The sequence below is a fragment of the Arvicola amphibius genome, chromosome X, assembly GCF_903992535.2.
Source record: "Arvicola amphibius chromosome X, mArvAmp1.2, whole genome shotgun sequence".
Lineage (NCBI taxonomy): Eukaryota > Metazoa > Chordata > Mammalia > Rodentia > Cricetidae > Arvicola > Arvicola amphibius.
Window position 1 is genome coordinate 96232232 of NC_052065.1, and position 288358 is coordinate 96520589.

The following is a 288358-nucleotide window of genomic DNA, read 5'->3' on the forward strand; positions in this document are numbered from 1 at the left end:
ATGACAATGCTGTTATAAAAAATCAAGCACTATATCATGCCTATCAAAGTCCCCAGGCTGGAAAACAGTTTTTCATTTCAGCCAGTCTGTTTTAATCAGATATCCAAGGATTGAGCTAAAATTGCTATGAGCTTATTCCCTGTCCCCACTGTCTCCTCCAGCCTCCTAAATGGGAAGGTATAAAAATTCAGGGCAGCAAAGGCAGAGACTCTGAAACAAAAACTGGCCTAGACTACTAATATGGTGAAATTGCAACTAGCCAAAGACTGAGGGCCATCAGCTCTGTGAGGAGCCTTAAAATGTTCATTTAATTAAAGTCTTTAGCTTTGTTTCAAGCTTGTTCAAGTTGAAAAAAAATTTCCTCTATACACATGTATAAACCCCGAAGTCTGCCTTTGGAACGTGTTGTAAGTGCCTGAGTACCCTGGCTGGGGTGTACCTGGGAACCAACCCTCTGTGGAGAGCAGAATGGGTTTGCTTGGTTGGGGTTTTGTTTGTTGAGACTGCAGTTCACTCAGTAGGCCAGGCTGGCCACAAACTTCCAATCTTCCTGCCTCCACCTCTGAAGTGTTGATGTCAGCAACAGTAGAAATGGAGGCACAGCTCCACACTGTTGCCTCCAGCAGCCTAAGGAGGTCCCTTAATCATTTAGGAACCGTGACTCGGACAAAAGTAGATCCTTGGCTTCATCAAAGAAAGTTTTGAGAGGTACAGAGGCAAAATAAGCCATACTCAAGTCTGTATGGGCTTCTCAAAGGGAAGTTATACTTCACTGTCTTTAAAATCATCATATATGGGATTTGGGTGGTTTTTCAAGTTATTACTTACAAAAAAGGGTTACAAAGAGTTTACATGAGATGAGAGATAGGTCCTTGGCTGTACTTGACAAAAACTACAATTAATAAGGTAAAAGGATAGAGAGATGTAGAAAGTTAGGCTGTCTTAACTGTAATGGTAATTAATACTCTTGTGTGTGAGATATCTAGAAATATCTGGAGAGTAAAGCCACATTGAGGACCATATAGGTTTAGGCCTTAAGTCTAGTTCATTACTATTTTATCATAAAACATTACACACACACACACACACACACACACACACACACACACAAACACACACACACAGAGAGAAAGAGAGACAGAGACAGAGAGAGAGAGAGAAAGATGGGGGAAGGTCTTATCTGTTGGCAATCTTACAGCAAATGCTAATTGGGTGGGAATTCTTGACTCTCAGCTGGTGAGGGGCTTCACCACGACTCTCCAGTGAGGGACTCCTATGTCCCATATATTTTTCTATCTTTCGTTCTGCCTAACTGGGTTTATAGGCTTGTGCTATCTCACCCAAGTGCCAAGGATCTTCAGTTGCACCATTTGCCACTTTTCTTCACCAAACCATCGTTTCCATCTTCTTCCTAAATGCCTGCAGTAACACCTACATTTTCAATCTGCACAGTTCATTCTTGGATCTGAGTACCATTGCCTGTTCCAGGAGGATACTCTGCAAACAAGAAGATGCCAGCAGAAAACAAGTAACGAAAACTCAAAGACTATATCCAAAAAAAGTCAATCATGTTGCCTCCCTCCCAGATCCAGAAGAGGGTAGCCATTCATTAGGGTTTTTGGTATCTGAAAATTGTCCCTGAAACGAGGAACAGAACGTTGGAAGAAAGGACACATTTGTTTTTTTAATCAGTAAGACCAATTTCATGGTTTTTTTCTTCTTTTTTTTGGGGGGGGGGGGGCTTTGAGACAGGGTTTCCCTGTAGTTTCTAGAGCCTGTCCTGGAACTAGCTCTTGTAGACCAGGCTGGCCTCCAACTCAGAGATCCGCCTGCCTCTGCCTCCCGAGTGCTGGGATTAAAGGCGTGCGCCACCACCGCCCGGCTCAGTTTCATGTTTTAGGGCATAAGTCTATTGTGTCAGTTTCATAAACAGTAGAAAGATGAGATCAATGCTGTCAGTTGGGGTGGGCTGTGGAAAGAGGAAGAGAGAGGAAAGAGACGCATTCCTAAAATGTGGAATATACTGGAGCAATGTTTAAAATGAGTCTAGGTGGTTTAGATTTTACTAAAAAAAAAAATCTAAAAAGGAAAAGGAAGAAATTTTTGTTTATTTTTGAGATTATCATTTATTTCCAGTTTCTCCCCCCTTTCCTCCCTAGAAACCCTCCCACACAACCCTCTAAGCTCTCCTTCAAATCCACAGTCTCTTCTTTTCATCAACTGTTATTGCATGCAGATTCGTATTTGTATATACTTATATATTCCCAAACCTGTTGAGTCTATATAATGTTACTTGTATGCATGTTTTCAGGGCTCACAATTTGGCACTAGACAAAGCAGTCGGGTGTGTTCTTCCTTGGGGAGGGCCACCTCTCCTACTCCCAGCTTTTCTCCGTTGCCTGTAGGGTTGTGTAGAGCTGAGGCCTAGTAGGCTTTTCCTCATTCAGTTTAGCTTGTTTCTTAGCGTCCTCCTTGTTCAGAAAGGAGGCAATTTGAAAGCTATGTGGACTATAGAATGGTATATTTTCAGAGGTGTCCCACCCCTTGAGTCAAATTTTAATACAGCGGGGAATGAGTGACAAAGGCTTAGTGCCTCTACTCTTAGGGGAGGGAGAATGGCCCCTCTGTCTTTCTCTTAAGAACTGAATTAAGGACTGTGCGCTTTCAATTGGACAATGCTGAGTGAGGAGTGCTTTCTAGCCTTACAAGGGTGGTGAAAATTAAAAAGGGTCAAAGACAATCCTAAGATTAGTGAGAAAGTACACCCTTTCTACCTCCTGCCATCAACCAATCTCATTTACAAAGACGCCCCACGTCTTTCAAAAGAGACCCGCAAATTACCATGGAAATCTGCCCCAACAGGCTGTGCTCCAGTCCGAGGAAGAGCCTTTGTTCACAGGGGTATGGGGGGCCCGGCACTGCACCATAGTGAACACTGTTAAGCCTCACTAATTCCCTGAAAAGGGGAAAGGCCAATCTTGATTTGTAAGAAGCTTGAATTTGAAAATATGCTGAAAGAAATGCCATGTTATTATTTCTAAAAAACCCGCAGTCAAACTGCTGGCTGCAGTCTCTGCATTGAGCTGCGGAGACTCTTAAGACTCAGAACAAACAGATAAGGGCTGCAATTAGCATATTGGTCATTTGAATGCAAAGTGCACTGAGAGGGGCGCTTAAAAAAACGTATGTTAGCATGCTCCCCGAGCAGGCTGTCACTTTCCTATGTATATAATATTAACTTGCCTAGCAACGTGCCCTATTTCGCTTTTGGCAGTAAACTTTAGATTAGGAAGTCAGAATCTGCTAAATTTCCCATATTAGCAGCAGGAATGGACAAGGAATGTAGAGATCTCAGGGATATGGTGAGCTTCTCGAAAAATCACCATGTTTATCTTTGAAATTTCTATCTAATCCTTAAAAGTCACCAGTTGCTTGCTATTTACTATTTACTGAATAGATAACGTATGCCTTTGAGTGATTAAAAGAGGTGGGGAGGGCATGCAAACTGAATGCCCCTCCTCCACAGTGACCTCATAAATGGAAAGACATTTGGCTGCAAGTTCCTGCTTTGTAGCAAAATAAGGATTGATCATGATGTACAACAGGTGCTTAATTATACAGGACACCAGCACATTGAAATCACCATCCATTAAACACATCTGTGATGGTCAGCCAGTGCTGCCTGCGTAATTATTAACTTTGCTTTAAAATTCATATTTGCGATCACTTGATTTGAAGTGGGACTGAGTTATGTTTAGGAAGAGGGAAATGAAAGATGAATACAACTCGGATTTTATCCCAGTATTTAATGTTGCCATCACATTGCTAAGGACATAGAAGAAAAATGTGGGATGGGTTTCCAAGTTCAACAAGCTGTATGGTAGACTCAAAGAAAAAGCTCTTGAAACCACAGAGAGGGAGGAATTTAAATGCCTGCCTCTTGAGAAAATTTTCCCATTCTGCTTCGTGGCCCTGTAAAAGTCAGATACACCAAAAGGGAGATAGGGAGAGATTACCCATGAACCTCTTAGAGGGAAGATCAATCATCCTTAAGCAATGAAATCCCTAATGTAATGGTTCCCAAATTTTGCTGCACATTAGAATCTGAGAAGATTAGAACCTGAGGGGATTTTTAAAAGCCCAGATGCTCAGATATATGCCATCAAATTAAATGAGAGCATTTAGTAATAGGGCCTAGGCAACAGCATTTTATAAAGGTAATTTCTCCTGCACAACGAAGTTGAGAACCAGCGCCAGTAACACCTTTTGTTTTTATGAGCATTTATGTTAATCTCTCCAATTACCCTAAGAAGGAGGATTATATTTCACAGATGAGGAAAAGTTCAAAGGGGCCAAATATGTTGTCCGGGGTCTTAAAATTACAACACAATGAAACTGGAATTTGAATGCAGCAATTTAATTACAGAGTCGGCATGCTGAAATTTTATGCAGTGCTGCTGCTCTCCAGACCTTTGTCCCCATATCCAGCAGGAAGAGAACAATCTCATGACAGTGGACTGAGAATTCAGTAGGCATCAGCTATATAAATCACACCATTTTAGTCACACTGTGTACTTCTAGGTAGAGGCAAGGAAATACAGCCAACTTCTGATAAGACTGATAACTCCAGTTTGGTTGTCTCTTCATTTGCTTTACTGAAGCTTTCTTAGCCTCAAAGTAGCAGAGACAAGACTATAGTTGGACAGAATTAAATTTATTGTGTGACTTAGCCACTAACCATTCTCAGTCATAAATACCAATAGCAAAGCAAGTCTGGAATCACTGGTAGGATGGTAGTAGTTACCAAAGGGAGGAGGGGGAACCCTGTGACATTTCACAAGTGCTAGGTAGCCTTGGGAGACAGTGTTTTCCATATATAGTTACAGCTGGCTTTATGTGTCAATCAATGCTGCCTCTCTGATTAATGGCAGAACTATATATTCTTAAACCATGCTAATTTCTGTCCTTTCAATCCCAGGCAGACTTATACTTTTTCAGGTTTTTGTCCTGTTCAAATTAGGTGGGCCTGAGAGACATGTTGACATTCACATAACCCATGGACAGATTTATCGATTGCCAGAGGAGTTGATAAAATACTTGATATTATCAAAATGATTTGATTAAAAAAACATGTAAAAGGAAATGTCAACAGTGATAAAATCTGAATAAGGTTAATGTTTGAGTTATTAGTGTTAGACCAACCAACAGCAATTTCTATATTTTAAATATTCTCTAAATCAAATATCAGAGAACATTTGGTCAAGGGTATATGGGGCCTCTGGTACTTTTTGTAATTTCCTGTGATCCCTACACAATTTCAAATATTTAATCAAGCCATGAAAGCCTAGGATAATTTTGATAGTTCTTTAAATAACACCTTACAGAGCTTGGGCCATAACTCAGTTGCTAGAATGCTTTTCTGTTAAACACGCTGCTCTGAATTCCATTTCCAGCAATGCATGCAAAAGGAATCCCGCCACTTGGGAGGTGGAGGCAAGAGAATCAGAAATCTAAGGATATCCTCAGATGTGTACAGGAATTGAGTCCAGCCTGGGCCACACAGGACCCTGGTCTACATAAATAAAAGCACTTTTCCAAAGTAGTCTGGCTTCCTTCCTTTTCTTCCACAAATAGTCTGAAACTGGGTATAACAATGCCCTTTAAGATAGGTCCCTGGATTGACCTCTTGCATGGAGCAGTGTTGTTCATGTGTCATGACTAGCAGGTGTAGATCTCTAAGGGCTGACAGCTATGGGAGCAGTTTGTTTGCCAGTTGAGCATAGTCTCATCATATGCATTACAGACTAGCAGGTAAGCGGGGAGGGGAGAGCAGAAGGAAAGACACGGGGGATGAACATCAAAACATCTAAAGGAACAGAATGGCTTGCTCAAAACAACACTTGAGCCTAAGAGATGATGAACCTGGGCTGGAGTACGACAGTCTAGATATGATTTTCTGCTCACTGAAATCAAGAGCTGTGGGTTTGCCTTGCAGGCACTATATCAGTATTATTAACAATTCCCTACCTGAGTGTGTATTTTCTCTCTCAAACTAAATTCCAAATGCCCTAAGAAGATGGTCCAAGTTTAGTTCATTTGTGTAGTTTTTGTAACTCCTAGATGTATGCCTTCTTATACTTGCTAGGTATTCAGTAAATGTCTCCCAGACATGACTGATATATCACAAAAAGTGCAACTGGTTTCCCCTTTCTAAATTATCTGGAGCTCAAATGAAACATAGGATAGGGGTTTGTGTTCAGGAAAAGGGAAGTAGCAGGTAAAAAATAACATACATACCAACACCAACCCTGAGTTCCCTTTACATCTGGTTTTGGTGACAAGTTTTGGTGATGTCCTTTCCATCTTGCAACCCGGGCCATGCCCATGATGGATGGGTACCTTTTGAAGACAATGCATCTATCCCTAATGAATTTGGCATTCTGCTTGCTAACTTCTGCCTCTGGCTTTACTGGAAACTTGCAAAAATGTTTTCCTTCTTCACCACTTGTTTCTCGGGACTCTGATTTACAACAGTGTGTAGATTCAGGAGGGACCTGGCAGTGATGGATAAGGAACTATTTAAAGAGTACATTGTCTCCCAGATTTGGGAGGCATACTTTATCTAAAGGAGTAGACACTAGTTTACCTATTGGTGAGTATTCTCCTTCACCTCTGGAAAGAAATGTTCCACTGTTCATCATTTCAGATGATTGGATGTGGGGATGGGGGTACTTCTGTTCCTGATAACCTTATTATGTGTTTATCAGGAGCAGACACTGCCCAGGTTGTCACGACAACCAGCAATGATTCAAAGCTTCCCTGAAAGGTCTGTATCTCTGGCAAATAATCAGCCTTTAGCGCTCAGCAGATGCTGAACTGAGCAACCAATCACAGGTGAGCTGAGAAAACATGACATCATAGTGCGGCTGGTCCAAAACAATTAATTTTTAGTTTTTTATTTTTTTCATTTATTCATCGTCCCCTAGATTTCTAGATCTCTCTCTCTCTCTCTTCTCTTCTCTCTCTCTCTCTCTCTCTCTCTCTCACTCTCTCGCTCTCTCTCTCTTTTTCCCCCTCCTTTTCCCTCCCTCACTCCTCCCTCTCCCCCTCCCATGACTCTCCACCTCTTCCCACTTCCTCCTTCTCTCCTTTCCCTCCCTCTCTCTCTGCTCTCCCCAAGGGAGCATGAAAGCACATGCACACATATACACCGCAAGTCCCTCACAAACAACAACAGAACCCAAGTTTTTCACTTGCAATTCACTCTACAGTTTAACTTAGGTTCTCCAAGTGCAGTGCTTGGGAGAGGGAGGGAAAGGAATGTATAATGTGATTTTTGGGGGGAGAAAAGTCAAACAGAGCATTGGCTCAATTAATTAACGTGGTTTGATATGTAGGACCATAGTGGAGGCAAAGGTAATTAACACCAAGTCAAAGAAGAGAAACTGCCTACTTCTCTTATTAATTCACTTCAAGCCACCTGGATTTCATAGTCTTCTACTTTTCCTCCACTGACTCCCTCAGAAAGGGAGGAGGGCAGAGGCAGTGGACTTTTGAATCCTCTCAGGTTCTGAAAGGCAGGCCTCTAGTGAGAGCTAATTATAAAGGATAAAGGTTAGGACCGACCTTCTGTTCCCAAATGCATATTTAGGAATAACATCTAAGTGTGGCCTCATCAAATTGATTAAGGAGGTGTGTGTTTCTGAACTCCATTAGGTTTTCTTTTATGTCATTAGCCATTTGCCTTCATACAACAGTTTAGAGATAGGCAACGTGAGTTTGACGGAGAAGAAAACTAATACCTGGGGAAACTGGAATCTTGTTCAAGGGTTTGTGCAACTCTGCCTTCGCAAAGATGCTGAGGATTCTCTCTACCTCACAGTCTCTGGTTTTTCAGACTCACCTCTTGACATGTCTAAACTCCATGTATTTGTCTCGCATGCAATTCACAAAACAGCCTGCTGCAGGATAGCTACAGCTACTAATAATAAGGGCAGGGAGGCAAGCAGAAAGAGGGTCAGCTTCAGTGACTACCACATACAGCAATACTCAGACACTGTTCCTAGCTAATGCTTGTGCACCAGTTACTGAGCAAGTTTGGTTAGGAGGGTAGAATATAGAAGTGCATCTAAAAAACAAAGAAATAAAAGATTAAAAAGATGAAGAAAGAAAAAGAGAGAAGGAAACAGAGAAAGAGATAAGGGGGAGGGATAGAGAAAAATTCTACATTGAAGTACTGTAAGTTGAAGATTGTTATAAAGAAAACACACACACATGTATATCATAATTTACCCCATTTATGCCTACAATCACCCTGTGTTTGCTGTATGTAATTCCAATGTAAACACACACACACAATTTTTAACAACCATAAAATTATAGCATCCATATTGTCCTGCAATTGTATTTTATTCAAAAACGTGTCAAGGCATGCTTCTTATTTTAGCTTATAGGAAGCCACCTGGTGATTTTTACCTAGTGTATAATATTTTAAAATATGTGTATGACATAACTGGACTATTTTCTTTTTATAGTCTGAGGTTTTAAGAAATGATGGTTATCTCTAGTACCTTGGTGTTGGTGATAATCTCGAGACTTCATATGTCTCTCCAAAGTCGTGCAGCTATGATCTTTTGACCTGTGCATCCTCTTCCAGTGCATTCAGACTTTGAATGAGAAGTTTACAAAATTCAAGAATAGCTACAGCTGTAGCACACACGTGTAATCCCAGAACTTGGGGAGCAGCGGCAGGAGGCTAGAGGATTGGGGGGTTGCGGTTTGAGGTCATTTTCAGGTAAGTGGCGATGTTGAGGCCAGTCAGAGAATCTGACTGGAGAAAACAAAAACAGCAGCAACAACAAAAGCAAGCGACAGCAACAAAAACCAATGAACTCCTACTGAAGGACAGTTAGGCTCTCTTTTATGTGACATTTATGCTCTTAATTAGAGCAAACAATGAATATTCTTGAGCATATCTTGGTATGTTGTCATGAAGATATCTTTAAGCGTTTTCTTTGACTTCGGATTGATAGGTCAAATGACATGAAATTATAAATTTGCTAAGTATTAGCAACTTGTCAGTCCCATCAATGCTATGGAATATGGATATGAGACTGTGCAATGTTTCTTTTTTGTTGTTGTTTTGTTTTTTGAGACAGGGTTTCTCTGTCACTTTGGAGCCTGTCCTGGAACTTGCTATGTAGACCAGGCTGGCCTTGAACTCACAGAGATCCTCCTGCCTCTGCCTCCAGAGTGCTGGGATTAAAGGCATGTGCCATTGCTGCCCAGCCTGCAATATTTCTTTTGCCTAGGCTTTGAATATAAAGTAAACACTCCATGTCCCCAATTACCATCATGCTCTCAAATTGCCTTATAATGTGATCTAAAGGACCCAGAAGTCAGTGCCCTGGTGACTTCAAAGCCCTGGGATTTTACTGTCCATTCTATGACATTCAGATCATAATGCTTGCTGAAGTGAACTGTTGTGGTTATTGTAGTGATTGAATGTTCGGTTATTGTGGTGTGGAAAGGGGGATAGTTGGGGCTGGGAGAAGGGGGGAACTGGGGCTAGTAGGTAATTTTAAAAAATTAAATAAAAAAGCTCTGGAAAAATGGTGAGATACAAAGGAGGTTTGTAATCTGAGAAATATGACACAAATTCTAATGGTTCTCACGGTTGTATCCTTAAGCCAGAGAACATCCAAGCAAGGAAGGAACAGATAGTGGGAATTTGGAAGGGAAAGTTGCACACAGATAAAATATTAAGTTTGTACAGTTTAAAGTCCTTTCTTTCCTTTATATTCTTGGAGAATAAACCACACTAGTAGCAAAGATTATCTTTGGGTACCAAGAATAACACAGGTTATTACCTTTTTACACAGGGGCCCAAGTCTTTCGTGCTGGGTCTAGAGTCTTGTTTGAATGACATTACTGTCCTTCAATTTGTCATGTACCTAATAGGATTTTGTCCCCCATTCACACACACATGTGAGCGCACGCATGCGCGCGCGCGCACACACACACACACACACACAGAGTAATCACTGGGGAAAGAAGAAATACACACATGAAACGTTTAAATAACCATGTGAAGTGACTATACAAATAGCCCAGAGTTATACCTGAGGTATATGTGGGGATTAGAGTGAAATCAAATACCTTTTAATTACAATTGAAATCAATACCCCAGAAACCATAGCTGAATCATTACCAGGAAAATCCAGTTATGCTTCTTTTTTTTTTAAGTATTTGGGTTTAAAGTAACCCAAATAAAAGCAATTTACAATAAGATGTGTTACCATTAAGCAAATGACATTTAGATCACTATTTTTTAGATTACTTACACCATTATGTATAAAAAAAAATCAATGTGATGTACTTACTTTTTTAACCCCAAAGTTAATTACAAAGGTATCTGTAAAGTCATTGTAAGCAGAAACATCCTGATTTCAATCTATTAAGCAAGAGTGAGAGAGAGAGAGAGAGAGAAAGAGAGAGAGAGTGTTGCATTAGAAGGCAACCACCAGGATGTGTTTTAAAAGCTATTTTAAAACACCTCATTTTTAAACAGCACTTACCTTGTATAGTTTTTCCTTATAAATTCAGTGCATATTTCCACAGCCATTAATGCCCTGGTTAATTTTTATTAAGCATTCACTTTATCATATTAGAAAATCCATGGACTTTGTACTCAGATTTAGATACAAATTCCTGCTCTGCTACTTTCTACAGTCTTCATAGAATACTTATGTATGCATACATATGTATTTTTATTGAAGGAAAATGTGACAACACCATCCTGGTGTAAATTACTGAGTCTCCGTCTTAGTCTTCCCTGTTTTGTCATAGGTTGGTCATTGTTCTTTCAGTGCCTGATGTTCGTCAAAATGAATCAATAGTCCCGCCCCCGAAAACACAAACCTTTCTAGGGTTGTCTCTGCTTAATCCAGAGGTCTTTTGTGTGATTCTTCTTCAGAGGATGTGGGAAAAACATGAAAAGTAAGTCTTGGTGTTAAAATGCATTGTTTTGTCATTGTGAAGGAATGAGGTTCTTATGCAATGTTGAGAAAATTAAATCAAAAGGACATTGGGTACAGTTATCATTTATTCTGGCCTTTCATTTTTGTGAGGATATATTAACCTTTATTTTTTTAAAAGTTCAAAAGTAGAAAAGAAAATCGCCTCTAAACCCCACTACTTTAACCTAACTCTTAACAGTTTGTCCTCTCTTCCTTCTGTGTTTGGGAGGCATATTTTACATCGTTATAACTCGAACATACAGAGTATTGTGCAGTCTGTTGTCTCATTGCAGAGATTTGGCCTAATTTATATAATCTGCCAAAATTCTAAGAAGGGTGTATTTGGGAGTAGGAAGTGAAGATTTGTGAAGGTAGATTTGAAACGACTTAGGACACCTGTCAAAATCTGAACCTTCTGGTAAAGATGAGAGAAATCGTTAAAGATGTTAAGGAAAACGTGAACAAGGGGAGCTATGTGAAATCAACGCAGTCAACTGGAAGTAAAAGAATCATTTCTTTTGTATAATGCCACCTGTTTTGAAATGTACCTTCCATGTGTAGAAGACTATTTTCCCTGTCTAATTCCGTCGCCACATCTCTCCCTCTTAGTTTTCTGTGTCACCTACTAGGCTGACAGGTGGTGTCCCAAATCCGAAACCATTTCCTCAAGAAAGCCTGCTCCTGTTGATGAATTCCCTGGCCTGGAAATTTATCTCAAAACCTAGTGTTCTTAAGGCTGGCAAGCAAGAAAGATGCATGAAATGTCCCCTCCCCACTCCTGCCTGGTGCCTCTTTCTCGATGGCTCCACCTTCCTCTTTAGACAATCCCGACAGTGTAGAAGTTTCCATCTCCTTTCCCTCTCCTTTCTCCCCCTTTCACTTTCTCCCCCCCCTCCTAGGGCGCTTCCTGCCTGGAAACAAAAGATTGGTCCCCAGTAGCCCACTCAGGGCGATTTTACTTTCATGCTCACCATCTGATTGGCCTAGGTACGGTGCAGAGCCCAGGTGACGTCATAGCAAAGAAGAGCTAGGGAGCGGTTGCTGAGCAGAGGGGTTCTGTAGCAGGCAGGCAGCTGGGGCTGCAAACTGTCTGGGGTCTTACACTGGGGACTGCAGCTTTTCCCCTCTGGGAGTGAGCACACTGGGCGAGAGAAGAGCCGTGGGGGGAGCCGACTGGGCCCGGGGCTGCGGCTGCGGCCGCTGGGCTGCAGCTCCCCAGCCAAACTGTCAGCGTGCTTGGAGGTACTGGAAAGGTGTTGGCAGGGTGGCTGGACCCTTAGCAGGTAAATCTTGTGACTTCTGTACTGTATGGGGCTAGCTCGGGGGTGGGGAGGCTGCTGGGCAGATGTTACTTCCTGTATCCCCCTCCTACTCCGATGTGTCCCAGCTTTGACTCTCTTACATGGCAACCGTGCCCAAGCTGTGGGACCCAGCTCCCAGCGCTTGATGGGGTTTGCCTAGGCAGATGAGTGGGTGTGTCCGGGCTGGTCCTCAAGGACCCGGGCCTCTTCCCTTGGCTAAACCCAGGACTAGTTTATTGGGGCTTGGGCCGCGTGGGGCAAAATCTGCCCTGAAAGCTGTGTCAGACTGTAATTCTCCTACCATCTACCCCCATCCCAGCCACAGTGTTGACAGCAGCCCTCTAGAGAAGGGGAGGGGGTGTGGCCGTAGTCTGGCCAAGTCCGCATCAGAACTACCCAACTGAAACATAAAAGTACCAATTTTCTTAAAAAGAGCCTTCCTTTCTTTTATTTTTTTTCTTTACCCCCTCCCCTTTTCACATGGGGGGATGGTAATAACAGGAGGACTCTTTTTTTCTTCTTCTTCTGTGGGGACTGAATGGATTCAATAAGGTCCTTAGAAAAAGCCTGGCGTCCCCCTGTTGGCCCCTGTCTTTGTCTGGGGAGTAGGGTCACTGGGTTTACTGCTTCCTCCCTTTCGTGTCCCTTTTGGTTCCCAGGAGACACTGCCCTCAGTTTGTAATTGGCATACTTCTGAGTGAACAGAACATTTTAGATTTGGGCTCTGGCTGGCTTTTCCTTTCCTTAGGTGGTGGTTGAGGGCAGGGTAAGGGTTTGGAGGGGGTGGGTTGTAGGTGGTTCTTCCCCAAGGAGGGAACCAGGGGCTTCATTGAATTTTGTTAGTTTGTTTTTTGGTCCTATCTCCCATAATCCATTCCAGATTATAGAGTTGAGGTTTCTGGGCTGTATGAGCCGTAGAAGCAGAGAGAAAGGTGAGTGGCTTGGCTTTGGGAAGCATGATGGGGGTGGTTGCAATATACTATATTTTGAAAAAAGACGGCTTTCCCCAGGGAAGCCCTTAGCTATGTTAGTTTTGCTCCCCTCACCTCATGGTTTTTCAGACTCAAATCCAGGCCAACTGTATGGTTGTCTGAGGTGTTGGAACAGAAGGAGGTGCATTCCTGTTGGCGACAGCACTGTGGCCCTGTTCTGGAATGAGCCAGGTATAAAAGGTCAGTGTGGTTTTCAGTGGGCCATTTGTAAAATTATAATTGGGCACGATGTGTGATTTGGCACTTGAGCTTCCAATCAGGGGCACCTTTGGGTAAAGGGGCTCACCGTGGTAATGGAAGTAATGGATGATTAATAATAGGCTGGCACCTGGGAAGAGAGCCAACTAGCCCACTTTTTTTTTTCCTGGATACAAATGTCATACTCCTCTGTGTCCATGCAACACACAACATGAAAAGAGTCTGGGAGGTATGCTGGGCTAAAGCTGACTGATGGTAATCCAGAATCCAGAGAGCCCCCGGGATGTGAAGAGGCTTGTTCTTTAAGTCTTCCAACAGACAACTTGTGGTAAGAGCACAAGCAAAGGGCCACGGCAGCCATTAACATTCTGACCAGCTGATCATTCCTACAGGTTATGGGTTTACTTGTTGGTTGGTTGGGTGGGTGGGTGGTTGATTTTTTTTCCCGTTCAAATGTGAAAGTGGCGTACAGAGCAGACGGATTTACTCTGGGTTTGGAGAAGACTGGGTAGGAGATTTGATAGATGAGAGAAACGGGAAATGACTGCAGAGTGGAAGGGGTTTGCTGGCAGAGATTCTGCTATTGTGAAGTCAGACTAAGTACCAAGTCAAAGTGAATGATGAACACAGAAGAAATAAGATCTAGAAGTCAGACTGAATAGGCTGGAGCTAGTGGACTAGGTAGGAGAGAGCTATAGAGGATGAAGAAAGACCAGTATCTTGCTAGGAGCCCAGGAGTCCCTGTTTCCCTGGTGACATGGTAACAGAAAAGTTTTGGTAGTCAAGACAGCAGTGACTCAATCAAGGATTCTTTGGGGCTTCTAGCAGTTTAGGGAATCAATAGCATTCCCAGCTGTATAATCCCTTTTTAGGAACCAGAAACTTTAACCAAAGGAATGAGAAGAAACTTGATGAGCAGTGGTATTAAAAAAATCAGTTCTTTCCTTTTAGATAAAGGGAAGGGACTAGGGGTGGTTGAAGGCTAGAGAGGAGAGCAGGGGAGCTATAACCTGAGCCTGGAGTCTGACTGCTGAATTAGACCCAGGTTTGAGTCAAAAAAAAGAATCCTTGTGGGAGGGATGGGAGGGGAACCTTATGTCCACTAAGGACAGCAGAAAACCATTACCCTGGAAGGTAAGTGTGGCTTTCCTGGCTTCTGGAGCACAGCTTAAGTTTTAGCTGGGCACCTTCCCCCGACCCCACTCACATCCACAACCACACCTGTCAGAAGCTAGGCAGTTCCTTTTGCAGGGCCAGGGTAGACTTGCAGGCCAAATCCTCACTAAATAGCGTTGCCAGCAGGGGGCGGAAAAGTAACTGTAGCGACATGGAAGACCCAAGTCCTCCATTTCAGGTGTGAAGCCCGAGCCTCGGATCAACTAACAGCCATACATTTACAATCTGATTCAGCAGTACCAGAGAACTAAGTGAACCTCCACGTCAGTGTGTTTCCATTTCTCCCCAGAAATGTGGCACTGCCTACTGCGCTCTGCAGCATAGAAAGTACAAGCATTTGCCTGTGATGACTTGAGTCACTAATACTCACAGCCTAACCGGGAGTTTAATTGGAAATGTTAATCAATGCAATAGATCCGTGTCTGATTTGCACATTCGGTCAATTATCTGCACGTTGGAACAATCTGTGCTGCACCCAGGGGATGCAACGAGGGGGTAAAACGGTGCAGCTCCAGATGGGACTGGGGGTGGGAAGCAAAATAAGGGAAGTGGACCTTGAAAACCAAGAAGAAATGATCAATTTCCTGATGGGAAAAAGAGTCATCTCCAACATATTTTCACAGAGAGGCCGGATCATGAGGTGGTTGGTTCAGAAGCTCGCAGAGCTGATGGGGGAGACAGGGTTTTCTGTGGGTTAGAAGGGGGTGGATCTAGAGGGAAAAAAATCTTTTTGTGGGGTGGGCAGGGTGGAAGCTGGGACAGCATGAACCTCAGAAATCAGAAATCAGGCTGAATGCGTGTGGTACTTGGTGCCCGTTTCCTTGACCTTTAGATGACGGAATTAGACTAGGTGTTCTCTAATCTGGTGGGAACATTACGGCGTGGACCATTTTGTACTTGGTAGTTAAGATAGCCACTAAAGTACAAGCCCTCCTGCAACAAAAGAAAATAGCCCGACGATAACACTTTCCATTTTGTATGCTCTCCAGTTTAGGAAAAGCCAATGCAAAAGAGATACCCACACATTTCATCTTTTAGCCACATGGCTTCACTTTTATTTCATGTGAATGGGGAGCGTGCAGAGAAGGAGAAGCCCAAATGTGTATTTTCTGGGTTACCTATAAGCCCGGGAAAAGCTCTGGGTGGTAGTTTTCATAGCCAGATCAAAGGGGGGGCACTGAGACTCTCTACTATTTTAACTACTCAATGCAGTCCCCAAACAGAAAGGTTTTGTGGTGAAGATAATTATAAAAAGGGGGGCTGGCTTGGCACAAGGCAGCTTCTCTTCCCTCATCTCTAGCAGAGCCATGTGAAGTATTTGGAATTCTGCACCCTAAACAGACCACTGTCTCTGACAGCACAATATCGCCCCCTAGTGACTATACTTGAGGCACATTTTTCTCAGCTTCCCATTGCGATCCCACGATCCAGCCTGGAAACCAGTACTCTGAAGCAGCTTACAAACCTGGCAAGCAAAGGCACCCTCTTTCTATAAAGACTTAAGGAGAAACTCAGAGAGGTGAGGCTCCCTTCACCTCCAGTATGAGCAGATTTAGAGAGAGGGGCTTCACTCTTTTCTCCCTTGCACTTTATCTTCTTTGGGCCTGAAGAAGGATCCAGGAGCTTTCCCCAGAAATCTTTAACACTGCATAAGATGTTTGCCATGAATGGTTCTGTGGAAGAGGGCACGATTGTCACAAATTCCTTTGATTTCCATCCCAAGGTGATAATTTTAGTCCTCAGACAGAGATTCGGGGGGGGGGGGAGGGCTGAAATGCAGCAAGGAAAGAGAAGTTAGATATGTATAAGATGTATGCATCCACATCTGCCCAGCATTCAACAAGAGGCTGAGCTACAGGAAGAAAGCAAAGGCTGTGTAAATGCACCGTATACTACAGCTATGCAACACTCACCACTCAGTACAGATGTATATGACATGGCATAAACATACATGCTGCACACTACAAATTAGACATATGGCATATGTATGTGCATGTAGTGTTCATGGTAGAGATATAATCATATGTAACACATTACAGAAATATAGTGCATATACAATAGCATACTGACAAGATAAACATACATGACATGATATAAACACAGCACTGCACATATAACACAATGCAAGTTCAGGACAAATGCAACATAGTATAGCTGTAACAAATCATATACACATACACATATTATAACAGACTGCAAGGAATAGCACAGATATATATGACCCATCTTTTGTTCATATACAAAACATGCTATACTCAAAATATACCCCCAGTATGCAAGGGGTGTCACCAGCCAGTGACCTGCCAATTGCTTCTGCACTGGCTCAAGCTACACAACTGGTGGGTTCAAGGCAAACTGCCATGAAGTTACTGTTTGATGTTCCATATTAAGGTATGTGAGAAAAGTGAAGTATACTAAAGGAAAACTTAGAAACATGAGAATTTTTGGTTAGTACAGGCTAATGCACGCACACACACCTGACCCTCCTCAAACCTTGCCCCTTCTGGAGTTCTGACAGTTCTTACCACCCCACCTCTCCTGACCTTCTTGCAAAGTGAGCTCCTGCAGAGAGGGAGGAGGCGGCATCACTCAGTGATGCAGTGGGAGGGATTTGGATAGCAACTAAGGGAATACACATGGGTGCTTCAGATGCTAGGGGACAATTGTGATCCAGAGGAAGAGGCAAGCCCAGGACATGGCATATCCCTTTTGCTTAAGAGGTGGAATTGGAGATCATGGGACTTTTCTTGGCTTCCCAAGACTTCAATTTTGCTTTCTCTTTAAATACCCATCAATGTATTTCATTGGGCTAGAGCTCTGTATTCTGTTGTCCTCTAACAACTGAGTGCTACCCTGGATCACGCTCTATTTGAATTTGCATGCAGTTGCTGCTTTCTTTGCAGTGTCAATGTGGTTGTGGGATGGGGTGTTTGTGAGAAGTACATAGAGGTTGTAGAGTTTGGAGTCCTAAAAGGGGAAATCGGCCTTTGCCTGGGGAGCCTCAAGTGATTGTGGGAAAATGCAGAAAGTTGAGAGTTTAAAGGGACCCTGTCTCTGGCAGAAGGAATAACTGATGGGAGAGTGACTGCCTAGCATGGAAGGTACCATGGTTCTGGTTACCATCTCCAGCATGAGATGGGGGAGGAGGGAAGAGAGGAGGAAAGAGAGAATCGGGTTTCTACCACAATTAGATATAGAAAGCGCTGTGAGGCAAGCAAGGTAAATAGTCATCAAAATAAAACAGTTTATATCCTCTTTGGGAAATTTGGCAAAAGCTGTGGGGAGGCATTTCTTTGATTAAGACGAGCTAGAAGGTTTAATTAAGGTCATCAGAGGTTTAGAACCTCCACAGGTGTGAGGCAAAAGAAAACTCAGAGTGTTTGTACCTAAGCGACTCTCTCTGCAGATCCCCACCCAAAGAAAGAGGTTGGTGAGCAAAGGAGTTGAAATGGGGGTAGAGACCCAGAATCAAGTGATGAAGGAATCGTAGTGGTGCTTCGCTAGGCAACACAGATTTTCTCAGTGGGTGTTATCTCTGTACGCCAGACTGTGCCATCTCTGATAAGTATACAAATTTACCCCTGACTCTGAAAGTCGTGTAGATTTTTCACATGCATCTTATCTGACTTAGCCCCCCCCTAACACTTGTCCACAATGACTAAGGAAGCTTTTATAGCTGACAAGAACTGAGTAGGTCCAGAAAGGCGAGAGAACAAGCAGTGAGTATTAATGAATCTCTTCACCCATCTCTCAACACTCAGTTCAGTACCTTTTCCAAAATCCCCCAGGAAAATATGTGTTCACACTTTCTACCTTTCTGATTCACTAGTCTTCTTAAATGATTTTCTGAAATATCCCACTCTCGTGTGTGTGTATGTATGTGTGTGTAACATATATGGGGCGGGGGCTAGGATGAGGGGGTAGTAACCGGTGTAGAAAGGATTCTATCTCCCTGAATGTGCTTTTCTCAGCATGGTTTCCCAAGAAAGCGCAGCCCACTAAGCCCTGGCGTCTCGTGGGAGCTGGTGTGCACAGCACCGAGTCAGTCAGAGCTGAAGCCCGCACAGCCCCTTCTCATGAGCAACACTCACCTGGGTTGAGACCCTGCGGTGGTGGCTCTGTGAGGTAAGTGAAGGATTTCAGGGCGTGCAGTGAGGGATATTTGAACCCCAGATAAATGTTGCCTTTTCATCTGAGCTCAGGACACACCCGTTAGGCCTGAGGACATAACCCTACTTTCTGGGGTGTGCAGTCTGTTATAGCTGTCCCTTGTCTCTTGGTTTCTTTATCTCTAATATTGAAATGACAGCCTTGACCTACATTCTGAGGTGGGGAGGAGAAACACCGTTAGGAGTCATTGCCGAGTCCTTTGCAAATGTCAAGCACCATCTAAGACATCGGTGTAACACAGAAAACGCTTCCCGTCAAGCTGTCATTTCTTTTTCTTCTTTCCTGATATCTCAGTGGCATTTCAGCCACATGTCACAAACTCTCCAATCAGTTTCTGTGGTTTCCACTGCCCCGTAATCTTAATTTCGTTTCGTATTCAAATGTATTCCCAACCCACTCTTCCTTGCTTCTGGGACTGGCAAGCTCAGTTAAAATCTTGTGGCACCTTCTCTCTACCTTCCCACCTAACAAGGCGGCAAAAGCATGCTCCCTCTCCCAGCTCTGCGGCATGAGTTTGTGGCATGCATTGCTTTTCTCTCATCCTAAATCATTCTTGAAGAGTTTCTGGAGCATTTCTCTGATCAGATAAACTGGATTATCAAGGGTAGGCCTGTAGGCCTACACGACTTTACCATGCTTTACAAGTGACCCCCAGTTCCCCAGCAGCTTTGCACACTGGACCTGTCTTTCTTACACTGCCCCTGCCTGTCACCTGCCCTTCTCTCCGTCTGCCTCTCAGACAGTCACAGTAGCTTCCGCTGTTGCCTCTTCCACCTGCCCTTCTACGTTAGTCCCTGCAGCCTTGTTGCCTATTAATGACTTCTTGTCCCTGAGTCTCTCTGTCTGGTTCACTGTCTGCCTCTTTGTCAGCTGCTTAGGCATCTCTCCTGTTGCCCAAGTCAACACCTCCCTCCAAAGAATTTCAACAGGACAAAGAATATGCAACCCAATTCTCTTTCACTCTGAGCATACCTTGGGCCTAGACGATGGCAAGACTGCATCTCAGCAGCAGGTGTTTGTGTGATGCCTTCTCATTAAAGGAAAGCACCAGAGTTTCGGCTGTCGAACTGAAGGTATGAAATTACAGCTTTGCCCATTCTGATGCATTCAACTTTCTGGCGATGGTCTGGTCCCAGATCCTCTGTAGACTTTGACAGAAGGTAATTAGGACTGATGAAAATAAGAAGTGTGCCTGGGGATGTCTCCTGGGTTTTCTGTGACAGCTACCATGATAAATTTTATATATTGCCTACTGTTACCAACTCCGAGCTAGGCACTTTAGATAGATGATACCCTTTGCTCCAGCATTAACACTGCAGAGTAGCTGTTTTCTCAACTAGCTCATGCCTCCATTTCTGTTTCTGAATCTATAAGTGATATTAGTTTGGGTTAGTTATTTTTATCAGTGCCAAGATAGAGGTTTAGAGGGGCTCAGTAACGTGTCTAGAACTAGAACACTGTTGTTTCGGGAGGAAAGGCATTTCCTGGTGAGTTCCCTAGCCTTCAGTATTATCCATACTCACCCAGTCCCTTTTCTCCCCCAGGCTCACCCTAATGTAGCATTCTCACCTCCCCACCCTCACATATAATTATACTGCAAATCATATACACAGCTGATACCCATATCCACATATTCATATTTTCATTATGAAGCACATACACTTTATACCCCACTCAAATGCTCTCACCCACTGACGCCTTTGTGCTCTTTCTTAACATTTTTACACACTTTTATATTGGCTTACATTATAGAGGATATAATCACCCATACCCACTAACACACCTATGTAATCAAACACTCTGCGCCCAGGCATACTCTGACTTCCCCTTTGCCCAACACAAGCTGCTCTTCCTAGTCACAGACATACACAACACATCAGTTGCACAAAGTGTGGTATGTTTGCCCTGATATTTTCACTTTTCCTCACAGCCACCCACAACTCAGTGACACCCAGGTGTACACACGTACTCATATAATTCATGTGTGCAGATGATAGCGATATGAAACATATCTCATCCGCTTCCTCTTGTGTAGTTTTGAACTATTGCACTCTCTTTCCTGCGCTATTTTGAAGGTAGTTTCGCTTTTGCTCACGTGCACAGCCCTGAAGCCATCCTTCGTCCTCGTCACGTTCGTAGAGAATCACATTAGACACGGAGGCAGGCATTTCGTCACACATCGCCACTCTTAGCCTCTTTTCACACTGACATCTAGTCATCCCGCTCAGTACTATCCCCTCAGACACATACATGGCCTGAAATACAATTATATACAAGTTAATTTTATAAACAGCTGTTTCATTTGACATCATCATTTTTTCCCTTTATGAAGTCACTTATGTACAAAATATGCTCACGCCGACACACATTGGCACACACATATTCTAATTCATTACTCACACAAAATTCCTAAGTACAGTCACACTTAATGCAAAGTCGTGTTCATTCACATACTGACACTAATGTCTTTTCAAATCTTCACTCTTGCTTTCAGAACCACGCACTCCAAATTATACATTTGCCATTCATTCTTATGGACACATAAAGCCCCTCCCTTACATTCTTACATGTATACCATCTTGCATGCCAATCCCGATTCAGACCATTGCACATTTTAGCACAAACACTGTTATACTTACCACACACAGCGGTATTCGTATACATTCCCATTCTACTAATCTCATATGGATAGACCCCATTCACATTATTACATACGTTTATATAAGTGTACATGTAGTGACATGCACTGCGTTTCTAGTCACTAATATGCATTTTATTGGTATGCACCACAATGGGGTAAATTATTTTTATTGCAGTAATTAATTTACAAAGATGCATGCCTATACTCACATAAGTAGCTGCTAACACCACACATGACAGGCTGTTACTGGCATTTACACTCATTCAGGTATTCATCCTACCACATTCTCACATTGACTGAACACTTACTTGTATTGATCCATATGCCTGAGAAGTCACAGAGTTTCTGTAAACTACACCATACCTTTAGCTTCTTGCATGGGTACATTGCCAAAATATATCTTTATATTGGCACTAACCTGTATTCCCTCTCCAAGATGAGCACCTTGATTTACATCTATCTACACTGATTCACATTGACTGGTAGTGATCCACACTTATATGTAACTGCATATATATTTTCTAAAAGTCTTATATGCTATTTTTGTAGTTGCATGCTTTCTCAATGATGTATACTCTAGGAGAACACTAACCAATCCCATGTGACAGTGGTGAGGGATTAATTTATCTCACTTCTCTCCTTGGGGGAGGGTAAGGGAACAATCTATTTCCTTAAGGCTGTGCCACAAATAATAATACATCTATGGTTTTATGTTTATGACATAAAATTGCCTAGTGGTTATCCACATGGAAAGGGCAGGTCTCCTCCATTTAGGCATCCAATATCTACCTCCCACACATTGATGCTTTGTTAACCCAGAACATGACATTCAACAAAGGAAAAGAAGGTCATTTTCTTTTTTGAAGCCCATATCCACACTCAGGACTGGGTTTTATTCTTTCCCTGATCACCCTCTTTCGATTAACTTGCACTTAAAATGTATGTTAAAAATACATCTTAATAAACTCAACCTCTGCTTCATTTAAAAAAAAAGAAGAAAAAGGGAAGGTTAATGAGCTAGCTGGGTGATAAAATGCATTTCTACTGTGAGGGTGCACACATGTATGCAGACCGCACTGACATTTCAACAGTTGTTACTAACGAGTCTCCAGAGGAGATTTCTCTGTAGGCGTAGGTAAAAAGAAACTGCTGGAAGTTCCTTGCACTCCAGACAGACGACAGAATTCCCTCCAAGAGAGTCAAAATGAACATGAGCCCAGGAGTGAGGCAGTGAAAGATGAACTTGGACCTAGAGATTTACAAACAGAACCCCCTAAGTAACCTTTTCGGTGCATGGCTTCCTCCACTGGAGTCTTTCTGAAGTAAAAGTGAGCGTAAAATAATGTCTGTGTCACCACTTGATATGGTGGAGAGCACAACGAGTGTAAAATAATCTCTGCATCACCACTTGATATGGTGTAAAATAATGCAATGTCTTCGTACCGCAAAGCAGAACCTTCATTCAGGATCATCATTCAACTCCGATTCCATCATTAGGTTGAAAATGTCTTTGATAGCGGTCACTTCATCATAGTTTTCATTTACAAATTCCTACTGGCAGGGGGCTAAACCTAGAAGAACCACTTCTGTGACCCAATTAAGGAACTAAAAGGAGAAGCTAGGCATCTGTCAGTAAGATCTAGTCTCTCCATCTTCCTCATCTTAAAATTCTGATAGTGTATCAGATCAGAGTATCATCTGGCTCTATGTGGTTTCAGGCCCAGAGAGAGATTCAAATGAGTGAAGGACACACACTGTGCCTTTGAGTGATATTTTTCTTTTGTGCGAGAAAGGATAAAGTCCATGAAGCAGTCATTTAAAAAGACAGAGGTCTTGAAGCTTGGCATCAGAGGTATCTTTATTGTATCATCGAGTGCCCTTCAGGTTGCAAAGGACTGAAAGGCCATGAAATGGTTGGGAACTGTAGAAAGGATTCAAGGAAGCCACTTGCCAAAATCAACTTTCTCATAGACATCTTGCTCAATACTGGGCTGTACCATCTTTCCAGAAGATTGTGTAACAGCCCTGTGTCACTGGGCCTAAAATAGAGAGAGAGCTACAAACCTTAATGAGAGCATTGTACTTGATCAAGACTAAGCCACCACCTCCTTTTGGAGACAGCTTTTAAGAAACAGTCTGGCAATTTTATATTTGATCGTTTATTGTTGGTACCTGAAATTGACCATAGGCAATTTATACAATTTCTGGGATGAGCTGAAGGTTTAAGAAGGGAAACTATGCTCCAGCCTGGATTCACATCAATCTAATGAGCATTACTAAGGGAGAAGTTTGCCACTCCAGAATATACATGATAGTTTATACGTTAAAATTTCCGTAATCTGTTTCTCTATTATGATGAAGGTACCACCTCGGAGTCAGTAAGACAAGCATTGGAATCCGTCTTCAGCCACTTTCTAGCTGTGTTACCTAATTTGAGTACTAACTCCGCTCCTAAGACTCAGTGTCTTTACCAGTAAAATAGATTTCTTATGAGGATGAAATCAAATACTTTAAGGAAATAGTTCAGTGTCTGCCCAATAGTAAACATATGGGTGATGGATGCTATTATTATCCCTGCACTGCCTTTGCGAGGCACGATCAACGAGAGAGAGCTCCCAGACAGCAGGAGAATGATGTGGAGCCAAAGCCTTTGCAGCCAGACTGATTATCTCAGGGCTTAATTGACATATTTTGAATATTTTACTTGAGCTTAGCCAAAAGCTGTCAGTGTTATGCCTACTCAAGAAGACAATTGAACAAATATGACTGCCCCATAGTTTCCTCAATCCGTGTACCACTAGGGCATGTTTATCCTGCCACTTCATCAGTGCCTCCAATTCATGTGCATATGATACAGTGATATAAATGCTTTTTAGAAATCTGTCAATCCCTCAATAATAGGACCTTAAATTGCTGTTTACAGAAAGTGACAAGGGAACATAGAAGAAACCCTTAATGCTGGTAGGGTCGATAGTTAGCACACTTCTGCTCCTGACTCAACATTAATGTCTCCTTTGTGGGTAGAGGACTTTCTCTTTCCTAAGGTTTGGTCTCAAATACCACAGGGGAAGAACAGTTTACTTACTTTGAAACTGTAAGGACATTCATGACCAAGCAAAGAGAATGATTAGCTGAGAAAAACCAAACCATTTGAAACTTTTTGTGGCTAATGAGGTCTAAATAAGAACATACAGACTTGAGACAGACCTCGGTGGTAGGGTGCTTGCTTGGTATTCATGAATCCCTGAGTTGATCCTCCAGTGCATGCAGAAGAACACAAAATAAAAACCAGAACATAGGCTTCAGAGTCACATGGACAGGAGGTTGTAACTTATAGCAGACTGCCTAGGATATTATAAGATCTCAAAAAATAGTAGTAATTGTAGTTATAGTGTGTGAATTATGCAGCAGAAATGGCAAACTGTTTATTAGAAGGATAACTTTGATTATTTTGATGCACCCTTCACATAAAGAATACCGAATCCTTACATGCTTCTGATGCGGTACCGCCCCCCCCCCCGCTAAAGAAGTAGCTGCAGAAGATCCAGTAATGTGCAGATCACTACCAGCAGTGTGGGTTGAGCAGGCTTCAGGCCAGAATGGATATTTACATTTTCACATGGAAAAGTATTATAGAGCTATAGTTACCAAATGGGAGCTACTTGAACAGAAACTATTCCTTCGTATGGGAAAAAAAAAAACCCTCAATGTGAGCCATGGTTCATCTGTTAGCTGAAACCTACTGTGCACCTGGCAAAATGTCCAGGACAGTGCAAGACTGCTATCAATGTGGCTTCATTATAGTATTCTTCAGAACAGGACAGAGTAGTAATAGCTGCACTGGTAATATCTACCACCAAGAAGAATGCTTCCTGAGGTATAATATGTGGTTTCTTTCATGTTGTTCCAGTTTCAACAAACTGTCCAATGGTAGAATTCTCAAAATATTTCTAAGTGTATCCATGGACCTGTGGGAGCACTTGGGCATTTGCTTCTAATATGAAAATAACAAGAGAACGCGTTAGATAAGCTCTGTAGAATGCCAAGAGATAAGGGATAGAAAGGAACATTTCTGACATGTCTGTAACTTTGCATCATGATCAATACATTCCACTTGAAGTATTCTCATTTTCATTTCTATGGCCTCATACAACTCACATCTCTGATTGTTCTCTGTGATCCTTGGCTCCTCTTCCAGGTTTTCAGCATTGGTGCTCCGCAGAGGGCTTCTTTTTTTCTCTTACTCTATGCACATTCTCGGCAGTTACACATTTCTTCATATTGATGGCCGCCAAGATAAAACCTTGAGTCCATACATATAGCTGTGCTTGGAATAATTCCGCAAACTAAACCAATGTGTCACAACTACGCTTTCATTGTTATTGTTTTAATATTATCTCTACTGAGAAGATACATAGCTAAAGATATCTTTTTTTCTAACATGAATTGCAGTTGCTTCAACTTGTTTTTATACTTGTGATTTCAAGAGCAAGATGCTTACACATTTACTTGTCCTGCTTCTCTGTAGACATTTCTAGATTCACTTTTACTGAGATTTCCAACGGGTCACTGTTTTTGTCCTATCGCTGTGCATTTGAGATCTGTTTTTAAGTGTTTTTCTAGAATTTTTGTCTTTCTCAGAGGAGCCTATGTACAAAATTAGATGCATTTTCATTAAAATTCATTAAAAGTAATGTTCCACTGGCCAAAAACTTTGAGAACAATTTGTTATTCTGAAGAGTACAGTTGTTACTGATAGACCAGTGATTGCCACGCAGAGGAATGCCAGTGTAACCACATGTGTTATCCTCATACCAAATTCAGTATGTTATTTCCCACTGTCTAAGCTGGTTAATTATTCTCATTTCACAAACCTAAAAACTGAAACACAGTTCTAGTTGAAATCTTCAACACAATATCATGGCTATAAAACAAGGAGGCCTCCTATGTCCTATATTCAGATTCCATTTGGACATCAGGATGTATTTATATCCCACCAGGCAGGCCTACCTAGTATCACTACTATCGCTGGTCACTTTCCAAAAGAAGTGCCCATCTCTTCTGGAATCTCTTGTCTCCCCCTTTCCTTTTTCTGTATTACCTGTGTTTCTTGTTCCCTGACATAACATCATAATATCATCCTTCAAAAGGTTTTTTCATTTTTACTACCTGGAATTAAAAAAAAATCCTGTCTTCAATTAGCTATCTGCCACATTGACACCTGTATATTAGTCATAAAATGCAAGCAAATCGTGCTAGTCCACTACTTGAAACATCTTTCTGTAGGCAGGAAGGGACCAAACCAAATAGAAATGAATATGAGATCTTTCTTAATTTCTCTCCACATTATGTTTCCCCGTCTTCCTCTGATCTCTTCTGGACATGAACACATACTCTTCTTTGTGCCTGAAATATGTCTTTCCTGTGGTCTGGTTGCTTGCTCGCCCTCATTTAATTCAAATATATTTCCTCTGTAAAGAGCTTTCTTCAGCCTCCCACGCTCTCCTACAATGCCAACCTGTTTGCATCTTTGAACTTAGCTGCCATGACTGTCCTTTTAAGTTTCTTCAAGGGGAAATGCTGTTATTGCTCACCTAGGCAGTTTTAGCTAACCATTTTCTCCTTCCCGAGCTTCCTCGGTGTAGCTGGGCACAGCACAGATATGGAAATGCTGAATGAACGAATAGATTTGTGAATATTTAATGATTTTTAAGCATTGTAGAATAATCCAGATGTAGAGCTACAATCAATCTGTTTTCTCTTCTTAGGGATATTTTTCAGGCCTATAAAAGGATCTAATAACTAAAAAGCTACCTCCCAATGAAAGCCACACAAGACAGCATAACTTTTTAAAAGTAACACAAAAGAATAGTTTATTTTTCCAAGCTAATAACTATAACACTAATAACACTTTCCCCAGGTGCCTGCGCTGCTCATATGTATGTATTTAGTACTAAAATGTTTGTGTCAGACTTTATTGGTCTCTTCTTTTGCAACTGATCTGGAACCAGAGTCCTACCTCACACTTAAAAACACTACTTTTACGCAGCTGTGACATTTCTTGTTCCTCATGCAGCACCAACATCCTTCAGCCCAGTGGAAACAAGAACCCAAGGCAGAGAAAAAAAAATAAGCTAATGTACTAAGAGTAGTCATTTGTTAGAATCTATCTTACAGCAACATGCTGATTCCTACTTTTCAAATTCTGGAGAACTCTTACACATTGGCCAAACACTATTCATCCTCTTGGTTCTTTGGGAATATTAACCCTGCTTTCTCTTTAGTCCTTCCTTATGAAGTATCTTGTGCTTACCTGCATTGTATCACAGTGTGTTCCCACAGTCTACCTTCCTTGAGGACAAGGACAGGTCTTGATGCATCTCTGTATTCTCCCTATACCCAATGCCATGCCACAGACAGGGGAAGGTTGATGGCGTGGATGGGGATGTAATTGCAGACTGTGTTTTTTAAAAACAATAACTAATATTTGTATGCTATTATTTTCATGGTAGTTATATTGTTGTCTCTACATTTGGTATGTGTTTAAGGATCATATGCAGCCACTGCCACTCAGGGCCACATACTTATTTGTTTATGCTTATCACCTAGCGTGACACCTGGAACACAGTACTGATAAAGGTTGGTTAAATGAATGAGAGTGTACACAGGCGGGTTACATAGGGGTCCTTAATAGTAACGTCATGATATTTCGCTGCTTAAGGGATAGTAAGTTTTTGTCCCAAGTTTTCCTGAAACGAAATTCAACCTCAGAGTAACAAAAATAAGGCACTAATTGCGGTGTTTTTCTGTTAAGGGCAATGGTTTAAAATTTTTTTAGCAGCTTCTTTGTATGTGTGTGAACATCCGGGAAACAGAGCTGATTGCATGATGCGGTAAGAATCTGCTCTATCAGGAACCAGTCTCAAGCCACTGTAAGTACACAGTGGCCTCTGTACTCAAATAGTAGAGAGACAGAGCAAGGAGACCAAGGGCCTTATTTGATCTGACAATTTGCCATTGAAGAGCCTATGTTAGCTGAAGGAAGGCTGTAGAGAGCCCATTATAATCAATTGTGAAGTTACCTTTACCTTTCAGATTATGCCCTTTGTTTCTGAACAATTATTTTGTGTGGTTAATGATGCTTTCTGATTATATATATATATATATATATATATATATATATATATATATATGTGTGTGTGTGTGTGTGTGTGTGTGTGTGTGTGTGTGTGTGTGTGTATATATATATATATATATATATATATATATATATATATTGAGACAAGATCTCGTGTAGTATTGGTTGATCTTGAACTCTTGTTATCCCTGTTTCTCCAGTGCTGGGATTACATGAGTGCAGCACGTGGCCCTTTTTTCTTCAAAGTAAAGCACTTGTTATTGGTGGCGGTAGTTTGAGGGAGGGCAGCAAAGATGATGGATTTCAAAGCAGGACTGTGGGCAAGTAGAGGTTTATATTTGACTATTTTTGAAGTAGGACAAATGAAAAGTAAGTCTTTTCCCCTCCCATTCTTCTTCCAGTATTTTAGAGAATCATTGGCTTAAAAATATTTTCATTTTAGATTTATTTTATTCATATCTGTGTTTTGCCTGCTGGATCCCCTGGAACTGGAGTTATGGATGGTTGTGAACCATTGTATGAATACTGGACACTGAACTCCAGTACTCTACAAAAACAGCAAGTGTGTTTAACTACTGAACCATCTCTCCAGCTGAAAACTTTTTTTTTTTTTTGTTTTTTCGAGACAGGGTTTCCCTGTAGTTTCTAGAGCCTGTCCTGGAACTAGCTCTTGTAGACCAGGCTGGCCTCGAACTCAGAGATCCACCTGCCTCTGCCTCCCGAGTGCTGGGATTAAAGGCGTGCGCCACCACCGCCCGGCTTGAAAACTTTTTAAATAGATACTATTTCATATCTCCTAGTACCTCTCAAATAAGATTCTGAAACACATGCTTAGCCTTTTTAAATTGTGGCTATTTAGACTTTGATTAAAGGGCAAAAGCTAGGGGGAAGAGTTGCTATATTTTCTGCTAGCTCATACTCTTTAACCCCTAGATCTGATTGGAAATCACTTTTGACTAAATTATAAACTGTGCCAAGTTGATCAAAGTTCTTGGTTTAGAAACAATAGCAGATCTCAACTGTTCTCATGTAGTTCCATTCATGGCTTCTACAGGGCCATTCTGGGTACAGGGAAACTAGGAACACGACGAGGAGCTAAAATAATGAGATGTGAGTCACAGGTTGACAAGCAGCATCCAAGCGTTTCGATGCTATGCAAAAAGCCCTGGGAAATTCAGCAATTGAAATTCTGAGCTTAAATTTAAGAAAATGTGTTGATGTTTCACTGTGGCGGATAATTAGAATTCATGCATAGTACCAGGGAGCAGCTAGCATGCTGGAGACCCAAGACAGAGTGACTCACCACACCCTGCTCCCTAGGGCTATTAGTCTGCATCTAATTTGTTCCATCTGAATGTTTCCAAGGATATTAAATTTTCTATTTGAGAACCCGGAAATGTTTTATTACTGGATTCTGCTTTCCTTTTTATTTTCCCCACCTAGTCCTTTGAGGTATCTTTTAGTGTAATTATGTCTGTCCTCTCATGCTTAAAACTATCTCTGCTTTTGTACTTTATGCTTCTTACTTTAGCTTAGGTATATTAATATTGGCAATGAAGAGTCAAAGCCTGTAATGATGCATTATTTTGTAAATATAAATAAGCACCAGACAATCATTAGCACTTTCTTGGCAATGACTCATGCAGCATATATAATAAATAATAGAGTATGGTGCTGCGTATATTAGAGGCTTATGAAGTTATTTGAAAAAGAACTATTTGTCCCTTGTAATATATGCAGACTATGAGGTTCAGTTGCTGGAGGTATACCTACTGATTTCCATTTTTACAGCACGACACTGAAATCTGTAACTATAATCTGCTCATTCCTTGGTCTCAGTGCCAGGTTCCTGTGGAAAACAATGGAAGTCTCTCGTCTCTCATAAGAACGTTAGCAGGGGACAGGACTACTGTACAGTTGACCTCATTTGCGTGTGTGAATGAAAGAGAACATGAATGTTTTCTATGTGAGTGTACTTGTATGTATGTCATCAGTGAGCTATCTCTTGCATAATCTCAGATTGAAACTAGACGGCTGTAAAAAGAGCTAGAGCCTCCCTTGCCTGTCCGGCTGCTTTTGCAAATCTCCTGCCTAACAAGTAGCTCAGCTCCTCCTGATCAAATGATCTTATAAATGGCTTCCCTCCATTATCCACGGTAATGGTATCTCCCTGGCGAGGCTCTCTGAAACAGCACACCCCTGTTTCTGATAGCAGAGTTCTCTTGGTGAGTGCTCCCAGAAGAGGCAAGCTCCAAAACAAGGCCATCTAAGAACCGGTACAATCAGTCAACAAAACCTTTTGGAGTTCCATCAATAAATCGAATAGCCTTGGGCCTTTGGATGGGAGAAGCAAATAAAACCAGTAAGTACCAGCCTGAAGTGAGTTGCTATGGAAAGGTTATACTCGCTCTCTTGCTATTTTGAGAGGTTAAAAGTATGTATGTGAGAAATGTGTGCTTCTTTCTGTTTACTTGGATATATATCATGTTGTTATCATATTGTTGTAGTGTGCTGTTGAAAGGGAATTGGCAAGAGTTTAGGAGTTTAAAGTATCCTAGATTTTGTGCTTTAACTTACTTTATCACTTAACCTATACTCTGTATATTCTTCATGGGGTACATAGAGATTGTAATGCCTTCTTCAATGTGTTGATGTAAGGCCCAAACCAGAGCAGAGCATGGAAGCTTTTTTAGAAATTACAAACTTATATATTTTAAAAATGAGATGTTGTTAACCCGATGCTCGCTGCCTTCTAAATGATGCCCATCTGCTCTGCCTTTAGACTAGTGCTAGTATTTGCAAGTGTGCCTTTCTTGGTCCAGACTTGCTATAACTAGCTATGTAGATTTCTGTAACATTATGAGGACCCACTCACAGCTGAAACTAATGCCTAGAATGTATAGTGCTTCATTTAATATGAAAGCATGTACTTATGAAAGAGGGGCTCTTACCCTCATGGAGCTTATGATTTATTGAGAGGGAATGGCATGCAGAATGGCTCCATGCATTTTGAAACAAGATGATAGAACTCCTCTGTTGGGCCTATGTAGCTGCCTATCATTAATGAATGGATTCTACCTTGTTGATTTTGTCTGTGAGTGGCAGTGTGAGCCCAGATTATTTTAGGGACTCGGATTTGGCTTATTTTCTTTTCCATAAGATACCTCGGTGACATAAAGGACTGTTGGAAATAATGTCTGAAACATATGTAGAAATACTCAGATACAAGTTGCCATAGAAATGCAAAGTAATAGGTGATACGTTTTTCATGATAAGATTTTGTAGACTTATGGAAGGCTACAGGACTTTTCCTGTCTTCTTTTTCTTTCTCTCTTTTTTTCTTTTGATGGTGGGAAAGAAGGAGACAACTTATAAATCATCTACTATGTTTTCTCACATTGTCAGTCATGAATTTTTGGACTAGGTAAGTTCATTTGCTAAAAATACATGAAAAATAGAGTAGGTTTGATGTTGGCCTAGGCTAATTACCAAGTTGTCGTTTGTTCTCCACTAAAGTCTATTCTTGAACACTTACATAACCATCTTGAAAGTGTCTGTTTAGGGTCCAGTGCAGTATAAAAAAAGCCAGCAAATGTAACTCTTGAATCCTCCTTGCCACCACCAAAGTACAATTCAGTGTATACATTTTTCCAATAAAGACAGCAATCTCATCTTCATATATAAGATAAGGCTCTATATTGATATACTTATCTAAAGAGACATATGATGACTTTAAATCTATGCTTATTCAATACTTTAAAATCTAAAGGCTGTCATTTAAATTTTAATCCTTGATCTACAGCACTAATTCTTTTTATACAGACCCTCCCCCACCAAAGAACTTCCAGATGACACACTCGTGTTTTAACAGAATTCTGCTGCAAGTCTATTATCCCTCTGTAATCCTAAAATCCATATTCTTTCATATGTTCTTGTGTTAAATGATTATTATAACTGTCATCACAGCTTCTTGAATATTATTCTCTTCTATTTTCGGTATCTGTATCAATATACCAGAAACATTATAGTTTACCCTAATTATTTCCTCTAGACTCCATCCCAGTCTTATTGTATATACTTTACTTTCATATGCATAGAATACTAAACAATGTTGGTGTGATCATTAATGTCTGATAATAGGTTTATGTTGCTACTGATTTGGGGGCTTTCATTTGAATATGACTGTACAAGGCTGGGCTTTTGGTTGAAAGGCAGACAATACATTTGTTTTGTTGAGGAAACATTTGCAAGTCAATAATTACATCAGTTTTTAAAGTACACAGACATTTATTTCTCATGATATCTGCTTAAAATATTTATTTTATTTGTTCATGACTTAATAAATGGTCTTACAAGTTGTAGGACCAGAATTTCTGGCTTTTCCTCCTTCACATCATTGGTATAGAGTACCTGTAATAAATGGGCACAGTTGGCATTTTTTGACTGCATCCAAGTCAACATATGTGTCATCATATCCATTTTGGTCAAGTTTGCTAGTATCTCGTTGATTACTGTTCTTTTCCTTTGACTTTTAGATCTGCACAAGTTGATGGCTTTCTTTTCTAACCTCCTGGGAGTTTAATCTGGTACTGATATCGGGCGAATGCGTGTTGGAAAAATGAGAAAATAATGAGAGCAGTTGACCATTTCTAATCATGTCATCTATAGTTGCCCTGCACCACAGCACCTATGTCCACACTCTAAAAATGCTTTGTCAAGAGGCAAGCCAGTAAGGGCTGTGTGTATTCATTTAGTCGCCCATGTATACAAGCCCTCACACTTGCGTACGAGACTGAGAGGAGTGAGGAAAAGACCTGAAAAACCAATGCAGTGTTTCCTATTGGTTTTAAAATAGGCCGTGAATGATCTTTGGTCATAGTGAAATAAAATATTTTTTATAACAAATGCAATCCAATTGCAATTACAGAGCATATGTCAACACTAACTCCACAAGGGTTGGCTCAAAAATACATATCATCCACAAAACAATTTGAATTCTTTGTAAAAAAAAATGTAGTTGCTATGTAATCAGGTTATAAACAGATATAAACTGTGGCTGTTTGTATACTAGTGTTAGCTATTTTTCCACGATTCTAAAGGCCAGTATCTGAAAGTGAAACAAATGGCCTGTGGCTAGATCTAAAGTGCCACTCACTTGAAAGTTTCTGTTGTGGAAGTGAAAAACAACATTTAAACTTAAGACTAAGCATTTTTTTGATTGGACTCCTAGAGAATAATAGTTCTTTTGTATAATACTTGAAATGAAGCCTAGAGCCATCACAAACAAAATAGTCTCTTTTAAGATCTTGGAAATAATGACATCATAGGCAAATTGAAGCAGTGATCCATTAATAGTGTCCTTTGTAAAAAGCTGTCTCCAAAGAGGACCTGACTTAGTAAATTGGTATTCTTTACAAGGATAACATAATAGGATTCTCTCTTTCTACGTTTATGGAAGAGTACAAGATACCTCCCACTTGGGGAAAAATACATTGACAACAAGGCTTCCTTGTGAATGCCTTCAAAAGCATGCTTTGAAGCACTTGCTTTGAAGTTGGGTTAACCATGTCAAGAAAATAATTTTTGTTTGTACTTTATAAAACTTGATGAAGAGCTGATGTAGTAGCATGGTAGTTCAAACAAAACAAAATCTGTAAAGTCTACACAAATGAAGAGTATTTAGATCATGCTTTATATTCCCAGTGTGTAAGTGGACACCCATTCTTCAGTCTCATGTCCATCTCTGTAAAAGGTTATTTCAGCCCCTCTGATGATACCCTGATGAGGCCAATGAAACTAAATTCCAGTCTAAAACCATGCCTGTTTGTTGAGAAGTAGAAAGTAGCTCGGTTCTCTGCAGAGCTCCTGGAATATCATGCCTTGTTGGTGTTTTGAAATTTGAGTTGTAGGATTTTAGTATAGCATAGAAGAGTTCTCTATCCCAAGTAGTCCTTAATCCTTAACCTAAAACATACTTGGCCAGATAGCATCGGGGTCATCGGGCAGCCTGAAAAAAAAAAGCAGTAGGTAAGCATGCTTCCTTGTTTACATGCTGTAATTAGGAATGTGTAAATAGGTATGGACACCACACCTAGTTCTCAAGAACAAAGGAGCACAGTATTTTAAATTACGTAGTTGCCCTAGAACCCTTGTTGTCCTAGACTCTGCCTTGTTATGCAAGATCAGATCTGTTCTAAAGAGAGCACGCTTGTCTTTCTGACTTCTGTCATATCAAGTCAAGTGATGTGTCATCAGAAAATATGTATCATCTGGAAAATGGTAGCTCTTTATCTCTGTGGGACACAACTTTCCAGAAATCTCCCTTGGCACTGCTATTTAAATACCCAGGCCCTGCCCAGTAGCTTACACACTTGTTTTTAAAATCAAGCTAGATGTTGCATAGCTGATATTTTTGTAATAATAACTTCACACTTAGACATTAGTATTGAGTCCAGGACAGTCTCATACCAAATTCTTCCCAGTGGCTAAATGAAAACTGTGAGCTGGGCCGGTGAAATGTAATGCCACTGGTCAAGCCAATCATTTCTGTAGAAGAGGAAATTTAGACCAAAGGTCTAAATGCAAAAGAACATGTAGTTTATTAGCCCTGTAACACACGGGAATTACATTAATGACTAGTACCATTAGCAAATGTGCACATATTTTACCTTGACATCATAGTTACTTTTTCATTGTCCCTCATGTTACAGTTTTATTTATGCAGGACACATGGAGCTCATCAGGTCATTGGTGGTGCCAACAAGACATTTATTACCAGGTGCTTTCACCATAATGATTACCGAAAAAGATACAGAATTAGTCTTAATTCATTCAGATAATGCAAGGCATGGCAAAGCAAAAGGAAATGGAGCTGTGCAAATGAAGATAAGTCCAGTCATTGGGAACTGGGAGCCAACCAAGCAGAAAAAAGTTATCGCTTAATACCCACTCCTGCTTTGTTGATTGACCATTTCATACATTTATATAATAAATATTAGTTATTTTTTCCCTCATCATTTTCTTCTTTCTCATTCGTCTCCAGCTTGGTATGAAACTCTTCTAGTCTCCCTAATTTCATGTCTTCTCTTGTGTGTGTATCTCACTGATTTTAACTAAAGTCTCTTTCTGGACTGTGAGCAGGCCATTATTTACTAGAGAAGGCACAACTTATATGTGGCTTCACCACTGATGAAAATGCTAGCCCCTCCCCCAACAACCTATAATTGCCAGAGTCCTCAGGGAGAAAGCAGAGTTTCATGGACTGTATATATTGATTGAATTTAGAACATAGGGAAAATATTTTAAAATTTTATTGCCATATATTACTATATAGGATACTTTTATTCTGGGATTTGATACATATACATACTGTACTTTGACCATATTTACCCCTTTCTTACCTTCCTTCATTCCTCTTTCTGGTCCTCTTCCTTGTCCCAAGTCTCTCTTCTACTTTAGTATAATTTATTTTATCCATATTTTGCATGTGATAGAAAACATAATATCTATCTTTTGTAGTCTGGTTAATTTCATTTATTTTGTTACTTTTCAGTAGCATTCATTTTTCTACAGAGTTTCATAAAATAGAAAAAAACTTTAAATACTCCTCATATGATATAATTCAGAGCTCTTTATTAAAAACAATATAAATATTGTAATCACTACAACTAAAAAGAATTATGGAAAGACATTTGTTTATTTGTTTGTTTTGTTTTAATTTTTGAGGCAGGATTTTTCTCTGTTCCAGCGCTGGCTGTCCCAGAAAGCACTCTGTAGACCAGGCTGGCCTCAAACTCAGATATTCCCTTGCCTCTGCCTCCCGAATGCCGGAATTGAAGTGTGTGTACCCCCTCTGCCTGGTGGCAGACCATTTCTTATTTCAGTATTTAGTGAGGATATTCTTTGTTGTTGCTGCAAATATGTTCACTTACAGCAATTGTCCTTTTCATAGAGTCAAGTGGTAAGTTGTATTTTGAGAATTAATACATTCTTAAATTAGTAATAAGTAATGCCATATAAATTTATATGTAGCTATGTTTGATTTTTCTTATATTCAAACCATGAAGTCATTCTGAAGGCTTGTGTCTGTGAGGGTCAATTCCTACATGGGGAGGACCAGAATTAGAATAAGAAGCCATGAGCATAAACATTTTCCTGAAGATGTCATACCTTTTCCACTTCATCCTCTGAGTTGGTTGAAAGATGAATGTGCTTGGATTTTGACATATGTGTCTAAATAAGTGAAAATCATAGTAAATAATAAATTCCTAAAACCTAGACTGGATTTTACAACTAAAGTACCTTTCGGGGACATGAAATAAGACAGAGTAAAATTATGACATCTCCTCACCATACTAGAGCACTGCCTTTGGTCATAATGACATTCTGCCTACCTTTTTAGGCTGCTTCCTTGGGAAAAGATGGGCATTGTCTGCTAAGACAGTATACCTCAACTTTCCCGAAACTGCCATGTATATAGAAAGCTTTCTCAATTTTTAAATACTAAAAATAGAAGAAATAATTTTGCAAATCAGGTACATAGACGTAAGAAGCAGACACCAAAGCATACTAGTGTTAAAACAGCTAATAAATCATGGTTCTGGGCCATTGGCAATCAACATCTTAGCCTGTGTCAATTTAAAAGTCTAAAAAGTTTATACCATTTGACCATAATGATCATCAGTATAAGATTTTTAGAGAAAAACTAAATTGTTCAGTCAGAGATCGTGTACGGACAACAGAAAGGAGAGTTTCACTCTGGTAAAAATCAAGGAAGCTTAGACATTTGTGTGCGTACACTGAAAGTCATTGATGACCACAGTTATCTCAACTTGGATAAATTGTCTTGTTAGCCTTTGGAAAGGCATATTTCTTCTCCCCAGAAGAGAAGCCTCTTAAATATACAGGAGATCTAAGTGAATGAATAAGAGAGTGGTGCTACTTCTGGGATGCTAGACTCCCCATGTGTACCCCACTTGCATTAGACTTGACCTCCCTTACCCCGTTTGCCACTGCTTTCCTTTAGGAGCTGTGAAGTCAGCTGCACCTGAAAATGTCTGACAGCTTGGAGAACGAAGAAAAACCCCCAGCGCCCCCACTGAGGATGAACAGCAACAACCGGGATTCTTCCGCTCTCAACCACAGCACCAAACCACTCCCCATGGCCCCTGAAGAGAAGAATAAGAAAGCCAGGCTTCGCTCTATCTTCCCAGGAGGAGGGGATAAAAGTAAAGTATCAGTGGCCGGGCATTCAAAAGGGGCCAGTTTGTTCTTTCTTTGTAGCTTTTTTTCTTGGGTAGTCGCTTCTGAGCATTGGTTGTTCAGGGCCTGTTTAACCTTTCCATCTCCATCTTCAGAGGTTGCCTTTTGTCAGAGGATCACGTTTGATTGACTTCCTATGGGATACCAGAAAATATACATGCTGTGTTTGCCTTTCACATAAACTGGATTTATAGACTTAACTGAAGTGAAACTATCACAAGAGCACTGTGTTGAGTGTGAAAACAGCAACTCGCTTTCTGAAAATTTAGAGTAGAATTTAAAACAATTCCTCCCTAATGCTAAGTTGTCCACTTTTGATATTTGAGTGTATAGGTAGATTTGCTTCTGGATATCTTTACAATAACTGAAGAGTTGGAGTTATGTGTACAGGAATAAGTACAAGTCACGACAATGTTATCTATCCGTCTAGAATCACAGGAAGGATGGAAAAGTCCTTTATTTCCTTTCTTCTTCTACCAGTTGTCACCTATGCAGTCAGTTCCAAGTGCATGAAAGTCACAATATAGTATCATTTACACATGTGACATTTATGATACAGCTTGTTGCTTAAATAGTGTATGCTACCACTTTGTGAAACTTGGTTCTCTGAAAGCTTTAGTAAGTGGCATATAAGGTTGTATTAATTGCCACAAAACTGAAACCTGACTCCTGTAGATATAACTATTGATCAGGCTGTGAGTAAAGAAAACATAGGATCACTGAAATTGGCCAAAAGGAGAAGAAAGGTAATGTCTTTGAAAACAAAACGTCATTATTGATCTGCATCTTCAAGGTAAAAGTAGTAGTTTGGGGTGCTATACGGTGTTAAATGAACTTACAATTTGTATAAGAGCTGAAATGCTTGTTAGGGACAGTGTTGCCTCTTGTGTGTTTATGAGATGCTTTCCCCTGTGACCTCAGGACTGAAGAGAAGTAAACAAATAATGAAATACATTCTACACTAGGGTTCTGTGACCTTATAAGGGGAAATTCTAAAAACCTGTTTGCCAGTACTTAAGTGGATCTTGAAAACGCTTTTCAGCGCGTGAAGAGCGGTATGAGAACTGAAGGTGTGTCATTATCTAGAGAGCAATTAATTTGTAATAGTGATGCCGAACAAAGGATCCCTATACTACATCTGCTTCATTTGCCCAGTGGTTGAATAATGGATGACTCCACACAAATCTTTGGTCCTTGAAAGTGCATGCTTTTTAATGTCTTTGAAAAGTCCTATTTGTCCTTTTGAAGAGCAGGAGTTCAGCAATATCAGAGAGGTTGACATTTCTGCTTTGTGTCAATACTTCAAATGACCTCATAGTGAAACCACTGTTATTCGCCAGAAAAGTATGCCCAAATCTTCTCAGGGGAAAAAAATCGGAGCCAAATTTCTCTTGAAATGGCATCCAAACAGAAGGGCCTGGATGACTTCATCTCTTATTCAGGAATGGCTTGAACAGTGCTTTCTTAGAGAAATTCAAGACTACTTGAAAGAGAACCTTTAGTTCAAAAGTCCTGTTGGTTCTTAGCATCCACTTGGTACTTCACATGCATTTGCCAATATGTACATGTTCTAGGGTAAACACGGTCTTTAATACCAACCACATTTTGACATCAGTTCGTATATCAATGTACGGTCAAGCCATTCAGTAAGATGTGCTAATTACATGCCACTTAACAATTCAAAGTCTCACAAAGATTCTGAAGGTACTAGTGTTCTGAAGGTACACCGTTACTAATGCTGTATCCTTAATGAAAAAGGCATTAACTAGTTCGCCAAAAGCATGGTATAGTGCAACCCGGAAGATTTGACAAGAGGTAGTGATGGAACATCTTTCAGGACCTCCTCCTAAAGTTACAAAAATGATGAACCTTTTTGTACCTAAATCTGAATATGAACTTATTTGCCTTAATATGTGATAGGATATTTTATAGGATGCCCCTCAGGGAGGTTCTTGTATGCCAGAAGCGATTATCAGAAGGAACAATAAAGATAATTAAGAGGTTTTGAGACTGGGAGACAAAGTTATAAGGAAAGGGAACCATTTAGTTTTAGAACAAGAATAAGATGTTCCAAGGAAAACTAATGAACATTGGAATCTTTTCATATCAACAATTACCTGTTCAAAACTTGAATGATTTTGAAGACTCCTATATTATGAAGAATCACCAGAAACTATCTTAAGTCAAACTTTTAAGTCATCAGTTACCATTTCTAGTATTGCTAGACATCTAACAAGCTACCCTCAGAGAAAGCCTGGATGATTTAAGTGCTATAAGAGTGTTTTTTAAAGACTACAATGAGAAGCTACAGGCAAAAAAGTCTTAAATCATTGAAGGCAGTGGTCCTTAAACACTCTCATTGAGTAGCTGGTAAGTTTCCTTCAAAGTCTGAATGACTTCGTTGGACTCAATAGAGAAGTGGATGGGTTTCTTCCCAAAAGATATGACAGAAGTCATATTCACAAGGAAATATAGTCATTAAATAATGCTGCTTGCATTCATGGTATTGATCTAGCTTCAGGATGGGATTTCAATGACTCTGAGAACATTTGCATCCATGATTTGAACTAGCAGTTTACCATGGTGCCTTGCTTTCCCAGCACTCTCATTTTCACTGGAGTCATATGTATGTTCTTATCACCCCTGAAAAGCTTCTCAGGGATCTCAACAAAATGATGGAGAGCCTTTCATTGTTATATTTTAAGTGATGGAAACTCTCATTAATCCCTTTATTCAGTGTGTCATTATTATTATTGCATGCAAAATATCTATGAGATATTTGAAAAGTTGTGACCTTATTTCTAATGTCCATGTTTTTCTCTTCTATTTTGAAAATTTCCTCAAGTAAACTTTGAAAACTCAGGTTTGTCTAAGACCCTGACCCCCATGGGTGAACAGAGAATATTGTTTCTCTGTCTCTGCTTCTTGGTGACTGTTTGAGTAACATCACAGTCAGTTTTGAATTAATACAAAAAGCATTGAACATGTGTTCTGGCTGGATTCATGAAGGGCTCTGGCAGTAATGACTGTGGCTTTGATCCAGTCCTGCAGCTCCTCTGAGCCTGAATTTTTATTGTCTGTTAAATGAGAATGGTAGGGTTTGCCATGCCTTTCCAAATTTTTGTGATAACCTAAAGTAACTGTAATTACATGAGTGTTACAAATGTAAATTAACTTCTGCTAGGTAATTTTGAGATATTATTATACTTATGGCATTTAACAACTTATACAACCAAGAAACTAGTTTGTTGAATTTATACCTTTTTGACATAGCTTTTGCCATGACTAGCATCTATATGTTAATTATAAAATACTTCAAAAGTAAAGAAAAATTTCTTATGCTTGTATAAGGCAAAGGTAACTAGGGTGATATTTTTCCTCATAGACCCTCCTTTTCTTATCATACCATCAAAATTATTCATCAGTATCAACTTGTAAAATAATAATAAACATTTAGAAAATAAAAAAATCACTCATGATCACAAATCCTAGAAATTATGCTAAAATGTTGGCAGACTTCTTTCTAGATTCTTCGTGTGTTACTTATTTATATATTTACATAGTTAATAGCATATTGTATTATTCTGCTTTTTACTTATCATTTTCTTAAGAATATTTGCCTCCATTTAGAAGTCTTTATAAATGTAATTTTTAATAGTGTGTAGTATGTCAACATGTGATGATATCATGCTTTATTTAGCCATTTTTCCTTTCTTTTCTTTTTGGGTATCTGTTATCTTTCCTTATTTTTTTCACTATAAATTTCATCTGCTTCATTATTTATTTGGAAATAGTTTATTTGGTGGCCATTCTTGGAAATTTGAAAGTTGAAATTTTCCATTTGTATAGAGAACATCTCTTGAATGGTTGTTTTTAAAGAAGCCTCTTTAGTAGCTACATTTCATTGAGCTAATGGAACAAGAGACATATAGAAGGAAAAATACAGAGTAGATTTTATTTTAATGTTGAGGACCTGCCATTGTTTGAGGATGTTCTAACAACTGAGTCTTGATGTTAAGACAATGTAGGAGGTACAGTTTGACACCATTTTAGGATACCTTACTATATAAAATTTGAAGGATTTAAACCAGGAAAATGATATAATAAGTAAGTGGCTTGGTTTTATTTTCTAGACATTGTGAAGTGTGGGGAAGATTATGTTTCTCTCTCATTGACTCCTAGAAAGCTTGGAGCCAAGTGTGTGGTTTATGCATAACTGTTATAATGAGGCTTGTTGATATGTATGTATGTTGGTATGTATCAGTTGTGTTCCAGGCTCTATTTTATGTTCTTAACTTCATTTTTTCCCTTTTTACATCCTTATCCTTTTGTATGTGTGTGTTGTGTATGCATGTATGTATGTATATGTATACATACACACCACACACACATACATACACACACACACACACACACACATATATATATATATATATATATATATTCATGTTGCATCTTATGTATTCTTGTGTATCAGCTGGCATCCGTTTTGGAGTAAGGTGGTGAATAAGTACATGGATGAGTAAATAAATTCATTAATAAGTACATAACTCTAAATAAACCAGTAAGGAGAAAGCAATGAGGCAAATAAAAGAACCAAGGACTCTGAAAATGACTTAGTGCCCCCCCCCCAACTAATCAGTTAAAGAGTTAAAGCAGGTGAGAGTACACTTGGAGTTTGCCTTTTTGTGTGACATCTGTTTCTCATCTACTCGTGTGTTTTGTGTCTTGTACTGTTCCTGAGCTTAGGTGCGCTTTGGAGGGTGTGTAGTCCTGTGTGAAGGGCTGTGTTCTTAGGGAACACAGTTCATATGTATTTTGTTTGTGGGGAAATCTGGAGAGATTTGTGACTTGGTGATCTGGGAAATGATATGATATGATGGCCCCATTTGCTGGGAGATGTAGGAGGAAATAGATGGATAGAAATAAAATTGTGACATATAGAAGATGGCCTCTCATTTGCTTACTGGGTGCAGGTCTGTGATTCAGGCACCATTAAAACATATATGAATATCAGGAAGAATTATTTTTTCCTTTGTCCTTTTGCAGTCATAATGGTATAAGCTTAAAGCATTTAAATATACAGCCTAGGACCACATAGCAAAGAATGGAAGCCAGAAACAAACTTCTTATATTACATTACCATTCCTTGCGATGGAACAAAGAGACTGTGTTGTGATCTATGTTGTTCTCATCAGAAGCCAAGGGTGGCATTTACTTTTATTAAGAAGTTTCAATGTGCTTTAAAAACATATATGAATATCAGGAAAATTATTTTTAATTGTCATGCAGAAAATGATAGATACATGATATTCTTGACAATAGAGATGTGCTAACATTTTCTTGCATGTTTTGTGCCTTAAGTTATCATTTGGTATGTATATTTCACAGGCTCACAAATGGATTGTTTTAGAATAGTGAGGCTTTGACTTGATATATTCATGTTTGTGAAGGAGTTATTGCACGACATAGTTCTTGTTATTGTATTGAAAAATACATTGTTATGCTAATCCCTGGAACATTCTATCTTCTCTATACCCTACAGAGCAGGGAGCATTGTGCAACAAGAAAATGCTCAGCTATCTTTAATGGTCTTGTTAATCAAATGTTTTGATTAATACACATTGCTAATATCCATAAAATATACAATAAAATATACTTAGTGTGGTAACAGTATGTAATCTTTCTCTGGTAAATCTAAAGGCCCTTAGTACTCTTTCAGGAGCACAATGTGTTTATTATTTCACCAATAATATGTAGGAGTGGCAACTACTAATGGAGGGGTATATGCTCTGCTATCAGAAAGTCAGGTGGCAGAGACCAATGCTCCCAGAATAGTGTTTGCGTTCCTCTTAGTTCTCTAAAAATAGCCATCTAGCTCCATGGGGAGTTCTGTTCAAAGATCATTGGCCTGCCCTTTGGGAATTCTGAAGGGTACAATTTCTTTCTTGTCCTCTGGGGTTAGTACTGTATTCCATGAGAAGAGCCTCTTATCTATTCCTCCACTCCTAGACGGCCTGTTGAAAGGGAAAGAAGGTGGGGCAAGGATGCACTTTCCCTAGCTATTAAAGCCCTTGTTCCCACTTCAAGGCTAATAAAGGAAAAGCTCACAAAAACATGGTTTCCCACTAAAACCAATAGACAGTCAAATTGAAGACAGGTATGAAATACAGTATTGGAAGATGTATACAATGTAGTAACGAGAGGAAGTGATATCTGAGAGGACAAGGATAAGAGGAAGAACAGGAAGTGGGGGAAGATGGAAAAGTGTTATATCAAACATTCAAATGAAGAATGTATAGAAGGATACAAATGTTGCTAATAGTCAAAGGTTGGGAAAGTTCTTTCTTTCTTAAAGCAAATGAGGCTTTTTTTCCCATCTCAGACTTGTACCTTACATAATTGTTCACTTGGACCAGAGTGTCTCCCTAATACATTGACTCATCTTTGCCTTATGTTTTTCAAATACTACCCATTGAAACTGGTGCATCGTTTGAAGTGAATATAAAAGAGAAGGGAACAAGTATATATTGCCTGGGAAGAGATGAAAGGCAGATTCTTAATTATTTTCCATAAAAATCAATACTGTTGAGGATTTTTGAAGATGAAACCAGGGAAATTATAAATGTCTTCAAATGTCAAAGGACTGATGACATGCCTCACATGTGACTGTCATTTCTTTGTCCTTCTTTGATCATCTCCGTGAAGCATCGAACTTATTAATTAAGCTTGTAGCTACTCTTGACAGAACCAGGTACCACTTTGTGGTTGTATCTGCACATACTGTCTTTATAGCCATTGAAGACCAGGCAAAGGGAAACTGACGGAATGTTTTTCCCCAAAAATACATAAAGAAGATTCAAATAGGTTAATTAGATCCTATGAATTACTTTAGCAAGTTCTCCCAGAGCAGGAGAGTGGGCCTTGCCCACTACATACATGTTTAAAGTCATGTTCCTCAATCCTCGTATGATGGAGGTGAGGCTTTCCTAGAAATGACTTTATACAGAAAGCCATTTCAGAAGCATTACATGACTGCCACAAAGTTGACCCACTGCTTAAAGCTTGACTACCCAGCACCAAAATACTTAGTTCAATGATTACTTGCTCGAACAAATGAAAATAATTAAACCTGCTTTGAAAATATGTTTTACCTAGTGGAATATACAAAAGTGATCTTTTAAAAGGAAAGACAAGAAGAAACCTAGGTGAATTAGCAATGATGACCTTGAATATTTTTTTTCCGTACAAGCTTTTCTTCCTCTTGGCCCACCTTACTAGCAGGAAGCAACTAGATTTTATTTGTTTGTTTGCTTGTTTTAAAGTATCGTTTTTCTATAATTACTGTGTTCTTTTGAAAACTTTCAAACTGTTTCCTATTACAATAGTAGTGTTTGATGCTCATAAAATTAAAATGTTGGATAACTATATCTAAATAGAACAGAAGGAGCGTCCACTCTTTCTTCCTTTGCATTTATTCCTAAGCTAATCCATCTCTTCACTAGATGAGAACCTAGTTTTTGTACTCAGAATCAGTGTGCAGTCTGCCCAGGTTTCTAGGTTTAAGCAAAATATAGTTATGTGGAAACTTTTAAATTTGTAGCGCTTTTGAAGCCCTTCACTATCAATTTCTTCAAATATTTGGAACTGAAATTAAAGTGTTTTATGTCTGATTTTCCATTGCTGTTACCACGTAGTATTTCAAATATTTTCAATGGTAAAATAATACATTTCCAGGCTAAACAATTACATGGCCTGCCGTGTAAGGAAAGATTTACATGTCATAAATTCAGGAGATAAGAAATTCCTGTGGGTCCCCTCCAAAGAGGATATTTGTATATAGAGCAGGTGTGTTACGGAATAGAGCCTGGGCAGAAATCAGTCCCTCGGGGACTATTACTTTCACAGAGATCGCCTGCTTCTTTGACACCACCTGTAGGGCTATTATTGCCCCAGGAAAAACTATTCTGAGATACATATACTTAATCAGGTATAAAAAGGGCTTCAGAGGCTTTCCACTTGAGAAGGATGGCACGGTGCACACTGTGCTCCGTGTCTGTGACTGAGAGGATGGAACAAAATGATAGTACAATAAAATAAGAAAGCCATAATGCAGTATTTAATGCACTGCCCTGGCAGTTAATTAGACACTAAAGTATCTGAAACCTCACAAACCACGGAGGCAACATTTTATAGATAATCCGTGAATTACAAAAGCATCTCCCACCTAGGTAAAGAATGAGCCACTCACTAAGGGTTGCCTGGTAGGAAAAGTGAATGCTATCATCCACAGAATACTAATAGCATTTTAATAACAGTTTTTATATCTTTCAATCATGGTTTTCCCAGAAAGAAGAAGAAAGAACGTTTTGCCATAAAATAGGCTTCTTAGTGTGATGGGTCTCTGACCTAGCCACACCCACTTCTCGTGCTGAAAGTGTCACCTCCTCCTGCACAAGTTATTTGGCTTCGCTAATACACACCAGAAGGGATGAGGAGGGATTTGCCTCCAAGCCAAGGGTAGTAAGATAATGTCATTTCCAGAAAGGTTCAAATACACAGGAACTCCAATTAAAGTAGCCTAATAATTTGCTTCATTAGATCTCTGTTTTCTTAAAGGGCTTCATGGAATACTTTGAAGTAGAGACATAGGAGCAAATGGCAAGATCTGAGTTGTATTCTTACTTTGAAAACAAATGTAATTTATTGCTGCGTCAGTTCATAAATAGAATTTGGAGCATATCTGAACTGCTTGTTTTTCAAGACAGGATTTCTCAGGAGCCTGTCCTGGCACTCACTCTGTAGACCAGGCTGGCCTCTAACTCACAGAGATCGCCTTCCTCTGCCTCCCAAGTGCTGGGATTGAAGGCGTGCGCCACCACCGCCGAGCTATGCTTGCTTTTTATATGTCTAGCTCAGTGATGAACACCCTAAGAGAGAAATTATCCTCAGGTAATTTTTCAATTCCAAAATTTATACATGTATGTGTGTAATACAGTTTAAATGGAAGTTCTACACACATATGTGTACAAAGGGAGAGACTGAAGGGGGGAAGCAGAGAGAGATCCTAGGAAATGTCCAGTAATTGACCTCAGAAGAAAAGATGCAGTGATAGGTAGGTCCTTTCATTTCTCTGTTGCACCCACTGCTCATTCTCAGTCTCAGTGACACCTGGTGCTACCAGGATACCTTAACAACATAGAACTAAGTAACTTACCTTTAGAAAAACTCAGTTATCTCATCCACCTGCTCACAGACCTTTTCCACACATGCTTTCTATAATCTCCAGTTTCATCTTTCCGTCCTTCTTGATTTTCAAGACTAGTCCCTATGAGTTTATTGTTGTTTTCTCCTTTCCATCTGTTTGCTTAGTGCACACTCTTACTTCTGACCTTTTGCTTCTGCTGCGTCGCCTACTTCGTGTACCTGACAGATGATCTGTCTGATGCTTGTGGCTCATTTCCTGCATCCTACCTCTAGTACAATCAGACGACCCACCACATAGATCTATATTTTCCTGTTATGTATGTTTATACAGAACAATTATTCTCTATTATTCCAATTTACTTCCTAGTGTTCCCTAGTCTGGCCATACTGTTCCTTTTTTTAAATTAAGCTCATTCTCCTAGTTAATTTGCAAGTTTAGAGTATTGCTTAAGTCCCTAAGGAATCATCTAGCATAATCTGTCACTACATTGATTCCTAATTTAATGCACGCTTCCTAACTGAACCATTAACTGATTGAAAGAAATGGAAGGAAGTTGAGAGTTAGTCCATATTGCCAGAGTAATGAAATGCTTACCTTAGAGAACTAGCCCATCTGTGTGTTTACTGTTCTTTGAAACGATTATTTCTGTATTTTAAAATATGCTTAATATTTTGTTTTGGTCTTTCTGCATTAAGGCAGCTTTAAGTGTTGCCTTTTAAATTATGCCACGTATACTGGAACAGGTTGCAGGCTTTCCATTGCTTTTAACATGATGTGTGTGTGTGTGTGTGTGTGTGTGTGTGTGTGTGTGTGTGTGTGTACTTATAGGGTAAATTTATGTAGAGAAGTTTTCTCCGTGTTCTGCCTTCCTTTGGTTTACCAGCATGGTCGATTTTCAAGGAGCTAGAAAGCACTCTAGAAAGTAATTCTGGAAGTAATGTTATGACAGCTAAAGAGAAAGAAAAGCATAACTCTTTGGAGTTTTAGGGGAAGATAGCAAATGGACCTCCTAAAGCAAGTGTGACTCATGTGACAGCTTGCTAAAACAAATCACAGAAATTAGACAGAACTGTTGAGGGATTTCACATGAAGGTTGTTTCTCTGTACCTCGAATTCTACCTAACTATGTTGACAATATTATCTTTGACTCCGAAGTGACATCTCACCAGAGATGTTCCTGAATGAATATAGAGTCGATCTCTACAACAAGGAAACATCACTGACACTATCAGCAAATTCAACTACAAAAATAACTCTAAAATGTAATCTTCACTTCCTTGGCCTATTTGGTAGATAATCTTGGCTCCCTCCATAGAGTCATTTCATCTGTCCATTCATGCTTTTGGCTATTTATTTGATTTTTTATTAAAACATTGATTTTTGTACTGTTCTGAGGCAAAGAAGATCTAAATTCCAATCTCTGCCTTCAAGAGACTGAGGGCTCAGGAAGAGGCAAATTAGTCAATGAGTTGAATTTACTACGATAAGTAAAAGCAGAAGCAGGTGCTGAAGGGAAATATGTTGAAGACTGTCGGGACCAGCCACCGAGAGAAGACTGAAGGGTAAATAAGTTAGGGAAGTCTTCCTGAATGAGATGGACCACCAAACTGAGATGAGTCTTTTTTTTCCAGTTTATTTATTTTTTATTAAAAATTGCCATCTCCTCCCCTCTTCCTCCCGCTTCCCTCCCCTCCCCTCCACCCACACCCCCACCCCCACTCCCTCCCTCTTGAGGCCAAACAGCCATCAGGGTTCTCTACACTATGTTGAGACCAAGGTCGGCAGCTGAGGAGAGGGTGCCAGAAATGGGCAGATCCTATTGCCATACTCATGAATATCTTGCATGTCACCATAGAACCTTCACCTGGCATTGGATGGAGAAAATGACAGAGCCCCACATAGGAGCACCGGACTGAGCTCCCAAGGTCCCGATGAGGAGCAAAAGGAGGGAGATCATGAGCAAGGAAGTCAGGACCGTGAGGAGTGCATTTACCCATTGAGACGGTGGGACAGATCTAACGGGAGACCACCAAGTCCAGTTGGAATGGAACTGATGGAACAGGGGACCAAACCGGGCTCTCTGAGATGAGTCTTTAAACAGAAAGTATAGAACGTATATGTAGAACATAGCTAGCCATGTAAGGAGTCAGTGGCATTTCTAGTACCAAGAGCACCATAGCAAAGGCAGTAGGTATGAAGCATTCCTTCTTGACTTTTTATAACTACAGGAAGTTCAGACTGGCTAATATGAAGAATGGGGGAGAGAGGATTGGGATTATAAAGCTACGGAGGAACAATGTATATCAGCAATGACTGACTTAGGGACCAGTATCATTAGAAAAAGGATAGGAAATACAAATGCACTATTTAGAAAGAAGAATTAATAAAAATGGAATAAGTTGAAAGGGTAGGGTAGGAAACCAAGGAAATGTAGTTTCATGTTCCTTAAGGAATATTTGCCATAAGGAGCCTGGGATGCAAACAACCAGAAATGACTTATGACAAGTTATCTAAACTGGGGTTGCGATTGTGCTGAGGCAAAGCTGAGAGCATCTATAGCATGTGGATACTGTAGATGTTGAAATAATAGAGGTGCATTAAAGAGATCACTCAAGGGACAGTGTGTTGATGAGGACAGGTGACCTAATATATGTCTTTGACACCAAAGTGTCATCTTCTAGTGACTGTGATCTAATCAGCCAGCAGGAAATGACTCTTATAAATAAGTCTGAAAAGGGACGATCAGAAATATAGAAGTGGATTCTAGGAAGGAGCCATGTAGAGGACTTTCAAGAGGTCTTTGATCAACGATGTTAGTTCTTATTGAGAAGACAGTTGAGAGGGTTTAAGGGCTGAAAAGTGGCACTTGGGAAAGAAAAAGATTAATGTGTCCTTGGGGACATATTGCAGTTGTTGGGAAGTGAGAGATAAAGTATAAATTGATTTTTGTAAAAGTTTAACCCACACAAGGAAGTGGTGAGTGATTACATCAGTGAGTTATGGATATGAGGAGGCCGAAGGTTTTTTTTTTTTTTGAATGGAGAGATCTCAACATGTCTTCTGAGCCTAAATGAAAGTTCCAACACAGAGGGAAATACTAAAAAGGAAGAAAAAAAATGAATCTTCCAAGAATTATTAGTGTCCTAAGTAGGGTTTGTGACCTTAATAATAAAAGAATCCACATTACCATGTAATCCCTGCAGCTAACAGTCCTCAACAGCTTTAGTACATGATAGGAAGGGTTTTAGGGTTGCATTATGACCGCCGGCACTTTGCCAGACAGTTGTTAGAGGAATTCATGGAGTGAGCGTTCCTAAGATTGTAGAGGAGGAGCTATTTACATGGCACACGATAGAATGTAGGCCAGGGAGGTATTAAAATTGTCTTAAAATAGAGAGAGCCAGAGAGGTTTTATTGACATCAGTGTAGAAATGACATTGGAGTTTGGTCTTGAGAAATAGAAGGTGGCTGGGCTTAGAGCATGAGGAAACAGGACTGAATATTTCAGAGAAAAGGTCATTATGGATAAAGAAAACACGTGGAGTACTTGGGGTACTCCACCCTAGCTACACATTGTCTCTGAGGTTTGTTAAATCATCTGTCCAGGTATTACCTATAGAAAGCCTGACAGTCAGTTCTAAGTAGACACCAGACATTGAATTTTTATATAATTTTCCACGATATTCAGGTGAAGCCCGATTGAGATCCATTTCTTTCAAAGATGTTGTAGGGAGCAGATTGGGGAAAAATGAAAGGGAAATAACACTGATGAGTCTGAGGAAGGCCAAGAATCCCTCTAAGGCAAGAACATGAAGTTGCCCACTTACATCTTTGGTTTCAGAATTATGTCAGTGTAGCTATTAGAAAAGAAGACTGGAAGCCTGAATAAGAAGGAGAAAGTGGCAATCACCTTGAAAGGAGGGTAATTTGTAGGCAAGTGCAGAAGTACTTACCTCAAATAAACAATTTTGAATAAATTGCTTGGAATGAATTGGAATAAGGTATACCTTCCCATTCTGGCAGGTAGAAAGGAATTGGGATAGAGAAGAATAAACAGCTCCCACTAGGATATCTGAGGAAGTACTCACCATCATCAGATGGTTAGCAATCCTCAAATCTAGGATAGGGCTAATACATCTCACTTTTAGTATAGGTCCCCCACATAACAGTGATTTACAGAGAAACTTGTGAACCTGCAGCAAGAAATGATGAGAGCATTTAATGAATAGGTGTAATGTAGAAGAGAGGCTTTTTGCTTAATGATAAAAGTTTTAGCTCTAGAGAGAATACAGAATATTAGGATCAGGTATAAAAGGGATGATAGATTACTAGATGGGCTTTTGTTTCTATCTGGTGATAAAATAAAGATAGATTATAAAATGTGAGATTCTGGATGGTTTAACTAGCCTTAAGGTAACAAGGAAAATTTATTCACATTTAGAAGGTCCTAAAGCCAAATGACATTTAAATTTGTGGTCCAGCCAGTAATCTATGAATTTGTTCTCTTTTCTAGAAGAATATGAAAGCTGCATTTAGAAACTGATGCTCACTTGGTTTTATGTTCTCTGCAAATACCAAACTTAAGCTAATCAGGTTGAATTTAAACTCAACAACCATATTAGGATGAGTTTTAGTACACATGACCAAGGTTCCAAAATTTTTTTTCTTCTCATTTTTTTTTATTAAGAATTTCCATCTCCTCCCCTTCTCCTCCCCCTTCCCTCTCCTCTCTTCCACCCATACCCCCACTCCCTCCCTCTCCAAGCCAAAGAGCCATCAGGGTTCCCTTCACTATGTTAAGTCCAAGGGTTCCAAAAATTTTTAGGGGCAATAAATTCATTTTAGAATTCCTAAGAAATGAAGGAAAATAAAAATCAACTAAATTGTTGATTATTTAGTTAATACTTAGTTATTCACTCACTAAATATTTGCTGAACGTTAGAGCAAAAACTGTCTTTTTTTTTTTCTTGAAAATGCCACCAAGGCATCAGTTATGTGGCTACTATAACTGATTTGTGGATTTAGTGAGAATTAGCTTCAAATATCTAGTTCTGACTTTTGCCAGCTGTGTAAAGCCAAGTCTATAGTTTAAATGAGATAGCTCTGGAATTAATTTGTTCATGGTGAGACTTTCTTAAAGTATGGTTATTGAATATTCAGGCACAAGACAATTGCTAGAGAATGTAAGAGTTAAGATAAAGGTTGTGTCAAATGTTTTGAATTTTAGCTAAAGAGATAGGTAAAGAACATATAATAATTCAGTACTGATAAGTGATAAGCTTTGAATATATACTATGAGGTTTTGAGAAAATGTGAAGCAATGAATATTGAACTTTACAGAGGGTGAATAGTATAAGGTTTGCCATGGTGGATGAAACCCAAGAAAGAGTCTTCAAGAATAAGGACTGGTAAAGTACTAATGCCCACATTTTATGAGCCTCTGAGTTTGATCACCACCACTGCAGATGAAAATAAAATAAAAAGAGTAGCAACCAAACAGGAGTAATCCACACAGAACTGGCAGGAGAAGGTAAGAAATTCAATGTTCCAAGCCATAGTTTAGCATAAATCAAAACTTGGAGGCAAGAGAAAACACATTTGTTTAGGAAGCATTAAATGCATGTGGATAGTGAGTTTCATGGCAACAATAGAAGCTGGAGAGTCAGTGACCAAGTCATGCATGTCATTAGATATCATGTTCAGGAGAATGCATTTTAACACATAAGTAGTGAGAGGAACATTTAATTGATATTAAAGGCAAGAATCGGACCTGACCACAGAACAGAGAAATAAGTCAGAGGGGAAAACACTGGAGGCAGTGGGCTAGGAAGGAAATACTGATGCCTTGGAGAGGGATAGTGACTTCTGAAAATAAAAGGAGATATAGTCAAGACAATTTCAGAAGCCAGGCCAATAATGCAGAAATAAAGTGAAAGTTGAGGATGACTCCAAAATTGTTGGGTTTGATATCTGGGCCAATGTAAGAAAGATTACTTAGTAGTTACAGGGGAACAATATGATTTAAATATATAGCTTCTTTTTATTTTAATTTTGTCTTTTATTGAAAATAGATTTTTTTTTTAATTTTTCGAGACAGGGTTTCTCTGTGGCTTTGGAGCCTGTCCTGGAACTAGCTCTTGTAGGCCAGGCTGGTCTCGAACTCACAGAGATCCGCCTGTCTCTGCCTCCCGAGTGCTGGGATTAAAGGCGTGCGCCACCACCGCCCGGCTGAAAATAGATTTTTTTAATGCAATATATTATGATCATGATTTCTCCTCCTCCTCCTTCTCCCAGTTTCTTCCTACCCACCCTCCAATCTAGAACCATCCATTTCTGTCTCTTTTAGAAAACAAGCAAGTTTATAAAGAATAACAATAAAATAAAATATGACGAATCTAAAACAAGCAAATAATAATAGGACAGAAACAACTAAACAGGTAAAAAAGGACCAAAGAAAAAACATAAATGCATACATCCCTTTTGAAGACTCGAATACATCATTCTATGAATGCCACAATGTTTCGTATTTCCTAATTTTTGTATATTTTAGAATAATTTCTTTCAATAATCTATTGGAGATGGATAGTATAAACCTTGTCTTTGTTCCATTTCTCCCCAAAGAGGAGTCTAAGGCCATGCTCCTCCTCTAATCTAGGTGGTTAGCAGTATTATTTCCCTGCGATCAGAAACCAGAGGAGGAGCAAGTTTGCGTTTCTCGTCTTTTTGCACTTGGCCTCAACAGAAGGCAAAAGATTGGCTATAAGCAACCTTCTAGAGAGACACTGTTGAGCAAAGTCCATATAGAGATTTGCTTATGTGCAGTTTTTATATCTAAGAGAGGATGCAGTAAATGTGTAGTTTGTAGAAAAGAGGGGAGAATTTATGTAATGGCAAAAAAGTGAAGGGTTGATATAAAGATGTGGGGGCATAAAATAAGAGGCTCTTCAACCAAATTGAGGGGGATTATAAACTTCTGAAAGTAAATCCAATATTGTGTGTATAGCTTTACTGCATTTTAATAGGTAGATGTCCTATAGATTTCTTCAGATTTGTCAAGTGGTACTTAACCTATAGAGGCTATCAAAAGTTGGATTCTACAACATAAATGAAGCTACTTCAACAGGCTTCTGCATCCAATAGAGACACCTCCAAAGTCCTTCAGAGCCTTATAAATTTTGAATTATGTGTTTATAATTTTATTTTGGTCTTTTCTTATATAAAAGGCATGTTCTTAAAGTATGTAAAGTATTTGGTAATATAATAGCTTGATCCACCTCTGTCAGCCAGATTAGAAAATTGCCAGATGTAGGTTTGTGTCTGAGAGTGGAGATAGTTTAGGAGAAAAAAAAAAACGTTTTGTAAAGAAAATTGCAGGAGGACAAAGACTGCAGTATAAAGCATAAACCAACAAACACAATGATACTCAAACAGATAATTGTTATTGTATGAGGAAGAAATCCTGATCATACTGGCAAGGAAATGAAGAGACACATTGTTACTCATATCCTGTAATCATAGACAATAAGAAATGAGGAAAAGGAAGACAAAGTTCACAGGAGTTACTTCAGTGGAATAAAAGCAAGGGGAAACTGTACCATTTGCCCCTCTGAACAAGTAGAAATGATAGCTGGTGAAGTATAAATGGCCGCTATGGTATACAAGCCTGCAGAGGAACTTGGACTAACAACTGAGAGGTCTCAAGTCACTGTTCTGCAAGGATAATATCAATTACTGAAGTAAGCTTGCCATACACAACGACATCTTAACTGAGGTTAAGATACACAGCATATATGTTCCTGAAAATACTGAATCTTAAATTTCAAATTTAAGATTTAAACCAGCCAGCTGTCTCTCTAAAATTGTTTTGATGAGCCTACTTATACAGCTTATGGAAGCCAAAACTATATGTCAGATAAATACATGTTAACATTTTGTCTTTAGCCAATAAGAAGAAAGAGAAAGAACGCCCAGAGATCTCTCTTCCTTCAGACTTTGAACATACGATTCATGTGGGGTTTGATGCAGTCACCGGGGAATTCACTGTAAGTAAGCTTCTTATTTTGGTTTGTAAGCCATTCAAAAAAATCCTATTTCTGTTTTGAAAATAGGTTTCAAGTAAGAATTGCTGTATTCCAAAATGTTAGATTGGAGATGGACTTTTCCTGAATAATCATACATAGAAATAGAAAGTGGAAGACAACATTGATAAAATTATTCTGCCCACCTTAAAAAGTGTCTGATCACCTTATAATTCAACTTACTTGAAAATATTTATCTGCCAAGGCACAGGAAATGTAGCTATTGTAAGGAGACCCTGCCTGAACCTGTTCTTTAATCATGTGGAGCTAATCAAATAATAATTTATTCAGCTTGGTCAGTGAAGGCAGTTCATCTGAATAATTCAGGCTTTATGGTGAGTCCTGAATTACACAGATCGGCTAACTACACTAACCAAAAGTCTCTGTAAAATTTGCCTCTTCACCTGTTTGATTTTTGAGATCATAGATTATTTTTAAGATCATTAACATGTATATTTTGTAGACATTAAAAACCACAAGCCCCATGTTTTAGGAAGAAATAGTAATAATTGCATATCACATATGCATTAGTAGTTAGTTATGTGGTAACATATGATTATATATAAATCCTCTATAATAATTGTCAAAATGAATTATCTGGATGTGACATAAGCCTAGATATATTCCCTTTTTGGATAATTGCAGTACTCAAATAGAACAAACTCTCAGATATATTCCATGTTATTCCTCTAAAGAAATTATTTGGTACCCCTTTATTAGATGGTGAGGAGAGAGATGTTGCTATAAATATGACCCCATATTTCAATTAATTTTTCTACACTCAGTGAAATTATTTTATTTGTTCAATTCTGGAAGCAAGCAGTGCAAGAGTGAAATAGAAACAGAGTAAATGTCTTGGTCTCATTCATTAGTGTAGGCTAATTATTTCTATGTTCTCAGTAGCAAGCAGAAAAAATGCTCAGAATTAATGAGACTGCTGAAATTGAGATAGATATGATTTAGTGAATTCTATTATTTGAGTCAAAGAAATTACTTGAATGCCATTTAGTGTGAGCCCAGCTTTTATTTCATTCCACATTTCAAAACTACAAACCAGTTACCAACACCACCACCATCATCTTTCCCATTGAATAAAAAGTTTCTTTTATTTTATAATCTGACCATTGTGTGTTTTAAAACATCCAAAGAGATTTGAATTTTCTAATATCTAAAACAGGAAAAGCCCTCAAGCTTCATAGTCTTGTCTAATAATTTATCTCTTTTATTTTAAGAGCTTAATTCTTTAGTCCTGCTATGCTTCTCTTAAAAAACAAAACAAAAACAAAAAGACCAAAAAACTTCTCTTTAGTTACTTGCTGTTATTCCATATTTTTCTTTTCTTGTACTTTTTCTTTTTGGGTTCTGTTGTGAATGTTTTCTCATTTAGCATTCTGGTTCACTTCCACTGTTTTATTTCTTTCTGCCAATTTGACATCTTTTGCCACATTTTCCCCATCTTTAGCCCTTTCTTGAGTCTTTCTGGGTTCTGAATGGAAATAAAGGGAGGCTAAATCCCCACCATCTTGACTGCAGCACCAGCCATTTCCACTGTGATCTGAACTAGAACCCAGTGGACCACTTAGAAAGGAGTGAGGTGGAATATATGACAGACACCCATTCTAGTCCTGATGCCACCACACCAAACAACATCCTTTATGAAATTCATGAAATGAATTCACTGTTTACAATCAATTAATAGAAATTTATTGACCTTGTAGACAGATGCAGAGCAAATTTGAAAATTTGAAAGACTTTGTTTTTGTCTTGATGACCTTGCAGCTACTTGTACATTCATTTTTAAATGATCATAAGTTCTATCTTCATTATTATCTTAACCTATTATTTACAATTAATATTCTAGTACATTTAACTTTTAAACCACCAAAGGTAATATGCCTTTAAAGCTTCTCTTGGTAGTATTTAGAATTGGGTCTTAATTACCATACATACCATTATATCATAATCTGTTGGGGGAATTCATATTGTGAAATTTGATTATGGTGGTTGTGGAGGTTGAATTTTGAGCAATTTGCTGAACTGTAGACCAGTTGTTTTACAAGAGCCTCTCTTTTAAATAATTGAACACTAGTTTGATATGTTGTTTGGTAATTGCCCTAATGGCTAATTGGCTCTTATAACCTTTATACATGGGCATATACTTGGACCCTAAAGCTAAAATTAGGATGGGAGGTGAGATTTGGGTTATTAAATTATTACAATTCCTTACCCATTATATTGCCATTTTTGTCCCAAATACTTCAGAACTCCCCTTTCCAGACCTCTAGACCTGTGACGGTCGCTTCAAGTCAATCAGAGGGAAAAATGGTATGAGTGATATAAATTATCATTTCTTATGATAAGATAAATGCTTGGCCTGTTCTATCATGCTGCCATTTTCCTGGGCTACACTGGATACCCCCAGCTTGATGTCCACCTACTTGTTATTGTATATGTATATATACAGGCATCGATACGTGCTCCTGCTTCTGATGCTCAGATTCTTAGGTCTTAATTAGCTGCCTAACTTTTTAGATTAGTTCCTCAATTTGGAGTAATGAGATGACTTTCTGATTATGTGCCATTGTGGCATGTGCTCAAATTATAGTAATCAGGTCTCATTGATAAACTGGTTTGTCTCATCTTAGAAAAGGGAAATTATGTCAGCAGTGTAGTCATGTGGTAAGTAGAGTAAATCTGGAGGAAATTCGTCAAATGACAGCAGTTTTTTCCTGCTGTCTAGTGATGATCACACAACTATTTAGTACAAAAGTTTATAAGTGCCATGGGACTATATAATACCTACAAATATTCTAATGATTATGGTAATGATCATGCCAGTGAAGTCTGCTTTAGTGGTAATGTGCAATGCATACCTGGATTTGTAACACTGAATAACTCCTCTGGCCATTACAGTATTAACCAAATGCTATTAATTGCACTTAGAATCAGAACTGGGATCATGCATGGGCTCCTGAGTTCCAATTTTTTGGCTTAAGGCTTTAGCATCAGTCTGTGTGATGAATGCATGTAAAAGTATTGTTTCACTGTGCTTGGAGTAACCATAAATGCCAGGAATCAAAAGCATATATGCTAAATCAAAATAGTTGGGTCAAAGCATGTTTCTTTAGCATTTGAGATGTCGTAAAATAGACAAATCTGTTAATTTATGTCTGATCTTATTTGTGGGAAGTGGGTTTTTGTGAACTATATCATCAAATGGAAATTATTCATGCAAGATGTGAAATGAAATGTTTTCCCTTTCCCTGATATAAGTGCGTATTAAACCTAAGCATAGTGTCTGGCTCTGAAGGGATGGCTTCAGTCTAATTTTCTCAAAGCCACCCATGACTATTACCACAAAGTACAGAATAATGTCAATTAAAATCAAGCTCAATATTGTTATATAGCTATCCTTTGAATTTCAGTCACATAGATTTGCCCAATGAGAAGTGGAAATTTAGCTAACCAGAATTGGGAACTGAAATTTGTAAATTCATCCTGTGGCCATTGGCTATCTGTGATGACCTAGTTATAAAAGCAACTTACAATAAATATTGAAGCTTTTCATAATGCCATCCTTTGTCCCTCCAAATCTTTGTTGCTGCTTTTTAGTAATTTCCCTAATCATTTAATGGTAATTATTATTATTATTATTATTTATGGAGGAAGCATCTGGCCCAAAGTGGAATTATATATCCAAACTTTGGAACACCATTGTTTTCTCTATTCTCTTAAACCCGTTGTCCCGTAACCTGCCCAGTCCCTGGTTTAGTTAATACCCCCCTATTTCCATAATTGCCCCACTTTAAAAGGGAATCCCCCATTCAGACCCATTGGTTTCATCTCTTCCCACCTTCTAAGTTGTCCCACATTCTGTTTTAACTTTCTTTTCTTTCTTTATTTACGTCCATTACAGCCAGATCTCTATGGCTCACAGATGTGCCCAGGGAAGCTCCCAGAGGTGCGTCACAGGCCCAAAAGAAGCTTGCATCAAAGTGCTTCTTTGAGATGTCCTAGCACTGCAGTAGCAGGTTCATGTGTGTGCAGTAGAGTCGTTGCTTGGCTTATCTCACTTTTTTGTTGTCATTCCCTAACTCTGGAGGCCCACGTCACACATTGTTTTGCCGAGACTTCATGGGACAAAGCCATAAAAAAAAAATTGTGTCTGGATGCGCTTCAGCAATGGTGTACTCTCTCCGAGTTGTGCTTGGAGGTCGGATAATTATGAAAATGGGGGCATCTGCAGGTTTAACATGCAGGCAATACTGAATGCTTGGTGTAAAGCTAACCTCTGTAATTTTAAATAATTCTCCTTGGTTGGATTTCTTAATATTGCCCCCTCTGTGCTCTACATGCTTCATATTATTCATTGCAAATTCTCACAAGGCTTTGGTATTGTTTTACAGTCCCCAGCTTCTATGTGGCCAATAAACGAAGTAGGGAGGAAGAAAGAGGGGGAGGAGAGGAGGAAGGCATGCCCTAGAGAAAGCTGCATGAAAAATACCCAAAGCAGCATAAATGCTACTGTTTAGTGTTTCAGTGGTCATTGCTCCTCCACAATTCTAGTTTTTCTCCTCCCAATTTGACCTTACTATAAAGCCCTAGAACCCCTAAATTATATTTTGTAAACAGAAAGTATAAACTGACCATGGGTAAGGCTTTCCTTTTATCTGAAAGGATATTCTGGTTAAAACATACCCCAAAAGAGCTCCAGCCATTTAAAAACCAAAATCAAAACCAAACCAAAACAACCATTGATCTGCACTATACTATACTGTGCACAAATTTAGAGAAGTCTTGCTATGTCTGCCCTGAGTCACCAGAAAAATAAAAAGCTAAGCTGTAAACCTCATTTCATGGATGAGCAGAGTTAATATGGAGGTGATTTCCATGTGCTTTTGTTTTTAATCACAATCATATTCTCACCCACCCTTTTTAAGTTGAATCCTAGTTTTACCTATGTGTTTTGATTAAAGAAAGAATGATTGCATTCTTAAGTTACTAACGTTAAATCTAGAATGTGACTTCAGTTTCCCAAGTGTAATCCTACAGGTAGCATGGGCTTCTTGGTGAAGAACTTTACTGAAACAGGAACATGCTCCTGATGAATGTTCTGAGCAGCCATTTTCCCCTTTGGTTGTCTACAGGGAATTCCTGAGCAATGGGCACGATTACTCCAAACCTCCAACATAACGAAGCTGGAACAGAAGAAGAACCCACAAGCCGTTCTTGATGTCCTCAAATTCTATGACTCCAAAGAAACCGTCAACAACCAGAAATATATGAGCTTTACTTCAGGAGGTAAGGGAAATGCTAGGGATTCAAAGAGTAAAGAATAAATCTCAGTTCTAAGAGCCTCATCATAAGGCCAAAGTATCTCTAGAATATTGAGGGTCAGCTTCAGTATTGTCTGCAGATGGCTTCAGTGTAAGTCAACCAGTAGGTGGGGTGGGAATTTGACACTTATGTTCGAAGCTTTTAGTTGGATGTTACAAATAAGGAAATTGTTCAGTGGAGCAGTGATGGTGAGCTTGAAAAAGCAATCACAGCTGTAGCTCTTCCCTAGTATGACTCTAGTCAGTCATTTAAGATTAAGCCTTGAGGGTGCTCGTGAAGTAAGAGTGTATCAGTGAACAATAATCTCTAGTAATTTATTTTGTCCCTTAGATTAATTTATGTGTTCCATGACAAGACAGAATTACTTTTGTGTTTGTCAGAAATTTTATCATTGGGTCCCCCAGCTGTGGGGAAAAAGAAGCCATCTATGTGACTATTTGTAGAGATTGAAATACCATTGTTAATACCCAATTGTGACTTCACTTGCTGGTATGTCCATACCTATGTTAATTCCAAATTGTGATTTTATTCACTTTTATGTACATATTTCATTTTTCGTTAAATATTTTATTTATCGGTTTTCGTTTTTATTTATCACTTTAATTTTTGGGGAAAGTCATCTGTGTTGTTTCTGTACAGCCAATCATTTAGCATAAAAAGAAAGGAGTAAATACTATATCATTACTCCAGTTGAAGTGAGGTCTTCATTAAGATTTACAAAGTGACTGTCTAAAAATATGATTAGGCCTAATATGAGCCATTTTAGAGACGAAAACATGCCATTTGCCATAGATTTGATGCTGAAATCTCCTTCTCATTGAAAATAAGCAGACTTTAGGTGGGATTTATGAAACAAAGGTGATTTCTTTCTTCTGACTTTTCAGATAAAAGTGCCCATGGATATATAGCAGCGCATCAGTCGGTAAGCGAAAAATTAAAAATTCTTTCTCATGATCTTCATGAGCTAAGATCTAGCCATATAATTGCTTAAATTTCGTTTCATATGTCCAACTATCAGACACACATTTTAAAAAGTTTTTAAAAGCATAATTTAGAAACATAAATATTTATTTTATCTTTTTAAATATCTATTTAATATAGATCTATACATATCAATTTTATCTGTTAAAGGTACAGAGGGTTTCAGTAATTTTATATACTGCTGTTATCACTATAATCATTTTTGTTCTACAAACTGTAACATTTGTTATATCACAAGTTGCAGAAAACTCACAGATTTTGCAAAAATTATTTTATAGGATTGTATTTGGCTACATTGTGATATTTGTGGAAATACTATACTATCACTGTACTTCCAGTTAAAACTTCAAAGGAAGCATAATATCCACTATTTGCCACAATCTATTTTGGGAAAAGACAAACCAAGCATTCAGTCTTCTAAGTTATATTCTAATACTGGGCAGTCAAGTGTGTACACTTAATAATAGTGACAGGATATTCATGTTAGGAGGGACCTTGCCAACCCCTTATTTATACTTTCCTCTTTAGAGGGGGCATAAGGATGAGAGGAAACCTCCAGAGCTCCTTCAGCAGTTCCTTAGGAAATCATCACAAATGCCTCTGTTTATTCCTCCTTAGTGAGAATATTATTTCTGGTTTCCTCAGATTGAGGAAGAAATAGATAATGCTACTGAAATGGTATGGAAACTTACAATCAAGGCCGCTTGGGTTAGACATTAGAAAATCGAGGCTCATAACGCTTCTAGTATACCTGTAGAGTACTTTCTGTCATAATCAAGTCACACTGTAGCCCCAACCAGGCGCTAATCTGGTGTTTGCTTTCAAAAGTTTACTTTTATACACATTTCATGCAAGTGAAATTATACAGTATATAAACTTTTAGAATTTGTTTTTCATGCATATTTCTTCTAAGAAGCGTCCATGTTTTTGTCTGTGTCGATAGGTCACACCTGGCATTGATGCAATGTTCTCAAGTTTATGAATGTATCACTGTTTAACCGTCAACTCGCTTAAGGCTTTCCAGACGATGCCTAGTTCTTACTTATTGCAAATAAAGTTCCTATTATAACTCATGTGTAGGGGATGATGAGACGGCTCAGTGGTTAGGAGCATTGGCTGCTCTTCCAGAGGACCTGGGTTTGAGTCACAACCATCTATAATTCCAGTGCTACAAAACCTGACACCTTCTTCTGACCTCTGCAGGTACCAGGCACACACATAGGCCTTGACCTGCATGGCTTTGGGATTAACCTGAGTGGGGCCATGAGGGATGAAGAAATGAAAACCATGTTCAAAAAAACTGGTCTGGTGGACTGTGTGCTCTAATAAAGATGCATCAATAGCCCAGAAACTCACTTTGTTTTATTACATACAGTTGAATGAGTAAAGTTTATTATACACATCTGAACAAGGTGACAGGTTAGGGGTCTCTGTAGGGGACCAGTCTCGGGTTGCAGGCATCCACAAGGAGGAAGTTATTGTTGATAACTTTCTGTACATGCGATCAACATCCATACTTGCTCCAGGAGAAAGTCTTGCCATTCTCATAGGTCTGAGGCATTGGTAATCTTGGCATGGGCATGCTTACTTCAACATTACACTTTCCTTCAGGACTTCATCCAGTCGCCACACATAGTACACAGAATTACATACAGGCAAACCACCCATAGACATAAAACATAAAATGAACAAATTCATGTATAATTGTCTGTATGTGAGCAATTTTTTATTATTTAATTTATTTAATTTTTCTTTTTTCAAAAGAAAACAAGCTATCTTTCTTCATTTTACATACCAATCCCAGTTCCCCCTCTCTCCCCTTTTTCCATTCCCCCCACCTATCCTCCCACCTCCCATCCATTCCTCAGAGAGGGAAAGGCACATTGTGAGCAAGTATTTTTATATATTTCATTTTGATAGTCTTGAAATAAAAATCATATTAATAGTAATTTCTCTTTAGTAAACACTTAGAAAACATACTTGCAATGTGCAATGTGGGCTAGTACGATTTGTATATTCACTTAATCTTTCTTACAACCTAGTTATATAAAACCTACCATTGTCCCCATTTTACAGATGTACAGATGAAGAAATTGAAGTTTAGAGACATAAACTTATTTGATTAGTGTGATAATACTATACTTACTCATATTGTTTAATTTTTTAAAATTGAGACATATTAGAGGAGATGATTTTTCTCAAAGTCACAGGGTTTTATAAAGGACTAAACAGATTGGAAATCCTGTAGTAACTAAAAGAACGGTCCTCTACTCTAGAGAGAATATAATCACAGGCAAGGCCTCTTTTTCTGTGGTTTTCTATTTTGATGCTCTGATGGAATTATTTCCTGCTTTATTTGATTTCGTAGAGGTGGAAGTAATCTAGTCATTTACTCAGTTGTTGACAGCCAAGCTTATTTTTCTTTTTTATAGAGAGTAAATATTGCTCTGCTTGATGTCCCTTAGGCAGCCTGTGTGACAACAGTAGATAATTTATGGCAAGGGGCAAAGCTTTGAAATAGTATGACAATTTCTCAAAGATTAAAAATAAAAGTGCCTTATAATTAAGCTATTCTCCCTCTATGTATGCATTTAGAGTAGAAATTAAGGCCTTGAAGAAACTCTTTGCCCGTGTTCATAGCAGCTGTGTCTACGATAGCCAAAAATGGGGAAGCCTCACAAATATTCATAAGCAGATGAAGCAAAAGTATGTATTAAAAGCAGAAATTCGATTGTTGTTCAACATTATGATGGAAGAAAAATTTGACACAATGTAATAAATCTTGAGGACCTAAAAAATAAAACAATAATAAGAAGATAAATGTTGCATGATTCCAAAAATCACAGGAATTGCACAGAGGAGTTACATTTGTATTTCCAGGATCTGAGGCCAAAGAGAATGTTGCATTGTTTCATGTGCACAAAGTTTTAATTTGGAGAGTTGAAAAGGTGCTGGTTGAGTATACAATAATGTGACTCTTCTTAAATATACACCTTAAATTGCTTGAAACAGTAGTTTTATATTACAGATATTTTATGGACAATTAAAAATAAAGGAAGGGGAAATAAGGGGTATAATTAGTGGTTGTATGTGTGTGCTTAACGTATATAGACCCTTGGTTCAATTTCCAGCACACACACACACACACACACATACAGAGAGAGAGAGAGAGAGAGAGAGAGAGAGAGAGAGAGAGAGAGAGAGAGAGAGAGCACAAATTTGAACAAACAAACAAAAAAGCAGAATAAAAAAGAGGTGAATATTTGAGTATAGTGTTTAATCTTATTTCTCTAGTTACCAACTGTATGCATTTATGAAAGTAATTTAGCTTTTCCAGGCCTCTCTCTCTTCTGAGCTTCTCTTTATTCAACATTAAATGGAAATGATAACAGTATCTACCTTCTAGGATTTGTGTGAATATTGCACATGATAATTACACTATACTATGCAGCATATGCTTTGCATTAAATATAAGCTACTACTATTATTGCTACTACTATTACTATCGTTTCTAGATGGAAACACCAGTAAAAATATCATTCTTTCTACATAAGAGACTTGTCTGTGACCATAATTTTGTCTCACTCCCTCAGTCAGAACAAAATATAGCTCTTACATCTGTTCATTCATCTCCTTTTTTGACATGATAGCTTCCTGGGTCACAATGAAAATAAAAACAGAAAGGAAACTGGCAAGTAAGACAGAATGGAAACAGCATACATTTAATACTTCCTTCACCTCGATTAATTTTATCTTGTATTTGTGGTAAAGACATAGATCTTTTAAGATATTATTTTCTCATTTTTTATTAAAAATTTCCATCTCCTTTCCTCCTCCTTCCCCTTCCCTCCCCTCCCTTCCACCCATACCCCCACTCCCTCCCTCTCCAGGCCAAAGAGCCATCAGGGTTCCCTTCACTATGTTAAGTCCAAGGTCCTCCAATTTTTTGACAATTTCATGCAATGTATTTTGATCATACTCAACTCCATGTCCTCTATTTAACCCTTCCCAGATCCACTCCCACTCCCACACACTCTTAATTTCATGTTCTCTTTTTAAAATTTAATAACCCTTAAATTGACTCTAATTTGTGTAACCTGTGTACTCCTGGGTATGGCGCCATCCGCTGGAGCATAGTTGACCTACCGCCTTAAAGAAAACTGACCTTCCCTCTCCCAGAAGCCACCAACTCTCTATAACTCCTCAGAGGTGGAATTCATGAATCCCTTCCCATCCATACCACACTATTGACTAGCTTGATCTTGTGCATGTCTTGTGCAGGCAAACCGCAGGTGAAGTGAGTTCATGAGTGCATTGGTCGTGTCATGCCCAGTTGATACTTTTGTGCGCTGGTCCTCCCTGACCCCTGTCTCTTAAATTTCTTCTACTCCCTCTTCTATAAAGGTCCCTGAGCCTTGGCAGGGGTGGGCAGAGTATACAGATGTCTCATTTGTAACTGAGCACCCACTGATAATTTTTCTCAACACTTTGACCAGTTGTGAGTGAAAATAAGTTCTTATGTTTCAGGCATGTTAGTTATGTTAAATGATGGCTTGCTAAGATGATGTGTATATTGCATTTTACTTTCTCTTGAGATATGAACTTTTCTTTTGAGGTTCTGTGTATTTTTTTAAGTTGAAATTAAGCATTTGTAACCATGGAATATTCTGTAAAATGAGAAAAATATGATCTTGCTCTATGGAAATCAAACTAATTACATATTCATTTATGTAGCATGTGTTTGTCACATGCCTCTTTATAACAACCTCACAAGATCTGAAGTTCACTCTTTTAGAGAAAGATAAGTATAACCAAAAATTGCAATACCAAGTAGATGGTATTATGTATTACTAAGTGTATCCATTTGCTATGTAAATTCATGGGAGCGATATTACAGTGATGTGGAGACTCTAAAAGAAGCAATCCTTTGTCTTCATTTGTTTACACTCAGTGTTTCATACCAAATAGATAAGTGATACATATTTGATGGATGTTGATTTAGAAAATCTATCATGTAAAAAATGGCATTTCAGCTAGATCTTGAAGTGTATATGATAGTTGCATCTATGAAGATGGTTGTGGCAGTTCTAAACAAAAAAAAAAGCTAAAGAAAGACCATATTAATGAACACAGGAAGGGATGTGGGTTTGAATGATGATTATGTAAGAGAATGAATTGGAGAGCTTAGCCTTGAAAGTTAATGTGGGACCAAATCCCAGAGGTCCTTACGTGGAATTGTAGGCAATCTAGCTTTTCCAGTATACAGTGGGAAATCCTTTAAGTGTCTTGGAGCAGTGCAGTTAGGTGATTAAAGCTTATGATTTATGGGAAATAATTAATAGCAAATGTCCAACACTAATTAAGAACAGAAGGTAAGAGTGGATGAAGAATGACTAGTTAGAGGGAAAAATGTGTGCTACCAGACCAGCAGTAATGAGGGTCCCAAGTCAGTTAGTGGAAATAGGAATGAACACTAGCCTTGAATTCTAGACATGTTTATTATTTGGACATGGAAGGATGAGGAACAAAAACAAACATCACATACTCTTCTCATATGCAAAATCTAGACTTAAAAAGATAAGAATGTAAGCCAGGCAGTGGTGGCACATGTGTTTAATCCCAGCACTCAGGAGGCAGAGGCAGGTGGATCTCTGTGAGTTAGAGGCCAGCCTTGTCTACAAGAGCTAGTTCCAGGACAGGCTCCAAAGCTTCAGAGAAACTCTGTTTCAAAAAACACCAAAATCAAAAATAAAGATATAAATGTGTACAGAAGACTGTTTAGGAAGAGAAAGAAGGCTGGAGGGATGAGAAGAGAAGGGCAATAAGATGTTGGGTATGAATATGTACAATGTATATGACATGCACGTGTGAAAAGGGCAAAATTAAACCCAATATCTTGCATAATTGATATATGCTAATATAAATTGTAAGATTGATTATATGCTTAAAATAACATATGGGCAGATAAAAAGACTAGTATGCTATTTTGTGAGAGAAGCAGATCTCTTTTTAAAGATTTTATGGTTCTTATTGGACAATTTGTCTTTGAAAGGCTGATAAGTCAAGTAGCAGTAATTGGTTAAATAAGGTGTGTTCTTAAGACAAAGTTCCTGCTGATTGAGTAAACTGAATTTTGTGCCCTTCAATTGAGTGAGGTTAAACTCCAATGACACTTTGTCATTGTGGATGGGAAACTGTAATTTTACCTTTTATTTTGGCTCTAAAGAAAGTGCACACTTCACAGTGTGCATTATGTATACACTTGGTTATCAAATGGGATCTGAACAACTGAACTGGAACTGAATACTCTATATACACACTCGGTTGATTACAATGCTTGGCATCCTTTTGTAGCTTGGGTAGAAAATGAAATATAAACACTGTTGTTATCTCTAGGTTTTCAATTCATTGCTATGTAGTGAGTATTGAATCCAGGGGCATCGCCTATAATCTCATGTACGCTAATGCTCACCTTTGTTTCAGGGATCTCCCTATTTCTGAAACACCAATGCTGGGGATTACAGACTTGTGCTGCCATGCCAAGCTTTCTCCATGGGTTCTGGGGATCTGAACTTGGATCCTCATGCTTTCATAGCAAGCACTTTACCAAAGAAGTCATGTCGCTAATTCTAATTATCAATTTTGTACGTAGTTGTCATCCAACTATTTTCAGGAACCTCACCTTTAATTTGCAGGCAAATTTTTGACTCTCATATTTTGTTTTGATCACACTGTTCATAATGAAATGATATATTTATAACTCTGAGCTTCCATTCCAAGTACAAGGTAAAAACAATAATAACTATAGGCCATAATTAGTGCCTCGAGGACTCGGCTGCATGTATAATTGACAGAGTTCTCAGGTGATATTTGCAATTCAGGTTGGTTCTTTTTGTTCATCTAGATCAGTGACTTGATGAGTGCCCATCACAGTTGCCTAGGAATACTGATAACATGCAGTTTCCAGAGCTGAACTTCCAATAGGAGTCCAGAATAAAACTCCAAAGCCTGCAACATTTTTAGCCTTTTTTTTCTCTTATAGAAAAAATATTTTTTTCATCCAATATATTCTTATTGTGGTTTCCTCTCTCCCAGTTCCTCCCCACCTTCTCTCCTATCCAAATTCAAAACCCTGCTTTCTCTTTTGCATTACAAAACAAACAGTCATCTAAAAATAATAATAAAACAAGATTTTAAAAAACAAACAAGTATAGGACAAAACAACCAGAAGAAAAGAAGTCAAAGAAAAAGCACTAGCCAGGTGAGGTGCCACATGCCTTTAATTTCAGCTCTCGGGAGGCAGAGCCAGCTGGATCTCTATGAGTTCGATGTCAGACGAGTCTACAAAGTAAGTTTCAGGCAAACCACAGAGCTGTTGCACAGAGAAACCCTGCCTCTAAAAACAAACAAAGAAAGAAAGAAAACAAAACAGAAGAGCACTAGAAACAAATAGACGCAGAGACATGCACGTTTACACACAGAGAAATTCCTTAAAATGCAAAATGGAAAAAAATAATATATATACAATAGACCTGTAATGTTAAAAAAAAAAAGCCCTGACAAGGCTTTGTGAGACAAAGACCATTCAAAGCTACTGTTTAGTGTTGGCCATTTACTGTTGAACATGGAACCTGCCCTGACGTGTGGTTCGTATACTCAGTGAGACTCCAATGACGTAAACTATGTTCTCCTTTACAAGTGGTTGTCAGCTGTACATACCTTCTGGACTAGGGATGGAAGCTCATATGTACTTCCCTACTCAGCACTGGAACCCCATATTACTTGAATCCATGCAGGCCCTGTGCATGCTGCCACAATCTCTGTGCATCCTTCCTGGTGTTTTAGAATACCTTGTTTTCTTGGTGTCCTCCATCCCCACTGGCTCTTACAGTCTTTCTGCCTCCTCTTCTGTAGAGTTTCCTGAGCTCTGAGAGGAGGGATTTGATGAAGACATCTCGTTAAGTACAGAGTTTTCCAAGGCCTTCCCCTCTGCATGTTGTCCAGTTGTGGGCTTCTGTATTTGTTCCCATCTGCTGCAAAAGAAAGCTTCTCTGATGATGGCTGAGCAAGACACTGATCTATGAGTGTAGCCGAATGTCCTTAGGAGTCATTTTATTGCTATATTCCTTTAGTAGAACAATAGTATTTAGTTATCATCTAGGTCTTTGGTCTATTCAGTCTCATGTTCTCTGCCACCAAAGCAGTGTCAGGAATGGGTTCCACTTCATGGAGTGGGTAATAAACCCAGTCAGATATTGGTTGATTAATCCGATGAGCTTTGGGACACTGCTGTACTGGCACCTCCTGCAAGCAGGTCATTATTGTAGAGTGAAGGTTTGATAGCTGCTGGTGTTTACCTATCTCCTTTGGTAGTACACAGAGTACTTTCTAGTACCATGACCGCTAGTCAGTAGGGGTGAAGGTTCTAGGTAGGCATCATCATGACTTTGTTGTTTTCAACAATAGGGCTTTCCCATTAGTTTTTGGGGAGCAACCGATAGCCTTGGCAATAGTCTGGGTTGTTGGGGGCTTTCCATGGGACCACTTTGGCCAACAGCTCAATTATATCTAACCTATTCCCAGAACTGGAGGTTTCATTTGATGTCAAGAGATGTCCTGTTGGGGTTCCATCCCCCCTTTTATTTGGTAATTCCATTTAGTTCACCTTTATAAATATATATATTTTAGGAAGTTTCTACTATTAGGTTTCCATACAACCCCTCAAATGACCAGTAGTTTCAGCTGCCCCTTCTGGTAAGCCTATCCCCCCACCGTTTGATCCTACCGTTTCTCTCTCTCTCTCTCTCTCTCTCTCCTCTCTCTCTCTCTCTCTCTCTCTCTCTCTCTCTCTCTCTCTCTCTCTCCCTCTCCCTCTCCCTCTCCCTCTCCCTCTCCCTCCCCCTCCCCCCCCCCCCCCCCCCCCCTCTCTCTCTCACACACACACTGTCCATAACTATATGTTCTATTTCCTTTCCATATGGAGCTCCTTCCCTCCTCTCTCGTCACCTACTCTCTACTTATTTTTTCTAGTTCCAACCACTTACCTGTGAATTTCCTATTTTCATTTTCAGCTGAATAATTTTCTACTGTGTATGGGCATACTGGTACACACGTGTGTGCGTGTGTGAAAGTCATGATATAGCCTTAGATGTGATTCTTAGAAGCTATACACCTTGCTTTTTGAGACAAGGTCTCACTCTTATTGGGACCTAGGGCTTAAAGATTAGGCTAGGCTGGGTAGCTAGTGAGCTGAAGAGATCCACAAGCCTCTGCCTGCCTAGTGCTGGGATTCCAAGTGTAAATCATCATGCCCCAATCTTTGATGTGGATGCTGGGGTTCAAAACAACATCCCTGTGCTTATATGGCAAGCACTTTACAACATAATAATCTACCCAGCTCCAAGATTTGCATCATTACTGATAATCAGGCATGAACAGAGGAGAACTTTCTGTAATATAGTATCAAGGCTTATATCAATAATCCAACAGCAGTTTCTCACTGTGTCTATCAATCCTTGAAAAGTTGCTATTTCAATGGAATTATATTAAGCTGCAAAGAAAATAAAACTATGAAATTTGCAGGACAATGGAAAGAGGAAATGGTATGGTAAGTGTAACCCAGGCTCAGAAAGGCAAAACCACATGTTCTCTCTCGTATGTGAATCCCAGCTTCTAATTATTTATTTATTACTTATTATTTATTTATTTATTATTTAGGTAGAGGTAATTATGGGCTGATGCCAAGAAACTTGAAAGAGGCCCATGAAATAGAAAATGGGTCACTAAGGGAGGAAGCTGGAGGGAGAAATAGAACACATACGATAGGAAAACCCATTACTTTGTAAGTTAATTTTTTATAAAATTAAACTTAAAATTTAAAGGAATATATATGTATATATATATATATGCATAAATAAAATTAAATGAACATGTTTCAGTCTTTAAAGCACCCAGCATGTGTCTATATCAGGGCAGTCAAGTGTTTTTTTCAAACACTTATGAAAAAAAATTCTCCGGTGTTCTCCTTACAATAGGTAACTCTTGCTGGCTCATATCCAATAAATGATTACACTTTTTTTTCCACTGTAGATATTAACAAGATTAAAAGTTTTCCATATGGAATTTCCTAAACAGATGTAAGTCCTCCAGTGCAATGCTTTTGTTAATAAGTTGCTTGTGAGTGCCTTAAGAGTTCCGGCCTCAGGAAATACAAATTCACCTTAGGAACACTTGGGCATCAAAACCAGTGGCATAAACAGAAAAAAAAAAACCAATTATACAAAGAGAAAGCAAAATGGAAATTTAAAACTACCCAGCCACAATATCATTGTTCAACAAAAATACAATATTTTAATAGCTACATTTAAAATAAAAAAAAATAAGTGGCTAAATTAACTTAGTAATACATTTTATACAAGGCAGATAAACAGCAGCATGGAGGAGGGGAAGTAGACACAAAGTCTCATGCCTAGCACAGAAGCTATTTGCAGTAGCTACTGGGAGAGGGACAATCCCTGTCCTTCAATACAGTGACATGGTTGTATCAGCCACACTCTAGGGCAGGCTCTGGACACAGGATTGCCGATACAAATTGCAACCCATGGTTTTTAGAAGCCTTTTTTCTTGTCTTTTAAAAGTGACCAAAATATGAAGTTGGATGGATAAGGAGCTGGAAGGAACTGGAGGAAGGGAAAATATGATTAACACATATGTGAAATTTTCAGAGAATAAATAAAACATTTCAAAAACAAAAATGATAAAAAAAAACAATGAAACAGGCATAGCATGGCCTGAGCTAAACAAAGCACATGACACTCTGGTAGATTAGAGGTGACAGACATGTCCTCTGACATTCTTGTTAATATGCAAAGCCAAGTGGGAAGCACATTCTTTACAAGAAATGTGCCGTCTATAAAATGAGACTCTGTCTATAATGGGATGTATTTCCAATGTTGTTACCCAAGGGGAGAATCCCAAACATGTTCCTCCTTACTCTGTGGAAGCAAAATAATCAACTGAAAATTTAGCAAGAATGTGTGCTGATGATGTGAAAAGTAGAAACTACTACGAACAGAAAATGAAACTGTCAGAACAAAGGGAACTAGAGGAGGGGGATGGGTCTCAAGGAGAGGCAACATGTTCAAAATAACATCTATTTCTATGAAAATGTCCTTAATGAACCTACGGCTATGGCACAATGAAACTTTGCCAATTAACATTGTTTATTACAAAATAAAAACATTCTACATTAAAAATAGTGAGTTACGTTCTGAGCCACAACACCATGTAAACTTCAGGAACAGTGGCACATGCCTATTTTATTACTCTAGTCCTGAGAGGTAGAGGCAGACAAGTTCTGGGGTCTCGTTGGTCAGTCACTGTAGCCTAGCTAACAAGCTCCATCTGGGTTCAGTTAAGAGACTCTGTTTCAACAATAATCTAGAGAGTGTGTTGTGTGACTTTCTTCCTGAGAAGAAAAAAATGTTTGCTCACCCCGGATAGAGAGGCAATGAGAGACCAAGAAAGGGATACAAGAAAGTCTACTGACAAACCAATGAGTTTTATTGGGTCACTTACAGGAATATAAGTGTTTAGAGAAGCAGAAATGGTTCAAAAACAATATCATCACCAAAGCCCACCCTTAACGTGGGTGACAGCTCATAAAAGCTTTAAACCGGGAGCACAGTCTGCACAGTCTGCAGACAGCTCAGCAGATTGTGAAGTATCTGTTCCATGTGGCTCAGTTTATCTGAGCCTATTCAGGCGGTTTTACTGGCTTTGTTGCTTCTAGACAGTTTGGCTAGTCTCTGCTTCTTCCAGGTGGCTCAGCTGGTCGGAGCTTCTTCTGGGCAGCACAGCTTGTCTGAGAGTGTCTCTCAGCAGTTCTTACTGTTTGTGTACACTTGTGAAAGGAGGATCCTAGTGTATCTGGTTGGCCTCAGGAATTTCCTGAAAACCTTTGTTTACTTCTTGAGCTTAAGGAGTTTTCCAGTTGGAGGGAATATTTTGCCTCCCATCAGAAAATCTCGTGCCTTATCAAAACTTGCCAAGATGAAGGCTTATCTCTGAGGAAACGGTTGCACAACAGAGAGATAGAAGAAGACATGTAACTTGGACCTCTGGCCTAATCTCTCTCTCTCTCTCTCTCTCTCTCTCTCTCTCTCTCTCTCTCTCTCTCTCTCTCTCACACACACACACAGACACACACACAGAGGCATGCACACTTGTGCGTATGCCCATACATCTTACAGCATACACAAAACTTTAAATGCTGTCATTTAACACATCATTGTAAAATAATTAATACATTAGTAAAATAATTTACATTTTTCATTTTGAGTGTATAGAATGTGGAATGTACTATACTATCATAACACTTTAATTCAGACTAGCTATGTCTTTGTGTATTCAGTATCAATGTGTCTGACATCTATAATATACCAAACCTACACCATAGTTTATGTGAGCCTGCATCAGGATTACCTATAAGTCTTGTTATAATACATATTTCCAAGTGCCCGAGTGTCTGATTGATAGACTTGGGTGAAATTTTCTGAGAATTTGCATTTTTAGCAAACCTCTGGATGCTGCTGCTATGCTGAAGTACTAGTAACTACACTTTGAGAATCATAATCTTAATTCTTTCAAAGTTCAAGTTTGTAGCCATTTTCCCACAGTGTTAATATGAATGATCAAATGGGACGGTAGGTACTGTGGTGATTGACATTATTAGTTCTTATTACCATATTTTGTACATCATTGCAAATCACCAGTATCTTGTTTATTGCTTAATATTGAGCAATTATTGGTATGTTTGTGTTCCCTGAATGTTAGTGTCTATTAAAGAGTGATGCTTTATAGGAGGCTTGAAAGGAAGAAGCATTTCTTGGCTTCTTTGCTCGTAGTATTAGCAGAGCTATGTCTATCCTAATGGTCATGGTTAGTATGTTTGGGGAAAGTAGCCTTTTAAAACATGACAAACTATCCATTCAAGAAAATTTTAATCTGCTCAGTAGATATCCAAAGTATTAATATCAATTAGTTTGAGTTTGAATGTAGTGATTGATTTTAAGAACAGTAAGCTTTAAAATATTTAGTGAATTGTTTATTATTTTTGAGCTCGGCGGAAAATGAAAAGAATAATATAGACTTAATGGTCCATTGTACTAAACGGTAGATCCTTGTGCTTACTTGTGGAAGCTATAGTTCCATACTGACTCTACACATTTAAGTATTTCATCTGTTTTCATGTTTCTAAAGAAAAAAATGAAAAATTAATTCCTTGTCTTTAACCTTTTTCCGTTCTAAGAATACAAAAACAGCTTCTGAGCCTCCTTTGGCTCCCCCTGTATCTGAAGAAGAGGATGAAGAAGAGGAAGAGGAGGAAGATGACAATGAGCCCCCGCCTGTCATCGCACCAAGACCAGAGCATACAAAATCAGTAAGTCAGAAAGACAAATATGGTAGGTTTTCTCTCATTTATTATGGTATTCTGATTTTATATAGATTCATAAAATCATAGAAACACACATACATAGTATGTCCTGAAAGGAAAAGTGAAACTACTTAAGGCAGTGGTTGATCGTCAACCAGTGCGTCAGGAGCCCTATGTGGAGGGTCACATATCAGATATCCTGCATATTAGATATTTTCCTAACAGTAGCAAAATTACAGATTATGAAGTAACAATGAAAATAATTTCATGGCTAGGGGTCATCACAGCATGAAGGATTGTATTAAAGTATCACAATATTGTGAAGGTTGGGAACCACTGATCTAGGGGAACAAATTGGAATAATGGGAGGGAGGAAATAATTGAAAAAAGGAAGGGTAGATGTGGGAGTATCGAAAGACATATGTTGGAAATTCCCTTATGTAACACAGTACCACGGACAATGAATACATGTAATGATTTTTGAAGGAGGTTTTGAACATGCAGATAAATAAATAAACCTATCAAGTTACAAAATGGGCAGAACATGTGACTATTGGATCTACCTCCCAAACCTAAAGTATATGTTTATGTAGTTTGAATAGAACTACTCATTTATATACTAGTTAATATATATATATATATATATAATATGTATATATATATATATATATACTAGTTATATATTGCTAGTAAAAGTCCTGCTGAGCAAGAGAAAACATCAGTGACTGCTTTTTCAATGATTCAAATGATGCCTTTTGGACCAGGTTGTGTTGCACATATATTTCATCCCACTATTTAAGAGACTGAGAGGATAGGATCGAAAATTCCAGACCAGCCTGTGCTATATAGTAAGATTCTGGTTCAAAACAAAACAAAGAATTAAAACAAGATGCCGTTTTGTGCTTGGGAAGGTGTTTGCGTTGGTGAACTGCTTGTCACACAAGCTGGAGGACATGAGCCATCCTTCAGTCCCAGCAGTGTTTGCTTAAAATCCAATGCCGGAAAGGCAGAGACGAGAGGATCCTTGAAACCTGCTTGCAAGTCAGTCTAGCCATCTTCAGGTTTAGTGAGACCCTGTCTCTGGAAATCAGGCAGAAAACAATTAAATGACATCAACTGGCCTTCACATGTGAGTGCTATACAAATGCATGCATGCCTGTGTGCGTATGTGCACAAGCACACGCAAACATGCACACATAATATAAACACATGAAGATTTCATTTTCATTGTAATTTTCATTATAATTTCATTGTAATTGTGCATCTTGGTGTTCCTAGAGCTAGAGTATGTGATATGAGCCTGGGGGCTAGACAATGGACTCACTTGTCAGTCATGAGTGCTTACTGATCTCCCATAGAACCCGAGTTCTCAGCAGCTGTGTTAGGAAACTCTTGTAACGCTGTCTCTTGGGGATCCTTCACACACTTTTGGCCCCATAATTGGCTGAGCTTCCCCATCACCACAAGAACCTGAACACACAGGACAGACACATAAACACGTGTACATACATATATACATATAAATTAAAAATAAAAAATAAATCATTTTTAACAGCAGCCATTTTAAACTAAAAATTTTGTTCTTTTTCTAGAGTTTCATATGTAAGTACTATATTTCTGTCATTTCTATGCTGCCGTCTTGCACCTCCAATTCCTCCCATGAATTCTCCACCTCTCAAATTCATAACCTTTTCTTTTATAATTATTGTTGTTTTATATGTGTATATTGCACAATCCAAAAGCAACACTAAATGAACCCAGTTCGGGGTAGGTAACAATTTGAAAGTACAGATTATCACATTCAATGATTTGCTAATCAAAAAGCCACATAACTATAAACTTATAAAATGACAGAGGGGAAATTAAGGAAAGAAATTCATATGAACCAGATAGAATTACTACGGCAAGGGCAGCAAGGTCATGGATATGGACGTCGGAGCTTTTAGAGTATGTGACACTCCTCGATATTCTTTTTTTTTTTTTTTTTTTTTTTTTTTTGGTTTTTCAAGACAGGGTTTCCCTGTAGTTTCTAGAGCCTGTCCTGGAACTAGCTCTTGTAAGACCAGGCTGGCCTCGAACTCAGAGATCCGCCTGCCTCTGCCTCCCGAGTGCTGGGATTAAAGGCGTGCGCCACCACCGCCTGGCTAACTCCTTGATATTCTTAACACCCGTGAGCAGATAGTGCCTTCTTCCTACCACACTTTTTCTTGCCTATTGTATTAATTGTGGAATTGGGGGTGGGTGCATTTGTCTTTCAGATCTATACCCGTTCTGTGGTTGAATCTATTGCTTCACCAGCAGCACAAAATAAAGAAGTCACCCCGCCTTCTGCTGAGAATGCCAATTCCAGTACTTTGTACAGGAATACAGATCGGCAAAGGAAAAAATCGAAGATGACAGACGAGGAGATCCTGGAGAAGCTAAGTGAGTATCTTTCCTTGGAAAATACTTCTTATTCAGTGAGTAGAAGGAGAATTGATCCTTCAGATATCTGAATCTGCTTGCCAGACTCTAGGAATACAATGTTTAGGACTTACTGTGCATATCCGTCAGGTTAGTCTCTCCCCTGTACTCCTAGTTGGAGAGAAACTAAGCATTGTCATGTAAAATGCTCAATGAAGATGTGAACTTGACAAAATATATTAAGCCAGTAAGTTTTAAGATTGCATTTCCAAAAAGAAATTAAGGTACTCTGATTAAAATATTTTAGGACCATACAAGAAAGACCATATCTGAAGGACACTTTAAAAAAAAAACCTCAAAGTCCAAAAATGTTCATGAAAACTTGCAGTTAAAGAAGCATTTCCTTGTCTGTGGGGAGGAAGGAGGGACCAGCCAATGGGGGCTGTCACTTCCAAGGTGTCCTTGGTGCACACATGCTTTTGCTCACACACTTAGTGCCCCAGTTTGACAAAACACTCAAGACTCAAGGTCTTGAAAGAAGTTCCCCCCTGAAAAATGTCAAGGTTCTACAGAGATCGTATTTATTAAATTCATACAGGATGGCTAGATATTAGTAATTATTACTCCAAGTTTGACTCTTACTAGTGTCTTGTTCATTTTTTCTTTGTATAAGACTTGGTAGCATGCTGCAACAAGAATAAAAGGGTTATCACTTTTCACACTTTTGCAGCTGACAGAACAAAGAGAAAAAAATTCATTTCTTGGCCACATGGAGGCACTGTAGATGTGGCCATAGGGTCATTTTGCCACATTTTGTTGGAGATATTTGAAGACAGTTTTTAGTTTCCCCATTTAAGTCAGTCACTGTCAAAGCATCAGACAGTGCTCTCAACTAGATAATAGAGGCTAGGAATGCATGCAGGGATTATATGATGTCCACAACACCCCCTCCAACCCCCTTCACAGCCAAGTTGTCATGTGGACGGAATAATTACTTTGTGTCTATTGCATTCAAAATATTTCATATGCAAGCACTATTGTCATTTGAAGTGGAGATGTTTTGCAAGGCCAAGGTTAAAGTTACAGCTATCAGTAAGCACTCAGAACTGGAGTTGCTACAATTTAGCAAACTGATTTGCGATACCTGATTAAATATGCTTCTAATGCCAGTGCCCACTATTTCCTATAATAATTCTTATATAAGGAGCACTTTGTGAGTGGCCACTTTCCATACATTACTGAAGGTCATTTTCTCTACAGTCATTTATGGTGGATTTTAATGTCTTCATTTTACAGAATACTGAATGAAAGCTTTAAAAAGCTTAAGTGACCAGGTCACCAGAATAATGAGTGGTTGAGCCTGAGTCTGACCTCACATCTGTAGGCCTTTAAAATCGGCGCTTTTGCCATTCACCACTTGGGTTTTGCAGAACCAAACTACTCGTGTATAAAATAGAAGGGAGAGATAAAAGAACAGCCAGGAAAATGAACTTCAGAGATTCAGATACTCACTACAGTGTCTGCCTTTGTCTTGTACATATGGCACGATTATATTAGACTTTCAAAATATGGCATCATGCATTACTAAGAATGACTGTTCTCTAGTGTCTCTTTGGAGCCTCAGTACATTCGTTGTCGTGACCATGGGCTTAAACATTTCATAAGTCAGCTGAGAAATGGGCACTGCCTTTCTGAGCTGCAGTTTTGCTTACAGAATGTGATAGTTCTAGGGCTGGGACATTTCTATCTTGTTTACTTTGTTCCTCAATGAGGAGCAATAGGACAAACGGAAGAAAGAGCTGCCTGAACTGTTTAATGGGAATTAAGTTTTAATGACAATAACTGTAAAAAAAAAGAATTAAGTGAGTGCTTCTCTCTGTTGGACCTTATACTTCTTTATGGGAGCCTAGAGACAATCGTTTTCCTCCTAGCCAGCAGGCTGCCCGTGTCTGCCAGCTTTCCTCTTGCCAAAGAAAACCTACAGAGAAATGGAAATTCAGACCCTCTAGACCCTAAACCACCCTCTCTGTACCTCCTCAATGCGTTTGCACACTAACAACCAGAAACAAGTTATTTAAGGTGCATGGTCTCAGTTTATTACCTATGAAATGGGCATAAGACTCATAGGTGCATTTTAAAAGTTTCTCTGTAGCATGTATTATAAGAGGACAGGTGTTGAGTCAGAAAGGCCTTGATTCAAATCACAGAATGACTGACGCTAGCTATTTTTACTTCAGCCAGTTGTTTAATTCTGCTGGTCCTCTATTTCTTCATCTAAAAAGTTGGGATAATAATAATAATAATAATAATCATAATAATAATAATAAATACCAGCTTCATAGCATTGTTCCAAAGAAAACCTCAGCAAATGCATCTGTCTCATAGTAGGGGCATCAACAAATGCTCACTCTGTTATTTAGTGTACAAACCTTTAACATGATCGTACAACAGGACAATCTTTGAAATGATCATAATGAAGTCAGAGTCACATGTACAAATCCTGCATCCTTTGGGAAGTCTGCAGTTCCTCTGAACTTCCAGTAATAGTAATAGTCCCAATAGAGTGAGAGAATTTTTTGAGGACCAAAGAAATACATTCATTTATGTAAGATACCCAGCATGATAATTAGTTTTAAATTATTGTTTTATTACTACTGTGTAATCATTAGAGAGTGAGAATGACCTTCCACTAAGGTGCGTATAACTCAGGACAGTCTCGTAAGTGTGATATCAGTACAGAAGTCATTGGGGTTCTTGGAATCAGAGGTGCAAATGAATCTCCGGGAAGGAATAGAGGAGACTACCTAGAGACAAAAGAAAGGGGGAAAGAGGCAGGGAAGTATAGGGATGACCTGGCACCTACGCCAGAGTGAACCCTTCAAGAACGAGAAAGAAATGACAGCTTCTACTTAATCATCCTCATCTTAAACCTCAAGAATGTGATTGCGAGGAACTGTGCAAGCCAAACCACAGAGCTACCAGGCAATTCATCTTCCATTCAGATCCTGATGGTAGAGGCCAGACCGAGGAGTCATTAATAGCTAAAATGGACAGATCATCTTTCAGTTTTACACAGACAGATAGCTTAGGTCTGGCTTGCTCATTGTGGTCTGTCTGGGTCTGCTGGAAAATAAAGAAACCCTTGCACGCTAGTGAACATTTTCAGAAGGCACCGACAGCCAACACAACTGTACAGTACAAGACGTTTCTCTTTAACCTCCCCACCCCAAGTCCCACAACCACTTCCCTCCCTCCCCTAGCAGTCTGTGCTCCAAATTCTTTTTCCTAAGTCACCACCAGAGACAATCATAATTAATTTAGAGGATTATTAAGCTCTTTCTCAAGAACAAAAACACAAAACAAACAAACAAAACCTTCCTTCATGCTCAAGGGATAACCTCTTACTGAGAGAAATCCAGCTTAGTATAATATGACAGAAAATAAATTGATGGGCTTTTTTTCTTTTGAAACTACAACATGAATCCCATCTCCAAATGCTAGAATTTAGTGATTTTTTTTATCATTTTTATTTTTTATCTTTTTTAAATTTATTTGCCATACCAACCACAGATGAGTGGTTTGTTTCTTAATTCGTAGGAAATTGCTTTGATATTTCTATCACGTTTTTCTCCACTTGATTTTATTTATTGATCTATTCTTTGCTCAATTGTGTCCCCGTAGGTTGCTTTTCTTTGTTTTAATTTATCAAATTGCTTTGTTGTAAGGGACCTAAGGAGAGCATTCACTTGCAAAGCTTGTTTCCTGACTGGAGTTGTAAAGAGAAGCTTCCTGCATGTATGCTTGCCTACCAGTAGATGGCAGCACACTCTCCCTAGTGAAGAGTAGACGGGTCTGGGGACGCCATTTTAATTGGACAGCAGTTAAATTCTGAAGCAGTCTCATCAAAATGGTTGTCTCCTAGTAATCCTTATGAAAAGATTCATTTCCAGGCTTTTTTTTAACACCACATACCGTGGAAATAATGGTTGAATAATTTACTACCATAAAGCCTCATTAAATGAACCCTGCCAATTGGAATTGGTTGCAATTCAGAAAGTGGTTTGAGCTAAAGCTTATTTGCTTTTTGATCAGCCTATGGAAAAGAGTTTGCTCAGCAACTTCATAGCAAAACTTTCTTAGAAAAGTATAAACCATTTCATAAGACTCTGGTTTCAAGTGACTTTAAAATCATAATTTCATCAAAAGAAGAAAACAGATCCAGGCACTCAGCCATTAAAACTGATTGGAAAAAGATGGATTCACTGATGTGGAAATTCATTAGGCAATTTGAAAAATAGAATAGCAACTCGCATATCACTAAGTTGGTGGCATTCTAGAGACATAACTCAAATAAAATAAAATCTATTCTTCAACATTTCTTGAACCATGGACTCTTCTTTTTTTTCAAGAAGAAATGCCTGGTTTCACTTGTGTTTAATTCGACAAACATTCACTGCTATGCTGTATAAGGAGACATGTGGGATAGACAATTGAATCCGACTAGGCTCCCGTCATTAGAACAGCAGAAAATGTGATGCCAAAGTGGCAGATGACACATTGAGGACAGTGACAGAGCGTGCTAGAGAGAGGAAAAGGAAGTTATTGACTTTATTCAGAGTGATCGTGGAGGCTTCCTAGAAGTGACATTCCATGATAACTTTTGAAGCAGGGAGATCCAGTGCCCTCCTCTGGCTTCCTGGAGTTACTCCTAAGGTTTTTACTGGATGTGTAAAAGAGGCCACTCAAGTGTTATGGCTAAGCAGGGGCTGATGAGGAATTATGCTTTATGTTTTATTGTCGGAGCATAAGATTCTGGTTGTAAAGGATGCAATGAACAGATCGTGATGATCATTGCACTCCATGGCAAGGACATTGGGCCTTCATTATAGGGTTCAGGTGTCTCTAATATCAACACCAGAGACTCATCTGACCACCAGGTCTATACTTAAAGTATCCTGAGAGAGGTGCAGAGCCTGGATGGGCATGGTAGAACCTGGTAAAAGGAAGTCCAGTTAGGAGACTATTGGAGCAGTAGATGAGGAGTGTCTAACAGTAGTAGCAGAATTAAAGAAGGAGCGAATTGAAAATGAAGTCAAGGAACAAAAACAGATACAGACTTAGGACTAAGTAAACACCATGTATAAGTAGTGAATGCAAGAAATGACTTAAACGTCTCACCAGACGACAAAGAGAACATATTGACCATACCACTGCCTGAGCAAATGGATTGTAAAACTCTCACAACGTCTGTCTTACTAACCCAACTGAAACAGGAATATCCATTACTAATACAAAGCAAAAGAAGAGAGAAAGGGGAAAAGGTTAAAATACAACCAGTATGAAACTGTCAAAAAATAAAGACAAAAATTAAAGACCAAAATCCAGCAGTCAGGAGTATGGCTCGATTGGTAGAGTGCTTACCTGTCATTACCTGAAGCTGTGGGTTCTAGCCCCAACACCATACTAGCAGGGTCCAGGGGTACGCACCTGTCATCCCAGTGTCCAGGAGGATCAGAAGTTCAAGGTTATTCTTCTTTAACCAAACAAATCCCATCAATGATAAAGCCCATACCTGATATGTAATTCATAACTGAAACATTCATTAGATTTTTTTCTGAATGTCTACTGGTCAATTATTAGGTTTTAATTAAGGTGTCCACTAGGCCAGGAGACAGTCACCTAAATTAGTGTGAGGTATTATCTATAATATATTGTACTCTATTTGAATATGTATTATTTTATTTTCATTCACTTGTTCACTGACAACCATTGCCCTGGGAACCGACATTAAAGGGACGAAAACACAGATTTCCTGGCTTCAAATAAAGTATATCAGTTTCGCCAGGCAGTGGTGGCACAAACCTTTAATCTCAGTACTCAGGAGTCAGAGGTAGGTAGATCTTTCTAAGTTCAAGGCCAGCCTGGTCTACAAAGCCAGTTTCAGAAGAGCCAAGGCTACACAGAGAAACTCTGCCCGGAAAAACAAAAGTCTGTCAGTCTCATTACAGTAATCATAGAAGACCCGGAAAGGAAGCTGCTGTGAGGTTGCATTTAGGTAAGAATTAGCACATCATAACTTAGAAAGGAGACTAGAGAGGCATATGCAAGGAGCGAATCCCCTGGATGGTGAGACTTCTCCTAAGATCTAAAGCAGGAAGGGAAAAGACAGCAGAAGAATAATTGCTACTTAGCTTGGTTAGGTAAAAACCAGATGGGGCTGGATGATAAATGGCCTACTGTATTCAACTAAGGAATCTGGACTTGGCCTTATAGTGAGGATGAACTTTTGCAAGCTTAGCTAGGGATAGTTAAGAGTGACTGCTTATACCTTCCTGCAGCTCTGCCGTTTAGAGTTTTATCTTATCGACTGCTGTCCTGTCAGGTACCTCTCATTTAGCTTTCTTAGGAATCCAGGGAATATAATAGCTTCAAAATCCCATTGAAATCTCACACACCACCATCAAAAAGGCAATGAAGTATGCCATGCCTCTCTTAGGGAAGCCAACATTTGTTTCTGAGAAGCACCCCTCCTTTGTTAGGAACCTCCATGCGTTAGCCTGTTTTAAAATAGACACATTACACCCCAACTCTGCTTTCAAACAACAAAAAAGTAACCGGTAACATGCTCAATGTTTCATTGTGGAATGTTTAATTGTTGCTATTCTTTGCATGTCTATGTGTTGTGCCTGCATATGTGGGCTCACTCAAGTATGAACATGCCTGTGCAGGTGCACATGTGTGCAGGTGCACGTAGAGGCTCTAGGTTGACATTGGGAGTTTTACTTGGTCAATCTTTACCTTAGTCACCAAGGCATGGTCTCTCGATTACGTCAATTAAGCCTAAGCTCTTTGAAACAGGTATTCTTGCTAGCCTCTTCCTTCAGGGTCCCATCTCTGTCTTCTAAACACCGGGATTTCAGTTGGACCCCGATGGCCAATTGACATTTTCTGTGTGTTATTGGGGCTATGACTCTGGTCCTTACACTTGCATGTGCTAGAAATACTGACCTGTCTCCCTAGCCCCCAAAATGATTAATTTTTTTAAAAAAATAAAGTTCTATTATGGCGAGGGTCACACAACTCTGAAATACATTTCTGAAAACCATTGAGTGGTGAAAGTGATGACTCTCTTACCGAAATGATTGTCACACCTGAGTTCAGATCTCCAGTACACACCTAAATATATGGGTGTGTGGTCACACATCTAACCCTAGCAAGAAGGAGGCAGAAATGGAGATGTTGCCTGTCAGGCTTGCCAAATCAGTGTGCTCCAAGTTCATAAGGAATCCATATGTCAGAATTAAGTGACGGTCATACAGGAAGGCACCTAATGTGAATCTGTGGGCTCCATTCATTCAGACATGTTGTCCAGAGGTTTCTGTCCTGCCCAGTTCCCGCAATCGTTATGTCCCAAAGAAATCACACAGAGGTCTACATTAGTTATAAACTGATTGGCCCATTAGCTCAGGCTTCTTATTAACTCTTATAATTCGTATCAGCCCATTATTCTTGTCTATGTTAGCCACTTGGCTCGGTACCTTATTCAGGGGAGGCAGTCACATCTTGCTTCTTCTGTGGCTGGGCCTGGACTGTGTGCTCTTCCCAGAATTCTCCTGTTCTCACATACACATGTCCAAGAACACACATGCATGAGTACAGACATATGCATGAGCTACACAAAAAACAATGAACTGTATACTTTATGATGATTAAATCATATACCAGTAATTCTGGTCAAATGTTTGAAGCACTGGTAGACTCGTCCTAAGATATATATTGAATATATATATTATATATATAATATTATATAAATATATATATAAATATATATTTTTTCCTTAGACCAACCCCTATATATCATCCTCTTAACATGGAACTAGGGAACAGTAAATACTCAGTATAGGCATTCATCTTACAGAACTGAATATAGTGGAATTATTGTATTTATTCTAATTCAGAAAATTGTTTGAATAAATAATGGGTATGATTTTTAGGTATCATCTCCTAATATATAATATTTATTTTATGAGAAAAATTTGTGAATGCTGGATTGTCTTCACTTTATTTTTTTATTTCCCAGTTATGAACAGTTTTTAGTATAAGCAGTATATATTATTATCACCACTTTAACTAATATATTTTAGTGTATTTTAAACAAATTAAGTACATTTTCCATATGAATTGTGAAAGTTGTTGACTTTGATACCTCCAATTTTACTGTTAAAAGCAAATCAATCAGCTTCAATCTTTCTCTCTCCCTCCTCACCCCCCCTCAGGAAGCATCGTGAGCGTTGGGGACCCAAAGAAAAAATATACAAGATTTGAAAAAATTGGTCAAGGGTAAGTGATTCTTATTTGAAGTACCAACAGGAAGTCCAACATATACATTAAAATTCACAAACATCTCAATGATTCCAATTGGACATCTCAATTCATGCCTCCTGTTTTCAGTATTGCACTTGTGTTTTGTATCCCCAATGTGAGCTCTTCCTGCTGGTAGGTTGCTTGGTGACTGAACACATCATTGGCATTAAACTTTCACTATCATTGAACTTTGCAGGGATATTTTGATTGCTATAGCATGTGCACAGTCACATGCTTTACTAGAAAAGCAGTAGAGTCAGAAGAAAAACTAGCTTATATGAGAGCTCTTGGTATTTTGTCCCTTTTCATCCAAATGCACATGTGGATTAGATCCTGCTTCTTATCAAACTGAGCATGAGCAGAATGCGTATGAGAAAGTCCAGGTTGGGCAGGGTTGACGATCTGAGTACTGACAAAATAAATCAACAGGCCTGAAATGAGACCAGGTTTGCCATTTTCCCTACTGTATTTGTTAAAGACACAGATTTTCAGGTTCACCTCACCAGATGTTTGAATCACACTCCAGGAATAATAATCTTAACTTACAAAAAATTCCTTAGATGATTCTAACATCAACTAGAAACATGAACCAATTTTTAATCATAATCATTCACTAGGGATTGATGTAGGGGTCATCTATTCTGCAACTCAAATGCATATATATATATTATATTATATTTAGTTGAACACTAAGGCAATATGCATATTGCCTTTCAACTAAATACGAGGCCCTGGGGAATGTAATAATATTTAATGGGAGATGTACCTTCTCAAGTCCTTATGTAAATTTCAACTAACTTTCTTCCTGTCCAAGAAGAAAAAAAAAACACAAAAGGCAAGTGTCAAAAAGACAATACTATATACTGTGGAAACACAGAAAATTTGGCTTTGATTCCATTCGTATGTGTTTGGTTAAGATCAAGGGAGGGTAAACTCTGCAGAGATGCTTCTGTGGTAGAGTACGTACACAGAGAACAGCATCTATGGCAGGTGTCTGACATTAACTAGTGGTTGCAGCTTAAAGGGATCCAATGCCTTTTCTGACCTCCATGGGTAGCTGCACTAATGTGCACGAACACCCCCCCCCCCCAACATAATGGAAAGCTTTTGAATGGGTGGATCTGCACTGTTTGGGAGAAGAGCACCACAGATACTCATTGTTCCTCATGATAGCTACATTTACAACAAGTTGGGATCATCACAATTTGCATAACTGTATTAAAGGGCCGTAGCATGAGGAAGGTTGAGAACCACTGGTCTAAAGGAAATGTATTATTAAATAGATTTATGTTTTGTGGAACTTTTAATGTGGCTCTATATTTAAAGTATAGTTCACATTATATTTTATGGTTTTAAATGCTAATTTTTAATTGACACACAATAATTGTACATACAAGCAGTGATCTGCTGCTCTCATTCATGCGTTTATATTGCACCTGTATGGTGTGGTGGGCGAGCTGGCTCTGCAGGTAAAAGCCTGCCTTGAAATCCTGACCACTGGAGGTCGATTGCCAGAATCCACAGTAGAAGGAGAGAACTGACTCCAAAAAGTCGTCCTTGGACCTCCACACACGCACCATGGCATGTACAGGCACGCATGAGTACACACACATATTCTGCACACGTTGTAACGAGACAGAAATTAAAACTGAGTTGCATGATGTGCAAATCCGAGTAAATACAATGCTCTCCTCATGTATCTATCTTTGCTTTATGGTGAAAACATCCAGAAAAACTTTCTTTTAGCATTAAGAAAATGGACATTGCATTATCATTGTGGCTATTCTACTTTGTAGTAACGCAAAGACACTTCTCGCTGCTATCGAACTGTGACTCCTTATCTGTTGACCTTCCTTCCTTCATTCTTCTCCCCTACCATACCCAGCCTTGAGTATCATTTGGCCCTCAATTTCTATCAGATCAGTTTTGTTTTTTATCTTTCACATATGGATGCAATTATATGGTGCTTATTTTTTTGTTCTTGGCGTATTCCACTCAACATAATGAACTCCAGTTGTATCCACATTGTCCCAAGTGACAATATGTCATCTTTTGTGTTCCTTGAGCAGTATTTCATTATGTATGTCTTGGGCTTATATTGCTGTGATTACACACCATGACCAAAAGCAACTTAGGAAGGAAAAAATTTATTTATCTTAACACTGAAGGAAGTTAGGGCAGAAACCCAGGGAAAGAACTTGGAGGCAGGAACTGCCGCAGAAGCCATGGAGGGGCACTGCTTACTGGTTTGCTTAACTTGGTTTGCTCAGCCTGCTTTCTCATACACCCCAGGACTACCTTTCTAGGGGTGGCTCCACCCACAATGGGCTGGGTACTGTTACATCAATCACTAATGAAAAAAAAAATGTCCACAGGTTTGCCTAAAGGAGGGGGGAACATTTTCTCAATTGAGGTTCTGTCTTCCCAAATGACTCTAGCCTGTGTCAACATGACATACACATAAACCAACAGAGTATGTGTACCGTTATCTCTCTAGCAGTTCATCAGCTGATAGACCTCATTTGATTCTACTTCTTGGCTCTTGCAGACTGTACTGCAGTAATCATGTCTTTTAGATATTCTGATTTAATTTCCTAGGAATATATATATATATATACCCAGCAGTGAGATTCCAGGATTATAAGGTACAATGTGTTTAATTCTCACTAACAGTGAACAAGAATCCCCTTTCTCTACATTGTCACCAGCATTTCTTACCTTTTATCTTTGCGGTACTAGCCATTCTTCTTCTGGCAAAATGATATATCATTTACATCTTTGATTTGAATTTCCATGATGATTTATGATATCATTTTTTCATGTCCCCATTGGTCATGTGTCAGCTTTTGAAAATTTTCTGTTTACATCTATTTACTATTTGTGTGGAATTTTGGACTTCTTTCCTTCCTTTTATCCTTCCTTCTATCCTTCTCGCTCCTTCCCTCCCTCCCCCTTCCTTTCTTTTTTTTGCTATTGAGGTTCTATAGTTCCTTATATATTCTAGATTCTTCTCAGATTGATTTATCACATGCATTTTCTCACATTCTGTGTATTCTTCAAGTTTTCACTTTATTCTATTGAGTCCTGTGGTGCAGACGCTTTTAGGTTTATGGAATCTAATTTTTGCCAGTTTTGATTTTGTTAACAAATCAGCGTATTTGTAATGGAAAACACATTTTACATTATATTTTCAATAAAGCACATTGTTACATAACTCTTTTCTGAGAAATGAGAATGGAAAATGCAGTTTTATTTTGATTATTTGTTTCCACTAAGATACAACTGAATGGAAATATCATTAAATCTAAAAAAGTGAAACAAGCAATAACAAAACAAACAAAAGTGCTTAAGAAATATTTTCAAATATTCCAGATAATGGAGTCAGATTAATACCACTCACCAAAGAGATTTCCTTTTGTGAGTGCTAATCATACCTGAACTTCTAAAGGTAAAAAAGGAAAGTTGTATATAAATACCTTTATAAAATATTTATACTCTAAATTTAAAGGGGAAAGTCCAAACATGTTGGTACACTGCTAATCTTAGCACTCAGGAGATAAAGGCAAAAGCATTAGGTGCTCAAAATCATCCTCAGCTACATAGCAAGCTTGACATTAGCCTGGGCTGCATGAGACCCTGTCACAAAAGAAAAAGATGAAGAGAAGGATGAAAAGAAAACCAAGAATTCATGCACAATTTTAAATAAACTGCATAAGACCTATTTGCTGTAGCAGAAACATCTGTTTTAAATTCCCAGAGAGTGCATGATTTTTAAAAATGATGAAACCAGCTGAGAGTTCAGTCATAATAAGTTCATAGAGATCAGGACGTCTATTGTATTTCTTCTTTTGTCTCCTTCAGTGTCCAGCACACTTCTAAGCATGGCATGCTGGCATGTACGTTGGATTTAGTGGGTCCTCAGATTTTGTGTGCATTTAGGAATAACAAGGCTCAAAGATTGCCTGCTGTGGGTCCCATCTCTCTGGGACTCATTTTGCATCAGTAAAATATATATATATATATATATATATATATATATATATATATATATATATATATTTGTTGGACTACTGAAAGTCTGTCCAACTAGCTCTCCTTCATATCCATGTCTTTTCTGCCTTTTGGGGTTTTTATCACTCATTTTCTCAATGCATCTTCATCTCTTTTTCTTTTATAATGACTAGGTCTTCCCCAGTCACATTGCACTGTTGCTCCTCTGGTGTGTGTCGCACATCTACCTTTTTCATGCATGTTGGTTTCACCTTTCACTGACAATTTCCACACACACACACACACACACACACACACACACACAGAGAGAGAGAGAGAGAGAGAGAGAGAGAGAGAGAGAGAGAGAGAGAGACATACAAACACACCCCACAAATAATCATAATATAAAACCAAGTTTTTACCAATTAAAATCAAAGCATACTTTATGAATAGCTTTTAGGGTATAATGTAAGGGCTTAAGTTTATTTATTGGGATTTTATAATTTATTTTATTATATTTATTTTAATTTAATCATTCTTTTGCTTTTTAAAGGGTTATTGCCCACTGTTAAGGTTTTGAGTGAATGAAGAAAATATTTCTTTAGATAAAAACCCACTTATATTAAGTTTGTTTTTACTTTAATGGCTCACAACTGATTTTTCCATAAATTACTGCCCTACGCTAAGCAGTCAAGTCTCTACTTCCAAGACGCAGTGGTTTTCTTCTCTTTTCATTAAAGCTTGGTTTTTATTGTTTTGCTTTACCTATTGTTATGGTGGCTTTCAAAATCCTGTCACTAATCATTTAGTGCTAGGAATAATCAACCCCTATATTCCATTTCCAGCTCCAGAGAGCACAAGAACTTACTCTTCAGAGCTGAATTTGAGAAAAACCTCTTCATTAATCACCCTCATTGGCTTGGAAAACTACATTTTTCCAGTATGGGATTCTGCCATCCCAACATTCAGGCTTAGGGCCATAGAATTAAGTTCCATCGACCATAAATCAAACTCAGAACTTCATGTCTAATCATTGGAGCCATAACTGTGAGCCCAAGCTTTAAAAACAACAGAATTTCACTAAGTTTTCTTTGAAAGATGCTCTATAATTGGCCACCAAACCTAGACATTTTGATATGATGTGTAGAGGAAGAGAGAGGAAAATAGAATGATAGAAGGGAAGGAAGGAGAAAGAGAGGGAGCCACATAGTACTGAAATTGTCATTAACTCCAGAACAGTGTTAAGGCATTTTCTCACTATGATAGTTATATAAAAGGGAATAGATGGTAAATGGAGTCCAATAAGATAAATGAATAACGTATTTCTCTCCTGCCAGTAGCCTTTGCTGGAAGTCTGTACATGTCTCAAATAAGCGTAGCAGTATAACAGTCTCAAATAAACATAGCAGTATGACAAAGGCTAGGACTTACTAATACTGGCAGCTCACTCATGCCTCACTGATCTGTTGAAATTAATTAATGAGAATACACTGAAAAATTGATCACCTTTTCTTTCCAACTCATAGTGTCTTTTCTCAACAATATTAGTAGGTTGTAATTTAAAAAAAAATTACAGATCTAAACTGGTGGAGATCCAGTATAGCAAATTTTTTTTAATTTAGTGAACTATGGTTGAACACTGACCATGTTTAATGTCAAACTATAATTAAGAACCAGGTTGCGGGCTGAGCATGGTACCAGACACCTCTAATCCCAGCAGTCAGAATGTGGAGGCAGGGAGATCTCTGAGATTGAGGACAGCCTGGTCTACATAGTGAACTCTAGGACAGCCAGGACTACATAGAGAGACCCTGTCTCAACCCTACTCCCCATATAAAGAACCAGGTTTAGGGAGTACACCATGACCTTTATATTAATCAGCTCCATGAATGTCCAGCAAAAAGAAATGCATTGTTATATTAAGAAATAAACTAATGTCTGCAATGGCACTTACTTATCAAGTATGGAATCTAGGTTTCATTCACAGTAGATTGAAAAAAGGAAGGAGAAGGGGGAAAGCGGGGCAGATCCACACCCATTGATGTGCATTTACTCTGTATTGGTGTACACACTCGTCCTGCCATCTATCCTTGAATTTTTAAAAATGATCTTTTCTCACTGTACATGCCTATCCCAATTCCCACTCCCTTCCCTCCTCCCACTCACCCCTAATTCACCCCACCCCACCCGCATTCACTTCTCAGAGAGGATAAAGCTTCCCATGGAGAGTCAACAAAGTTGGGCACATCACTTTGAGGCAGGACCAAGACCCACCCTCTATATTAAGGCTGAGCAAGGTATCCCTCCAAAGAAATGGGCTCCAAAAAGTCAATTCAAGCACTAGGGATAAATCCTGGTCCCACTGGCGGTTACGCCACAGACTGCCCAAGGCACCCAACTGTCACCCAGGGCCTAGTTTGGTCCTATACAGGTTCTCCCGCTATCAGTCTGGAGTCAGTAAGCTCCCACTACCTCAAATCAGCTGCTTCTGTGGGTCTCCCCATCATGGTCTTGACCACTATCTCTTAATAGTCGAATCAGCCCCTAACTTATCATTGGATCAACCTATTTATACAGTTAGCACTTTCGTGACCCACTAATTTCTCAATAGCTCCACCTGCTGGAGACAAAGCTTGCAACAATGGAGTCTTTGAAAGATAGATTTCATAGAGAAAATATAATACTTTGTTTTCATTGCTTGTATAAGCTTCATTTTCGAGTGCATACTAGTTAGACACAGCAGTATACATCAATAATTTGTAGAAGAATGCATAATGAAATGTGTCACTTCAACATGTGTTCCCCCGATTTGCAATTTATTATCCATAAAGAAAACTTCCAGAAAGAAATTACTATTGCTTTCATTTGCAAGATATTTTTTCAGATTCACTGTTTACAATTGCATTCAATTACATATTTCCACATACCACATATATGCTTGAATATAAGCTAAACTATGAAATAATTCTTAAAATAGTTTTAGTTTTGCCTTTCCTGATTGCACATGCTGTTAGATGTAAAACTGCTTAAATGACCCCTTATAGTTTTTAACTTGCTCATTTTCTCCCACTTACATATTTAAAACTATAAATTATATAAAACTATATATTGATTTGGTAGATTTTTTTATTTTCTTTTTTTACAAACAGAAGAACTCAGTATCTTTCTAGGCATCTTCAACATCATTGGATTTATTATTTGCTAGAGTTCTTTGGGAAACCCCAACAGGTAATTAAACATAATAATCTGACTTCCATCTAAGATATTTGAGATAGGAGCTCCATATGTGACTCTGTCTATGGATATGTTATCTTTCACAATAACACATTCATGTAGTATTAAAATGGTCATTTTCTGAATTTGTACTTTCACTGTACATTTATATTAGTATCTAGTCTATTACTTTTATATAAATGTTTATGTCTACTACATCTTTTTTTTCAACTTTTGTTTCAAATTTCCAAATGTACACAATGTACACAAAGTAGAAAAATTGTATAGGAACACCCATATTCATATCACACAAATTTAACATCCACAGGGTTTTTTTTAGTAAACTCACAATGACATTATGATATCCCCAAATTAATAATTGCATAATGTCCTATAGCCCCCAGTTGTTTTACATTGCTATTTTAATAGATTTACTAATAAAATTAACCCTCAAAAAATCTGCACATTGTGCTCAGTTTGCCCTTACATTTCTGTACTGTAACCTTTCATCTTTTACGTTCTCCTTTTCCACCACCATGGACGTGTTAAAGAAACTGGCCATTGTCTGGTAGACTGGCCTTGTCTGTTAGTTTCACTTGGTGCCACTGAATTGTTCGTGTTCCCTGTATTTCCTACAAATGGAAGTTAAAAATTAGATTAGATTCAGGTTCAATTTTTGGCAAGATCCTTCAGAGATGGTGGTGTTTCCCATTATATTACATCAGGATGAAGGACTTGATCCATATTTTGTGTTAGTAGGAAGATTCAAAGGGTGATTGTCCCTCCCACATACAGATCGCCACAGACTTCCATATGATAGCTTTATCTGTTGATGATTATTGCTAAAAATAATTTTATTAAGGATTATAAAATATTGATTTTTCTGTATCCATCATTACTTTTGTGCCTACTGGCTTCCATATTTTTGTTGAAAACAACTGTATTTGATCACCTAGGACTCTGGTTACTATGAAATATACAGAGAAATCAAGATAAATTCTTTCTGTCAAATTTCAATATAATAAATTAATACTCAACATTACTTCCATCACAAAGGCTTTTTTATATTTAAAAATATATTTATAAATTCGTGGAGCATTTTATTTTCAGTTTGTTTCAATTATTTTCACTCATTTTTTTAATGGTCAGAATATCGTTGGTTAATGGTGGTCCCTTTCATTGCATCAGTTTTGAGAGAGTTCTAGAAAAAAGCATATTTATCATATCTAGCTCTTCAGTTGAAAGGACATAAACTCTAAAATTATTTGGCCTTTCTTTCCAATTCTGACAATTACTCAGTATGAACATCTAAATCTCATATATACTGAGTATATTTCAATCCAGTGTGTATTTTCTATATGACATTTGGTGAATGAAAACCAATGCTAAAGAGCATTAATATACATGATGTATTTTTAGGAGGAGCTGAGTATAAGGAAGCTCTTTTTTGGAGGGAGGAATCTTTACCTATTTGGTATGGATGTATTTTACTTTAAATGGTGACATATTAAACAGCCCCTTTTCTGTTATATGCCTATGGTTAAGAAGTGGTGACACATAAGTATTTTGCTCTTTTAATATGTTCCTGATATGCTTTGCATTTGTATGAACCACAATGTAGTTAACCATGGCTCCATTCAGGGACATTTATGGCTCTTTCTGACATATTTCTATTATAAACAAGGCTTCAGTAATGGTCTTTGCAAATAAATTATTTCACATTTATGCAAAATTATTGGAATAACTTCCTAAGTGTAGAATTTTTGTATCAATTAATATATGCATTTAAAATTCCCAAGCTGTTCTCCATAAAGAAAGCTCCACTTCATAGTCCAGCAGTACTTCATAAGTGTGTCTCTTTGCACGTGCATTTGTCTTCCTTCATTTGGAATTTTAGGAAAAATCATAAAAACTCATCTCCATAGTGACTTTTAGCATGCAAATGTGTAGGAAAAATCTGGAGTGAAAGTGCAAGGCAAAAATGAGTCTATGCTGAAGAATCTGTTTGCCAATGTCCAATATCTATATAATGCCAATGTCATGCCATGTCTCTCCAGGAATTAGCTCAACTATACATCCTGGTTTGATGGAAAGTGACAGAGAGATCAATTTTATTAAAATATCTTTGCTCCTGTTTATGAAGATATACATATGGCCAAAGGAATTTTATTCAACTTAATATTATCTTAAAGTTCTAAAAGTAAATATATTAAATTAGCTGTTTTTTTCAGATTTTTCCCTACTATTCCACAAAGTGCCCTCTTTATTACACTCTCAGCTGAAGTTTCCATGTTGAAAACAAATAGTTCTAAGACTTATTTCTGAGGAAGAATGCATTTAATTTTTAGGTTATCATGGCAAAGAATGGTTTTAATTTATGGCATGTTCATAGATGCATTCATATACTTTGTTCTAATTTGCCCCCCTCCCTGCTTCCCATCCTCCTCAAAGGGTACTGTGAATAGCTTCTTGGTTTAGATAATCTCAGAACAATATACTACTTAGAACTCAGGGATAAGTGCTACGAATAAACCCTCTGACCTGTTTTTATTGTTTTTGTAACAGGGTAAGAGCAGAAGTGGTGTCTAGTGTGTTCTTAAGGTTGGACCACCTACCCAAAAAGTATTTGCTTCCTCATTGAATCTATTTTAGATCACACAAAGTAGAAGACTGCTATGAAGTACTAAATAGATAGAGTCTAAGCTCTATAATAGGTTCTGTGATGTACAAGACTGGAAATACATTAGCATTTGTGAAGAACAATGTTTATAGACCAACGGAAGATGCCCTTTGTTCTACTTAATGCTTTTAAATGCCCCGTGTTGTAGGCTGTCCCTTGTAAAGAAAGATGATGCCACTCAATCAAGCACCATTAGCAGAGTTTATACATTAAGCTGTTTTCTTTTTCTAGTCATAGTAATGAGTGCGTATTAAGCCCCCCTTTCCTGGCCAGGCCTTCTTGAAACTAATGGCAAACACCGTGAAACAGCTGCTTTGACTTAATGTTGACGTGAGTAACTGAGAGCTAGCTGGCATTTCCAGGGATTAAGTGCTGCAACTGTGGCCCCGTTATCACTGGACTATAACCCACTGATTTTTCTGGCCTCACATCCATAGTGTGTTACAACTCCATTTGAAAACAGATGGCCATGAATGAGCTGAGGAAAGCTAATAACAGAAAATTCCCCCATTGAATTTTGTAAGCTTATTAACTAAAGCTCATACCACTGGCTCTAACTGGATTCTGTGCATTTAGATCATCAGGTGATTGTCTACATAATTTATAGTATTTCATTTATTTTACCTTAAATGCACATATTTGGGAAATAAATTTTGTGAGAGAAAACACTGAGCCACTCACCTTAGCATTATTGAATACAGTATTCTTCATTGTTCCTATGGATATCGAAGTCCTAGACAGGAATTTTGTACCTATTTAAGATGATTATGTTTTACGTCTGCTCTAACATTTCAACACAACAAGGGGATGTGTGACAGTATCAAACATGCATTTGTGCGACTTTATGTCAAGTTCACTTACGTAGTAAAACAATTTCTCCATAGGGACCTATTAAATAGTAACTCTCTTAAATAGTCGGGGCAGTTCCATTTTATCCCAGCTGTGTCGACCTACACATTAATAAGTTTCATTATGGTATCTTCATAAATAAAATGGCACACGTGAAAGATGTAACTGGAAAAATGATGGACAGCATCAGCTATTAGCTGTGTACCATAGCAAGCTACTCACCAATGCCCAGTTCCAACTTACTCATTTGTAAAATGAGGCAAATAGAGTTGCACAGAGTGGGCGCTAAAAGAGCCCGTTCATATCCAGCGACCTGGCAGAGAGAATGTCTCAGTAAATGATAAAGGGATTTCTACCAAGACCAGCACGGAAAGTAAGAGTAGATATAAAAACATCACCATTGTAAGTGGGGATTATGTTCCTGACTGTGACTCATTAGCACCACGCTTAAACCTGTAAAACATTAGAAGGGAGTTGCCCCTATCCCTCAGGCGACCTCACTTATTCCCACCAGGCTCACCATGCACCTCATTGCTTCCTGATGCCTTTTTCTCTTTATGCAGTCTGCAGAGTTTCTCCTAGCCTTGCTTTCTTGCCCCCTACCCTCTAATTCATTTCCATGCTGACATTAAAAGTGATTTATCTCAACTGCTAGCCTAACCTAATAGTTGCCCGGGCAACTATTTCAGCATGGTTTAACATTGGCTCTTAGCAGGAAACCTCAAAACCTGGTGGAGAATGGTGATAATTAAACTGACTTGTGAGAAAAAAAGGGAGAAATGGTGAATTGTTTGCTTCTTTCTAGACCCTTCAGGCTAGATGCCAGTGTTTCCATTTGAGGACTGTGCCCTTGGCCACATCAAGGAGAGCCTATGAATAAAGCGTCCAGTGCAAAGCTAAGAGCCTAGCAATGGTATCCGTCTCACTGTGGTTGAAGAGGTCCCGTGGCTGAGCAATCTGTTAGTTTAGGTTCTCTAACCATGCTGGAGTTTTCAAAGAGTCCCACTTCATAGTTAGGAGAACTTTGCTACTTAGCTGTGTGTTATTGAGCATAACCAGCCCACTCTGGGGACCTCAGTGTTCTCATGTGTAATGAGGAGGCTAAACTGGATGATCTGATCTTCCGTTCAGTTCTACTAGTGTATAATTTCCTTGTACCATCTGAGGAACTGATATTAAGTTGTTGGCAAAAAAAAATCAAACTGGCAATGTTGTCCACTCAAACATGCCAAGCCTAATAAGTCAGAGAATAAGGAATTTTATCCACTATCTTCATCAGCTTGATTTGTGTCATCTTTACATCCTCAAATACCAAGAGATGATAGTTTTAAAATTAAGATGAAGTAAAATTTTATTGTGTAAACATATGTATTGAGATACTTTAATATACTCCAGGATGTTGCAAGGTTCATCTTCAGGGAATCTGTGTGCCATGTGATTGGCATAAAGATTATTTCCTAGTTACACATGTGCTTCAAATATTACAAAGAGGGGACTGTTAAAGTTTATCACTTCCAACGACCTACAAGTGAATAACTCCAGTTATTTGTTTCTGTGAACTAGGCTGTGTAATCTTGACCATGAGCTGTAGAAATTACTAATGATTTTTGTACTTTATTAAGTAAAAATAATTATTCATTACTAGAATTTAGAGATTTTTAATGAGCACACGATAGCAAGCAGTCACATTATGATAGACTGGCCAAGAAACAAAATAAATATGGTATTTAAATGACCTCTACCTTAGGTAAGTGTTGAATTTCTATAAATTTTGAAACATTAAGCATCTTAAAAATTCCCAGACATGTAAAGAGTTTCCTAGTCATCTATAGACTACAATTTGGTAGTTAGTTACTATATTAAAGTGCAATCAATGAAATAATAGTTATTGATAGCTACTTGGCAATTACTATATACCAGGGCCGTATGCCTTTTAAGAGTATCTTATATTTAGTCCAACTTCGAAGGTAAGAGAGTCACACAACTAGAAGGTGGTCGGATTTGAACCAGAAGAGATAAATAGGAAAAAGGAATGCTATTCTCAGCCCGGCAGTGGACAGCTAATGTGATTTAATTGAACCTTGACGATATAGAGATCTCTTGGAGGGAAAGAACAAGACAAACAAACACACACTGAGTCAGGAATCAGCCGTCAATTCTTGAAGTGTAAAAAGACAACAGACTTGAGGGGCAGTGAAATGTTAGGTGTGCTAACATGGAGTGGGTTATAGGGTACTAAGTTTCTCTGTACAATATCTGAATTTGTACATTTTCAGTTGAAGATTCCAGAGAGACGTTGCTCAAACGAGTGCCTTACTGATCAATGCAGGAAGGTCACCTACCTAATAACATGCTTGGGTAGAGGGCATGCTAGGAACCCATTTTAAGACAGAAGTGAGGAGGAAGTGAAAATTTCTCCCCACTGGATAATTGCATATATATCCAGTAAAGTGAGAGAAGGGCAAATGAAGGGGAAATGTCCACGTTTTAGTTACTAACCCATGCTCTTGAATTTCAAGGTCTTTAAATATGTGTGTTTGTAGGGAGCCTACGCCAATGTATGTAGTAAGTCTTGGATACTGGGGCCCCAGGATTAGGGCTCCAGCACGTTTAAAACAGTAAAATGCTGAAGGGAATGGAGAAAGAAAACAAAAAGAAAGAAAGCCAAGGGCTGAAAGGTGAGCCTCCAAAGATGGTAAACGATGATCCCTCTTGCACTTACTTTTAAAAGTCAATCTTACTTTTAGTCCCCAGAGAAGTGGAAATGGGCTTCATGGTTTGAGGAACACCCACAGAGAATAAGGGGAAAGTCAGTTACCATGTGGGCTAGCCTTCTGTCATTCTAGCTTTAACTAGACCAGCTCTCATCTTACTTATTTTATGTATTGTTACTTCCCATGTATGATTTTTTTAATGTGTTCTAAGCTTAAAAAGTAAAAAGAAAACTGCAAAACCATTTCTCAAGGGAGAGAGGCTGAAAAAAAGTCTTCACAAATTGTGCAAACAAATCACCCTTAAAACCCTGCTGTTGAAAAGTAAAGCTATAGTAGCAAGGATTTTAGGGCTGGACCTCTGGGAGAGGGCAACCAGCAGTCAGCACATCAGTTATTCTCCGCTGTGAAGTGAATAGCTACAGCAGCAATAAGGACTAATAACAGCAGTGACCATATTAAGCTTCAACACTGATGTGGACTCAGGGCCAAATGCTTTCTTAACTTGTGTCCTTTGCCACTATCTCATTTTACAAATGCTGTCGTTCTTCTGCGCCAGAAGGTATGCAAGTGTTTTAACTATCTGAAGATAAACCAAATAAGGATGTTTTAAAAACATAAATTTGCGGAGCTCGTTGGGGCTTATTCCTGATGAAATATGCATCAGGTTGAGATGATCTATTCCTCTGAACTCAGCCTAACTCTGAGTTCAAGAGGATAAATCACACGCTGGCCCCAAACTCAGGAATGTCTAATGCCTTATTCCAAGAAGGAAGTGTCTCATGAAGATTCAATTGGAGGAAATACTTTATTGAAAGGAAAGATCTTGTTATAATTGAATATTTGCTTAAGAATATTCTTATTAATGTGTGCACTCAGCAAATATTTATGGGGCATCAACTTATAAGCTCTGAATGCATAATCTCTAATATACAGTATCAAAGATGGATTTGTCTGATATAGCATAAACCATTTTGAGAATTGCTAAGTGTTCATTCAGGTAACACCTAGAGATTAAGTGTAATATTTAGCCTCATTTCAAAAGCGAATTCTAAAACTAAGTAAATTAATTTAGAATTTTTTAATTCTAAATTAATTCTAAAGCTAAGTAGACTGTGGTTTGTTATCCCAGGTTATCCTGGGAAGGTTACTCAACCTTTCTGCCTCTCAGGCTTCTGACTTAAGACATGAGAATAGTGTAGATAAATATGGGAAGGATCACATAAAATCATGTATATAAAGTTCTCAGCACTGTGTCTGAGACACAGAATACATTCAATACACACTTACTGTTACTATAATCTCTGGGAAATTATTAGCCGAATGTTACACAGCTTGTGGTAATGAGGCGATCTTAAACTTCTGCTGCCTAGACCAATATTTTTTGCCCTACTCTATCCATTTCCTTTTCTGGGAACAGGTAATATAAGTGTCATAGGCTTTTGAGAAATATTTTGGCTCTTCCAGGGAGAAGATTCATAAGGAAATGTCTGACATAAGAAACCAGTTCCTGATTCTGGAGTTGTGGCTCATGACTGTAGTCCCAGTATTTGGGAGACTGAAGTTAAACGATCACAACAAAGCCATCCTGAGTTATATAGGGGCAAGAGAAACAGAGATACAGACAGACAGGCAAAAAGACAGAGAGATAGAAGCAGCGGGGAGAGAGAGAGAGAGAGAGAGAGAGAGAGAGAGAGAGAGAGAATCTCCAAACCCAAACACCTAAACCTTAGAGCATTGTTATATTGTCTAGTAAATAAATCACTGAGCCACTGAGCAGATTTCTATCCTAGCTGGGCTTTTGTCATTTGTTTGTTTTTTGCTTTGCCACAAATGAAATAGTTACTCATCTAGAGATGATGGTGGGAAGCCCTTCAGAAAACATGTGTAATTCACAGAAAGATACTGAACCGGACAATATATTCTTAAGTTAAAATAAAATAAAAGCATAAATACTACAAAGACTCAAGGAATAATGCATTTTTTTAAAATAAGTTATTTCCCAGGAGTGAAAACTCACAGAAATTGTTGAGAATTGAGCGCAAAAAAAAGAAGCTGAAGCTGTGCAACAGAGCCTCAGTTTTATCCCTGTGTGCAGGCACAACACTGACACAGCACTGTAAGGGACTGAAGCATTAAAGGCAGGCTGAAAGGTACATAAAGCAGCTACCCCATCCACGTGCTAAAAATAATGGTTGAGTTACAGCTGACTAAGCAGAAGATGATCTATTCTTTTCTGAAATTTGCTTCAGGTTAATCAGAGTCCCAATATGTTGGTTGTTTTAATATATGAAGAATATTACAAATATTTCATGGCTTCTCCGAGGAGACCAAGGCCAGTATGCTAAATCCGCGAATGCCTGGTGGAGGGCCCAAGAACTGATGCCAGAAAGAAAAGGGAGGTCCTGGTCCACCACGGAGGGTTCGTTGTGATAGATTTAGATGTAGTTACTATAGAAGGCACTTGTTGTGACGCCGTGTGCTTATACCTTTGCTAAAGAAGGAGATCGATTACTAAATACTCAGACCACAGTAATTGTTAAGAGCCTACACCTGTCTTACTTCAGCACTGAATCTTGGATCTTGCTAACTTAACTCTCCTCACAAGGAATCACGTTTTCATACACGGGACATCTATGGGAAACGTCTTGACTTCTTTTTCATTGGGTATTTTTCACTTTTCTAGGGCATCCGGTACTGTTTATACAGCTCTAGACATTGCAACAGGACAAGAGGTTTGTGCTACCACTCCTTGTTATTTCTCCTTGTGTTGACCCAGTTTGTTCTGTTGACGGCATGTGTATTTAGTGTGTTGCATTAGGTCACAATGAGAGCTTAAATCTGTTTGTGTGCAAAATATTTGAAATATATAACAATGATTGACGAAAGAAAAGATACAGATTTGTAGAACAGAAAAAATGTAAACAATGAATTTGTGTAATGTTACTCACGTATATTTAATAATAATTTGTTCCTTATTTTAATACTCATTCAGGTGGCCATAAAGCAAATGAACCTTCAACAGCAACCCAAAAAGGAATTAATTATTAATGAAATTCTTGTCATGAGGGAAAATAAGAACCCCAATATTGTCAATTATTTAGATAGGTAAGTATTTTCTCTTATTCATTATGTATTTTCTTTCTAAGATGTTATTTTCTTGTCAAGTCATTTATTGTGAATTTATTAATTTGATAATCATTTGCAAATATTTCTGAAATGATACAAAGTAATAAAGTAAATCTTTGTCTACCCATCAAACATTTGAAATTACGTTTTACGGACTTGGTTCTAAACAAAGCTAGTTTATGCGATTTCCTTTTGAGGATGGTGGCTCTCTGTTACCAGGAAATGGACTAGTGGATCTAGCAGAAAACAATGGTGTTTTAATCATTTCATCAAATGCCTGTTTGGAGCCAGTATGGTCCCTGGGAGGCTGAGTAAAGAAAGCAGCCAACAATAGCCCTGTTCTAATGGGTGCTTTATGATTAACTGACGGTGAGGCCAGAGGAATTGAGACTTTAACCTTAAACCTTTTTCCTAAAGCAGGTATTTACCTCCTCTTTCACCAGTGGTATTAAGCGTGTGTTACAAATGGGCACTTAAACACTGTGCTGAGTCTCTTTTGTCATTACCCTCCGTCTCTTCCCGTTTCACTCGCTGTTTGCTTAGCACCATTCTGTTGGGGTCTCTGATGGGAGGTGACGGAACCAAGGCTAGATCCAACCTCCATGAGCTTAAAGGCTCGCTGCCTGTGGTAGGTCAATAGACATGGATATGGTAGGGCAGCGAGAGCTGAAAGGACACTGAAGTTTCAAGCTTTGATCAGTGTTCCCCGCGCACCCTTTCTGGCCCATCTGCAGCAGTATGGCATGAACTCGAGTTGCGCATCTGCAGTTTTGCAAAACTTTCATTCATACTTTTTAAAGAGGCTGATTTCTAGCCTTTCGTGCATGACTAATGACAATGGAACCTGTGAAATTTGAATTTTAGGAGATTTGCCAAGTCGGTCCCCCAAATACTGTAGTTTGAGCAGCGCAGAATAGGACTTTTGCTTCATAGTGAGGTAGAGTTTTGTTTGATTTTTTAAAAAATATCCCTGCAGTTCAGGATGGCCCAGAACTTACACAGACCCAAGGCTTACCCTGAGCTCCTAGTCAGCATACTTTATCCTCCCAAGCAGGTGCAATTACTGGTGTATGCCACCGTCCCAGGCTTAATGGCTTGGATATTAGGGCAGGGTGAGTCACTGTGTTCACGCTTCTCTGTAAGAAGATAGTGATAATTGGTTTGAGTAATCTGCTCTTTTCCTAAGTTGGGAGGTGACCCAGGAACTGTACTTCCTATATTCCAGCACTGGAGATTGCTTTCCAATAATCACTTAAAGATAATGGGCATGACACTATCGACTTTCATCACAAATGAGACCTGAGTCTTTACCTCCTCAGTCCAAAGTCAAATTATTTTTCTTTTCTTATTATAGCTACTTAGTGGGTGATGAACTGTGGGTAGTCATGGAGTACTTGGCTGGCGGCTCTTTAACTGATGTGGTCACAGAAACCTGTATGGATGAAGGACAAATAGCAGCTGTCTGTAGAGAGGTAAGAAAAGAGAGTATTTCTTGCTTATGAGACCCGTTAAATTGGTTAAAGCTTTCTTTCTGATTGTTCAGAATATTTCTAGCATCAAAATAACAATAACATATTTTCTTGACTCAAAATACTAAAAAATGTATTTAAACTATGATTTAATATCATGTCCTTGCATCACCTTTGCCAGACCCTTATTTCCGTTAGTTGCTTTTCTGTGGCCCTTTAAGCTCTAATGTGCTACTCGGGAGACACTTTATCTAACCCCACACATAGTAGTGCCAGGGAACATGGCCAGTTGCTATACACACATGGCATTCCCTTTTGATTTGTGGGAATTTTTACAAGATAAATGCTGTGTTCCTCATGTTCAATGAGTTCCATAGAATACAAACTGCATTATATTTCCATTTATTTTCCAGAAAGCTATTTTTTATTTTAATACATAGTTTGATTCTCTGTGTGTGTGTGTGTATGTGTGGGGTGTGTGTGTGTGTGTGTGTGTGTGTGTATGTGTGGTGTGTGTGTATGTGTGTGGGGAGTGTGTGTATGTGTGTGGGGAGTGTGTGTGTGTGTATGTGTGTGGGGTGTGTGTGTGTGAATGTGTGTGTGGGGTGTGTGTGTGTATATATATATATATACACACATATATGTGTATATATGTATATATGTATATATACATATATATGTATATATATATATATATTATGTGTGCATGTGGAAATTAGAGTACAGCTTCTGGAACTCCTCGGTTCTTCACTTCCATCATGTGAGTCCTGGGAACTGAGCTCAGGTTATAAACCTCAGCAGTCAGTGTGACCCATCTCACAGACTCGGAGAGGAATCTCAACACAGTCATCCCTCACCCCACAAAGTAATTGCTTTACAGTATTCCCTGAATATTCCTTATATTGAACCTGAGGATCTGCCATCTATAAGGAGAGATAAATGTTTCTTCCTTTAGTTTCTCGCCACTTTGACGATGTTTTATTCCATTGTTTTGACCAATATTGTTTTTACAGCATACACCCTCCATCAAATTTTCCACAAAGTAAAATAAAAACTTGAAAACCAATGATAGTACAACCGAGCTAAATAATATTAATCTTTCAGCTAATAGTATATTCTACCTGAACCTGTATTTTGTATTTTTTAATATTACAAGAGAAAAGCATTTCCAAACAAGTACCTTTAGTTATTTTAGAACTGGAAGCCATCCTCAAACCTTTCCATCAGAAATAGCCCCCCCCAAATTATTTCAATTGTACATTCTTGTTTTCCGTGCTAGAGCTACTGAATCAAACTTCACCATGTACACTGAGGCTTATAGAATCACCTAGAAATCTAAACCAAAACCTGATTATGTTAACTGGTCAACTGGACTGTAACAGTAACTAGTACTGATTGTTAAATTATCTACTTCATTATTTACTCTATAATGAGATACGAGAGCCCTCAAATACATAACGCTAAGTATCATCACTGATGTAAATGGTAAGGCAGTTTGAAAATGGTGTTAAAGCATTCATTAATCGACTTCGTTTAACAACATCAAATCATAACCTTTCCAAAATTTTGCTTGGAAATGAGATAAAGAAAAAATCTTTGTGATATAATTAGAACTGTTTTTTTTTTTTTTTCTGATTCGATAGTGCCTCCAAGCTTTGGATTTCTTGCACTCAAATCAAGTGATCCATAGAGACATAAAGAGTGACAATATTCTCCTCGGGATGGATGGTTCTGTCAAATTGAGTATGTATTCAGAAAATAATCAGGGAATTTCTACTGCCCTACTGTCTACCTTGAGAAGATAATGTTTTCTGAAAGTGATTTATTTGAAAGTAGTTAGAGCTTAATTTGAATTAAAGAACTTGTCTGATAGTCTGTTCCTATAGACCGTGACCAGATTTTTTTTGGAATTCATATTTCAGAACGTCTAGTAGCATCCAGAATGAATGGATAGCAAATAACTAACTAGAAAATGGAAAATTTCCGTAAATATATGCGAAGGTATTAGGAGGGAATGATATAGAACTCTAGTAAAATGGTATTCCCATTTGTCAATTGATTCAGACCCCTTTAAAATAAGTAGTAGCTGAGGGATCGGGTCATGATCAAGATGTGAGCAAAGCATTGGCAAATGCTCATTTTCACATGAAAGGAAGGTTCGGCCACATGGGAAAATAAAGTATTGCAAAAAAAAAATTATTGTTTGGGCGGCTCATTTTAATAGACTTTTCTTCTCTACAGCTGATTTTGGGTTCTGTGCTCAAATCACTCCTGAGCAAAGTAAACGAAGCACTATGGTGGGAACGCCCTACTGGATGGCACCTGAGGTGGTAACTCGAAAAGCTTATGGTCCAAAAGTTGATATCTGGTCTCTGGGGATCATGGCCATTGAAATGGTGGAAGGTGAACCTCCTTACCTTAATGAAAACCCACTCAGGGTAAGTGAGAAAAAATCATGTACTTCCTACCCCCCCCCCAAAAAAAAGGGGGGGGGGGAAAATACCATTTAATGATTCCCCAAACTGGTCAGAACTCAAACTTTCTTGGAATAGGTAACACAGAGACACTGAGTTATGGTGTATAAATTGCTCTGAGCTTAAAGTACCTTGTTCTCGGTCTCTCTAACAAAAGTCTTCAATGTTATTTAATATACAGCTTCCTACTATAAAACTGTAGAAATGGATGAAAGGAAGGATGTGGGAAGAAAGGGTGTTTTATCCTGTGCGCTGGTAAAACGATCTACCTGGGAAGGCCTTGTTTCATTATTACTTTAACAAAGGAAAACAATACATTTCCAGAAGCAGTTATCATTTTTTTAAGTTGAATTTTTCTTTTTTTTTTGTCAGTAATGATTCATTTAGCAAGAACAGCTTGGTTGACATTGAATGAGACAGAAATAGACATAGCTTCAGCCTGATGAAATCACAAACTTAATTAGAAGTTTGTCAAATAGAAGAGGAACGGAAATTATTTGGGTTAGAGAACTCAGTTTTCTACTACATAATTGGAGGTTTGATCCTCAAGTGGTTCAGTTACCTCTGAAAAGAAAAAGTAAGTGAATAAAACCTTCCAACTCATACCCTAACCCCAATGGCTTTATTCAGTTATGTGTAGTTGATCGATGGGTAAAGTCAAATACAAAAGAAGCACTTGCTTAATGTAGATGTAAGTCAAAAGCTATTGGATTATATATAACTTCACAGTAAACCAAAAATCATATCTCATATGCATAAAGGACATGAGATTGTTGCTAAATGAAAATAAGCACAAATTCAAATCTGTTCTTAAAACTCACACACAACAGTTCAAAAGTCTGTGTCATTATTATGACGCGTCTAATGCTGTGTTTTATCCTTTGTACACAAAACTCATTGCCCTTGATCATCAGTTAAGTGTATTCTCAATATGGTTGCAAAGTCTATATTCAAACCAAATACATGTGGCTTTCCATATATGCCAAGAAATCTGTGAAGGAAATGTCTAATTGTTTTTGCAGTTGAAACTTTTGAAATTGAGAGTCATGTTGCCAATACAGAGGGAGGGGCCTCCTCTAATCCTCACTCCTTTTGATTCCACCCTGGCACTTGGCTGCTGCTCCGTCCCTACACCAATTAGAAAACAACAGATATGAGTGAATGCCTTCTTGAATCCTATGGGCTGTTCCGCTTGACTCAGAAAACAATCTGGAAGTGAGCTGTGTGCGTTGATTAGCTGCCCTCAGGGCTGAGTGGAAAAGGAAGGGACATTTTCCCACCACTTCTGGGTCAGCCCTCCATGTGTTTAATCAAGTCCACCCCTGACCTGTGGGACAGTGCATCAGGAGAACTACAAAGGTGTTTCTTTACTGTTTAACTACCTTTGCCCATTAAGAAACAGCGCTGAAAGAACACATCAGGTCTGTTGTTTCTATGAATTTCCTCCCCTAAGTCTTTGAACTTTAGAGGCACTAAATGGATTACAGATATTTTGCTTTCTGCCTTCTGCTGAGTAACTTACAACCTGCAGAATTTAAGGATTGAATATGGCCATGTAAGGCAAGTGGTCTCAGTAATGCATTTACTGCTCTCTTCTGTTCCCTAGTCATAATTTCTCTCTCTTTAGCTGGACTGCTAATTACTAGGAAAAATAGGAAACAAGTTTTAATCTCCATAGGCATCTTCTAGCCTGAGATCAGAACTCATAATTAAAAGCTTGTCTCTTAAAATCCATAGCCTTCTATCAAGTATTGTAAATTAATAAACCACGTAATTCAGGAAGCCTCCATTAAGACTGTCACAAAAAGACCTGCCAGAAAGTCCACCTTGTTGAATTGCACTGACAAGGATTGACTGTAACTTTGTGCCGTATTCTCTTTATGTGATTGGCCTCTGGTTAATTAATTAGTCAGTCCATGTTGAGCCAGCCTGATTCTGAAGCTCTCTTCTTCTAGACACCAGAAATACTTTTAAGCTTTATTGTAACTCTTCTATCCTGACCTAGCTGGCCTTATTTGGGGCTTGAAAAGTGTATTCATTGAACCAGGGGAAGATTGCAAACTGAAAGATACAGTGTGACACTATAGGGAGCCCACTTTTTCATCAATTCTGGGAACCAGACAAGGTGTTGGGAACTAGAAAACCACGCAACTTTAGGGAAGGCAGGAAAGAGCACTTACTTTTTTCTTGAAAATTATCCCAATCTACCACCAGTTCACCATTTGTAGCCTTTGAAACAGGTGGAAGTAAAGGGAGGGAAAAGGAGTTAAAATGATACTATAAAGAGTGGCATGCACTTGTGGGGGGCAGAAAGACCCAGTTAAGTACTCAGGGTACTTAAGTATGTCCTGACTATGTAAGTTAAAAGCTCTGGACATTTTGAAAAGTCACTTCAAACCGTTATAAACCTGTTTCTTTTCTGTGAATAGGGTTAATATCCATCTTGCTGAATCTACATGAAAATTAGGTGAATGATATATGTAAATAATCTAGCCCTGTGTTTAGTTCATTGTAGAAAATGTATGTGTAAGTTCATGAACATGAACAGAAAAGAAAGGAAAAGGAGAGAAGATATTTAAAGTTATTTTTTGCTCATTCATTTAATGGATTCGCCGTGCCCCACCTATTACCTGACTCCCATGGAGTGGAGGATTCTGTACAAGTTAATATAATTATCAGGAAAGGTCATATTAAACAGAACAGGTTCCAAGTGAAGTCTCAGGCTGTGCATTACCAAGTTGCTTGCATTTCACGGTGGCTTGTGTTTTTGCTATGCTTGATTCAGTTGAGCAAATTGTCGGCAATATTGACTGCTAATATACATTTGATAGAAAAAGTTGACTACTTCTTTTGCCCAGTAATAAAAACTATTGAAATTTTTAAAATGTAAATAAATTGACCTAATTTGCTCATGAAATCCTTTTAAAAGATCAGAGAGTTATTAGCTGTCCTGATGTTGTGGTATTGGCGACTCTTCTAGAGACAGAGAGGAGACTGCCTTCTTTATTGTCCTCCTCACTGTCCAGTGTCTTAATTGGCCTTGGACATGTTGTTCTGTCACCCATGAGCAATGTTATGCAGCCCTCTAATAAATAAGTGCCTCGTTCCTTCTGTTTGCCAAAGTAACCGGGGCTTAAAACCAATCCATCTTTCTCTGTGAATATGCACATCAAACACTGATCTTTCGTTGATACCGCTGCCTTTTCTGCCAATGGATGATACATTTTGTTAAGAGTTGTGATCATAAAGACCTGACTCTAACAAGATAGTTATTTCTGCCCAACAAAGCTTTCATTTGTTTTCCTAAATCAACACAAAGAGAGTACCTTTCTTTTAAAAATTATGCTTACCCTCACACATAGTAGGTTTGCTCGTATCAAGCTGTGATGAATTTTGGTACTCGTGAAATGTCTCCGTGATGTCCACTTGAAGTCCATATAGAACCTGTTATAATCCCGTTTTATGTGTCACTTTCTAGCCCCCTTTAAGTGTCTGCTTAATGCCTTTGTTTTAAGCATTAGTGGGGCTGTATTCAACACTGATCCACTGGAATACACTTACTGCTTCCAGTGCCCAAAGCAGCCTGTGGTATAGTGTGTGAACCACACACCTTACTTGTGTTCCTCATGCTTTTACATTGGAGTCCTCTGTGGCACTTTAAAGCTAATAACATTGGATTCTATCCCCTAGGGAAAAGTGGAAACTAGAACTAGGCCAAAAGTGAATCAATCGATATGGCAAGACCTTAGTAGAGCACTGTTTGTAGTGAGAAGCATTCCTTCATCTCTGTTTGAGCACAGTTGGTTAACCAGGAAAACACTTTCTGCTCATACTGTCCATTTCATTTAAGAAATCATAAATAAGAGCATCAAAGCCTAGTTGAAATCTTCTCTTTTCCTCATTTTCAACCTTAGCACTATATAGCTTAGCTTCTTTTTGATGCTGTGATAAAAAAATACCCCAACAAGAGCAATGTAAGGGAGAAAATGTTTAAATTCAGAATCTCAGGTTACAGTCTACCATTACGGGGAAGTCAAGAGGCAGTAGAAACTTGAAGCATGCAGTTTCAATATACCTACCGTCAAGATAAAAGGACAGTGAATTAATAACTTTATGGGCAGGTCACGCCAGTTAATGGAATAAAGAAAATCCATGCACAGAGATCAACCAAATCTAGACAACCCCTCATTGAGACTCTTCCCAGGTGCTTCTGGATTGTACCAAGTTAGCAGTTCAAACTATGACATTATCAAAAAGGAGCAATATTAGTTGAGTATACATCTCCATGATAATACTTTTTTAAATGAATTTTTGTCTTCTGAAATTGGGGTTTGTATTTAAAACAAGCCAGCAGCTGAGTGCCTAGCATATACTGGAGCATAAGGTAACCATGGGTGTGGCTGAGTGCATTACCTCTATGACTGTGGAGAAAGAAGGGTAACAACTCATGTAAAGTCCTGCTGCCACATTAAGAGACTTCCTCTGTTCCTCTTTACTGGCTCTTGAAGTACTACACAAATGTCAGATTTCTTACTTTTTCTCTTATAACCAGAGCAGGTATGTCTCAAGACCATTATGCAAAATGAGAGAAGTCCTAGCTCCTGAACAACAGCAACTAAGGGCCAAACTGCATCTTGTTCCCTCCAACCACTGGAACCTGTGCTGTGGATTGGAATGTCTGGGTTTGATGGCGTGTGCTCATTTGGAATTAAAGTCAGACATAAACTTCCTGAACACCAGAGAAGCAAGCATACTTTGGTAGCACTCAGTCAATATTGTTTTGAATGTATTTCAGGGAGAGCTGGGAGCATTCCCTTCATTTTCCATAAGCCGCTGTGGAACAGCAAGCTTTATTGATGGGTTGTTGACACTCCTCTTCCTTTGAAGGCTTAACCTATGCCTAAAAGGGGGGGGAGAGTTGGGATAACTACAAGTAAAATAATTATAGAATAGTAACAGCATTTCTTTTGAATAAGAAAAAATTGCCTGTCAAAAGATAGGAACCCCTTAAGAATCATTGCTTGTCAAGAATTCAACATAGGAAAGTGGGACTTGGCCATGTGAAAGCTGCAAGTTTCCTTTAGATTAAACAGAAGCAGACAGTTCAAACTGGTGAGTTATGACCCAGAAGAAAGCCAAGGGAGAAACCGATTCCATAGCAAACTAAAACCCAAGAAGCTAACCAGGCATAGAAAAGGGAATGTTTTAAAATGTGGTGATCAAGAAACCATTGTTGGCCCAGAGAGATTCCCATAGCCTGTGATTTTTCTTATCATTCCTCAGAGTACTTACAGGCAAGGATGTTTTGGGTATAGCTCAGGGCCACATATGCGTATTCCTCTAATAAGTACCATACCATTGGCTGAGGAATTAAGGCTGTCAAAATCAAAGATCATTGTTAAGAAACGAATCTTGGGTTGTGGTTGCACATTTACCCATGGAAATATCCACTCATATGTTTTATCTTATGGCTTTTGAAATATGAATTCACCAAGAAAATCAGAGTTTTCCTGAAATTGAAGATGACTTCTGACTTTTGTTTTTGTTTTGATTTATGTCTTTTCTAACTTGGTCAAATTATCATTTTAGAAAACCATTTGCACTCTGATAAGAAGATACCTAGAAAGTTCTTAGCTGAGGCTCTCGGCACACCACCATGGAGCAAAGCAGAATGAAGCCTAGGATAGTACAGGTTCCTTTGACATCCCGTATCTTCTAGCCTTTATCTTTCTTTTTAATCATTCTCCCAACTGCCTTCCTTCCTGTTGTCTCTTGGCACTTGCCTTGCCTTCTTTCTCCTGTTTCCTCCAGTTCTCCAGTTTCTCACTCTTCCTCGACTTCCTGGACCATTCTCCTTTCCTCCTGTTTTATGTTTTTAAATCTATATTTCTATCCTAACTCCCACTTTCAAATGTCCCATAGTTCCAAACCTTGAGTACTGCTATGGTCCTGTAGGATCACATCATGAATGCAAGTTGCCTGCTACACGTTTCTTACTAAGAGATTAGAATGGGTCACATGAGTCGTTAGAGTCATCTGGTATTTATTTTACGACACTGGCCAATGCTTTCTGCGTGGGAAAAGGTATTCCAAAGCTAAGCTGGCACCTAATCAGTCAGCTCTACTTAATTATCTTTTATTATAAACCTGTAAGGGAAGAGATCCCTAACTTCTTTTAAAATGGCTTTTAAGGATTAAGCAGCAACGCAACAGCTCCTCATAATTGGGAGACAGGTGAGAATCTGTATGCGAGATAATATAGAGGTAAATTAGACTGTAGTGCTCTATTGCACTGTGGTATGAAGGTGAAACGAAACATGGTATATAGTGCACGCATGTATAGTGACTTTTTTGCAGGCTGGACTCTATTAACCCTTTTTTAAAAAAATGAGGAATGTCAGAGCTTCTCATGAAATCCATAAGCACACCAGAGTAGCAATACGCTCTGGCTTTTAACCTCTGAAGTCCCAGGTAAACTAAATCACAATGTGTCAACTTGCCCATTGCCAAATCTTGCTCATAAAGCACTGAGTAGAAAATTCTAAAATGAGAAAGGAATCGGGACAGCAGGAGGTTGCAGGTACCAACCAGAATACAAGATGACTATAGAAACTCCCAGTATGCACGCACACGTGTACACACACACACACACACACACACACACACACAAAACACACCTTCTCTCTTCCAGTTATGTATGTGTCCTTTGTTCTCCTTTTCCAAACTAGTAGACAACGATTGACCACAAAGAGGTCCATTTTCTCTGTACAGGGAAAAACAGAATGAAGTATGCTGGGTGTTCATAAACAGTATGCCCCATTTCATGCCTTCCCTTGTCTGCCTCTGCCCAGAGACTGTAAAAGATAAGAGAGGTGTCATGCAGCAGTTAAGAACATGGAGTCTGAACGCATACCTGTATTCAATTATTGATTTCTACGTTATTAGAAGTGTGACACTGGGCAAGTTGTTATTTTTATCCCCACAGGACAGATGCTTTGCCTGTCACTTTAAGATCATAATAGCCTACCCCAGGAAGTTGTCATGTGGAATATATAAGCTAACATTAATTAGTAATTCAATTTTATGTAATCATTCTTGCTATGAACATATGTGCACTGATGTTGGCATTTAGATGAGTAAACCTCTTCTTACTCTTATTACACAATGATATTGTACACTCAGTAGATTTTGTGTGGACTCATTTGGAAACCCACTCAATATGTATAACATAATTTCCATGGGAAAATGGACTATGAATCCCAAATGCTCAGCTTATGAAAAGACTTCTCAACCATACCCTATCTGCTTTGTAAATTGTTTCATTATATTGGTGCTGATACTTCTTATACTTGCAAACATATTTCCCAGAAAGTCTCCTGGCTTATTTTTCAGTGACTTAACGTAAACTTTGTAAACTGCTATAATGAATTGAAGTCACAAACTAAAGCTTTTTAATTAAATAGTCCTATTTCAGAACTGCCTTAATGGAAATTTATGGGTTACATATGGATTGTCTTGAGACTCCTTTCGAGAAATGTGGTAACTTCCACAGTGAGGGCTTTGATCTTTCTCAACTGAGGAAATTGCCAATAAGGTAAATTCAATTATTCCTCCAATTAGGCACACTGGTTTTCTCTTAGTACTTGGGTAAACTCAGTTGCACTTAGGGATAGTGAAAACTTTAATGGTTGTATGTTATTGTCAAGATAGTTATAATTATCATTGGGATGTCTTCAATACTAGAAAATTTTAGTTATGTTTATACAGTGGAAAATAGCTACCATTTTAATTTTTCCAATCATATTTCTAATATAAATGCAGTCTATAAACCATGGTTCTATCTTGCCTCACTAGATGTATCGGATCTTATGATCCAATATGCTCTTGTATGAGGACCTTCCCTGGTCAGCCTCAGCTACGGAGGAGAAAATTTTGAAACTGTGAAGTTTTGCAACACAATTTTTTCAAGATCTTTTTCATCTCTGGGTTTGTCTGAATAAAACACATTGTGTTCAGCTTGGTCTAGATGTCCCTCCCTTTGATAGTATGTCCTTAAATGCACCACTCATAGAGCTTTCTTATTTCTCCCCTTGTGAGTAGTGGTAGTCAATGTGATCACACTTTTGTATCAACTCAAAAATTCTGTTTTTCATTCTTTATTTTTATCTTCTTATAATTTAACAGAGTACTTAATGTTCTAAACTTTAATGTTTTGTGTATCAATTTGTTATATTCCCAGAGGAGCTAAATTAATAAACTTTGACATTTATTATACAACAATATATCTTTTAAATATCTATTTTTAGCAAATGAGTACAAAATTCAGAGATGATCATAGATGGTATAGTTTCTCCTTTCCTTGGGTTCACAGTCCCGGAGTAATGACAAATCTGTAGATAATCAGTACAACCAAATGCATTGTAAAAATGGACTTGTGGACTCTCGAAGCTCAGAGGAGGGGGGAGGGGGCAACTATCCTCATTGTTTCAGAATGAGGGAAACAGGTCTTCGATGCTAAAATACAAAGCAGTCCTCTGAAAACCGAAGTGGTTGAATACTGCATCTACCTGAGAGAGATGCCAAAGACTGAAGAGGAGATAACATTATCTTTGTGCCCCAAAGTCAAGTAACAGTTTACCATATACAAGAAGGAGATAAAAAAAGAAGAGGAAACTGAGAAAGAGTGTTTCCTATTCAGGATTAAGCAACAAATTGGTGTTACTAATACGTGAGCTTTAGTTAGTATGTATGGGTGGGAGAAGGAAGAGAAAGTCCCTAGAGTGAGAATAGAACAGACAAAAGCTGACGAAGGAAGAAGAAAGCAAATATACCATATATCATGCCTATCCTTACGTGTCTTATGGACCAGTGGTAAGTTTATATTTTTATAAACAAGTATATTTATCTCCTGGTACCAATGAAGTGTTATTTAGAATGATAAATAGAAAGAAAAGCAAAACTCCTTTGACAAATCATTGTACATGAGAACATAGGATCCTAAAGTCTCTACTATTTCTCTCCACCTTCTCCTGTCTCTCTTAAATGCTCTTGGGGAGGAATCTGGGGCAACACCATCCAAAGCCTACATCTTTAGACAATAGGAGGCCACTAAGAACTTTGAAGAAGATAAATGAGTGACAAGATAAAAAAGTGGGGGAAGATAGAATTTTTAGGGGGTTGGATTGAGAACAAAAAGGGCCAAATAAGGAAAATCAATTAGGACAGTATTAAAGCTGTCTAAGGGGCTGGAAAGATGGCTCAGAGGTTAAGAGCATTGCCTGCTCTTCCAAAGGTCCTGAGTTCGATTCCCAGCAACCACATGGTGGCTCACAACCATCTCTAATGGGGTCTGGTGCCCTCTTCTGGCGTGCAGGCATACACACAGACAGAATATTGTATACATAATAAATAAATAAATAAATAAATAAATAAATAAATAAATATTAAAGCTGTCTAAGAACAGTCCTGATCCTAAGCAACGATCATGGCGATAGAAGGAAGTAGAGGGCTGTGAAAGCCATAGCTGAATGCTGCATTGGTAGAACCTAGGAGAATAACTGTTGAAAGTTGTGAGGTCGGGGTGTGAGGCAAGAGATCACAGAGATGATCCCATTCTTTCTTGCTTACACTAGAAGCAGCTAACGCGCCACAAAAATCTCTTGTCCCGTTTCTTTCAACCAACTCATTTTCCTTGAATTTTCAGTGACTCTTTAAAAGTGGCACATGAGCACTCATGTGCAGATTTATTTCCCCAGTCAGCTTCAGCTGAGACTTGCCTTTGCTGGTAAACCCTTTCCTGTTGTCATTGTTGTGTTGGCTACAACTGTATTTGTGTCTCATTAGCAAGGCAGAGGGCAGCAATTTTCTTTTTTATGAAGACAGACCCCAGCTCAGGCACAGGATGTGTTCCCAAAGTTCCTTTTTAAGTTAATTATTTGGAATCTAGAGTGCATTTCCCCATAGAAACAGCCTTATACATAGTGATTAGGTTCCCAGACTGGTCCACAAAGGCCAGCTTAGTCCATAATGTAACTGACTGTATGGATTTTTACAATGGAAATTAGGTAGAAATAATACTGTTGCAAATAAAATCAAGCTAATAATTTGAAAAGAAGTAGTTTGAGGTTTTTGTTTTCCTTGAAGGACAGTTCTTGATGAAAATGACATTTAATCCTAAGAGTACAAAGTACAATAGATGAAGGTTGGACGCTGCAGCTTTTAAAATGCATTTTAAGTAATGTTTCCTGGTAGAGAGTTAAAATGACAATAATAATTAATATTGAGTCCCTTGTAGAAAAGAATTCAAAGTTGAAAAATATATTTTAAAAACTAAATCACCAGTAATTGTAATGCCAGAGAGAGCTACTTTTAACAAATGTCTATCTTTACTTTTTTCTCAGTATATGCAATTTTATAGGGCATGTTCATTGTACAAAGTGATAACTTCCAGAAGGGCATTTTGATTCATGCGCTAGTATGTACTTGGGTAATTCTGACCCTCGTTCATCTATCCTGTCCCCCACTACTCATCCCCTTCCTTTTCCTCAATGGTTCCTTTGATACTTTCTTCTCATTGGAAATCTAGATTTCACTTATTAAAAGAAGCATGACATTTGTCTTGCTAGGCTTGGCTTATTTTATCTTCTTCACTTCCATCCATTTTCCTAGGAATGACGTTACTGTTGTCTCTTACATCGCCTTCCGTAGGCTCGCAATAGTAGTTAACGTACATCCAACACGAAGAACTTCTCCTGCAGTGGCAACTAGTATTGTTAGTGAAGGAGAATTGGAGCAACAACAAACAAGGCTCAGAGTCGACTGCTAAACTAGAAATCAGTACAACCTGTGCTCAGTCCCACTTTCCAACAGAAACCGTGTCCCCATTATTCTCTAAAATGGCCTTTTTGAAAACATTTATAATAAATAAGAAAACTGATTTATTACCCATGATTTTACTATGTGTGTGCTGAGTATATTTGAATGCTTTCTTTTTCTTCTTAGGCCTTATATCTGATAGCCACTAATGGAACCCCAGAACTCCAGAATCCCGAGAGACTGTCAGCTGTATTCCGTGACTTCTTAAATCGCTGTCTCGAGATGGATGTAGATAGACGAGGATCTGCCAAGGAGCTTTTGCAGGTGAAAATCAAACAGGGCAACTACAAATGCAGAGTTGAGTTGCTGTGTTGAGCTTCTCCATGTCAGTGTGAGACAGTAAGAGAGCTCTGTCGGAGACAAGTATGGAGAATTAGGCTACACATAAGTATAGGCACGCATTTATTACATGCATGATTGATCATGTTGTCTTGCCTTTTCACAGAAAAATTTGCATTTTAATCTATAATTCTGTTTTGTTCTTCCTGAAATCTTACTCTGCAAGAAAAAAAAGCCAACTGTGCCTTTCTGGTATTGCTAGAATTTTTTCCTAAGTTTCACTTGTGCCTCTGGATAGTACATGCAGGTTCTCTTGGCCAGAGGTAATTTTCTACATAACTGCGCAATAATTTTCCTAATATTTGCCACTCTCATGGTTTCCTGGGCAAATCCCTTTTGCGTGTGATGCCAAATGGCAGACCCCAGCTTGTCTGGGTGAGTACCAACCAGTGGAGAGTGCCTCTGTATCCATTTGTCCTTCTCGCAGCTCTCAGGACCAATTTATATGATGAGAATTGGGGTCTTTCACCTCCCAACCTCTTTATGTATAAAATCTGAGAGCTGTTGCTGTCCTATTTTGCAGATGTGGAAAGAAAGGCTCACGCAAGTCTCGAAAGGCAAAAGAGCTCCAATTTGAGCCTAGAATTGCCCAGTTTTCCACCATACGTGAAATGAAAATTCATGTAGATTTTGAAAAGATGTATTTATTTGACAAACCAGCACATACCCAAAATTACACAAACAATTTCACTGCTAGGGACCTTTCCTTCAGGATGAATATAAAGAGCTGTGGCATCTAAGAACAACTGCTTGCTCTCTCTGTGACTTGCATACATAAGGCTAAACAAAAGATGCAATATTGGTGTGCAGAATGCTGGCCATAGATTCATGGTGTTCTTGCCTACTTCCTTGCATGGAAAATTCTGTTCCAATTGCTTCTAACATCTTTCAAAAGACAAGGACCCACATCTGGGGGAAAGATTCATGACCCCTCTGCACAAGTACCTTATTTAGAAGTACTGGAAAGGATGCGCCATTGCAGCACCCCTTTCCTACTACCTGTGAGCATTTTGCAGATCATTATAGGGTGATAAAATACCAAATCTGTAATGACGCTTTGTTAATCTTCTAATGAGTCCCCACATCATAGATGCAAAACATGAACTCATAAATGCTTCAATTCCACTTCTTTCTAAGCCTGTCACAACATATATATCCCTGTGCTGATATATCTCAAACCATTTTTCCAAGGATGCCAAAGATACAGGATCGTTAATGTAACCACACAAATAAATAGGGCATACAATCAATTATCTCTCATTGTTCTGACTCCAAAGCTCCTGTAGCTTATGTCACACAAAAAGATTTTGTTGTGGAGCTTTTAATATACCTTTCAAAACGTTGAATGAAAAATGACCAACAAACATTCTAGAGCAGTGGTTCTCAACCTGTGGGTCACAATATGCAGATATTCTCCAATACTGAATATTTACACTAGCATTCATAACAGAAGCAAAATTTCAATTATGAAATAGTAACGAAATAACTTTATGGTGGGGGGTGTCCCACAACATGAAGAACTGTATTAAAGGGCTGCAGCACTAGGAAGGTTGAGAACCACTGCCCTAGTGGAAATGTCCAGCAGACAGTGGAAAAGTAGGACAGGAGGGCAGGGAAGACAGCAGGGAAATTTATAATGGAATACCTTTATAAAGCCGATGATAGGTTGACAATGTGACCAAAAAAAAAATGAGATCGATAAGACATGAAGTAGCAAAAGAAGCTAATGAGAGCTGCATTATAGTGAGTGAGTCGTAGGGAGTTAAAGGATGCAAAGAGGATAATCAGAAGGCCCCCACCTGGGAAAAACCCACAGTAGGGGAAGACCCGTGGTAGTAGACTGTCACAGTCCTGAAAAGAAGCAAATGTTCGAAAGAAGGAAAGGGGATTGGCTTGCATCAACCTTTGTAGATGAGCCAAGAGAAGTGCTGGAGACACAACTATTGGGTTTGGCAACTAGGGAGCCAAGGGTTTCAGAGTAAAATTGATTTTGATGTTCAGTTGAAGCTACTTTTTCAAGCCTGAGAGCAGCTCCAGCACCATTCATCAGCTTAAGAAGTGTAGAGAGTCTGGCCATTACTGAGTGAAATTTTCCAAGCTCCATACTGAAGAGTTTCTAGCTGTGCCAAGTAAGTTTCCATAAGATTTCATGACATCGAAAGACCAAAAAGAAAAAAAGAAATCCTGGACAAAAGCTGGCAGGGATTTTAAAAATAAAAATAGTGTCCCAGTGAGTGCTCAAAACACATTTCAATGGAAAAAAAGGGGGGAGATAATTGAATTGAAGATGTAGAGCCACACTCACACACAATGGTTCTCAACCTGTGGGTCGCGACCCCTTTGGGGGGGGACACATATCAGGTATTTACATTATGATTTATAACAGTAGCAAAATCACAGTTAAGTAGCAGCAAAATAATTTTGTGATTTGAGCTCAGCACAACATGTATTAAAGGGCTGCAGAATTAGGAAGGATGACGGCTCCTGCACTAGTGGGAAGGGAGAATTCTAGTAATTCCTCTCTTTTCATTCCTTTTACAGCATCCATTTTTAAAATTAGCCAAGCCTCTCTCCAGCCTCACTCCTCTGATTATCGCTGCAAAGGAAGCAATTAAGAACAGTAGCCGTTAGAACTGCGAGCCTTAGCCCTCACCATCTCCCTGATGAGTAAGACTGAACTCAGACGCTGCTGCAGGAAACACGGAAGAAAAGACAGTCAAATGGGGTGGGGGTTCCTTAACTTTCAAGTGAATAGAAACTTCTTATAAGCCTTTTTCCTACTCTCTCAGACTATGTAATTTATTTGTAAACCTGAACTGCTGCCCACACAGGGCAGCAATGTCGAAGTGGCCCTAAAGTGGCCACTTCCACCGTGAAGCAAAAGAGCCAGTAGTGAACCCCTCATTTTGTGCATTTACTTTGAAGAAAAAGATTTCTCAAAGATGCACACTCCCTCTTCATAGTGTTGTCTTTGTTTTTGAGTTAGACAGTAGTCCCTCTTACATTCGAACCTCTTTCAAAACTCCTTCCCCAATGTGATGTTTGTTCACTTGCATTGTCATTAGATGTCTAGAAGAAATAAAAGATGTCAACATGTTTTTTTTTAAAAAAAGAAAGAAAAAAGAAAAATCAAAAACAAACAAAAATGAAAAAAAATAGAACAAGAGCTGTGTGAAACAGTGGGCATCCGTGCCCTAATAGAGTTGCAATTTTTTATTCTTCTTCTGTAGTGGTGGCTTGGTTTGTGTACCTATTTTTCTGCATTTGTATTGGAAAAGGTTTCCTTTAAGACATTTTCCAAAAGCAGAGAGGAATCTGAGTGTTCAGGATGAGCTTTTGAAAACTGTGTCTAAGCAGAGCTCTGCTTGTGAGATCCTGTCACATTTTGCGAGGATGCTTCTGGTAGTGGAATTGTTGTGTAAAGCAGTGTGCTGGCCTGTGATATCAGAAAAGTGACACCCACTGACACTGTGGCAGTGCTCCTGGGTGAGTCCAGGTCCCAAGCCTAGGAGATCCAGATAGGGGAAACCTTACTTACACAAAGATGGGACTTTCTCTGAGAGCCAAAAGGAAAACGCAGAATTCCTTGGACAATAAGTAAGCAAAGATAATAGTGAATTTAATCCTCTCTTGTGCTCCTGTAACATAACCATTGTACAATAGGCACACTATGAGGAAATAGATCCATTAGTCAACATTCTTCATGATGAAAATTATTCATTTTGACAATGTGTAACACCTAAGAATTTTTTAAAATCAAGAGATTGGAGATACAGTATTCATCTCTGTAAGAAACGGGAAGTCAGTGAAAGCTACTTCCCGGTCACCACACCTCTAAATACTTGCTGTTTCCCCGCTGTATCTCCAATCTCTTTGTCAGGATATGGTGTGTTCTATTTAGTTACTTGGGCTTTTGTCCTTTTAAAGCCTGTTCATAAAGCTGTTAAAAGCTCACTAAGAAAATTATTTTGATTTGTATTTGTATCTCTGAAGAACCATCAGTCCAATGGAATTCCTTTTGTGGCTTGAGGAAAAATCCTAAAGTCTACTTTATTTCATTATATATATATATATATATATATATATATATATATATATAAAATTTGTAAGTTAATATTTTTAATCTTCTGGGAGTAGAACAACATCTGGAAGGTGTCTACATAAAAAAGGATAGGCTTCTCTTCTGAGTGTATAGTCAGTTTTATGAATTCTAGAAATTTTGTTTCACTAGGCCTTTGAAAAGCCAGCAACCTATGCTATACAGCATTTCTTCATTTGTAGAGATAGAGAATCTGAATAGAGTTTATCTGCATTCAGCAAGAGGGGAAAGAGCTCAATGGCATATGCCTTTCTCCTCTGTGAGGTATAGCTGCCCATTTAACCATCCATCCATCCATTCCTTTAAATGGAAGCACTGTCTCTAGAGTTTCTGCTGACCATGTAGTGCATATGTTTATCTTGAGAAGATACCACTGGTGGATTTCCTATTTTCCTACGTTATAAAATTAGGGTGGGGTTTGACCCTCCCCTGAAAATATTTACCATGGAATAAAAGACAAATATGAAAAGAAAATCAAATGATTATATTAATTTCCTGTTTATTTTGCAAAGAGGTATCTGAACCTAAAAATTTTAAATGTCACACCTCTCTAGTGAGGGAAAAAGAACCTTAACTTTTACTTTGCCTTACTTTAAATTAAGGATATTTTACCACTTGTAATGCCAGGGAATTCCACAAGACACCTGGGACGCAAATACAGTTCAATTGATGGCTATGCTCTGCTAATAGAGCCCAAACCCTGGTTGGAAAGTCCAAGACATCAATTAACATTCTTTGCATGTTGTAAAGGCCTTTGTTGTTGTTATTGTTGTTGCTGCTGTTGCTGGTTATTATTATTGTTGTTGTTATTTTAAAAACCCTGGAGCAGTGATCCTTCAGATCACTGTAGGCAGAGAAATGGCTGTTCTTTATGCTCTCTCTTCAGCATATTAGCAGGGAGGGGCTAGGTACCTATTTACCATCACTTTGTACAAAGATTTAACAATATGTTCCAGTAGACATTACTTGTACAAAATTGTATCTATATACATGTTCTAATTAGAGCAGCTTCTAAAGTCTCTTCCCTGTGGTGACAAGTTACATATATTTCTAATAAGTATTAGAGAGGAAGTGTTTCTCATGCCAAATGATGCTGAAGGGTCCATATTTGGGATACTTGAACAACTAGACCTCCAGATGGTTAGTAGTTTAGTCCCTTTCCTTTATTCTGTTTTGAGCTCATTTTAATCCAGGTGAGTCTATCCAGTTCTTTAATGTTGCCAGTGTGCCCTGAGACATTTGTGGGCAAATTTTCAAATGTTGATTCAAAAGTCCTGAAATAGGAATAGGGCAGTGGGAAAGTCAGGGAAGGGTGAGAAGCACAGTAAAGATTATTTATTTAAGAAAGAATAGAACATTAATATTGTAGCAAGGATCTGGTTCGTTGTCATAATCCCATGAAGATTTGGGGATGACACAATCCCCCTAAATCAGTCACCATGTTGGGAAATGACTTCGTTCTTGATGATCTTGTCTATGCGTCATTGTAAATATTTGTGCATCCATGCTCCATTTTGGCTACTGGATGGCCAAGTCACATGAAAAGATTTAAATCAAGTATTTATTCTTTAATTGTGTTATTCAGGTTTCTTTCAGGCTTGTGAATTGCACCCACAGTGATTCAGTTTAACCAACTAATCCTCACGTCTATCTCTCTTGTGAAGCACATTCCATTGCTAAAAGAAAAAGAAATATAGATTGCTTCCTGTTTTCTGTATATCTGTTTTTGATAGTTTGAGATGTTTGTCTATAATGGATATTTCTCACCTCAAAGATCGTGTAAATAATTATATTAATTTCCTCAATGGGTCGTTTATTTCTAATGAGGCTGCCAGTTCTCAGAGAGAGTCTATGAAATCACTTTTAAATAACACAAACAGGGATTACACCTATGTAAAAAGAGGTGTGCATATGGATAAAGACTGGGAACACAGATAATTGAAATCGGTTGTGGTAGGGTGGTGGGATTATGTGAAAAGTTTTCTTTCTGAAAGTTACTTTCTTTGGTATTATTATGTTTTTAATTTAAAAAATAAACAACAGAAAGAGAACTATAGAAACATAGAAGAGATGCCAGGAGCAAATGCCTTCTGGCCAGAGCCCAGAGCATGCAGGGCACAGATATTTCCTAGTTACAATTATTCTGTAGGCTTTATACTTGCCTAGGTACTGAGGTTGGCACATGCTCAGGTATGGCACATGCTTTCTTATGAGACTATTATCTAAGTCAAAGCTAAGGAGATGCCACTGCTAGAACTCCAGATGTATTCTTCTGCTATAAATCAAGCTTCCTTCAGCTTTGGTATGGCATCCAGGTGTCTATTTTGTTTGCCTTAGATTGAAGAGCTGACAATTTGATTAGCCCCTTTGATAATATTTGTTTCCGGTGCCTCCTTTCTCGATTGTCTTAAAAGATTTTCAAAGTCAATTTTGGAAGAACAGAAGGGTAAAATAGCTAGTTCCCACAATTTTCTTGCATAACAAGACCTAAAGTTCTTTTTTAATGGCCATAGGCAAATCCCATTGGTTTCAATAGAAATTACCATATACAATTAAACCTAACTCCAAGTTTCTTAAGAGAAATAGTTAGGATTGCCTGTCAGCATTCAGTTCCAGTCCTATTAGTTTTGGCTTGAGGTGGTCTCCTTGTCCTCTTGTGCTGCAGAGTTATAGCTTCTACTCAGCAATTGTGGTTTTGCCAGAGAAAGAGAGACCAACCATCAAAGGAAAAGAAATTCCTTCTAACTCACCAAAGAAATTTAGGTGAGAACTTTATTAATGTATGTCATACTGTGGCAAACAAAAGCAGGCCCAAGCCCCAGAATTCTCACAGACTTTTACTTAGTTATTCACAATATGTCTGGAGGTCGTAACCTTGCTGTCCTGGTTGAATCTCATCCTTTTCTGAGCTTATTGCAGTTAATATTCACTTAAGCAAATGAAGGGTGTGTGGTATAAACATCTCCCAGTCTTGGAAGAAGAAGCCTGAAATTCAGCATTTGTAAACCGACAGTCTAATGGGTCTGGGATTTGGAATAACCTTAACACACAATACTGAACATATATTTGCATGTGGATTGGAAAGGGAATAAATAGAGCCTTGGAAATAAGGGAAATGTTTCTCTTATGAAAGAATTTTTTCATAAAAGACATTTTTACTCTAGTTTTTGGTTGTTTAGCTTTTGGTTTTATCATTGCTTTTCTGCTTCACACTCCTTTAGTAATCAAATATATTAAACCCAACTTCTCATGCCTGGGAATGTCTGTTTATCATTAAACAGCATCTAACTGAATACGAAAATGTGGGAATCGAGATGTCATCATGTGCACACCTCTGACTAGAAATACACTATCAACTTGTAGCATGTACTGCCACTTAATATCATTGAACTTGAAAGGTGAACTTACAGAGTCTAACTGGTGCCATCAGTGTCTCCACGGAAAGCTGCCATCGGGTGAATGCTGTCCTGTAACAGCAACAGCACGGCAAGGACTGTAGTCACCTGATTCAGAACCAAGGAAAGGATTAACAGCAATGCTAGAAAATGAGTCAGATGTAGTAGGAGCCCTGTCCAGGAAAGAGACATAGATGTTGACATGGGCATTTTGCCTAACTTGTTCTGTGACCTCGAGCAAATCATGTAGCTTTCTGTTTACTCATCTATAAAATAAAGGTGTTGAATTAACTGCTCTTCAGGGTCTTTCCAAAAGCTCTGACATTGTGTGGGGTAACAGTTTGCCTTGCAAATTTAGCCTGCCAAGGCGATGGCAAATATCACAAGCTTAAGCCTGAATCTCTTATGTTGCAGTTAACATAGAACTATGTGAGATGGAAAAACTCAAGTAAATGAAGTTAACAGCACCAGAGAATGCTGATCAAACTCATGGAAACCTTCCAACTTCTTCACAATAGTTTTTGTTTTTATTTTATTGTGTTTTTTCCACTGGATGTTCCCAGTTTTCATTTTCTATACACTGTATGTAAAGTCTGGTTTCCATTAAACTGTGGCTAGAATTTGCTACTAGAACAGAAATTCACTGTAATTTCATAGAATAAAACTGTACTTGGGCCTCTCTTTTCCTATGAAACAGTGATGGGCCTGAGAGCATTGAAGTAGAAATGGCACAGGATGGCAGAACCCAAGCATTTTAATGGCTAAGACCACAGAGTGGACCTATGTGCTTACAAGTTGCAAAAGTAGCAACAGAAAGGCAATTGCGTGCTTTTTAGCTAACAAATTAACTATTGGGATTAAATAAAACATTTCTCATGAAAATGCCCACAGAAATTGGCTAGTTATATGAGCATGCTATTGAGAAGAAGATAAACCAGAAGTTAGTTTGGTGGATGGTCCCTACTGTCTGCCTACAGCAGAGTGCCAACCAACCCTGGGTGTGAAATTCAAGTTCAATGTGTGTGCTTGTGTGTGGTGTGCTTTTTGGACCCGCATATACTATCTTCATTAGTGATGGTAATATCTTTCACCATTAATGGCTTGAGTTTATAAATCTCAGTACTTCTGCAGTAGGAGCCAGATCACATGGATACTGATGTCTACTGGGATTGAACTCATAACATCCAAATAAAATAAATTGAGGAGACTCTTCATTTCCACTGTTTATCGGAGTTGTATCTCATTTGGCTGTGCATTAATTTTTGTCAAAATGTGTTATTTGTAAACCCATGTGTAGTGAAATTCTTCTGTAATTTTGGATTAACGGTATTTATGGTCTTACGTTTGTTTGATTTTTAAACTATTTCTTTTGTAGACTTGCTGATGGTATGACTCCACCTGTCTGCCCTCAGCAACTGATCTTTTTGAGGATTTTAATTTCTAATATTTTATTTTAAATTGTGGTTGAAGCAATAGAAATTTGAAATATGGATTGTGCATGACTGTGTCTTGAGTGTAAAAATATTGCAGTTTGAAACTTGGACCTAAAGTATTGCAAATAAAATGACAAACATCAATATCTGTTGCTTCTCTCTTCTGTTGCTCTCCCACCCCACCCTGAATTCATCACTCACTTTGCTTCTTTTTTGTTGGGAAGGTATCACTCTCAGGCGTGGAGTAGCAAAATGGCCAGCATTTTACCAATGCAACAGATGATGCCCCCACAGAATTTTCCACTGAATTACTCAGATTCTCTATGTGGCCTTTACATAGACTAGCTCAGAGAAATGAATGTGCACATTCAATACAGGGCAAAACCTTGGCAGAACCCAAAGGTAGATGAAGGAAAATCACCATGAGAGTTTACATGTAGCAAACACTTGGATTTTGATTACCTTTCGGCTTGGAAATTTCTGAGCATACAATGTCATGTCCATGCTCTTCTGATTTGTCTTATTCATCTTTTTCAAAGATTTATTTTTATTCATGTGTTTACGTGTGTACATTATATGCAGATGTGTCAGGGTGCCTATGAGGGCTAGATAAGGGCAAAGGAACTCCTGGAAGCAGAGTTCCAGGCAGTTGTGAGATTCCTGAAGTGGGTGCTGCGAACTGAACTCTAGTCCTCTGCAGGAGTAGAAAGCATCCTGATCTGCAGAGCCACCTCTCTGGCTCCTTCTCACATCTTATATCAGTATCTTCCATTTAGTACTGATCCATAAGTATGTGGGTGTGTGGTTATCTACTAAGGCATGAGCAAAAGAGATTGGCTCTCTAATCCTCAGCAGCCATCAACTGGCAACAGCCCTTCCAATATGAATGGGGCCTTGGGGCCCCTTCCTTATCCATGATGAAATTTTGACTGGCTGGATCTCGTTCAGATAACCACATAGTCTGGGTGCTGATGTGCAACAGCCATGTCTCCCAGAAGTCAGCACTTCGCAGCGCTACTCTCCATCTGCTAGTTCCTCCATTCTTTCAGCCTCTCCTTCTGTGAAGTTCAATGGGCCTTAGGTGGAGGGAGGTTAATATAAATAACCTATCAACAGCTGGGAACTCGTAGTTACTTATACTCAGCAGCTTAACCGGTTTTGTGTCTCGGCATTAACCACTACCCTCTGCAAAAAGAAGTTTCTCTGCCGGGCGGCGGTGGCGCAGGCCTTTAATCCCAGCACTCGGGAGGCAGAGGCAGGCGGATCTCTGTGAGTTCGAGACCAGCCTGGTCTACAAGAGCTAGTTCCAGGACAGGCTCTAGAAACTACAGGGAAACCCTGTCTCGAAAAACCAAAAAATAAAAAAAAGAAGTTTCTCTGACCGCAGTTGAGAGGATGACAGATCTATAGCTGTAAACACAAATGGTTAGAATTGCAGGCTAAGAGCATGACCATTTGGCAAAACAGTAACAGTAGGTTTCTTCAAGAGTCTATGATCTCCTTAGTCAGGGTCTTTTGACCATATTTACAGTTCAAGGCATGATATCCCTCCAGTGGAGAGACCTCATACCCAATCAGAAAGCAGTCTGTGAACCCCAAAACCTACATATGACTATTGCATCAGTGGGGCCGCTTGGCCAGCTGGTCATTATTGTAGATGCAATGTCCACCACTGAGGAAAAGCACTGATACCTTTGTCTCTCAAGAGCCTGCACTCAGAAAGCACACTTTCTGACACTGTGCAAGCTAGCCAACTTGGAAAGAATTTCTTGACAAGTTTGAGGTTAATCTCTCTATCCCTTGCATCCGAAGTAAGTGTTATCTTCAGCAAAAGGGTCTTATCATATACATATGGTGCACAACCAACAATGGCAGTATCCTGGGTTTTTGTGTGTCCTGGGTCTTTCAGACCAATAACTGATAAAGAGGCAGCCTGTATCTGTCACATGAGGTTTTCCTTTAATAATCCACATATTCTTGGAGCAACATTACCCCCACACACACATATGGAAAATCACTATATATAGTGTATATATTGTATATGTATGTATACAGATATGTATATATGTATAATTTGTTTACAAACTAGTGGATTTCTATAAGGCTTCATGTGTTCTTGGCTAACCCACCCCCTACATTCCCTTTTCCCTAACTCCCCTATCCCCACTTAAATTTTTAACTGTGAGTATAACTTCCCTCTCCTTTTATTTTACTTGTGTTCTATTATCCCTTCTCGTTAAAATTTTTCTTGGGTTGGAATTCAGATAAAAGCACTTAAGATTCCATCTCACTTAAGGAAGTATGGCTCAAATCATGAATCTAACTGACAAATGCTGGCCTAGATGTGGAGAAAGTAGAAGTCTTTATACACTGTTGGTAAAAATATAAGGTAGTGAAGAAAGATACTGGGGAAGTCAGCTTGGAAGTTTCTTGAAAGCTAGAAACAGAACTATCACATGGCCCGTTTGTATTCTTCTTAGCAAATGATCAAAGGACTATATAACACCACAGAAATACTTGCACATTAATGGTTCATTCACAAAAGCTAGGAAACAGAAACAGCAAAGATGACCGACAACTGATGAATGCTTAAGGGATGTGGTATGTATTCACTGTGCAATATGACTTAACAGTAAATGAAAAATGAGATGACGCCGGGCGGTGGTGGCACACGCCTTTAATCCCAGCACTCGGGAGGCAGAGGCAGGCCGAACTCTGTAGAGCCTGGTCTACAAGAGCTAGCTCCAGGACAGGCTCTAAAGCTGCAGAGAAACCCTGTCTCGAAAACCAAAACAAAAAAAGAAAAAATGAGATGATAAAATTTGTAGGTAATGGAACAGAACTATAAAAATATACTGAGTGAAGTCACGCAGGTTCAGAAAAACAAGTCATTTATTCTCCTTCATATGCAGATCCTAGTTTTAAATTCTTTATATATTTAGCCTGAAATATATGTGAACATCAGGAAACTAGAAACTGGCTACCTTAGAGAAAGGGTACAATGAAATACAGGTAAAATAGAAGTTAAGGGGAACACTGTGGACAGATGTCTTCAAACATGGAGGAAGGTAAGATGAAGAAATGGGGTGTTGGCAGAAGGCCTAACCAAAAGGAAAAGTGCATGAAAAAATAGAAAAATGATTTTTATGAGTTAAAGTTAAAAATTTTTCCAAAATCAGTGTCAATTTTCCTTACAAAAAATTGGAGGAATAAGGCACAAACAGTGATTAATAGATTCTCATGCAGCTTTAGTACTATTAGTCTATACAGTGGAACTCTAGCCCTGTCCAACGCTCTCACATCCTATTGAAGTAGAGTGGGTTCTAATACCTGAAGTGCTAACCACAAATTATAGTGGTAATGTTTATTCTCAGAGGCATCAGCTGCCAGACAATTAGTTGGTATCTATTGGCATCTATTGACTTACCACATATATGTTAAATGCCACCACAATTAGTGTCATCAGCTAATCCTGAGCCAACATCAAATACGTGTTACTCTACTCATCTGTATATATATAATATATATTATATATGTATGTATAATGATATACATATGACATAATATATATATATATATATATATATATATATATATATTAGGATCCTGGGGTAAACCATTCATTTGCAGCACTATAACAGATAACTTTTCTATAACTGATAGCAAAAGTCACTTCAATGGGTTCAAACCATTTTGCTACATCTTTGTACCATTTTAATAGCTCTATTTCAATTATTACACCCACTCAGTGAATGAAGAAGCATGACTGTTTTTCACATTGCATTTTCTATTCCTGAGACTTGTCAGACCATCCCTTATGTATTCCAGTGTTTTTCTGACCCACCATCTGCCATAGAACTTAATCTTTAGCATTTTCTGTAGCCCTTCCTTTGAACACACTGTTTTGCAAGCACTTAACTTGAGACTTAGCAGTTTGGTCTCAGTATATGTGTATTTTAACATATGTAGATTGTTCTGGTCTTACATCTTCTAATTCTGTAACAAGACACCATGACCAGCGAGGCTTTAAAAAGAAAGAATTTATTTGGAGCTTACTTTTTTTTTTTTATAGAGTTAGATCCTATAACCATCATGGTGAAAAGTATGGCAGCCTGCAGGCATGACATGTGAACAACAGCTGGGAGCTCACATCCAAATCCAAAATCAGGAAGCAGAGAATGCAAGGCAATGTCAGGAGGATTTTGAAGCTTCAAAGCCCTGCCCCCTTTACCATCTCCAAGGCTATGCCTCCTAATTCTTCTCAGTCTACCATAAACTAGGGACCAATATTCAAATATATGAACCTACAGAGTCGTTGTAATTCAAACCACTACATTCCACTCCCTGGCCACCATAAGTCTGTGGCTATATCATAACACAAATTCATTTAGTCCACCTTCAAAACAGTTTTTATGGTCTTTCAATCTCAACACTGTTTAAAAGTTCAAAGGTAAAGATCTCTTCTGAGACTCAAAGCAATCTTTTAATTGTAACCCTCTGTAAAAGAAAAAAAGCAAATTACAACCAATGTTGGTAAAGACTACGAATCAGACCATGAATTGCCACTCTAAAAGAGAGCATGGTGGTACAATGAAGAAATACTACACCAAAGAAAGACTAAAATCCAGCAGTGCAAACTACAAGTCCTATCACTTCCTGTCTGATGTTAGAAGGCTTTGATGACTCTGCCCTTCTGGTTTTGCTTACTACAACACACTGAGATCCCTTGAGCTGGTTCCACTCTGTGTTGCAGTTCTTCTTGGAAGATATCCCATGAATCTGGAGTGTCCAGCATCTTAAGGTCTCCAATACAATCCAGGCTTTACCTTCACAACATCACCCAGTGGCCTCTCAGGGCTTCTAGTCATGTCAGGGCCTTCATGCAGTGCCTATCCTGCCTCATGTATTGTCTGACCTCAGTGACTCTCCTTAACCAAGAAGGAAGATTCCACTCTCCCTTTACTTATGCATCTTTCTTGACCCATATGGAGGACATTACCGAATTTGGCTACCTACTTGGGCTGGATCCTGAGTTCTTTGATCACATTTTCAACAGCTCTGCTTTATTATTACTTTTAATAACAGAAAATTCCTTAATCCCTTTTTATTCTTTCACAATTTGGAAGCCTAGCTAGGTGGAGTCTACCTAAGGGCACTCTTCTCTTTATTCCATTTTGTCTTTTATTTAATTAATTAATTTATTTATTTATTATGTATACAATATTCTGTCTATGTGTATGCCTGCAGGCCAGAAAAGGGCACCAGACCTCATTACAGATGGTTGTGAGCCACCATGTGGTTGCTGGGAATTGAACTCAGGACCTTTGGAAGAACAGGCAATGCTCTTAACCGCTGAGCCATCTCTCCAGCCCTTTATTCCATTTTGGATCAGACCTCTTCTTAATCTTTTTATCTCTTTCAGTACAAGATTTTGCTCAAATATTGAATTTTCTGATGATCCTTTTCTTTTCAAACTGTACATTTTGTATTTCGTTTGTTGGAGGATAGATGCTTGTTCATTCCCAGCTGCCTGGCTAGTTTACCCAAAATAATCACACAGAAAGTGTATTAATTTAAACATTGATTGGCCCATTAGCCCTAGCTTCTTATTGGCTAACTCTTACATATTAATTTAACCCATCTCCATTAATCTGTGTATTGTCACAAGACAATGGCTTACTGGCAAAGTTTTGGCATGTCTGTCTCTGGCGGAGGCTCCATCATTTCTCCCTGACTCTGCCTTCTGTCTCCCAGCATTCAGTTAAGTTTTTCCCACCTAGCTCTGTTCCCCTATAGCTCTGCTATATGCCCAAAGAAGTTCCTTTGTTTATCAATGGTAATCACAGCATGAAGCGGGAAATCTCTCATCATTCTTTTACACCATTTGTTCTTATTATAGACCTGTATAAGAGTAATTATTAGTAACCACACCACAGAGCTTTTAGTAGGCTGTACTGAAATCTCCTCCACCAAAGAAAAATTGATCATTACTTTTCAAGTTAGCCTCATGCAAACTCTTAGACCAAGGGCAGGAGCAGAGAGATTCTTTGTCAAGCTATCATAGGAATGTCTTCTGTTCTAATTTCTATTAAAGTCTTTTCTTCCCTCTGAGGCCTCTTGAGCAGACCCTCCACAGTTCACATGACTCTGGAGATTACTGTCTTCCAAACTTCTTCTATGATGACCCATTAATCTCTGCTGACAGTATTCAACTGCTTTTCTAATCCAAATTCTTCGACATTCCAAAAAAAAAAAAAACAGCTATATAATCAGCTCCGACACAGCAATGCTCACTCATAGTACCAATTTCTGTCTTGGTTTGCTTTTCTATTGCTGTGATAAGACACCATGACTAAGACAATTTATGAAAAATTGTTTGACTTAGAGTTTCATAGGGTTAGAATACATGAGGGATGATGGCAGCAGGCAGGCAGGCAGGCAGGCAGGCATGGTACTGGAACATTAGCTAATAGCTTAACTCTTGATCCATAAGTGTGAGGCAGAGAGAGATAACTGGGAATGGTATAGGCTCTGGAACCTCAAATCGTGTTTCCAGTGACATAGCTCCTGTAAAAAGGCCACACCTCCTAATTTTCCCAAACAATTCCACCATATGTATTCATAGGATCATATGTAGGCAAACATGAGCCTGTGGGGATCATTATTATTCATACCACCACATCTTAATTTCTAGAAATATACATCCCACAACAAAAGAAACAAGACTGCATTACCATTAAAGGGAAATTCTTGAGAGAGGGAGAAATAGAAAGAAAGAGGAGGGAGGGAGGGAGGGAGGGAGGGAGGGAGGGAGGGAGGGAGGGAGAGAGGGAAGGAGGGAGGGAAGAAGAGAAAGAGGGGGTGGAGGGAGGGAGGGAGAGGTAGAGAGAGACACTGAGAATCTCCCTCCAGTCTTAAAATTACATGCAGATCTCAACAGGATGTGTAACAATGAAACAAAAACCTGTCTGGTACCTGTCGTTTGGCATTACAGAGATCATGATAAACAAACACAGCCTGGATATTTTGTCCATCCCTAGCCCCAGATCTACTGTTTCTCCTGATTACCTAGTCAGGGACTTCCTCATTAATTCCTCAAGTCACCATAGCCAACTATTTCAAGTAATAAGGTTTCCAACTTTTTCTTTCTATGCTTCTTGAATCTCCCTGAGAAGATACAGCATTCAAACATCTTGAGTTCTTTCCCGTGACTGACCTCCTTGGATTACAATGTCACACAAGAATAAAACTTAAAGCAAGAAACAGCTTTTAATTTTACAGCCTGCAATACTAAATTGCTTTATTTGACAAGACAGAAGAAAATATCATGTTCTAACAAATAGTATGATATAGAATAAGATCTTTAACAACTAATTTCTACAATAGGCATAAGTAAGGTTCTACTCTCCAAATTCTCTTGGACAAATATTAGCAAATGAACTTAAAGCCTCTTTCAAATTTAAATGGTTGTAACTGATGGAATTAATATTATTTACATCACTTAAATAAGATACAAGAACTCCTTTAGCTTCAGCTATAGAGTAAGAATTACTGTAGAATAGTTTTCCTGCAATTTTTTTCTTTTTGCTTTTATTGATTCTTTGTGGATTCCACATTATACATTATGATCCAGCTTATCTCCCTGTCATCTTGCATCTGCCATCTGATCTTGCATCCTCCCCCCAATCAAATTTAAGAGAGACAAAAACAAACCAAAACCAAGAAGAAATAATAATAATAATAATAATAATAATAATAATAATAATAATGATAGGAGGAGGAGGAGGAAGGGAAAGGGGAGGAGGAGGGGGAAGCTGTAGTGTGACCCATTGAGACACACAGTTTATCTTTAGTGCATTCATCTTTGCTTTCAAATGTTCATTTCCATAAGCCATTGGTATGACTTGAGGCCTCTGGTTTCTGCTAGACCACTGATAATGTGCTCTCACTGGGGCTCCTCTTGGATATCCTGTTGTCCAGTGTCATGGAAAAACTGCTATTTTGGTCCTGCATGTCCAGCCCCTTCACATACTCCAATAGTTTATAGAATCATTGAAAGTGGGGTGGGCCAACTCATAGCTCATAGCAGTAGCCGAATTCATCAGTTCACTAGATTTCCCTCATCGTCACTACCTGAGTGAACTCTCTAACACTACCTTAGCTAGCTCGCCCAATGCAGCCTATGGCAAGGAGCAGGGCAATTCTAATCTCCGGCCTTCAGATCTAGGTCCCACTCGCTCATATAGCTAGGGCCAGCTCTAGTGTGCTGCCCAGGCAAAGTGCAGAGCCTTCTCTCCTGATTGTAGTGGGGGCATAGAAGGAGTGATTAGCTCTCCTGCTCTCATGCCCCCAGAGCTAGCTCATGTGCAGCTCTGGCGAAAGGGTCAGTTGTGAGTGTGTTCCTCCGTGGGGTGCAGGGCTCTTTCTCCTGGGTGCTATAGCTGACGCAGGACAGGGCTAGTTCTCTCACTCTCCTGCCACAAGTCACAAAAGGGCAGAGGGAGGATGGCATCTTTTCCTCACTCATGCCTGCACATAGCAGACAATGAGGGGAAAGGGTCAGCTCTCCTACTCTCAAACCCCTGGGGTTGGTTCACCTGCATCCTCTACCTCAGGGTCAGTTCTAGTGTGTTTCTTAGGTGAGGTGCACACCTACGGTGAGGAGTGGGGAGATCTGTCTTAAGTGCTGGGTGAGCTCTCCTCTGAAGGGCAGGCCCAGCCAACACAGGGCCAGTGAAGGGAGGGAGGGAGGGGCTGAGTTAGCACAGCGTGGGCCCAATGGCCAATTTTAATATTTCGAGAACCCTCAAAGCCCACCAACAGTAGCATATCTTTTCCAATAAAGCCATGCCGCCTAATGTTTCACAAACATTTCTACAAACTGCTAACATTCAAATATGTCAGTTTATAGGGGCCATTCTCATTCAAACCACCCCAGGGAGTGTCTGCCTCAAGTGTGGGGGGAGGGCATGCCTGTGGAAGGCAGTCAAGGGCATCAGATTTAATGGAACTGTAGTTACAGTTTTGAGCCTCCTGAATTGGTTCTGGGAACCCTACCATGTTCTCTGGAAAGCATGAAGTGTTCTTTTCTTCATTGAAAAAAAAATTCATATGATGTATTTTGATCATGGTTTCCCCTCACCCAAGTTAAGTACAAGATAATCCTCACCTCCTTTCCAACCCAACTCTATGTCTTTCTTTTTCTCTAAAAAACAAACAAACAAAAACTAACCATAATTTAAAAAGAATAAAAAATACGAGAAACACAAAGCCATCTCTCCAGTCCTGAAATTTTAATTATTTTTAGATTAGTTTTTATGTATATGAGTGTTTTGCCTGCATGTTTATATGTGTGCCACATGCATGCAATTCTAGCAGAATCCAGAAGATGACACTAGATCCTATAGAACAAAAGAGTTACAGGCAGTTGTGAGCTATCCGATGTGGTTCTTAATGGGTTTTCTGTACTGGGATAATAGGTTTCTCGGCCAGTGCAGTAAGCCAGATCAAGTTGGATTGAAAAAGTAGAACAGTTTTATTTGAGTAAAGCAACTCGGGGGTAGGTTCTCCAGTCCCAAAGATCAATACTGGAGAACCCACAAGCCCATACTAAAGCAAGGAGAGTATATAGGTTGAAGGTGAGGGGTGGTGACATATCTGACACAAGCTGGGTTTGTGCCCCAGCATTGTCAATAGCTGAGCACTTTAGGTGGGGACTTAGCATGCTGACAACTTTGGAGGAGGAAGCTGCAGTAGCCACCAAGGATTTGGAACTGGGCTTTTTGGTGCATTTTCTTTGTTTGGCCATTCTCTGAGAGGGCAGAGTTTGGAGAGACAGGAATGGGGGTTTTCAGACCTTGTAGGAGATACAGGAGCGAGTTGGATGTTCCAACAAAACAGTTCTGGGATTCAAACAACGGTCTTCTGGAAGAGTAGGAAGTGCTCTTATTGGCTGAACCACCTTTTTAGTCCCATTTGAGTTTGTAATGTATTTAAATATACATGTCTGAACTTCAAAAGATTATTGAGTGAGTGTGAAATGGTTATGAAGCTTCGCTTTATAAACATCTATTTTCAGTAAAATTCGGTTGAACCCAGAAAATTACATGTACTCAGGCAATCAGCAGAGCAATCAAGATGTTAATTGCATAACTTGGCATGCTATCATGAATGCTTCTGCAATAAATACAGGAAGGCATTTCTATAGCAAGCTGCCTTTAATTTGTTTCCTCAGACCGCCTATACTTCTTTTCTCCCTTCCTTTGCTCTCATGAAGCTAATAGTGTGCTAATCTGCCATCACAGAAGCTTCGCTTTTCCTAGATTTTGGATAAATGAAATCAAGCAGTCCAGCTTTTTTCACTCAGCATAATTGTTCTGTGATGCATAAATTCATTCCAATATGTCTTTTATACAACATATATGCACGTCTCCCTACACGTTATGAATATACATGAAATATCAGTTGGGGATAAAGATTCTGAGGGAAGATATTTAGCATGTCTTTTGCATCATTCTTGGTGAAGAGTTGATGGTACATTGCTGGTAATATGTGATATTATGCTATTATAACTTTCTGACATGCTACCTATTTTAATTTAAAAAAGCCCAGGGACAAAGGGATGGTTTCCTTAGCCTGTTGTTTTTTAGCTAAGAAACTATAGGCAAGTTCTTTCATGTCTCTTTTCTTTACCTTTTTTATCTTAAAAAAGGAAGAACATTGATGCTTTGTATGAACATTAAAATAAAATTTTGTGTATAAATAGTTAATCATGGGTTAAAACACACAGTAGATACTCAACAGGGAATGGTTGGTTTCTCACTTTTTTTAATTTGAGGAAAGTTTTCCTACTTAAAAACGTGTTGTGTCTTTGAGTTTAATTGTAATATCAGAGTGCCATCTGGTGACCATATAGAATGATTACATTATCTCCATTACTAATAAAATTATACAATATTTAAAGCCATAATGTGCTCTAGGATAGCATTATAAGGAATGAAAGCGGAGTTGTATTTCAGAGTGATTTTGTTGAGTGGGATACCTTCCCTGGTGAGACATCCTTTCTAATCAAGAGACATAACTTAAGGGAAACAAGAGGAACTTCCTCCCTAGTTTGGCCTAGGATGAGCAGATGGCAGGTTGAGTGCACAAGCAAACAAGCAAAGAAGTTGAAGACTCCACATCTGTTTGACTCTGAAAGTAGATTTGGGAAGAAGCTGCTGTTTTCAAACCCTGTTGGAAGATCTTCCTTTGAAAAATCTAGCTTGGACAGCTTTGGCCCTGAGCCTAGCTCCAGGGAGGTTTCAAAAGTATGTAGCCCACATGGGAAGTAGAAAAAGACAAAATCTCCTGAGTAAACTGGGAGCATTGGGATCATGGGAGAGGGTTTGGAGAGAGGGGAGGAAAGAGGGAAGTGGAGAAAAATATATAGTTCAATAAAAACAATAAAAAGAATATGTTAAGTGCTTTTAAAAAGTACATAGCCCCAATTACTACCTAAAGAAGACCCTTCCCAGATCTACCAACCACCCACTGAAGCAACTACACTGTCACAGTGCAGCTGATCTCAGACTCTATAATACAGTTCCACTGAACTCCGGCCCTTGATTAAGACATAGCAGGCTTCCTCATCATGAAGGGGTGATTTGGGTCAGAATGGAAATCATTAGACTCACCCCTGGGCTACAGATTCACCCGCCAGCCATGCTTCCAATAGCTCTGGAGCATGACTTGATAGATTACCACCCTTGCAATCTCTCCAGTACCATGAATCAGTCATGACTCGTCAATTTATTGAATATGAACTTTATTGTGATTTTGTTTGTGTAAGGCAGTGTAGCAAAGGCACTGTAAAAGTTAAAAAGACTGTAAAATATGATAGAAAATGAAGAAGCTAACAAAAAGAGAGCTACAGAATGTATTTTTAAATGAATGCATGCGGAACTAGACTAAGTACTACGACTATGTTTATTTTTCAACATTGCAGAAGCACTGAAATATTGTGGAGGTGGTATTTGGGAATAGACTTGGAAGGAGCTTCATGGAGGAGGTGGAATTTATGCTGGGCCTTAAATAACGACAGAATACTATAGATGAAGATCAGGGGAAGCACACATAATGACCGATTCACAAGGACATTTTGTAGACATACTGAAAAACAAACCCTTGGGGAGTGGAGCTTCCCAACAGAGGGAAAAGTCCGAGGGTCAGGGTGGGCCCCGGACTCTCAAGTTCCCATATAGAGTTTTCAGTACCAATGATATCAGGAAGCACAGGGCAATGGGCTTATTTGTAAATGTAGCAGCAGCAAGAGGTTTCACATTGTAGTCAGGGACCCCAAACTGTCTGTCCTATTACTGAACGGGTTCATTCATCTTTTTGGTATGCATGATACTTCACTAGTCCTTACTCTTGCCCGCTGACTGTCTGAATGGTAGTTTGTGCGCACCTACATGCGCATGTGTGAGTGTAGGTGTGTGTGGATGGATGGGGGACTGAGGCTTTGTCACCCACTGCAGCTTCTTCCGCTTTTCCCTCTTGTGGCACACAGCTGGCTTCCGCCTTGCTGAAGCTCAAGCCCTTCTCGCTGTCTCAGCCCTCACTGAACTCCAGCTCTTTATTAAGCACCTAGGAAAATTCCTCAACATGAAGATAAAACACCGTGGGGGAGTGACTTGAGTTAGGGCGTGACTACACTTTCCGGTCGTGGTGGTGGTGGTGGTGGTGGTGGTGGTGGTGGTGGTGGTGGTGGTGGTGGTGGTGGTGGTGGTGGTGGTTATAAGGGCTGGGCTGGGACCATTGAAGTCGGCTCTCACTACTGGTGAAGTGTTGCTGGTAAATCTGAAGTGTCAGTCAGGAGATGGGATGTCAGGCTAGACCAGCTTGGCCTTGATCCCCTCTCCTCCTTCCTCAACATGCCCTGCAGGGAAGATATGTTGGGCAAGTGGAAACAGCAAAGACACATGTAGAATGCCCAGATTCTTGTTATTGACCTATTTGAATCTCACCCCCTGAAGCCCTAAAGATCTTTTCTCAGCAAACATGTGATCTCCAGATGGGACTGTCGCCTCCCCCTGTCCAGCTGCTGGAGGTATATAGGTTCTGTAGCTACTGATGCTACTTAGATTGGGAGGTATGGGAAATATCAGAAAAGAGGAAACTTTAATAAATGTAGGGTTTCAGTAACTGTGAATCTTAGCTAAGACCTGGTGCCTGACATAAAAAGTTGGAAAACTGTCAGGATTCTCTGATATTGGATATTTAGAGCTCAGTGAGATCATCACTAGAGATCACTTTGAAGCTGATGTGGCCTTGCTTGACTTTGGCAGTGGGACCACCCTTCTTACGCAGGTACAGAGATTTCAGATCACGGCAGTCGCTGGGGTCAGCGTCAAGAGTAACCTGCCCCAGGAACTGATCACAGAACTTTCTGCTGTTCCAGACCTGAAGAGACAAATCAAGAAAATGAGGAACAACAACCGACCATGAGATTGATGCATCTAGTGGCATCTATCTAGCATGTACATCAAGAGACATTCTTATCTTTTCCTGATAGCCATTTGATTGAGAAGATAATGTCCCCAGCAATATAAATGAAAGTAGACCAAAGGATCATCTTTTATTTGTGGGTTTGTTACATAAAGACAGCTGATCAGAAGTATTCTCAGAAATACTGCCAGACTAAAGTTATCCATACCGATCTAGCAACACAGGAGTTAGCAGAACTGGCTAATACTTCTGTACATGGGACTTTATAGTACAAGTGTTCACAAGTGTACTCATGAGCATATGGTCATGTGCCTATGGGAAATTAAGTCAAGTGTTTTAAGGTAAAGATGAATAATGAAGTTGATGTTTTGCTAAATGAGAAGCACTCTGAGTACAAACTAAATATATAACAGAGAACCTTTGTGCTGCATTGTAAAAGTACAAGGTACTTGGGAGAATATAATATGTGGTATTCCCACATCTTTTTCAGTCTTACCTGGATGATAATAGGAATGTCAGTGGTCCTTCTGTAGAAAATGGCCTGGGTGTCAAAAATGGCATGCACAGTATTCTTCTGGACAGGGGAACGGACTTCTTCCTTTCCACACTTGATGACCAGGTACGGATTTACAGCTGGAACAAAGCGGCATGTTTTTTTTAACAGGGTGATTAATGTTTCCTTCCTAGAGGGGAAAGAAGCTATGACTTCACAAAATCAAATCTGGAAATTTCCACATAACTGGAGCACCACAATGATGTAAAACACAAGGATGTTTGTTCTCTCTGCCCTTTCATTTCCCATATATCATATAGGGATAGAAATGTGACTGCTACATAGACATTTCCCAAAAACGTTCATGTCCCATTCTCTACGAGGGTTGAAATCTCTGGACGAAAAATACCAATGGAGATAACCGTTGTGGATAATGTTTTCTAATGACATATGCAGTAACTGAGACAGGAGTTTGCTTTCCTGCACACCCCTGATAGTCTTACTTTCATTGGCGTACTTCTGCTCCAGTCCCTCAGCACTGTGAACAGTGATCTGGGTAACCACCTTTGGGTAGCCACGTGCCAGGTTCCAGCAAGACATCTTGGGCATGTCCAATGTCAGCTCCCTAGAATATAAAATAAAAAAAGATGTGCCACCTCATGATGAACTGGACCTGCCCAAACAGACTTTATTGTAAAGTCATGTAAGAAGCTGAGTGACATATCCCATTCCTTCCCAGACATTTCTATGAAGGTGTTTTTTTTTCTTTTTCCTCTTCTCTTTTGTAGACCTGGCACTTAATGATACAAGAGGGTACAGCTGGAGAAAACTGTATTTTAAGCTACCCAGCACTGAGAACAAGATAGAGGAGCTCAGCGACTCAAAAAATATAGAATCAACCAAAGAGATGAAGATAAATTACAAGTGACAGAGTTCAAGTAACAGATCCCTTCCCTTTAAATCCCAGATAAGAACTCTAAATCCCAGATCTGCACTGGAGAATTTTCCATCACTCTACTCGGAGAAATATTTTGATCACTTTTATTTCAATTAGTGAGGTCAAATTTAAGAATATTGTCTCTTCGACTGTATGCATAAAGGAAAATGGGTGAAAGGGTTGGACTCAGAGGAAAAGAGAGCAAGGGTTTGCAGAACATCACAATAAAACTGAACCTGAGCTGGACAGGCACTTCAGAGAAGATTCTCAGCAGAAACTCGCTGGTGCGGCCATGCTGGAACATAGTTGGAACAAGCACATAGTTGCCCTTCTTCAGATACTTGCTCAGAAACACAGTACGGGTGTCGATATAGGTGGAAGTTCCAGCACGCTCCTGAATGTACAGGTGGTGAAGGCGGAACCTGCGGTTCATCTCCACCTAGAAGCAAACCGAGATTTTCATTCTGTTAAAATCAGAGCTTTTCTGTTAGAAAGTCCTACTTCTGCTGTCTTCTTTATCCCTTCCTAGTTTTCCTAACTCTAATCCTTCCTAATGTAACCTCTGAATGCTCTTATTTTTTCTGCTCTAAATGCTGTTCTTACCTTGAAGAGCTCAAAGCCAATGATGTAATTGTCAGGTCTTCCCATTCGGCGGTAAGTGCGTAGGTCCTTCTGCTGCAGCGACATTATGACCTTATGACCATCCTCGGGCACAGTGAAGATGTACTGAGGGAAATTCATCAAAGAAATAAATTAGTAATCCAATTTAAGATAATTGAATCTAAGTTTTAGGAAATAAAAATCTATAATGGGAAACAGAATCTCGAGTTCATTTCTGGGCTTTAATATTGACCATACAGTGATATCACAGAAAATTAATTCACTGCTAAGTAAAGATCTTTATACTTGCTTCTTGCTGTGACATACAGCATGTACTGAGAGGCAACTCCATTTTTAGGTCTTTGGTGTGAAAGAGGGTAAGTTTTAATATGTATGTTCCTGAAAAGTTAATCATTTCGTCTTTTTATAACCCTGTGTTTAAAGCTATATAGAGAAACATTTCAGAATTCATAAAGATAGAAAGCATTCATAATCCACTCAACCAGGCTTTGCCATATAGCCCTGGGTAGACTTATAAAGCCAATTCAGACATATGAGCAACCCAGATAAGGGCCTCAAAAGTCAATCCTGTGTATATACATACAGAGAAGTCATTCCCCCGGTTTGTTATAGTTGCTTAGTACCTGAAACTTATATAGGGTTCTAAGTGAGAGCGATGTTGGGGAGGGGTAACAATTATAAAGTTTCTGTAGGGATCATTAAGATGGAAAGGGCAAAGAAAATTATGAGTTAAGGAAAACAGTTTTCCAAGCCTCAGTGTTCTCCGAATTGCCTGCACAATAAGATCTGTAGGAAGAAGAGAGATATCCATGGGCAATGAGGCCATAGCACAGCCAGAGTGACATCTACTGAGCCTTAGCCCATCTTCATATGGCCATTATAAATTCAAGCTTGGAATGCTTGTGGGATGTTGTTTTCTTGGGATGTATCTGGTCTGACCACTTATGATGTCACCGATAATAGGATGGCGGTGGTAGACAGCTGGAAGGAGAAACTGGCAGGGCAGTGATTTCAATCCTGAGAAAAGAATTGCCTCATTCTCAAAAGGAAAAAGCAAGTTATAGTAATGGGCTGCAGAAGTGTGACCTATATGAAAAGAGCTAACAGTATGATGTATAAGGTGAACATTTAAAGGAGGAGGAGGAGGAGGAGGAGGAGAAGGAGGAGGAAGAGGAGGAGGAGGAAGAAGAGGAGGAACTGAAACCGCATATAGAAGCAGATCTCTCTGCTGTGTGTGACTATCACCAGGAAGCAACAGTTACGAGCTGTAACATTCAGAACAAGAGGAGGCAGCTGGAGAACCTAACTTAGGTTTGAAAATGTTGCCAAGGCAAGTCTCCCTAAAGAGACCTATTCTTCTGGGTCTTCTGAGCATCTGAATCAATCCCTGGGGGTTGTGGTTGATGAATATTACACAGTAGATTCGAAGATGCTAAATGAATACTCTAGGGAGGACCAAAGCAAGATCTGGATTCTTATTGACTACCCGGGTAGCTTGGAGGCAATGGAAAATAATTGACTCTAACCTGAGGATTCTGCAGGAAGGTATCACGGTTGTTATAGCAACCTCCTGATCGGTTCATCAGAGGGTCATCATCCACAGTCCAACATCCCACCACTGATTCCAGTTCCTTGCGGCCAAACACAGGGTTGTTCACGTTGCGACAGACATTCAGTTTTTGAAAGTTGTGGCAAAAATCCTCCAGACTCATCCTGAATGGAAGGAACAGGAAAAGAAATGAAGATTTGTCTTAGTATGTATTTCTAACAAGAAAACCAAATTCCTTCTTGCAGAAAGACTTCTCACCAAAACTCTCCATCATCAGACATGACAAGCCCCAGATTCTTGCGATCTGTTACAGTCAGTTGCTGCCACTCTTCAGAACTGAAAGCAAATAAATTATAAACAGATAAGTCGTTATGGTTGCCAGGATGCCAAAAGATGCCAGATGCATGAGAACTAGGCCTGCTTTATTTTATTCTGGCTGGGTTGCAGCCCCCATGCCTGACTAGAGCTCGGAGATGTCTCTGTTATTTGACAGCCTCCTAGCAATCTAGAGGGATAGGTTTGGGAGAACTACAAATTTGGAGGTGTAGGGATGAAAGTAAAATGCCTCTCACATTTCACTCCAGGGGCCACTCCATTCTTGTCTTCCCAATGGGTTTCTCAGGCGAACCATATACAGCTTCTCAGCACTGAAGACTTCCACGAGTCTTTCTCCGAGGCGGAGCTTGCGAATATCAGTCATGGTGTAGGTATGGCCCTTCAGTAGTCCCCAGTCTGTTTCAACTTCTTGTTCTTCCTGGCCGGGAGACTGGTAGCAAAGAAAGATACATAAGGGCATAGGAGTTGGGGAGACCCAAGTCCTGGACCCCCTTCTCCCTTTGTTGTTTCATCCCGGCATGACCGAATCAAGTTCTCCCTATGCAGATGGAAATGTGACCCTGATATCTAACCTATCACAAAGGCAAGTGAAAGAGAGAAAATAAAGTAATATAAGAAGTTACTTTAAAAGTTCAAATTCCAAATAATCACTGTCCTGCATTAATATGAACTGTGATTTAAAAATATGGTAGGGCAGATTCATTCTTTGAGGGAACAGCTAGAACTTAAATATCCAGGAGCCAAGATAAGAGTCATAATTTACCAGAAGCTATTTACACCAACTTGGAAGGTGCCTTGGCACTCAGTGGAATGTCTGAAGTTCATAAGGCTAAAAAAATTAATGTACCTCAGTGTCCAATCCAGTACTTCATACCTATGTTAGCTTTCTGAGTTTCACTATGGCTCTTTTTGTGAATCTCTGGGTTAAGTACAATGTTCCTTGTTTTTTTTTTTTTTTTTTTTTTTTTTGGCCAGGAGTGTTTTGGGTGAACACAAACCTCAATGGAGCAGCAAATTAGGCCTCCTTTGGTGAATGTTTTGTACAGTTCTCCAAACAGCTTGTACTTCTCCTCAACAAGATCAGTGTATCTTCCTTTTTGCATGTCAACGATTTCAGCCAATGTGCCCGTGAAGTCCATGATGATATCAGTAATGGTCAAACCATCCAAGGCCTCATAACAGCCTAGCAGTCTGGAAGCAAGTATGCAGCGTTATCTTGGTGAAATTATTTATGCAGGTCAAGGACATCATGTTCCCAAGAATTAAAACTATCACTGCTCAGCCTTTACCAGCTGGCTTTTCTCTGGATATGAAGCGGAAAATACTTTGAGATTACAATGAAAACTCTGGGGGCTTAGGCAATGTTGATAAATGTTAGTTCATGTAGAAACTTCTTTCCACGAGAAGATGACAGGCAAGGTGGGGAAAAAAAAAGAGAAGAAAACTCCTTTTAGACTTCAGATTAACAACCTGAAAGGTTACCTAGTTGACCTAGAATTTAACAGAAGAGCAGTTGATCCTCTGATATCCATGAGTCATAATAGGCAGACCCACGGCTAAAGAAATGTCTTCAATCTTACTTAGATGCAGCCCAATTTTAACTCTGGGATTGAGTGGGAGGGAATGCATTTCCAAAGACAAATATGATCTTTCTTCATGTATCATGACTACAGACTAAGCAACCCCCTCCTTACTTTGCATAAGCTTTTTCCAGGAGAGCATTCCAAAACTCATTCATGGAGGTGGAGAATGAGAAGACCAGCTCTCCGTTGATGGTGGGCAGCAAGTCATCAATCACCACCTCAGTCCACTCTCCAAAATGCCAGAAACGGAAGCGGAATATTCCAGCATATTTTTCTGGCTTTCGAGGGTCCCATTCCTGTTCCTTATGGTTGGGAATTGTCTGGAAAGGGAAGAACATTTAGTCAAGTATTATTCGCAAGATTACATCAAGATATAGAGGTTATAGTGAAGTCTTAGGCAAACCATCTAGCAAATGGAAGCTTTCCAAAGCCTCGAGTATGGCAATTCTTCTACAGCTTCTGTTTCCACAGGTCATTTTTACTGTGTGTGAGATTACGATACCTGCCATTCTTGCTCTGAATACAGAGGATGCTGGAGAGACAGTTGGAGGGGTCCCCATGGGTAATAAATAAGCTAGATGATAGGTTATCCACAGAGATGCATGATCAAATGTTTGAACTTGTGAACAAGGCGTTGAAAAGAAATATTAAGATCAGAGACATGGTTCACTGATTGAGAGCATTTACTCCATAATCACTAGTCCTGAAATTGGAATCCCAGCATCTAAGTGTCCCTACAAATGCTTGTGAGCCCATATCCTCAGAGGGGAAAGACAGGAGGATTGGGGGGACATTATGGTTTTTAAATTAGAGGAGAAAACATGAATTCTGGCTTCAGGGATAATGACTAGATTGAGAGGGCAAGAGGACGATACTAAATGTCCTCTTTTAGCCTCCATGGGTACACATGGGAGTTTGCCCTTCCACATGCACCTATATACTCATGCAGAAAAATAAGCAATGGAGCAACAATCGTAAAAATTAAAACCAATAAAAACATAATGCCTGTTCTGGTTTGCCATACTTAGAGTTTCATGTAGACTTTACACAATATGGATTTTACTCATGTCAACAATAAAAATGCATTTTTGTTGTAACAATAAAAACGATTTTATTATAACTCTTGCACATAAATATTTGAAATTTGTTTTTATTAGGAAAATGCTTATTGTACCAAGTAAAATATTCTTTGTTGTTTTGAATTTTATCAGAATATTAAGGAATTTTTGCGCTATTAATAATTTATTAGGCCCCTTTCAAAGATCCATTTCTGTATTTCTCACCTTTTCTGTTATGCATCTATGTGTTAATGACTTCCTGGCTCCTACTTACTCCAGAGCAAATTGGTACAAAGACTAGAATTTGAAGGAATATTAAGTCAAAGCATTACAAATGGCAAGAAAAGAGCAGCGAATATATGTGACAAAGCAAGGCCAGCAAAATGTCAGTGTTAGAATAGAGTCGGTTTAGATTTTCACTGTAAAATTCGGCTTGTCTATATTTGTGAAAATTCTTATTAACATAAATTAGTCACCCTGATACTTCTGGCTTCATCAAAAGGTTAGAAGCTGATTTTCTGTCAAGTTATTCAAGAAGAAAGTGGAAATAGGCTAAGAACCCAAAGAAAAGACAATACCTTTGTCCAGTGTGACTCCTGAACAGCCAGACAGGAAAATGCCGGGATCATTGACTTGTTCCCCAGTCTCCCCTGGATCAGCTGGTGGTTGCTGATGTTGCCCACAATCAGATGGGGGTCATCAGAAATGTCCTGGGAATACAAAAATTTGTTATGCAGAAGTCTGGAAGGAGGTTTTTAAGTGTCACTAGAAGCTAAGCTAAGCAGAACAGCCTATAGAGGAAATAGGGTTAAGTGTAGCTAGGATTTTTATAGGTGGGATACGGGGAAGGTTAGAGAGATTTATGTTTAAAAAAAAGCCGTGGATAGTGTATGCACAGAAAAATGACCGTGTGGTGAATAGCTGAAGAAATGGGATGAGAGAGGATGGCCTGTACTGCTGGAAGGTCTTTGTCATTGCCTTTGGAGGCATTTTTACCACAGCAGTGAAGACTAGAACTAGAAGACTAGACTAGAAATTAGCACATTGCATTTTCATCTCATGTTTATCAGGATGAGATTTTTCCTGAAGTGTCTGTCCTTGGAAGAGCAATTGCCGTTAAGAGACAAGGTCTGACAGAGGTGAACATTAATGCATCTCCCTCTCTAGGAAAAATGAGTTAGGAGACCGTGTAGGAAGTCCTTTTCTAACACAAAGCAAAACCAACAGCAGTTTCCATGACAACCCGCTTTCCCAGCCCCCACTTTTGTATGACTCTAAAAGCCAGCAGCATTAACAGCAGGTATTAATAAGCCATTCACAGGACTACTTCAGCAGGCACTGTCTCCATGGTGTATTTTCCAAAAGTATCTGGCCAGAGAGTGGGAGCAGTATTTGTTAGGGGAATACATGTGTGTTTTTACTTCAGAATATCATTAGTTGGGTCATTCCCATTGTGAGTTGGAAAGATGAAAGCCAAATAATGTAACTACAAAAATAATGTAAGGAAAGCAAAATGGAGCTATTTTCAAAGTATGAGCAGTGCCTAGAAAGAAAGAAGTCCCAAAGTTCATCTAGTGATGGAAGGGATGCTGTAGTGAGTGGTTGAATACTTGAGATGACTACTGATTGGTCACGGAACAAGGGAGAAACATTGAGGCACTGGAGATGGAGTGACAGGTATGAGCAAAGGCATAGCACTATACATGACATTATATAATTGCAGGCATGATGTGGTTCAGAGCATCGGCACTTGCAGAGTTCAAAGCCATCAAATCTCAATTAAGTCTTGATAACTGGAAAGTTTCATGGAAGGGGCTGTTGGCCCATAAGAGGACATTCTGCATATCCTGCTGAAAGAAATCCCAGTTGCAAATGGATAGAAAAATCTCGATCCACATCCCTTAAAATTATTAAATAGAAACAGTTATTTTTCTGCTGTATAATGTCTATTTTTTAATGGATGTAATTCTCCTTGATGAAGGGTCTGGTGTACAGAATGAAGCATTCCAAATATCTGTTAAAAGCCAAAATAGTTCTGGAAAGAAATAGACATTCTGGGCAGGGATACATCCAAACTTAAGATTAATTGGGCATCAACCTGCCAAAAGGAAAGAATTAGGTGGGTTGTCAGCTTTGCATTTTCTGGCCTTTTTGGTTATTGTTGTTGTTGTTGTTGTTTAAGATGCACATCTGGTGCCCTATCAGCACCTTTTATCTTAGGAGACTACATCTATCTTACAAAATAGTTTGTGGGCTGTCAGCTGCTTTTTCTTTTCATTTTCTTAGCACACAGAGCAAGTGTACTAGATGAGTTAGATTTTGATGTGGCGTCTCCTCTCTGCTTCCTCTGATTTTCTAAGATGAAATTAATAGGCACCATAATTCTTCCCTTGGGTAGACACTGGCACTTTCTTTGGAGCAAAATGTAAAGCTATGCAATAATTTCTTGGATACAGATGAGACATAGGATTGTTTCCTGGCATAGAAAGTAGTCAAGTGAGTATTGATAGGTGAAAAAAACGTGTTTTTATATATTTTAAGGCAAATTAATTGCTGGTTTTACATAGCATTACTGGGGGTTGAAGTTATTTTGAAATCTGCTTAACTTAGATAAGCAGGAGTCTACACCCAGTCGATACTTTTAATGTGTGAGTTTTTACTCACAAAAGGGAGCAAAAAGACACATAAACAGACTCAAAATGAGGAACTGTGTGATTAGTATCTTCTTTGTGTGAATTGGATATAGTTATTATTAATAGCATGTATTACAGCCTTATTTTACTCCAAATTCATATAGAATACCTAACAGTGAGCTTTAAAATGTAATAGCAGTCATGAAATATCAAAACATGAGAAATATTAGAGACTATCTAGCCACTTGTTATTTTACTGATGAAGAAAAAAGGTCACCAGATAAGGGCGGCCACTCAAGTCTCTGGTTAATTAGTCAGTCATGAGGACATCTGGGTTTAAAGCCTTTGATTTTTCATAGAGGTATAATATTAGCTGGGAGGTGCTGGTGCACGCCTTTAATCCCAGCACGTGGGAGGCAGAGGGAGGTGGATCAGTTCAAGGCCAGCCTGGTCTACAAGAGCTAGTTCCAGGACAGGCACCAAAGCTACAGAGAAACCTTGTCTGAAAAAAAAAAACCAATAAAATAAAATAAAAGTATAATACAAAGAAGGGACCCCAAGACTTCAGCTGACCTATCCCTTTATTTTCAAGCTTATCAATGGTCCTGCGTAAGGTAATAATATTACACAGTTTCCCCCATAGATATCCATTTCAGTACTGTATACTCTTTGCTCGAAATTCCATTTTTCTGCAGGAGTTTCTCAGCTCTTTTTTTAAACTATCACCCATCGGCCTTGATTTCCAGAAGCCAAGTGACTGAGTATAAATCAGTCTTGCATGACATGCAAGTACCATGATGTGGAAGACAGAAAATAATTATTTCTAAAACCATATCTTCTGCCTCTTACGTGAAACATTAAAAGACTACAAAACAGCCTAGGAGGTAGAAAGGATAAGGAGCATGAGCCAATACAAGTCTGGCAGCTTTAAGAACTTTTCAGAAGTAACTGAAAAATAACGCAATGGCTCTTAAGAGACTTCTTACTGTACTTAGGCACTCATTGGATATCTTTTGTCGGGCTTTGAGAAGGAAGGTTGTAGATAATTTTCTGTAACTCCAAGCTGAGATGCAGAGCACAGATAGGACATTTCGGCCTGAGCTATGCTGGCGTGGGAAAAGTGGGGTTCAGGAAGAGGTCACAGCTCACATAGCCATACTGTCTGGGTGGCTTGAGAGAAGTGAGAAGCGGGAGGGAATGCTGTGTGTTCCTCATGGCGCCAGATGTGCTGGCACAGTTGAAACTATCCTTGAACTGAGCTGTTTGGCAGAGCAAAATTATTTCGTAGGTAGAGAATACATAATACCAAGAAATTGAACACAAGAAAAGCTGGAGTATTCCCCAAATACTATCACCCCAAGATAAATGTTCTGTAAAGAAGGCGTCTTTTCTAGGAAATATATTATCTTGGCTGAGCACGGTGGGATGTCTCACTTTTTTCTCGCCTCATCCCTATTCCCAGAAACCTCTGGTGGGATGGGAATTACAATGATGAGATCTGTAGCCCCACATAGATCACTCTATTTGGAACAATTAAATGCAGACCTTTAGCAATTATTTATGCAAGTAACTTTTGATGGCAGCAAGCATTGAGATTCAGAGTAAACCGCAAGGAACCACAGTGCAATAAAATCCTTATATAACCAGCATCCAGAAAATTGGAGGAAATTTCAAAAGCACTGTGTGTGCAGCTTGGATAGCAGATAGGAATAAGGTCAGCCCTTCAATTGGTACTTCATGATTAACTATTTCTAGACTAATTAGAGGCTACCTGGTATAAAATATCCATTCAGGACCAGAGGACTATGTGAGCTAACTCAAGTAGGCATTATGATATCCTTAGAAAATTGAACCATCTCTAGATGGGGAGTTTATAGGTAGATCTGAGCTCACAGACCAATGTTCTCTCAAGGATCTAACTTCCCTTGTTGAGAATTTTTATTTCTGTGTGAACATTTTATCACCACTACAACATTCTCTTCCTTCAAAGGAAAACTCAGTAAGGAACCTAGGCTTCCTTGGAATACCACTGATATTTGGTATATACCAATGGAATACCATTGACACTTGAAGAAACTTCAAAAATGTTAGAGGTATATAGCCTTAGAAGATAGAAACTTTGAACATAGAATAGATAGAAACCTCAAGATTAGAGTTTTGAAGCATGGTAGAGAGCTTGCCTAGCATATCCAAGAACCTGGATTTAAACTTCAACCCTGAGGGAAAAAAGTATGCCAAAGTTACTTCCACACACCTGTAGTCCAGCTACTTTCATACTGGGTCAAAAGAACAATGAGCCAAAATTATTCTCAAAATAAAATTTTAGAAGGGCCAGGAAATGCAGCTCAGTGTCAAATCACTTACCGAGAGTGTAGGGTGGGAGGAAAGTTGGTTTATCATGCCATGTCTATTTAAATTTAAAAAAAAAACTAAAAAGGTTGGTTGGGTTTGAGGTTATGTGGTATTCAAATGGGAAAAAAGTCTAGATACATTCCTGAAAACCAATACCTCAATATTCCTAAAAAAGCAATAAGGCAAAGACCCATCTGATCTTCCTGAGTCAATTCAGAGGAGCCTAGAACTGTCGCTCAACTTTTCTGATGGGAGGCCAGAGAACAGTGGCATGGTTCTTAAACACAGGCTTGCCTTCCATTCTAGTTGTAAAGGAATACATAGCTTTCAGGAAAGGCTCAGTTGATAGCCAAGAACCTTACTTTCACATGATGATCTACCCCTTTTCAAAACCTTTTTGTAGCTTCTTAATTATATACTATACAATAACATTTCATGTTTCCAACATCAAGACACTATTTAACTGTTTAGTAGCTCAGTGTCCACTGTCTGGGCCAGCATGTGGATGCCTGGTCCCAAGTCATAGTGGTTTGTTGCACCAAGGATGGCACTGAGAATGTTCTAGGGAAGGCTCTCAAGTGCCTCTGCACACTGTTCTCACATCATGTTCAGAGAACATGGATCAATTCATGTAAGAGCAGCACCATCACAATGAGGATGAATGTGAGCACTGTCAGAAAGGAAGTTACACAAATGTATGTTTATAAAGGGGGAGCCAAGCGGTATTATGATAGGAAAGAAAATTTATGTGAACTTTGGAGTTAAATCTTAGTTTGCCAGTTATTGGATCTTGAGTGAATCTTTACCTTCTTCTTGGAGACCTAGTTTCTTCATCAATATGAAAGGCAAAACATCTACTGTTTTTACTCTTGTATTGCTTTTACATTTATTTTTACTTTTATTTATTTTCATTTTATGTGCATTGATATTTTGCTATGTGTGTCTGGTCCCCTGGAATTATAGTCACAGACAACTGTCAGTGTTTGGAATTGAACCTAGGTCCTCTGGAAGAGCAGCCAGTGTGTTTAACCATTGATTCATCTCTCCAGCCCCCTACATTTGTTTATTTCTGTGTGGAGGGGCACATGTACGGCATGCACATGGAGGTTAGATGGCAACTTTTGGGAGTTGGTTCTCTTCTTCCACCATGTAGATTCCAGGGACTCCAAGCTAGTCAGCAATGAGCCATGTTGCAGACTCCTGATATTTTATTTATTTATTTTTGGTTTTGCGAGACAGGATTTCTCTTGGTAATGCTGGTTGTCCTGGAACTTGCTTTGTAGACTAGGCTGGCCTCGAACTCAGAGATCTTCCTGTCTCTGCCTCCTGAGTACTGGGATTAAAGTGCCAAAATGCCCAGCTGCTTTTGATTTTTTTGAATAAAAAAAATGAACTACACAAAAGAAATTGCAACATACCTACCTTTCTAAACCATCGTCAATAAGGATGAAGTGCAATAATGTATAGACAACTTCAAAAAAGAATACAATCCATACTAGGCATGTCACAAATGCAAATTCCTTTTGCCCCTCTCTTTGTGTTCATTCTCCATCCGTCCACACATACATTCCCTAACCATTGAACATTACTCTAGAAGGAGTATTGTTTGCCTTAGAAGAAAAAAAATATATGTGTGCCATAACAATTAAGTTTTTTTCCCTTCCGTGAAAATCCATCCAGGATGAATTCTACAGGATTTAGACAAAGAAGGCAAAGAACAAAGAACTGAACTAAAACTGAGGAAAGAAGATGCATCTAAAGACATGCCAGCACAAGAAATGCTGTTTATTTGACTTACATGCTGGCTTCCAATTTTGCCACCCACAAGATAGATCTCTTTCCTTCTTCCTTAAGACTTCACCCCCATTAATCGTTCTCTCGCCTGCATCTTCAAACTACTCATTACCTACCCAATAAACTTCTCTCAATTCCAGGCTTTCTTGTCATCTACTTCTGTCACTTGTTATCACCTCCATTCATAAGTTCGGTACCCTGACAAGATCTCTCTCTCTCTCTCTCTCTCTCTCTCTCTCTCTCTCTCCCTCTCTCTCTCTCTCTCTCTCTCTCTCCAAATATTTTTAAGAAGTAGAAAATCTTACATCTTTGTATTCCTAAACACCAGCTAATGAAATCTACTCATATTTCCCATAATTCTATTGAAGGCAAGAAAAATCATCTGCAGAGGTGTCAACAACTTATAGGCTTAGAAATGGAGATTTCTTACAGCCTTATAATTTATAATTTCTTTTTTTCCTTATTTTTCATACAGGTAATTGAACCTCTGCTTTATTGCCGAGTTACACTTCCAAACTCCAGTCTCATACTTTTAATGGGTACCGTACATGTGAGTCAACACTAGTCACTAGGACATCAAGGTCTAAAGCCTTTGATTCTTCATAAAAAGCATAATATTAAAGAAGAGACTTCAAGACTTCAGTTGGTTCATCCCTTTCTTCAAGTATTAAAAAAAAGACATTGAAGCCAATGTATCTTGGCACCACCTAGTGGCAATGTGTATGAACTAAAGCAATTCTTTATAACTTTTATGAGTTTGATAGAAATTACAACAAAATGATTGCTGATTCCTTAAAGATGAAAAACATTGAGTTAGTAACTAATGTGTTTTATAGCCATATATAAAAAGACATCACTTTACACACAAAGTCTCAGGTCCTTGCTTTTTATATTATTTCACTATGGCCCATATACATCATCTTTCGAAAGGAGCTTTAATAGATTGTCCTTCTGTCCAGCCATAATGCTTGATAAATTAAATAAATTAAAGTTGCTAATTACTTTCCAGACTCTATCACTATATCACTATATCGCAGTATACACGGAGCTCTAGTTCATATACAGCTTATGAAGAGTTGTTGATCCCTGCTGTGAGAGACCTATTAGTAGTTAATGTTAATGAGCGTTGAAAGGCTGAAGTCATATGTAAATGCCACTGGCTAATACTGTGGATAAAATCTAATAAACAGTTCACAAGACTCCCTCCCCCAAGACAAGCTCTGCCTTCTCTACATAGAAATTATTTCATTGAGGCTCTCTCTATAAAAAGATTTGGGCCTCATTGATCTGAGATTATCCTTAAATTAGTATGACAGGCAACTAACTAAAGAGACAAGAGTATAGTTTCTTTTTTGATTGCAATGTTTACTCAAGTGAAGTCCTAAAACTATAAGCATAGTATATTTCTTTTTCTGCTGTTGCACGTTTTATATGACTAATCGACTACATTTTTAGTCTCTTCAAGCTAAAGCCTGCTTTAAAGCCACCTGTGTGTGAAATGATGGAAATGTCAACTTATTTACGTTAGTCATCTTAAATTGCGTAGGCATATGAAAACATCCCTATATTTTCTATTTGTTAATTATAACTCAACAGAGAGAAAGAGAGCGCCACAGTGAAAGAAAGGAAGAAAGAAGACTGGCTTTCAATTTTTCTAAAGAGTAGGTCAATGTGAGTAAAAAAAAAATGGGTAAGGTAGACTTTTGAATCAGAAGTAGATCAAGGAGACAGAAAAATGAGTTACCTGAGGACGCTTCCACACAACCTTTCCTGGAAGCAGCCGGTTGAAAAACAGAGAATCATTCTCTGGTAGGAATGTGGGGTCACAGAAAAGCCGGCCATCTTTGACGCATTCCTGCTTCAGTTCTTGGTACTTCTGGTTTTTGAAGAGCTTCAGAGGAGGACCCATGTTATCCAACTATATCTAGAATAACAAAAATTATTACTTGGAGAAACTTCTCAGGTCTTTCAAGGATTCCCTGGAATTCCACAAATGTCCGTCGTTGCAGTGGCTTCTTCCCAGAGCCTTCAGACTGAGGCAAAGGCACTAAGTTCAAGAAAAGAAGAGTCAAAGTTCAGCCAAATATTGGCCCTGGGCAAACACTTAACCATTTGAGTACCTCAGTTTTTTTTATCTGCCAAATGAGACAACATGTACTGTAACAGTCTCATGGGAAAATAAATAAGAGATGTGACGATTGTCAGCTAAGCATAAGTCATTGAAATTTAAAGGTGATTTTCCATTTATACTGACATGGAAGAGCTCAGAAAAGTTCAGTTGAAATTTAACGATAAAGGTGAAAGAGTCACTTTACCATGTTCGGAGTGAGTCAGTGTCCCGGAAAGCTGCACCCTTGATGCATAGGGCTGGGGAAATAGCCTCTTTCAATTCTAACAAGTCCTTTTACACAACCGCTCTCATTTTATCATTTAAAGAGCTCGTCTGTTTTACTATTGGCCAAGGAGGCTAATGTGAGAAACAGAGCTCAGCAGACGGACTCCAAACACACATAAAAAGATATAAAGATTATGTGGTCGTTTTTTTTTTTCCCTTCAAAATGTAAAATCATTTGCAGATTCTAAAATCAAAAGGCACACTTGAAATTCAATTAGACTAATTTGATGGACTATAGGTTTTTACCCCATAGCAATAAAATACACTATTTCTTCCTTTTCTTTGAAAAAAAAAAAACATTAAAAGGAAACGCCACCTAGCTAAACAAAATTAATATAGTGGGTTTTTTATACAAAATCTGGAAGACTGCACTTAAATATCCTTAATAATTGGTTTGTATGAAGATAATTCAAAAGGAAAATTTGATTTTAAATAGCTTTGTAGTGATAATAGATCTTTCTATGTCATAGTAAATGAAAAGATGTTGTGAAATTTTTATGGTGTCAACTGCATTAAACCTTTATTCCCATGATTTTATGAACCCAGTACAATTAAAACAAAAAAACCCTATGGTTCAGAGTGCTAAAAAAGAATGAATGAAATGTTCAAGAAGAAAGAACAAAAAGCAAAGCCCTAAATTGGCTGTATTAGTTCACTGGAGTTCCACATGTGTGCTACCGCAGTCTCCGTGCTTCTCCAGCCGTCACACTGCTCCCCAAGCAAGCCCTCTCCCAGGTGCTCCTGTGGCATTTATTTTTTTTATAAAAGCGGTAATATCAACAATACCTGTCTGCTAGGTCTTTGCATGCCCTTTATTATTGCCATGCACTGTGTCATGAAACAGTTTCCCCGATTAAAAACCATAAATATTTGAATCTAATTTCTCAATGTTATTTTATGGCACAGTTATCTGCAAGATATGTGTAAGAAACTTGTCCTTTCTCTTAATCCAAATATTAACATATTGAACATAACCACAATGTTTTCCAGAGCCTTATTTATTGCCAGTTGTTTTTCAAATTAAAGATTGTGGAAACACTACAAAACACCGTGTGCTTTCTGGTAACCAGCTTTAAGTCTGTTCCCTTGTTTTAGATATTATTTCATTGTATTTGGAAGCATTGGTGGCATCAGTAATAATTCTCAGTTAAACATCAGAGCCAACCTGAGTGTTTGCCCAGGCTCCTTTTCAGAGCCTATTACAAAAGGACTCTAATTTTCATGTGTGTTCAAAGTTACAGCAAATAACCCTGAGCTTCTTGCTTTCCCTAGAAGATTTGGTGGATTGCCAGAGACTGGGGGCTGTAAATATGGGACAGTCTGAGGCAATTAGGACATTTAGTTTGCCAGAACCTCCTACTGCCTGAACGTTCTGGATAAATGGGTATTTCCTGCCCAGGAAAGCCATGTGCTCTCACAAAGTCTCCTTTGCTAATCAGTCAAATAGCAAGACTCACAAAAGCTTGCAAGAGGAATTTATTACAAAGAGAGCCTGTCTAAACACAGAAGCGGCATCAATTCAACAAAATTAGGTTTGATTTAAAGACAAAAAAATTAGGGCTGGCGAGATGGCTCATTGGGGAATGGCACTTGCTGGCAAGACTGGTGACCTGAGTTCAGTCCCCCAAGAACTACATAGTATAAGAAAAGAACTGGCACCTACAAGCTGTTTTTACACACATGCACACACACACACACACACACACCTAAAATGAAACCAAAGAAATAATAAACCACACTATGATCCAAATAGGTTATTTTAGAGACAAAGGGTATAGCTGGTATTGATGTGTCAAATCTTAGTAGAGTGAATGCCTTTTGCATGAAGATGCTTGCATTTTAGTAACTCATGGAGAAACATGTATTTGAACTTTCATTGGGGGTACAATTGTAGCTATAAATCCTGTTTGATTTACACAGTAGAATTGACCCCCCCATTGCTGACTAAATAATAAAGCAACTGTTTTCCATTTGCTCTATGACCTTGATTTCTTTGCATATCAGGATTTTTATCATGAGACCAGGGACATGTATTCTTCTCCCTTAAGCTATAGCTGTAACTACTGAGATGGTTAGTGTTAACCAAATTTAAATAAGTAGAAAATACCCAGTGGTTGCATAATATGCATTAAAACTCTTATTCCTAGGCACCTCGTTTAACAGCTCAACATTGTACGGACAACTTTTGTCAAATAGATAACTGTCTTAAATAGAAAAATCAATGTTTATGTGATCAATTATTCAAAATGGGCATTGTTCAATTCATCTAGCATGCTCTTCCTTTGCAGTGGCCATGATTTGTAAGACACAGCCTGTGCCCTTCGTTTTGTACTCTCAAAAGGGCAAGTCAGAGAAACAGCAGTTAGAAACTGGCAAGACCGATTCAAACCCCAGTCTGTGAAGTACAAGGACTGGTGTGTGGTTTTCCCTTTGACCACACTTCATCTTTTTGCCACTGTATTTTTGAGAGAAAGGATTTTGTCATTCAAATGAGGAAAATCCTCCAAAGCAAACACGATGCCCAACTTTGAGGAATTCTGCCTAGAATTTATTGCCTTGGTGGGTATTGAAAAGGTTCTTTATTTCCATGGTTTAATAATCATGTGAGAATCCAAACCCTTTCTATCCAAAGGCTCATTAGCTAGCCCTCAGAAAACGTGGAAGCCAGAAATGTATAGACTGGCATAAGTAGGCACAATCTTCTCTGTCCAAGCAGAGGTGAGCGGAGACAGGAATGTTTCTTTCTTACTCTTCCACGGCACCAGGTGGTGGTATGGAGGAAATGGCCACTAAATTAAGATCACACATTAGGAAAGGTGATAGACAAAGACAAAAGCTGGAGATTTTTAATAAAACCCCTAAATCTCTAGGTAACCTCTGGAATATGAACCATTCTGAAGAACAACTTGAGGCCTGAAGGCAAGCGGTGATTGTGGCTAGGCAGAAAAAAACTGTAGGCTTATCATTGAGGTAATCGCTCTAGGCAGAATTAGGAGAATTCAGATCCACTGTCTAAAGAAAGAATGAGAGGGACACTGTCTACCAAGACAATGGATAGGGGCAGGCTCAGCACGTGGGAAGTTGGAAATAGCCAGGGGGAAATGGAGGGAGCCTGCCACGTGGAACTCAAGGCTGCAGCTAGGAGAAAGGGCCTTTGAAGCTCATTGGACTTGAAGCTTCGAGGAGCCAGGCGGATTCTTAGTGGAAAATCATTTGCTTTTGTAACTGTGGATCAGCCTTAGAACAGACACCAAATTAATTTGAAAACAACATTGACAGAAAGAGTTTAGATTTGTGAACACAAATTTCTTTGGATTCAAGTGAGTAGAGGAGGTAGGCAGTACAGTTAGCAGGCATAGGGCACGAAAGTATGGCTCTGATCATACTGCCTCTGGCTACCTTCTTTCCTTTATTCTGCAAAAATTAGAGGTAAAACAAAAAGCGGGGTGGGGTGGGGCAGGCAATTGAGTACAGGAGACCTAACTCTGCCCACTCTATATAATCTTATCGCCACTATTGGGGGTGATCGGGGACATTCGTTGGGCTTTGATGAAAAGAATAAAATTCAGCATCCACATGTTACACAGAAACCGGTGCTTTCCATTTTTGCAGAAGTAGAATCGTATCTTGCATCTGTGGTCACATATCTGCCAGGGGACTTAGATGTGGCTGTTGAGATTCGAGGTTTTGGCTAGACAATCTGGGACCTAAAAGGAGCCTAAGGCTCTCCTGATCAACTCTCCTGTCTTCCACAGGACAGATTTACTCTGTCTGGAGAGAAGATTGTGTTCAAAGAAAGAAAAACAAAAATCATACTAAGATCATGTGTAGTCAGGAGATTCACAATCAAGGCCCCCCCAATTCCCTCACTTACTTTAGATAGCATGTTTCATCCTCAGTTTCCCCATAGGCAAACCAAAATATGATGGTTGCCCTGCGCATCTCAGGACATTATTTGGAAGAGCTAATGAAATAAAGTATGTGAGTGTACTTTTTGATTGTTAAAAATACGTTAACATATAGCAGTTGTATTAGGGAATGTTTAATTTTAGCAAATTAAATCTCATTTCTTAGAAACAGGAAATATGATCACATGCTTAAAATAAAATACACATTGACATTTAAAAGACCTATATAAAATGGCCCCTCTGTCATTCCTTACTCCCTATTCCATCTCCCATTTTTGGCTGACTTGCTCTTTTGGCTGACTAAGCTTATCCTAAAAGTCTAATTTTACAGTCCTTTGAGAATGTAATTCTGATTTTTATAGAATGTTTTTCTGGAAGGACTTTTAGAAACCAGTTAGTACAACGGCTTTCTTTCACTGTACGGTGGAGCGGCTTTACCAGGGTTGCATAGTACCAGAGTTGCCACTAAAACTGGAACCTACCGACTCTTTCACCAAGATTCTATTTTAAACAAGAAAGAAGAACTGTGGTAGTAAGACACAAAACTGGAAGCAAGACATTTCTTTTGAACATTCTCATTGTCTTCTTTTTGCAAGAATTCACGTAGGAGTCTTGTTTTCGAAGTGCAAGCTGTCAAAAGGCAAATATGATTTCAAATCAAGGCTAATCAAAGTAACTGTTTTGGAGTCACAAGGGGGCTGTTTTCTGCTTTTAATTTAGGAACTGAAAACTTGCAAGGCTATATAGAAAGTCTGTTTCTTAACCTATTCCTGACTATGTAAATATTTAAGCTGTCCCCTGGACCACTGGAAGCACTAATGATGAATAAAGAATTCTGTTCAAACTCAAAATATTCTCACACATTTGTGCACACCCATGCACATGAGTGCATATGCGTACATATGAGTGTATGTGCTTGCATTCATGCATGCAGGAATGTGTCACACACACACACACTCTCTCTCAAAAGCATAAACACATGCACACACAAATGAGAAAACCCAGGGAACGAGAGAGTTAATTAGCAACCCCCATCCCAATTTTGTTTCTTTATTCAGACCATAAAGAGTCTGTAATTTCACAACAAAGATTAATAAATGAAGCATTTGCTGAAGTTTAATAAAACATTAATAGAAACCAGGACGCATTTTGCTGTGGCAGGCAGAACAGTAGAATTGTCTGACTTTTCCGACATGCTTTTCACCAAACTTCTAGTTCAAAATCCTCACACCCACTTGTTTCCATTGCAATGTGTTGCAGCTCCCTTTCCCTGACCAGGGCTGAAGGCAGCCCTGGTCAGGCAGCCCACTTAAGCCCCAGCAAGAGTGTAGTAGGGTCGGGTGGGGGATGGAACCTTGACTGCAATTCAAAATTTAAACCAAAGATAGAATCAGAGGGAAACTAAACTAGGCCCAGGGGCTGATAATAGAATAGCCAAGATCAACCTGTCACCAGGGCAGGAAGGTCTCCCGACTGTGCAGACAAGGAGTTAAGATAGGCCCGGCTGCCGCTCTCCACTGTGCAGCAGCCCACTGCCCATGCACCCCACTTCAAGGGATTACAGGCTGTGAGCACACAGTGTGCCTCCAGGATTGTGCCTGGATTTCAATGCTTCACCTATAACTCCGGGTCAGCAGAAGCTGCCAGCCATCTAAATTCTCTCCTCCTACTCTTCTCCCAGATTTGTCCTTGTTTACTAAGTGTTTATGAACAGCACATAACATAGAAAATTGCTCGGCTGACCCACCAACATCACTGCATCCAGCTCTCTGAAATCCCCCTCTTTTTTGAAGTTTCAAAACTGCTGCTAATGTACATATGCACACGCGTACACAAGTTCGATCCAGACAAGCCATAACATTCAAAGACGCAAAGTTTGAATAACTATAAATCTGAAGTTCTTTTGAGTCTCTTAGATGCTACATCTCAGAAAATAAAATTTTAAACTAAATCTGTAGACACCCGCTCTACTCACCTGAGTTCTCTCAGGAGCCCTGGTGCTGCGGCTGCTGCTGCTGCTGCTGCTGCTGCTGCTGCTGCTGCTGCTGCTGCTGCTGCTGCTGCTGCTGTGGCTGCTGCTGCTCTTAGCCAGGTAACCCCACTAAGTCTGCTCAGCCAGTGCAGTTGAACAAAGATTCTGGCTTTCTTAACCTGAAAACTATTTGGGCTGTACCAAGCTCTGCTCACAGGGGGAGGTGCCTCACAGAAACTTCAGGAGCTTTTGCCCCGCCCAGCACTCAGAAACTGATCCTGAGTCACAAGGAAAATCTGGAAGGCGTCCCTGCCAGATGTGCAGATGGGATGCCCACTCCAGATCCACCCACCAGCAAATTGGAAAACCCAGAAAGCCACATTTGAAAGGCCTTTCTGTTTCAAGGAGAAATTGGACTTTCAGGAAATGGGTTTGATAGGTTTCTAACTCCTCTGTCCCAGGGGGAGAAAACTGCAGACATGGACATTACTCGAGAGAGGACATGGAGAACAAAAATGTTCAAATGTTGGCAAAGTTATAGTGAGCTAGGGTGCAGACGTGGTCCTAATAGGCACTTCTCTGATTGCAATGAGGACTTAGGCACCAAATGGAAATGAAAGGGCACCTAATAGCATGCAGGGACATAATGGTCACTTTGTGAAAGAGCAAGTAACATTTGGCCAAGAGCAGAGAGACGGGAGGTGAACAGAGTTTGATTCCATGGCAGCTGCTAGAAGTCCGGTTTCTAGCAACAGTACAGTGTCGAGATGCTGCCAAACGGTGCTGGGTAAAAAGCAAAGCAAGTAACTGTTTACTGTGAAAGGCCAATCAAGAAGTGTTAGCGGCATGCTCAGCCCCTGGAACATAACTATGTTGACTCCCACTTGAGGCCCTGATCCCCCTTTCCTGAGATTTATATTGAGACACAGTTTAAAAGATATGATGCTTATGATTTTTGTTCTCAATTTCATGTTCACAAAATTTAAACATCATATCATTCAACAGCTTTCATGCTCAGTGTGCTGTTTACCATTGCACCAAAAATTAATACCCTTTCTCTCTCTACCCCTTTGCTAATCCTTATTTTGCTTAGTTGAAGATCTAAGAAATGGAGAGAGAGGGCTTGAGGGAAGGAGAGGGTGGAGCAAAAAAGAGAGGGAGAGGAAATATGCTTTCCCTGCTCACTGGCCCCAAACCAATATTTTTTTCATGAAACAGAGCTGAACATTTCTATAACTAAATCTCTGAAATTTATCCTTTGTCATGTTCCTCTGTGTCTTTGTATGCAAGATAAAAAATCAATATAGAGGGGGCAATACAAAATACCAGAGCCCAGGAGAATTAGGCATTTAAATATTGTCACCCAATTTGGCTCAAGAGTGAGCTATTTCTTAAACAACTCTGATGTATGTAGGATTTTGGCATTGAAATCAAAAGAGGATGTTTGGTCTGGGCTTATCTTCAGCCATCATTTCAATGTCCATAATTTTCAAATAACTAGGAAATCATAAAATCTGAACATTAGCATGAAAAGATATCTATCCTCTTGCTCAGTGCAGAAATAGCCTCCAGGTAATCTGGACAACTCAGCCCCATGCAAAGCTGTTTATTCTATATTTGGCCATTCCCTAATTGTTAAATCATTGTCCTTAGATTAAACAAACTTTGGAACCATGCAAACTATTTCTAATTCCTCTTTTACCCAGCAGCCATTTAGAAGCTCTAGCAATCCATCCCTGCTCAGGGAACCATCCTTAAGTCTTCTATATCATGCATCAGAAGATATGGTCTCTAGGTCTTTTTCTGTGCTTGCTGTCTTTTAGGCATAAAACTGGTCTGTGTGGAGTTAGTATTTTAATTAAAACCCTCTGCGATTTCTTGCATGAACTCTGTGTGCTTCATTGTGTATTTGTACAATTGACTATATATTTAACTTCCACGGTGAGCTAGTCAATCTCCTTGTGTATTTCAATCCATACCTGTTCCCAAACATTTCTTTCATTATTACACCCTTAAATGAGTATTTGAGGAAGTTGGTACCATATTCTCTACCAGAGGTGTACTCTACAAATATGTGTTCATTCATGTATCTCTGTATTCTATACCTATAAAAGAGAACACATTTTCTACACTAGTAAGTTTTTATTAGCACATCTAATGAATGCATCAAATGAGACAATGTATAGGGTAAACTAAGTGCCACCTTAGAGTCCCCTTATCATCAGCAATCACTTTTAACAAGCTTGTTCAAACTTGAAACAATCCATGCAAGCTTTAGATATTATCCAGGCTCCCATTTCCATCTTTATAACTATGTAAAAGACCTTCCGAATAATCCTGCTGAAATGCAGATACCCGAAGACATGGTGTTCCTATTATCTTCCCATTGTAGATACCGTTTCAGAAGGGAAATGGGCTTAGTTAGGCATGACTTGCTTTTGTGAGCTCATGCTTATCTCTAGTTATTTCTTCTCTCTCTAAGGCTCACAAAAGACCTGCTTAATAGTGCGTTCTATACTTTTGCCAAGGACCAATGCCATGCTCACTGGTCTCGTGTTTCCAAGATTTATGTTTACCCCACCACTACCCACCTTCATAAAAAATAAGCTATGTGCTTCTTTGCTCCTTATACCTCTTCCCTTGGCCACAGTTTCTCAAAGTCTATTAAGAGGGTCGCTATGACTACATCTGTAAATTCTCAGGAGCTTCAGGTGTAATTGTCTGGGTCTGGAAACTTAAATTCATTGAAGGCAGCCACAGACTCTCTTATTATCTCCTCATCTATCTTGGACTTTAATTCTCTTTCCAGTTCAAAGATCATGCTCCTTGGTAGAAAGAATAAGTAACTTACCCACATCATACACCTAGTTAATTGACAGAGCTGGGATTTAAATTGACCTTCTGCTATTTGACTCTGCAGCCTGGATCTTCACCACAGTGCTGTGCAATTTTCAAGTACCAAATAATTAGTATGGTCTATGACAGCTAGGGGTTTCAAAGTGGGAGAGCTCTTCTAGCAAGAGTATATAAGGCAGGCTTTGTAAAACAGGTAGAATTTTAACTGAATTTTAAACAATGAGTACAATTCCAGTAGGAAGGGAGAAGTAATGTATATATGTGTCAGTAGGGATAGTAGAGGAGATTGAGGATAGACCTCTGGGAAAAGGACGTGATAACAAAAAATAAAGAATCTTGGATCTGCTTCACAGACTACTTGGCTTATCTCTAGTAACACTGACATAACAAACGGTCAAGAGACAGTCTGGATGTTCCTGTTTTCCCTTACAAACTATTAATTCAAGTTCTGATGAATGCTAGTTATACACCTTAAGGTGAGACACAGCTTCTCTGATATATGGTTTTCTGCTCTACAAAATGGGAATAAAAGCAGACCTATTTTGGAGCATCAGTGTGAGAATTAAATGAGTTATCTAACTCATATATTGTGCTTAGAACCGAGACTCAAAAATTATCTCGCTATCATTACTAAAGTGATTCATTTATTCATTCAATTGTTAATGGAAGCCGCTTGTTATTTCCCAGCTACTTAGCCCCAAAATAATCACACAGACACTGTATTAGTCAAATCACTCCTTGGACCATTAGCTCTAGCTTCTTATTGGTCAAGTCTTACATATTAATTTAACCCATCTCAATTGATCTGTGTATCACCACATGACTGTGACTTACAGGATAAAGTTCTGGCATCTGCCTCCAGCAGGGCTACATGGCTTCTCTCTCACTCTGCCTTCTTTCTCCCAGCATTCTGTTTAGTTTTACCAGCCTAGCTCTGTTCCCCTATAGCTCTGCTATAGGCCCAAAGCAGTTTATTCAGCAATGGTATTCACAGCATACAGAGGGAATGCCACATCACCTCCCCTTTTCTGTTTAAATAAAAAGGGAGATTTTAACTTTAACATAGTAAAATTACATATAACAAAACAAGTATTAATAAAAAAATAAGTTACAATATTTATATCTACTTTGTTTTATCATAATTAAGGAAAACTATAACTATAAATTATTCAACTTTGTTAAAGACTCCAGAAGGATATAATATTGCTTAAGTAAACAGGGAGTGCATTGTAAGCAACTTCCCAAACTCTAGAATTAACAGAGACATCTCACTACATGGATAGTCACCAAAAGTTCTTTTCTACTGTTGGGACATCCATCTTCAGCCTACAGGCCCATAGTATCCAGCAGACTTTTCCATGAAGCAGGAAATTTCAAAGACAGCTCTGCCTGTATTGGCAGTTTGTCAGTTACTTTCTTCTGTGCCCCGCAGAATGTCTTGCAGACTCTTTCATGAAGCAGGAACTCTGAAGGACGATCTCACCTTTAGGCAAGTTCAGCAGTCTTTTCTCTGTGGGTACAGCATGTCCAGTCAAGCAGTGCAGGCAATAGCAGTTTCTTGCCCAAATGGCTAATCAACTTCATAAGGAGCCTCTTGATGCTTATCTTCTTCTTGAAGTAGCTTGGTGCTGCCAGGAGAAGATGTGTCTCATGTCATTGAAAGTCCTAAGTTATTAAAACATTTAAATGTGATATTTTGAAGGTCTCTTAAAGATTTGAAGAATACCTAGGTGACTGAATTATATATCTAGAAACGCAGATTAACATGACTACACACTTGACTATTATAGATGACTCTCTTTTAACCTATATTTTATAATTATACATTATATCTGTAAATAAACTATACAAACACAATACCTTAATCAGGAACAGAAATATGCATACAAATAAATTGACCTTAAATTTGTATCAATAAACCAAGATCCATTACCAATGCAATTCTCTATAGTACATCCCCCTTTAAATATAAACAATGTTTGGGATTATGGACATAGTTCTTCTCCAAACTGCTTCCTACTGTTTATTGGGCAAAGTAATTTTTTGAGGGGTGTTCAAGGTGACTTTTCAGGGGGTCTTGGTCCATCAAATGACATTAGTCTAGAATTAATCCACAGGTTCTAATCTTCTGTGGAAACCAAAGAAGAACCTCTTTTCCAAAGCAACATATCCTTAGACCCAAATTTTGAAATCAAGATACCTTTACAATATATATGTTAGTTACTTACCTCCTTCACAGTCAAAAAATTAAAAGACAACACAATAATATACATAATCCATAGTTTTGTGTATTTTCCATCTTTACATAGCTTATTATTATTTATTTCTTTAATATATGACTTCTGTATAGTCTGTCTCTTTAAAGACTTTGGTTTTTTTAAGCCATTTACTTCTTTTCCAACCCTCTATACTCTTTTCTTCTTTCTCCTAAGCCTACGTCCATTTATCTAACACTGTGACCCCTTTAGAGTTATTTTTATCTGAAATTGTCTTTATTGCATATTTATAGTTATTTTCTGACCAGAAGTGCTTCTTAAAATACTAAGCACTTCTTAAAAACTTAAGCTGTGCCATTACTAGGGCATATACAACTTGCCTGCTTGTTATGCCCAGTCTAACATGGTGGAGGAGGTCCATTCACTGCCTCTGAGCCATGCACACTGCTCCAATTCCAAGCATGGTATGTTGAGCCATTAAGCAGTTTGTAACACACTGCTTACAAATCCCATTTAAATGCTCAGCCTCCCGAAAGAGCCAGAAGTTGCGCTGGCAGCATGGCCCAGAAAGCCAGCATTTCAAAACAGTGTGGCTTTTTTACTGCTATGGCTGAACCAGGAAAACCTCTCTTAAAGGAGCCATGCCTCTGCTTGCTTTTAGCAAACAGAGACCACCCAAGAAAATGCCACTACCAAACCATGCTTAACTCTGTCCTTTTGTGTCTAGAATTCCTTTTCAAATTCTCTCAGGTTTTAAGTGTATTTTAGTTTGCCCCATGTTGGGCACCAAACTGTTGAAGGAGGCCACTTGTTAGTTCCTGGCCCATAAAAACTTTATTGATTAAATCATTGCTTGGCCCATTAGCTCTAGCTTCTTATTGGCTAACTCTTACATATTAATTTAACTCATTTATATTAATCTGTGTATGGCCACATGGTTGTGGTTTACTGGCTAAAGTTCTGGCATCTATCTCTAGCAGGGCTACATGGCTTCTCTCTTAGCCTTTGTCCTTTCTCCCAGCATTCCATTTAGTTTTACTAGCCTATCTATGATTCCGTATAGCTCTGCTATAGACCCAAAGCAGTTCCTTTCTTAACCAATGATATTCACAGTATACAGAGGGGAACCTTACATGTTACCATTATTTGTCAGATGCCATGCTAAGTACACTTATGTAATATTAAAAATCAAGACACATGATTTCAACCATCAGTGAACAAAAGGTTTATTGTTTTTAGCCTGCATTTCTGTTCTATTGTTTAGATCAAGTGGGAACATTTTCATTGTCTTAAACTGACTTTCCTTTGGCATGTTCATTGATATCACTCTTTTTCAGCTCACATTTGGAGAGTCCTGTTGGTGAGATTTTATGAGTGTAGCTTATGTTATTACTAAGAGACATGATCTCACCACAAACTCCCTGATCTTCTAGTTCTTACAATATTTTTGCCCTCTCTTCTTCAACATTCCCTGAGCCTTAGGTGCAGGAATGTTTTGTAGATGTATCCATTAGGATGTAAAGTGCTCCACAACTTTACATTTTGATTGGTTGTGGATTTCTGTAGTGGTCTCTGTCTGTTGCAAAGAACAGTTTCCTTGATGAGGGGTAAAGACTACTATTACCTGTAGGTATAAGAAATAAAATTTATAGATTGTTCTTTTTTCTTTTATTTTATTTTTGTTAAAAATTTCTATCTCCTCCCCTCCTCCTACTTTCCTCCCCTCCCCTCCACCCATACCCCCACTCCCTCCCTCTCCAGGCCAAAGAGTAGTCAGGGTTCCCTACACTATGGGAAGTCCAAGGTCCTCCCAACTCCCCCCAGGTCCAGGAAGGTGAGCATCCAAACTGACAAGGCTCACACAGAGCCCGTGCATGCCGTAGAATCAAAGCCCATCGCCATTGTCCTTAGTTTAGTAAATTAGAGGTTGTAGGCTTTCCTCCAACCATGACTTCACTAGCACTGAATAGTTAGCCAGGTTTCAAGTACCAGGTACAGTTTCCCTTTTTTTCCTTTTCTTTTTTTTTTTAACAGAGAAGAGCACAGGAGGCCTCAAGCCTACACAAAAATATATAGGCAACTGAGAAAAGCTTGAAGTTGGTGACAAGGGACAATTGATTGTCCAGTGTCAAACGGTCAGAACTGAAAATGTATATACATACAAGTAATGTTATGTGAACTGAACACATTATATTTAGGAATATATATGTATATACTAATACACTCATGCATGCAATAACAATTAGTGAAAAAAGATACCATGAATTAAAAGAGAGCAGGGAGGGTTATATGGGAGGATTTGAAGGAGGAAAGGGAGAAATGTTGTAATTATATTATAATCTCACAAATTAAATAAAATAATAGCAAAATATAATAAATTTTTAAAATTCTGACTTTCCTTATCTTTACTTGTTTTTGAAAATTTTATTCATGCATACTGTCTTCAAATTATTTCTATTATGCCCTGTTACCCATTCAACTCTTCTCTCAATTTCAAAGTCTCTCCATTATTAACTATTGGGTGCATGTATGTATACAACTTGATAAGTCCACTTTGCTTTGTTCATATATGCAAGTGTTTAGTACTATAAGATAACCTGTCAAGGGGCTTATCCCTAGAAGAGACTGAATATCTTTCTCTTAGCAGCTATTAACTCCATGTAGTTTTTCAACTAGGTGTGGTGCATTGTGATATTATTTACACCCATGTGCAATGTCAACTGGTATTATTATTTTACATTTCTTATTTAGGAAACTATATTGCTAAGACTTCATCAGTGCAATTCTATATCTTATATAGAATACATTGCCTTAGTATTGGTTTCCTTGTCCTATGGCTCTTAAAATCATTATGCTCTCTCTCTTCTGTGATGTTTCCTGAACATTGGGCATGGTCATTGTGCTATAGATATATCAAGTAGGGCTGGACACCCCACAGTTGTGGTGTCACAGTTGTGAATTTCTGTAATGGTTTCCATCTGATGCCAAAGGAAGTGACTTTGATGTGTAGGTGAGAGCTACACTTATTTGTAGCTGTAAAGATAGGTATTTAGAATTCAGCTAGGAAGTATATTATTTTAGAAAAATGGCTGTAATAGGTTCTTCTCTATGTTCCTTGACCTCATCAGCCATTGAAAATTGGTTAGATTTACATTATTAGTCACAAATTATCTCTTATTAGATAGGCCTTAAGCCCAGTTAGAAGACTGTTGGTTACTTCTAAGATATAAGTGGTGTGGGACAATTTTATTCTGTCAATTAGATTTTAAATAAACACTGATTGGTCAGTAGCAAGCAGGAAGTATAGGCAGGACAACCAGAGAGGAATTAGAGGTGGGTCAAGGAGAACAAGAGAATTCTGAGAAGAAGGAAACCCATTCCTCTGCAGTTGTGGGCCCGCCACAGAATAAGCAAGATGTGACTGCCTTGCTGAAAAAGGTACTGAGCCATGTGGCTAGCATATACAAGAAAAATAGGCTAATATAAGTTATAAGAGTTAATAAGAAGACTGAGCTAATGGCCTATCAGTTTATAGTTAATGTAGACCTCTGTTTGATTTCTTTGGTACTTATCGACTGTGGGAACCAGACAGGACAGAAACCCCAACAACATACAAGTGCCACTATTGAACCTTGTGGTAGCTTAAGTAGTTAATTCATATGTTGTGAGAGCTATTCCTCAGAAGGAGGCTTCTAGGTCACTTTCAGTTCAATTCTTCCAAGTCTCATGTCTTAAATGTGTGTGGTCTTCAGCAATGGGGTTTATTTTCAAGTTCTAGAGGGAAAAAAAAGATAACAGGAAAAGTTTATATTGTTTTGGAAGTATCTTATACTCTCTTAACTAACAACTTGAAAGGAAGTTTTTCTTTCATGGTACTGGAGATTTTGTTAGTCTGTGGTTCTTGGAGGGAGCATTATCTACCCAAGTGGTGGAACTTCATTTAAATCACACACACACACACACACACACACACACACACACACACACACACACACACAAATGCACACCCCCACATATTATGTATGTGTTCTAAGCAAAGCTAAAATAATATTTTCTTAGGGCCTTTTGAAACAACCTTATCTTGGTTTTTCCTCCCTCCTTTTCTTTCCCTCTTTATACTCTTCCTTCACTCCTCTTCAGTTAAAGCCGCCCCATTTCTCACTTTCTTTTCATAGCACCTTTGTGTTACTATCCCCTCTCTGGAGCTCCTACTCCCCCTACACCATAGTCCCTTTTACTTCCCTTATCTTAAACTGATCTTTTGCAGAAATCTCTGGGGCTACCAGTGGGGAGGCTTTAGATATAATTAATAACCCAATATTTATGGAATGAATAAGTGGCCACCCTCTTTCTAGTACTACATAGTCTGATGAATTCTACCTCATTCTTCTCTCAAGTATTTTGCTTCCTCCAGTTTTCTGCCTAGCTGAATCATTTCCTCTATCCTGGGCATTTTCCAACTCTAGAATCTAAAACTGAGCATCCCCCTGTGTGCCAGTAGTGGTTGTTTAGTGCCCACTAGTGTAGTATGGTTCAGCACTGCAGGGAAGTGGCATTCCCTTTTGACTAACTAGCTGCATTCCCTGCCTCTTTTTAGTTTATAGTCCCCCAGGGCCGGTAAAATTGTGAACAGAAGCCACGAAGAGGATGGGCTGTCAGCTTCCAAACCAAATAGCTTTGTGCCAGTGTGGGGTGGAGTTCAACCAAGACTTTGAGAGAGGGTAAATTGAATTTTCCCTGTTTGGCCTGGTTAACTTAAAAATATGCTTCATTGGGCAATCAAAAGAACTTCCTTTAATCTGGGGGAAGCCATTCATTTGCCTTGTCATTTAAAGGTTCTAGTTTCTTGATGTGAGTCAAAAGTCAAAAAAGAAATCTCTGTCTCTGCTAATTTAAATTAAGAATTTTAGTGGTTGATAGTCTCTGACCATGCCAAACTACATGCAGCAGTTCTTGGTCACCAATGCCCTTCCTCAACCAAGAGGTTTGTTGCCTCACTACTTGTCATTAACTTACCTTGGGTTTTGTGCTCTATTTCTCAAAGCCAGACAAAATTTCCAGGAATACAAGTATTAGACTGTTGATGAAATAGGAGAAGTAATGTTGAAAAAGGATTGAGTAGAGGTATTCTTTAATATGAAATCTGAGGATTGCAACTCGGGTTGTAGGCTTCCATGGCATAAACTTTTGCTCGTTGAGCCATATACTTGACCCTTGTGAGTATCATCTATCTATCTATCTATCTATCTATCTATCTATCTATCTATCTATCTATCTATCTATCTATATCTATATATTCATCATCTATCAATCTTTCTTTTCTCTCTTCCTTTCTGTCATCTATTATCTATCATCTATCTATCCATCCATCTATTTATCATCATCTATCATTTGTCTATCATCTATTTATATATCTTCATCATCATCTATCTATCTACATATCTATCTATCATCTATCTATCTATCTATCTATCTATCTATCTATCTATCTATCTTGTAATACAGTTGCACGGTCCTTCCACATAAAATTTATAGATGACAGCATTCTGTCACAAAGTGAAAATGTTTAATAGGTGCATGTTATTGTCTACATTCCAACACAAAACATAGCCAAGGTTTTATGGTTAGCTCCAGGGAATTAAGCTCTGAGTACCAGATAAGAGTGGACAAAGTTATAAACATAAGACAAAGCAAAAAATCAAGAACTGAGTTTTTTATTCAGAACTCATATGTCAGTAAACATTGTACAACATATGGTGGAGATAAATAATGCAATTGGAAAGCTAAGACCCAATCCAAAGATCAGGCTCTTACTTTTTAGTGATAGATGCCTGGTATCTGGAGGGAACCCCTATATGATTTATCAAAGATACCCATGACTGCAATAACTCGGTCCCATTTTTTTTTGTCTACTCACTCTTGGATTATACAGTCATACTTGCTCCATAAAGCCCTTTTCCTTCATTACCCATCCAAGCTCTCAGAATAATTAGCTTGCTTTTATTCAATATCATATCATATAGGGTCATGCTTAGTTATTCTCCAGTGGATCTGGTCATAGTGGCACATACCAGCAATTTCAACATTTCAGAGATGGATGTAGGAACACTAAGAAGTCTCTAGGCTTTCTGCATGTGGGTGAAAGCTGTGTATCTTGGTCTGTTTGTAGGACCCCTAGCAGTGGGATTGGGATCTGTCCCTGGGGCATGAGCTGGCTTTTGGAACCTATTCCCTATGGTGAGATGCTTAGCTCAGCCTTGACACAGAGAGGAGGAGTTTGGCCCTGCTTCAACTTGATGCCATGCTTTGTTGACTTCCATGGGAGGTCATACACTTTCTGAGGAGTGGATGGGAGGATTAGAAAGGAGGTGGCGGAGAAAACAAGAAGAAAGGAAGGAGGGGAAACTGTGGTTATGTGCAAATTTTTTAAAAAAAATAATAAAAATAAATAAAAGAGGTTAGTGTTAACCTTAACTGCATACTGAGTTGTTTTTTAAAAGAGGGGTTGGGGGCCTGGAGGTATTCCTAAGTTAGAAAAGTGTCTGATATTAAAGCATGACAACTTGAATTTATATTCCGAGTACAACCATTAAAAGCCAAGTATGGCAGTGGGTATGTGTAACTGCAGACTGTGGAAGCAGAGACAGGAGATTCCCAGGAGTTCATTGGCTGGCCAATTCACCTGGATCAATGAGTTCCTGGCTGAGTGAGGGACCCTATCTCAAAAAAATCAGCTAGAGAGTCATAGAGGAAGATACCCATTACCATTGGCCTATGGCTTCCACATGTACATGTACACCTCCCAACACACGTGCACACATTCATACCAATACATACATACACCACATGTATGTCTATACACCCAAGACAAAATAAAAACAAAAAATTAAATGTGAAAAGAAATCCTTGAAGGGTATTGGGATGGCTCAGTGGAAGAACATGCACTTATAGTTTTGGATGCTATGGGTTGAGTAACCAGCGCCTTCAAAAGTATAAAGAAGGGTTTACCATTGTTTCCTGTATATATACACTTTGATTCTATCAGACTGAAAAAACCCTAAGGACAAAAGCTCTGGAGTATACATTTCTGTACTTCTTATACTTTGAAACATGGGGTGAGGCAGTAAGTTAGTATACAAGCAACTACTTGGGAAAGGCATCTACAGACATTCATAATGGGAATAAAGCATCTTAGCAAGAGATTTGAGATGGATCCATTGCACATATGCACACATGTGTGTACACACACACACACAGAGAGGAGAGAGAGAGAGAGAGAGAGAGAGAGAGAGAGAGAGAGAGAGAGAGAGAGAGAGAGAGAGAGAGAGGAGAGAAATAAAGAGTGGGAGAGGCAGGGAGGAGAGAGAATATGTCAAATAAAGCAATCTTTTGGTCTAGGGACAAATAACAGAAAACTGTCAGAATTTTGCAACCATGAGCAGGTCTTTGAGACCTTATAGAATTAAGAATAGAAGGAGGCTGCTTTGAGCATTAATCCTGGGGGTAAAATAAAGATGGGGAGGGTTAGAAATAAGGAATTAGGAAAATATCCTTCTCGTACTAGTAAAAGAGTATGTCATTCATCTGTCTTCCACTGATTTGGGATTTTTTTTAATTGGACGAAGGAAGACCATAGTTAGTTGTGAGAGGATTTTGAAAGAGACGAGCAACTAAATTAAGCCCCCTCCGTGCTCAGAGAGGGAGTAGAGGGTGGGGGAAGGACTTGTCTGACTTAGTTAAAAGACATTTTTCCAGTTCCCTCCTAGACTTCTTTGGAAGGTTTATTAAACTAATTATAAGCCATTCTTGTCCTCCCTTTCCTTTTGCAAATATTTGGGAGTATTAATACTTCACTTAAAAATCTAGAATTCTGACTTTTCATTGTCTTAGATTCCTTTCTACTTCTCAGTTGGAGCCAAGAAGAAGAGGCCTATGGTTTCAAAAATCCCAAAGTACTGAAAACCTTTATGTGGAATCTTATTTCATCCTCATAAAGTAACTCTGAGGCAGAAAGGCATAAGCGTTGTTTTTTTCTGGTGTGTGTGTGTGTGTGTGTGTGTGTGCGCACGCGCGCGTGCAAATGTGTTAAGTAAACAGCTTCAAGATATACAGGAAGGAAATAGTAGACTATTGATTCTTAAAAAAAAAAGATCCTTCAAACTGAAAAAGCCTCCCTTTCATCCTTGGCACACATTGCCTCTAAATTGAAAACAACCATCAGCTGACAAGTGATTCAAAAACACTTTTCCGTTCTTGATCATTTAAGTATATTTTTTAAAACAATGTAGGTAATATCTGTAATAGGCTCAACTGGAAACAACCCTAGTTTTAAAAATAGAGAATAAATTAATGTTTGCCAAAGACTGAAGGTGAGTACTGTAGGGGATGAGGGTGTAGCTATAACAGAGAAATAGCACAGAGGCTCTTCAAATGATGGCATTGATCAGTAATATGGCTGTAAGTGGTGATATTTGGGGACTTAATGTGATGACAATATCTAGATCCAAATGCATGTATGAAGTTAAATATGAATAAAATGAAAAATCTCAGTGAGTGAGTTCTGTCAAGGTCACTATGTTATCATCATAGTAGAGTTTTGCAGAATGGTAACATAATAGTTGATATCAGAGTTGAATATCTGTCATATCATAGTAGAATTTTACAAAATGTTACCACTGGGGAAATCCAAGACGAGAGTAAACTGGATTTTGGTACAGTTTCTTACAACTAGAAATGAACATGCAGTTTTTCTAGTTTTTTATAAAATAGACAATATGTAGTGAAAAGCTTGACCCATAACTCAAATGTATTCTCTCTAACCTAATGAGCATCCTTTCCAGAAGATACAGTTATAATGCACTGGTCCATTTTGAGCAGTACATCTATGTCTTAGAGACACAGTAATAAGACTTTCAGCTCAAGGAGACCATCTCCCCCAGGGAGTGGCACAGGTCCCTGATCCTGGCTGAATGCAAGGTAATGAGAATGTGCTGAGGAAATTTGAAGGAGCAGACTTCACTGTTGGGGACTTTCCCCTTCAGGCTGTATCTTCACAGATCCTTCCACTGTGTGCTAGGAGAATAAACTCTACTCCCAGGGATGTGACTAAAGACTCCAATGTGTTCCATCCAGAACTAGCTATATAGAGAATTTGTTGGGCTCCGTGCACAATGAAAATTTGGGGACTCTTTTTCAAAATAAGTGGGAATTCAAGGCAGCAAACACAGAACATGAAACTAGGCATAGTCACCAGAAGTGCAGAGTCCTCTATGACTGTATAGGTCTTGCCCTCCAAAAAACACTCACCATAAATCCCTCCTGCTACATCATCTAAAAAGCACATCAGTGCCTCTTTCTCAGCTTCTCTTGTCTGGATTGAAAGAGATGATTAAGGCCCAAATGGCCCTTTGAGGTCTATTCACTATGTAGTCATAGTTCTGGAATCCTGACAGATTCTTGAGCACTAGCTGTTTAGTTTGGTTTGACTTAGTTTAAAGCACACTGACTGTTCTTTCAGAAAACTTGAGTGTGGTTCCCAGCACCTATATGGTGACTGACATCTGTCTGTAACTCCAGAATTATAGGCTCTGATGCCCTCTTTTAGCCCCCAGAAACATTGCACTCATGGTATAGAAATGTACATGCAAGCAAAACCCTCCTGCACATAAAATAAAAATTTCAAAAAAATGTATGCTTTTAAATCCCTGGTAATAACCCTTAACCAAGAAGATATCTGTAGTTGACATCCACTTGCAAAGAAAAAACTTAGTTTTCTCCAATGAAGTCTCAGTGGATATATTAATCACTCTTCAGAATAGACCCTATGTAGATGACTAACACAAAATGAACTCAATGGCATTTTTGTAGATTCTTTGTCTCCTATTGCTTTGTTTTGTCTGACTGGTCTTTGCTTGTATATTATGGTTTCTGATTTAATGTCTTGTGTGTGTGTGTGTGTGTGTGTGTGTGTGTGTGTGTCTTGTGGTTTTTCTTTTTTCTTTTGTTATGTTTCTGTTTGATTTTTGCCTGTTTGTCTTCTAAAGAGAGAGACAAAAAGAAAGGGCAATGAGTTGTGTGTGTGTGGGGGGGGGGGATCTGGGAGGAGTTGTGGAAGGCAAAAGTTTGTCCAGAATATGTTGTACGATTTTTTTTCCAAAAAAAAAAAAAGATTCATTGGTGGTAGATAAACGATACTGCTGCCCCATTACTTGCTCAGGTTAATTCTCTTAAAACTACAAATCTCTAAGCATAGCACAACAAGAAAATACAGGAATACTGAAAGGGTGGAAGAAAAGCAAGCAACTTAAGCAGCCAAGGACTTGAGGAACTATGCAGTTTTAAATTATCCGGGTTTGTTTTTAGAGACCCATATATGGCAGACAAGATGCTGTAGAAGCCTCCAACCTGGAACTTGCAGTAGACAGAGAAATAATGTCCTATAGAAAGTTTTTCCCTCCAGGCATGCAACTAGGAAAAGGATAAGCTAGCAATAGAAAACGTTTTATGGCATACCCACCATATTGCAACTGACTATCAGTGAAATAAATGCACGCCACCCCTGTGGGTTTACACGCAGCTAAGTTGGAGTATGTACACCCAACCTGTACTTACACTCAGTACTCTCACACCCCCACAAGAGAAGTGCCAGTTAGTTCAACAATCAACTGAGCGTCCACCTCCGTGCAGTTGCAAAGACAGCAAACAACGTGATGTAGGATGAGGCTAATAAGTTAATATACAATAACCAATTCAGGTCCTCTAAATTAACAGGACATATCAGCTCACAGAGACTTGAGGCAGCATGCCCAGGACCTGCATGGGTCTGCACCAGATGGGATCTTAGTGTTGAAAGGAGAAATGGACGCAGGCCTGCATTTCTAATCTTTTCTTCAGCTGATAATTACTTGCAAATGAAAATTTAGTTTTCTTCAAAGGGATCTCACTGGGGAAACATACTACTCTTAAGGGTGGACTCCATGTCCAGCACTAGATGGGCAACAGAAAATAAACTAAATTTCATCTCTGGAGGTTCCTTTCTTCCAATTTCATGTCATGGCTCGTATTTTTTAGTTTTTAAATTTTTATATTATCATATTTATATTTATTTTATTTATGTTTTCATTCTCTCTTTATATCCTACAGATCATTTGTGTATTTATTATGGCTTACAGTTTAGTGTTTTCATGAGATTCCTGAGTGTGTAAAGAAATGGGTCTCTGACTCTTGTGTCTTCTCTCAGATTCTTTTACTTCTATTTGTTTTTGTTTTACCCTATCCCACCTTAACATATTATATTATATTATATTATATTATATTATATTATATTATATTATATTACTATCCCTTAGAAGCCTGCTTGTTTTCTAATGAGAGACAAGAAGGGGTTGGATCCAGATGGCAGGAGGTAGGGAGAGCCTGGGTAGAGTAGAAAGAGGAGAAATAATAATCAGGATATGCTATGTAAGCAGAACTATATATTTCTAATAAAAAGAAAACTAACTTTTAAAAATGGAAAATCTTGGAAAAGAAACAGAAAATGCAAGGAGCAAACAGAAGATGACAGTAACTAATGTATATCTATATATACATATATAGAGAGAGTTAATATGAGAGTAGAACTGAGAAAGGGGATTATAGAACCAGGGAAGTTGAAAACGGATTTAAAAAATTTATTCAGTGTGAAGAAAAATAATCATATGTGCTGTCTTAGTTAGGGTTTCTATTGCTGTGAAGAGACACCATGATTACAGCAACTCTTAGAAAGGAAAACATTTAGTTGGGGTTGGCTTACAGTTTCAGCGGTATAGTCATTATCATCATGATGCAAAGCAAGGCAGCATGCAGGCAGGTGTGATGCTAGAGAAGGAGCTGAGAATTCTGCATCTTGATCTGCAAGCAACAGGAAGTAAACCATGACCAACACTGGGCATAGCTTGAGCATGTGAGTCCTCAAAACTTGTCCCCAAGGTGACATATTTCCTCCAAAGAGAATCCACCTTTTAATATTGCCACTCCCTATAGGCCAAGCATTCAAACACATAAGTCTATGGGTGTTGTACCTATTCAAGCCACCACATGTGTTATATCAAACTTTTAGTTTCAAGACTCAAAACACTGATGCAGGAGAATCCCACATTTAATACCAGCCTTGGCTATATATGGAGTTCCAGGCAGCCTTGGCTACATAGTGAGTCTCTGTAAAAAGAAAAGGAGAGAGAGAGGGGGGAGGAGAAAGAGAGAACGTGGGAACAGGAACTGGACTTGGGTCTCAGGGATATAATATAATAAATAGTAAAGATGCTAACAACATTTGAACCACAAGGATTTAAGGTGGAAAAAATAAAAAGAACTGGGCTCAAAATATATATAAAGAAGTAATAGCTACGTATGTTTTTTAAAATTTCAAGACATAAATTTATAAATTCAAGGCGTTAACTGAACCTCAAACAGAATAATCCTAAGGAGAGGGTGAGGCGGTGTCTCAGCACTAGATTGTGAGGCTAGCATGTGCAGGGTCTTTGGCTTGTGTATTTGTTATTTTTCTATTGCTATAACTAGACACAAGGACCAAGGCAACATAAAGAAGAAAAGAATCGGGATGAAGGTCAGAGTCCATAATGGTGATGTGTGAAGGTGGTGGGTGGCAGGTGTCTGGAGCAGCCGCTAAGAGCTCACGTTTGAACCGCAAATGGGAAGCGGGCTGTGTTCAAAATTCTTTTGAAATGACATACTTCCTCCATCAAGGCCACATCTTCCAATCCTCTCCCCTCAAAAGCCATCAAATGGAAAGAAAGATTCAAATGTAGAGACAAACCCCCCACATTTCCCTCATATAGTGACATCCACATTGCTATCATCACAAAATATAATGATAGAAAAGAAACGAAGAAAAGAAATACATACCAAGATAAACCGAAATTAAACTTCTCAAAACTTGGAGGCATAGAAGTCAGGATCCAAATGAAAATCTGTTCATATATGCGTACATGTTTCCTATGGTAGTATATTAGTCACCCTTTCAAACATTTATAATCTAAGAAACTTCTGGATCTTAGAGATACATGCACAGTTCCTGTCTTCAAGAATAAAAAAACATTCCTTATTATTTTCGTAGTTTTTAAATTATTTTTAACTATAACAATATGTATGTGACTGTGTTGGGGTATGTGTATGTGAGTTCAGTATGAGGCGTTCAGAAGACGTTGTATCCTCTGGAGTTAGAGCTACAGGTGATTGTGAATCAGCTGGCGTGGTTCCTGGAAACTGTTTACATCTGTTGCAAGAGTAGTGAACATCCTTAACCACTGAGCCCCTTCTAGGTTTCATTTTTAATTTTTTTTTATTTATTAGGTGAGACATCGTGTCATGAAAAAACCTGCAGAATCAGAGGACAACTTGCATATAGAGATCAGTTTTCTTCTACCCTGTGGTTCCCAGGGATTGAACTCAGGTCTTCAGGACTGGTGGAAAGTTACTTTACCTACTGAGCAGTATTACCGCCCCAAGAGTATTCTATAAAGATAGAATTTTTCAACTCATTACTAACATATAGGATAGAATTTTATTTCCTTATATAAGCCTATTATGTGCACTGTAAAATATTCGTTCATATCCTTGACCTTTACCTTCGAGAAAGTTTATTTTCTCCAAGACATGACAGCCCAAAGTGTCCACACATGATCAAATGTCATCTAGGAGGTACATTCTTGGTTGAGAATCACTATTTTAGGGTAAATTGACAGACTATGAGAACTAATTTGATAGAGAAAACTCTTCAGACTCCTTACTTCTTCCACAAAGCCTTCAGAGGTAGCTTTACTTAATTTTCAGCCTTTGTGCTGCCTGGCTGAAGCTAACATGATATTGCACTGAAGAATCTCAGCATTTAGCATGTCCTTTCCTTTGCCAGGCATTTCCCACGTTTTTTTTTTCTCTACCCTGACTCCCTTTCTCTGGTCAACTGTCTCAAAGGTATAGCACTCATTCCAGATCGTTACTGAATTTTTGTGTTTATTTTGAAGGCAGTGACTATGCCACATTCATCCATCTTTGCAGCTTCACTACTTAAGATTGAAGGAATAACCCTAACACATATAAAATTTCTTCCTGATTCCCAAGAAAACGTAGAAAAGATAAATGAGACAATCATTCTTAGCTCTCAGTTTGCTTTTGTTTAGCTTGGGAGCAATGAAAAAAACAGAAATGTAATACTATCATTTTATACAATTTACTTCCTAGTAGAATTTAGTGTGACTATGTTCAGGGTAAAAAACAGTAGACCATGGGTAAAGGAAAAGTAGAAAAAGGGTTAGAGTTAGAAAAGATAGTAAGGCGCGGGACAATTAGCCCACACAGACTAAACCAGAGCCTAGAGAGTGTAGACTTGCTTGCTACCTGCCCAGTGGTGCATACTGTGTGCCAGGTCCCACTCTGAGCTCTAGCTCTTCTTTAAGGAGAGAGAAGATAAAAGATTACAATTGTGATGGCATCTTCAGACTTCTGAGAATCACTGGATAAAGTGCAGCACCGTGTGCCAACTGATCTGATACTCCGAAACTAGGAAGCAAGCTCTCCCTTAGCACTTTAAATTCAACTTACTGAAATTGCACATCCATCACAGGCTTCTTCCATGTCACCTAGCTTAGTTGTCACCTCTATAAGCAGGATCCTCTTTGAAACAGAACTGAACTTCAAACTCAGTTTTTCTCATGGCAGGACCAAGCTACTGCTGTCATGCTGCCATGGTTATCTGGGCCCAGCTTTGGGATAACTAAACCTTCAAAGTAAACTTTCTCCTTCTTTCCTACATTCCATGTGTATCTCTCTAGAAGCTCCAATGCCTGAGACATTCTGTTCATATCTCTCTAGACGTTCCAGTTCCTAAGACATTCCATGTGTATCTCTCTAGACATTCCAATTCCTGAGACATCCCATGTGTATCTCTCTAGAAGTTCCAATGCCTGGGACATTCCATGTGTATCTCTCTAGAAGTTCCAGTGCCTGGGACATTCCATGTGTATCTCTCTAGAAGTTCCAGTGCCTGAGACATTCCATGTGTATCTCTCTAGACGTTCCAATTCCTGAGACATTTCATGTGTATCTCTCTAGAAGTTCCAAATCCTGTGACATTTCATGTGTATCTCTCTAGAAGTTCCAAATCCTGTGACATTTCATGTGTATCTCTCTAGAAGTTCCAAATCCTGTGACATTCCATATGTATCTCTCTAGAAGTTCCAATTCCCGAGACATTCCATGTGTATCTCTCTAGAAGTTCCAATTCCTGAGATATTCTGTTTGTATCTCTCTAGAAGTTCCAATTCCTGAGACATTCTGTTTGTATCTCTCTAGAAGCTCCAATGTCTGAGACATTCCATCCATAGGGGCATAGACACCCACAGGAAAAAGGCATCCACTAGTACTTCTGAGATTAGTGTGGTCATTTACTTAAAGTTTCTTTACTTTCCAGGAAAATCACTTTGTGTAATAGGTGAGTCTTGAGTTGGAACGGGAAAAAAATGGGCCCTTGAGGAAAAAGAAGGCACTAGAGGCACATGGAAAGGAGATACATAGAACATAAGGTTTGAATTCACTAGAAAATGTGATGATGCTTGGGATGGGTTTGAGTCCATGCTGGCAAACAATGAGAGATGCAATGGGAGAGCCTAAATGTGGAGTACGTTCACATGAGTTCTGCAAGCTGGTATGTGGAGACAGGAGCCTGTCGGGCCAAATATAGCCGTAAAGACAGCCATAGATTCGTTGGCTGGGCATCTGGAAATCCTGCCACTGGGTGGGGGTGAGTGGTAGGATTTAAATGTTTCTGGAATAGACAAGGGAAGCAAGGTCCACCCAAGGCAAAATTGTGTACCTTGGGTTCCTTCCTGTCTATCTACTGTCCTCACGTCTTCTTAATTCTCCAGCTCTGTTCTGCCATTCTATAAACAGAGCCCTTACCTCTTGTCACTGACTAGATATTTCTTCAAGATAACCTTCCATAGGAGGTATCACTTTCCTCTCAGCACTTGTCCCTTTCCTTCTTCTAACCAAACAACATCATGTTACCAATCTTTTCTTTTCATGTTACCAATCACAAGCAAGAGACAAAGCCTCAGTAAATGGTAATGGTTGCTAATGTCCTAATAATGCCGAAATCTGAAATGGGAGAATGTGATGCCATTGCTGGAAGCAGGAGCTGACGGGAGACTTGGGGGTTGGAGGTGGGGGTGGTGAGGAGAGGGTGAGCATGAGGGTAGGCATGGAAACCTAAGAAGGAGGACCTTTTGGTGACCTTCACATAGGGCTAGCCTTGCTTATTCATGAGCCATTTAAGGAGGTTTCTCCCCTGCTCTCCCCCCCTTACCAGCACTTCATATTTTGCCCAGCCCCTCATCCAAGGACCCTGCTGGAAAGAACTATCTTGATTAAATGCCGCTTCAATGTGGAGAAAATGCACTATTTGATTTGGGAATCGAAAAATCCTCCCATGCTGTCAAGGGCCACACAGAACTGATCCTGCTGCTGTGGAGGCTCATTTCCCAGCTCCCATGGACACTAAAATTAACAGATGGGACACTTCAATCAGGGGCACAGTTGTCAAAAACCACAGTTTAAATCAGTCACAGACAACTGTTTCATTCCCCCACACTTGCCTGGGTGTAACAACTGCAAGAATGTCTCCGCTTAAATTACACCCAGTGACACCACAGGGAGAGAGAGACATGTCTAGGCGGCGTTCATTTTCAGTCCTCTCCGAGCTGCTTTTAGAGCAAGGATCAGCAACCTTTCCACAAGGCTGTGCCAAGGTTCTGACCCGTGTTCTTTTTTATCAAACTGGTGCCTGTGGGTTTATGTGTGTAAACAATGGTAATATCAGAGAGGGATGAAATCGAGGGCAATAGAAAGAAAAAGCAGGAGAGTTCTATTGAATCTCACAGAAGAGGTTCTGGTGATCAATTAGTAGCCGTGGGCAGAGCAGGATTGGGTGACAACTGATTTTTTAAAAATGTGAGAAAGTTATTCTACCTGTCATTCTTAACCTCTGCTCCTGTAAAAACTGTTCTCGAGCTCTTCTGTAATACACTGCACCATTCATTCCTTCAAGCACTTATTTTGAATGGCCACTGTTGTGTCAAACAGCAGAAAAACAGAAATGGGCAGAGCTCTCTTCTTTTAAGGAGTTCCCAAGCTAGTTTCTACTCCTGGTAACTAAATTATTCATCCCGCCTACAAGTTACTGTGATTCATTCCACGAGAGTGTGTTGTTCCCCGTCCCTGCTCTGTATTACTTGGTTGTATACGGATACAGAGAAAGCTCAGACAAGATTCCTGGCCACGAGAAGCTGCTAGTATTTCAAGCATCGACAGAAACAGATGTGCGCCCTTTTGTATCTAGCATGGTAAAGGATGTTAGGCTTAGCGGAGCTCCTAGACAACTTCTGATTTTTCCATGATCTAGAGGGTAAGGGGCTCAGATTTGGGGAGGGTTAGTCAGGACTGGGGATGAGGCAGATCCTCACATGTGAGGCTCTCCCTGTAGCAGCAGAAAGAAATTTCATAGGTGCCTGGTAAGCACGAGTTATTTTTCTTTAGGGAGTTCGCTTTGACACCATGCCATTCACACAGGAGAAAAGAACTCAAGATACTGAAATGTTAGCAACAGGAAGCAGGGAGACCTCAACCAAGTCAGTTGCACACGTGGTTTACGAGCTTTGGAGTTTTGTAAGCCGATAGTCATCCTTTCAATTTGCTGTCACCTTGTGCTGGCAGCCCTCAATCTGGGATCTCTGAAGGCCATAAGTAGTACCCTCAAGCTGTTTCTCAGTGTTAAGGAAATCTAATAGGAATCATATACTCAGCCAAGACAAAGCCACGAAAGGCTAAGTAAGATATCGTGTTTCTTTGCTTTTGACTGAAATTGTATTAGCTCTGTGTGGTTATCTCATATGGATTAGAAGCTGAGTGAGTAAAATGTTGGGAAAATGAATTATTCCATAATAAGTGTAGCTTTACCAGATACAAATCTTTCCAAATGTTGGGCTCACAGGGGAAAAATAATAAAGAAAAAGATCCTTGGTGGTGAAGAGGTTGGAAATCACTAGCCTTCTCCTCTGGATGCCAAAGTTTGGCTGCAGATTCAAAGCACACGACCACAGAATCCTGGGATTATTGGCATCTGACACCCCTGATGTGGTTCCTGTTGGAAAAGTAAACATACTCTCTCCCCAGCTTTCTAAAGTGTTATACATTAACCTGCTTACAAAGCTCCATTCACGGGTGGACAGGTTTTTTTTGGATCGCGGTTTACTGTGTTTTTGTGCTTGCCGTGAAAGGACATTTCAGAGGAAGCACAGGCTTGCCTCAAGTCTACAAAGCTATGCTATTGCCGGACAGGCACAGAGCTCCTTATAACTTATGGGGCTGGAACAAGCTGTCCACACCTTTCCCCTGCTCATTTGCAGCGTTCATCCAGTGCGTCTCACCAAGCGCGTTCCATGAACACATGCAGAATAGACTATGAATAACCACTGGGTATAAGCAAGGAAGACAGAACCCTGTAGGCTGAGTAGACAGGGTGATATGAAGGAGGTTGATCCAAGAGTCTGTTCCATCCTTTCCACACCCTGAAGAAGATTTTGAAGGAGATTTAGAAGGAACACTGAAGAAAATTTAAGATAGGAAGGAGATGAGGTTTCTGGAGAAAGAAAGCACTCCCAAGGAAACACTGACCTCAGTCTATAGTTTTAAGCAACTTTGAAAAAATGCAATTATGATAAAATCCACATAACATGAAAATTAGAGTCTTTTGGTATGGGGTGTGTGGGGGTGTGTGATGTACAAAATGATATTTTGAAATATATATACAATATGGAATGCCAAACTCAAATTAAGTATTCATTTCCTTGCATAATTATTATATTTTGTGCTAAGAGCACCAGCTGACATTTTAAATTTTCTTACAAAAGATTCTATCTTATTTTTATTTTTGTGTATGTCTGTGTGTCTGTACTGTGTCCACATGTGTGTGGGTGCTGGCAGACATCAGAACTAGCTATCATATTCCACGAAGCTGGAGTCAAAAGCAGTTGTGAGCCACCACGGTGGCTAAGAACTGGACCCAGGTCTTGTGGGAAAATAGCAAGCAGTCCTAACCACACACAAAGCTCTCTCTTCAGCACCCACCCCCTAAGCTGACATTTTTTAAGACAAAGAAAATGTGTTAAAGTGAAAAATGAACCCGGCGAGTGTGAGGCCCACAAGCCAAAGGTCTAATTAAATGATTTCTTCAAACTTTTTTGAGTTCAATATGTTTGTGTTCTAGCCATCTTAGACATGAGCCTTTTGGTAAACTTTTGGGAGCATTTTCGTCTTTTCCTGTTAGTTTTAGGCTTCTTGAGACAAGAGGCATCCTGGTTAGTATCATCTTCCTGTAACACATCTTTGTTATTGGTGGTTTTCATTCCCATACTGTCTACATTGTTAGGTAAAAACACATACTGGAGATGGCAGCCTCCAATCAACTTGTAACCTCTTTGTCATTCCATCTAAAGAAGATTCTAAACTCTGATTTAATGGCAATCATAGGCTATGGTTTATTGCAGACGTGGCTTATCATTAAAATTATCCATGGTGATCACAATCTAATGAAAGGTCATTCAAGTCTCATTTCCTAATTATGTGACTATTACCAGGCCATGCTACCTCTCTGAGCTTGTTTCCCATGTGTAAGCAGGAGAAAAATCTCACCTAGGTTGCTGAGTTTTGGTGAAGCTTGAGATGTGTGCCACTGCACCTGGCTCAGCAGGGAAACCCCTCCCTGTTTTTGGTAGCCCCATCCACTTTTCCAGCCTACCTGTAATATAGCCTGAGCAGCTGAGATTGGTGTCCACTTTGTGCGAGCCATATATTTAGGTGGAAAGAGGAGTCCACCATCAACCCCTTTCTCTATTCCTTGAGTGCCTGGTTTCCGTGAGAGCCCACCTCTCTGCCCAGCAGGAAGCTCCCAAATGTCCCAGTGTCCTTCCGCTCTGCCTGGCTCAGAAACCCTCCTGTCATGATTCATTTCCTCCAGCTAGGATGTAAAATTTTCCTCCCTGGTCCTCTCTCAGATTTTGATAATGCTTCCTCCTCAAAATTCTTGCTTCCCCTCCTTTTTGTCTATAAGGCACTGTTCTTGTCTAAGCCACCATAATGGATCATTCAGGTTATGAAATCAGCCCTCAACGAACTTCTTGCCTCATTTTCCCATGTCCCTCAGACCCAGCCTCCAAATGGCAGCAGTAGGAGTGATTTTTAACTATACTTTTGTCTGTTCATCCCACTCTCCTCCGTGGAACTCTTTAATGACTCCCTGAGTGCTTTTCAAGGGGGAAAGCCAAACTCCTTAATTTGGCTTATAGGTCTCACACAGTCCGACCTCCGTTGGCCTCCTTGGTACCATCTCTCACCACCTCTCCTCTATCTTGCTGCATGTTTGACCCACGGTAGCCTTCTTGCACTTGCTCCGCTGAGTGCTGTTTTCCTCAGGGACTTGACACATGCCTTTCTTCTCACTTAGAATATTCTCTTCCCTTCAGCTAACCTATTCACTTCTGGGTTTCAGGTAACATGTTAATTTTTTTGAAAAGGCTCTCCTAGCCCTAATCAGGTAGATCAGGTATGCCATGGGATTCCTGTATCCTATGGGACTCATCTGCCATGTTGTGCTTCATTGTGTCACAGCACTTGACACAATGTGCCACAATTAATGTCCGGCTTAGAAATATTTGGAACTTGATGCTGTGCACAGCCATGTCTATTTACCCTTTAGAACCTAGCATGGGGCCTGGTACTTTTCGTATATTTTTCAAGGGAATGATTCCCTGTTGACATTTCCAACACGGTTTTCAGCTACTCACACTCTCGTGCTCTGCATATCAAGCTGCTCTACCCCACTGAAGGCCTTTCTGATCTCCAAACACACTAGACAGAGATCACACCTCTTTGTCTTTGCTCATACCAGTATTTCTGTCCGAAATGTCACACCTCGCCCTTTGTCTAACAAACTTCAACTTATTTAAGCCTCAGTTCAAGTTTCACCTCCTGAGGGAAGCCTGTGCTTGAAGGGAACCATTAAAGTAAAGATTTATTCTAGTCGGAGTAATTCTTAGCTCATTTTTCATCATTAATGCTTTATTATACTGAAGTTTCTATCTCCAGCCTTCATCACACTCCTCCAACACTCTTCTGGATGCTTGCAGCTCCTTGCAGCACCTCCAGCACAGCACTGCTTTAAGGCTTTAGGGTGTGTGTGCGCATGTGTGCTTGTGTGTGTGTTTGTGTGCGTATGTATTCATGTGCATGCATGGGTGCACGTGTGTGTGCATGTGCGTGCATGTGTGGGCATGGGTGTGTACATAGATGTGTGCATGGATGTGTGCATGGATGTGTGCATGGGTGTGTGTGTTTCTCCCTCCCTTCGATGGTGTAGGAGGACATTGTATAACCATAATTCCTCTTTGTCCCCCCAGACTCTTTGTAAGGAGACTTTGGCTCATTTCTTCAATTAAAGTGAGACATAAATTCTGTCCCTACCCCCACCCTTTGTCTTTCTCCTGCCAGTGTACCCACTCATTACTGAGACAAGCCAGGGCTGCTTCTCTTTCAGGAAACATCATTTTCCCAATTAGCCTTTGATTGGAAACAGTGCCACTTCAGCCAGGCTGCTTCCAGGGCCTGTTGATGATGGCAGCCGGCTCCTATGGAAAGAGCATTGAGTCAGGAGTCAGGAGGCCTCAGTGCTAAGCATCTCTGCCTCTGTGTTTGAGCATGAATATATTATTTATCTTCCCCAGGCCTCCATTTCTTCCTCTTCTAAACAAAGTGGGTCTTGATCTTAGTATTTTGCTACAGAAAGTGCGACCCACGGATTAGAAGCATAGAAAATTAATGAGTAGCTCATGAAAACTGCACAACCTGATTTCCCCACATCTATATCCGGCTTTACGTTTCACAAGCTGCTCAGATGATACTATCCACAGCAAAGTTTAGGAAATGCTATAAAATCCCCAGGTAAAATAAGGTAAAATAGCCACTGAAGCTCTTTCACACTGTCCAGCTATCCAGCCTGCTGGACAGTCTAATGCAGTTGGGTAGAGATGAGATCCTGGAGCTGGTCTTTGTAATGACTCCCCCATGTAATTTTACCCCAAGAAACTTAGGAAAACATTAGATGAATGGCTTATAAAGCCTTGTCCACCTTTGGCAGTCTGCATTGTTTCATTTCAGGATGGGGGAGGTCATGGCCCTTCATTCAGAAATGTAGGACTCACCCTTCTCTCCGTCCATGAGAGCATTCTCAGAACTATTCATGGGTACGCCGGCAAGGAAAAGAAAGGATTACAACAATGTAAGCTGACTCTTCTTGATTGGGGAAAAAAAAACGTTTGTTTCAAGGAGAAATGACTTTCCTACTCAAAGCTGTCTCCTTGAGGCAGTCAGGTTTGATATAATCAAGCCACCTGAAAGACTTTCTTAGCATCGTAGAGAACTGAAAAGGAGGGATTAGAAATGAAGGGGTGCTACTTCTCCCATCCTGTCCCAGAGGTGGGGGAGTACAGAAGGGCTGACAAGGAGACCTGGGGAAAGCCTCTCCTCTTGAGAGAACCCTACTTTCCACACCCTTAGTGCCGATGTGTGGCCTGACAAGGGATGGTTTCCAATTTGTGAGTGTATTTATGGAAATTCTTTTTTAGAAATGTATAAAAACAAAATCCCATTTAGTTATATGTTTAACAAATCACCTTTATTTGGAAAAGGAGGGAAATTACATAAGATCAGGCCTGCCCTGGAAAGTTCAGGAGAGAAATTTGCCAAGTTTTTCTCCATGTTTGGGTTTGTTTTTCTTATAAATATGCCTCGAGTTCCGTTGCTGGTAGGTTTTGGCTGCATGTGACATTTAGACAGGTGGAGAAATGTGGAAGGGCATTCAGAGGGTATTTTTCTAGGCAAGGAAAGAAGGATAGACTGTGTCAGCAGGAGTGAAGTGTGAATGAGCATTGTAGCGCCAGGGCTGAAGTCAGGGGAGGGGGTAGGTGAGAGGCTACCAAGCTGTCCTTAACAGAGGAAATTCAGGGAAACTCGGGGGGGTGGGGAGGTGCAGGCTGAATTGGTCAAGCCTAGACTTTCTCTCTCTCCTCTCTTTTCCCCATGTCTCCATATTCCAATTGGTCCACCAGTACCTGACCCTTCTACATTCACAATTCTGTCATCGCCACTACTCCACCACATCTCTGGTCGTCGTCTCGGGTCCCTATCTTGACTCCTTGTTATAGCTGGGAAGAGCTATTCTCTATTTATGTATGCTTTGTCTTTAATTTTACAAACTGCTCTCTAAAAAAAAACTATGACTTAGAAACTTTATGAAAACTAAGTCTCTTTCATCTGATATTTACATAGAGATGCAAACACTGAACCCGAATGGCTCATAGGATCGTGCATTCTAGCTAAGTCTTACGGAATTCACCAGAGCAGGGAACTGCCAAATGAGGTAGGACTTCAAAACTCTCTTGGAGGACTAGTTCACCCTGAAGCAATGGGTCCTATTCTCAGAGTTCCTGGCTCAGTCTCTATAGAGAGAGGCCTAAGGCTGAGTATCACTTCCATACTTCTTAGACCGTACTGATGAACAATTCCTCAGTATGAGGCTTTAAAGTGGATGAGACATGAGGAGCAAGAAAGGACAAGATTAGGTGGTCCTTAGGGAAAAACTCCCTTTAAATACCAAATACCCAATTTTTGCAACTTAGCCCATACCCATTTTGACATTTCTTCATTCTACTGGGCTAATCCAGTGTTTTCCACAGACTGGAATTTAAAAGAAAGATAGATTTGATGTGAAGCCCTTGTAGGATTTGTCATCTTAAATTTTGTTTGATTGGAATATTGAAAAAAATATCTATTTGCATCCATGCCCAATTTTTGCAAAAAGAATATTTTCAAAACTTAAAATACAAAAAGGATATGGTTTCAAAACTAAATATAGTACTTAAAATTAACTACATTGCTTCTATGAAACACACATATGCATACCATGCTTAACTGATTTTCCTCTTTCTACTAGACATCAATGAACTTTTAAAGAAATTTTTATTTAAAGAGACCTGGTAAGTTTTCATATTTTATTTGAATTAGGAATACCAAGAAGTTGCATCTTGCTCTACCTTGTCTCCACCAGACTGATGCTCATGGGATTTGGGGAGGAATTCCTAATCCTCTCAGTCCTGGAGAGTGCCTAGGGTTGCTTCTTCAACAAAGGCTAAGCAGGCACTATATGGTTCGCCCTTACAGAATTGTGTTGATCAAAGTGGTCCTGAGATCTTAACCTCTTCTCTGTGTGCTATTTTCTCCCATACTTTTCACCAACGTCTTCCCAAGCCTAGTTAAGATTTGATGGGAGAAGTTAGTAATTTAAGCCCAAGGATAAATCTGATATTTATGAATTCAACATCTATGTGTTCCTTCTCCCAGAGTAACTGTGTCAATAACCACCTAATGAACAGTATGGTATTTTCAAGAACTGTGAAATTGTTCTACAGTTGGAAAGCACAATAGTAGAAGTTGCCTCTTATTTGGTGACACAGATCCACCTTAGCCAAAATATTTTATATACCAAAGGAGATGTGCTTCCTGCTCAACTATAGAGATCCAAGATCTTATATGTTCAGACATGTTGTGCTGCTAATTTTGGTGTTTCCATCATGCATTGATTCTCAGCTTCCTCATCTATAAAATTAAGGGGTTGAACAATCTAATGGCTAACTTTCCTTCCAGCTCGGACATTTTGTGGTTATATGATCATTGGTTTGATGATTGGAAAAAAAGGAGAATGTCAGCCAGAAATACTGAAATCAAATTTTATTTTTGGAAAATGACATTACACACATCTTGCAAATGTATACAGAAATGAAAATGCGATGAAGAACAGAGCTTGAGAGCCAAAAAAGATCGCAAGAGCAGCTCCTTGGCTGCCCAGTATTGAACACTGCAGATGCACAGTGTTCACGGTTCGCAACACCTCACACACATGGGGGAACTTCCCTAGGCAACCTTGAAGTCCTCAAACCAAAGAGCCCTCATCAGATTATGGTGGGGGAGATTAACGGTCATGGGAGATATAAAGGGTCTGCTCTAACCAGCTTACACGGGCCTTGCCTAACGTACCAGTCCAAGAGAAACTAGTAAACCAAAAAGAGAGTATTTCCTTGAAACACTGCCTTCGCATCACTCCCAGTCCAAGAGTATGCCGTGTTGCCAGGGGAAAAGACAGCAATGCATCTAAATCCATCACGGCACTGCTTTTGCTAGATGAGGAGTAGCTAAAACCCCTGAATATCTGTTGCATGTCTCCTTTTTGCTTTTCTTTTTCCCAGATAATTATTGGTCACCAGCCTTCTGATGTCTTTGTATACCTCAAAACTAATGCAGGGATCAAGGACATCATTGGGTTGTGTGATTCTAAAAGTTATTCAGTTCTGTAATGTAATCTGGCAGCCAGAGACAATCCCAGTTTTCCTCTGATGTTTATGTAAAAGAGCGGTGAGTCTTTACCACCATGCCATTCCATGAGAAATGATCAATAACATCTGAGAAATTATTGTAAAAATATTTTTTAACCTTTTTTGGTTTATTTGCTCTTTGCTGAGTTTACTTGGCAGGAATTCTTGGCCCCTAAATCAGTTATTTACAATTAATTGTAAGATACCTGGGAGCAGGGAGTGGAGCGAGGAAAGAGGGCCACAAGGGATAATATAGTCTTTTCAGAGGCTAAAATGAGTTATTTAAGAAATGTGATGTACAAGACCATGCATTTACTCTCCAAAGGTAGTCACTAGCAAGCTAACACCTCTAACACTACAACCACCAATTACAGCTGTTTTGCTACAGGTACTCAATTCTAACTACAGCTATAGGGCAGAAAGGGTGGGCTGTTTCCATTTTAAACTTTCTCCCTTTGAAAATGGCCATAAAAGCATTTTCTGTACAAGTTTAATGGCACAAAAAGGTAACCAAAAAGACATTTTAAATTTACTGCACATGAAAAAATGCAAACTCCAGTCTCAAACCATGCATTAGATGTATACAAGTCATAAGGGGTTGTTGACTTAATGCTGCAATATAATATACTACCAAACATCAAGTGTATTTTAGCATAACCTCTTACTTTCCCAAACCCCTTTAAAAGAATTTAGAAAGAAAAGTCACTGAAAAATTGGACAATGCATATGGTATGACATTCCCAGAGATTGTGTACTCTGCTGAATTAATTAGCAGGCTTCCTAAGCAAGCTAATTACTCATATATGGGCTGCCTGTGCTAGATCATGAATAGTTAGTGTTAAAAGGAAAATGTTTATGTAAATCTAGTATCAGAAGGACAAATGCCTTCAATGGAGTAGTTTTTTCTGTAGCCTGGATTTGTTAAATACGCTTTTGGCTTAAATTGAACCCAATTGCCTACCAGTCTAGCTTGAACAATTCAACAGGCAGAAAACAGATCATAATGTTATAACAGAGAGCTTAATGAGCAGTGGTAAAACTTTAAACAAATTGTTCCTGCATCCCCTCCCCCACTCGACCTAAGCAAATGACGGGAACAATTGCCTGTGGTCTCTCGTGATATTATATTGCAGCTTTTAAAAACTATGAGCAAATGAAATAAAATCAACTAAGACTATCTAGCCAATTTGAATGGATGGGTGGATTTTTTTCCTATTCAGTTGATTATTCATCTGAGCACACTACAGTGTTATGCAAAATGGCAGACTAAAAAGGAAGCACAAAGTGTTCTGTACAATGCTTGCTGAGAAGGTAAAGACCTAAACATCCATGAGCTGTGAGAGTAATGTTCAAAAAGTTCTGCTGAGGCTAAAACAGAAAGGAAGAAAGGGCCAGCATCATACTGATTTTCTCAACCTACTTGTGGCTGAATAGGGTAGGACCTGAAATTGTTGAGACTGAAAATAATTTCCCTTCAATCCCAAGGCAAAACTTATAAGCTAAGAAAGAGGCATATGCCCAGTGGTGAGGCAGGGAAGAAGCGAAAAGACTTCAACAGAGGGGGAAGGACTGTGCGAGTCAAAGGGTGGGTGTCTTTTTTTAAAAAAAGCTATGGAACGAGAGATTGATAACAGTTTAGACTGAGAACAAAAATAGGCATCTCGATGGGGAAAGGAAGCAGCAAGTAGAATGACAAAAAGCCACTTATTTCCTCAAGTTATTGCCCAGAAATGAGACATTCCAATGCCTTCACGTCTTTGCTTTAGTTTACAAGATTTTCTTTTCTGACTTCTGTGTTCTAGTTGACCTTTTCCAATTTACCTGCCCTTCTAACCCAAGCAGGAAAGTGCCTATTTTCCAATGAGAATTCTCTACTCTCCTAGATCCAAGTAACTCAAATAGGGAGAAAAAAAATCACTTTTAATTCTGGAAGATTTTGACACCAGTAAACTAAGAAACACGTCGCTTCCCAGATGATAGTCAGTCTCAGAGCAGCTTGGTCAAAGCATGTGCTCTACATTGATCCTTAAAGAGGAGCTATGCGAAGCAAACCTAAAAGGCTAGATGGAGAGAATAAATGAGGCCTTTGGTGTGATGGTTAAGGAAACCCCATTTTGTAGCCAAGGGAGATGACTCTCTAACCAAAAAGGAAGCATGAAAAGTCAGTGACCTCTCATTGCTCCAAGTGGCCATGCTTTTAAAGAAGAGGAAATCCTGCGGGATTCCCAGAACAGGGAGTGACACTACACATGTGGTTTCCGTGGGGCAGAGGCAGAAGTATGGCAGCTTCTAAATTCCAGACTAGGAAAGAAATCCAGGAATCCTAGCATTTTCATGGTTTTTAATGCTACAAAAGAGGTCCTATATGACCTCTGACATATTTTAAATGACGAGGTCAAAACTCAGTCTTTATTCTCTCAGAGTTTGAAGTCTAAATCAGAGGACTAGAGACTCTCCTATTTCCCTATATGAGCTCAAGACATCCCTGACCTTCCTTTTAAAAAATAATTAATTTTATTTTATGTTAATTGGTGTTTTACCTGCATTCATGTCTCTGTGAGGATTTTAGGTCCCCTGGAAATTGAGCCACAGACAGTTGTGAACTGCCATGTGGGTGCTGGGAATTGAACATGAGTCCCCTGGAAGAGCAGGAAGTACTCTAAAAATGCCGAGCCATCTCTCAAATCCCAGCCCCTGACCTTCTTAAGAAACCAGTTTGAGCCTAGAAGCTAAACCTCTTTATACAGGGAAGGCAATGTATAAATGAGGTCTAGATGTGGTTGCAAGTGACTTCATGTGCCCAAGAACAAGCTCCAAACATTGCTTAAAAAAGAAAAGATAAATATCCATTGGTTCTATTTCCATAGCAAACCAGACCACTGTGAAGAACATCAGTGAAGCTATGTTGTCATGGGGCTTCTGCTAGAGAAGTCTCGTGAGACAGTTGTTTCTGAGGCAGCCTAGTCTCTTGAAACATTCTTATCACTGCAGAAGCTCATTTGGGACACAAAGACATGCTACTTCTCCCATCCTAAGGAGATGGGGTTTGTATTACTTCCTTGTGTTCTAAAAGGGAAACACATTTGCAATCAAATGTGAGAGGGAATGGTGGAATCTCAGCCTAGAATGTTGCAGAGGCTGGGGATGGAGACACAATTTTATGTAGATCAAGCATTGTGTTACTTGCCTTAAACTGGTGATGGATGATCTTAAGAAGTATCTAGGATACAGAAGTTACACACCCACTTTAGGATTCCTTGGTTATGCCCAACTGGAGAGGAGGAGAAAAGAGAAATTCCTGAACTTGGGTAAAGCTAGTAAGAAGTCTTTTAGAGCTCAATTCCAGACATCCTTGCTGCAAGGAAACCCACACGTACAGATCATGTTGTCCTAATTTATGTCCTGGAAAACCACATTAATAGGCTCCACAAAGACCTTGGATAAAATGTGCAAAGTTATTGTGTGCTATTTTGGTAAAAGCACAAAGAACCAATATTTAATGGTAGCCAGGGCACAGTTTAGTGACAAAGCCACTTGTATATACTTGAAAATTGTTTCCATCAGGGCAGCATGGCTATGGGGACATTGAGATTGAGCACTAAAACAAGATTGATTATATTTCTCTAGTTTGGCTCAGTACCACATTTTAAAGAAATCATTGATAGTAGAAATGGTAGCCAGGCTAGTTTTTAAAATGTCAAAAACAAAGTCATCTCAGAAAGTAGGGATGAACAAATATATTGCTCTATTCTTGATTTCTTATTTTCTCTGTTCTGGAAAGAAGAAACCACTGTTTTATCCTGGGAGAAACAATGAGTGTGAAATGGCATAGAAGGAAGCTGATAAGGAAAAAAGTAATCATTTTCCATTCTGTTTGGACAGAGCAGTAGTTCGGTGGGGGCAGGGTTATTTAGAGATTTCTCAAGGGGGGATTTCTCTGGTCCGCCATGCCTCCCTCTCTTTGGGGCTGTCTGCAGCCCATGTGGATGAAACAATGAGAATGTGAAGAGGAAGGACCAGATTAGGTTGCTGAGTGGCTTTCTTGCTGAGATTAACAAAGTAGCATATGAATCCAGGATGCAACACGACCCTGGGAACGAATATTCAGGAGCCTCACAGAAGACAACACAGGCTAGTTGGGAAAAAAGGAAAACCTGGAATAAGAGCCAAGAGGTGTAAGTTCTAATCCCAGCACTGCCAATAGGCAGCTGTGCGACCTTGCAGGGAAATTACTTAACTTCTTTGTTTCCTGGCCTTAAGGAAATGAAGACTTTGGAGCAGATGATGTGATCTTAAGATTCCTTCCAGCTAGAAAATGCTATGATTCAGTCTAGGCTAATACCAAGTCCATAAGGACACAAAGCAGTCATGCTAATGGCTATCCTTTCCAAAACAGTTAGGAGAAAAGGAGCTTTTCCCCCACTTTAACTGTAATTACCACTACTTACTAAGGTAGTTGTTCAACCCAGCACCCATATATACATTTCCCTTTGTTGCCCCTATTTCTATTTCTGTGGGGAAGAAAAGTCAGGAGGTAGGAACAAGCAACATGGAGTGTGTGTGTGTGTGTGTGTGTGTGTGTGTGTGTTGTGTGTAATAGAGAGGGAGACGTTATGGGAAGCAGTTGCAAATGCTTGCTGACTGACCATGCATACTCAATACAATGTGTCTACAGTGGTAAAACTGGATCAGATAAAACTGGAAATGAATAATGGGAATGTATGAGCTCAGTTCCGCAAAAAAATCACTTGAATATGAGCCAACTCACAATGAAATTATTGGACACTTGAGTTTTGATCGACACCAAGCCTTGCCACATGAAGTAGCAGTAACAACAAAATGTTTTCTTACATGTATATGTGCCTGCCTATAAATGAAAAACATTTGTAAAAGGTTTCCTTGTAGTTAGTTCAAAGGAGGACAGAAAGGGCACTGTTGTTATAGAAGTGTCTGTTCCAAGTACATTCTAAAGAAACTATGTCCATAGTATTCTCCAGTGGTGTACATGCCACAAGTAAGAAAACACTCAGAGAACTACTGAGAAGCCTGGGCATGAGGACCTTTGAAGTTTCTCTGCTCCTACTCTTTCAGTAGATCATTAAGCTGTCTGGATCTTCATGTTCTCATCTAAAATGAAGACAGGGGACTACAAGTGATTTGCTGAAAGACAGACATAGAGTGTGTTGGAAGACCTGGCCCAGAAGATAAAAATAGACCTCCCACCATAATTCCTATCAGTCCAGAATAACCAGTTTGCTTTAATTAACTCAAATGTTCTGGGAGGCACTAAGAAAATACTGAGCTTCTAGAAGGGTACAAAATAAAGGCAAGAGCAGAACCTCATTGTGGGTTCTTCAGTGACGAGTTTAACCAGAAACCAGAATTCCCATTATCAACTCTTCTGAACCAAAAGAAAAAGTGTTTCTTGTAATTAAGGACATCTGAAAACTATCAAGGGGCCTCTAGCTACCCCTTCCATCCTACTTCCCCCTACACATTAGCAACGCCACCAAGTTGCCATCAATCATGTTGAGTTGTTCTGTACTAGTTCCTAATTATGAAGCAGCCTACACACATACACCCACACACATGTGCACACACATGCACACACACACGAGCCCCACACTCATTCTACTTAGAATGGAGGGACAACTGCATATCGTTCATCAGCCAAACATCTTTGCTTTGAATGTTGCTTCTTTCGTACTAACTGAGCAACTACAAAGAAATAAAGGAAATCTTCCTAACTATTGAAATCAAACACAGACTTGGCATGCATGGCTTTCACCTAAATTTAGTCGTCTTGGCTATTATGGGCTATGATTACAGACAAAAATCAGTGTTATAAACCTCAAAGACTGAGAGTTATTTCAAGTGATCAATCCTTAATAAAGAGAAATCCTCTCGAATGTTAAAGACAAGTGAAAGGTCTCTGTACCTTCAGTATGAAATATCAGGATTATAGATAAAAAAGTTACTTAAAATATGCCATAACATTTCATTTAAAATATAATTAGAATGTCTGGTCCACGTTGAGATTATTACTGTAAGTGTAACTGTTAAAAAGGTATCAAAAGACTGATTCTATTGAGTTGGCCTCTAGTCATTGTGTTTTCTCCCGGAGCTTTCTGTTTGGCAGTGAGAGCAGGATTTCTAAACTACAGTATTCTTCTGCATTTTTTTGGTAAATTTTCTGCTTATGTTTTTTAGACAAAGAAAAAAACCCACCAGTTTATAAAAAAGGAGCCTGAAGAGTTTTGCTCCCGAAGTACAGACTTGAGTTTTTATAAAAAAGGATATGGTTTCTTGCTATAAAAACCTACCAAAAGGTGTCAGACCTGAAAACAAATTCTCACAGTGTTTGTAGTGTTGGTTGTTCACAAGGCATTCAATAGAACAGAGCTAGATGGATACCACACTATTCATGTACAACTTTGTATGTCAGAAAGCCTCCCGGAGGAATCCGATATGTGACATCACTTACTCAAACTCAACAATTGCTTATTGATTCCGAATTTCCCCAACAGAAGGGTTGACCAGGAATCCACTGTGCTTTATAAATCCTACTACTGAAATCTGGGCAGTTTTCCACCCAATTCTACCTCATCTCTTTCAGCTACCACCCTATACTATAGTCCTAAGCACATGGTGTCACGTTATAAGTAGCTGGTGTTTCTCCTCCTTGACAGACAGGATGAGTGCTAGACAATACACTGGGGGCTCAGTTAAGAGCAAAGAGTGAGGCCAACGATCTGACTTGCCAGGCTCCTGAGATACTCCAGCATTCTGAAGATACAGAAGCAAGGGACACTTAGGTTTTCCACTTTTAGATCTGCATATGAATGTTTCCCACACACACAAACATTTTAAGTGATATGTATGTAAACAGTCTTCTACATAAGAAAGACCAGCATCTGAACAAATTGAGTGGGGAAAATACAAAGGCCCCTAAGCATTCAGTAGAAAGGTCATGAACTAGCACATTTTGCAGTTCTGGAAAGTCACTCAAAGGATGCTTATCAGTCTATCTCTCATAATTGGTAATTGTGAATTAGTGGCCCAGAAGAGAAGTCAACAAGAAAATAATCCCTACGTACTACAGAGTGTTTTTGAAAAAGAACAACAACAACAATAACAAAAATGTTTTAAGCACCAATAGCCTTGTGGTCACTTGAGCGAATGCATTCGGCTGTAATGATAGGTTTTCACATGAATCGCCCAGTGAAATCCGAGTCATCAGTGACAGTGGGAGATACAAGTCCTGTAAGAAGAGAAGACACAAAGTTAACTCTCCTGTACTTGGTACCTGGAGCTTTGAAATGGTTCTTCTTGTTTGAAATAGTATTTTTCTGATTTTGATTTTAAAATAATTAATACATTCACAGGGTGCTCTAAAAGTACATGAAGAGATAGCCAGTATTCTATATTCTATCAACATGTTTTACTCAACCTCCCCTAAAAGTTAATATCTTGTAGACTAGTGTGTTCTCATTCGATTCTCATCCCCCCCCCCCTCTCTCTCTCTCTGTGTGTGTGTGTGTGTGTATAAGAACGACAATGCTGAGGGGGCAATATAAGTGCAAAAAATACTCATAAGATTGAATTGAAGCAAAGCAAACAGAACAGTGAACTGACTCTGTAACTGGATTTGATTCTCAAACACGTGCCTACAGTGCAAATGGCTCACCGACAAAAGCGTCTTTGAGCTGCAGACTCACAAACATGCGCAGTGGGACTCTGAAATTTTGATCCTCCATAAATATTATAACACTCTCAAAATCAACTTTTTCAGGAAACTCTGGAAATGAATCAAAGGCTTATAATAAAACAAGAAGCATGTATTCAAGAAAAATGGCTGAGTATAAGTAAAACTAGTAAGATTTTTGGTGTCCTGGCTTGCCCTGTTTTTGCTTTCCCTCTGCCGAACTCCACGGTATCTTTGAAAGCCAGTGACCTCCAATAGTGAAACCTGCAACCTAAGAGCCACTGAGTAACACAGTTAGAGTGGGAGAACCTGCAACATCTTATTTCCAGAGAATTGTCTTGTTGACCTGAGTAGGAGCTTTCTGGAAACTCCTCACAGGATTCCGTTCAGAGAACACTTGCTACTATCAGCATTTTCAAGATGGATCAATCAATACAATTGCTTAAAATTATAACATTATAGCCAGGCTAGGTGTCATGCTTCATGCCTTTAACCCCAGCATTTGGGAGAGAGAAGTAGGCAGATATTTGTGACTATGGGGGCAGCCTGGTCTTCACAGCAGGTGCCAGGTAGTCAGGGCTACATTGTGATATTCTGTCTCAAAACAAAAAGGACTTTCTGTAAAGTGTGAATGTGTTCAGGAGTAAAAGTTGGGGTAAATAAAACACCTAAAGACTCTACAAGGAAAAACTGTAAAAAATTAGACATCCATAGGCGACTTTGAATCTCTCTAACATATATTCCTGCGAATCCAAGTAGCGAGCTACAGGTTAATTCCTGAGTGCATCTGTCAGGCCCAGGTGACTTTGGGGCCCTGTGCAAGCAGGAAGTAAAAGCTAAAGTACAGTTGCCAACCGCTTGATAGATGGTTGAAGTCACGACACAACATTCACAGAGACCATCAACAACGAAGGTCAGCAACAAATCAAAACATTTAAGGAACTCGAGAAAATCCTTTCGAATCCAAATTTTTTTTGGTTTTTTCGAGACAGGGTTTCCCTGTAGTTTCTAGAGTCTGTCCTGGAACTAGAAGAAATAAATGCAGGCATTCCAAATGGAACATGGACACAGAGTTCACTGCTGGAATTCATGTCCTACAACAAATATAAAAGAGAGCCCCTCGAGGAGCTATGATAATAATTCAGACCCACATTAATAAAAAAAATCAGTAGGGCAAATTTACAAATACATTCCAGAGCCTGTATACACTAGATTTTGTAATTCTTTTCATTTAATGTTGATTGAAAGTTTATTCATATTTTATCATATATATTTAATATTTATAACATGAGGTTATGGGACACATATAGATAATAAAAATAATTACTATAGAGAAGCAAATATCTATGGAATCTTATAATTATTTTCTTGTATGAGGACAACTAAATACACTTCCTTCATAATAGTTTTATTTAATTCAGTCACTTTGTCGATGAGATTTGTATATATGTTCATATAGATTGTCTTCTCTGTTCATATATCCTGTCTGTTACGATGTATCCATTGATATATACATCCCATTTTCTCTACCCCTCGAGTCCTTCTGGCAACCACTGTTTCGTTCTCCATCTCTAGGTATTTGATTTTTTTTCTTTTAAAAAATTCCACACATAAGTGAGATCATGCAATAATTTTCTGTGTCTGGTTTATTTCAAATGACAACTGTACAATCTGGTAATTACAAAAATGTGTTGGTGGACATTTTGTGTATAAAGACATAATTCGTATGTTTATAAGAGGCCAAAGGAGGGGGAAAGAAATGGTGCTATCCTGTCGCAAAAAAAAAAAAATTAAGACAGAATTTAAATAAAGTTGGTATTAATTTAGATTATATCAAGAAAGCAATTAAACAATTGAATGTTGAACTGAATGTTGAAGCTGACTGCTTCACCAGGGTATAAAGTGACCTTTATATTATTCATAGGCTTTGTATATTTCCTGAGAAACACCCATGGAGTTCACTAACTTTCAGTATCCATCTCATTTCCTGTCTTTTAACAAAACTGAGGAAAATAAAATGTAGTTATTGGCCTCATAGTTCATAAGATTTTAGAACTAGAAGGACAGGTAAAGATCTTGTAGCCCATCTCAAGACTCTATTGGTCTTCTTTTTTTTTTTTTTTAGAAAACAAAGGAAAAATTACTTTATTTGGTTTATGAGCCAGGGTCACTCCAGCCTAGAACATGTGATTATCCTGCTTCTGCGTCCCAAATGCTAGGTTATAGACAAGTGTAGACATGCCAGACTTTTACTTTTTTTTTTCATGGTTATTTTTCTGGTAGAGTGAAAAAGGGCCAGCTAGGAAAGCAAACTCCAGCTAAGCCACCTCTCCCTCCCCCCCCGCCTCCTCACCCTTCACTCCCCCTCATCTCCTCCCCCTTCCCTTCCCTCCCCTCCCCTCCACCCATACCTCCCCTCCCTTAAGATTATATTCATTATTCAATTTGAGGTATTGAAATTTTCAGTTAATGCGATTGGGTTACAGTTGGATTGCCTGTCATAATTCCACCAGTTTCTGTTTCACATATACTGACACAATGTTCTTAAGGGGCCTTTATATATTTATAAATATATTTTATGGAAGAGTTAGCCCTTCCTTTTGTCATCAGAAATTTGATTTTTCCCTAGTAACAAATTTGCTTTAAGTTCAATAGTTTTCTAATATTTGTATTGTCATCATAGCTTTTAGCTACAATATGCTTTGTATTTAGAGCTGTATATGTATTCATTCATTTTGCCCACTATTTTGTATCTTTTGATCTATATCTTCCCATTTCCTTCATCACTTTTTCCTATGATTCTACTCTCTGCATATTTGCATCTTTTAGTCTATATTGTTTCTGTTTTAGACAGCATAAAAAAAAAAATGGGTCGTGCCTTCCAAAAATGATTCTGGCAATCACAGGCTTTTAATTTGAGTTGGTGATTAATCTGTTACTATTAAATCTACTAATATTTAAAATAATTAATGGTAAATAGGAATTATACCAGGTATCACATTCTTTTCTGTTTTGTCTCTTTCACTCAGTATTCAGAAATGCATATTGTCTGGCATTGTTGATTGTTTTTAACTAACTATCTTTTATTTTTAAATGGTATCTAATAACTGTTTTCTTGGTGGAAATAATTATACTAGATTATTGTTGCAGACTTTACCTCAAAAAAATGAGGAGAGGTTAAGGGTAGAATTGTGAAAACTCTACATGCAAAAGCTGTGACTAAGAAAGAGTAAAAAGATCAGGTTATGGGGAGAATCATTAGGAATAAACCTATAAATCAACTGCTTCGATACCTCTATCAATTCATTTCATATTGAAAGCCTGAGGGGGTTTGTAAGGGAAGAACAATGGTCAGGAAAAGTAATTGCCTCAGCATTCGGTTCTTGTTGATTGATATGTAGAAATACTGAAACAGAGGAACACACATATTGCTTAACAATACAAATAATTTGCACCTGAAATTCATTTGCTTAGTCCCTTGGAGCCCTACAGAACAAAATGTTTATAACAAATACAGCTGTGCTGGCAATACTACTGCATTAGAGAAAACAAAAGTCAGTTTTTGGTTCAAGGAACTTATAGTCCAAAAGAAGTCAGGAAGGACATTGGGGAAACCTAGCTTCTAGTTAGGTTGGCTATTTTTCCAACACACCCTGTGCTTTCTTAGTGGTATATCATTGCTCTTCCTGATGTTTTAAAGCTCGTGTGGCTGTCTCACCAGCATTTTCAAAGCTTAGCCAGTCTTCAAGGCTCCAGTTAAACAGCACCTCTGTGAAGTCTTTGCCAGTTCCCATCTTTTTTGGGTCCCTATCAAATGTCCTTCCCCCCTGTTTTGTGCTCTTCCTTGTATTACCCAAAGCCACATAAATTCTAACAAATTGTGCCTGTGATCTCAGGACAAGGCCCTTACTTTATTCATCAAATGTCTTTCTGACCACTGCTAGGATGACAGAAGAAATGTGGAAATAGAAGTAAGTGCGTATTTAAATGATGTCAGTTATATGTTCAGGCACTATGTCAGATATATTTTCCTTTCATTGCCATTTTGCAGAAAATTCTTCAAGTTTAGAACTGTGGGTGAAATCACTAATCGGAAAATCATTTTACTCAAATAATTTGTCTACGTTTCTACATTTTTAAACATCTTTAACCAGAGATTAGCTCCAAAAGCAATCTTCAATAAATATTTGTTAAATCATACCAAGGCTGTCATTAATTAATCTCTTAACTTTTGCCCTCATCTGTAAAATGGGAAGGCTAGCTATCTGTTCTTTCTCTTTCACAGGGCTATTTCAAAGAGAAGCAAGAACATGGCTTGTGAAAGGTTAAAGCAGTATAGAAATAAAAAATGAAATGTTGTTCTCATTAACTACCTTAAGATGTACTGCATGTCCATACTGCCGCACTTGAGTATGCGGACTTTGGCTAACCCCATTGCAGCTGCATTAAAGAGGATTCTCCATGAGCTGGCTAAGAGAAGCCAAGCATCTGATTACAGCTTAGAGCCCCAGCACAGCAATCAAAAGTTACCAAGGGGATGCTAGGACATTTAGATTGTTTCCAGTTGCATAGGAGGAAAGAGATTGCCTCGGCCACCTGCTTCCTGTCTCCACCATGACTCACACCTTTCAGGTCCACTTGGACAGAAGTTCAGCTGAGATCTGTTCTGGCCTCTGCCCAGGGAAGTTGGTGCTTCTAAGGCTCAGGTAGCAAGCATGTGAAAGGACAGATGCAAAGCTCAGACCTGAGATTTGGAAGGACTGAAACAAGGTCTCAACATGCTTTTAGCTTATTCCAAAAAAGTCAGCTCAATCTGCAGTGTTGGCCATGTAAATGGGAGGCCATTGCTTCCTGATAAGATGCACAGAAAGGTATGTCATCTTCATTTCTAGAATGTACGGTCTGAAAGATAAAAATCGCAGAAACCTTTCCAGGTCAAAAAAATACTAAAAGAACACTGCCAGTGAATGTATTATTCGGTCCTAGATTAGATCCTGGACCAAGAAAAGAATGTCTCTGAGCAGCTGATAAAATTGGAATACAGACTATAACCACTTTACATCTTTCTTCACTAACTCTCATGATGTTGAAAATTGTGCCATCATTATAAACCATTTTTGTCCTTAAGAAATATACATTGGATGCTCCAGTGTAATAGGGCATGCAACTTAGTCTCAAGTAACTCAGAAAAATGGCAAAAAGTAAAGGTTATATGTATTCATATACATATATAGAAAAAAAAGAGAGCACCAAAAATAAGGTAAATGGAGGAAAACAGAAATGACTGACAAATGTGCATTAAAATGTATAGCTCAATAAAAACAATAAAAAATAAAATAAAAAGGAATACAGGATCGCTATTATTCCAATTCCTCTGTAAGTTTGAAGAGATAAAAAAGTCTTTAAAATAATATTATACCGAAATCTAGATGTATACTTAATTTGAAAGTTTGACTAGAAAAGTACATAAACCATGTTTGCTTTTCTGTTTTAAGAAAAATTAATCTTAAGAATGCAATATTCAGAGAACTCAACAGAGAAGATAACAATACAGATCTGACAATTCTTCCACCTATGGCAGTGACAAAATTTGTTTACAGAACTGTGTGGACAAATAAACAAGTCACAGGTAGCTACAAGTCCAACCAGGAGAAAGAAATTTGATAATGCCAACACTCACCTGAACGATTACCAAAGAATGGGTCCTCAACCTAAATGAGCTGGATGTACATGGCAGTTGAATGATACAAATGAGCAGAGAAAATGCCCCGGATGCCTCTGGCACTTAGGGAAAGGGTAATGGAAAGTGCTGGCCTTGGCGTAGAGCACACTTCCCAGAAAGGAATGTAGTTGCAGAAAGGCATAGGGTGAAGGCACACTAAGAAGGAATGTAGTCTAGAAGGATCTTCATGACACTGAAATTTCAGAGAGAGCTTGCTTCCATCTTGTAACGTCTATATTAACAAATTTTGCTATGTAGTCAAACAACCAAAAACTGACTGGCAAGTGTTTTTCACCCATCTTACAATCTCCCACACGGACTCCAGAGACAGTCGAGCATTTTCTGAAATCCAGTAGATCGAGAAGGAGAATAAAAAGACGCTGGTCATGACCAATATAAGAAATAAGAGGGGGTCATTAAAGAAAAGGAATGAGCATTATCAATAACAGGGCATGCAAAAACCAAATTAAAGCTAAAAGCAAGCTGAAAGTGTGCTATAAAAAGATAATGATAAAACTTATCAGATAGTGGTATGCTATGAAATATTTTGAAATTTTACATGGTGTCACTTCTTTCCTTCTACCATGTTTGTTCTGGAGACTGAGCTGAAGTTGTCATGTTTGGTGACAATGACAAGTGCCTTTACCCACTGAGTCATCTCTCTAGTCCTGCTGTTAAATATATAGCAATTGACTTTCTATGGGGAAAAATAAAAATCTTCATTTATTTGCTGGTTTCTATGGTCCAGATAATTCTGTTGTGACCAAGTTAAGATTAAGTGCATGATGTCAGCACACATACAGCTAAAAAGCAAGGTACAATTTGTGTGTGTGTGTGTGTGTGTGTGTGTGTGTGTATGCGCACACACGAGCACGCGTGTGCTCACTTAGTACTATGTGATTTGTATTTATGTTTTCAGGCTAGACCATTTGGTATTGGATAATCAATTGGTGTGCTCTTCCTTGAGGAATACTATTTTTTCTCCTCTCAGCATTCCTTTGTTCCCTGTAGGAATTCTTGGTACTTCAACTTCATGGAGTCATCAAAGGTAAGTTCTGACTTCAAAATGAGCTGTTAAAGTACAGTGGGCGAGCTAACCTCTATGCCGACTTCTAAGAAACGCTGAGTGAAAAGGAGTTTAGTAAGGTATAAGAGACATAATACCTTGTGCTTCCGAAGACTTCCCGGACTTGTAGGTGTAGAGATAGGAGACTGCTTCGATTTAGGTGTTGACAGCTGACTGCTGGAAGTTCCATTTGCTAACCCAGGGCAAGAGCAAAAGAAAAATGAAAACCAACAGCATATAAAAGAGCAGGTTCTTTCTTCTTCTAAGACACTAAGAACATTCAAACAAGGTACAATGTCAAATGATTTGATAGAAGCAAACTAAGTGAAAAGAAATTTATTCATCCAAGAACTGCTGTCCTCGGTTAATGTTGTCCAACACAGAGCAAGGCATCCAGAACCTTCACCCTGACCAGTGCTTCTCAGTAACAAGAATCTATTTCTTTTCCAAACTTTCTCATTTTAATCACCAGGTTTGATTCTCACATCGCTGTGAGGTAGTTCGAGAAAGCATTGTTTTACTTTAATTTTTGAGCTAAGAAAGATAAGACACAGAGAATGCATGTGCCTTACATTAAGGGAAAGAAATATGAGCACTTTGGGCTAGGATATATCCCCTTTGGAGTCAGCTGAAGGAGACTGATGTATGACAGACCCAATATCGATTTCCACACTTTCTTATTCACCTCCTCATTCTTTACTACCATGTCTTTCATAGAAACAAAAGAAGGAAAGAAATGGAAAGAAGGAAACAAACAGAACAAAGAAACAACAGAAGGGAATAAACAGCCAGAAATGAGAACGAAATAAATTGAAGAAACAGGACATAAATTTTAAAGACAAGCTCAAATAGACTAAAGTGGAGATGAAGAGAGAATAGAGAATAGTAGAAGACCTGTAATGGAGACAAGGAAAAAAAAAGGAGATTAGAATAAAAGACTGAGAACAGAGAAAAATGTATAGAGATGTGGAAATCACTTCTAGGTAACTGTGAACAGCATCAAGGTACAACCCCAATCTGTCTCCAGTCAAGAACGTGGTAGAAATGATATGATTAAGGTTTTAACACCTCTGTGTTCCACTTCAGTTTCAAGCTGTTTTCCATCCCCCTGTTAATGAGCACTTTTAATATGCAAAAGGAAAGGTGTCACATCAAAATGTGATAATTAAATGGTTTTGCATGACATGTACTGCTTTCTCATGCTGAAATATTTTTTTAATCATAGGACCTACATTGTTAGTAAGATATTCTGAAGTATGCAATTAAAACCGAGGGGAGTGTCTCCGCAGTGCGTAGTGGAATGAAGCAGGGGGAGAGAGAGAACACTTAAGTACAAAAATTGCCTAAGAATATTGTAGTTAGTTCCACAGACACGGTTTAAGCTTCTATATCATAACTATTCCCTGATTATTCACATCCTCTCCACTGCCTATGATAATATTTCCCTATTTTCGAAAACATACCCATCAATGGAAGACACAGAGGTTGCACTATTGTGATGGCTGCTGAGATTATCCATGTTTAAATGAGCTAAAAAAAATAACCACTTGTAAACCCCCTGACTGACTTTATTCTGTTATCTTTCATTTACTTCTTGAGAAGCTTTCCTCCTTGTCATTTATACCATTGGCCAACAGCCATGGAACACCACCTATGAGACAAAGATTAGATATTGGGGTTTCAGAAAAAAAGACATCACTTCCCGGAGGAGGGGGTGAAAGCAAGTATTAAGTCAAGTAAGTATGTGGATAAAGGCCTGAACTGGATATTATTTGAGCCCAAAGGAAAGAATTTGTAATAAGGGGAATTGGAAGTAAACAAGAAGCAACATCTAAGTATTTTGAAAACCGAATCTGGACTAGGGAAATGTCCAGAGTCTGAAAGTAGACTCATGGCTGCCAGAGACTGGGGAATGGAAAAAGGTGGGGAAGTGGAATGTTTTTGCTAATGACTGGGAACTTCGCTTTGGAGTCACAGTTATTCTGGGATTAAATCATGATAATTGTGACAAACTCTATGGCTAATTAAAATCCACAATGTGCTTTAAATTAGTCCATATCAAAGAAACTACGTTTAAGAACGTAAATTGAAACTAGCAAAGTAAAGAGGAGAGAAAGTGTGTTCTAGGCATTACAATTGCACCAGAAGACAAAAAGGTGTGAAAGAATACAATATGTTTTCAAAGTGCAAGTAGCTGCCAATGGCTCAAGGGTATGGTCACTGGAGGGATGCTCAGATACAACAGAAGATTAAGGATGTGAGCCGATTTGGGTGGGTCTGTTGTGTGACCCACTGAGATATTTGGGGTAGCTCTTGGGCAATGAAATAGGCCTGTAATCTCAGCCCTTGACTGTCTGGGGAAGGACAATGGCAAATTTAAGGCCAATGTGGTCAACTTAGCATCACCTCAAGACTTTTCCAGCAATTTAAGGGCTGGGGAAGGATCTTGGTAGTCCTAGATTTATTTTCCAGTCTCTAAAATAAAAGTTTGGGTTTGATTGCTAAAGGAAAACCTCAGGAGCACTTTAAACCAGAGTGCACGCAGGCAAATTTAAACTGAAAATTTACTCCAGCCTCTGAAAATGAAACTAGGAATGGATAGGATGGGTTCAGAAGAGAAGCAGACATAACAAAAGGTACAGCAGGGGCCAATTAGTTTTCAAAGCTTCAACTAAAGCAATATGGAAGGAATATAGGAACCCTTGTATAGATAGAGTTCTGGAGGTCAGACAAGTAGAGAATATTGTGTTCACTTATTCTGTATGCCGTCCCCAAAATAAAGAATGCTACCTGTGCCAAAATTCAGTGTTTAAGTACCAGAGTTTGCTTTCTGGAAATTAAATGACATACTCTAAGAAAGGCAAGACTGGCGTGCTGCAAAAAGTCACTTATTCTCTGTAGGAAGGAAATGAAGGAGTTAATAGTTGAAGGAGTTAATGGACTGTCTACATTGCCCAAAGGCTTTCCCAGCAGAACCCAGCAAAAGCTTCCAGAATGGAGCAGTCATAGAGACCTGTGCAAACTGACATAGTCAAGTCTTCCCCTGATGCTCTAACTTGAGGTCTGAACACTAACAAGATGTGTGCGTACATTCCTGGATGGATTTGGGCATTCATCCCATACAGTTGCTGTGTACTCTACACTTCCCTCCTTTTTTCATATTTGTCCCCCAACTATGAATGGTGGCTACTCTGCTCCAACATTAAAATTCCCCCCTTCATTTTCTCTTTTATCTGAGAATGAACCCAGTGGCCTTGACAGAACATGGAAAATTGTCAGTCACAAGCGTGTCAGCTTTCATTGACTGAGTACAGATCTGAGTGCAAGGTTCATCAATTTCCAGATCTTTTTCTCCATATCCTCAAAACCTCTGTTCAACCAGCAACTTCAGATGTACACAAATATACATTCCACATATGCTTTTCTCTACATTCTCTGATTTGTTTAAGTGATTATATACAGGAGTGTATATATCTTAAGTTATCCATAAAAAATAAAGGCCTTTATTATCATTGACCTTCTATAAGTATGGATATGGGCTTTTCATCATTGAACTGCCATGGACTACACTGTTAAAGAACTGAAGATATTCTCCCATACCTTCTCAGAAATTGCTGAAGGGTAAAATCTGAAAATGGACATAAAGAAATGAGACTTGCAGACATGAACTAGCAAACTTAAGGAACCCCTGCACTTAAAGCATAGATCAAAAATGTTTTTACATACATATTTTATCTATAGACTGTGAGGAAAACTTTGAAATGACACAATTTTGTATGGATTCTAGAGCAAATTCTTACAAATATCAAATAAAAGAAGGAGCAGGATGTAGTGTAGATGGTGTCTGGTGAATTTTCTGTGTGCTTTCGAAATGGGAAATCCTTAAAGATGAGTGGTTCTCAACCTGTGGGCCATGACCCTTTCTTTCACAAGGGTAGCATATCAGAGATCATTCATACCAGATATTTACATTACAACTCCTAACAGTAGCAAAATTACATTTATGAACTAGCAATGAAATAATTTTATGGTTAGGGTTCACCACAACATGGAGGACTGTGTGGAAGGGTCCCAGCATTAGGAAGGTGGAGAACGACTCACTGCTATAGAGAGAATATCATATTGCCTTTCATCTTAGGAGTGACTGGAAGCTTCACCATTGAGTGATAGCCTCCCCTTACCCCTACTATCATCTTTAGCTCTCTAGTAATTGGGGAGCACCTTGGGAGGGACTCTTCTCCCTCATTGACTATTGTCTTTCCTAGTCCACAGAATCACAAAATTGTCTCACTGTTCTCAGCTTTCTATATAGACCAAATCCTCTCATGTCTTCTAGTAGAATTCATCTTCCCCTTTGCAATGAAGGTGTACCACATTCATTTCAACCTCTTTGACCACCTTATCAATATTTTTAAAATTAGTGTTATTCATTTGCCAGGTGTCTATGATGAGTTGACCACAGCACCATCGGTCCTCTCCCTGACCCATACACTCCATGGGGAGGAAGCAGAGCCAAGATTTGGATTACAGATTTCTAATTCCAAAGCCTATGTGTACTCTTTTCTCTTGGTTCTCAACTTTTGTGACATAGGCATTTCATTTAAAAAAAAATGCTGCTGGGATTTCTTCCTCTGACAATTTTTTTCCACAGGAACTAGGGGAAACAGGGAAAGTGGTGGCAGAGAAAAAGGAAGGGCCAAGAAGAAAGTAGGAGCAGCTGTCAGAGTTGGGGCTCCTCTTCAAGAAAACATCTAACCTATCTGGATCAAGTTAGAAAGTGGTTAGCAAAAGCCTTTTTTTCCATTAGGCAAACCAGCTGGGAACACACACCATGTCACAAAACAAAAGAACATAGGGGAACCAGCATGGCATAACTCCCACCATGTCCCAGAACTCTCTGCGAAGATGGTTTCTGTGCTCATCTGTCAGCTTCCTTAGTTCACACTCCAGCTGGGCAGCACAGTTGCCATGCTCAACTCCACATGATCATTTCCCCCAAAGTTTTGGGGAGAGGTTAGGTCTGTCCTTGCTCCTACACTAATCTTTAGTTCCTTGGTTCTGTCTATAATGGAACAGGGCATGCCCCAACAGGATGGCTGGTCAGATTAATAGGTTGACCTACCTGGATTTCCAAGGATTTAAACATTACAGTAAAATGTGTGTGGAGGCGCTTAGGGTGCTAGTCTTCAAAGAACAGTAAAAGTGTCCACTTTCAAGTATGGGTAGTCAGAGAAGGAGTGAACAGTATTACCTGGCATGCAGAGTTCGTGCTGAGTTTCTAGGCTGCATGTTCCCTTGTCTGGAGGATACACACATCCCTGAAGACTAAGATGTATGTAGCTGCACATAAGATGTCGCTAAGTGGTCCCAAGTGTAGTGATTAAAGAGTTGTCTAGGTAGTGAGTAATACAAATTGTATTACTCTTTCTTTCTTTCTTTCTTTCTTTCTTTCCTTCCTTCCTTCTTTCTTTCTCCCAGCCTGTATTACACTTTCTTAGTTCAAGTTCCCTTGACCAGAATGACACAAAAATGAAGGGTCTAGGCATGTGGTTTGCTTCTTTTTAACCCTTGATGACCAGATATCAAGCTGATTTTAATGCTCATTCATTTCATCCTGACCTGCTCATCCATTGGAATAGCAATATTGAGTCACACTCCAAATCAAGCCTGTTTGTTTTGATGTGGTGTTTGTTCTGAGATACTCAAAGCAAAATCAGCTTTCCAAACAATCCGTTAACTCCAGAGCCCCCATTAATAGTTGTTTCTCTATGGCTATTTTAAAACATTTTATAATATGTGATCTCACATGATTTTCCTGATTACTAGTATCTCTTTAACCAACAAAGACACAGAGATTTGAGATTTGCCTTGTTTTGAGTATGTAATTCTTCCCCTCCTTTATGCATGATGGCTTCAGGATTTGATCACAGAATCCATTTCACAATCTCTCACTTATCTCCCACTGGGACCCCTTGTGTGATTTATTCTCAGTATTATACTTGTTACCTCCCTAATGCCTTACAGAGAGATATCTCAACCCACAATTCAGACAGTTCCACATTTCCTTGAATTGAGATGCTTTAGTTCTGCTCTAAATGATCCCTGTTTCCTCTGTATTTGCATAGAGACATTTTCTGGAATGCTATCTAAGTGGAGCCAGGGCAGCTAAGATTCACTTCAGAACAAAGTCAAAAGACAGACCTATGGTTGTCACACATCCATTCCAAAGTGCCCTTGGCTGCAGTGTCTGGATTGCTTTGGTTAATTGTTTCTGCTAAATAGAAATGCTTTTGTTCCTCATCCCAGACTCATCCATCAAGGACGCAAGAACTGAGAGCCCAGAAACAGTTCTTCAGGGATTTGTTCGTTAGGCTGTTTCTCAAGCCAAATTCAATCATAAATTGTGAGATACTGTAGATTTACAAGATGAAATGGGAATTTGAAATCTACTTCCCACCATGTTTTGGAAATTACACTGTTGTGAATTCTTTAAAATGGAGAAAAGTCTTTCCTGTTGGAAAACACATTTATTTACCCAACCTTGCAATGTTTGTAGGTAAAATCGAGGACTTTCCTTACTCTAGGCAAGTGCCTCCCACTGAAATTTAACTGTGGTTGATATTGTAATATTTTAATACAAAAAGTTTTTTTTAAAGAAGGTGAAAACTTGTGGGGTGGAGGTCTTCCTGCAGCCCTGCCAAGGATATCAGTTCACCTTGGAGTGACTTTAGAGGCAGCATTAGAATCTGTTCAGAGAAGATCATTAGAAACAAAAGCACCAACTTACCTGTGGCACTGTGTTCAATTCAGCACAAGATAATGACCCAGAAACCACCCCAACATCTCTTGGCCTCCCCACACCCTTCATCTGGAGGTAGAGCCCGGGAGAAAGACACTGAGAAGCAAGGACCATCCAAAAGAAATCTTTGTATTCAGCACACTGGGAACCCCACACCCTTCCTCAAATGCCTCCTGAGAAGAGTCCTGGGTTCTGTTCCTTGAATACTAAATAGTTGTGTGACATTGGGAAGACCTTGAGACTCTGAACTGCCCCTCAGGTTCTCAATGTTAAAAAAATACAACCTATAGAGTTATCCTTTTGTAGCTTAATTTATAGTTCTCTTACAATGGACAATAGAGATGATGAAATTGTTTTGCCAAAATATGGCATTCATATATTAATACAATAAACAGTCACATTAAAATGTGGCTAATTAGATTTCAGATGTGCTAATTAAGCACCAAATTCAGAGCAATTTCAAAGAAGGTAAGCATCCCAATAGTTTCTCATATTGGTCACATGCTGAAATGATTACCTTTCCATTGATTACTAAATAAAATCTATCTATATTAATTGTTTTCTTTTAATTTTTAAATGCAACCACTAAAATTTAAACAGCATATATGTGATGATATCACATGAAGAGAACTATTTTGTGAAAATTAATAATACAACTAATTAATAATACAAAAAGGATATAACATACAAAGCATGCATTATGATCTATATTAGTTTTATTAGACAGAGTTAGTCTCTCAGGAAGGTCAGAACACTCAAAGAAGGCTGCTTAGGTTGACCAAAGGACAGGCCAGAGATTATAGTTCTTTCATAGAATCTTGCTGTTTTGTGTCCCTTGGCCCAAGAGCTAAGGAGATATTTACATGTTAAAAAGCCAGTGTGTGGGTACATGTGCCTGTAATATTATCATTGGAGAGGCATAGACAGATGCCTCCTGGCACATACTGGACATCTGGCCTAATCAGCCGGCCCCAAATCCCAGTGAGAGACTAGTCTTAAAAGGGAAGGTGGGCAGCTCATGAGGAACATATGAGTTTGTCTCCAACCAAAATTGGTTTTATATCTCTGGAATGATAGAACTGGACTTCGTGGGGACACTGGCGACATTGAGGAAGTCATTTATCTTATGCAGGGGGTATCAGCTTCTATAAATGAAGTCAACATGAACAACAGGAAAAGAACACTCACCGTCTTGGTCGTTACCTGAGTCAGCAGGAGACTTGCTGCGACGCATTGGGCCTGGACTCTTAGCTGATGTCTTTTGAGGTGTTGGGGAAGCTTTTGGGCCAGCTGTGGCAGACGGATTCCCTTTCATAACTCTGCATTCTAGGGGCGAAAGGATGCAAGCCACTTAGGAGGTAGAACTGAGACCCTCAGGTTACTATCAGCGTCTCAAACCAGAATGATCACCACAGGCCACAACACCTAAGTGGCTCAGGATTACAAGGCATTGCTCATTTTTTTTTTTTAGGAACTATGACTATGGTGAGGGAGGCATGGGGGAAATTTCCAAAAGTCTCTTGGGATAAACTAAATATTTAAGTTCTTCAAATCTAGAGAAAGGACAGATATTCTAAATCAAGACATCTGGATCATATGTCAGCTTAATCATCTGAAATTGACCAAACTTTACTTGAAAATAGCACCTGTGGAGGCTTGGAATTTATTTTTATTAGAGTACGGGTTGGCATACCTCAGATGTCACAGTTGCACAGATGTGGAATCCCTGAGTAAGCTCCTACACATTGTCTATTACCTGCTGCACATTGTGGTAGGCACTCTTTGCAACAGATGTCATGTCGTTTCATTCAGAAAGAAGCCTTACTATGCTGTACTGTATTTATAGAGCCATTCCTCTTTTATTTTCAGAGCATTTTGTAATCCCTTATGCTGGTTTAATAAATAAATGGGTTAATAATGACTGTAGAAGGAGTGGCGGGGCTATGTCCCGCCACCCGGCTAACTTTACCCCAAATAATTACACAGAAACTGTATTCTTTTAAACACTGCCTGGCCCATTATCTGGAGCTTCTTATTGGTTGATTCTCACATCTTCCTTTAGCCCATATTTAGTAATCCGTGTAGCACCACGAGGTGTGGCTTATCAGGAGAGATCTTAACCTGCATCCATCTCGGAGAGGAGAAGCATGGAGACTGTATATGGCGACTGCCTGAAGCGTCTCCCAACTCCTGCTACCCAGTATTCTGTTCTGTCTACTCCACCTACCTAATTTTCTCTCTCTTAGCATAGACACTCCTCCATCAAATGACTCTGATGCTCATTACTCTAAAACACTTATGGGTCTGTAGAGAAGAGTAGGCTAAATGTTTCTGCACTTGTCCTAGCTGCAATCTGATGAATTTGGAACACACTTTCTGTGATGATCACTCAGAATTCTGAATCAGCAGTAATTTGAGCCACTGAGACTGACACTTTATTAGAAAAATAATTATGTTCCTTTTCTAAAAGAAAATGGGAGTACTAAAAGCTTAATCTTCTTGCTTAGGGCCACAAATCATCAAATTAGCAATACAAGGTACATCTCCTGTGTTCCAGTATATATCCTGCACATTTTTAGATGAACTTTTTTCATTTCTTTTTTTATTCTTCTTTCATACAATACAGCTTGACCCCAGACTCCCCTTCTCCCATTCTTCCTAGTTCCCCTATGTATGTTTGTATGTGTGATGTGTGTGCCTGGTGCCTGTAGAAGTCAGAAAGTGGTACTGGATCCCCTGAACCTGGATTTATGTATGGTTGTGAACTGCTGTATGGATACTGGGAACCAAATCTAAGTCTTCTGCAAGTGAAACAAGTACTCTTAACTGCTAAGCCATCTCTCCAGCTCGTTATCTACATGGCTTATTTTGTTCTATGATATGAAAAGTAGAATCAATCAACATGGTAGAGGGCACATTTTTCCTAGAGACCTCCTTGTTGACTCCCACTTTAAGGTTCACCCAAAAGACAGGCGAGGATAATTTGGTCAGTTGAACTTTTTAGGAAACCGAATTGAGAAGACAATTCATTTTGGTTTGTTTCGCTTCTTATTTGTGTTGATGAACTTTAGTTATCACTGTCAAGAACTACAGATACAGAGGGAATAGAAAATTGGATACAGCCAGGATTTGGTTAGCTATTCCATGGTCGTTTGCCTCTCTAAAAGAAAAACTGTAGAAATGCCACTTTTAAAAAGGACCCGTCTCGAGGTGCTTGTGGACTGTCTATTAGAGAAACTCTCTCTGTTTTTCTCACATTTTACTCCTGAGTGGGAAATGTATTTTTAATATGTCTTTCCATTAATATCCCATCCTAACTTGTGTGGCCTAACTCACTTATAACTTATTAGACTAATAGATGTTCAGGTCTTCCTTGAGGCTAACAATTCTATGTAATTCTAAATCACAATGCATAGAGAATGGAGTAGCAGACACAAAGGTGGGGACTGGGTTTGACACTCAGGATAGAATAAAAAATAAAAGCTATAAAAATGTGAGACCATTAACACATATCATAAAAGCCAGAGGAGAATGGCTAGAAAAATGTGTATGTGTTATATCTGTACATTTCTTAATGCAAAAGTTCTTTCTTGAAGGTGCAGGTTAGCTCATATGATACAGTATATGGTTTAAGAAATGTGGTCATTATTGGGGTAGTTGGCAAGTTTCAAGTAGCATGAAGGCCTGGGAGATCCAGGTGACCTTGCACTTAGTGTGTCCTGTATACAAATACAAAGGAGAAATATTAGTAATATTGACCCTTGTGTCACCATTTTTAATTATTCTCCAGGCCACATAAGCTCATGAAAATCCTCAGGGATGAAAGGGAGCAGAACAAAAGTGAAACAAGCCCAATGTTAGTGTTTACCATTCTCATCCAAAGAAAAGTCATCTTGAGCATAGCGGAACTTTTCGGGACCACAAGCAATGAATACATCATCATCTCCAAAGAAATCATGGAGACAGGTGACCTATGGAGAAAGCAGAAATGCGGGGTTAGTGTTTGATGTCCTTATAACGATAACTTCACATCGTGTTGATGACGTACACAACTTCACTTCTAGGCCATCATCACTATCAGGAATCTTTCTCTCTTCACCTCTCCTTTTTTACAAAAGACCTACCACATTCATAGTCTGTACTATGATCCCTACAGAGTGAACATTAATGTATCATTGCCTGTCCATGTATGCTTATCTTGTCTCCATGCCATCAAGACTAAGATTGAGGTGATGCACAAGTGAAATGGCTCCCTCTGAAGAAAAGCCAGCTATTATGGGTCCCAACAAATGTTACCTCTTGTAGCAACTTAAAGGCAAGGTACTCATGGTCTAGGCAAACTTTAGGTCAAGTTTTAGGCCAAGGCAAGTGACAGAGATTTTCTGCAGCTTCTGATGTATAGACCTTGTAGCAACCCCAAAGCTGGGAATTCCTCTCTTCATATTCATATGTTCTAAACATAGCTGGACTCTTCATTTAAAATATTACCCAGTACAATAATGAGTCAGAGTTTCATTCTACACTGTAAAGCTAACAGAGGAAATCTACGCTGACCACTTTAAACCACATCACGGGCCATGGGTCCCATAAAGCTGTGTTCCCAGAACCCTTGAACATGTTAGGCATTGCTACATCTTCACTGTGGAGACAGTCTCCCAGTTCCCTTCTGAACAAATAAATGAGGGTCCCTGGGAAAGTAGCCTGATCCCTGTAGTCTCCTCACTACTCAGCTTTCCTAATTGCATCTGTTAATTAGTCCGGCATATCAGGCAAACCCCAGGAGGAAGCATTGAGTCAAAAACATGCTTATCCAACTTCTTGGCTTGTAAGTGTTCAAAGCCTCTAATTGTTGTAAGAATCTCATTCAAGCTGCCAGCAATGGATTTCTAAAGGCACAGACCTCACAAACTAACAACAGCTTGCTATGTGCAGAAAGCAGTATGCTGCATTTGGAAAAAAAATGTTTATATTAATAACATCATCCCCCACCCAAGATCTATTCAATCTGTTTCCCCAGCCAAGATGATTGCAAGCCTTACACAAAGAAAGAGTTGCTTAAAGATTACCCTTTATTGTCTAAGCCTCCCAGTCATCTATGGGATGCCAAGGGAAGGAAGGGAGACTTGGAGGAGTGCCAGGGTCACTCCCATTAAGTTTTTTCCTAGTTCTGAGCCTCAACCTCATCAAACACACCCGTGCCCCTTTTCAGCTGCCTTGTCTGTCCTTCACTTCTGTACTACACAATCATATAATGAAAGTCAGAGTGTCCACTGATTGCCTTACTCTGAGATAGGACGTAGATTGACCTGAGTACTTCCGAATCTGTCATCTCATTTCAGACTCAGAAAATGCTGTGGCATTCACTATTTTAGAGGTGAGAAGCCTGGACCCAGAAATAAGTAAATTACCCAGGTGAAAAAAAAAGAACAATAAATCTAAGCAAACATCTAATCTAATGTGCCTTTCAACATCCAGTATGATGAGCATTTACACAGACCTTAGGAACTGATGGACAGGAGAATAAGACTCACAGATATCACATGACAGAGCTCACAGCCTGATGGACTGACACACACTGAAACAGCACATTTCAACTTAGCTTCAAGGACAAGAGAACCTATAGGTGTCGTGGAAGCTATTGATTAACAAGCATATCCAAGCGACTGGGTCTCTGGTTGACAAAATTAGTTCAAGAAGCATTCTGCATGTGGTGGTCTGGAACTAAGTTCCAATAAAAGAGCTTAGTTATGAGCTCTACTCCAGACCTTCTGCTAATGTCTTGGACACCAAATCAACACAATCTGGAGATTTTAACTTTCAGACACTAAGCGTGTCTACATTGTTGTCTTAATTGGGGCTACTCTTGCCTTCATTTGTGTTTGAAAGAGGAGTGCCTCACCCTTGAACTTCCCTGGTCATCTCTAAGAATTAGTACATTCTTTCAAGACCTAATTTGGCTTTCATGGACACTTATCTAATCCTGTCCACTGTACCATATGCCAGACTCACCCACCCCCATCTCTGGATTTCATTGTAAATCCTGATGAAGGGTTTATGGCCTAATAATAATTTAGTTTCAGTTGTATCTGTTTAGACTGCATACAAAGAAGAGAGGGAGAAGAACTATTTGGGGTGGGGGTGGGGGGTTAATGGATATAAAAAAGTAGAAAGAAGAAATCAGTTGTGGATGGGAACAAATGTTATTAACTTTTGGAGACTTTGAAAAGTAACTAAAGCAAAAATTTAAGAAGAAGAAAGAGGAACTGTTCATAGATTCATATGTTGCTTTTCATAGAGATATCTTAAATGTTAAAAAACTTAGTATTTAATGGGTGATTTTTTTTTCATCTCAGTCACATTCTAGGGTAAGAACCCAGTACAGATTGTTAGAGTACTTGCAGTTATAACTACCCATCCTCTGCCAAGCCCCAGACTCTCCTGCTCCTCTCAGGCTGTGCAAAAAGCTTTAGACTATCCCTCCCTTTGGGGATCTTATAAGAAAGGCAATGTTCCTTATGCCTTTTGACAAACTCGCAGTGGTGTTCTGGCTTCAAGCACATTCATGTTGCAATACAGCTGTTCAGCATCAGGTTTCTTATGTGATCCTGCTCCCTATTTTACTGGCTTCAAAATGTAGACAAACACATCTTGTGTATGCAGATACCCAGCTTTTCCAAATACTTTCAATGCTGAGACACAGCAGCCCCCATCTTTGTTACATGATGAGAAAACAGAATCTTTTCCATCTTAAAAAATGAAAATCACAAGGCACAAAGAATCAAAACTTCCCAAGGTTTCAAAAATTGGCTCATGAAAGAGTTGGGACTAGCTCTCCGGCATCCTGCTTCAGTTCAGAACAAAATAATTTATTTGCCCGAAAGAACATGACTTGCCATAACTCTAAAACTCCTGGGAGACTAGAGAGTCCAATATACATTAGACTGTCGTTTTGAAAAATGAAGTTTTGCTGTTAACCATATTTTTAATCCATGGACAAGAAAAACTTCTCCCTTTAGTGAAAACTGAGTACAGGGTGGAAAAACAGGGACAAGGAGAAGAATGAATTTTAAGAAGAAGAGAAAGAAGAAAAAGGGTAATAATAATAGGACATAAGAAACAAATTTCAAATGAAAGAATGCCTGTTAAACATTCTATGGTAACAATGGCACCAAGTCTATCTTGGCTTACACTTCAAATGCATAATTTTCTAACTAGCTTTCTGAAGCAATCTTTTTAGAACAAAGTGACAACAAATGACTACTCCCTGAAATGCCACTGGATTCTCAAAGAATAAAGGTCTTGCTGACACCAGCTCAAGTATGAGTCATACTTGAGTATTTAAGAAAGAGGGGAGAACACATAGGCATGACAGCCGTCTTTATAATTACTCAACTACCACCACAAAATCAATAAGAATTAACTGAGATTAACACTTAACCCTTACCTCAGTGCTCTTCATTTAAAAAAAAGCAAGTAGGAGAGGGACGCCAGTGCGACTGTACATTAGCATGAACAATATATTATTTGGATGGTCCAATGTCTTAAATGTCAAAGGACTAGTGGATAAATGGAGGCAACAGATCACTGTATATAAGTAGTTTGAGTCTATTAGCTGCAAATGGAAAATTCACCATGACTTGATTTAGGCTTGATTAGATTCTCCGTCCATATATTACAGATAGTGGTCATTTTTGCATGTGCCTGCTGCTACTATATCCCGTAATTCATTTGACTAATCCTTCAGAAAGAAATGTTCTTCAGAAGTATTTAGAAATTGGTGAGACTCACATTTGACATGTGTAATTTGTTTTTGTGAAAGCCCAGCTCCCCCCATATTGATCACTATGCACTTTCTCAAGCAAAGAGGCTGCGTGAGAAATACAAAAGCGAACAACAAAAGCCCGTGCCTTCACAACTGACAATGTAATAAGTATGTGTGAACTACACAAATAATTAGAATACAACGCAGGCTGTTGTTAGCACTGCTGTGGAGGCACAAAGAGCAAGAGGAAGCATGAAGACAAAGAAGACGATGAAAATAAAGATCACCGTGACCTCACACAGTCATTTAAATACATGACATGAAAGTGGAAGTGAGACACTCTGGAACAAAGAGTGGGACAAGTGGGGGCATAGAGGAGACAAATATGGGGAAAATACATGGTAAGCTTGAATACAACGTTTTTATGAAACCCATCAATGGTTATATGACAATAAAAATGTTTTATACAGAGATCTGAGGAAGACTTCACAGGGAAGAAAACTCAAACTGAGTCTAGAAACATAGCTGGGATATAGGTTAATGGAAACAGGAGGTGGTCTGGGCAAAGGTTGCTGTGTGAACAGAAGCTGTGAGGCAGGAGCATGATGTTCTCTTAAGAGCTTTAGAGAAGCAGAGCTCCGTCTGATTGGCTATAGCAATTGGTTTTACCCCTCCCCCAAAGCTGCACAGCACAATAGCCCCAATCCATATGCTAGCCTGCTGCACAGACAAAACACCCAATTAATTGCCTCCTGGTAGAATTCAGGGTAAAGGGAAGGGCAAAGAGTGTCCATGAGGAGGACTGGTCCTGGTGGTGAGGAAGAGGGAACCCCTGTGGCAAAGCAGACAAACCACATTGATTTCTCAGTCTTGCCAACAATGTGCCCTGGCCATAGAGAGTGGCTGGCAAGCTTTGCAAAGTGAGTTAATGAAAGATTCAGTAAACATTACCAGTGAGGCTTTCTAGAATTTGCTGCCACTTTCATTCTGGAACATTCTCTGCCTGCCAGCTCTGGACTGGCTCCAGTCAGAGGCTGACACTGACTTGGCTTCTTGTGCTGTGTAGTGTTTCTAGGTGACCCTGATTTCCTTATCAAACTCTTTTTCTTGGAGTTATCTTGAAGTTTTGCTTGTGGATTTTCATAACAACATTTTTTCATTTTGGGGCCTGGACAAGCAGCTCCTTAATTCTGAGGTGCCCCTTTTTGGCACAGATCTCTTTATTCAATACCTGCACTTCCCTAAAGCCTTTGAGGAAATAAAAACAATGATACTTGCATTTCTACAAATGTTTTTTACTGTTTTTGAAATCTTTCTAGGAGGGAGACTATTTGGGAAAAGGAAATTTTTCAGCAAAGAATTATTGGGAGAGGAGACAAGAGATGGTCATAGTAGTTGAATATGGCCCAAGGACATTAAACACACACATGAAAATATTATGTTATAACTCTTCATTTTGCACCATGACTGTATGCTAATAAAAAGTAAATTGAAAACCATTCAGTATTTATTCTATGTTATATTCTTTCCACACCTCTAATCTCCACCCATCCTAACGTAATGAGGATTCCATCTACATCCCAAGCTCCAAAAAGGTTGCTCTTGCCAAGATCAACAGCAACTTGACTATTGTCAGATCCTGTCCCGCTTTCTAGCCTTGTTTAAGAGCTAGCAACAATAGCCATCAGGTGAACCAGGCTGCCCGCAGCACTTTCCCTTGGTAGCTTCTGGAATGCTCCTCACTTGATATGCTCTTTTCCGTATTCCACCAAATTGGTTTGATTTCTTTAGCCAATTCGTAAGAAAGACACTGACGCTGCATCACTGATAGTTCTAGTGACCGAAACATGTGGAGTCTAACTATGTTATTCCTCTTTTTCCTTATGGTGATTTGTTTATGTGTCTAATATATTTTATAGTGAGTTTATAGCTGGTTGAACTAAATCATTTGGGATCCTGAGGGAGCCTAGTTTGGAGAAAGTTGTATGCCATAAAGATTGGAATTTTTTTAGATCGACCTCCGAGTTGGTTTTCCAACCACTCGTTTAAAACTAATACGATCCTTTTCTCAACGAAAGACTTTCCCTTTAAGCAGCTCACACCTTGATGGATTGGTTTCCTTTCTCCACCCTTCAAGTATATCTTGAGAACATTGTCCGTGTCTCGTATTTACTTTATTTTACCTCATGGTAAGTTTGACTTTGTGACCCATTCCATGGCCCCAGGAAATAATCTTGATGGCTGATTGTGGAGGTGGAAATTGACACCTTTTCCCCCTATTTGTCTTATTCTCTGGGAATTGCCAACCCTTCTGTTGTGAATTTACTTATTCCTATAGCAAGCAGCCAAGCTGTGTGAGTGGCACTGTGGCGCTCCTACACTAAAGCTTAGTAGATCTCACACAATCTTTGACTGATAGAGAGTTCTCAAAAGAGAAACAAAACCAAACCAACATTTTCATAGGTAGTCAGGTAGTAAAATACCATAAGAAACTTTAGGAATATGTCGTGTTTAAGGTCATCTGGTCTTTCCACTAAAAAACCTAAAACCTAAAAACCAACAGTAACTCTGTCTATCCCCTTCTTGAATTTCCTCAAGACCGAAATCTAGAAAGTTAGGATTCAGTTGAAATACTGACACTTGAATTTATCCCCTTTTCAGTCACTCTCTGTAACCTTTGCTGATTTACGTTTGTTAAGCGACACTTGCCGCTTCCATTACCTCATTTGGCTCATTAGCCTCTCTACTAAATAAAACAAAAAGGGCCATCAAGGTTAAGTGATTTTTACAGATCACATTTCTCGTTAGTGACACAGCTTACAGCAGAACTTGATATAACTTATTCCACTCAGGGTACCTAAGGCATACAGCAAAGGCTCTTTATAGACCTGACAGGGACGTCCTTGGTAGGGAAATCCACAGGATAGCACTGCTTTAAGAAAGAGGAAGCACAAAGAAGAGACAGGAAGAAACAGGACATTCTACTGTATGTTGCCAGGAGCTGGTTTATGATTTAATAATCAGATCTTTGGTGATGGCAGCCCCTTGGAAGCCTGGCAACCCCTCAGTATTGAGGGGTGTTTTTCCCTTAGTTTCCTTTTGCCATTTCTCCAACAGTCTCTATCGGCTCCCACCAGAGACGTGGCCGGGATGAGAGCAGCTGCAGAGGTGCTGGAGTCCATGCCCAGGACTGACACCTGCCTTTCCATGGGGCCCTGGGGACAAGTTGGCTCAGAGAAACAGGGACGGGACAGAACTCCATTCATCAGAGAGAACTGGGGTGGAAAAACCCTGCCTGATCCCTTGGCACCATTAAACTCGGAGATTGGCCCTGGGCCCTCCACAATTCCAGGTTCAGTTTAGTAAGGTGAATTAAAATGGGAGAATGCATGTGTAGGGCCTATTGCTGTGGTCTATTGTGTGTAACGGTTATCTGGTGCCTGCTATGTTCACAGCAGGGTAAAGTCATAGCTGTAGATTCTACTAGAGCAAAAGAAAAAAATGTATGCTTCAAAAATAAAGCCACTGACTCTGTTGGAAGTTGAAATTTGCCACTGCCTCCCTGCTTTCTTCCTGGGCCTAGCTTTCTCTGTTGGAAAGTAGCGATGCTGGTCCTTCAAGGTTTATGCTATCTTTGTGTCACAATTCCATTGAAGAGTTTGGCAAAAGCTAAGTCTTCTCCCCAGGAGAAAAAAAAATGTGTACCTAGATAGCTAAGTTTCAATAGAAATGGGGAGGTGCTGGGGGAAGGAGCCGTTAGGAATGTCCCTGAAGGCCATCTAGAGATTCTGAGAGTCTCTGGACTGGTTGATTTCCGAGGACATTTCTAGCTCTGACAGGATGAAACATTCCAGGTTGGACACAGTTAATGAGCAGATACACTCTCGCCAGAATGCTGGCAGCTGTTGTGGAATCCCAGAGGCTTAACTGTACCCCCCTTCCCAGGCTTCCTGAGACTATTCCAAGAGAAGCCAAAGGATATAAGCTCATTCTGTGAAAACTAAGTCCAAGGGAAGCAAAGGAGTGCAAACTGATTTACAGCGAAGCAGAGACCTGAATGTGCCTCGGGCTATTGCCCTGCCCCAGGTTGCTGGAGTTTAACAAGGACACTAACTTTGCACGAGTGAGTGGGCAGGAGAGCCAAGGCCCCTAAACCGTTTCTCATGGCTGATTGCGGATAGAACAAAAAGCAAGACTATTCAATTGGTAAAGGGTACACAGCACTATCATAAATGTTCTGAGAAAGCCCTTAGGAACTTTTTGTCTTGAGAAAGCCCTTAGGAACTTTTTGTCTCGATTGTGACCAGACAGCATAACACTGGCCACTACACCTACAGCATTTTCTCACGCATTTACCTTCTGCTTTGTGACTTTGTATTTTCCTCTCCCTGCCCTAAAACGTCAAGGGAGAATCCAGTCAAGGAGTCTGATAGGATTTTCTGTCAGGGGTGTCCATTACCGGCCTTAGGCCTAAAGGAAAAGGAGCAGCTGCCAGAATCCAGGGAGAAGCGAATGAGTTATATGAAGAGGACTCCCTGACAGGAGTCATGACCCTTAGGATAGACAGCGATTTCTCATGCAGGGTGCTAGGCAATAGACATCCCAATTTCACTCACTTTTCTCCTCCCTGCCTATGCTCAGCTGGCCGAGCACCATTGTAATAAAAAAGACAAAAGAGCCTACTCACTATGGTCAGCTGACAAGGCCATACAGCAGTTAAGAACATGGTTGAGTGTGCCTGGGAGGGGGAGACTTGGAGCATGCATGTACTATCTACCATAGGAAAGAGGAAGGACGTCTTGTAGCCTGAAACAGAGAATGGGTGTGACTAGCACGTAAGCAATAGTAATATTGTTATAAGCATGCTATTCCACGTCTTCTATATTTCAGGCTATGACAATTCCTTCCTTTTTATTTTCAGCCACAGTTCATATAGTCACTAAACTGCCCTAGCCAAAGTTTCTTTCCCCCTTCTTCTTCCCTGGCCCTTGTATAGGCCATTTCATCTATTAACTTCCGATACAAAGGATGTGGTTGAAGAAAGGGAAATGAAGAAATGACAGATAAGCAACAAGAACACAGAGTGTACTCATACTGCTTTAGAATACAGTTACCAGAAGCAAAAGGGTGTTCATAATTGTCTTCAATTGAATAGAAACTGTATATTGTTCAAACTGATAACCAGGAGCAGAAGGATACTTCAGTTTGCACATGAGTGGGATTTGAGGACATTCTGGCGGTTCCATTAACCTTAAAGGAAGTGGTGAGCCAAATGTGGGAGAACATTTAGGAAGAAAGAGATGTCAGGTATCTCTACTAAATATTCCATGATCACTGCTTGGAGAATGATCTAGAAAATGGTGAATGCTAGAAGATTCCGGACCAATCGTTTTTCAAAATTTAAAGCTTCTAGAGCAATGACATCGCGCAGCATTTGGAGACCATTTTGCTTGTAATAACTTGGGGGTACACTAGTTGACATTTACTGTGTGAAAGCTGCACGCGTCACTAAAGGTAGCACACTGCACTTCATACGGCATCTCCTTCCAGCTATTCCTACTCCCTGCTGTGAGGTGCCTTTTGACCCCTGGCCGTACTTCAAGCCTCATAGAAGCTTATTCCCTAGTTTCCAACTGCTTTATTAGTTAATGACTCAGCTTGCCTAGACCTCTAGCTTAGGAAGTTCTAGTCTAGGCATCATTCTAAAGTCCATGGATTCACCCCTCTCCTATTTTACTTGTTCTTTTCTGAGAGGCCAATAGGGCTTGGGGTTGGTAATTGCATTGAGCCTGGATCATAAGTGATGCAAATGCACTTTGACTGAATATGGTTTTTATTTTTGTTCTTCAGATTAAAACATGAAGAGATATTACCTATGGCTGTACCTTGAAAACCGTCAGCACTTCATAAAAAATTATTGATTTTTTATTTTTAAAACAGTCTTATTTTATACACCAATCCCAGTTGAGGAGTCAACAAAGACTGTCTCAATCTTTTGAGGCAGGACCAAGCCCCCCACCACCATGTATCTAGGCTGAGCAAGGTATCCCTCCGTAGGGAATGAGTTACAAAAAGCCAGTTCATGCATTAGGGATAAATCCTGGCCAGCGGTCCTATAGACTGCCCCAGCCACACAACTGTCACTCACAGCTGTCATGACAAATTATTATAGTTGCTTCACAAAACACATGCATGGAATCACAGTCAACAAGTGGAGCAAGTAATGTGAATCCCATTTTAGAGACAGTGGGAAAGGGAGGGAGTAAGCAATGAAAAGGCCAAGGAAGAGCACATGAGCAAGAGAGATCTACTTTCTGTCTCCTTGCCCCTGTGGAGCGCCTGACTTCCCTACCTAGTAGTACTTTTAGAAACTATTATTTTAAGGAACGTCTGCCAATAAGGACCTCCCTGAATTACTAACACACTTCAGAATTAATCATATAGGCAAAAATGTACTCTCAATTGGTTCTCTTATTGAATAAATTTCATTGAGTGCTCACAATGCTTCACTCGCTATGGCAACTATTAGGAGAGAATGAAGAAAGATGTGCTTCCTGGCACATCTAAGGAGCACAGCTTCTGGTACATTGTTTTCACTTGACTTGCTCCTTTTACACTTTAATTCTCTTCTTGTGTATAATCTACATTTAATCTTCCAAAAATTAAAGTTTGGACACTGTTTATACAATCAGCCAAATTACTTGGCTATTCCAAGTTGTGACTCAAACCAGTTGCCTTGGAGCCTTTTAAGATTGTGTACATAATTAAATTCATCATCAGTAAGGGGGGGAGTCATATAGGCCCAATGCATTGACAATACCCAAGGACTCAATGCTGGGAAAGGGTTAGTTGGATACAGAATTCTGATAAGCTCATTCATGCTGGAGTGTTCAGTCTTAGTTCTCTCTAAGTAATCTCACAACCCTGGACAGGATGCAGACCCCAGAGAAGACTAGAACCTGATGTAATAAAATTATAATAGCAGACATCTCACGTCTCTAAAAGTTGGTAAAATATATTGTGGAACAATGATTGTTTTTACAATTCACCCTTTGCTTGTAAGCCATCTTTAGAACAGTTCCACTTCTCTTAGATAGGCTTCATGTTTTTTCAGTCTAATGAGCCAAATTCATTTAAGCTCAGAGAAAAAAATAAAACGCTTGAGGAGCAAAGTCTAAGGTCATTAGTAAAAGAGTCCCTCCAACAACGTTCAAAGAGGCAAAGGGACAAAATGTTTGGCTGAAGCCACCGAACATTGACGCTAAGCGAAAGTTCTGTATTCTCGGTCCCCACCTCCCGCCCTCACAAAGGGGCCTTTCTTTTCTACTCTCTAAATCCATTCTACCTCCCACACAGGGAAGCAGACCTAGTGGCAAGTTTCAGCAGGAATGCAAATTGAGGGATGTGTACAAGACAGAAATAAACTTCATAAAATGGCCACCAGTGTGATCGCCTGGAAGGCACTCAACTCAAACCTTTCCACTTTGAGCAAAGGAGTGTTGTTTGCATTTGCCCCTTCGAATGGGCTGCTGGGCTCAGGAGTCCAGCTTCCAGGTTTATAGCAGCAGATCAGCCCTTTAGAGGATCGCAGCCCTGCTTCTCACTGCAGGACTTACCCAAATAAGTGGTAAGTTCCATGTTGAAGGGCCAAGAACCTTAGGGAGACTGGATATGCATAATGTAATTTCGCAGTCTCAGTAACAATCAGACCTATTGCATTGGGTCAGGGGACAAACTGCAGGCTTTTCCATTTCATTTTCTTCACATTTACAGTAGATCAAGGGTCATTTAACTAGCACATGGTTGCAACACAGTTTGGATGGATTTCGTTTTTCCAGTCACTAGAGGCCCTTTAAAATATTCACTTGGATTTTGGTTTCAAATGTTCTTAAAGAAAATGTTTGAAAAATTAATCTGTCATTCTTTTACTAAGGTAGAAAATATTTTAAATGTTGCAACATGCTTATTAATATAATGCCTCTGTATCCTCTTAATATTTAATACAGGACAGGATGCATAGTAGGTTCTCAAAGAAATATGTTATATTTAGGATTTCACTGAATTAATACTTTGAGGTATTTTGTCTATCTACTTAGTAGTAGTAGTAGTAGTAGTGTGTGTGTGTGTAATAAAAATATAAATATATGTGTATTTAGGACATACAGATGTGTATGCTAAATAGATTATCAGTACACTTTATTTCTTGAAATCATTTCCTGTTTTGCTTATTATCTTGGTCATGAACAGCTCCTAACCTGGGATCTAATTGGAAAGTCTAAGACAGCTGTGCATTTTTATGGTCCCTTTTGTGCTGATGCTCTAGCCATCCAAGTTCAGTTCCAAGGAATCAAAGTCCAGCAATGAGGAGAATATAGAGCCAAAATAATGGGAAGGGGAAAAAAAGACAGGATGGCCATCAGAAATTCTTGTTGGACCACAGTTCAGAGAAAACTGCTTTCCTAGACTTGGCTCACTTTTTAAGCCAGGCCTCTGTCAATAACACATTTATTGGCCATCCTGACTTTCAGCCTCTGATTTGCCCAATTCAAATATACTTTTTCCAAGAAACAGCTCTCCTAGTCATGGCCCCTGACCATTACAAACAATGCTGTTGAAAGGTCCAAGTGAAAGAGGCCATTTTCTCCAAATGACTCACCACCACCTGGAAAGTTCTTGGAAAATGGAAGAGAAGCCAAAAGGCTAAAGACAAGGAAATATTGTCCTAATTTTTGCAAAATAGAAGAAGTATGTATGAGAAATTATAAATCAATAATCAACTTGATGCTAATACCCAGAAAGGATAGAAAGTGGTCATGAAAGCACAATTTTTCAGCACTCATTAGAAATTGTTGATGGTGGATACAAACAAGGATTGATGCAAGGCATACCTAGCAAACTTTTCTTTTGGTAAAATGACATCTGGCTGAGCTGGGGGGCGGGGCAGTCCATTGAGAAATACATTTTTATTACTGATCATGCTCTAGCAAAATACCTCCTCCTGAGTTCATTCTTTCACGCTAAGTTCCCACCCTAAGTCACAATTTTTCTGAACAGTCTGTTTGCTTCACCAGCTCAGGGCCTAAGAGTATGGTGAATGGAGAAGACACTAAGAATTTACAGTATAGTAGAGGAAGTTTTTCTAGGTGATATACTTCTGTGCTAGTATGGAAATGGGACCCATGTGCTTTGTTTCAAGAATGGAAACTAGTAGCTTAGATATATTTCACAAATTAAGTGACATTGGAAATGGATTTCAATAGTGGAGGATGTATTCACCAGATGAAGAAATGCCATGAAATATGAGATGGAAGTTTCTGGAAAAAAAATCATATCTTGATTAGATATTTGTTGGCAAAGCAAGTCATTTTAGTACAATGAATTACCTGTAACTGAACAACTGCCAAAAGAAACAAAATCAATCAAATGACTGATGTTAGATGGCCAAATCAAGATTTAGGAAGTTTTACAAAGATAGGACAGATGGAACAAAGTAAAAAAAATGCACACTGTCACTTTCAATTCGGAGCAGCCATTACTGGATACACTTAATAAGTATACAATTTCCATATTTACATTTTGAAAATTCAGTGGCATAAGATGAACTAAAACAGCAGCTCTTGGGAGCTAGCCTATCTTCAGGTTAATAGGAACCGTCAAAATGGAAGGCTGACAGTGAGGAGAGCCATAGTATACAGACATATGTAAGAGAGGAAAGGATTCTGAAATGGGAACAAGGAAAGCAAACTTCAGTTCCATTGATTCTAGTGAGTAACAGGACTGCCTGGGTGTGCTCTTTTGCCTCTCTGAGGTAAACTCTAAAGAAGTTGAACTCTGTTAGTGTTTTACAAGCTATGTTCTCCAAACACTTAAGATTCCTTTCGGGCTCCTTTGTGGGGCAAGAAGGAAGCTAAAATGAATATTCTATCATTTATCATCCTCTTCATTTCAATGAGGGAAGTCCTACTCTCAGTCACTTTAAGAACTGGAATTCTGGCTAAGATCTCATTTTTAAAGTCTCTCTTACAGGGGCTGGAGAGATAGCTGAGTAGTTAAGAGCACAGGCTGTTCTTCCAGAGGTCCTGAGTTCAATTCTCAGCAATCACATAGTGGCTCATGACCATCTATAATGATATCTAGCAGCCTGTTCTGGCCTGCAGGGATACATGCAGATAGGACACTGTATTCATAATAAATAAATCTTAAAAAAATACTCTAATGCAATAAAGCATTGTTTGAAGCATTATAGTACAACACTGAAATCTTGGACTTGAATGTACACTGTGGGCAGATTAATAAAATCAATTTCTATGTATTCCCCAATGGTTTTCTAATCAGACACTATGTGTTAGGAGGGCCATTCACAAAATTGAGTGTGTTTAGAGAAATATAACTACAGTAGGAAATAATGTGGGAATATTCATACCATAGATTTAGGTTGTTTCTTTTGGAAAAAAGAAAATGGGGTTTAGAAAATAACCACCAGAAGCATACCCAAATATCTAAAGGGAGACCCATAAGAGGATTTGCATTGCTCATTTGAGCTCCGGAAAGGTGATCTGAAAATACTGGAAAGAAAAATTTCAGAACAGATTTTAAGTCAACAAAAATAAATCACAGAACAATAAGCTCCATGACTCTAAGAAGATATGCTTTTGCATCTCTTTATGTGTAGAGTTTCCCAAACTTGATATTATTGTGTGTGTGTGTTTTAAAGATAATAAAGAATAATATCTTTATATTTTTAAAGATGGTCACAATTTATGAAGTTTTTGATTTTCATGGTAGGTGAGACTAGATGGGCCCATAAAATTTACTCTTGTGCTTTAAAATATTTCATGCTTCTAGAAAAAAAACATCATTCTCCTTCAGTACATATGAAGGTTGATGAAATCAAACTGCACTGAACTCCTAAAGCGGTACTATAAATCCAATATGCAGGCCTGTGGGGAACTATCTCCTTGTAAACTGTGAAAAATCAACCAATCCAAATAGCCAACTAAGCAAATAACCAAGTTATCCTCCATCACAAGCTCATTTGTAGTGTCTTGTTTCCTCTATAACTGGCTTTAAATCATCGATACATTTCATTTATGGTAAAATTTATGGCTACAATGCACAATGTGAAGGCAGAGTTTGCCCTTATCATAGCTGACTTGCTCTTGTCGCTCAGTGAATGATGGCAAACATAAGCATGAAAATGAAATTAGTAATACTCAAGCCAACTGCTTTATCCAGCTTCTGAGTTGATGAGATTAGCATGGTCTCATTGGAAATTGCTGGCTCTGGGAATAAGCACTACTCGGATTAGTGGCAACTGTGGAGCTGATATGGTTAAAGCATTCGAGGTTTTGGCTCTTGTTCCTGGACATCAGAGCCTGAGCCATGCGTGAAAGGCTCCAAAACTCCTTAGAATCCCATTTCTGCTGTTAACAACAGCGATAAGGCCTTGCAGAAATTCAGGAAAAAGATTTAAGAAATCAGTAGAAAAGCGAGGGTGGGGGTGGAAATCAAGTTTGAAAAATAAATAAAACGGGATGATTTGAAAGAGTTGAAAACATCATCACTTCAGCTACTGGTTTCTTAAATCAATGCTTCAGTCAAGTTCCTTCTGAACACTAACTTGATCCATTCCCAAATTCTCTACAGAGCCCTTAGTCGTCCCCACCTTCCATGTCATTGTCTCTGAGAGTCAGAGGAATGGTGTCCCGGTAGATTCTCCGGGCAATTATGATCCAATAAATGTACTAGTATGTATAAGTTTCAAATGTAATAGAAATGTTTTCCCCAAGTCACTCAGTTCCCCTACCATCCAGCTTCACGGCTTGCTTGCACACTATTCTTAGGCTCCAAGGAGCAAGATGGATTTGTGCCTGCTAATGTACCTGTCCTAGAGAAGACAGTGGATTTGAACGAGTGAGGACATAGTACACTGTTGAAGGAAGCCTTCACCTTCGGCCATTCCCAAACATCCTAGGTAATGGTATTATAGTCAGAGTGGAGGGATGATTGTGACTGGGGAGTAAGTCCAGCCTTACTCACAGCTGGACTGTGGTGCCATAGCATGAGCTTCGTGCTAAGAGTAGAGAGATGGTGAGCCGCTGCTCTACTCCTCCCAGATGCCTTTCCCCAGTTCCCTTGCCTGCGTGTCTGACTTTCCTCTGTCCTCATAACTTAGCAGCTGCAAACGTTTGTTTACATTATTTATTAACCAAATGCTAGTTAGCCATTAGCATACGACAGACATTTGTGCTAAGTGAGGGGACTATACTGAGAAGCAAAAAAGACGTGGTTCATGCTCCCATGTTGTTTACAGACATGGTGAAAACTGATTGTGACCAAACAGTCAATAAAAGAAGTGTAAAGCTAAAACCAGTAAAGTTATGAAAGTGAGGTGCTTGGTACATATAACAAAAGAACCATTCGTCTACTCATCTACCCCTGCCAACAAAACCCTTGCTCAATTAGAAAGGCAGAGCATCAGCATACATGTGGATGGTCAGGAAGAACCTAACCTGTGTACACTCCAGCTAGAGCGCAGGAAGCCCTGCCCTTTTCTGATATTCCTTATGGACCTAGTATGGACACTTCTGCCTTCCACAACAGAGCACAAGCAAAATGGGGAATGTAAACAGATAGAAAAGAAGGAGGGTCAGATAGCAAGTTTGGAGAGATCAGAAATGCTTAAAATCCACAGTTCTGTGGCAGATAACACAGCTCCAAGAGTATTGAGGATGTGTGGGATACAATAAACCAAAAGGATGGAAGTGACCAGAAAAGCTAGATTTGATATGGCCCAAGTCAGGCATATCTGATCTCAAAGACAAGTTTTAGTTCACCCTTCAGAGCTTTCCCATGAAGGGACCCAACTTACAAGCCTTACAAGATATATATTAGCATAAGCATAATATCTGTCTATTGATGGATCGGTCTATCTGTCTATGTAGAGTCAGCATTTCAGATGGCCCACTTTACCTAGTACTTACTATGCAGTCAAAGATGATTTTTCATTCCTGATATTCCTACTTACACCTCTCAAGTGCTGGGATTGCAGACTTGCACAACTGGTTCATGCTAGCATCCTGAAGGAGCCTTCTATCTAGTTTTAGTCTCTGTTCACTATTTATTATATATTATATATTTTATATGTCACATCGCTTTCAGCTTAATGCCTAACGTGGTGAAAAACTAGTGGATAAAACTACTTGTAGAGGTCATGATCACCCAACCCCATATTTGACTTTCTCATGCATGCTAGACAACAGATGTCCTTAATGAAGATTAAGTGAAATTTAATGGTCCTAATTGCCATTTGCACGGGCCACAGATACCATGCAGTTCACACGCTGCCTTTCATGGTCTTTTATGCTTTACCACATAACACATTTGTATGTGGCTGAAGCGAATCTGACTGGCAGTAACTGCTGGCTGCTCAGTGTCCAGATACTGGATCAGTCCAGAGAAGCAGACAAAAGTGGCGGGAATGTGCTTAGGTATCCTGGTTCATAATATAGCTGTTTTGTTTGGGGCTGTATTAATGGCAAGAAAGAGTCGCTGGTCTGAGATAAACTCAGGATTGACCTTGTAAGATTTGCAAACTTGCTTTTTCCTTCTTTACTAAAAGATCAAGAAAGGGATTACAATACAAATGCAAGCAAAACGTGAATACCACTATTCATATGGAGACTACGTGACAGATTCAAGAAATGCATGATGATCTCAGCTCTGTCAGCACAAGAAAAATGCAAATTAAAACCAAAACAAGATGCAATTTTTATCTGATTGTCAATTGTATACAAGGTAGATAAGCATCTAGTGTTGTGAGGATATCAAGAAATTAAATATGTGGGTGATTTGGAAGGCAATTTGCTGACAAAATCTTAAATACGCCTTTTCTATGGGCCAGCAATTTTACATCCCATGCCCACTTTACGATGTCTTTGCAAGTACGTTCAGCTAGGCACGTACAATGCAGCTGTTAAAGATTGGCAAAAACTCTACATATTTTCTATATAGCTGCACATAATATATGTGTAAACATATGGATTAAGCTTCTAGAGGCCAAAACCACAATTCTGGTACCTCTGGGAAGGGAGGACAAGTGGGGAAAAAACCTTCAATCTTCTGTGTAACACTTAATAAGCAGGATATACACTCACATATTACTTATGTGACTGTTTTCAATTTAAAAGCAGCCTAGTTATATTTGAAACGTTATAAGAGAAAGGGTAAAAAGATGCATAATTCTGCCATCTACATATTTCCATTGATGTTGCTACGGTGTGTTATTTTCCTAGTCTTGTTTTCATCTCTGTAATTTTTATAATTGTTGTCTCTAATTTGAATCTTGCTTCTTTGCTTACTGCAAGTCTTCTCCACCATAGCACTTTGGACATTTTGGGTCAGCTAATTTTGTCAATTTTGTGCTATGGGCAGCCATCCAAACCACTGTAGGATGTCGACCAGTATCCCAGGCCTTTATCCGCTACATGTTAGCAGTACACCCACGGTCAAGACAATCAATAATGTCTGAAGACATTTTTATATTTCATTGGTTGGACAAAATAATTCCTGATCAAGAATTATTGATTCAAAATATAATTAGTTTTATGCCATGGTATGAATTTCCACAATCTAGCCCATGCTTTTAAACATAATGTCAATATGCTATCTCTTCTCTTGTTTGCCTCAGATCCTCATATATATATATATATATATATATATATATATATATATATATATATTCGGCCTAAATTTAACAAATTCTTCCTAACAGTTCCTTTTCTAAATCAGTTGGTTTGGGATTTCACAATCTAGTAGTGCACTCTGACTCCTTACTACCAAAATTACTAAACGGTAAATCTCAAGCATCTCTCTTGACATCTGTGGACTAATGTTTCGATCGTGGGTCAAAAACTAAGGCTATTAATCAAGAAATCCAATAAGGGTTGGGAGCAAGCTACCAGATGTAAGATCTGCTCTTTAAGGGAATGTTTAATGCCACCACATATCAAATGCTGTCCCAGGTGCGGGGGATGCAAAGGTGACTCTGGAATTTAACCGTCTAAAATCTATTTACGGCATACTGCCCAGAGAAATTGTTCAGAACCATGAACTGTGAAAGCAGTGATAACATCCCTTATTTAGAACACTGAAATAAACCATGCATCCCTTATCTGTGAATCTGTCCTCAATGTTCCCCTTTGCCTCTCACTCCCAGAAGGTGTAGAGAGGGCTAATTGTACTGTTAGGTTCTGTGGCTCAGACTCCCAGTTCAAGGAGGGGGCTGAGTTCATTTTGAGAGCACAGGGAGGGTGGTTATCAGATTTCACTGTGTGAGCTAACAACATGGGAATTTGAATTTCTGGCTCCCCAGACTCCCCCAGTGTGCCCCTGCCCTGGATTCCCCAGCTCTGAGGTAGGTTGAATGTCTGTCTTTATGTCTGTCTGTCTTTCTGTCTGGCTCACATACTGGCACCATGGGAGAGCAAGGACAGGTTGAACACTTAATTTCCTCAGGGCCTGGATCGCTTCCCTGTCTGCCCATCTGGCCTTTCCCTGACAAGATGTTCCCTGGTTATTTGAAGTCTACAGACATAATGAAATTGAGCCAAATGAGACTGACCCTGGTGTGAAAATCTAAAGAGTTGATAAAATCTCTTCCTAGCAGAAAAGGGAGTATTGCAAGATATCATTATGCCTTGTAAATAACTCATGCACCTCTGAAAAGCAAGACAAGTTCAGGCAGTAAAGCTTCCACAATACTTTCTTGAAATTTGAAATTTTATTGTACCGGGGTCAGTCTCTGGCCAAATGCTGGACTGTTTCCAGTTGGCATTCAATAGAGATAATGCCTTGCTGTGAAGCCACAATATGTAATAACTCTGCCACATGCCCATTCCCTTTGTCTTCTGCAGTCCTCCTTTGTCCTGCTTATCTCTAGCGTTAGGGAAAATCTAAAGAAGTGACACATTTTCACAATGTGCTATATAATAGTTCTTCTGTGGTCAATGTCATAATTGTGAACTTGAGTGAAAACACTGTCTCGGTTTGCATTTTTCCATCCCGAAATCACTGGCCATGCACATAAGGAAAGCCTAGAGCAAAATCAACCAGAATATGTTTATCGTGATAGTTCCCAATGTCTTATTTTTCCACCTACTTCCCTTAGTGACATGCCTTTTCTTTTTTATGCAGGTTAGCCAAATCATCATAACTTAATCTTTGGAGCCTTTATTCGTCACAAGATATAAATGCTGATGGTGGCTAAATATGTTACTATCTTCTGTCCAAGTCATGATAAATTACAAAATGGAGCTGCTACCCAGCAAATCATATCTTTTAGCATACACTTTCAGGAGTGAAAAGGATAAGATCAAAAGATGCTGACGGCAGGACAAAGAAGCCAGCAGTGCTAGATGATACCTCTCTTCACCAATCCCGTTTCTTCTCCCAGAGTCTGGGTCTTCTGTCCTTTTCCCAAAAGAAAGAGAACAAGCAGAATGTCCCTCACCATCACCTCAGCCTGCTGTGCATTTCTTTAACTTACAACATGGAAGAGGAAGAACACACAGCTATTTTAATTGTTCCTGCTTCCATTCAAGGGTTGAGGAAAAGGTAAATTCCAAAGGATGGGTCCATTTCACAGCTGCTGTTTCAGGTGGGGAGTTGCTGAAGCATTTTTTTCTTGATTTACCATGTCAATAACAGTTTCTGAGTTTGACTCTTGTAGCATCTTCTTTGTAATTGGTCCAGCAACTACATTTCAAGCATCTATTATAAGCCAGGCATTGTTCTGGGAACCAGGGGTATGAAACTACATCAGACTGCTTATATTAATCTAGTGAAGTGGAATTTCATTTGTGTTTAAATAAATAAAGCTTGCCTGAAGATCAGAAAGTAAAATAGCCCCACTGGTCAGACTCACAGACCAGGTAATAGTGCCAGACACCTTTAATCCCAGTAGCCACACTACTTTGCCACAGAAACCAGGCAGTAGTGGTGCAGACCCTTAATCCCAGCACTAGAGAGGACTAGAAGACCAGAGGAGCCAGCTCTCAGGCACAGTCTCATTCTGAGATTCCTAGAGGCAAAGTCGCCATTTCAGACCGAAGTAGAGGTAAAAACCAGTGGCTGGTTGTTTTTCTTTTCAGACCAGGTTGAACCCCAATTTTTATTAGTTTTTTATGGGATTTTATTAGTCATGTTTCAGTCTAGTGTGGGTACATCTAGCCTTCGTGGAAAACTCTGCTTTAAAATATTGCTCTAGCCCACAAAACACACCCCAGAACAAAATATCTCTCCATTTAGTTAGGCTCAATTCCTGAAATTCTTATTGACATTAGCGTTTGGCTTCAGACTTTAATGACCCCACTAATGACAAGAAATACATTTATCTATATTCACCCATTTATTAACCCCCCCCCCCACCGGGGACCCCAGAGTATATCCAAGAGAGGATAGGAATTTCAGATATCACAGTTTTTCTTCAATGTGTACATTTGTAGACGGACACCGTGGGCATCGTGTAGTGCCTTTTCAGGAGGAGCCAAACTCTTAGACTTTACCTTACATTTCCTGAATTAAATACCTGTTTTAACAAAATTTCTCTGTGGCTCTTATGTATTTTTCAGTTTGAGAAAAACAGGTCTATAGCACTATTTCTCAATTTTGGCTAGCAACATTTTAGGATGGACAATTCTTTCGGGTTTAAAATGGAGCCTCTGTATGTATATTACTCATTAAAGTTACAAAGCTATTCAATCTGTCAGGACCTTTTCTGTTAGTTCCCTGTTTGGAGCCCAGGGATACTCATTAGGACCCGGCTTTGAATGCCCAGAATTTGTTACAAAGGTCTAAGGTTCATTCTTTACAGCAATCTTGTACACCAAAACTGGACTTACCTTGGCAGTTGTGTTCAACCTTCAGTAGATGTTAAAGTTGCCTGGGGAGCTTCAAAAACAAGCAAAGGAGCAAGCAAACAAACAAACCCTACAGCTGTGTCATACTCTGAAATTTAGAGGGATCCCCAGGCACTAATCCTCCAGGCAGTAATGTTAAAACAAAGCAAAATGAGAAACCAAAACTCGCTCAAGGTGATTCTAATTTCTTTGAACACTTTATGAAAATTCTTAGCCAAACAGTGAAAGGCAGTTCACTTGTTTCTACAATTAACTTTTTGTATATTTGATGTAGCTACCTACCCCTTTATCAATCTGTCTTATTGTTGAGACATTACCCTAATAAGTACACTTCATCCTTTAAAACTTCTGCAGGGATATCATTAATTAGAATGCAATACTTGTTTAGAGTTCCTTTTGATAGTTAACTTTTACACACAGTGAAGTGTAAAAACTCTAAGTGTATCATTTGAGCTTTTAGAAGTATTGTATTCCCAATATTATTGCCCATCCCATCATCACTTTGAGAAGCCCCGCGATAAGACTATCCACCACAGATACACATTCACTGGTGTGGTTGTGCCAACCGACACACAAAGCACTCAGTGACAACCTCATCCTGGAAGGAAGAAGTGGAAAAAGCACCTTCCCCCATTAACACATTCAGCTCCCTGGTGCTCTGCCCCAGCAGCTGTGCTGCAGTCACTCAGACAAAGGGCTTGCTGCAAAACTGGTTACATCATCAGCTTCGGTGCTGACAGACTTGCCAGGAGCAGCGTGATTAACATCTCCCCAGAACCAGAGAATGAGCAGGGCTGGGACTCACTCAGGCTACATTATGCTACCAGTCTGCTTAATGAATATCCTATTAAGTCGGACAATTATCTGTACTCCGTTTGAGGTGGCTGTTTATGCACATCGGGGGCCATTTCTTCCTAAGAAAGGCAGCTTCCTATGGAAGCATCTTATCACTCAGTGTCCCCTAATGGCTTATTCAGTCTATCAGTCTGCCCTCACAGGTTGAATGATGTTACTTGGTTGGTATGGGGAAGAGAATGGCACACTCGGAGAAGAGGAGTAGATGAATGTCGAGTAGAAAACACTAGAGCTGAGCCATAAAAAGGAAGCATGGTGACAGCTGGAAAAAGACCAGAACTTCCTTTGTCACCATCAGCCACCTACCAATGACTGGGAAATCAGTTTCAAAGCTTTGTACGCTCACTTCAGTAAGCGAGCAACAAAGGTAGGACAGAAATAAATAGGAGCCCTCAACCTTCAAACTCAGCAGCCCCTCCGAATTTTCAGGCTTCTTTCAATCATGTAAAGGATTATTACATATCCCTCTATACAGGGAAATGGATGACAATTTAGCAAACTGAGTCCCAAGGGTTATGATGTCATCAGCAATCAAAGTATTCCTTTCAATCGAGGAAAGCTGATAACATTATGCAATGAAACGTAGTTCTCTTAGGGAAGTCAATATTTCATTATCAAAGAACCGATGGAGTTAATACCCCCATTGTCATTGTCATGACTTCATATTTTCATGACTTCATATTGTCATGACTTCATATTTTCAGCTCCTGGACTTAGGGTCAAAACACAGTCAAACTGGCCTTTCCATCATTATCCTCTTAGTAGAGGAGTTGGTCACTCCATCTAGATATATAGCTGGACAAAAGATGGATCAAGATTAAGTCATAAGAAATCCCTTCCCTGGTTTATGATTACGCAGAAGAGATAAATAATATTTATGTAAGTAGTTATCAAAAATAAGCAGCCTATACCTTTATAATATTTTGCCTGTATGTATACTTCATGTTTCAAGCTATATGATCACATATTTTAGGAATGGCTCTGGTCTTCATTCAGTGTTGTTAGTACATAAAAATCATGCTTGCTGATACAAGGAGTAGCTGTATTTCTCTTTTTTTCCAAAGATAACTGTGTGTTTCTGGGATATATTTGCTAGACGTGCTAAGCACTAACATTAGGTAGAATCGTATTCTGGCCATGAAAAGATCCTGATGACCTTGCATGGCCCAGATGAATTCAGGTCTCTTTAGAAGCGAAACGCTTAACAATAGACTGGTAGATTTGATTTTTTCAGTATCTCTTATGTACTAGGTATTTTACAGCTGTACTATATGATTATCATAAGAACCCTGTGAATTAGGAACAATTGCTGGCATATCAAAATGACTAAAAAAACACTATCCATTAAGTATTACTGTGCATATTTTACAGATAACACTGGGATTCTAAAAGACCTAGTAGCTTATGTAGGGTCACAACACATCCCTACATATGACGCTCTAAGTTGTTTTGGCAGTGTATTCCTTCTATCTTCTTCTATTGTATTCAAGCCAAGCTCTTTAGAGGACTAGGTATGTCCTTTTCCTAGTACACAGCAACTTTAAAGTCTATAAAATATACCAAAGTCTGAAAGTACATGCCCTATGTGTCATGACAACACAGTATACTATAAACGTATAGAACTTTATTCTGAATGTTATTAAAATATTAAAATGCTGAGAATCTTAAAATAGGTGAAAAGAGACAAAGCCCAGTGGTCAGGACTGGAGGACATGTTGAGGTTGGGCTGTTCCCTACTAGCACTCTGAATCCATCTGCCTATTTGAGCATAGCCTAGAGTAGCTTTCAGAAATGTTGGGTTAACATATTCACAGAGAACCCAGGAATTAGAGAATATGTTGACTGTTTCTGACCACCTATTTTGGTGCCTGTGGTACTTCATTTCCAATTGTGCTCACTGAATGGAAAAATACATGTATAGAATTAATGGTAAGAGGAAGAAAGAGGCCAAGTGACCTATTAACCAGTGACCTCCCTCACTGTCATTTTAGATAGCATCTCCTCTGGTGAACACTATTCTTACAGAAGACCAGTTTTTACAGGAGAGCTGGCAATGAGTCCAACTTCTACCAAATAACTCTGGCACTGAGGTATAGTGACACTATCCCTTTGTCTCTCCTAATTTCACAATTATTTAAGTCAACCATGATTGTGTGTGCTGATGGAGGACTCTAATTGGCTAATAAAGAAACTGCCTTGGCCCATTTAATACGCCCACCCTTAGGTGGGTGGAGTAGACAGAACAGGAAGAAGAAAGTGAGGTAGATGGCTCAGTCAGATGCCATGCCTCTCCTAAGTTAGTCAGACCATTGTGCCTCTCCTCAGGGAGACAGATGCGATAGAGCCAGCCACCAGGTCAGACATGCTGAATCTTTCCCAGTAAGACACCACTCATGGTGTTACATAGATTATTAGATATGGGTTAGTCAAGATGTGAGTAATAGGCCAGGCATTGTTTAAAAGAATACAGTTTCCATGTAGTTATTTCGGGGCATAACTTAGCCAGCAGCCGAAAGCCAGGCAGCGGGAAGTGGCCCACTGCTCATCACTACATGTGTGCTTAGAATCCTAGTGCTTGGGAGACTGAGACAGGGGAGGCTTGTCATGAGTATGAGGCCATACAAGGTTATATAGTGAGTTCCAGGTCATTCTGGGAGAGACAGCAAGACTTTATCTTTTTAAAAAAAATCTATATTTACACATTAAAATACAAATAAATGTATATAACCTTAGTAGTATCTTAATAAAAGCTTTAAACTGTACCATTGTCGATGGCCTGTTTCTGAGTGCACACGTTTGTATATACTTATGTAAAGGATTACTGTTAAGAATAGTATCTTTTCTGTACTATTTCTGCAATTCTCTACAAATCTCTTATTTAATAGTAGGAGGATTTTTAAAAAATAGCCTAAGTTTTCTATAAGTACTCAAGGTATTGCAAGATTCTAATACTTGATAAAACAATTTGTGAGTGCCATACTAGGCTTGTTTTTGTTGGATTTCTTTTGAAACTCTCCTTTTATATTCATTCACATTGACATGAGGTACTTGGAAGATGATCCTTTGCTCTTAAGTAAGTACACTCTTTACATAAAATTCTCTTTGTTAGAATAAAATACAGTTACTCAAGCTATGAATATTGCTTCCCTGCTACTCCATTAGAAGAGCTCCAAAGGAAGGCAGTACTCTATAAAAGGCACAATTACTCTGGCCATCTTGACTAAGTGGCATGATTTTATTACCAAATTCATTAGGTTGTCTCCTTTGGGAAATGAAACAGGAAAAGGACAGACTATTATGGCAATTCAGCATCTCTTTGCCTATCTGTGTTTCTCACAGATTCTTATGTTTAATGCAAACCACATTCAGCACCATGGACAGCATACTGGGTGCCAGCTACCTTGGTAAGCAAGCTGGGGGTGGTCATTAGCTCCATGAGTTGCCCCTCTTGAATCAGCTTCCCTTCCTTTAGCAATAAGATACTTATAAACACAACGGGATGAGATTTTTGTATCACCTTGTAAGGAGAATCAAGAGTGAAAACGGAAATGTACTTTTGGAAACAATAAGGTTTTTAAAGGAAAAGCCAGAATTGAAATCAGTTATAGATCAAACCAACTTAAGCTGATGAGATGTACCCTTAGCCAATTCTTTCTACATGCTAGCACCCCCATTAAACACCATCTTTTGTCCAGTCACGATATGAAACCTGCACGTAGTAGTCAAAGGATTTCTTGAACTGTACAGAAACCTTCATGTATCTTAGAATATCTTACCTGAGGATAACAGGGGATATCAGAAAATAAGAGGGGCTATGAAGTGATAAATATAGTGAAAATTCTATGCTGTTACATAAAGCCTACCCCCAAACTAATTTAGAGCAAATCCCTGAGAATGGTAAGAAGACGACAAAGACGTTTTTCAATAAGCCAGCAAACACTGGGACTAAGCATCACTGAGCAGAACCAATGAAGGTGAGAACAGCCGTGATCTCCACAGTCCTCTCATTAGGTGGTTCTTAAACGTGTTTACTTTAAATCACCAGGATGGTTGTGAAAAATAGACTGTGTATCCTCACACTCAGTTTCACATTCCAAAGATCTAACTCACAGCCTGATAGTCCACATTTGTAACGAAACCCCAGCTTTGCTCATGCTGTTGATGGAAGAAGAAAGACATCTAAGAAACCATTATTTCATGGATTGAAGAAGGTAAGTGAGTCCTAGAAGAGCAATAATCTGTCCCACGTCACTCAGCTGATTGAATTCATCCATCTGGTTCTATTTGTAATTACATGTTTCTCACAGTGTAGCACATTTAAGTTTAATCACTATACTAGTATATGATGGATAACTAGAAATGAAACAAAGTACTAAAGACGGATTTTGCCTTTTCTTTATGTGGCTTTCAAAAAACTTCCTTCTGGCTTCAACAACAGTGTTTATCAGCACTGGACACTGAACTCAGGGACTCACACATGATGCAAACAATCTATCAGTAAGCTACAGCTATAGTACTTAACTTCTGCTTCTACCATACTCGTCAAAACAAACCTAGAATCTAATCTACATGGGAAGTAGAATAAGACAAGAACTCCTGGATAAATTGGGAGCATGGGGATCATGGGAGAGGGTAGAAGGGGAGGGAGGAGGAAAGGAGGGGAACGGAGAAAAATATATCGCTCAATAAAAAAGAAATAAAACAAACCTAGAATCATCCATTTCTCGACTTGTATTATTTTTGTACCAATTCCACACAAACCTCACACCAAATTTATTTCATACAGGTTAGGGTTGATGTATTTATCAGATAAAAATACAAGCTGCTGTTTAACTTGAATGTCCCATTGTTTTTATAAACCTCATTTCTGACACAGGATCTCACTAACAGGCACATACTGGCTTCCAACTCAGCAGCATCTTTGCCCCACCCTCACAAGGCCTGCCATTATCGGTGTGTGTCAGCACACACAGCTTGAATCTAAACATCTAAATGCATCTTGCAGTATTTCATTTTGCAGCTCAAACCCTAAAGAAATGGCCGATTAATAAGAAAGGGGTTAACTCAGCTCACAGTTCAGCTGTGCCTTTGCTGCCTCAGGCAGGCAGTCAAAGGCTAAAGAACACCTGACCCCTCCACCTCCAGCCTTCACTTCTAGCCTGCTCAGTTTGCCGGGGCTGTGTAGAGTCAGAGTAGAAAGGCTATGATTTGAATATCAGCAAAAAGAAAAAGAAAGAAAAAAGCCAAAGCAACAGCAGCAGCTGAACTGGTACTCTCCAGCAGTTTTCATTTCTATGAAAAGTTTGATTCTGCTTTCATGCCCTGTGATTAACCAAAACAAGGGGAAGACAAATAAAAATTCTGTACAGCTGTTTCATACTGACAGCCCTGACCTTCCCAGCTGAGGGCTCTTTGTGCTGAGAAATTGTTTCCTAGCAACCAGACCTCGCAGCTGCCAGACTCCAAACACTAAAAGCATGACTTATAGAAAGAAAGCCAGGAGAAGGAGGGTGAGGTGGGGCCTGCATCAATCTGAGCTTTGTCTTGGGGTCTAATACTATGCTAGAGTGGGAGAAGATAAGCAGGAACCGAAGGCCCTTCCTGTTGTGAACTAAGGCAAAATAGAGCTGTTTGGGTCCAGCTTTCTGTCACCTCCACCTGCTCCAGCAATCACCCGTAGGTGTGAAAATGAGAGGGTTAAGGGAGGATGGCTGGAAGTAAAGATGTTTCCCAGTAATATCAAATATTCTGTGTGGTGCACATGGCTTTTATTCTAAAACATTCATGCCCATCTTCCATATTTGGTGATTGAACCCCACTCCTCCTCTCCTCTCCTGTCTCTGCCTCTTTTTCCTTTCCTCTTCCTTTCCCTTTCTCCCATCCCCCTCTCTCACCACTTTTCTGCATAAAAGAGCTATAGAAATGAACCCCAAAAGTCCTAAGAGTATTCGACTTACTCTGAACAACCTGAAATCTCGCTGTACTTTGACATTACACTAAGGTTTCGGCAGCAGCAGGAGGCAGGGTTGTGAGACTTTTAAGGCACAAGGTGAAAGATTGAGGCCATGTACAGTAGCTCTCCTAACCCAGGAGAACCTAAAAGATACTGTCGACCACAGTTAAGACAGTGATCAAGGAATTAATTGACAGATAAAAAGAGAGTGGGCATACAAAAGGTCTAATTTAATTCCTCTCAGAAAGAACCCATCATCCCCATCCGTGTGTGTGTGTGAGAGAGAGGGGGGGGTGGGTTTGCTGTGTATGCCAAGCTGCCAAGCTGTCTTTGAACTCTCATGAGAACCTCCTGAGTACTGAGACTCTATAATCCCAGGGTGTATGTACTACTGTGCCCAGCACCATCATCTGTCTATTTCAAACATCTGAATTTTTAGAACATGTACCCAGTGCTTTGAATCGAAATGTTGAAATCAAAAGCTTAGCTCACCAGATTTCGTACATTAACACTTATATGAATTTATCTATTAAAAATGTAGATTCCTGAGTCCCAACTGTAAGGGGCAAGTCCTGCCTGAATATGCCATGTTGACATGAGTATGCCCATGTCAAGTATGTAGGCCCCAACCTCACAGAGATGCAAAGCCCTCCTCTGATCCAGTTGACAGTGCACAGAAAATGTCCACCTTAGCTTTCTTCCCCAGATGTTTATGACTACTCCCCTACAGAAACTGCTTAACACTGCCTCCTTGTTCAACTGTATACAATAACCCTCCCTGCTTCTTATCTGTATCTAATAGCCCTGCCTTCCTGTTCAACTGTATGTGATAAACACACGGAGCTTCCAGGTTGCTGTGGTTTCTGCATCTGAGAGCCCAGACCACCCAACCCCAGCTTGGCTGTATGTGGGTCTGCTGTCTTTTTCTCCACCACCTCTAGGTTTTAGGACCCAAGCCATGCAAGGATGCAGTGCACAAAATCTGATTTAGCAGGTTTATTATAAACCTCCCCCTTTTTTAAACATAAGGTCTCACTATGTTCTAGACTGGCCTGGAATGTTTTACATAAACATGTTAGTCTTGAACTCACAGAGATCTGCCTGCTTCTGTTGCCTAAGTGCTGGAAATGAAGATGATTTGCTACCACGACAGGCCAAGAGTCCATTTTTAACTAACATTTTCAATAAGATTCCCATATGAATCTTAATATTTGTGGCACTGGGTACAACAGTGCAAAATATTGGCTTATAATTTTTCTTAACAGATTTTCTTAATACAACCAAATATTCTTCTTTAAGTCACCAGTTAACTCCAAAAGACCTAATTTCTCGTTTCCTGTTATGCCCAGGCTGTATTTTGCTTTGTTCTTCTATTTTGAGTTTTAAGATTAGCTTATCAATTTCTGCAAAGAATTCAGTTAGTATTTTGACTTGAATCATTGAATCAACAGATCAATTTGGAGACTATTGTCACCTTCTCAAGATTGTAGATTCACACTGAGACTTTTTCTAATGCCTCTTTAGTTTTCTGCTTAATTGTCAGTTAATATATATGTATATGTATACATATGTATATATGAGTTATGATTTTATTATGTTTAAATAATAGTTGTGATTTAGTTAAAGCTAGCTTGTTTATCTCTTGCCATTGACATGGAAACTCACATTCTAAGAGATTAAATGGCTGCCTAATTAGGTGAACAGTAACATAGTAATTGAACTGCAATATAAGCCTGGCTTCTCATTCACAGTCAAAGGTCTTTTCCACAGCTCACCCTCTCTTTGTTTCTGAAAAACGAGTGTTTTATTATGTGTGTTGGCTTGCTTTTGTTTATGTTGGAGTTTTGAGACAGGGTCTTGCTAGGTACCCCTGGCTGACCTTATACTTACTATATGGCTCAGGCAGGCCTCCAACTCATTACATGGCCTTGACCTAACCAATGTCAGAATTACAGGTGTGCACCACAATGCACCGCTAAAACAAAGAGTATATGAAAAACTGTTCTTGTAAACATTCTGTTAGTTTCGTGCTTGGAATATAATTCCTTTTTACCTGTCTTCTATACTCCATACCCTATTAACAGCAAACTTAACTGAGTCTGTTTGATGTCCTGATATTTTTAGTATTATGTTTATTTTAGCTGAAGTTGTCATGGTTCAAAAATTTGTGTAGTACTTGTTTCCTGGGTTAAAGTGTACTTGGAGAACCTAAAATGTAATGCAAAGACTTGGGCAGGGTACGATGTCAAATGACAGTACTGGTGAATGGTCCATGCCCTAGAAAATCTCAGCGGCACGTGTATCTTCTGAAAGATCTTTGAACTTGGGGTGATAGAAAATTGCGGGTGTATACTGGTATCAGTGTAAGGATTTGTAGGAGGGAGAGGAGAGCCTGGCGCGTAATAAAGCAGCTTTGTCCTCAAGACTCAAGCAGGTAGTCAGTCATTATGCCTACTTTACGAAGGAGATGGCCCCATCCAGAATCTATTTTTAAAAAAGAAATCTTCTTTTTTGAGGAAAAAATTCAGATTTTCTATGTTCAAGATTATCTCACTCTTTGGTGTTTACTTGCAAATGGGAAATGTCTATAATAAGCCATAATTCCTAGTAACTCTGCTTGTCCTAAGTTGAAATTTCTCAGCACCTACTTGCTCTGAAAATTAGGCTATGTGTCAAAAAACAAAATCCAGCAGAACAAGGAGGCCTCCGGTTTCAGCTTGTATTGAAAGATATAGGTTCTTATTTCTAATCCACTCTAAAGAGCTTTGGATGATGCAAAAATATTATTCCAATTTCCTAATGTAGCTGTCTAATGCAAACCTTTGATTCTTGAAATGTACATGTAATCCAACTGCCCGCCAGTGGTTCCTAAGGTTTCTGATACATAGAAATTCAAAACAGAGGAATTTAGCTATGCGTCTCTGACAGCTGCTGTGTGCTTTAGCTCAAGCAGAAGAAGAAAAGCTGGATAGGTTTAAGATGTTTCAAAAAGATCACAGCTTGCTTCACATCTGTGTTTGCAGGAACCTAATTAGCATGCGGTGAACTTTGGGGACGGATTTTGCTTGATCAGTAAGCTTCCTATAGGAAAAGAACACTGACCTAAGGAGTCAAGAGATCTGAGTTCTAGTTCTGGCTCTGCTATGTATCAGTTCTGTGATACTGGGTGAGGTCATGGAATATCAGATTCTGTGTCTAGAAAATGGTGAGAATTATGTTTGGTCAAGCCCAGTTGTGCTGTTGTTACAATTGATAGGGAATGAAAGTATGATATATAAGACAAGCAGAAACCTGTTATCACTATCCAATCCCCTTCTTCCAGCTGTTATCAGTGGAATGTTTCCCAAGACTCATGCACTGCAGAGAAACACTATGTACAGCTGATGTCACAGGAGGGAACAAGCTTCCTAAATTCAAATCGTAACCAACATTTTCAACATGCCTTATACCTCATAGAACATTTTTACAGCCATAATCTTATGTAAGATCCCCAGGACTCTTCTTTATTTGGCAGCAGTGGCTTTCTTAAAGGCAGAAAACAAGAATGTAGCTCTCACATCTTAATATATTCCCAGCACCTAGTCAAATGCCAGGCAGAATACCTGTCTGTTAAATTAGTGTATACTATTTCCTCTCTTCAGTTTGCAGATGGGAAACCAAGGGATGGAAGAATGGTAGCTATGCTAGGAAGATAGACTCAAGATACTTGGAAATAACATAACAAGGGTATAATACAAGCTTTCTGATATTCTCAGTATATACTAAAACAAGGCTTGTGGATCAAGAAACTTCACAAAATGAGGTAAGCATGCATCAAGCCTCATCTTGCACTGTACCATTTTGTCATTAGAAAATTATACAACAAAAAATGATCTCTCAGACAGTAACAAATATAGCTCAGCAACATGAAACTAAATAAAGAAACCAGAAAATCCACTTACCACTGAACTTCTCACTTTCGTACAGAAGTATGAGAGACAAAGAGTGGATCTAATTAAATACAGACTAAATGGAAATTAGGAAAGCCAAGTATTTACCGTGGCTTTCCAGGCTTTGGAGTGTAGTTCCTAGAAACTAATTCAGTGCAACCTTCCATGAACCAGGAGCAAGGGAGTTCCCTCTCACCCAGGAAATGGTGTTTCATACTAAGCTAAAATTTCTGAGTTGCTTGGCTTCCAATCATGATTATGTCCCAGACAGACAATTATACTACAAACATACAAAAACTGGCTAAATAATGTCCTCTGCTATAGATCTGTGTCATCTTCTGTTTTTTTCCCCCTCTGAAAAATGTGAATTTTTAGGACAATGTATCTTATTTTTATTTACTTGGAATTCAATTCAATGATCCACATTCTGGCAATTGAAGTAGAACATTTATTGTTAACATAGAGGGGCCGGGAAAATGGGATGAAAAATAAGACTTTGTCCACAGTTTTTTTAATTTCATTTAGTGAATCAGGAATACTTTAACTGGTAATTAGTATTTTCTGATTCTGTTGCTGTGATGATCCCTTGCAATTGAATATCATGCTACTCAGACTACTTTTCTATGGATATTTTAATGTCGAAGGTTCATTGTACCTCTAAAATTTTGTGATCTAAGATTGGCCTTTATGGTCGTGACATTCCTTCAGTCCATGCTCCTCACAGTTCTCTCTCAGGTCACTCCTCTATCCATCCAACATGCACTAGACATTGAACATATCCCAGGTTCTAGACAGTCCTCAAAGTTTATAATGACACATTCACGAACAAGTGTCTGTGTCTGCAAGGGTTGTTTGTATGTTTCCCTGAAATGCTAAATACTTTTTTCTGGTCCTGCCATTGCCTCCATTTAATAAACTATAAAGGCTGAGTATTTCTCCTTCTGCTGTCTATGTAGAGAACAGTGCTGTGCTTAGCAGCCATGAAGAGTTGCCAGACGGAGTTCTCATTAATGAAATCTACTATTGAGAATGGCATGAACAAACTGGAAAAATGAGGCATTTAGATTAGTATTTAGCTAAAGATAATTAAAATTGATTGATTGTCAGAATTGTTACAAATATGGAGCTACTTCTAGACATTGCCAGGAGGTGCATCAAGCTGGGCTATTTGCTATCTTCCAAACCTGAGTTTTGGAATCACAGAACTTTAGGTGTACATGGAATTGAATGTGTAGAACTATTTCACTGTGGAAGGAAGTCTGGGGGAGTCTATTTTATGAGCAGAAACAGATGAAGATTAAGGGAGTGGCAGAAGTTTGGCCCACAATAGTCCGGCTGTTTGGTAGCAGAGCAAGTATCTCTGGGTTCCTTGTCTAGGGCCCTTTGCACTATTTCTTATTGAACTTCAAGGCTTGACCCATGTCATATGCCAAGTATTATCAACAACTTTAGACCCCACACTGGGAACTCCTCTCTGGACCTCTAACCTGCTTGCTTACTCTATGTATTTTAACTTATATATAGTTCTGTGGCTGTGTAACTCAAAATGCATTGGAATGACTTCTAAACTACTACTGAGAACTTTGAATAAACTCAGCACAAGGAAGTCAAAAATGTTTCAGTGGATATGAATAGTAATTACTCACAATCTGATCACTGAACAATGTACACATATATCAAAATGCTTTGATCATTGCAAAATGTACACATGTATCAAAATATGTTTTACACCATAAATATAGACAACAATATATAAATAAAAAATTTTGATTTGTGGTGATGCATGGCTTATGTCACATACATTTTATCACTTTCTTTTAAAATCTAGCATTCAATGACCTCTGATCTACTGTATTTTGAATAATGGAAAACCAAGTTCTTCTATATATTCCAAAGGGACATTTCCTAGAGACTGCAAACTCTGATCAACCTTAATTCTTTATAATTGTATTCAGTCTGATTACTCTCATTTTATATTCCCACTAGCTCTGTCTTTTATATGAAGAATTCCAGGGCCCGTATCCTTTACACTTGTGCTGTATGTATTACATACACAAACCTAGCTACTCCATACCATTCTGTTCTATTTCATACTGGGGTTTGACAAGGGCAAGGGCAATATGGAACAGATGCTGTCATTCTTGAAAGCCACATTCAGCAAGGGCAATAGGAGCCTATTGATTTAAACAGATTTTTTACTCTGCAAGAAGGGAGGAGGGTGATTGCCGTCTGACCTCGAGGTCTCCAGCAAGGTCCCTGTAGAATAGCCTAAGTCAATACTATGCATTGAACTGAACCAGAGCCAGAGCAGTTAAACTGGCTGAAGGTGGGTGTGTGATTTTTTTTTTCTGCTAGGATATAACAATTGCCTCTAGAGTCCTCCTTAAAAAAATTTTTTTAAAGTCATGGCTATGTAAAGTAAATTTCCATCAGCGAATCCCATAAATTCTTATTTTTCATATTAGTTCATCCTGAATCTCAAATTCCAACAGTTTCCAGATGGGGTTTATTGGTAATATTTTAGCCAACAAACTCCTTGTCAGCCAATATAACAGCAGTGTATCATTCAGAATCTCATGCCAGGCTGGGTGGCTGCTGCTAAGGAAATTTATGGTCAGAGTTGAGATAAAAATATTTATATTAATTGCTACTAAATAGAGACATGGGATAAAAACACACATCCTCTTCTCTCTGGATAAACTGCAACAATCCATCTTATTTGCTAATCAACTTCCATTCCAGCTGTCTTCTCCAGAGCTACATGCTAAATGACAAGAAGCAATGCCAGCATGGAAATGGATGGTACCATCCTCCAGTCCCAAGAACCTCTTGTGGAAGATGCTGAGGAAGCAGATCTCTATTTCCTACCTTGAGTCTATCTGGCCATAGAAAATGCCAACTAGCAATGACATTTTACCCAGGTTTGTATACTGGTTAAACACATTAAAACTAGAGAAAGAGAATGGTCTTTCTTGGTAACTCTCAATCACCAACTAGTAGATCCAAGAAGCTACCACAGTTTTAAATTAATTTTTCAGGCCAAAAATTTTTTTGAGACAGGGTTTTTCTATAGCTTTGGAGCCTGTCCTGGAACTAGCTCTTATAGACCAGGCTGGCCCTCGAACTCATAGAGAACCGCCTGCCTCTGCCTCCCGAGTGCTTGAATTAAAGGCATGTGGCACCATCGCCCAGCTCAGGCCAGAATCCTTATTCCCTATTTAGTGCAAGTGAGTTCACAATCTGAGTCTAGGAATCAGCTAGTCCAGAGCTGGTTATCCACTGGGAACAGTAGACATGGTGCCTGGTGGGGATCCACAATACTTTTACAAGCCAGCAAAATGTATCTGATTTCTCTTCAGAACAGAAACTCATAAGGACTAAAGATACAGCTTTGTTGGTAGAGTGCTTGTCTAGCGTATATGAAGCCTTGGCACCATACAAAACCTGAGTATAGTGGCACATGCCAGTAATCTTAGCGTTTGGGAAGTAGAGGCAAAAGGTTCATATGTTCAAAGTCATCCTCAGCTATCCAGTGAGTTCAGTGCTAATCTAGGCTACATGGGCTGCATATTTCAAAAGCCAAACTTATGAAACATTAGTGAACTCAGATTAAATAAAATGTTTAAATACATATTAATATATTCCTCTTTGTACCAAACACATTGGTAATTTTTAATGCAGAAGAGAATTCATAAAAATAAAAGTGCTTAGAGTTAAGAAAAACTGCAAGGCGTTCCAAAATATAGCATAATTATGCTATAGAAGACCCAAAACCTAAAGGTTAGGTTGCCCACTAAAGAACAATCTGAGAAAACACAAACATCAGTTCCCAGCAGGTGACAAGTCAAACACTTGAAACATTAAGCAAAGCAAGGATGCATCCTCTTTGGGGAAAGAGAAAGGAAGTTCCCCTATCAACTGCCACAGCACATAAATGGTGGCAACAAATATTTTAGCTGTAATACCTTGGGTGAATAAAAACAGAACTTCCAGACATAAAAATGTTTGTATTTGAGTTCATGGAATGAGGCACCCAATACTTGAAAGAAACAAGGGCATGCATGTGTGTATGTAGATACAAATTGACTTCAAAAGGTACTGGTTTCTGGCCCCAAACCTTGTATAAGAACTGTTACCTTGCTGGGCAAACTTTTCACACTTCTAGGGCTTGCCAAATTGTTGTCAGAAGTCTGGACTTGGGCAATAGAAAGTATACAATCTAGTTAATTAGTATCACCTATAGAAGTTACCATGGACTAGTAACACTATTTGACTTCCCCATAGACTCTGAAACATGGTCTTTTGGAAGGGGTGCTTGTCTGTACTGGACTAAATCTAATGTGCAAGTTCAAAACCAAGCAAATTGATGTTGCTTTGTCTTTACCACAGAAGCCAAACTTTGAAGACCAAAGGATTTTCCTAATGTCTTTTGGCTTTGGAGGGCTTTAAATATATCATCTAAAAAACAACCGCTCCCATTTTTTTATCTCTATGATTCTAGAGTCTGTGATAGAGAGGAGTGCTCTCAAGCCTTGTCGGACCTGTGGGAGGATAGGTGTTACCTCTGTGATTAGCGATGCTCTACCTTAAAAAGTCTTCTTGTTCCAGATTTTAAACGCTGTCAAAATGCAGTGGTGCCTGATTTCTTTCCATGTAATTATTTCTCTACGCCTTTAACATTTTTTTCAAGATGCTTTCATTAAAATGCAAATAAATACCTAACGCAGAGGCCAGTGATTCCCCATGTGCCTTTGACCACCTAAATTATTTTAAAGTATTGTTGTTGTCCAAAATAGTTTGAGAAATACTGGCTTAAACAAAATCATGCAGGTTTCTTTGAAGATGTCTACTTTGAACATATATATAATAAAACAATAAACTGCACAATGCTATTTATTTGACTATAGAACATTCTATTCAACTAATGTTGCATATAACATAATTTAGGAAATGTGCTCTAAATTGGTCAGTGCTGATCTTGTGTTGAAATTAAATTGCTAGGGCATTACCAACTAAATCTGCATGCTGAAATCAAGGTCCTGAGAAAACTAAAGAAGAATCTGCTGCATCCAGGCGCAGGGCATTAATTGATAATACAGAAGAAGAACACTGTAGGATTAAGCACTGCATGCTAAAGGGAATATATGCAGTGAGGTATATAGGAATGGCATTTCAGCCAACTCTATATAACAGAAAAATAGGAAAAAAATTTAGAATTGTAGAAAAATGGGCAGACAAGTTTTGATGGATGGAGCATAAAGAAACCAAGTTTCTTACAGTCTCATGTAATCATAACTCTATCTGCCCTTTGAGGTTCTCACTGAGTCTCCCTGAACACATCTTCACATTGTTTCTCAGGGCTCTATGTCACACAGTGGGTTCCTCCTTTCCCCATTCCTTCCACTCAAATTCAGTAGACAGTCTTTAGGGTTTAGGACAACCTGTCACATACATCCTAGCTAAACTCATATACTTGCCTGAGTTTTAGCTATGATTGCCTACAGGTTACTTTTAAATCTGTATCCCCAGCCCAGATCCCATCTCCTGAGATCCAGACCCATTTGTAGTTCTTCTAGAGTCTTTACTTAGTTGTAGCAAAGCCCCAGAACTCAGTACACCTAAAGTCCAATTTATTGTGCTGGATCTCCTTAATCTCTTTGAGTGGTCCCACCATCAACACATACAGCTAAGGCATAAACTGAGAATCGCTTGAATCCTTTTTCTCCTTCACCTATGATAAATACAATTCTAAGAATGATCACCTCAATGATGCTTACCTTTGCATAGTCTCCTTTCCTCGAATTATTGTTATAGTGAAATGTCATCATTTGGGTTAATGACAAAACATTTTATGATGATATTAAGGTTACTAATTAGTTAACACTGCATTAATCAAATGAGAAATAATATCGGCAGAAATCAATGAAATAAAAATATAAAAATACTAAGAGTCCATGAAACAAAATACGTAACAAACCCTTAGGCAAAGTAACAAAAAGAAAGAGGAAAGAACCAAATTAATAACATCACAAATGAATGTGGAGACATTACAACAGATAAAATAAAACCTTAAAAATCATTAAGTCATACACCTTCTTAAAAAACTAATAGAAATAGATGGCTTTCTACCTACATATAACTTACCAAAATTAAAGATGAGATACACAACTTAAGCAGATCTATAACGAGCAACAAAACTGAAGCAGCAATAAAAATTATCTCAAAGTAAAAAAAAAATTCCAGACCCAGACGTTGGTATACTAGACCTTTAAAAAAGAACAAACACCAAGGCTTTGGAAACCATTACATACATTAGAATGTAGTGAAGAATGGTACAACTCTTTTTATCAAGCCAGTATTACCTTTATACCAAAACCAGATAAAGATGCAACAAAAAGAAAAGAGTAAGCTAATATCCTTGGTGGAGATAGATGTAAAAATTCTGCCTTTTTCTTCTCAAAAAAAAAGATACTGGAAAAATGACATATTTGTGAAAAGCAGAGGGAGCGGTAATGGGGGATGAATGTGATCAAACTGCAAATCATACATTCACAAAACTGTCATTATGAAACACATTTCTTACAACCAAATAAAAACACCAATAAATGTTTCAACATGAAACAAGTAGTGAAGCCTTATGGGATGCTCCCACCCACATCAACCAATCATCCTCAACCAGCACTGTGAGGCTTGGTGCTCCCACAGTTCCAATAGTTTGCCTGTTCTCTTGCTTTTGCTTGTGAATCTTCTACTTTCTACCCCTTACATCATTCACATTGGGAAGCAAGTGAAGACAAAAATTACAAGTCAGAAAATCTCCTTTTATCATGCCACCTTAGATAACAAGAATGATCTTAGTGTAATATTGATGCAAATACCATTTAGAGACCATCTTACAAAAGAACAGATTAAAGGTGGTGCACTCAGGAGGCAGAGGCAGGAGGGTTTCTGAGATTTCTGAGGGTTTAGGGCTAGCTCAAACTCTAGGACTACAAAGAGAGACCCAGTCTATTAAAAAAAAAACAACTTGAGGCTCAGAAAAGTGACATGATTGGCTCCACATCACATAACTAGTCACTAAAAAGTGAAACGCTAGAATTGGAGGCTTCTTCCCAGTTGATAAATGTCAAAGTGATTGTCACTATGGGAGATTATAATATCAATCCAAATCTTTGACTGAATGAACCAATCACCATCCATTGAGCATCCCTTTTGTTTCTATACTTACACATCATCGTCATATCCTGGTATAGTATTGCAGCATATTCTGTAACATCTTCCCTAAAGAAATTGTCACTGATGCTTGAAGACATTTGAGAGGACTTCCCATTATGTGTGACCTTTGGAGAGATGCTTGCTTATTTAAGATCTGTACGTTACCTTTTATACATTATCAGGAGTAGTCAAGAATGCCAAGGCATGATCCATCTTCGCACAATACTGGAAACCCATACTAAGAATAGTAGAGGTAAAATAGACAAAGAGCACTAATGCTTATTAAGAATAAATTTATTTGATCATGAACTGACTGCAAATGTGAAGGGCTAAGCTTTGTTTTTTTTTATATGATGTTTGAGTGTGGCTGTGTGTCTATGAATACTTGTGGTATGTGTGTGTGTGAATATTTGTCATATGCGTGAATGCTTGTAATATGTGTGCCTATATGAGTGAATGCTTGTTGGGGTGTGTGTTTGTATGTCTGTGAATGCTTGGTGTGTGTGTGTGTGTGTGTGTGTGTGTGCGTGTGTGTGTGTTTGTGAATGTTTATAGTATGTGTGGATGGGCAGGTGAATGCTTAAGGTGAGTGTGCTTGTGTGTGGGGGGGGGTGTGAATGATGTATGTGTGTGCTCCTGCATGTGCAAATGCTTGTGCATATGTGAATGCTTGCGATGCATGTCTGAATATTTGTGGTATGTGTATGTGAATGCTTCTGCTGTGTGTGAATGCTTGTGCTGTGTGTTAACGCTTGTGTTATATGTGTGAATTCTTGTAGTGTGTGTATGAATGCTGTGGTGTGTGTGAATGCTTGTGGCGTGTGGTTGTATGTGTGTGGTGTGAAAGAGCGAGAGAGAAAATGCAAATGGAGTATGTAGAGGGCACAGGTGCCCATGTTTTTGTAGAGGACAGAAGAAGACCATGGGTACCATGGTCTACCATCCTCTGCCTATTCCCTTGAGACAGTCCCTTGGTGAACCTGGACTATGGTTCTAGGCCTCTTGGAGCACAAAAAGATAAGTAGAAAGAAGACAGAAATTCATCAAAATTTCTAAGTGCATAGCATATAAATGACTTTTCCTGCAACTTGGAATCCTGTAGCATGCAATACATATCAGTAATTAGGGGGAAAGGCAGACTTCAGCATTTAAATACCCAACAGTAATTTTGATATATAGAAACCTACATTTTAGAAACTCGACAATTGTTCAGTTATGGAAGATATTTTAAGAGGTAGGATAGTGGACTGTTAATAATCCTCACTTGTCTTCTAGATGAGTGACTGAAATGATCTTTTGAGCCACTGTTACAATTCTCTTGGAACATTTTTGTTACATATTTACAGATATCTATATTCAAGAGAATGGTGCATCTGTCTTATGGAGACGCCTGGCTGCATTCTTTCCCAGATACTAATATAGGTGGCACTTCAGGAGTGTAACCAGTGACATGAAGAACCTGATTTGGAGGGGGAACAGATGGCAGCATCTTTCTTGGGCTAATTTTAGAATCCTGAAATAGTTCCTATCTCACACAAACCATCCATGGAACCAAATTAAAACAGCTATGTTACATGGAAAAGTGAGAGAAATATATATATATCTTAGAGTAGGACAAAGACAATGCACCACAAGTTTCCGTGCCTTCCCCTTGTCTGTCTCCTTTCATATACGTTATAGGGTCCTTCAACTCCCTTTCATCCAAATGGATGCAGAATACCAACATGGGAGTATCTTTAAAAATGAATGGGAGAAATCATATTTTTAGTTATGTATATAAAATTATAAAGGTTGCACCATGATATATATCAACTTGTAAAACCTAGTTTTGAAAACATTTTTTTTTCTTAGCGAATACAGATCTGGGGTCTAACTGACCACTATGCCTCATAAATAAAATGAATTTCAAAAAAAGCCAATTTCTTGTACATTGCTTTGTCTGTTGAGATCTTTCTCCCAAATGAGATAAAGAGTGTCAGTTCAGGATGAAGGGATATGAAGGGGGAGATCCTCAACCATGCGTAATGGTTTAAGGTATAAAATGAGCATCTAAAACAGGGGTTCTCAACCATTCTAAAGCTGCTTTAATACAGTCCCTCATGTTGTGCTGACCCTCCCCAGCCATAAAAGTGTTTTCATTGCTACTTTATAAATACAATCTTGCTACTGTTATGAACAATAATGAAAACATCTGTGCTTTCCAATGGTCTTAGCCAACCCCTGTTGAAGAGTCGTGGTCCACAGGTTGAGAACCACTGATCTACAATTGGGAAAATGAGAGAACTACTTTGTATAGGCACTGACCTGTTTTCCATCGAGGGTATAGAGTTTCTTGACGACGCCAGTTTCCAGTTTGATCGCCTCTGTGATGTCAGTGAGGACCTGCTCGAAAGAGTGGGCTGTTTTCTTGTTGAGAAGCACCCGCACTGCCTTCCGAGGCTTCACCCCGCTGCGGATGATGGTCACAAGCTTGGGGCGCACAAAGTCCTTGTTCTCTCTGGCCTGAGCACTGTTGCTGCTAGCCAAGGACTGGGGAGCTTTCATGTTGGCAGATGTTTTTACGTTGACAGACCAGTTGGGATTGACATTCTTGGTGTACTCAACCTTTTTAAAGAAGTTGTCTGAGGAACAGACATAGCTTTCCCCTAAGGGAAGAAATAAATGGTTAGGTGATTAATTCAGAAGTAGATATGCAGATGAAAATCAAGCTACTATACACTCATATCAAAATAAAGCTTTGGGTGAAATGTTGAGATAATAACCAACCTTATATCCAGGTTGACCCTCCGACAACTTGATTTTCAAAAGTAATCAGCTAAACATTCTTCACTAGAAAGGCATATCTAGTTGAAGAACCTTGTAAATCTAAGTGTTATAAAAACAGCAAACACGTCCACATATGATTAAATACAATCAGCATGACGCTATTGGAATGTAAATGCTTGGCCCTTTTTATGATGCTCGTTAGCTTCCATGTACCACTGGAGCGTGGTGAACACATCTCTGTGTCCTGATCTTCCTATGCTACGTTTGTACTCATAGTCTCATCCTTTTGCTATATTATGAACCAAGGAAAAATTCTAAAGCTAATTTGTTTTTATTTCAAATTGAAGTGAACTAAGCCACCTTACATATCAGACATTCGGTACACACTTGGTTAAAAGCCAAACTATCCTTTGCACAGACTATTGTGTTAAACGGTAGAATGATCTAAATGTAAAGGGTGTGCTTATGTGTATGTGTGTGTGTGTTTGCATGAGTTTAATGTCTAAATGTGTGTATAAGTCTGTAACCTACTGCTTATCCCTCTCTCAATGAAGAAAGTATCTAAATACATGCACACACGTGCACACACACACACAGCTTTCTTCCTGTTTGCAAGTCTAGCTTTTCCTTAGAAAATATGCTTTCCTGTAACTACTACTCCCTTGCATCTTTCTCCATTCTCCTAAATACTGCACATTACATCTGTGTATTTGATGCCATCTCCATCAGTTGCTTTTGGTTGCCACACTAGGGAGTGGGAGACTGCATTATGCAGCTTGATTGAATTGAAAAGGTCTAGTATGAGTTTTACATTTACTGTGGGCTGGGGAAAATGACTAATACAGTAGAAGAAATGCAGTGGCCAGAGGCAAGAGAGGGAGATTAGATGCTTGGGACTAGAAACTGAAGAAAATTAGGAGAGAGTTACGCTCTGCCTGCGGGAGGACTATATTGGGAAAAAACGCTGAAATTGCTGAGTAAAGCACATTAGCCTCGAGGTATACAGAAGTTCATCCAGAGGTTGAACTGCAGAAACAGTGATTTTATCAGGCTTTAAGTCATCAGTAATAAAACTAAATACATAGACAAATATATAACCCTCAGCCAGGGCAAAATAAATTAAACACAATTAAAGTCAGATTGGTCTTCTACTTCCTTTGGTCTCAGCAGAAGAATTACAAAGAGATATTCAGAAATACCAGGCTGACAATTTATTCTCTTTGCAAATATTGATTGCACCAAATCCTTTAAGTCATGTGAATTAATACGTTTCTCATTTAGTACTAAGACTCAGTGGCAATCTCTAGGGTAGTTTTGAGGGGAAGAGTATGTGTGTAGGGGGAGAGTAGCACACAAGGATGCTTAATCTCACTTATGATCTGTTACAGTAGGGGAACCAAGAGAGACGGATCACCGGCAATCATAGCCACTTGACCTACTTGGTGCGCATGTGCTCAGTCAGGATGGAAGTTGAGTTTCCAAGCTAAGAGACCCTGACATTTTTGGCCTCAATGGCATGCAAATCCGACACAACACCAGTGCTTAGAGGCTAGGATCTATAAAGTGTGACACACAGACAAAGGGGCCCTTTCGATTCCTCTATATATTCACAGGCAACAACCTCCCCCACCACATACACTAGAAATGTCCTCTTGCCTCTGCTCTTCATCATATTCATGAGCATCTTCCAAGAGGTCGCTGCCTTTGAGTCAGATGTTTTCCATTACTTTCCATAGACTTTCAAACTCTGTCAGACAACTGGTGGAGTGGAAACATCCAGTGCTTTATATTTATGATTTAACTCATGTGCAAACTCCTCTGAGGAGGCAGCTGTGTAGCCCTATTAGGGGGCTCTGGTCTTTTTTTTCTCCCCCTCTGAAACCTCTAAGCCTCTGTACTACAAGTAAGATTAACTACCCCCAGATGAAAATGAATATGATGGCAAATAATTAGAGTATCATATGGCACCCGAGAACTTTCCTCGGGGTTCTGCCCTCAGCCAAATCTATGTTGAGCACCTTCTGAGGGTACATTTTAATCACTCCCCTCTCTACTTTTGGCCTGAATGCATAGCAGTGGAAAAAGAACAGCTGCTATGATGTCAGTCCGATTGCGATCCCCAACACTTTCTAGTTGTGTGACCTTTGGCAAATTACCTGACTCCCTTGGCAGCAGTCTCTTGTCTGCAAGGTGGGGGGTATTAATAATAAGCCCGACCTTATAGGGTTGCTGTGGGCACAAGTCCAGGGGTGGATGAAAAGTGCTGAGCTTAGATATTGGAGCATAGTAAGGACTCGGTAAGTTCTCATTATTATCATTAAGGCCCTTGTCTAAAGGGACCAATAACTAGGAGGAAAAGGGAAAGAGAAAGAGGTAAAAGCTAAGGGAAAGGATGCAGTGTGAGGAGGGATCAAAGCTAAAAAGAAGAGCAAAGAAACTCAAGGGCAGCTGTCTATGACCTGAGATATGCTGACTGTATAACATGAACATTTCTGGGGCCCTGTGCTTCAAAGATAGGATTGCCTGATCTACGTGTAATCGCCAAACTCAGGAAACAGGAACAAAAGGATCTCTGTGAACTGGAGGCAGCCTGCTTCACAGAGTGAGTTCCTGACCAAAACAGGCCTACCTAGGGAGACCTTGACTATTAATTAATTAATGCGCCTTTCATGGTACTAGAAAAGACTCTTGAAGTTGCAAATTACCAATGCAAAAGCTTTAGAGCTCGCACACAGCAAGGCCATTGCTGCCTGCTGCAGCTGCTAATGCCCACTTAAGGCACGACATTTATGATGATGAAGAACAGTGATTTAGCCAGGCAAGGTTATGCACATCTATAATCCCAGCACTTTAGAGAGAGAGGTAGGAGGGGAAAGGAGTTCAAGGTCATCCTCAGTCACATAGCAAGTGTGGCATTAGCTTGGGCTACAGGAGACTGAAAGAAACAACAAAAAACACTAGTGCCTTATTAGTAGAGCATGGTTGTTCATGCTTGTAAATCTCAACCGTCAGGAGGATGAAGAAGATAGATTTGAAATCAAATCCCAGCCAGACTCTCAGGAGCCATATGACCTCAGGCATGTCATACAATCTCTCTAATTCTTGACTTCTTTATCTACACAGTGAAGGCATTTCACCTAGTGATAGCAGAGTCTCTTGTGAGCCTAAAGATGTATAAGAGGAAATTTCCTTTCTGTTTTCATTCTCAAGCAGGCCTGAGGAAATAGTTAGTGCTTTAATCAAATACAAAGACCTAGATGTCCATCTCCAAGGACCTTCTAGTTTTATTATTGGAAAGGTCTAGATGTGTTGCTTTGTTATAGATAAGATTTTCTGGTTCTGCAAGTATTTCCCAGGTGTATTTTGAGAGCCGCTGCTTCCTACATAGTTACTTAGCACTTGGAGCTGGGTGAGGCATATTGCCCCCTCCCATAGCTGAGTTTCCACCATGCCACAGCCTCCAGTAATTAGTTTCCACCCTCTGGCAACCTAAAAAAACAGCTAAGCAAAGTGGAATTCACCTGCTTTAGGATGAGGGGTAAGGGACATGACATGGTTGAAACACAACTAAAAGGGTGTAATGGGAACAGGTATTATGTTCAAAATGATCCCATGAGAACCCTTCCTCACCTTTAGAAAGGCTCCTTTTCCAAAGAGTCATCTACATTTATAATCTCTTAATGCAAATACACTTTTCCCTGTGCCTTCTATTCTTTTCTGGGGATCCCTAGCACACGAAAGAAAATATTGATTGATACTTTATTGCATTATTACAAGGAAATATTAAATGATAGCTTGTTGTATCATGATGCCCATGCATCACTCCAGAGTGTCTTAAAACCCCTGCTTTGGGTGATGCACTTGCTTTAGTAATAAGATGCTTAGTGAAAAGGCGGTTTCATCTCATTGGAACAAGTGCACTGTGGAAAAGCAGCTGGATTATACAATGCCTATACGAATACTATAGAGCTCAAGTTATCCAGGGCTGTCCCACTTTCATGTAGTCCTCCAATATTCTGAATAATTAACAGTGTTCAAATTTGTCTTAATACACAGAAATTGGCTAGTCACAAATATAACCCTTAAATTGAGAAGTGCATGTAAACATGGAAGTAAAGAAAAGACTAGATACGATGGAAATGAACAAGCCTTCTCTAATGAAGGATAGAGAAAAGGCAAACAAAAAGAAATACGACTGATGAATCTCGTTCATTGACCATCTGGGGATACAGTTAATGAGGGCCACATCCTCTGTGGTTTTGCCAAGACCCTTGTTGTATACAAGAAGCTGTGGGAAAGGCTGACATGAAAAATGAGGTTTAGACTCAAAATGTTTCCCTTGCTGCTTCCCACATCCAGCGGCAGACAGTTGACTAGAGCCACCAGACAAAGGGAGTGTCGGGGCTGCCGTAAGGTCAGAGTGATTAGCATTTGCTCTTTGTTTTATCCAATTTTAGGCTAAATATTTAATATTCTGATCATTTGGAAACATGTGTTGTGTGAGCCATTCCTCTGAAGTCTACAAAGCAAAAAGGAACAGAAGTAAGGATTTCTACAGCTAGGAACTCTGTATCACTGTTGTTAATGGAAAGGACTCATCAAAATCACCTCATCTAACATGCTGCAAGTCATACTATTCAAAAGAAATTCTCAATAAAGAATGCAAAAAAAAAATGAGTTTAGAGTCCCTAGACTTCGAGGTCCTGTTTCAATTGATCTGCAATGTATTCCAGGATTACTGTAATCCAGACTGGCCTCAAACTCACAATCTTCCTGCCTCAGACTCTTGATACTTGGGTTACAAGGTGTGAACCACTGTACCAGAATAAAGCAATTATTTTTAAAAGAGAGAACATTAGTACCATTGATAATAGAGACAAGCCCATAGTCATGTAATTAATGAGGTTTAGATTAGAGAGACTCAGGCAGTAATAGCTACCCTTTATTGAGTATCACTGTGTATAAAGAAGAATGCAAAATGCTTCATATCATTTCTTAATTGATTCTCAAAGAATTTTTTTCATTTTATAAATTTAAAAAAACTGAGACATAGGGTTTCTACTGATTTTCCCAAGTTTCTATAGGCTAGAAGCTATCAGATCTTCATCTGACACAAATCTCATTCCTAATATTTCATTATCCATTGTAATCTGCTCCAAGATGAGAACCCAATATTCCTGATTCTTTCACCAGGAATATTTCCAAATATTCTCAATTTGAATCTTAACAGGAAACAGTGTGAATTAATAATTTTGAAATCATATCCATGTTCTTCTAGAAGCAACCAAGTACAGGGATTTCTGACCTTTTATCGTAGATAAGTTACTCTGATAAATCAAGAGCAAAGAAAACCCTTTCTGTGTCTTCCACATCCCAGGGCCCTTTTCAAATTAGCTTTATGGCAGAGGAAAAATGATCACATTTGCAACACTCCTGCAGAAATACCTCTGGATTTCCTTGACATATGTCTGAAAGAGCATTGGCATCCTCTGGATTTCCTTGACATATGTCTGCAAGAGCATTTGCATCCGCTGTCACTTGGGCTCGCAGAAGACAAGATGAGTACATTTATTTGATCCCTATATAGATTCTATATTGTTTGGAAACACATCAGGAAATACCACAGCACCCAGAAGTGGTATATGGGTCCAATTTAGCAGTTACCAAGAGAACATAGGTGAGAATAAAGCTGTGGTCTGTTTTTAAATTTCATACGGATCACCTACACAGATTAAATTGACATGGTTTATCATCAACTTTTCTCAATATACACTCACTCATACATGAACACACACACATATATACATGTATGTGTATATATGTATATAATATGTGTGTATCATTGACATTAAAAATAACATTTTCATTCCTACTCAAAATACTATGTCTGGTTCAGATTCTGACCTAGCATGTATTATGGCCTTTAAATGTTCTCAGACGATGAAAATTAAGACAAACCAGGAGATTCAGTGTGCTTTGTTTGTAGAAGTTATTACAGGGAAATCCCTCAACTTTGACTGAGGTATAGATTTTCCAACAACCGAAGACACACACCTTATTAATTACTCTATTGGACAGCTCCCTTGACTGAACATCCAGATTTGGAGTTGACCCCAACTGCCCTTCTTTTATTTTAAGATATGCATTAGAATGATTAACCTTTTGATGATCAGGAAAGCCTAGGATCAATGTTTGCCTACCCTCTCTGTACATGCTCTAATCATCCTCCTCCGTATGGATTTTCAAGATCAGCCATGTAGAAACCTCTTAAACTCAGATGAAGCCACTATGTGTATATTGTCTCTTATAAGTTGCTTACCCAAGTCACTTAAAATTACCCTTTGAAAACCACAACTACAGGAGGGAAACAGAACCTCGGATAGGGGACACTTTTCATGTCTCTTTGTCTAGAAACACAGGAAACCTCAACACAGTGAGGCTGAGGTGGGGTACTCTTACTAAGTCACCAAATGTGCTGCTTCTTTTTCCCTCATTGGCTATTTGTAATCTGGAATCCCTAGCGATCTGTTTGCACTGATTCACCTTTGCTCTGAGACTGAGGGCAGTGAGGGAGGAGGGAGGGCTGAAGAAAGTAGGGAAGACTGAAAGGACATTTTCATTGTCACTATTCCTTTGAGGCTATCCTGTAAAGTACCTATGGGCCAAATTGGTCACAATAGTTTATATGGCAATATAAAATGGTAACAATAAGACACAAGTTCTATTTTCTAAATATCCATAAAAATGAAAATATGATTGAACAAGTTTTGTGAGGATCTGGATTTTTTTCTTTGTTATCACATGGGTCCACAGTTGTCAAGGCAAGGTTTTCAGCAGCCAACTCATAAATTGCAGTTGCAGTTGCAAACTACAGAGAGGATCTGAAAGAATTTAGGTAGAGTGACTCATACCTACTCTAATAGAAATGGGATTCATTAAAATACCAGACATACCTACAGCTTTCTTTCGTATTTCTCCCAATGATCTCAGCCTCTCAGACACACCCTGATGTGAGCTTTTTAGAAGCAACAGCTGAGCAGCAACCACTTACCTAAAAGTCTAATCCTCTGCAAACACGTCCAGGAAGTCCCACGTTTGGGACGTGTATTTCTAATGAGCAACCACTCCCAAACAATTCCTCAGTTGTTCACAGGAAATATGGACACAATTGTTTTATCTGGTAAACCAACCAAACATTCTTCCTTCCCCTAATGATTCCATGGCCTGCTCTGATGGTGCCACACAGAGTTAATTGGGAACAAGATCTAGAGTGACTGTCACAATTCACATTTTCCTTTGTATACCCAAGCAGATAAGCACGTTTAGCATTAGCACACCCATGTACATTTCAACCTCAGCGGGGATGCAACCCCATGAAGAATGACAGCTAACTGTCCTGTTCATGACTTTGGAATCAGAAGCCTGAGCATCAGTCAACCTGATATTTTGGCAAACAAATAGCCTAGTTTCTTTCAAAGGAAACTAAAAATGTAACCATAAGCAAGAACATACTTTGTCTCCAGGAGTTGCCACCCATTGCTTAAATTACCTTCTTCCAGTTCATCCATGCTTCCGATCTTCCTGGACCCATCGATGGTGTAAATATAGCGCACTCCCTGAGGCAGGTTGATGTTGTCGGACAAGGATCGAGTCAGGTCAGCCAGCAACGCGTCAAAACTACGGAAACGGTCAGAAGAAACAGCATACACAATCCCCTTGAAGTAGCGGTCCCCATTGCGGTAGAAACGTACCTTCTTGGCCTTCTTCTCATTACTTAGTGCCTGCAAGGTTCTGGTTCTGTAGAAGCTACAGTGGGCACTGTGAGTGGGACTGGGGAGCCCATTCATCCGTGTCCCCCTCATATTCCTAGACGCTTTGTCTCTTTCGTCAAAATGTCCAAAATCAAGTTCCATATTTTGATGGAACTACAGCAACCTGATTGTTAGAGAAAGGGGTGGGGATAAAGAGAGGCAAAGAATAAGGAAGGGTAAGAAAAGGAAAAGAAAAGAAATTCAAATATTAGCCAGATCCCGGGCTGCAATACTGTCTGTGAAAAGAACTGGTTGAAAAAAGCCTGTGACCCATCTGCTGCTTGTCCCTGACCTGCAGGAATATTGATCTTAATAGAGATGAAGGAGGGGGCTGGGCAGTAGGACTGGATGCTGGGGAGGGGGGATAGGAGCCAGAGATTTAAAAAGGGTGGCACTTTTGGCACTGTTCCAAATTTGGGAGGGGGTGTTGAAATAGCTTAAAACCCTGGAACTTACTGACAGTGGCTCCTATCAAATTGTAACTTCGGGCAAAATACATTAAAACTGGCATCTGCTTCTTCACACATGGCCACATGACTAACAGTTGTAAATGAATCCCTAGCCTGACAAAATTCCCCTTGAAGAGAAACAGGGAGCTAGCCAAGGTTGGCACCCCCAGCTTAGGGAGCAGTCTTTGCATTGCAATACAATGGCTAGGAAAAAAGGGGTCTTTCAATTTTATTCCAAATCTTTTTTCCGTCCTTTAATATGTGTATCCCCTCCCCCAGAATAAACTAGGATTCTCTTTTAAAGGACCAGCCTCCAGGGAATACCCAGTGTCTTTGTGCTATTCATCAACCCCTCTCCCATCAAGCTGGTGCCGCTATACAGCATTCATAAGAAATAAGCTGGGGCTTGCAAAGGGGGAGGAGGATGTCGAAAAACCAGTTATTTAACAAGCTCCTAGCTCTGCTTTTCTCTTGTTTCTATTTGGTCACAGAAATCCTTTTTCTCCTTTCAGGTGTTTCATCTCTCCCACCCCCACTCTGATGCAGCGACACCTTTGAATGGAATAAATTAATTGTGGAACGATTCCCAAATGGGTCCCTGAATAGCATATGGGACCTTTACAGGCAAGTACACCTTTCATTGTTCTGGGTTTCTCCCCTGACTGAAGGGACATTTCACCGTCACAGCAGGCAATTCACTCCAAACTTGTCTACTACCTAGGTGCATTGATGGAGGCAGAAAAATTGGTCATCTGTCATGCTTTGATCTGATCTCCCCCACAAGCTGAACCCCTCCCCACGAGAAAAAAACCCACCCAAACAATGAAAACATGCAACCAATTAATACGACCAAAGCCCTGAATGCTCACAAAGGTAATGTGATGTCCAAGGAACCAAACTATTAACATTCATCTCACAGATGGAAAAAAAAGACTCACAAAGCAAGAGGATTCAGCTGCTACATAATGCCACACTGAGATTTGCAAGGAAGCAGAGAGACAGGAGGTAAAGGGGGACTGGAGTCAGTGTATTTGCCAGACTCAGTCCCCCTTTTCTCCAGTGTCAGGATGACCTATGCTGAGCTCAGCATTGTCTCTGTCAGACAACCTGCCACAGGAAGACCCCACCTCCTCAAGACAAGTATCAAGCATTTCCCCCAGGCGGGCTGTGCAAATAAATCTATGCTTTAGAATCAGAAGTGCTATTATTCCAAATTAGCATCATAGAGAAAACAAAAGAGCAACAAACTCACTTTTCCAAAGGAAAATCCCAGGTAGAATCCTAGAGGACAAAAATCCTACAGAATAAGGCAAATGAAAGAGAAGAAGAAAGATCCAGACACACAGAGCAAGAGAGCTGTGTGCCTTGTGCTTTTCCCGTTTGACATCTGTTACATTCTGCTTGGAAATCACTCGAAAGCCCCACTCACCGGTTCTCTGCTGGTTGGGTGGAGATGCTGAGAGAAAGAAAACCAATCTCTCTATGCCTTTGTTGTCTGAGCTCCAAGCAAGAAATTCCTGCCAGGGTGGATAGTTGCCTTCTAGGTCCTAGTGCCTTGTCCAGCTTCTCCCCTGTAACTCAAGCTTAGCGAGCACCCCCAACCTCCTATGATTAATTACATGCTTTTTTTCTTCAATTCACAGCCTGCATTAACAGCTAGAAAGGTTTCATTTATAACCCACAGGAAATTGCAGGGTAGGAAAAAAAAGATTGCACAGGCAAGCTCAGAATGCTCTAATGAGCGATATGCTAGCCCTTTCTCTTAGAAAATTGGCAAATTTACTTGGCTAAAATCTTGGACTAATCTGCCTAGTGCCTGGTCTTAGCAAGCCAAACCAAGTTTCTTAGATATTGCATCTCCCTTCTTTTTCCCTTCTTCAAAGAAAATAAAATGTGTAAATTCTTTAACATTTGAGCTAGTGCATCCAACATTGGTTTTATGGGAAGTGAAGTAAGCAGGGACAGTAAACGGACAGTACATGGGGAAACACTTACAGAAATCATGAAAGTCAGACTTGAAAGGTAGAACTCCTCTAAGCTTTCATTTGGTTGTTTAATCGAGGCAAAGTCCAGTTTTGTAGTCACATAGCCCAGGCTGGCCTCTAATTTGATGAATTTTTTTCTTCCTCAGTTCTGCTTCCTGGGTACTAATATTTTTCAGTACTTAGGTCACAAAGGCCAGCATCACTCTAAATACATTTTAGGCTGATGTAAAATATTTGTTAATGTTTCACCTTCCCACTCCTGGGCATATACCCAAAGGAGACTATAGCCTACCTTAGAGACTCCTACACCTCCGTGTTTATTGCTGCTCTATTCATGAAATTCAGAAAATGGAAAGAGCCCAGATGTCCATTAACAGATGAGTAGATAATGAAAATGTAAGATATATGCACAATTTTAATCGTCAATGGGTAAAAAGAGAAATTGTGAGATTTTCAAGAAATTGAGTGGAATAGAAAATACTAGACCAAGAGAGGTATCCTAGGCTGAGAAAGACAAAAGGTTTTGTTTTCTACCATATAACTATGTGTCTGCCTGTCTGTGTTTCTCTCTGTGTGTGTCTGTGTGTTTGTGGGAATGAGTGTATGGTGTGAAACAATTGTATATATTCTGTCAATTATGTTTTAAATAAACACTGATTGGCCAGTAGCCAGGCAGGAAGTATAGGCAGAACAACCAGACAGGAAGTAGAGGCAGGTCAATGAGAACAGGAGAATTCTGGGAAGAGGGAAGTTTCCTCTGCAGTTGTGAGCCAGCCACAGAATAAGCAAGATGTGACCTACCTGGCTGAAAAAGGTATCCAGCCATGTGGCTAACATAGACAAGAATAATGGGCTAATATACGTTATAAGAGTTAATACGAAGCCTGAGCTAATGGGCCAATCAGTTTATAGTTAATGTAGACCTCTGTGTTATTTCTTTGGGACTTAATGATTGTGGGAACCGGGCAGGACAGAAAACCTCAGTCAGCAAGTGTAGGTAGAGGTCATTGAACTACAAAGGAGTCTATAAGAAGGGAAATGGGTTTTAAGGATGGCGGGTTGAAGTCTTCTTCGTAGAGTGGAGTTCATCTGGTTCTACAAAACTAACCAAAAGCCCTAGTCTGTAAAGGGCATAAGGCCTGGGGAGAAACCAATTATTGTTATTTTGCTCAACATGTCCAAATTTGTCAAACTACCTTCTAAATGTTTATGTTTCCACCTAATAGATTAAGATTAATTAAAGATTATGGCTGCTCTCAGTCATTATCAGAGAAATTTCTGTTTGCAGTTGTCAACAATTAATGCAGAGATTCATAACTGGTCCTTGTGATAAGAATAAGTGACTTTTGAGTGCTCAGTGCTGAGTGGGGCATTTCTATCATCCCTGCCAAAGTTCAGGAAACATCATTGAAGATGGGGATGAAAGAGTATAAAAGCTGAACTAAGCTGAGGAGTTTTTTCTGGACATGGTACTCAGGAACTCATAGTAGCTGTTGTTACTTGAAGAAGACTAGTACAAGATTAGGACCTCCACATTACATTGCAGGTGGGGTAGGTGCTTAGGAAGACCTGCCATTCCCTGAGGAGTTATTGGCAATTAATTTCTGAGAGAAGAGGACTCAAACCATGTTCACAGTATGACACAAAGATATGCCATAAGAATATCGATCCTCCCTCAAAGTCTATATGAAGAAAAAGTTGAATAAGAACTTTTATGAAACCCCCAAAAGGTATTAAACTTGCCATGATTGAATATAAAGCTTTAAATAAAGCTAAGATGAAAGAAAGGGGTTGATTATAAATCAAAATTTACCTTACCAAGATTTGTTATACAGCTATGGAAATGACCATATAGTTAAAGCATTGGCTTGGAAACCAGATCTTTGGAACCAAACAGATTTCAAAAGGACCTTAGTATAGGAAAGTGCAACAGTGAGTGCAAGGACTTTGCAGCCAGACTGCCTTGTTTCAAGTTCTGATTCTACTAATTTGTGTGTGTGGGTGACTTTGGGTGAAACTATTAAGAGGTGAGTCCTTTGGTGACATGATAAGGCCTTGAGTATACACCTCACGAATGAGAATAAGCCCCCCCCCCTTTTTTTCACTTATTTTGAAATAGGATTTTATTCTGTAACCCTGGCTGACTTGGAACTCACTATAATAGTCTAGGCTGCCCACAAAAAATGTGATGATTTTCCTGAACCACCACTCCTACCTGGAACTAATGTTCTTACAAAATACATTCAAGGAAGCAACATGATCTTTTTTTTTTTTTACCCTTCCACCAAATACACTGGTTCCTTGATCTTGACCTTCCTTCTCATCATAACAATTGAAATAAATTTCTGGGATTTCTAAATTACCCATTCTATTTTATTTTGTGATAGTAAAATAACAGACTAAGCAATTGTCCAAGAGAAACTCACACGCATGTTGAAGAAAACAGCAACAACAATAGCCCATTAAAATATTCTTTAAAGCTAGGCAGTGGTGGTACAAGCCTTTAATCCCAGCACTTGGGAGGCTGAGGCAGGTGGATCTCTGTGAGTTTGAGGTCAGCCTTGTCTACAAGAGCTAGTTCCAGGATGGGCACCAAAGCTACAGAGAAACCATGTCTCAAAAAAAATCTTTAAAATGGTGAAATAATTGAAAACAACCCAAATACCTATCATTAGCACACTAATCTTATGACTTTTTAAAATACAAGTTTCTATAGACAACAAAATATACTAAAGATGAGCTACATGTAAGTTGTAGTATGGTGAAGTTGCTTCTCAGCATTTATCCCAACCTCCTTTAAATTACACCCTCTTGAATTGCAGAGGTTTGAAAGATGAATATTGTGTTTGTCAAGAAGCTTAGATTTGTCCCATTATACACATTTGCATGACATAAAGGATGGGGAAGCAAAGTTAAGACTATCTTGCTGATGATTTGATTATTTGCCCTAGCAACAAAAGTCACAGATGGCCAGGATGTTGCTGCAGCAACATTACAATATGCAATTAACAACTTTCTAAGTATCAAAGGCCATGGCTATAATAGCAATGGGGGGGTCTGATCCCAGGAAGAATGTCACTGCTCTTGTTGGCTTCAATGGTGGCCTCTTCACATGTTGTTTCCTTAATGTAATAAAGATCACAAATCCTTAGAACACTAAGGACAAGCATGCCCACTCCTGTAACATTTCTCTTAGTTTTTAACTGTCTGATTTACTGAATTAAATCCCTCCTCCTCTCTCCTCTTTTTCCTTTTTTATTTATTTTTCCATTCAAAAATTTACACTTCCTTCCCTCCTCCCATTCCTCTCCCACTCCCCCACTCACTCTCCTCCCTCCCCCTCCCTCCTTAACAGAGGACAGGATACCCTGCCTTGTGGGAAGTCCAAGGCCCTCCCCCCTTCATCCAGGCCTAGGAAGGTGTACATCCAAATAGATTAGGGTCCCAAAAAGCCAGTACATGCAGTAGAAACAGGTCCCAGTGCCATTATCGATGGCTTCTCAGTCTGCCCCCATTGGTATTCAGAGAGTCCGGTTTGATCATGTGCTCATTCAGTCCCAGTCCAGCTGGATTTGGTGAGCTCCCATTAGATCAGGCACACTGTCTCAGTGGGTGGACCAAGCTCTCGTGGTTCTGACTTCTTTGCTCATCTTCTCCCTCCTTCTGCTCTTCAACTGGACCTTGGGAGCTCAGTCCATTGTTCTGATGAGGGTCTCTATCTCTATCTCCATCCGTCGCCGGATGAAGATTCTATGGTGATATTCGAGATAATCATCAGTGTGATAGTGGGGCAAGGCCAGTTCAGGCACCCTCTCCTCTGCTGCCCAAGGACCTAGCTGGGGACATCCCCATGGACACCTGGGATCCCCTCTAGAGCCATGTCTCTTGCCAACCCTAAAATGGCTCTCTTAATTAAGATATCTTCTTCCCTGCTCCTATATCTGTCCTTCCTCCATCTCCACCCTCCCACTCCCCCAAGCTTGATCCAGTCTTTCCCTTCTTCCTTCTCTCTCCCCCTCTCCCCTTTCCCTTCTCCCACCCCCACCCCTACTCCACCCCCATGCTCCCAACTTTTGCCCGATGATCTTGTTTGCTTCCAATTTCCAAGAGGATCTATATATGTTTTTCTTTGGGTTCACCTTGTTATTTGGCTTCTCTAGGCTTGTGAACTATAGGCTTAATGTCCTTTGTTTATAGCTAGAGTCAACTAATGAGTGAGTACATACCATATTCATCTTTTTGGGTCTGGGTTATCTCACTCAGGATAGTGTTTTCTATTTCCAACCATTTGCATGTAAAATTCAGATGTCTATTTTTTTAACTGCTGAGTAGTACTCTAATGTGTATATATTCCATGATTTCTTTATCCATTCTTCCATTTAGGGGCATCTAGGTTGTTTCCAGGCTCTGGCTATTACAAATAATGCTGCTATGACCAATCTTGCTCATGAACATCGATGCAAAAATTCCAATAAAATACTGGCAAACCGAATCCAAGAACATATCAAAAAATTATCCATTATGATCAAGTAGTCTTCATCCCAGAGATGCAGGGCTGGTTCAACATATAAAAATATATCAATGTAATCCAACATATAAATAAATAAACTGAAAGAAAAAACATATTATCATTTCATTAGATGCTGAAAAAGCATTTGACAAAATTCAACACCCCTTTTATGATAAAGGTCTTGAAGAGGTTAGGGATACAAGGATCATATCTAAATATAATAAAAGTAATACAGCAAGCCAACAGCTAATATCAAATTAAATGGAGAGAAACTCAAAGCCATTCCACTAAAATCAGGAACAAGACAAGACTGTCTACTCTCCTCTTTTTCTAAGTCTTCTTCCTAATCTTCTTCTCTTCTTCCTCTACCTCTTCCCCCTCCTCTACTACTACTACTACTACTACTACTACTACTACTACTACTATTACTATTACTATAGGTTTTGATGTAGCTTAGGCTGTCCTCCATCTTCCTATATATCAGAGACTGGTCATGAACTTCTGATTCTCCAACCCTGATCTCATATTATGACAGAAGTGATCCTTACCAACAGATCACTAAAGATGGCTCTCTGGGATCTGGTATCTGACTACATGTGTTGAAGGCAAAGTTTTGACATGGCCTGTGGTTGTTACAATGGTTTTATGATAGTTTAATCATCACACAATGTTTCTGACTATTTGGGAGAGATAATATGTATAGGTCAAATTTCAAATTCTCAGCTAACTGCATAGTTTTATAATCTATTTTAGCCATATAGGTCATAGTCTAAAGTCAGACTCAAAGTCTAATTTGGTGGGTGACTGAATTACAGCCTAAGTTGGATTTCAATCTCTTCCAAATGCTTCAATGAAACTATCTGCAGAGTGAACAGACAGTCTACAAAATGGAAGAAACACTTCTCCAGCTATATTTCTGTGCGTGGGCAATTACTTTCTAGACTACTTTATTATAAACAAACACCACAAAATGGCCAGTCCATACATGTGTGAAAGAACTGAATGGACACTTTCCAAACAAAGAGATACAAATAGCCAAGAAATAGTTCTTCTGTGTTCAAACACCCTTAGCTATCAGAAACATGCAAATTAACATTACATTAAGATTCCATCAGAATTTCTGTTAGAATGATTATCATCAAGAAAACAGACAAATGATGGAATAATGCAAGGAAAGGGGAATCCTTATATAATGATGTTGGGAGTGTAAACTGGTGCAACCTCTATAGAACTTGATTCAGTTATTCCTTAGAAAAAAATGCAAAATCGAACTACCTATTCCACTCCTGGAAACATATCTGGATGAGACTACAACTCTATCATAGAGAAGTTTGTACATTCACTTTATTCTTGCTCTTTTCACAACATCAGGGAAACGGAATCAGTTCAGACGTCAATCAGCTGTTAAATTCATAATGAAAGTGCAGTGCATATGCATAATTCTATTTATTCACAGCTAAAAGTGAAATTATGAGATTTACAAGAAAATGGGTCAAACTGAAAATATTATACTGAGTGAGGTATCCAAGGCTAAGAAAGACAAAGGTATTTGTTTTTTGTTTTATATTCTATGACTCCTAGTTTATAATGTGTGTGTATGTGTGTGTACGCATGCATGTGTACAAAGGAACCCATAAGAAGGAAAATGGGCTAAAGAATGAATAGGAGAATTGAATACTGGGAATAATGGAAGATAACTAACAAGCAGAGGTACAAGGCTGGGGTGTCAATCAAAAGGGGGAAAAGTATATATGGAAATTTGTTAAGAAACTTGCTACTTAGTTGACTAATTTTAAAAATCAAAAAATATAAAAACACATGTGAATATTAGGACATCAGATGGTTAGCAGATATATATGGTAAGTTTACCAGAGCCTAAAATCATAACCTACTATTACTTACACTGCATTCATTCACACAGTACTTAGCTTTCTACCCAATTACTCACACGAAGCCCCACTATTGTTTTAGTATGTAATCTTTGTCCTCTTTCTATAAGAATATGCTTTTCATATATGATAAAGTTGGTCTTGCCTTTCTACAACACCAGGTACTAAGTTTGACAAACTAGATGTTGTATAACTAGATGCCAGCTTATTTTCGTCTCCCCCTTATCTAGCCCAATGCCTCTAGACCTATAGACCTATTTACTCAGTGAGTAAATATTCAAGTGTTGCTTCAACAAATAAACACAATTCTTAGAACCTGACATTCAGTAACCATCTGTTCATGTTTTCTCTACCTCAATAACGAGAAACAGAAAACAATTTAATTTTATTCACTTATGGATACTGAGTATACCCTTCTAACAGCAATATATTCTTACCACCCTGTTTCAGAAGCACATTAACTCTGAATCTTGATCATAAGTTCTTCTGCAGGACCTTGATATGTACACCTCCACTGCAGGCACAGTTCTGCAATAAAATAGACTTTTTGGTACTTGGTGGTTCTTGAATTTACTGGATTAAAACTTTGGTAAACGTAAGATCCTACATGGAAGTATCTCTTTGTTTAAGCACTTAGAGGCCATGGTGTGGTATTAATTGGTCTAGTGTCCATATTCTTAAGTCTTTGAAAAGAGGAAGACCCAAGGGAAGTCAGAGAGGTGTGTGAACAGGTGGGACAGTTAGAACCCAGTCAACATTTATCACTTAAGGTCATTGTCTTTTACAGGAACAGCTTGTGGTTCTTACAGACCAAATGAAACATAAACAGCGGCATCCCCGTTGCGGATCACCATAAGAGGCATAATAGCAATAAAATGTTTGAAAACTTAAGAGAGCATGCTACTGGACAAACGCCATTGACAGAATTTTCGGTTGAGGGTAGTCACAAAGCTCTAATTTGGGAATACTGTCATACCTGCAAAGCGCAGTGACATGCAGCAGACTATAATAAGGCACATGTACACTTCTCAAACCCTTGCAGTTTTGTAGGAAAAAAAAATGTTTCATACTTTTCAAGTTGTACCTATCTTTCACAGCCTTAGCCATATTTTTCTCCACGAGTTTCTGAAGCCATGATGCATAGAACTCTTGCTCACTTATTGTTCAACAAAGTATACCATAAAGCCATTGTACTGATTTTATATTCTGAAGCTTTACGATGCTTTTTTAGCCTTTCTAATGTTTGTGGAATTTAGGTTTTTCTATACAAAATTAATGCATCTGAAAACAAAGAGCAAGATTAGCTTCCTCCTTTTCAATTGGAATGCCTTTTTATTTTTTTCTCCTGCCTAATTGCTATGATGAGGATGGCTAAGACTTTCTGCATAATGTTGACTACAAGTCATGGAAGGTGGCATCTTTTCTCTTTCCAGATCTTCTCATTCAATCTGATGCTGGTGTGAGTATGATCCTTCTATACTAATTTGTGAGTTTTTTTGTCATAAAGAAGCATTGCTTTAAAAAATGCTTTTCTACACCTATTCAGGTGATCTTGTGGGTTGTGTTTTTCATTGTGTTGATGTGACATATTATGTTTATTGATTTGGATGTGCTGTAATACCAATCCATTCTCAGGATAAGTTCTATTCTTGGGCCATGAACCTTTCACATGTACAACTGGATGTGGTTTGCTAATATTTTGTTGAGAATTTTTGTAGCTGTGTTCATCAAGGTCTGTAATACCCACCTTGCCATATATCCATGTATGCATGTATGTGCGCATGTATGTGTGCCTATGTGTCCCCTTCTCTGGTTTTAGCAATGGAACAGTGTGGCCATTTATAATAAACCTAGGAAGAATTTACTTCCTTTTATTTGTTCAAAACAGAGGAGAACTGGTAGTGATTCTTCTCTCACAGCCACAACGACATCCAATATTGGACTTGTCTTTTGTTAGTAACTCAGTTTTGTTATTTGTTATGGGTCTGAGTTTTCTATTTTTTCATTGTTCAATTTTGGTGAAATAAATAAATCCTGGAGTTTATTCTTTCTTCTATATTTTCTATTTGTAGGCAAATGATTGTTCATAATCATTGATTATATTTCTAGTGTTTGTTCTCCATCTCTTTGTTCAGCTTGTTTTATTTATTCGAATTTTTCTCTTGTTTTCTTAGTCTAACTAGGAATTTCTTACTTTGGATTTTTATTTTTTATTATTAAATTTATATTTTAAAATAATCTTTCTCATTTTACATACCTATCCCAGTTCCCCTTCTCCTGTTCACCTCAACCGTCTCCCTAAACCCAGTCTTCCATCCACTCCTCAGAGAGGCTATGGTTTCCCATGGGGAGTCAACAAAGTCTGACACATCACTTTGAGGCAGGACCAAGGCCTCCCTCCCTATATCTAGGATTAACAAGGTACCCCTTCAAAAAGAATGGACTCCAAAATGCCAGTTCAAGTACTAGGGTTTAAATCCTGGTTAATTTTATATATCTTACAATCAACTTGCTGTTTTGCTGGTGTTTTGTATTTGTAGGTTCAATCGTATTTATTCTTGCTCTGGTTTTTGTTATTTCTTTCCTTCTGCTAATGTTGTGTCCTTAAGTTTTTGCTAGGTTATTTTTGCAGTCTAATTTTATGTAGAAATTTATTGCTGTTAATTTCCTTTCTTGTGTCCTGCTTTCTTGGTATTTTGTACTACATTAGTCTACTTTATCTTAAAGTAATAAAAAATAATCTGCTGAAAAAATCTGACCCTTGTACTTACAAAGAAAAGAAAAGGTTTATTCAGATCACAGTTTTGATAATGCAAGAGCACACTGGATGTAGTGAAACATCTAGCTAAAGCTCAGCTTGGTAGACAGCATCCTGGAGTAAGTTTAGAGACGGAAAGGGGCATACATGACAGTACAGGCAATCCTAGAGGGAGTCAGGAGCCTGACATATTCTTTTTATAACTCACTTTCATAATAACTAACTCATTCCATGACCACTGTGAGTCTTCTCTGAGGGTAGCATCCCCAGTGACCTAACCACCCAATACTCAGCTACACCTCTTAAAAGTTCCTCCTCTTTCTACTTTTCCCCCACTGTGGACCGATCTTCCACAGGAAGCCCTGGAGAACAGATTCAAGTCATATCTAAGTTTTAGTATCTTGTGTTAACACTTTCATTTGTCAAGAATTTCTTATCTGCCTTTTAATTTCTTACTGCCCCAGTGGATCACTCCACATGTTATTTCCTTGTATTTGTTCAATTTCAAAAGTTGCTCTTGTAAGTGATTTTTCAGGGAAGATACATAATATAATTAGTGTGGTAATTTGAAGGAGGATGGCCCCCATAGGTTCATATGCTTGAATACTTGGTCCCCCACTTAGTGGAACTGGTTGGGAAGGATTAGGGGGTATGGCCTTACTGGAGTGGGTGTCATCTTTTTGGAGGAAGCATGTCACTGGAGAGTGGGATTTGGGGTTTTAAAAGTTTAAGCCAGGCCCAGTGTCCTCTCTCTCTCTCTCTCTCTCTCTCTCTCTCTCTCCTCTCTCTCTCTCTCTCTCTCTCTCACACACACACACACACACACACACACACACACACACACACACACTCTTTTTCTCTTTCTGCCTGATGTCTGTGTATGAGGATAGAAAGCTTTCAGCTACTGCTTCAAAGTGCCTCTTCACAACAATAGAACAATAACGAAGGCAATTAAGAAGTTTTCCAATTATTGAGTGTTGTCCTTGTGGCCCAACTTATGGCTTATTCAAGAGATAAAGCAAACTAATTTCTCATGCTGATTAGTAGGCTTTACTTTGTAGTTCTTGTGAAAAATATTCAATACATGTCTGTTCAGTATATTTGACCTATAATATAGCTTAACTCTGATGTTTTCTATTTTTTTAAAGCTAGATAATCTGCCCATTTATTGAACTGTGGTGTAGAAGTCGTGAGCTGTTATTGCACTGGAATCTATCTCTCCCTTGGCTCTTATAATGTTTGTGTTATGTGCTTGGGTGGTCTGGTTTGGACATGATATATGTATGCTTGTAATGTGCTTTTGCTGAATCGTTGTTTTTGTCTCATAGCATATTTTCTTTCTTTTTACAGTACATGACTTAAAGTCTATTTTATCTGATATGAGTACTTGATACTTACTTTTGGCAAGTGCTTCCTACTTACTTTTGTTGTTCATTTGTATGAAAAATATTTTCCATCCCTTAACATTTAGCCTGTGTATCTTTAGCAGTGAAGTGCATTTCTCATAAGTAGAATACATTTGTTTATTTTAACAACTGCATTTGACCAGTATATATCTTTTAATTTGGAAAGTTAGTATGTTTTCCTTCAAGGAAAACAAATAAATAAGAACTTGTTCTTGTCTTTTTATTTGTTTACTTGTCATTTTTTTATTTCTTTACTCCCTTCTTTTGCTCATTGTTAATTTTTGTTTTGCTTACTTTCTATATTAATAAGTTTTCTTGTTCCACATATATCTATGCTTTATATATATATATATATATATATATATATGCTTTGCCAATGAGTTTTATACTTTTCTGTTTTTATGATAAGAGTTATTTTTCTTTTGTTTCCAAATGGGAGACTAACTTAAGCATTTATTGTGTCCCTTGATTAGTAGTGATAAATTCTGTCAATGTTCTCTTGTCTTAGAAAGACTTTGTCATTCATTTTTGAAGGGTAACTTCTTTTGTGTAATATTCTTGACTAACAAGTCTTTCTCTCCAATACTCTGAATGTGTTATCCCATTCTCTCCTATCTTGTTAGAGTTCTGTAGAGAAGCCTGATATTTCAATCTCTAAAATGTATTCATATAACCAGGGTTTTTTCCCATTATCTTTCTCCCATCCCTTATAGCAATTCTTTTTTTAAAATGCTTCATTTATTTGTGTGTGTCATAGCATGCCTGTAGAGGTCACAGTAGGTGGTTCATTCCTTCTATTAAGTGAATTCCAGGAATCAACATCAGATCATCTGGTTTGGTAGAGAAAGCATTTACTGTTTTATCTGCCAAGCCACTGTACAGGCCCAACAAGTTCATATAAACTTATAAAGAACTAGCAGAGAATTTTATGGTAACCAACTCCCCCCAAAATTGATAAATTTTTGAGACAGTAGAAATGTTAATATCCAGATTAGATCAATGTGCATTATATATAGATTAAGAAATCATAATATATCCCATAAATAAATACAGTTACTATGTGTCAACTCATATGTATTGGTGCAGGTTTATTTCTAGTTTCTCTATTCTGTTGTTCTATGCATTTATGCCTCCACCACTATCAAACTGTTGTGAGTATAGTGTCTGTTTACTATCTTGAAATGAAGTATACTTATTCCACTCATTTTAGTTTTAAAATTATTTTCCCTGTTAGAGTTCTCCAGACTTCTCATATAAATGTTATAATGGTCTTGTCTATATAAAACACTCTCACGTTTTATAAGACTTGTACTAGCCTATATGACAGATGTACATTTATATGAGAGGTCTGAAGAACTCTAACAGGGAAAATAATTTTAAAACTAAAATGCCATAATGCTTGTGTGGTTGACATGTAGTTTCCTCAACTTTTCAGACAGTGCTCTCCTTCTTCCTTTACATGGGTTTCAAGGACTGACCAGTGCTATATATTTTGCACCATTGTACTGGTCTTTCTTGATAGGCTATTTTTTATTTACACAATTATTAATGTTTTGTATATTTTCTTGTTTTGTTTTCCTGAGGATCTGATTGCTTGCGTCTTGCTTTTGAATAAAAAAATAATAAAAACTCTTCTGAGAAATTTAAAATTTGACTAAATATAGAAAATGAGTTCTTTCATATTTCCTTTAAATTGAGAAAAACCAGAATGAATAAATATTTCTGTATACCATGCATGCCTTTAATACCTGCACTCAGAAAGCTGAGGTAGGAGCAGAAGACCGACAATGTGAGCCCTCCTGGAATAGATGGCAAACCCAAGCCTCCTGAAAGGGCTTATGAGTCTCATTGAGTAAAACTGGAGACAATGATTAGGAAACAATATTTTTAAAAATGATTAGGTATAGGGCCCACAGAGCTGCCCCTCCTCCCAAGGTTCATCTTGAGGACAGTTTCTGGCCAAACATATTGTAACAGTTTCCAGCTAAACATCTTTTTTTTTCCTGTGCTCCCTCTGCCCCTCTGGTGGTTAGCTTAGGGGTTTTGTTTACTCTTGAGCCTAGTAATTTCCTACCTGCCTAGGAGGATTTCTATTGTGCAGCAGCTAGGTATATAAGGTTTTTTCCAAGCTTGAATAAACGTCATTTGGCATTCTCTCTTCACAAATGACCCACGTCTCTTGTGTGTTCCTTTAATCTCAGCCCTTGCCCTGTTCGCTAACGGTACAGTAGTGTGAACTCAACCATAGAGAGTAAGGCAGGCGTTACAATTAGAAAGAAAAAAAAAACAAAATTAAAACCATCAGTCTTCAGACTAAAAGAGCTCTGTAGATTCCAAACAAAGACAATATTTAAAAACTGAATTAAGAAACTTAAATCAATGTAGGGACTTATATGACCTACCCCTCTCTGAGGATTTATAGGCAGTTAACAGATGCTGGGGCAAAGAACTCATAAGGCCCCACCCCTCCCTAGAGAGCTATAGACAGTTAACAGATATCGGGAGGTAAGGTTCCACTGCTGCTTGAGGATTTATAGACAGCTAACCAAATGTTGAGGGGGAGGGGCCTATGGTGCCCAGCCGTTTCTTACAGATGCTAAGGAGCTCATGAGATTCTATCCCTCCTTGAGAAATCCACAATTAATGATTGTTAGGGGAGAAAGAAACATTTTCTTCAATGGTGTAGCCATTAATAAATTGCCCATGTGCCTCCACAGTACCCCTTGGCCATGCTTCTATGAAGCAACCTTAATTAAACTCATGAGTCACGCCTACAAAATAGAGACCCTAGAGCTACAGTTTTTAAAATATCAATTTTGATAAAAATAAATAGTACACTGTCACTGTTTGCTCACAGTATTACTCTTCAGATCATCATATCCAACTATTCTAGTATATATTTAGCATTAATATATTACATAAATATTTCTTTATCTATCAATTAGCTTTTATTGTAGTTAGCAACTGCCTGATTTTTTTAAGAAAGAATCGTCTTTGTTCTAATGTATTTAGAAACCATCCTTTGTTTGTCAAGTAGTTCCACATATTTCCCAAACCTAACAGCATTCTTCCCAAGGATGCTGTATTTATCATCATGCATAAGCCTCTAACTGTATAGCCTATGGACCCGATACATAGCCCTTGTCCTAGTACATCCCTCATAGTTCTTACTGGATCCCTTGTTACTGAATCTTGTATCTTCTATTTTAGTTTGTTTCCTTGGTTTTTTTTTTTTTTTTTTTTTTTTTTTTTTTTTTTTTTTTTTTTTTTTTTTGGTTTTTCGAGACAGGGTTTCTCTGTGGCTTTGGAGCCTGTCCTGGAACTAGCTCTTGTAGACCAGGCTGGTCTCGAACTCACAGAGATCCGCCTGCCTCTGCCTCCCGAGTGCTGGGATTAAAGGCGTGCGCCACCACCGCCCGGCTGTTTCCTTGTTTTGATGGAGCAAAGCTTCCAGCATCTTTGAACTCTTAGTAGACAATATTTAATACATGGCTGTTTTTGAGGCTAGAATCGTAGTTCACTGTCTTTTGGCCAGGTTGTAAAGGCTAGTTTAAACACACACCCACACACACTCCATCAATTAAAAACAGATTATTTATTTCATTTCCTCATTAAACACGTTATTTTCCAATAATAAGAAAAACAAATATATGAACAACATAGTGGAACTGTAGACTGCCAAGAATAATGTAAAAATAGTAAAGCATTTCAGATAGAAAAGTAAAGACCACAGTGGGGTAAGAATCATTATGACATTAGCAACATCAGATGCAGGAACAAGTGGAGCAATATCCTCCAGCGGCTGAGTTAAAACAGTACCACGACTCAAGCATAACAGCAAGATAACTGCCAGATGACTAGGAAGAGAAATTTGAGACATTTTGGACAGATTGGAACTCAGAAGCGGGCTGAGTAAAGGTGCTTTCCTTGTAAGCCTAGCCGCCGGAGTTTGAACCCCCAGAGGCCACAGAGAGATGGACGGAGAGAACATACTCGAAGAAATTGTCTTCTGACCTCCACACGCACACCATGGTATACTCACACCACACATTGTGCATACACACAATAATATAAATGGATATATTTTATATAAATATATATGGATAAATTTTAAATAAAAATTAATAAATACATCAACTCAGATTCTGGGGTATAGTGGGACACACATGTAATCCTAGTACTTGGAAAGCTGAAGCAAAATAATAATGAATTTGAAGGACATTGAGTGGAAAGTTATAAATATGGGAGATACTGCTGTAACTCCATTCACTTTGAAAGGAAATGTCTTAAGTACAATAAGAATAGACACTACCATAATACATATACAAACAAAACCTAAGGGACGGAGTTAGTGATATCAGCAAAATGGAGAACTAGGAAGTTCCAAGCCTTTTCCCCTAAGGAGGCAATAACATAAACATCAGAGTGTTGCAGCAGAAAATTTGTCAAGGTAAATCTCTTGTCACCAAATGAAGCTTCAAGTTCTTGGATTGGGTTACATTCAGTTGAATTGTTGACCAAAGATGTTCGTAGGAATTTCCAAACAACCCATGTTTGGATGGTGCCATGACTATAGTTTGTTCTCCACAAACAGATGGCAGCAGGGCCCAGACAAGACAAGTCTACACAACTCATTGAACATGGAGAAGTCGAATTGATGCCTACATAGAGCCTTCATCTCTACATGCTAGCATCGTTATTACAGGAAAGTACTCTTCATGAAAGAAGAAACTTAAACACCAACTAAGCCATAAACCCTTTGATCTATAATGGTATCCCACCTACAGCATATCTTAGTATAATGATGGTACAAAGTTTGTGGGAATAACCAATCAATATCAGGTTTGACTTAAGGCTCACTCCACAATATAGAACATTGCTTGGGTAACCAAAAACCTGAGACTACATCACCCAGGGACCTAGGGTAAAATCAAACACTACTTTTCTGTAAGTAAATAAATAAACAAACAAATGTAGCAATAAAATGACTCCTGATGACATTCTGCTATATCATAGATCAGTGCCTTGTTCAGCCATCATCAAAGAAACAACATATAGGAACAAATACAGAGACCCACAACCAGACATTATGCAGAGAATGAGAAACCTTGAACACTCAGCCATAAATGGGATGTCTCCATCAAAATCCTCTCCTCAGGACCCAGAGAACCCTGCTGAAGAGGAGGTAAAGGAGTGTCCTTTGCATATATATATATATATATATATATATATATATATATATATATATATGCTTCCAGTTCAGTGTTTTTGTGAGATTCCTGAGTGTGCAAACAAGTGGGTCACAGTGTTTATGTCTGCATGTGACTTTTCTTGTGCTCTTTTCCTTCTGTTTGTTTTGTTCTATTCTAATATATAAGCTTTTATTATATCTTATATTAAGTTTTATTTTATCACTACCCCTTAGAAATCCTTTTGTTATCTAATGAGAGACAGGAAGGGTATGAATCTGAATAAGAGTAGAGATAGGGAGGAACTGAAAGGAGTAGAGGAAGGGGAAACATATTAGGATATATTATGTGATTTTGTTAAAACCTATTTTCAATAAAAAGAGGAAAAAGGTACTTCCCAGGCAAATATAATACCAGGTCGATAAGCATCCTGGACCATCACCAGCAGTTTAGGTTTGTCACTCTCTCAAGGCCTTGATGTAATAGCTTCCTTCACTGAAGGCTCAATCAAAAATGCCATCAATTTTATGGGCAGTACCTGTCCATTTCTTATTTGTCTCTTCCTTGTTTGTCTCCATCAGTGCTAGCGCAAAGCCTAGCACAGAGCACAAGCTCAAAGCAATTTGATGGGATGAAGCCTCCTTAAAGCTGTATTATACATTTCTGTTTTCTGTTTCCTGAGCTAGACATAGATATTTTTACGTTTTGAGAATTTTTTTAGAAAGTATTTAGTTATCATTATTGTGTATATGTACCTATGTGCACAATGGCTATATGCTGGTAGGTACCCATGCCCCAGAATAAGTATGGAGGTCAGAGGGCATCTTTGTGGACTCAGTTCTCTATTTCTACCTTTATATGAATTGTGGAGATTGAACTCAGGTCACCAGGCTGCACTGGTAATGCCCACTGAACCATCATTTCTGCCTCTTAGGATATTTTTAACCAGCCTTCTTAACTGGATCTGCTTATAGTAACTGGATAAAGCCTATATAGTGTGTGCCTCCTGGAATTTTTTCTTTGGATTTGATATAAGCTTATGGCCACACATATTTTCATACTTTTGGAAAGACCACATAAGTACCCATATACCCGTTTTTGATATAGGTTGAGAATTTTATTCTGCTTTTGTTCAAGTAATACTTATAGGCAGTTCCTCTCACTGTTTTTACATTGGTCAGACTTTCTCCGTGACAGCAGGCAGGCTATATGTCATTTTAATTTATTTTTGCAACATGTCAAGATTACTCAGTGGGTAAAGGGGATACATCCAAAGCCTGATGATCTTTGCTCAATTCTAAAACTGTGTGGCAGAAGGAGAGAACAGTCTCTCACAAACTGTCCTCTGACCTTCACGTTCACACAATGCTCCTCCACAGATAATATAAATAAGTAAAATGCAGTAACTTTTAAAAATATTGCAAATTAAGTACCTGAAATACAGGGGACCTAACCAGAAGCTAAAGTAGCATACTAATTACAGTCATCTAGTGAATATGGCTTTAGAGCTGCTAAGGAAGACAAGAACTGGAAATGGAGACCAATTTCTGGAATCACATCCCAGAATCCTATCTTTTGTTCCATAGAAAATATGGCCTTCCTGAGTAAATCATGGGGCATTGGGAAGAGCATATACATTTTAACTGAGGCCCCAAGCATCTTAGTTATTCTCGTCTAGCTTCAATTTACTCAGCTCTATAATTAGATAATATAACAAGTCTGGAAGCAATTTGTAGGCAAATGAAATAATGCAGGTAATGTTTGGGGTACTTAGTAAAATCAAATGATAGCTATGATTTGTAGATTATTTAAAAGTTAACCTACACAAATGTCCTTGAGTTTTTGTGTGTACATCCCTTCTTATGTACACATATCTTATTATTTTGAAAGCATAAAGCAACAATTTACTATTCTCATATTCTTGTCAGGAATTTGGACAAGGAATGGTGAGAGTGGTTTGTACCTGCTTTATAACTTTTGTGCTTCGGGTAGAAGACTTCTCTAGGTCAGTTCCCTCAAATATCTGGATGTGATTTGGAGACCTCAGTTGTTCATATTGCATCCTTCTTGTGGAGTCGCTACTTGGACTGGTTTCATTTGTCTCATAGAGAGGTAGCTAATGTTGGAGAGGAAAATTATTTCTCCATTCCTTATATATTTGAGGTCTGAAAATTAAACTGAAGAAAAGCTAATGAACAAGAGAGAAAATTAAACTTAGTCATGTGTGTATACATGGAAGTTCATAAGGAATATGACTGTAGGAAGGGGTTAGGATTTAGGATTTATGCAATAGCTATTTTAATGAAGAAGAGGGACATTCAGAGAGAAATCTTTAAAAACAAACGAATTTTAAAAGGAAAGGAGGGAGAGTATTCAGAGAGAAGTGAAATAACTCTTTGGATACATGAATTGGCCCATAGGAGAATTTGTTAGAGAAAAGATTGGTTATGTCTGGTTAAGTGTGGTGCCCATTTCACACCCTGGGAACATAACTTTGGGAGTGCTTCTAGAAGGGGATCTATAACCACTGAGCTCCTTTAGGAGGTTCTGCATTGAGATAGCTGAGTGATTTCAGGAACTTAAATGCCTTC

At 39.1% G+C, this 288358-nt stretch overlaps 3 protein-coding genes across 6 annotated transcripts; 1 reads left to right on the forward strand and 2 right to left on the reverse strand.

Annotated features, from left to right (window-relative positions):
• The first annotated feature begins 37686 nt into the window (after nucleotides 1-37686).
• Nucleotides 37687-120061, forward strand: Pak3 (p21 (RAC1) activated kinase 3). Of its 4 annotated transcripts, XM_038316410.1 has the most exons (16): nucleotides 37687-37861; nucleotides 55045-55145; nucleotides 57444-57506; nucleotides 59098-59142; nucleotides 60329-60482; nucleotides 61403-61440; nucleotides 74809-74940; nucleotides 77193-77358; nucleotides 85614-85677; nucleotides 101831-101879; nucleotides 102140-102252; nucleotides 103628-103745; nucleotides 105386-105485; nucleotides 105984-106180; nucleotides 117218-117355; nucleotides 119972-120061. In XM_038316410.1, the coding sequence occupies exons 1-16, from the start codon at nucleotides 37687-37689 to the stop codon at nucleotides 120059-120061; spliced, it is 1743 nt and encodes a 580-aa protein (XP_038172338.1). The 4 variants fall into 4 exon arrangements, with proteins under 4 accessions (XP_038172338.1, XP_038172339.1, XP_038172340.1 ...); XM_038316411.1 differs by lacking the exon at nucleotides 59098-59142; XM_038316412.1 differs by lacking the exon at nucleotides 57444-57506.
• Nucleotides 120062-138182: 18121 nt separating this feature from the next.
• On the reverse strand, nucleotides 138183-161587 carry Capn6 (calpain 6). The gene is made up of 13 exons (XM_038316708.1): nucleotides 161480-161587; nucleotides 154946-155125; nucleotides 147001-147132; nucleotides 145476-145684; nucleotides 144780-144972; nucleotides 144018-144211; nucleotides 143704-143781; nucleotides 143423-143609; nucleotides 141879-142001; nucleotides 141512-141714; nucleotides 140842-140963; nucleotides 140342-140478; nucleotides 138183-139800 (listed from the first exon to the last, which is right to left on the reverse strand). Exons 2-13 carry the CDS (start codon nucleotides 155108-155110, stop codon nucleotides 139618-139620), a joined length of 1926 nt encoding a protein of 641 aa, XP_038172636.1. The 5' UTR covers nucleotides 155111-155125; nucleotides 161480-161587; the 3' UTR covers nucleotides 138183-139617.
• Nucleotides 161588-198731: 37144 nt separating this feature from the next.
• Nucleotides 198732-268230, reverse strand: Dcx (doublecortin). Its single transcript, XM_042054348.1, has 8 exons — nucleotides 268038-268230; nucleotides 267320-267705; nucleotides 259309-259649; nucleotides 217241-217343; nucleotides 214576-214698; nucleotides 206672-206766; nucleotides 199234-199341; nucleotides 198732-198866 (listed from the first exon to the last, which is right to left on the reverse strand). The coding sequence occupies exons 2-8, from the start codon at nucleotides 267681-267683 to the stop codon at nucleotides 198732-198734; spliced, it is 1269 nt and encodes a 422-aa protein (XP_041910282.1). The 5' UTR covers nucleotides 267684-267705; nucleotides 268038-268230.
• Between the last annotated feature and the right edge of the window lie 20128 nt (nucleotides 268231-288358).

Excerpts from the sequence above, each read along its gene's own strand:
- Dcx (XM_042054348.1), bottom strand. The coding sequence starts at position 267,683 with ATGGAACTTGATTTTGGACATTTTGACGAAAGAGACAAAGCGTCTAGG. Across the intron at positions 259,650-267,319 it reads CATGGATGAACTGGAAGAAG|GGGAAAGCTATGTCTGTTCC; the intron begins GTAATTTAAGCA and ends TTCTTCCCTTAG. Across the intron at positions 198,867-199,233 it reads AAGTGACCACAAGGCTATTG|AATGCTGGAGTATCTCAGGA; the intron begins GTGCTTAAAACA and ends CTGTATCTTCAG.
- Pak3 (XM_038316410.1), top strand. The coding sequence starts at position 37,687 with ATGTCTGACAGCTTGGAGAACGAAGAAAAACCCCCAGCGCCCCCACTG. Across the intron at positions 106,181-117,217 it reads TTAATGAAAACCCACTCAGG|GCCTTATATCTGATAGCCAC; the intron begins GTAAGTGAGAAA and ends TTTTCTTCTTAG. Across the intron at positions 117,356-119,971 it reads CTGCCAAGGAGCTTTTGCAG|CATCCATTTTTAAAATTAGC; the intron begins GTGAAAATCAAA and ends TTCCTTTTACAG.
- Capn6 (XM_038316708.1), bottom strand. The coding sequence starts at position 155,110 with ATGGGTCCTCCTCTGAAGCTCTTCAAAAACCAGAAGTACCAAGAACTG. Across the intron at positions 144,973-145,475 it reads CTGGAAAAAGCTTATGCAAA|ACTGCTAGGCTGTTATGAGG; the intron begins GTAAGGAGGGGG and ends ACTTGCTTCCAG. Across the intron at positions 143,782-144,017 it reads AGTGGCCCCTGGAGTGAAAT|TTCTGAAGAGTGGCAGCAAC; the intron begins GTGAGAGGCATT and ends ATTTGCTTTCAG.